We start from the raw sequence: 288,358 nt of genomic DNA on the forward strand, positions 1-288,358 counted from the left end.
AATGACAGCTACTTAACTCCAGGCGCAATTCTGGTCCTTTACAAACGTACAGATGTACAATTAAAGAGAAGCTATTTGCATTGTGAAATGTGTGTGAACTACATTGTATATTCTGGAAAGAATTTTGGCTTTTCTTGCATTTAATTAGTAGACACGGAGCTACCAATTTATCTGCTGGCTCTTGCTTATTATTGTGGTTAAATTAAAAGGACAAGTACTATTATTTATATTTGCATCAGATAGGGCCAAAACTTCCATGACATGGAGCTTCTGGGTAACAGAGTAGTGTCTGTTTTTACCCAATCCTTCATTTCAATCTTCCCAGAAACCTGAACACATACACTAGCTGATTTCTACCCTACTGTTGTTAGAATAGCGAATAGACTCACAAACTCTTAACATTCGCCTATACCTGTGTTTTTGCTTTTGCTGCTATTTAACTCTGTGATCTGCCTGTATTGCTTGTAAGACATAGCTTTTCACTGTGCCTCGGTACGTGACATTAGATTCAAGTCAATTCCCAGAAACACATTTAGTCGTCATTGGCAATTTTATTGCATTCAATTTCATTTTTCTTTTGTTGAATAAGTTATTATGGAATTTAGTTTGTGTCAAACCTCAAATATTTAAAAATGAGACAGGATTGGTTTATTTTTGGATTGTAATGCCTAGAATGTGATTCAAAGGAAACTTGCTAGAAATGATTTGGTAACTGTGAGGAAAAGTTGTGCAATTTTTCCTAAGGTTTTGAATCTGCATCCATCTACCATTATCCCCGGCCATCAACCTCTGCCTTACACAATCTACTTGCCAGGTGAAAAGAGCTGGCCGAACTAAAACTGTGGCTGCCAGGTGACTTTGGTTCTTCAGGTTGTGGTGGAATTCCCTTAGTCTCACAATTTCTTGTGCTATTGGCCTTTGCCAAATTCTTCCATGTTGTACAATAAAAATATAATATAAGATGTAGGAGCAGAAAGAGGCCATTCATTCCAAGGGGGTCTGCTCTGCCTTTCAATGAGATCTTGGCTGATCAGATTAGATTCCTTACAGTATGGAAGCAAGCCTTTCGGCCCAACAAGTCCACACCGACCCTCCCAGACCCTTTCCACTCCCCTGCCTTACATTTATCCTTTACGAGTACACCTATTACTATGCGCAATTCAGCATGGCCAATTCACCTGACCTGCACATCTTTGGATTGTGGAGGGAACCAGAGGAAACCCACGCAGACATAGGGAGAATGTGCAAATTCCACACAGACAGTTGCCTGAGGCAGGAATCGAACCTGGGTCCCTGGTACTGTGAAGCAGCAGTGCGAGCCACTGAGCCATTGTGCCGTCCCAATTCCTTATAACTCCTGATTCCCTTACTGATCAAAAATCTATCTATCTCAGCCTTGAATATTCATAATGACTCAGCATCAACAGCTTTCAGTGGCTAATAATTCCACAGGTTCATTATCCTCTGAGAGAAGAAATTCCTCTCAATTTCTGTCTTAAATGGAGATTATGCCCTCTGATTCTGGATTATCCCACAGGAGGAAATGGCATTTCTGGCCAAGTCAAGTCAGATCGCCTAAGAATGTTCTCCATTTCAATAAGGTTGCCACTTATTCTGCTAAATTCCAATGACCAAGGCCCTATCTACTCAACCGCTCTTCATAAGATGGTTCCTCCATACCTGGAATGAACCTAGTGAAGCTTCAGCCAATAATATTTAACAGTGAATATCTCAGCCAATATCAATACAATCTTGACTGGAGCTGAAATGATATTCAGGTTGAATGGCTAGAAAACATGTGCACGCTGATTACTCTATGATCTATAACTCTATGACCGTGGCTGTGTCAGTGACTGAAACTTTCTTCATTTCCAGTTGAAGAGTGTTGTTGAGTGAGTTTCATGGTACGTGGTCTGTCTTGGCCTCGAGTGACTTCTCTTCAGCAATGTTCCACTCGCTATCTCATTAATCATGCAACCAGATTCTCTGGTGGAACAGCGTGGCTGGATGGACCAAATCATTTGTCACTCCTGGGGCTGTTTTTTGGTTTTTATGCCTCTGATGCCATATTTAAAGCCCAACTGCGCACCATTTCAGATGCTAAGCCAGGAACTAAGGTAGCTAAGGTAGCACTCGGCCGCCATTACTGTACACACGGCCCAGAGCAAAAGAAAGCTCATCCCCTGCTTTGAGGACACAGGCCGAGAGGTACTGAAGGACACAGTGATTGTGGGGAAGTCAGTGACAGGATTCCACTCCATTGGGCATAGTCACTCTGGAACCAGCTGAGGTCAGTGTTGTGTTCTGGGTGAAAATAAAACACTAATAGTGAGGAAGAGTATCTGTGATCCTCTGCAAAGTTATCATCCCCATCTCTGCTCTGCTGAGCCAGTGTTCACACAAACTCTGCCACTGCATATACATCTCACCAAGATTCATGGTCTGCACTTCTCTGTATTGTAGGCATCATTTCACACAATGGTTTCCACCCACTTCAATGTCCCAAATGACTAATTGTTCCTGTTCTGAGCTTTCAAAAACTCTTTCTGGGAGCACTTTACTATCACTCCTGTACATGAGTATGTTTGACACTTCCATCCACTCCTATCAACCTCGACACCTCCTTTGGTCTCATTGCAGGGAAAAAAACTAGCACAGCCTCAGCTAGTTCTCAGCAGCAGTCCTACTGTTTTACCTGTAATTCCTGAATAACTTACTCTCGGGGGCCAGCAGCCTGCAAGTCAATGCCGAAGGTCATGAGCATGGTCTAAGAAAGCACAGTTAAATAAACTGAAACTGGCTGCCTCAGTTTGAACAGTAAAGTGAATCAGTGCTAAGAAAGCAAGTTAAGAAATTCAATTTGCATGTGTCCAATTTAGCACAAAAGTATCCTAAAGAGGTGCATAAGGTGTGTGTCTATACCTTAGAGCAATAATGACCTGGTAGAAACATACAGGTCCCAGGTGTCCCTGACTACAAAGTAAAATGTTGAAGGGTTGAGATGGTGTGAGATTTGGTCCTCTAAGAAGATTGTCGATGTGGTGGAGGTTGGTGGTTTGCCAATGGCATTTGGCGAGGGAAGAAAGGACAGGTTCTTTGCCTGTAACTCCACCTTACATGAGTACAGGGGCATCAATGTCTTGCTGCAGTTGGAAGAACCTTGATGAAAACACATCTGGAGAATTGTGTACAGCTTTGGTCTCCTTACCTGAGGAAGGATGTTCTTGCTATGGAGGGAGAGCAACAAAGGTTTCCCACACTGATTTCCGGGATTGCAGGACTAATATTTGAGATACTATATCAGTTAGAACTATGTTCACTGGAGTTTAGAAGAATGAAGGAGTTCTCACTGAAACTTTTAAATTTCTAATAGGACTAGATAGAGCAAATGCAGGAAGGATGCCCTCAATGACTGTGGAATCCAGAACAAGGAGTCACAGTCTAATGATGCAGGGGTGTCCATTTAGGACTGAAATCAGGAAAAAAAATGTTCTCACACAGTGGTGATTTGATGAAATTCTCTGCTACTGAAAACATTTGAGGCAAAAACATTGTAAGCTTTCAAGAAGAAATTAGATATAATCCTTTGGGCTAAAGGGATCAGAAAGTAAGGAAAGAAAGTAGGAACAGGCTGTTGAGTTGGAGCACGGTGGAGCATGCTGAAAAGGCTAAATAGTCTCCTGCTGCTTAACATTTTCCATGTTTTTAGTTCCATAATTTCAACTATAGGTAACAGAGAAAGAAACTCGATATAACAAAGACTCTGCAGTCTTGAAATGGTTGGATTTTCGAAAGTTCATGGTTTGATTGTATGCTTAATGAAAAATGTATGCTTGTACACTAGTGACCCACAAAGGCTTTTTATTTTGTTTACTACCGTTCAAAAGACATAGGTTTGGTTTGAGGAATATTTGATACATAACTGGTTTATACGTCCTCTCTCCAGCACCGAGAGAGCATTAAAACTCTCAGTGCTTTTATCGAACTCAGAATTTCATATATCACAGGAATGCTGTGATTATAAGAATAGGCCAGTATTCATCTTCCAATAAAGCTCATTGCCAGGATTATGACTGTATCATATACACCACCATTTCACCTTTCAGTAAGGTACTCACTCAGTGTAGTTGAAGATAGAGCAAGACATTGCTGAGAAACTTGAGGATGTGACTCCAGAAGAACACTTATCAGTCACAAAAGCCTTGTGGTAGATACTTGTGAAGAGTGCCTGTTGCTTAATAAATCCTGTTCCACACCCTATACCTCCATTACTACCAGTATTGAGATTTGTATGACTATTCTATTCCTCTGAACAGTTCACATCTTTCTCACAACCGTAGAAATCAGCATGTGCTCCTAGCTCTAGTGTCACCAGATTTTCTGACCTTCGATCTAGCTGCTTCTCATCTTGAATATTTGCATTTTACTTCATGCTTCTTGATACACATCCCCTTGACGCTGGATTTTGCAGGTTGACTGGCAGTTGTTCCTGATCCATTAAAGTAAACCATTGCAGGTGAGAAATTGTCATTGAATTTCAAAAATATTCCTTCACCATGACTTGTGCTGGAAGCATGTAAAAATGCAAATGGAATACATGATAGGACGTATAAAAAGACCTTGTGAGTATTTTATTCAATATGAGAGCAGCTATTCCACTACCTTGAAATTGGAGAACTGGCATTATCTTTGCACAGGATGGGGTGTAACAGGTTGAGGTCCATTTGTGCCAAGTTGGCTGTCCATCAAGCTGTCCTGTTTTCCCACAAACCTTTGCTACTCTTTCTTTAATGGGTATTACAAGTAACAAGGGAAGAGCACCTCAGAGTAACAACCTCACATCATTTTAATAGATGACGACAGTTTAGAGAGACTGTGAAATGTGATGAATAAGCATAACAGGTATTATGCTTTTTGGGGAGTGGCTTTTAAATAAAGGCTAGTTTTGATCAGTTTTATGAAGATAAATTTCTGTTTTGAAACCAGTCATTAAGTAACTTGGACAGTTACCAAGATATATCATTTCTAAGATACCAAAATATATCATTTCAATTGCGTGGCAGAACCCAAGTGGATTTAGCGGATTAAATGTTTATGCTGATGAGTTTATGCGATTGAGTAAATACATTAAAGCAGTTAGCTTAGTCTTGACTTCAGAATCAAAGTTGAAAATGTGTTGCTGGAAAAGCGCAGCAGGTCAGGCAGCATCCAAAGAACAGGAGAATCGACATTTCAGGCATGAGCCCTTCTTCAGGAATGGGAGGAAGAGAGCTTCAAGGAAGGCATCCTTGCAAGAGGCTTCGCAGTAGGTTAAAATCTTTGAGGAGAAAGTGAGGACTGCAGATGCTGGAGATCAGAGCTGAAAATGTGTTGCTGGAAAAGCGCAGCAGGTCAGGCAGCATCCAGAGGGGAGGAGAATCGATGTTTCGGGCATGAGCTGATTCCTGAAGAAGGGCTCATGCCCGAAACGTTGATTCTCCTGCTCTTTGGATGCTGCCTGACCTGCTGCACTTTTCCAGCAACACATTTTCAGCTCTTATCTCCAGCATCTGCAGTCCTCAAAGTTTCAAGTTCACAGTTCATAAAAGCTCAGTTTAGTTCAGAAGGGAATCATTTTTCCAAGTTTGGTTCCCTTGAATTGACAGTCATCTCAGTGTAAGTGGTTTCCAGTCTGTTGAGCTTCCACACTGGGAAAGCTAGTATTAGAGTTATTAGAGCTGAAAACATTCGGGCTGTTGGAAGTGTAAAAGTTTCATGCCTGGGGACTCTGAAAGGAATCATAAAAATTTTCTCTGCAGTCAGAAAAAAGAGAAACCAAGAAGTTCAGTTTCGTAAAGATTTAGGAAAGTTGAGATAGGAGTAATATTTGTGTTAAGATCTTTCTTACTCTTCCACATATTTCTGTAATAACCTTATGCTCTGTTGTTAAAGGACATTATTAGCCCCATGTGCAAATGTTTCGGTGATCAACCACCACTTTAACCAACTGCAAAGATTAACTGTATGATCTATCAATCAAGTTTCATTCTGAAATCTGATTTGTCTGGAATTACCATCAATAGGAATCTTAGCACAAGGGTCTCATGCAATAAGTATCTTCCCAATGATGTTATTGCTGAAGTTGAATTAGATTTTGCATGTATACTAAAATTCCATGACAGACATGGTTTAAATGAAGGGGAGGGCAGAGGAACCAAAATTACAACATCCTCAATCATTTATGCACCTTGTGTATCCTTCGATATATCTAAGAAAAGCACTGCAACTCAAGTGTGTGTATGTGTGTGTGTGTGTGTGTGTGTGTGTGTGTGTGTGTGTGTGTGTGTGTGTGTGTAATTCAATGGCTTTTCATTAAACAAATGAAAAAGAAAAATGACCATATACGTTATTACTTAAATAGCAAAGAATTTTACCATAGTTTAATTTTTTGCACATGTATACATGCATAAGGATCTTCTGAATTTGTGTTCTGTGCATTTGATATGTAAGTTTTTTTCATTATATTTGTAAACAAATGCTTAGCTTGGTTCATTAGAAAACTGATGGTCAGGTTATTTGTTTTTGTTGGAAGTTTTATTCAGCCTGTTAAGTAAGCCTGATTTTATGTTGGTATGTGGGATCAGTGTCCTTTTCATAAATTCTCTTCAAGTGTATCAATGTGTGCTATCAATCAAATTTATAATTCACCAAAGATTTTTGAGGTTTTTTTGATGTACTAAGTGGGTTTATACATTTAGTGCGAAAACAGTCATAATGTATTGGTTAGCTTATAAGAATTGTGATCTTTTAAGTATGATTTTCCATTGTTAAAGGAACAAACCACAAAGAGTTTTCTATCTCTGACCTTCAAAGCTTCAGAGCAAGAATGATCTATTAAACATTCGGGTGCTCCCTTATCGTACATTGAGTGTATCAGTATAATAGTGAATAATTGATGGAGTTGCTTAAATCATTTATTTGCTTTGGGTGAGCTTTGACATGATGGTTTACTCATCGTCTGGTTGTAATTTTGACCCAGGCATTTAAAAAAACTTTGTCTTATTGAACAATAAGTCAGATGAGTTGCATGTGATTGTAGGTTGATTTCATTTGGGCTTCAGTCTAGATTCTGAAACCTAAGTGTATTATAAATGCTTACACTTTCGAAATAAGCCTGTGTGGCACGTTTTAAGAAAAAAATGTACATTTCACAGTAAAAAGGAAGACTTTATTTGCAATAAATGAAAATAAACATTGAAAACTAAAATTTAAGCGCAACTTTTTCCAGTGCCAATTCTCTGGATCGTTTTTGATATATTTCTTTTTACTCTCTAAATCATATCTTTGTCTTTATTTTTGAATCTATTCAGTTTTGTTTCTTTGGTTGGGAAGATGACATAACAGAGCCTTTTGGCTGCTCAGCTAGTCACCTTTGATATTCAGAAGTTTGAATACTGCAAGGTGTTGTACGTTACCAACTAAATTCCAAGTTCACCACTTTGCCCTTTCCAAAGCATTGCAGGCAAGGTAAGCAATTAACACTCGAGGTGTGGGTGACAAGGCAAAGAACAAAATGGAACCAGTACTGGATCTCACTACGTGGGGCTGAGGTTTCCCATTTTTAGTTAAACTGTTTTGTCGAGTGAGATTAATGGTGCTTGGTCTGCTTTGGCTCAGTGATTTTTATTTCCTCACATTATTCTCCTCTTTACCTCAATAATTCTACAACTGGACTGTTCACCTCCTTTCTGAGGAATCACATGGCAGGAGAAGCGAGAATACTCACCACTGCCAGCACTTTGTGGCAGTCACACTGCTGGTGTCCACATGTACAGCACAGCTGCATATCACCCCATGTGCTGCAGATCTGGAATTGTCCCTTGTACTGTTGCGCTCCACTATTAACATTCAGGAAATGACCCAAAGAGAAAAGCTCACTCCATTTCACAGATAGGGACTAGAAGGGGTGGTGGAAGATTACAATATTCTTTTTCCCCTGCTGGCCACCAAAGTAGACCAAATCACCAGGCCGAACCAGCCTGCATCTGTGAGCGACTTGGGTCAGTGCTGTGTCCTGGTTTAAAAGGAATGATCAGAAGTGCAGGGAGAAGGTCAGTTACCATTTATTCTTTGTAAGGATAAGTGCCACTAACTTCTCAATATTATCTTAAACTCACAGGACCAACCCTCTCCTTTCTAACGCTACCATGGTACATGCATCTAACCAAGACACATGTACTACAACTCACAAGTATTGTACCACATCATGTTTTCTCAAGGGCTCTCACCCACTTCATCCTCCCAACTACTGATCTTGCCTGAACTCTATGCATCCTCGGATCACCTTCCTCCCTGTCCTGCCATTCTATCATCTCCAACTTCTTTTCCATCCTCTTCCATTGTATTCAAAACCTCCCTTTGTCAGATGCAGGAGAAACTGGCCGACTCCAGGAAAAGCTGCTCCACTCCAGATTGACATCTCCACACCATCCTGAATGACGCATTTATAATCCCATTTGACCTGCAGGACTGACTGGAGCCCACTCCCTGGACTCTGGTAGGACCAAGTACCTGACTGACCCAGGCCAATGCCTTAGACTAGGATTGAATAAGCTCGTTGACTAAATGTGGCAGCACCTCCTGATTGACTGTAGTTCCCCTTGACCCCAAAAAGCACTGCTTGTTTTTGACATCGAGACATGGGCATTTGCTTGAAATCCAGACAGTATGTTTGCAGTATAATCTGCTGGTACATGTGAAAGACATTGATCGAGCATGATGCCATACAGTGACATATCCACTCTCTTGACGTTCAGTGCTCTAGACAGTGACCAGCAACAGGCTTCTCCCCCTAGGCTAGAAGACAATTGTAGATTGCAGAGGTTGGTATCCTCCAAGCAAGCATAAAGTGAGGGAATGGTAAGAAATAACCTTAAGCACCATAAGATGCATCCTGTTTAGCTGCAGATGCATGTACGTCCCCGCATGCAAAACAACCTTGCAGAACCATGCAAGTCATGGTCTCCCTGACCTCTGTGAACTCCTAAAGGGCTGACGTGGTGTCAGAGTTTGATCAAGAGCTGGTGTGATGATTAATGAGGCTACTGGTTTGTCCAAGTCAACCTGCATGGACAAAGGGTGACGGAAGGTGTTTGGATAATGACTGTGACATCTAACTGGCTAGCTACCGCCATCAGGCACCCACTCTGATTTACATTTACATTACGACAATTTATGATGTCCAGTTTCTTGAGGAAGGAGGGGAATTTTGGGAAATGGCATAGAAATTATGCAAGTTGGGTTGATAATGAGATGCAATTACAAGAAATAAGGTAATCAAGCTCATTAGCAAGTTTCTAAAGTTTAAGAGAAAAATTGGAAATATGGGAACTCCAAGTTCTGATTTGTTTTTCAGTTTCACCATATTTTCTCAGTACTTGTACCTTTGGCTATGCTGTTCCAGGGAAGGGAAATCCTTTCCTTTTGAGGTCCAGTCTTCTGATACTTCAGTGTTTGGACTATAATATTGTTAACCTTCCTTGATTAGGGAAATGTATTAAGTCGTATCCTAACCTATGGAAAAAAAATGATTGACAGCAATTGAGGTAATTCTATTAATAGTGGCATAATTTTACAGTTAAAAGTTTCCAACAACATTTGGATAATATTTTCTCCTTCCATATTATATGTGTTAAAACAACTGGTTTACAATGCTTTTTGTGTTAAATAGTGTTAGCACTGTACAAGTGGTACTTAGTATTCCAGAAGAACCATTGCTCCTTCATTTTCTAGCTGGAAAACAAATGCAACTTTATTTAAAAGTCACTAGTCTTAAGTAGTTCCGTTCCTTGTACACATCTATTGACTTTTATTCAGTTCTTTAAATTTTTATCAGGATTTGGTCATGTCTTTTGAAACTACTTGCTACACATGGAGGCTTAGCAAAATTGCATTTGATTGTACCTCATTGAAAAGTAACTCAAATACCTGTAACGTCTGGTTCAATTGAGTTATTGCATTTGGGGAAATGTTTTACAGTGAAATAGATATTAAATTGAGACACTTGAGACAAGGAGTTATTGCAGATGACCGAGTGATTCCTTTAACGTGCCAAAAAGTATTTATAGTGAATTACTTAGAATAGGGGAAAAAAAAATAATTTGTTATTGATAATTAAGAACAAATCCTGTTGTGGTTCCAAATACTTATACAGTTCTGAATTCATGAGCAAAGATAGGATTTCATTACCTGAAATGCTATTAATATCATAGAGGCAAAAATTTAAATCAAAGGTTGCTGGATGCTTTGTTTAAATTGTCCAAGGGTTAACAGCCAATGGATTGATTGTGTCTGAAATATCCTCTTTAATGAGATGAATTAGATATCAACTGGATCAGGTTTTTTCAACTGCTGTACATTGAACTTCATTGCTCTCTTTATAAGCTTCCAGTGATGAGCCCTGATCATTAATAGCTGCATGTTCTGTATGTGGCAAAGTCTAACTTCCCAGTATCATGATTCAGCAATGTTATTATAGCAATTACACAACAGAAGCAACACAGAAATGTAGTGGTTTAAAGTATCCCTTTTGATTTCTGTCTGCCACGTGACAATCTGTGTATAAGAAATTTTTTAAACAACGATGAAGATTTTCATGACTAAAGCAAAGAAAAAATGGGTGGAACAGATACAGTTCAAAACATGTCTGCTGTTCCTTGATGCAGGTGGACCCCACATTTTGCAATGGGACAATAAATAGATTTCTAGAAACCTAGTCACCATGGGTGGCTCTGAAACTGAGAAGGTTGTTATTGAACACAGTTAATATCAAACGACCCAGGGTTTGGCATGCAATTCCATTTTGTAGAACTTGTCTGTGTTGCTGCAATTGAATGCCAGTTTAGGTTCTTAATGTGATTCTGTAAAACAATGTGGCTTTGTTTTTGAATTGGGTAATTTTTTTTGAAACTGGATTAGGAACATTGGCTTAGTGTTTGATTTAGTCGACTGTATCCATGGCTGCGTCTTAGTTGGGGTTGAACTAACTGGTGTATATTCAGTGGTTGCACTCAGTACAAATTGAACCTCCACAAACCCATTGAACTCAAAACTGGATCAAACACTCATCCTTTTTCAGGGTGAATACTATCAATGAGTTTCATATTCCAATAATTCATAACTCCTACTGACAGATTACAAACAAACCTCTCTTACGATTCTCACCATCTGTCTGTAAGCAGATTGTGATTTACTTTTTTTTGTTACAACAGATTTTGTATTTTTCCCATTCCCACTATTTGGGACTTTGTAAGGTCTGCAGCAACGTTGTTGTAAAGTTAAATCAGAAGTAGGGTTTACTTTAAATAGTCTTAGACTTTGCAATTTACAGGCCTGCTTGCAAACATTCAAGAGTTGGAGAAACAAAAAACAATTGCTCCATTAACAACAATTTGAATTAAAAACAACTGATGGATACCAATTTGTCAATGTCCTTGATTTAAGCTGGAGTCCAAAACTGAAATTAACAATCCAGAACTCTTTGTGTGGTTGATGGGCCAGCTAGCAGACCTGGAGTAGTACACTATTTCATTTGTTTAAAAATTTCCAATGGGGTCTTCTGAGGATGTTTTTTTTATCTGTAATGTAACTTCTGCTTCATTGTTTTGGTGAACAAAAATTGATTCATTTTCAGAGAGCACAAATACAAGTGTTGACTGCTTTTGTTAGTCCAAAAGCTTTTGCTTTGTAATTAACTGTCAGGGGTTAACTGATAAGAATTCTTGATCAGTACAAGTTTACAAAGGGCATAATATGAGAGGCTTGAAAAGAGAGCATTCTAATTATTGGGCTGAAGTTTTATCCAAAAATGCTTAAGTGTCAATTTTGGGGAGTTTATGGTAAGCTTCCCTCCAAGGGCTCTATTATGTTTTCTCATTCAATTGTATGCTGCTCATCTCATTAAGTATGCATCATGCCTCCATGGTATCTCACTTGTTCTGTCTTGTGTTCAGCAGCAGTAAATTGCTTGCGAGTGCCACAGCCTTATCATGTTCACATTGTAGGGAGTGTATTTAAACCCAGTCTGGGGTCTGATGTACCCACCCACATAGTGCAGTGTTCATGGTTTTGGGGAAATGAACATTAAGGCCACCTGAAGATTAATGACCTTCTCCATGAACATTAAGCACAATCATCCTTGCTTTGCGACATGACACTTACTCTAATCCTGGCATTGCACCAAGGTTCATCTCTACCCTCTCATTATTGCATGTAACATATTCCCTCCATCGCTGCTGTCACCTATTCCATCCCCAAACGATTAACTTTTTCTGCTCTCCGCACTTCCTATTCACTCAGTTATGGCTCATCACCACTGTGGGTGGCATGGTGGCTCAGTGGTTAGCTCTGCAGCCTCACAGCGCCAGGGACCTGGTTTCAATTCCAGCCTCGGGCGACTATCTGTGTGGAATTTGCACATTCTCCCCGTGTCTGCGTGGGTTTCCTCTGGGTGCTCTGGTTTCCTCCTGCAATCCAAAGATGTGCAGGTTAAGTGAATTGGCCATGCTAAATTGCTCATTGTGTTGGGTGCGTTAGTCAAAGGAAAATAGATCTGGATGGGTTACTCTTTGGAGTGTCGTTGTTGGGCCGAAGGGCCTGTTTCCACACTGTTTGTAATCTAATCTTTCCTGAATGATGAAGGACCATTCCATGACTGACCATACTCCCCATTGAACATTCATTGTTGCCAAACAATAGAGTCTGCCTGACGATCTGTCCCTTTTAAAAGGTCAGGCAAGCAATACAGAGATGCTTTGAGCATTCAACTAAGCACAATGTGAGTGAGCATTAAGAAAGTGTAGTAAGAACCCTGAGATAGCACAACATTTAGAAATGAATGGTATGATCAAGCAGAGTCATGGCTTCATGAAAGGGCAATCTTGCCTGACAAATTTCTTAGAATTCTTTGGAGGAGGTAGCAAGTAGAATAGATAAAGGGGAAGCAGTCATTGAAATATATTTTGATTTTCAGAAGGCATTTGGCAAGGTAACATACATCAGGCAACTTATGATAAAAGCCCATGGTGTTGGAGAGAATATATTAGCATGATTGACTAACTAATAGAAGTTATCAGAGTTGGGATATAAGGAGTTGGTGCGCTCCACACTTGGAATTCTTACAGTTTAGTTTCTCCCCATTGCCTGGGGAAATAGCAAATTGCATACAAATGAAATGAGAAAAGATACTAAAGCGATGTTAATTAGACCTCCCTCCATGTATATGGGACATAGAAGGAAGCCAAGATAATGAGAGAAAGAAAGAACAAAGTCACTGCAGGTGATTCTTACAATACTGTTGAGAGGATAAGAAAAGAAGAAACCATGGGCAGCCCTTGCCAGCTGGTAAATAGAGGAAACATGTCAAAGAGCAATGGTCTGATTGACCATGGCACAGGCTTCAGATAGGTCAAGAAAGATGAGGAGGGATAGTTTACATGGCCACAGTGATGGAGAATCGTGTTTGCATCTTTCATAAACACCACCTCAAATTCTGAGGCATGGTAGGGCAATTGATAGGAGAAGTCCAAACAAGAAGTTGTAGGGAAATTGGGTGCAGACTCCTGAGATACTCAGTCATACTACAGGAACAAACTGTATCTCAGGATGTTTCCACAACAAAGCCATTTGCTTCTGTTATGAGGAAAATCACCAGTCTCAGAGTCAGAGTCGGAATTCAATGACAGAGTTTATTGCACAAGGAAATACCGGAGTTCCGGGAACAGAAAGACATCAACAGCACAGCGGTCAGCTGCGATTCTTCTCTTGACCTGGGACACATGTCAAGATACTTTTATACATCTTGTGATACAATAGGTCAGTGACGAGACAATTGTCTTTGTAACATGGTTTGTTTATGGTAATCATTGCAGAATCGTTGATAGTTTCAGTGCAGTCATTGTCAGTTCCAGTGCAGCCTTTGTTAATTGGTCATTGTCAGTTTCAACACAGACCTCGTCAGTTTCAATGTCTGCACTGAAGTCCATTGCTGTAGTAATGGGCGCTAATCGCTCTTCCTGACAAGGACCATTACTGCAGCCCTGGCTTTTAGCACTCTGTATTGAGTCCGTATCAAGCTGTTAGCATTTCTATCAAAGTGTTGGCTTTGACACTTCGGTGTACATTATGTATTCACCCCCCCCCCCCCCCCCCCACCCGCCTTAAACTAATCAACTAAGTTGTGAGTGCATTGTGTTGGCATTCTGGTGGACCCAGGCAGTGTCTGTATATGTTCTGCTGTCTCTCTCTCCACATTGTGCAGACATTGATGGCTCAGTGGCCATCTTGTGTGTCCATGTGCTGGTGTCACCATGACCCATGCCATGTCCCACTCACTTCCCTTTGCTTAATTGTGATACTGAGTTCCCAAATCCAACTAATATTATTTCGGGGAGAAGATCACCAGTTACGTCATTTATTCCTCAACAGTGGTAGAAAGCAACAGATAACATGAACTGGAGGATAGATCAAGCATTTATGAGAAAGCTAATCCACAAACAGATCTGTGTTTTATTTTGTCTTCTGACCCACATAAATACGCCTAGTGAGCTGAGTACTAATCTTCAAAGCCTTACTTGATATAAATGTATAAGCTTAGTAAACTAATATATTAATATATGCAATAACTTTTCAACCACAGAATTTGACAGTTGCGCTTTAGTTTTAGAATTGGAATCCCTACAGTGTGGAAACAGGCCCTTTGGTCCAACAAGTCCACACTGACCCTCCAAAAAATAACCCACCCAGACCCATTCCCCTACATTTGCCCCTGACATACAATTGCCTATTAACAATTCAGCATGGCCAATTGACCTAACCTGCACATCTTAGGACTGTGGGAGGAGACCCACACAGATACAGGGAGAATGTCTGTACGGAGTTTGCACAATCATCCAATGCTGGAATTGAGCCCAGGTCCCTGGCACTGTGAGGAAGCAGTACTAGCCACTGAGCCACCGCGCCACCCCATTTTGGTGTTACTAATCTTGTTGATTCTTATTTTCCTCAATATACAGAATAAGGAACTGGACATTTTTCTCATGCAAACATTACCTTAGTGTTTTCATTTTATCCTGTGCTTTATTCAAGTTTGACATGTTTGGCCATGACTTAGCTGAGTACATTGAATCTTTTGTCGTTGAACTGAATAGGAAACCATAGTGTTGGCTATCTGCAGTGAGATTAGAATTGCTTCCTTTCTGGTACATGGATCTGCTGCATATTTTGTGATTTTAATGCATTAGTGTGTGTGTGTGTGTGTGTGTGTGTGTTTACTTTTCATTTTTGGAACAATACAAGTGAAATGTTTTTAAACTACCTTATGTGGAAAACAGATGTGTCTCACAAATGATGAAGTGATCAAATGATGAAAGTGAAATGTGAGGTAATGCAATATTTATATATTGATGCCTGGGCTGAACAATGTCTAACGTTATGCACAATATTGTAAATTTTTGAAAAGAAATTAATAAATGATGCAGCTTTCCAGATTACAGTCAATGTCGAGTTAGGATTAAAACTTCGGTAATTGCAAGGCCAAAAAAACTTACCAGATAAATTTGCTGCAGTGTATGTGAGAATTGAGTATTGTGGTTCACTTTGAAGCTGATGGTAAGTCCTAGTTAAGCTTTATTTATTTGCAAAGTTTGCAATGCATTAGACAAATGGTAACTCTCTTGAGAAAGTTAAAATTCCTAAAAGCATAGAACCACTGTTTTTCAGAAACCACATGCCTGCACATACTCTAGGGAGATTTTTTGGGAGGTTAGGAGTTGCAAAATTTGGAGTATTGAGTGGATTAGAGCTTTTAATCATGGTGTATTGATGCCATAGTTAACTGTTCCTGAGGTGCTGAATAATTCCTGTGAGCTGGACATTTTGGGCACATACAAAGACAATGTGGATAATAATTTTGTCAGCAGTGATAGAGCATTGATGATATAGTGAACTCTGCTGGACAAGTCAAATGCATTAATGGCATTCTTCTAGTGAGTTTTTTTTAAACTCCTCACACATATTACCTGTCCATTTTGCGCAGTTAGCAAAATCAGTAAAGAAGCATCAATTTTGGGAATTCAATAGAAGCAGTTAAGCAAAAAACAAAGAACAAAGAAAATTTACAGCCCAGGAACAGGCCCTTCGGCCCTCCAAGCCTGAGCCAATCCAAATGTACTGTCTAAACCTCTCTCCCAATTCCTAAGCATCTGTATCCCTCTACACCCCACCTACTCATGCATCTGTCCAGACGCATCTTAAATGAATCTACCGTGCCTGCCTCTACCACCTCTGCTAGCAACGCGTTCCAAATGCCCACCACCCTCTGTGTGAAAGTACTTGATGCGTGTATCCCCCTTAAACTTTCCACCTCTCACCTTGAAAGCCTGACCTCTCATTATTGAATCCTTCACCCTGGGAAAAAGCTTGTCTCTATCCATCCCGTCTATACCCCTTGATTTTGTAAACCTCAATCAGGTTCCCCCCTCAATCTCTTTTTTTCTAATGAAAATAAACCTAACCTACTCAACCTCTCTTCATAGCTAGCATCTTCCATATCAGGCAACACCCTCGTAAACCTTCTCTGCACCCTCTCCAAAGTGTCCACATCCTTTTGGTAATGTGTCGACCAGAACTGTACACCGTATTCTAAATGCGGCTGAACCAATGTCTTATACAATTTTAACATCACTTGCCAGCTCTAATACTCAATACCCCGTCTAATGAAGGCAAGCATACTATATGCCTTCTTGACCACTCTATCCACCTGTGCAGCAACCTTCAGGATACAATGGACCTGAACTCCCAGATACCTCTCTGCCCATCAACGTAACCCAACGCTCTTCCGTTCACTGTATAATTCACTCTAGAATTAGTCTTGCCTAAATGCATCACCTCACATTTGTCTGGATTGAAAACCATCTGCCACTTTTCTGCCCAACTCTCTAGTCTATCTATATCCTCCTGTATTCTCTGACAGTCACTGATGCTTTCTGCTACTCCACCAATCTTCGTGTCATCTGCAAGCTTGCTGATCATACCAACAGTGCCCTCTCCCAGATCATTTATGTATATTACAAAAACAGTGGCCCCAACACTGACCCCTGTGGAACACCACTGGTCACCTTTCTCCATTTCGAGAAACTCCCTTCAACTCCTACTCTCTGTCTCCTGTTGCTCAGCCAGTTCTTTATCCACCTAGCTAGAAAACCCTGCACACCATGTGACTTCACTTTCTCCATTAGTCTACCATGGGGAACCTTATCAAACGTCTTACTAAAGTCCATGTATATGACATCTACAGTCCTTCCTTCATCTATCAACTTGGTCACTTCCTTGAAGAACTCTATTAAATTGTTAAGCGACGATCTCCCCCGCACAAAACTATGTTGCCTATCACTGATAAGCCCATTCTTTTCTGAATATAAATAGATCTTATCCCTCCATACCCTCTCCAGAAACTTCCCCATCACCGATGTCATGCTCACAGGTCTGTAGTTACCCAGAATATCCCTACTACCCTTCTTGTACAGGGGGACAACATGTGCAACCTTCCAGTCCTCCAGCATCTCACCTGTATTTAAGGTTGCCACAAAGATATCCGTCAGGGCCTCAGCTATTTCCTCTCTCACCTCTGTCAGTAACCTGGGGTGGATCTCATCCAGTCCTGGGGATTTGTCCACCTTAATAACCTCTAGCCTACCCAACACATCTTCCCTACTTATGCCAATGTGATCCAGACTAATCAAACTTCTATCTCTAATCTCAAGATTCATCATGTTCCTCTCTTCAGTGAACACTGATGTAAAGTAATCATTTAGAATCTCACCCATTCTCTCAGGTTCGACACACAGCCTTCCTTCATTATCCTGTACTGGACCAATCCTTTCTTTAGTTACCCGCTTGCTTCTTATAAAATGCTTTGGGATTTTCCTTAATTCTGCTTGTTAAAGCTATTTCATGACCCTTTTTAGCCCATTTGATTAATCATTTAAGACTTGTCCTACTCTTCTGATATTCCTCCAGGGCCCGTTCTGTTCTTAGCTGCCTAGACCTTATGTACGCTTCCCTTTTCCTCTTGGCTAGTCATACAATTTCTCCTGTCATCCACAGTTCATGGATCTTGCCCTTCCTATCCTTTGCCTTCAATGGGACACGCCTATTCTGCACTACCTTTACCCTATCTTTGAAAGCCTCCCACATCTCAAATGTGGACTTCCCTTCAAGTAGCTGTGTCCAATCCACATTTCTGAGCTCTTGCCTAATTTTGATATAATTGGCCTTGGCCCAGTTTAGTACTCTTCCCTTAGGACCATTCTCTTCTTTATCTAAGAGTATTCTAAAACTTATAGAATTGTGGCCACTGTTCCCAAAGAAATTCCCCACCGCATCTTCTACCACCTGTCCTGGCTCATTTCCCAGTACCAGGTCCAGTATGGTCCCTTCCCTCATTGGACTATTGACATACTGCTCTAGAAAATTCTCCTGGATGCTTTTTACAAATTCTACTCTATCCAGACCTTTGATGTTAAGTGTATCCCAGTCAATATTGGGAAAATTAAAATCTCCCATCACCACTACCCTATTGCCTATACATCTTTCCATAATCCTACCTATTTGTTCTTCTACCTCATGCTCACTGTTGGGACGCCAGTAATACAGCCTCAACAATGTAACTGTACTCTTCTTATTTCTCAGCTGCACCCATAATGCCTCACTCCCCAAGATCTCCACAGTGTCCTCCTTTAGCACAGCCGTGATATCGTCCCTGACCAGTAATGCAACTCCACACTCCCTTTTTACTTCCCTCCCTGTCCTGTCTGAAGCATCTATATCCTGGAACTTTTCGTTGCCAATCATCATGCCTTTCCTTCAACCAAGTCTTTGTGATTGCAATGACGTTATACTCTCAGGCACCAATCCAAGCCCTAAGTTCATCTGCCTTACACACTATACTCCTTGCATTAACGTGGATGCATTTCAGGCCACCAGTTTTTTGCGCTCATCTGCTTACTCTTCTCTTTATTAATGCTATCTTCATAATTCTTACAGTCTCCAGTCTCCACCTCACTGCCTACTTGTTTTCTCTTCTGGTTCCCAGCCCCCTGCCACATTAGTTTAAAACCTCCCCAACAGCAGTAGTGAAAACTCCCCCAAGGAACATTGGTTCCGGTTTGGTTCAGATGGAGCACTTGTGCAAGTTTCTTTATTGTCTTACCTTTTTACCAGTTTTGTAAATGAATGCCCATTTACTAACAAACAGCAAGATTAATATATGCATTCACACATGTCATACCTTGCTCCCATCAGAGAATAGCATTTACAGTATGTGCTCTGTAGTATGAAGATGGAGAACCATCAGCCTGTGTGATCTTTTAGAATGCAGCAAGTATCTAATCCAAACATTGTGGCGCACAGTAAATTGCATACTTGATGAAAAGTCCAGCTAAAATTCTTAAACTTGTGGTTATATTGCTGTGTGGGAAAATTCTCACAAAAATGCAAAATATCTTTCTTGATATTGTTTGTTTATGTAAGTAATAAACAAAAAGGATGCAAATTCAGTGTGACTGTTTATGAATCAAAAAAAATTCTCACTCAAAGGAAATCAATCCAGCATCCAATAATATTTCTATAAAAAATTGAAAATTCACAGGATGCAATCTTGTGCACTTAACTCAGTAAAATTGAAGTTTGGATCATTTCCAAAAAGGGGAAGAGGGACAAGAGTAAACAACTGCTTTGGGACAGAAAAAAAGGAACCTTACTGGATTAAAGATGAAAAGTGAATTTGTTCCACAGAGGGGTGGTGAAGGGAACAGGGAAAACACTGTTGGAAATGGAAGATTTCAATGTCTCTTTGGGGTGTTAGTGACACTGGCTTTCATGTCCATCCATAATATAATTGACTGGTTTGCCAGACCATTTCAGAAGTCAAGTTGGAATGGGATGGGCTGAATATGGATAGCAGGTTGCTTCATATCATTTCTGCATTCCTGTAGACTAATAAATGGAATGACAGTGTCAGTAAATGATTTGGAGGTACCGGTGTTGGACTGGGGTGTACAAAGTTTAAAAATCACACAACACCAGGTTATAGTCCAGCAGGTTTAATTGGAAGCACTAGCTTTTGGAGCACTGCTCTGAACCACCTGATGAAGGAGCAGTGCTCCGAAAGCTAGTGCTTCCAATTAAACCTTAGGGCTATAACCTGGTGTTATGTGATTTTTAAGTGTCAGTCAAGGAATGATCAATAGCCTGGATGCCATTAAAATTTAATGTTCTTTCTTGAATCACACCAGAGAACATTTAACATCCACGGTCCATCTAACGTCAGCACTGTGCTATCTTGATGAACTGTTACATTGTTCAATAAAGTGCAATACACTTTCAACAATAGACCTTTGTGGTATTCAACATTCCAATTACTTCACTAGTGTAGCATGAGATCTGGGGCTGCACTTGCTTCAGGGACTTGTGGTTTTTAAATACAGTTTCACAGGAGGGATGGTCATTTCCTGTTGCTGCCTCTTCATCAACCTGATTAGATTTCTTGTCAGGTGTCAGGAAGGAAAAACTGGATTGCAGTCAGGAGGTGGTTAAGTGAACCACTTTTATGTAATGATTTATCTTTGTTTTTCTCTCTCTTATACACCTTTGCCACTTGGAGTTTGAATTTCTGGCATTGACCACTTTATGCTTCTAAATGTCAATATCTGATGAGCTCATTGGCAGTTTGAACTTTGTCATGGGAATACAGTGGTGGAGGTGATGCAGATCAGTGACATATCTCATACTCCACTATATCATTGTTTCTAGCACTTGCTGATTTATTTCAAATTCTACATTACAAAGGAAGCATGATGAGTGATGTCCCTGCTGCAGACTGTAAAAATGCTACTATGCCTTTGACTAGAAGCAGCTAAAGTACAATGAGAAACTCACTGGGTATTACAGTTGGACAAAGTGGTTTTTCTATATTTTGTAATTCATAATGATTTGCAAACAATAGCACTTAAGATGTCTCTAATCAGATAATTTCTCAGAGAATGAGAGAGTTGCTGCCTCCCATTAGACAGAAATGACCAATGATTGCACCACTAAATAACTCCTTGCCAGCTGGCGTCTCTACTTGCACATTGCCATTTCTAATTTAATGACATCAATGTCTGGATAACGGAATGTTCAAAAGATATCCTAACCAACACAGTAAAGCTTAAGCATTCAAAACTATGAGCTTAATACATCAAAGAATGCTGCCAGCATTCCTCCTGACTTGGTCTAATTGATTTGCAATGATAGAGAGATGACATACTAGTGAGTCTTAACAATAAGGCATTCTTTTCACAATATATAGTTTATTGCATGATCACAATTAGATACATTTTTTCTTAGATACCTGGACATTGTTACTAAATTGGGAGGTCTTAGATGATACATCTGTCCTCAAGTCATCCGGAGCTGTGCTTCCGATTTTCATCATTTCAGACCATAAAACATTATTCTATTGGATGGAGCTGAATGCAGATTCTAACATTTTGGAGCCTTTAGATTATGCAGAAGCAACAACAACATTCATTTGTGCAACTGTGTTCCTGCATGGAGCAATTCTTGCACTTCCCAATGTCATATTTTGGTAAATGTTTAAAGAAACAAAAGTATTTTAAAGAGAACCACTAGTTTGGATGCATGTCAACTCACCAGCGGACATCGCAGTTTGCAGAGGAGGTCTGACGGCCCCCAAAAGGATTTGATGCTTGTTTAAATGCGGGCTTTGAGTGCCTCTCTTTCTTTCATTACTAACATGTCTAAGAGGTACTTCCTGTGCAAAGTGAGCACAAATGCCCTGCATACTATATAGCATGCTGAGATTGGAAAAATTGAGATAGAATAACTGAACTTCTCAGCTACTTTCTCTCCGAGACTACATGCACTTCAAAAGTATTAACAGATGTTTTCCTACTCGACCCCACAACCTTTGAATAGATCATCCAAAAATTAATAACATTTTTCACCTCTGTTACTTCACACCCTCCTGAATGGGGAGGTCGGGAAAGCAAGAGGACAAGAAAATAAGTTCCTTACTAATATGGTCGTCTTAAATTTATTTCCATGAAAAATTACTGTGTTTAGACTGAGTTTTTATTAATGTCCTGCAGCTAATTTAAGCAATTCTCAACTGCTTTGAACCAGACCACACTCAACCAAACTACTTAACTACTCATTAGTAAGACATCCTGATAGCTATTTGTGGAGTATAGTTGCTGCAGTGTGTGAGGTATTGATTGCACCTTATGTTTGTAACATACTTCAGTTCCACACTATATTCTGGGAGGACTAATCTGACAAGATACATGGAGTGGGATTCTACTCTAGTGCCTGCATTTAATCAGAAAATTGTTGGTGTGCTGCTGCTGGGGACATTCCTTCCATTGATTTACAATTGAAGTTGCCCCATTCATGATGCTTGGTTATATGTTTCCAGAAGGTGAACACCTTGATTGTTTTTTTTTAAGAAAAAAGCTGCCTATCCTGCAGAGTGTTTGAAAGAGTATTGCTTACTTTAATGGTGCCATCTGCCTCAATTATGAGATCATTATGGCTGAATAATGAAATATCCTGTTTTCCTGTGATATATGGGGGAAGTACTGATGTCATGGCAACGTCTTTCGACTTGTAATCCAGAGGCCAAAGTTTCTGCTCTAGGGATATGGCTCCATGGCAGATACATATGGAAGAGCCCCAAGGAAAAAAAACACACACAAAACATCCACAAAACATAGGTGTAAAGTTTATGAAGGGCAGTGTGTGAGAGATTATATTCTAGGTCCCTTCACTAACCCACTTACAAGCGCTTTATACTTCCCACTCACAAACACTTTGTTTATTTATTCATAACTCATTTACTAACCCACTGACAAGCAAGCACTGTTTTCCCATTTCATTCATTCACAACTCCCTTCTATAACACACTTTGGTCATGGTTCTAGGCTGAGAGGTTGAGTTTGTGAAATGCTTTGTGAAACGTTGTGAAACTATTTCCTCCCATCCGCATCCAATCCTCAAGTGTACATTAGAGATGGAAATGGTTGCCAGCCCAAGCAGGGGGTAGAGTAAGTGATGATTCTGTGAAGGGGGGGTCTTCACTTTCATCCTCGTGAGGCTCTTCCAAGGGTGACAGCATTAACAGATGCCCAGACCGTACAGGTGAATGACAGCTGTGAACACCAAAGCGCTTCTGTGAACCTTACACATTCCCTCTTGCTGGTTTGCACTTCCAAAAGGTTGAAGGTGTAAGGCATGGTGTAAGTGCATCTCTAGAGTGTCCTGAGAGTTGACCATAGGGGACTCTACTATAACACAGTTTCATCCATTCATTCATAAAACCACGGTTTTGTATATATTTTACTGTTATGAGATAGACCAAATTAAAACAATCCATTCTGAATTTAAAAAACCCTTCAAACCCATTACTGCATTTTCACATCTTATCAGCTTTTGCTACAAGCAGTATTTAGGCCTATTTACCTCTGAATAAGTGTAGCATATTCAGAACATTGCCAACCCCATCATTCTGTCTCCATGAAACATTATAGTATTAATCAGCCCTTACAAACCATCGCTCGGACCTGAATAGATTACAGAACACCAAATATTTTCCCCAATTAGTATGTACTTGTTGAATACCTTGTAACTGGGCCATTATCCCTTTAAGAAACTAACTGTCAAAACAGCGCTTATGTGAAATTGCATGAATGAATGAAACTCGCACCAGCAACTAGCATACAAGCCTCACAACCCAGCTTCAACAATCAATTTAATATCCTTTATTCTTTTATTAAGCACAGGCACAATTTCTAACTTATTTAGAGCATATAGGCCTAGTAGTTTTACTAATATTTACTAACTTTAAAGACAAATGAACTAGCATAACTTAATTATGCAAGCAGACTGGTCAGACACTCTTAATCCCATCAGAAGTAGCAGCCAGCACTTAACACATGTTTTAACCCATTTCCTGTCTCCCAGGACAGAAGCCCCTCAAACCTTTGTGTACTATAGATAATAAATGTAACATTATTGTAATGGAATTTTAATATATGTAAGAACTGTGTGTAAAAAGGCTAGTGTATGAACTGTATTTCAGGATTTGATTCCTGCCTCAAACTTGTGCTACTTGTGGTTTCTGAATAAAAGAGGCTATTTGATTTTGGTCATTATTTGAACATGATCCCACAGAATGTGGTATAAAAGGTCAAGAATATGCAGATAAAGAAATTGTACTTGAGGTATTAGAGGTGTGAAACCATGGCTGTTTAATGGAAGTCTTCTATGCTTGGTGAAATCTGGTGAAATCTGTAAATACCTTTTGAGTTCTGAGTGGTTAAATATTCCTATGTTGCTTTGTTTGTTGTTTTTCAGGAAGCTGAGGAAACAGGCAGCGAGAATCTTCCAGTTCTGTATTATAAATCAGTTTTCCATCACTGTCTGGTCCAAAAGCTTTTTACCTGAGGAGAAACTGAGTAGATAAACAGTTAAATAACCTTAGAAAGGGATGAGGGGAACCTCAAAGCAAATAGGGTCAAAGTGGAAGGCAACCAACAGGGAAAATGTCGATTTGATCAGGAATCTAGGCTGAGGTTGAGTTTGTGTCTTGCTTTGTGACATATTTCCATCATTTCCTTCCATTCACATCCAATTCTCAAGTGTACAATAAAGATGGAAATGACTGCCATCACAAGCAGCGGGTAGAGTAAGTGATGATTCTGTGAAGGAGGGTCTCCATTTTCCTGCCTCATGAAGCTCTTCCAAAGGCGACAGCATTAACAGATGCCCAGACCATACAGGTGAATGACAGCTGTGAACACAGAAGCTTTTCTGTGAACCTTACACGTTCCCTCTTGTTGGCTTGCACTCCCAAAAGGTTGAAGATGTAAGGCATGGTATTAGTGCACCTCTAGAGTGTCCTGAGAGGTGACCGTAGGAGGCCCTGCGTGCAGTTCCTGCTGAGTCCCCTTTGACACTGCCCTGTCTCCTTGTGAGGAAGAGGGTCGATGTCCCTTATCCCCTCTTGCTTTGCTGTTGGTTCTGAGCAGCAGTGGCTAAAGCAAAGGATTGTAGCCACCAACCTATCCATTGAAGCAACCAGATGCTCACATGCCAAAGGCAGCACAGTATAAACAGCACTGGTAGAATTCCCTAACATTTATCAGTTCACCGGTGTCGTCTCCAAACCTGTCTGCTGCTCCTGTGTCAGCCTGTGCACTTGCAGAAACTGGTTGATTGCTGATACTATAGGATCCTCTCCTCTCCTAGGGATGAGCTGTCTTCCAGTCCTCCTGCAGGAAGTGCTTTAGCTGCGTGACTAGTTGCAGAGGCATTGCAGTGATATGTTCACTAGCATGTGCTTCCAACTCTTGGTGACAGGGATTGTGTAGGGAAGAGAGAATAAGGAGCAAAGCAGGAGTTCAGGCATATGAGGAGTACATTCAGAGTGATGGAAATTGGGAGAGTAATGCAATGGACAATGATTCTCACTTGGTTGCCAGGACATGGAGGACGACTAAAATGAACATGGTCCTGTTCCACAGGGAAAGAATTCTCACCCCCTAGAGATAAAAAAAGAAAGGCAAGCATCGCACCACTTCTCTTGGCTTCCTCCAGCCTATTGTAGGCTGTTTTCTCCTGCAATGAGAAAAAAGGAGGGGGGTGGGTGTTGAATGAGTGAAATGAAAAGCAAGATGACAGCCTTCAGTCAAGGGATCTCGGTACAATGAGTGAAAGGCAGTATTTGATCTCAGTCCAGGGGCTCCGGCACAGTCACTCACCTGCTTTGGGGAGGGAGGAGGAGGTCAAGGTTAAGGGGCCTGTGTCACTACAGAATGAAGTGTTGGCCATGGTCAGTGCTGGAGACACTCAGCGAAAGTCAAAGGGTGGAGATCATTGGGTCACTGCTGTGGGAGGGAAGCTGGGGAATCAAATGTGGGAATTGGAGGCAGCATGTTGGGATGCAAAAAGGACAATAATCATGATGGGAAGAAGGGAGAAACGCAAGATAGAAGGGAAGGGGAGATGGTGGTAGGTTACTGCAAGGCTTATTGATGATTACAATGACCTTAGCTTTGGAGGGGGGTGTTAGTGGGGCCAGGGGTGGGGGAGCAATACAGCATGATGGTTGGCATGTCTAAGCTGCAGGCTACACTGGACAGGGGGTGGGGAGGGTAGCATTCCCTCAGATAAGGTTCTAAGATGGGATGAGACTAAGGATGGGTAACCTGCACTTTAAATAGGAATATGTTTACAAATGTGCTCCGGTATTTGCAATGAACTGCTAGCTATGCCACCTAGGTGCCCTATGAAGTATTTATTTTCCCACTACCTGCCTGGTGAAGGGCAACTTCTTGCTAAAATTTGGCACACAGATGGACGTAATGGGCATGAGCAGTTGGCAGTTGTGCATGTGTGCGTGTGTGTGTGTATGTGTGGTGGGTGCCTATGCTTCATGCCCCAAGGTGCTGAACAACAAGGAGATGCTTTGGAACAAGTGGTAAGCTAAAGTTGCCAGGTACCTGCTCTGATTTCCATATGGAATTTTCTCAATGTTGAGCTTGTTCAGTCTGTTTAATAGGATAGGGAGCTGAAAATTGATGAGGTGAGTTGGGTTGCTACCAAAATGTTTAACAAGCTATAACCCCACTTCATTGGTAACTCAATGCTGCCTAGTGAGACACTCATTCACATTGCTTATCTAAAATATAAAAGGTGGAGCAAAATGTCCCTGATGTCAAACTAGGCCGCATTAGACTGCTCATTTGATTCTACTTCAAATATTGCCATAGCCTGTGTCACTCAAATCCCTATAGGTTTCCCTTCAATAAGTCTGATTAGATATATTTATCAGAATACATGGGTTTCCATTCTTTAGAGTCATGGAGTCATAGAGGGGTAGAACGTGGATACAAGTTGTTCATGCTGACCAGATATTTTAAACTTCCTCTGACAGGTCATTCCATACACACACCACCCTCTGAGTGAAAAAGTTATCCCTTACGTCTCTTTTATATCTTTCTCCTCTCACTCTGGACCTATGCCCTCTAGTTATGGATTTTCTCAACCCAGGGAAAAGGCTTTGTCTATTTATCCTGTCCACGCCCCTCATGACTTCATTTTGCTCCACCTTTTATGTTTTGGACAAGCAATGTGAATAAGTAAAGGGAAAACATAGTGTAGGCATGGATCAGACAGGTCTGCCTCATTTAATACAGTTATATGACATCAAGTTCTAGTGTAAAGGTACTTACCTCATGTTCAGTCACTCTGGCTCCATTATACACAATGCAGTGTGTTCAGTCAGTTATTGGACAGTGTGTGTGTGATGTACTGTAATAGCAGTAAGTGCAGAACCACTTTGCATATAAGTCAGTGATCTTGTAGTGTGCAAAATATTAGTATTAATAAACTTCAAGAACCCCATTTAAACCAAAAGTTATGGGATATTTTACAGGATAACATATAGAAAGCTACAAAGTGTTTCAATAATGATGCAACTCATTGGTAGTTGTAATAATGAACAAATCTATTACTGGATTGCTACATTTTAAAGAATTGGGAGACAAATATTATTCCTCCTTGTTTAGAGTAGGAAAATATGCAGCGTTCTTCCTCTTGTGACTGTCCTGGTCCTCTTCAGAGGATGGTTCCATCCCCATAAGAGAGAAAAATAGTGTAAAACCTGTTTAAATGTCCACAGTGTTTAATAATGGTTAGATATGACACTGCTGTGAAAATACATGGACGCAGAAAGGGCCATTCACCTTCTCAATGCCCCTTTGACAGACTGGGTGCAAGCTCATTCCGACAGGATATTACTCCTTGCTTCAAATTCCCTTCGGCTGTTGACTTGGTTTGGTGGAAGTGCCCTTGCTTCCATCTCAACGTTATGGATTTGAACACCACTCCGAGATTTGAACACATCGTTTATACAGTGTCACTATCTGGCAAAAGACTATTAACTAAAAAGAAATCTAAAAGTCTAGTTTTAACCAATATAACCACATTGTAATGTTCTGATTTTGTTGAAACAATGTGTTTGGAAAATTAAACTCAACAAGCGCTATTAACATTTTGGGCCTTGTTCCAGGTCCTTCAAGGGTCACTGGACTTGAAACAGTAACTCTGATTTCTCTCCATAGATGCTGCCAGACCTGCTGAGCTTTTCCAGCAATTTTTGTTTGTGTTTCTGATTAGATGTTGAATATGTTACACTGAAGTGAGGGAAGGTGCTATACAACTACACACGTGTGAGAAATCTTATCAAAATATCATTATCCTTACTGATCATTGCACACATATCCTTGCTAGCTAACATGGGTGAAGTCTCCACAGACAACATAATAAATAAAGCCTGGCAGAAATCAAGGACTGTAGGTAATGAAGGAGATAATGAGATTCATGTTACAGCATGTATTATTTTAGAACTTTTTAAAAATCACCATTCATTGTTTAAGTAGTTTCTGTTCCAACATCTTGTTCTGGTTTCCTCTACATGAAAAAAACAGTTTCTCTGTATCTACTCCATTGACTTCATTATCATTTTAAGAGCCTTGATTAGATCACTCCATGACTTTCTCAACTGAAGTCAATATAAGACAACTTGACACAAATTGCCCACATAAAATCATTCTTCAAACCCCCAGTGTTATTCTGGTGAATCGTTCAATGAAACTTTTCCAAAGGCAACAAAATAACTTTGAAATCAAGAGTGTGGTGCTGGAAAAGCACAGCAGGTCAGGCAACATCTGAGGAGCGGGAGGATTGATGTTTCGGGCATTAGCCCTTCATCAGTAATGAGGCTTGTGGGGCGGGGGGGCTGAGAGATAAATGGGTGGGGGTTGGGGTTTGGGGGGAAGGTAGCTGAGAAAACAATAGGCAGATGAAGGTGAGGGAGAAGGTGATAAATCGGAGAGGAGGGTGGTGTGGATAGATGGGAAAGGTGATGGACAGATCAGGAGGGCGGTGCTGAGTTGTAGGCTTGGGACTGGGATAATGTTGGGGGAGAGGAAATGAGGAAACTATTAAAATCCATGTTGATCCCCTGTGGTTGCAGGGTCCCAAGGCAGAATATGTCGGGAAGTAAAGGTTTGGCAATGGAGGAGGCCCAGGACCTGCATGTCCTTGATGGAGTGGGAGGGGGAGTTGAAGTGTTCCCTACTGTACTGTCCAGAAACAATCAAGGTTTAATGTTTAATGCCATTTCCCCACCTCAGCTGCAAAATCTTTTCGTATCCCGTTTTGCCTCCTTTAAAATTAACCAAACTATTTCTCAATAATGAATGACATCAGGCTCAGATGTATTTTGCTTATTTGGGCCAACTGATTGTGCATTCCATCTGCAAGCTAGACTACAGAAATCAGGCTTCTAATCAGTGTCTATGTCTCACATAGAAAATGGAACATAGAACAATACAGCACAGAACAGGCCCTTCAGCCCACGATGTCTGCAGATAATAAAGAAAAAACACTGTTTTTGACATCTAATGTGATTTAATTTGTGTCATAATAATCTTGACTCTATTTCATTCAGATTTTTCCAATTACTGCGGTGAGTAACTCATCACCTGAACTCGCCCCCCCCCCCCCAAATAAAAGCTACAAGTCAGAATGGTGATGGAATACTCCCAACTTACCTGGATGGGTACACCAGCAACACTCAAGAAACTTGACACTATCCAGAACAAAGTAGCTTGCTTGATTGGCACCGCGTCACAAATATCCACTCCCTCTACCACCGACGCTCAGTAACTGCAGTGTGTACTATCTCCAAGATGCACCGCAGAAATTCAGCAAAGATCTTCAGACAGCGACTTCCAAACCTATAGCCAATTCCATCTAAAAGAATAAGCACAACAGATATATGGGAACACCTCCACCTGCAAGTTCCCCTCTTACCCACTCACCATCCTGACTTGGAATATATAGTTCCTTCACTGTCATTGGGTTAACTCGCTGGAATTCGCTTCGTAATGGCATTGTCGGTCAACCCACAGCAGGTAGACTGCAGCCGGTCAAGGAAGCAGCTCACCACCAGCTTTTCAAGAGTAACTAGGGACAGGCACTAAATGCTGGCCCAGCCAGCAACACCCACATCCTATAAATGAATAAAAGAAATCTCTCGTACATGATCAATTTAACTTGTTACTTCGAAGGGATTGCAAAACTACTATTATACATGTGGACATGCACCAATCAGTTTACTTGATTATGTGGCAAGTTCAATCATGTTATTGGGTAGTCAGAATGCATCTACTACATTTAGAAAAAGAGAAATGATGACAGAAATTACTGAAAAACCTCAGCAGGTCTGGCAGCATCTGTGGAGAGGAATCAGAGGTAATATTTCAGGTCCAGCCACCCTTTCTCAGAACTGATGGTAGTGAGAAAATTTTTTTTTCAGATTCCCTACAGTGTGGAAATTGGCCCTTCAGCCCAACGAGTCCACACCGACCCTCCGAAGAGAAATCCACCCCCCTTTTTTACCCTTGACTAACACATCTAACACTATGGGCAATTTAATACAGCCAATTCACCTGACCTGCACATCTTTGGACTGTGGGAGGAAACCTACACAGACACAGGGAGAATGTGCAAACTCCACACAGACAGTTGCCCGAGGCGGGAATTGAGGAGGTGGAGATGGAAAAGAACAGTAAAGAAGTGGAGAGAATGAATAGTTACTAATGGGAACGATTGGTGGCTAACAATGGGTTGTGTGTAATAAATCATGTGATAAGGCCTAGTGTTTGGGGGTTGGGGTAAGCACATGGAAGAGATGCCTCAAACACTAAAATGGTTGAACTCAGTATTGAGTCCAGAAGGCAATAGAGTTCCCAAACAGGAAATGAGGTGTGTTCTTTCGGCTTGTGCTGAGCTTTGCTGGAGTACTGCAGCAAGCATGACTCAGATGTTGGACAGGGGACAGGGTGGTGTGTTAAGGTGGCAGGCAACTGGAAGCTCAGGGTCTTTTTTGTGGATAGAATGCAGATGTTTTGTGAAGCGGTCACCCAGTCTATTCTTTGTTTTCCTTACTGTGGGGAAACCAGATTGTGAGCAGCGAATGCAATCGACTAGACTGTGAGAAGTGTAGGCAAAGTACTGCTTCACCCTGTAAAGTATTTTTGGGCCCTTGGACAATGAGGAGAGAGGAGATAAATAGGCAGGTGTTACACCTTCAGCGGTTGCAGGAGAAGGTGCCATGAGGCTGTGGGAGGTGTTGGGAGTGAAGGAAGGATGGACCTGGGTGTCCCAGAAAGAACAGTCCTTGCGGAAGTCTGACAATGGAAGGGAATGTGTCTGGTGGTGGCATCTCGCTGGAAGTGGCGGCTAATGATCCTTTGGATGTGGATGCTGTTGGATGGCAAGGGAGGACAAAGGGTCCCTATTGCCGTTGTGGGTGGGAAGACAGGGGTAAGGGCGGAAGTACATGGCTGAGGTGCTGGAGAATCCTCGGTTGAAGAAGGAAGGTGGCCTCTTGTGGAAGTTGGCATCATCAGAACAGATGTGATGGAGATGGAGGAACTGGGAGAATGGAATAGATTCTTTATAGGAAGCAGAGTGTGAGGACATCTAGTCAAGGTAAATCTGGGAGTTAGTTTGTTTACAATGGATATTGATGGCCAACCTCTCCCCATAAATAGAAACGGAGATGTCGAAGAAAGGAAAAGTCAAAAAAGAGACTTTGCTAAATGTGAATAAAAACCATCTATTGTTGTTAACCGAATCATTATTAAGAGTGTGATGACTGTGAATAGATGATAAATTTTAGCTTCCCTCATTCCTGATGAAGGGCTTATGCCCGAAACGTCAATTCTCCTGCCCCTCGGATGCTGCCTGACCTGCTGCACTTTTCCAGCACCACACTTTGGACTCCTACTGAGAACCCCAGTACTGCAATCCAATGTGATTTATTCCATGTGATATTGAAAAATAACTGAAGGCACTGGATTGTAAAAGCTGTGGTCCATGGCAACATCCCTGCTGTTGTACTGAAGACTTGTGCTCCAGAAATAACCACTCCTCTAGCCAAGCTGTTCCAGTGCAACTATAGCACTAACATCTAGCTAACAATGCAGAAAACTGCACTGATATGTTACATCAATGAAAAGCAAGACAAATTCAACCAAATTAATTACCACCAATTCTACAACTCAATCCCAACATCATTTTACAAACTCCCTACGGATACAACAGTTCAAGGTGGTGACTTGCCACTTTCTGCTCAAAGGTAGGAAATAAATTGGCTATACCACACTCCCTCTCAGAAATAAATCTGAAAGTTTACAATTCAAAGACTTTGTTCTTATTCTAAATACAGAAGTTTACCACTGCCAACTACAGCCTCATATTTTCAATCACATTCAAGTATCACAGACTGGCTTAATTTAGAGGAGCATCATTTGGTTAATTTGCAAAAAAGAGTTAATTAATTTGGTCAGGACTGGGCAGAATCCCAAAGTTGTCTGTGTATTTGTCTCTGCTCTGCACTTTGCCTTTGAAGAAAAGCCAATGGAAAATCAGCCTATTTATTAAAATACCCCATGTGAAGGATGCTGTGATGGCAGACCCATCAGACATTGCTGACAGAAAACAGGCCACATTCAGCAAAGGTCGAGTTTCAAAGCTTTCATTAATCTCAAACATTAACAAGTATTTGAGTCTGAAGATAAAAGTTTTATGAAGCAAAGTGGTGGAATGTGGCTGAAATATGGCTGTGTGGGGAGAAGTAAAAGATTTGAGCTACATCAGTGGCAATTCTCTGTAAATGGTACGTTTGAAGATTGTTACTTTGGGGATTCATTTCACTCACATGGCACTACATACCATATTGCATCACCTTGACATAAAACACAACCTCTGGATTTTTTTTGTTTAGTCATGTCGAGATGATTTCATTGAACAGTTTTGCAGTTCATGACTGCTTAAACATTTTCTTAGTAATGCGCCAAGATGTCTGAGTAAATGAACATGGCAAAGTTAAGAGGGATTGTGTAAGACAGTTGCAGGAAATAACGGAATTGGCGGAACAGATATAGACCATTGAGCCCTATGAAAAACAGATAACCGTTGATATTGTCAACAGTGAATCAGGTGTTTGATACATTAAAGTGTCTTAGAAAGTAAATGCATCACTTACAAGAAAGGCTTTGAGTTTAGTACCAACAAATCTCCCATGACTTTATGGTGCTTTGGAAAGCCCCACCTATTTTACATTTGGAAATCCAAACTTGTTGTATTTTGTATTTAACAAATCACGGATTATATTGTAACAAGTTATATCAAATTCTATAGCTGGTGTTAATCTTGCTTTTGCCTTTCCTAAATGTTTCCCTGATCTCCCCTTATCCCTTCTTCACTTCCTGTCACTTCTTCACTTCACTGCCTTTTCAAGACCTCTCATTCTATGCTGCTTTCTGATCTTGCTCTCACTTTTCACTAATCCCTGTCTTTTCTTTCCTGAACTTTCTTTCTGCTTTCCCAATTCCCCATTTCCCATTTTGATCACTACTCAATATCCTCTCTTCATCTAGCCCCTTCCACTGGATAGAAATGATAACCAAATTCATGAACACACTTGCAGACCCAACCATGATACAATGTCTTAACTTCCTCTAAAACACAGCTACCTTCACTAATGTCTAAGTATACAGTGAAATTTCAGAAGCAATGCCATCATGACTCTGGATGCAAGTGTGCAAGGTCTCACAATCTTCCTATAATCTTGCTCCCTCAAGGCCATCAGCAGATATGGCGTCCTGCTGGAAGCTGTTTATTTCTGCTCCTGTTCCTCCCTCTTTGAGCAATTTGTTCTGCTCTGTGTGACCTCTGCTCATTCTCCCACTTATGATCAAAGCAAAAGAAAATCCTTCAGTGCAAACATATCTGACAGCAGTTCTGAACAAAAGCCTTGAAGTCAGCCAAAAGTCTTTCAACACCAGCCACACCACTTGCTGTAGATCTTTGTGAATTGAAATATCAAATACTTGTAGAATTACTACATAGTGCCAGAAGAAATCAACCAGTAATTAATATTGTAAATGATGATCCTTTGAAAGCACTCTTGTAGTATCCTGTCGGCTATTTAACAAGTGTTCTAAATATGGACTTTTCAAAGTAATTCACTTTGCAACTTAGCCTTTGGGCTATGAATGCATTTCTTGCAGAAAAAAAACATGGCTATTATTATCTAGGCCTGTCAGGTTAAGGTAATGCTGGCTGGAATACATGCATCTGAACCAACAGCCTGTGTATAAATTCAGTTTTACATTCTGAAATTGCTATTTTGCTGATTTACAGACATGTGTTGGGTATTCTGCACACACTCAGAGCTTCACCAGTAATGCAATTCATTGCAAAACTTTGCATGGGTGCAACGGACAACATTCTACAGCCTGGGCAACTGTAAAGATAGAGTTGCCATCTTCTTAACAATCCATAGTGAGATTGATGGTGGTTTACCCAAAGGGTCACCATCCTTCAGGTGTGGGGAGAGGTTCAGAAGGAGAGTCCTTTATGGTAAACTCAGCTGGTGCAGGAAATTGAACCTATGTTATTGGCTTCACTCTGCATTGTAAACTAGCCTTCCAGTCAAACAAGCCCCTGTAACATCTAAACAACAGCTGTGGCTATGTCTAATTTCCTGCCCAATTTTTATGAACTTAGACTTGTCGAGATGGAAAGCCTGGCACTTACTGGGTAACGCTTGTTTTGTGTAATGACCATTACAAAACGTACTCCTTGTCCTTTTTTGGGAGCTTTTCAATTCAGGATTACAGTTCTCTCTGTATTATGTTCTTTATGCTCAGCATTACATTTCCATGTATGCTTTCTAGCCAACTCATTAACATTTTAACACTAACATTTATTAAATAAAAATCTTTCTCAAAATAGTAAATACTGGTATTTACAACTGCATTAATAATTGCACAGAGAAAATTTAAATCTGTCTTGTCTATTTTGGACCTCTCACAGTACAGATGCAATGGCTTCAAATTTATTTCTAGCCTATAATCATGTATATCGCCAATACTCTCAAGTGATTTTCTAAATATTTATTGTTCCTTTGTTAATGATGCAGTCTTGTAAATTAACCTTGTAAGCTATTTGGCTTTGCAATGCAACAATGAACCTGGGATTGATTGATACTTCTGTTCAATTCCATCAAACATTTTGATGTTCGTGTGAATAAACTTGACATTTTCTTGAAGTTTCTATGAATTCTTCCACTTTTGTAGATAAATCTTTTTTTTAATGGAGTTCCTTTGAAAATTACTATGGAACACACACAACATTCTCCACCAAGGCTCCAAGTTTTCTTTAATGTTTCCATGTTCAGGCACTGTGGTTGTGATCAGTTTAGAACAGCTGCAAATGTGTTGCTGGTTAAAGCACAGCAGGCCAGGCAGCATCTCAGGAATAGAGAATTCGACGTTTCGAGCATAAGCCAGTTTAGAACAATTGACTCTGAGGTAATTCATAAGTGATTGTTTCTGTCAAATCATAAAGTTCGAAATTTATTTGCTTGATTCCAATTATGTCAGTAAAATGTTAGAAACAATTAGTTTGTGTCGATTGGGAGGTTATGTTGCGGCTGTACAGGCCATTGGTTCGGCCACTGTAGGAATATTGTGTGCAATTCTGGTCTCCTTCCTATCGGAAAGATGTTGTGAAACTTGAAAGGGTTCAGAAAAGATTTACAAGGACATTGCCAGGGTTGGAGGATTTGAGCTATAGGGTGAGGCTGAACAGACTGGGGCTGTTTTCCCTGGAGCGTCGGAGGCTGAGAGGTGACCTTATAGAGGTTTACAAAATTGAGGGGCATGGATAGGATAAATCGACAAAGTCTTTTCCCTGGGGTCGGGGAGTCCAGAACTAGAGGGCATAGGTTTAGGGTGAGAGAGGAAAGATATAAAAGAGACCTAAGGGGCAACTTTTTCACACAGCGGGTGGTACGTGTATGGAATGAGCTGCCAGAGGAAGTGGTGGAGGCTGGTACAATTTCAACATTTAAGAGGCATTTGGATGGGTATATGAATAGGAAGGGTTTGGAGGGATATGGGCCAGTTGCTGGCAGGTGGAACTAGTTTGGGTTGGGATATCTGGTTGGCATGGACGGGTTGGACCGAAGGGTCAGTTTCCATGCTAGACATCTCTATGACTCTATTTGGACTTCAGTAAGGCATTCGACAAAGTTCCTTATGATAAATCACATGGAATACTGAGAGAACTAGCCATTTGGATACTAAACTGGCTCGAAGGTAGAAAACAAAGAGTGGTGGTGGAGGGTTGCGTTTCAGACTGGAGACCTGGGACTAATGATGTGCCACAGGGATCGGTGCTGGGTCCTCTACTTTTCATCATTTTTATAAATGATTTGGATGTGAAATTAGGTGGTATGGTTAGTAAGCTTGCAGATGGCACAAAAATTGGAAGTGTAGTGGATAGCAAAGAAGGGTACCACAGAGTACATTGGGATCTTGATCAGATGGGCCAATGGGCTGAGAAGTGGCAGATGCAGTTTAATTTAGATAAATATGAGGTGTTGCATTTTATAAAGTTAAGTCACAGTAGGACTTAATGGTAAGGTCTTAGGGAGTGTTGCTGAACAAATAGACCTTGGCGTGCAAGTTCATATTTTCTTGAACGTTAGAGTTTCAAGTAGATAGGATAGTGAAAAAGACCTTTAGTATGTTTTCCTTTATTGGTGAGAGCATTGAGTATAGGAGTTGCGAGGTCATGTTGCAGCTGTACAGGACATTGGTTAGGCCACTTTTGGAATATTGTGTGCAACACTGGTCTACCTCCCACAGGAAAGATGTAAAACTTGAAAGAGTTCAGAAAATATTTACAAGGATGTTGCCAGGGTTGGAAAGTTTGAGCTACTGGGAGAGGCAGAATAGGCTGGGACTGTTTTCCCTGGATCTTTGGAGACTGAGGGGTGACCATACAGAGGCTAATTAAGCCATGAGGGACATAGATAGGGTAAATAGACAAGGTCTTTTCCCTGCAGTGGGTGAGTCCAAAACTAGAAGCATAGGTTTTAAGGTGAGAGGAGAAAAAATTTAAAGGGACCTAAGGGGCAATTTTTCAGGCAGAAGGTGGTACATGTATGGAATGATCTGCCAGAAAAAGTGTTAGAGGCTGGTACAATTATAACATTTCGAAGGTATCTGGAAGGCTAAATGAATAGGAAAGGCTTGAACAGATATGGGACAAATGCTGGCAAATGGGATTAGATTAATTTAATAATCTAAATCCAATATCTGGATGCGTTGGACCCAAGAGTAAGTTTCCGTGCTGTATATCTCTCTGACTCTATGACCCTATTACTGTTTGAATAGCTCACCAGTTCCAATATTAGTGAGGTCTATCAGACTGAAATCTCTTTCTAAGTGTAGGAACTGTCCTTTTCTAGCTGGACATCCAAAATTTAATCAAGACTGGGAATTGCTGGTATTATACAAGTGTTCCATAAAGCTTTGTACTTCTGTTAGATGAGCTGTAAAAAATGAAAGTTCAGTCTGAAATCTACCAATAATTTTCCATGATAGTCACACATACAGTGTAACTTAGTTTTAATTCATAAGCAATCCATTGCAGTTAATAGCGCGGCTATGCATTTCTGTATACTGCTTTTGGTGAGTTTTTAATTCAAAAGAAGTATTTTCCCCTAAGAAGCATGATGCAAGTAATCACAATACAGCAGGGTTATTTTATATGGTTGTGGACCATGTGCAGCACCATGAATGATGGCTTAGCAGTCTTTAGCAGAATGATAGACCCATTACTTTGCATGAAGGAAATAACAAAGATTCGCACCTCAAATCAGTGACATTAACGTATATGTCAGCTATATCTCAGCTCATGCAATCCTTCTTTTGAATCAGAACATTGAGAGTTCTAAATCCACTCCAGAGATTTGAACATAAATTCCGAGGCTGAACCTCCAGTGCTCAAGTTGAGAGAATGCTACACAGTCAGAGGTGATTTCTTTAACATTTTCATTTGAAAGACAGGCTTCATCAACCTTCTTGGATTCCACATCATTATTTGAAGAACAGCAGGGAAATTTTGCCCAGTGGGCTGGGAAATATTTCAGCTTTCAAATAACATCACTAAAGTAATGTAAAACAGTTCTACAGAAGAGTCGTATCAAACATGAAAAATTAACTCTGTTTTCTCTCTCCACAGGTGCCACCAGATCTATGAGTTTCTTTGGCATTCTCTATTTTTATTTCAGATTTCCAGCATTGGCAGTATTTTTGCTTTAACTAAGACACGACTTGGACATTATCACTAAGGCTTGGGGTATGGATGACTTGGCTGTCACTTTTATAGATCAGTTATACTTAATTAGGGTCTTTTCCCATGCTGTACATCTCTGACTTTATGACTTTTAGGAACTTTCCCAATCTCCAACTTTTCAAAGTAAATCTTGCTAATACCTGTGGTTTCAAAACCTTTTGCAACCTGGTACATTCCTGTTCATTTTACCTGCATAAACTTATATTTTATGGAAAATCGTCTTCTGTCATTTGTGAAATTAGAACAGGCCATCAAGGACCTTGAGAAAACGTAGCATTCCTTTTAATATCAGGGGTTTTCTGGCAATGAGTCATGGAAATCAGAGGTTAAAGCATTGTTTGTTGTGTGCTAAATTTGTACGCCATCAACTGAATGATAAACAGACCTCTGTCTGTGTGCTGGCTGATCTCTTACACTTCCACAAGAAATGTGTTTATTCTGTAATTATTTCTGACCCTAACAAATCCAGTGGGCCTGAGGGGAGCACAGGGATCATATTCCATAAACAAAGTGTGATGTGATTAATGGTGGGAAAGGTAGCATTATGGTTGTGTTACCAGATTATAACAATATGAATTCAAACCTCAGCAGTACATTTAAATCCATTCACCCTTTGCCCCAGTTTTGAATAACTAGCCGCAGCAATGGGCTGACCATTAAACTACCAGGAAACATTAAACTGTCAGAAAACCCACCAGGTTCACAAATACCTTTCAAGGAAGGAAGGCTGCTGTACTTACTCATCTTCTTTGCCTGGTCTCTGTGCTTCTAGACTTACAATAAATGTGGTTAACTTTAAAACACACATTGAAATGATCAAGCAGCCAAAGCAATTGTACTAAATTGTTATAAGACAATTAACATAAGAATAAAAGCTCTCAGGTCATTTGGCATAAACCTGTGTGTCAAAACATCTCGGGAACTTTGCTGAAATTGAGAGGAGTCCCAGAGGTTAGTCAAGCAACAGCACTACATAAATGCACGCAAAGAATTTCACCTTTGAATCAATATCCCAAACTCCTCCATCACAACCTCTAGGTATAACCATCAGCTGTTCAGACCCCTTTGGAGATGGGATTGAGGGAGGCAGTACCATAGTGGCACTGTTATTGGACTAGTGATCCAGAACTCTAAGCTAGTATTCTGGGGACATGTATTGAAATCCCACCAAGGCAGATGAATGTGCAGTTCCAAATTAAAAGCTGGTCTAATTGTGACCGTGAAAAAGCCCATTCAGCTGACTAAGGTCCTTTAGTGAAGGAAATGCCATTCAGACTGGCTTTTTGTGTGACTTCAAACCCACAACAATGTGGTTAACTCTTAACTGCCTTCAAAAACAGTCTAGACGATAAATTAGTTCCAGGATAACTAGGGAAAAGCAACAAATGCTGGCCCTGCCAGTGAGACCAACATCCCACGCAAGAATTAAATAATAAAAAAGTCCAGTCAGGAGCGAATGATTTGAAACATTAACTCAATGAGGGCCCGTGAGTTCCAATGAGAATGGGAAAGACAGCCTCCTGCTAGTCACTCTGTCTCAGCTGAAAACTCAATACTTGATGTTGAAAATTACTTCAAAGAAACATTGTGGAAGGTAAAGGCCCAAATTGGACTCTGGATGGGTACTTCATGTTAGTAACACCATTATATATCAAGCTGACCAAACCCTAACTGCTAGATTGTGTTGGTGTAGGTGTTGAGAGAACCAGCACAAAGGTAAAATGTATTTAATCAAGTCTTCATGAAAGGTATCTGCTATAGCTAATCTCTATATGGCATTATTTGTAAGAGAGACCACTGCACAGACGTTATGAAAATGAAGACAAAATCTCTGCCTTCATATTAAGTATACCTTCCATTGTGTTGTGTGGCACTGTCATGGCGTTAAATGGGATAGATTTCTAACAGCTGAAAATGTGTTGCTGGAAAAGCACAGCAGGTCAGGCAGCATCCAAGGAGCAGGAGAGTCGACCTGCTGTGCTTTTCCAGCAACACATTTTCAGCTCTGATCTCCAGCATCTGCAGTCCTCACTTTCTCCTAGTAGATTTCTAACAGGTCCAGCAACTCAAAACTGGACATCCATGAGGCACTGCAGCCATCAACAGCTGCAGAACTATATTCAGCTTCAACCTCATTGCCTAGTACATCCCTCATTCTACTATTACCAGCAAACCAGGGGATTTACCCTAGTTCATAGAAATGTGTCGAAAAATAACAAGGCATATTTGGAGATAAGGTACCAACCTTGTGAAGCTGTTACACATGCATGTTAACTGGCAATAAGCTACAAAATAGGTGTTTGCATGGTCTGATCAATGATCTACGGTATCTCTTGGTGCAATCATGAAAAGTTCGGTGAGAGTTCTTGTCCTCAATAATGGCAGTGTTCAGTATGTAAGTACAGAATACCAGCCTAGAGCATTTGAACCTGTCTTTAGCTAGAAATACTGAGTGAATGATCGATCATGTCTCCTCCTGGAACGCCCAGCATCACAGATGGCCGACTTCAGCCAATTTGGTTCACTCTGAGATTAAGAAACACCCAGAAGGACTAAAGGCAGCTGAGGGCTATAGGGCCTGACAGCATTCTCGAGCTGAAGATTCACATTCCAGATTTACCTGTGGCTCTAGCCAAGCTATTCTTGTAAAGTTACAAAACTGACATCTACACAGTGAAGTGGAAAATTACCCATCCAATCTAGCAAATTACTGCACCAAGTGCTATCAAGAAGCAATTATGCAGCAAGACCCTCAGCAATGCTCAGTTTAGATCCTTCTTCAAAGGGTCATTGAGTTCTAGTCTTCATCACATTCATGGTCTGAATATATACTAAAAACCTGAATGCCAGAAATTACTGTCCTTGATATAGGGTGGCCTTTAGTGCTGTTTCAAAGGGTTCCAGCAAAATTGGAGTCCAGTATGAATTGGGAAATATTCTCTAAGGCTTGAAGTAAAGCCAAACATTTGGAGTCAAACCAACCACAACAAAGATGATTGCAGTTGTTGGAGACTAATCTTGTCAGGTCCCAGGACATCATCGCAGGAGTTCCTCAGACTATTTCTAGTTCCAAGTGTCATTACCAATAATTACCTTCAAAAGATCAGCAGTGGGACGTTTGCAAATGATTATTCAATGCAATTCATAACTCCTCAGCGAAGCAGTCAGTATCCATATGCAGCAAGATCTGGGCAACATCAGGCTTGGGCTGATAAATGACAAGTTATAGTCACACCATCCAATGGTCAGGCGATGATTGACTGTAAAAAGAAAGAATTTAAGCATCTATATTTGATGTCCAATACCATTGCTTTCTGGACTAACTTAACACCCATCAACACCTTGTAAATCCTTTCCAAACAGCAGTATGGATGCATCTATCGGACACAGATTGGCGCAACCAAGCAGGTAGCTCACCACCACTTTGGAAAATAAATTGGGGATGGCCAAAAAATACTGACCGTGTCAATGATGCTCACATACCAGGAATATTATTCAGTTTACTTGCGTCAATGCACGAATTCTGGAAATTAGATGGGATGTGGAAATCCTTCAGCAGATGGAAGATAACATTAGTGAAGGATCTAAATCAGCAGTTCACCTTTCAATGGATGTTAGAAATACTTTGGCAGCAGAGTAGCATTTTAAAAACACTGGCATCCTGTTTTCACGTTTACTAAAGCAATTTCCTGATAGAATGATGGGTGTACGTTGACACATGATTGCAGTAGTTAACGAAAGTGGCTCACATCCAAAGGCTCTTAGGATTGGGGAACAAATTCTCCAGCCATCAATGTCTGCATCTTGTGAAAGAATAAATTAAACAAAAGCGTAATGAAAGCACAGTGACATATTCAAAGTTATCTAGAAATAATACAACTTTACCAGTTCACAGCCTGGAAATGAACTCAACCATTATAAATGAAAGTATTTATGCATAGAATAAGATTGGAAATTATCAAACAAAAACCAAAGTAAAGTCTCTTAAAGAGGCTGGAGTAAGGGCTTATGCTCGAAACGTCGAATTCTCTATTCCTGAGATGCTGCCTGGCCTGCTGTGCTTTGACCAGCAACACATTTGCAGCTAGAATCTCAAGTCAAGCAAGATTTTATAAGTGTGGTTTATTATTCCTTCTTCTCTTCTTGACCTGTCTGCAGCAGTTAATACAATTAATCCCACTGTCTTTTCTCTCCTCCAACTTGAAGAAACTGCCTTCACCTGATTCCATTATTCTTGTTGTCCATGCTTTGGACACTTTGACCAGTTTATGTATTAAAAACATTTTCCCAAGTGCTCTTGTTGGTGAGGTGGACAAAGGGACACATAATTTGGTTTGTCATTCAACTTGATTTTATTAACAAAATGTTCCTTATTAAAAATATCATGTGTGTATTTCCCAAATTCCCACAATGCTACCTCTGCCTAGTTCTATCATCTGAGAAAGGATATTACCCACAAAAATCCATGTGTTTGAGTTGGGAGGCACTGCTGGAATCTCCTTCCCCTCTGACAAGGGCTGGCTCTCTTCCTTGAAGGAGGGTCACTCAGGTCAGGGCAGATCTTTTTGGGTTGCCGCAGAGTATTGCTGTGAGTATTTGCTGAGGGATGGCTTCTAACTGTGTGCTTTTATCCCCCTCACATAGACCTTCCAGAATTTCTGTGGCCTTTGGCCAATGGGGTCATGAGTGGGGTTCAATGCATTTCAATGGGATTTGCACCAGCATGCTTCACTGTTGCCATGCTGGAAGGTGAAGAGCATACATACTCAGGCACTGATTGGATGTCAAGGTGCCAGAAAGTCTGATTGATACTTCTCCAATACATAACCCTCAGGCTGGTTGTAACTTTGCGACCTCTTTGATCTTGGTTTATACTATTCTCTATAGCCGATGGCTGCTGTTGACTTTGATTTTGATAGAAAACTGACCAATGTAAAACGTGTGGTGCTGGAAAAACACAGCATGTCAGGCAGCATTCTACATTCCTGAAGAAAGACTTATGCCTGAAACTTTGACTCCCTGCTCTTCAGATGCTGCCTGACCTACTGTGCTTTTCCAGCACCACATTTTTCGACTCTGACTCACTAGCATCTGCAGTCCTCACTTTCTCTCAATTTTCTGTCATGCCCAATTTTCCTGGCTATGGGTCAATTTTAGATGTCCAATTTTTGGCCTGTGTCATGTGACCACATTCATATCTGTCCAGTTGTAGTCAGTGACTTATCTGCATTCAATTCCCTTCCCACCTCTGCAATGTAAACTCCAATTTTCCATTCATCTGCCCATTTATTATTGGATAATCCCTCTTGTTTTTTTTCCCAACTATGTGCTTCTCCTTGTGTTGTTATTTAAAAGCATCACATCAAAATCATAGAAGTTTTACAGCACAGGAGGCCATCTCATCTAATACTGTTTTTTCTGCCTTCTGACCATGACCCTTGCACCTTTGTACTGTTCAAGCAGCCATGAAATTTCCTTTGAAATACCTTGCTTGAATTCTCAGTCAGTGCATTGCAGACCCTAACCACTCACTACTTTTAAAAAATTACCTCTTAATTTTGCTTCTTTTACTAATTAAGTCTGTGCTCTCTAATTTTCCATCCCTTCCTATTCATTCTGTCTGTGATTTTGAATTACATAATGCAGATCTCCTCTCAGCTTAGTCTTCCTGAAGGAAAACCATTCAGCTTCTCCAATGTAAATTCATAACTGAAATTCCTCTTTCCAGAGAGCAATCCTATTCTGTACCTTCTCTAACGCTTTCATGGATGCAATATCCAGCAGGAGCCAAACCAGTGTCTTAATATAACTTTAACATAACCTCTTTGCTCTTGTACTTTATGCCCCTATTAATATGGTTTATGAACTGCTCTTACCACCTTTACTGACACATAGTAAGGAGGTTTTGCTGAAGCTGTACAAGACACTAATTAGACCATAGCTGGAATATGGAGAACAGTTTTAGCCAAATGTCTAAGGAAAGGTATACTGACATTGGAGGCAGTTCAGGCTGATATTGGGTAAGGAAAGACTGACTTATGAGGAAAGTTGAGTAGGTTAGGAAATTTGGAAGAAAGAGAGGTGACCTTATTGAAACAAAGAGGACTAATAGTCTTAGAGGACTTGATTGGGTAGATGTGGGTAAACTTGTTTCCTATTATGGGAGAGTCTAGGACCACAGGACACAATCTAGAGTGAGGGGTTGGATATTTATGACTGAGATAAGGAATTTCTTTTCTCAGAAGATTGTGAATCTTTGGAATTCTTTATTACAGAGGGCTGTCAAGATTGGGTTGTTAAGAATATTCAAGCCCGAGGGAGAGATTTTTAATCATTAAGGGAATTGGGAGTTATGAGGAAAGTGGAGTTGAGGACTATTAGAATAGCCATGACCCCACTGAATGGCAGCACAGATGCAATGAGCTAAATAGTCTACTTATGCTCCTACATTTTATGGTCTTATAGATATGCAGGCCCCTCTGTTGATTGTTAGCACTGTTGCCTCAGAGAGCTAGGGACTGGGTTCAATTCCAGCCTCGGGTGACTGTCTATGTGGAGTTTATACATTCCCCCCTTGCCTGCGTGGGTTTCCTCCGGGTGCCCCGGTTTCCTCCACAACCTATGTACAGGTTAGGTGAATTAGCCATGCTAAATTGCCAGTAATGTTCAGGGATGTATAAGTTACATGGATTAGTTAGGGGTAAATGCAGAGTAATAGGGTTGGAGAATGAGTCTGAGTGGGTCACTCTTTGGAGTGTCGATGTGGACTTGTTGGGCCAAATGGCCTGTTTCCACACTCTAGGGATTCTAAGTTCTAAGATGCTCCTTCTTTGGTACTGCATCCTTTATCTCTATTCCTTACCATGTTCCTCCTATCAAAATGTATCACCTCACACATCTTTGCATTGACCTGTATTGATCTCCATATGTGTCATCAGATTCTTGCTGCCTGTGAAATACTCAATACAGATACTTGAACAGGCTTGTTAGTCAATAGGTGCTGTTGCGATAATGATTGCGGTTCAAACTCGAGTTTTATTAAAACACTCTTAAGTTCTTACACACAAATTAGGTTAGCCTTTTCTCAAACTAGACTGAAAGACGCATATACTACCTGCTCGGGTGAACATAGTTGGACTGCTGGATTCAATTGACTGAACTCTGTTGACAGGTGTATTCAGGGTCAACTTGGACCGAAGGTGAATCTTGCACAGAGTCTTTGCGGCCGAGTCTTCACTGACGGAAGCCACTAGGTGTCTCTTCTTATGTCCCTTTCTGAGCCCTTCTGAAATATTCTCTGGCTTCAGCCAAAGTGGTCACATGGCAGCAATCAGAGCACCTAGTAAGGTTAGGCCATGTCATTGTAGTTCCAGCCATCCCCTTTTCAAGATGTGATTACTCCGTAGTACTAAGCATTCTGACTAAAATTCTGACTGAGGGGAATATACAAACATAACATCCATCTCTATCATCCTTGCTGAGCGCCTCTTAATGGGTTTTAGGTCCATAATGGTTCGCCTATTGTTTAGGTCAATTACCTCTGTTCAAGATAGGTTAGCGCTGATCCCTGATGGCTTTCCACCTGTGATTAACTTGGCCTCTCTGCATTCCATCAGGCCTTGCTTGCAAAAACTCTTTAGCCAATTTTATTTTGGGCCTAGCTGCTTCGGCCACTGGCCACTTGGCCACAATCCACATGTATACTGAAAGCACTTGACGTCACTTTATCATCATGCCTCTTGATACATCAGCCACAAAAAAGGTTTCAAGTCTGCTAATATTCTATTATTTCAACAATTACTAAAATTACGCCCAGTAGGTTAGATATTTTATTTTGCCTTTACCACTTTTATATTAACTTACCAGCTCATTAATCAGAAGTGCAAAGCATCTTTTGGTTGAATATTTTTTCCATTTCTTGACAACGTAGTGAGAGCCAAACTTTACTGAGTCACTGACTGGGCAATTTGGATTATTTTGCTTGTACCTTCGTTAAATTGATGGAGGGGTAAAGCAGAAAAGTCATTCCTTCTAACTCTTTGTTGTGATGCCAGCAGGGTCTTTAAAAATAACATTTTTAAAATATATTTGAAAAAAATTCCACACATTTGGACAGTCTGAAATAAAACTGAAAAAAAAGGCTTGTGGTGCGACATCAGTCAATGAGAGATAGAGACTGTTTTTACTTTCCAGTTACAAACAGACAAACAAGGAACAAGAGTTGGCCACTTGGTCCTTTGAGTATGCTCCACCATTCAAAAATATCATGCCTGATCTGGTTTTATGCTCAACTGTACATTCCTGTTTATCCCAATAACCTGTCATCTCTGTGGTAATCAAAAATCTATCTACCCCTACCTTACAAATATGTGAAGATCCTGCTTCTGTGGAAGTTGGGCTCTCAACTTCAGAGAACACAAATTTCAGTTCAAAAGCTTTATTTCTGGATAGTCAGAGAGAGATTCTGGGTGACAACAAAGGAGTTTCATAGCCTTCTTGTGGTGGCACCCCTCAGTGAATCTCTGTTTGATACATGAAAGCAGTTTATTTTATAGGAATAATACAGAGGTCTACAAGTCACATGGCTGATTGCTGTTACATTGTCTAAGACAGATAATTACAATTTTACAATATCCGGTGATTGCTGACTTCTTGTGACAAATAGCGAATGGTTTTCAGGAACTGGTTATCGTTTTCTTCATAATGATATGTTGATGGATAAGGATTTTGACAGAAGAACTTAGCTCTGTTCTCATTGTTGGATACACATGCCCATGTTAGTAGGTAGGGGAAGAATGATCATGGGAACAGGAGGTAGTTAATAAGGTTATGGCCAAGGCTATCGTGTTGTCCAGGGAGGACAAACACCTTTGCCTGAGGCTGGAAGTGAAATCCACAGGCATGGCTCCAGAGGATTCTGTTCTCCTGGAGTCAACCAGCCCCCCTGCTGTGATGTCCCGTCTCATTCTGTAAGAGAACAAGCAAGCAATTGAAAGTGCAATGCGTCCTTTTAGTAGTGGGATTTTTAACCCTTGAGTCCCTAATATGTTATGATAAAGAAGTAAAAGTGGGACTTATTCTTTTGTGGCTTTCTAACTTCCTCACTTCCAGCTGTTCAGGTGATTTCTCTGCCACAGAAGTTCAATTTTCTGAATTAAAGATACAAATTTCAAATCAAGCGTGCAGGTCACTATCATTCTGACTGAGAGCCTGAATGAATTCTACCAGAACCTCGTGAAATATTTAGAAACACAGGTGGAGTTCAATTCTTTGATTCTGCTGTGCAAGTCACCTAGATCCTGGCTAACCAGATCTCAATGTAGATTGCATGTGAATGGAGTTCAGCTTCACTTGTACTGACATTTACTCCAATTAACTACCTATTATTTACAAACTCAGTAATTACATTTAGGTTTAATACCACATGACAGTTGACTGAGAACATAGAACATAGAACTTTACAGGCCCTTCTGCACTCGATGTTGCGCTGACCAATGAAAATAATCTGATGCCCATCTAACCTACACCGTTCCATTATTATCCATATGTATGACCAATGCCCTTAATGTTGGTCAGTCTACTACTGTTGCAGGCAGGCCATTCCATGACCCTACTACTCTCTGAGTGAAGAAGCTATGCCTAATATCCGTTCTAAATCTATCACCCCTCAATTTAAAGCTATGTCTCCTTGTGTTAGCTTTCACCATCCGAAGAAAAAGGCTTTCACTGTCCACCCTATCTAACCCTCTAATTATCTTAAATGTCTGGATTAAATCACCTCTCAACTATCTTCTCTCCAACGAAAACAGCCTCAGTTCCCTCAGCCTTTCCTCCCTTCCATACCAGGCAACATCCTCATAAATCCCCTCTGAACCATTTCCAAAGCTTTCACATCCTTTCTATAATCTGGTGACCAGAACTGCACGCAATACTCCAGGTGCAGTCTTACCAGTGTTTTGTACAGCCGAAGCATGACCTTGTGGCTCCAAACCTCAATCCCCCTACCAATAAACGTCAACACACCGTATGTCTTAACAACCCTTTCAACCTGGGTGCCAACTTTCAGGGATTTATACACCTGGATGCTGAGATATCTCTGTTCATCTACATGCCAAGAATTTTACCATTAGCCCAGTACTCTGCATTCCTGTTATATCTTCCGAAGTAAACTACCTCATACTTTCCGCATTAGACTCCATTTGCCACTTCTCTACCCAGCTCTGCATCTTATCTATGTCCCTCTGTAACCCACAACATCCTACGGAATTATCTATAACTCTGCCTATCTTAGTGTCATCTGCAAATTTACTAACTCATCCTCTATGCCCACATCCGGATCATTAATAAAAATGACAAACAAAAGTGGCCCTAAAGCAGATCCTTGTGGCACACCACTGGTAACTGAGCTTGAGGATGAACATTTTCCATCAACCAACACCCTCTATCTTCTTTCAGCTAGCCAATTTCTGATCCAAACTGCTAAATCACCTTCAATCCCAAAACTCTGCATTTTGTGCAATAGCCTACCGTGTGGAACCTTATCAAATGCCTTACTGAAGTCCATTTTTACCACATCAATCGCTTTACCTTCATCCACCTGTTTTGTCACCTTCTCAAAAACCTCAGTAAGGTTAGTGAGGCACGACCCACCTTTCACAAAACCATGTTGACCATGCCTAATCAAATTATTTCTTTCCAGATGATTATAAATCCTATCTCTTAATAACATTTTCCAACAGCTTACCCACAACTGAAGTAAAGCTCACTGGTCTATAATTACCAGGGTTGAGCTGACTCCCCTTCTTGAACAAGGGTACAACATTTGCTATCCTCCAGTCTTCTGGCATTACTCTTGTCGATAATGATGACATAAAGATTGAAGCCAAAGGCTCTGCAATCTCCTCCCTGGCTTCCCAGAGAATCTGAGGATAAATCCCAATCAGCCCCTGGGGTCTTATCTATTTTCAGATCTTCCAAAATTGCTAAAACCTCCTCTTTGTCAACCTTAATCCCATTTTATCTTGTAGCCTGGATTTCTGTATTCTCACTAACATTGCCCTTTTCCAATGTGAATACTGACGAAAAGTATTCATTAAGTGCTTCCCCTACATCCTTAGATTCCACACACAACTTCCCACTACTGTCTTTGATTGGCCCTAATATTCATTATTTTATTCCTGACATATCTATAGAAGGCCTTAGGGTTTTCCTTGATCCTATTCTCCAACAACTTCTCATGTCCCCTCTGGCTCTTCGTAGCCCTCTCTATAGATGGTTTCTGGCTAACATATAACATTCAAGCCCACTATCTGAGCCTTCATGCCCCATCCTCACATAAGCCTTCTTCTTCCTCTTGACCAGAGCTTCAACTTCTTTAGTAAACCATGGCTCCTTCTCTCGACAACTACCTTCCTGCCTGATAAGTATATACTTATCAAGGACCCGCAGTAGCTGTTTCTTGAATGAGCTCTTACATTTCAAGTGTGCCCATCCCCTACAGTTTCCTTCACCATTCTATGCATCCTTAACCTTGCCTAATCACATCATAATTGCCTTTCCACCAGTTATACCTCTTTCCCTGTGGTATATACCTATACCTGCCCATTGTTGTTGTAAATGTGACCAAATTATGGTCACTATTGCCATAGTGCTCGCATATCTCCAAATCTAACACCAGGCCAGGTTCATTCCCCACTACCAAATCCAATATGGCATCGCCTCATGTTGGCCTGTCTGCATACTATGTCAGAAAACCCTCCTGCACACATTAAACAAAAACTGACCCATCTAATCTAATCAAATCTCTAATCTAAACTACTTGAACTATAGTATTCCCAGTCAATACTGGAGAAGTTGAAGATTCCCCCATAAAAACTACACTGTTACTCTCGCTCCTAACAAGAGTAACTAAACTCCAGATACCCTACAATATATTACAACAATTATTTTGATAACACAAATGTGTTCAGTAACATAGAAAATAGTTAACTTCTAAGTTATCAAATATTTTGTTTGCTTCATGGTTATTTAAATTGCGATGTAATCAGCAAAAGACTTTGTGATGATGGTGGGACTTCCTCTGGCATGTCTTACTGGAGGTTATCTGGTGTTTTTTGGCTACAAGTTAACTTATTATACTTCCAGTAAACACATGAAACAGCAAATGAAATTGGAATGTTCAGTGGTCAGAATTAAAGGGAGTAGCAGAGTTCAGGGCACATTTACTGTAAGTGGCTGTATGTTGGTTACAAGCTGAACATTATTTAGATGCTAACATTATTCATCATTACCCTACATTGTATTATAAGGTGGGGGGGGATGCTTAGTTTTTCCAACAGTCTATAATTAGTGTCCAGCTGGAAGGCATTGTTTTAAGGAATTGAAATGAAATATTCCATTTATATTAGAGATAATAATGCAGTAACTCACTAATCATTTTCTAATCACTCATTGTTAAAAGCAAATTTGACATGATTAGGTTCTTAATGTTAATCTTGTACGATTTTGAAGATGCAATTTTAGATGATGCCCGATGATTGCTGTAATATAAATTAAGATTTTGTAAAATCCCAACTTTTCTTGTAAATGTGTTTTCCATTTCTGTTGGGTTTGTATCACAGTGCCAGCTGGGAAGAATGAGCTTTCATTAATATAGCACTTTCCATGTCTTTAGGACTAGCAAAATGTCTTATTGCTAATTAATTACTTTTTCAAGGTATGGTCACAGTTATCAACTTAACCCTACCATGAACTTCGTGCAAGTGACTATATTGTCATCAAATTGACATTCTACACCAAGCAGAGTTTAGGTCATATTGGAAATAGTTCCTCCTTGCCTCATCCTTACAGACTCCTTATTGCTTTGAATACGTTTATGAAATCTCTTAAACTTTTTCAAAAAAAACAACTCCACCCTCGCCAGTCTATTTAACCAAAATTACTCATCATTTGAGCTGTTTTTATTGCTTTGTTATTTCTCTGCACTGTCACCAGACATCAGGTAGTTTATAATCACTGGTCGTTCCTTCTATTTTCTGTTTCTCTCCTTTCCTTTCCTTTTATCTGCTGACTTTCTTGATGGCAGTGTTTTCATTTGCCGTTGCTTTACCTGTTGTTTTATTTTTACTTGGTCTCACCATCTGTTGTCACTGTTCGTGGTTGTTATTTATTTACGTCTGGGATTGTGGTTGATAGTGATTGAAGAGCCCTCGCTATCAGTAAATGTTATTTTTTTACTGAAGGCTATCTTCTGACTAAACAGGGAACACCACTTTACAAAAGATGTCTCCATAGAACTATCTCTCGGTAGTTTTGGTAGTATGTGATCTCACATTAACCCATTGCACTATCATTCCGCCTCAACTCTGCCAATCTCTCACTGGTGAAATCTCTTGATGTGAAACATAATTCCAAGTTTAAAAGCACCAGTAAACTGCAATATAGATCTAAAGAAAAAAGTCAACTCATGACACGAGTAAGATAGGCATACCATGCAAGGACCAAATAGATATGAAGATATCTGTTAAGAATGCAAAGTCCTTCAAGTGTTTTTATTTAAATGACTTTGATGGAGCTACAATTTAAGCAGTATATCTTGAAATGATTCTCATTGTACGTGTCTGCTTCAAAACAATGGCATCACCACTACCTGTGGGGAATGTTGATAATTGCAGTTATAGGAGGAGTAACAATTGTGTCTGTTTTACTTTGAAGATTGATACATCAAAATTTGCTTCACTTTTAAAGTGAGAAGTCTTTGGAGTAATTTTGAATCTATACTCCCAGCAGTAATCTGCCAGAATGGCGGCTGGGTGAAGATCAAATAGATTTTATGGTGAGTACCTCTGTTACATTGTGCCCAGAAAGTGAAGGTAACAGTGCTGCCATTGTTATTCTGTTGTCAATGCTAATAATAAACACTTGCTATATCAGAATAACAATTGATTTGAAGTACTTTATCTTCAAAGATACAAGACATTAAACAAGCCATGGTTAGATACCATTATTATCAGAAGGACATTTTAGATTAGATTCCCTACAGTATGGAAACAGACCCTTCAGCCCAACAAGTCCACACTGACCCTCCAAAGAGCAACCCACCCAGACCCATTCCCCCATCCCACATTCACCCCGACACTATGGGCAATTCAGCACGGCCAACCTGTACATTCGGGAGGAAACCAGAGCACCCAGAGAAAACCCACGCAGACACAGGGACAATGTGCAAACTCCACACAGGCAGGTAATTATCTAATTCCTTTTTGAAAGTTAAAACTGAATCTGCCTCCACCAAACCCCCAGACAGTGCCACTCTGATCCTAACTACTCACTGCATTAATTCTTTCGTTAACTACATTTATGTGGTGTTTGGCAACAGGGAAGACCTTGTATTCTTTGCTGTCTCATTGTACATGATGATTGCTTTGAGGTACGGCAAGCTGAAACTTTTAGAGGGTCCAGACATTACAGTCAAAGCAACTTTCAGAACTGCTCAGAATCATTTAATTGTTACGGTGCAAAAAGAGGCCATTTAGCCCATTGCGTCTGCCTAGATCTCTGGGCATTTTAATTTAATGCCAATCTCTTCCCTTTTCCCTGTAACCCTTCACATTACTTAAATGGAAACAATCACCCATTACCCTCATTGAACCTGCCTCCACCACAGTGAGGTGGAGCATTCCAGCCCCCACACCCAGCAAAACAAAATGTATGGTTGTCCCCAGTGCTAAGATCACTCATTATAAAGAATCCATAAATTAACTATAAAATATAGTGAGTGCACTAGCACAAGTGCGCATATAGAAGATTTTTCAAACGCAGTTGCACAGGAGTACCATTTATTGTTTCAAATCAGTGCACAAGGGCCTATCTTCTGTTAAACCTGCATGCTGAGCAGTATGAACAGGCAGAAAAATCCATTGATAATTTGAGGCTCCAAAGGCAGCCTTGCCAATTTTATTTTCGGATTGCAGCAGTGTCTATGTGGGTAAAATGTTTGAGGAAAGAGTTCCAGAGTTCATAGCTTTTGAAGTCCATGCCCACCTCATTAACAGCATTACTGTCCTTAACCCTCCTTGTTACCTCCTCAAAAAACTTCAAGTTATTTACACAAACACAATATGCCCTTTACAAATCTGTGTTGACTTTCTTTAATTAACCCATATTTATCAAAGTGACTATAAATAAACTGATTAAGAATTAATTATGAATTTAAACTGATTGTCCCATAGCTTCTGAACTTTTTGAACAAAGGTTTAATATTTGCATTACAGTGCAGTATGGGCCCTTTGGGCTCTTGATGTTGCGTCAGCCGGTGAAACCAATCTGAAGCTCATCTAACCTACACTATTCCATTATCATCCATATGATTAGTCAATGACCATTTAAATACCCTAAATGTTGGCGAGTCTACTACTGTTGCAGGCAGGGCGTTCGACACCCTTACTACTGTCTGAGTAAAGAACCTATTTCTGACATCTGTCCTATATCTATCACCCCTCAATTTAAAGCTAAGTCCCCTCGTGCTAGCCATCACCATCCAAGGAAAAAAGCTCTCACTGTCCACTCTATCTAATCCTATGATCATCTTGCAGTAATTAAGTCACCTCTCAACCTTCTTCTCTCTAACAAAAATAGCCTCAGGTCCCTCAGCCTTTCCTCGTAAGACCTTCCCTCCATACCAGGCAACATCCTGGTAAACCACCTCTGCACTCTTTCCACCGCTTCCACATCCTTCTTATAATGCGTCAACCAGAACTGTACACAATACTCCAAGTGCAGCCACATCAGATAGATTCATGGGGCTGCTGCCAGGTATGAGAAATTGTAAAAAAAATAGTCCTGAGATATAATGACTGCTTGCACTGGACCAGAGTAGGTCAATGGAAATTAGGGTCATAGGGTCATAGAGATGAATAGGATAGAAACAGCGTCTTTGGTCCAAATTGTCCATGCCTAACAGATATCTCAATCTAATCTAGTCCCACTTGCCAGCACCTGGCTCATATCCCTCCAAACCCTTCCTATTCATATACCCATCCAAATGCCTTTTAATTGTTGCAATCATACTAGCCTCCACCATATCCTCTGGGAGCTCATTCCATACACGTACCACTCTCTGCATGAAAAAGTTGCCCTTTAGGTCTCTTTTATATCTTTCCCCTCTCACCCTAAACCTATGCCCTCCAGCTTTGGAGTCACCCATAAAAGACTTTGTCTATTTATCCTATCCATGTTCCTGATGATTTTATAAACCTCTATAAGGTCACCCACCCCCTACCCCTCCTCCCCCCCCCCAACCTACCCCCCTCCAGCTTCCGATGCTCCAGGGAAAACAGCCCCAGCCTATTCAGTCTCTCCCTGTAATTCAAACTCTCCAATCCTGGCAACATCCTTCTAAGTCTTTTCTGAACCCTTTCCAGTTTCACAACATCCTTCCCAAGGGAGAGAGATTAGAACTGTGCACAATATTCCAAAAGTGGCCTAATCAATGTCCTGTACAGCTGCAACGTGACCACCTAACACCTGTACTAAATGCTCTGACCAAGAAAAGAAAGCATACCAAATGCCTTCTTCACTATCCTATCTACCTGAGACTCTACTTTCAAGGAGCTATGAACCTGCACTCCAAGGGCTCTTTGTTCAGCAACAGTCCCCAGTACCTTACCATTAAGCGTATACATCCTGTTAAGATTTTTCTTTCAAACTGCGCACCTCATATTTGTATAAATTAAACTCCACCTGCCACTCCTCAGCCCATTTGCCTGTCTGATCAAGATCCTGTTGTACTCTAAAGTAACCTTCTTTATTGTCCACTATATCTCTAATTTTGGTGTCATCTACAAACTTACAAACCATACCTCCTATGTTCACATCCAAATCATTTATAAATGACGAAAAGCAGTAGACCCAGCATCGATCCTTGTGGTACTCCACTGGTCATAGACCTCCAGTCTGAAAAAACAACCCTTCCAACACCACTCTCTGTCTTCTACCTTTTGAGCTAGTTCGGTTCTCCCTGTATTCCATCTGATCTAACCTTTCTGACCGCCTACCATGAGGAACATAGATGGACGCCTTACTGAAGTTTATGTAGATCACATCCACTGCTCTGCTCTCATCAATCCTCTTCGTTACTTCTTCAAAAAACTCAATCAAGTCCGTGAGACATGATTTCCCATGTACAAAGCCATGTTTACTGTCTCTAATCAGTCCTTGCCTTTCCAAATACACGTAAGTCCTGCCCCTCAGGACTCCCTCCAACAACTTGCCCACCACCAATGTCAGACTCACCAGTCTATAGTTCTCAGGCTTTACCTTACCACCTTTCTTAAATAGTGGGACTATGTTAGCCAACCTTCAGTGTTCTGGCACCTCACCTGTGACTATCAATGATCCAAATATCTAAGCAAGGGGCCCAGCAATCACTTCTCTAGCTTCCCACAGAGCTCTCGGGCACACCTGATCAGGTCCTGGGGATTTATCCACCTTAGTGCATTTCAAGACATCCAGCACCTCCTCTTGTATAATATGGATATTTTTCAAGATGTCGCAATTTATTTCCCCCACGTTCTGTATTTTCCAAAACAATACAACAGCTTATAAAAATGTAATTACTGCTCCTAGAATTCGAGGAAATCACTTCCAACACCTAAAGTTACCTCAAAAAAAGCAACTCTTACAGTCACAATTTAAGTCCTTTCTGGTTTCTTCTGGCATAGAGAAAGCATGGGTATAACAAATTTAGTGGTCTTTTTCTGTGCCAGAATCTCCACACGTCAACATCAGCCTTTTGGAAAAAGTAGCACTAAGATTCAAAAATCATTGTGAAATACTTTTCAGCGCATTTCTATACTCTGAGACAATCAGTCTTTACAGGGATTCATTTCCTCTGAGACAAACTATCAAACATTCTTCAAACTGGGGCCAGATGAAATAATGTCACAAATTCCTTTGCAGAATTTCCACTTTATCTGTCCAACACCTCTTGTGCTAATATATCCTGGCTTATACAGCAGGAGACTTACACTTTAAACTTGGGAAAACTATTTCTGTTCTTAACTGGGGACTTTTGTCCTAATTCTGAAGTGACCGAAGAGTAAACATACAAACTGTTTGTCCAGAATGTTTCGCACCACCATTGTTCATAATCTCTCCAAACATATATTGTTGTACTTTGGTTTAGAAATGAGCTCTTGTGAGATTGGTGTGGAGATGTTCGAAAGTTTCCAACTATCTGTAGAACAAGTGGCAGAACAAGTACCTTTCACAACCAAATTTGGCTGGAGTCAAATGTTTCATAAACAAATATCTGTAGAATTCACCCAAAATTCACTGATTGCACAACAGTCATCAACCAGAGTCTGTCACAAAACTGACTCAGCTTTGTTAGTGAGTTACCCAATATCTGTTCTGACAGCGAGATACATTAGCTCAACTATTTACGCATTCCAAGAGTTAGCCTAATACCAGCACACAGTGTTAACTATGCAGTTAGTCATGCATCACTAGCCTTCTCCTGTGAAGGTGTGGCTTACAATTTAGCTCCTACCACAGCTCCTTGCAGCCAAGTTCTGAGCTCCATCCAGCATCTGTGTTTCTTAATGTGTGCCCACCACCAAGACCCTTTGAATTGATGTGTACTGGAAAGATTTAAGTGTTGATGGTCTACATTTTTGGCTATCCTTATACATAAACTTGCCTTGGAAATCAAGTGCTGGAGTGGGAATTGATCCTGGAACTTCTGTCTCAGAGGCTAGGATAGTATGATTAAGGCTAATACAAAAAAAACCTACAATTTTAAAAATCAGATTTCCTTTCTCTTGATAGAACTCATTCACTTGTTAAAAAAAATATGATTATATAGTTTTCAGCAGCAGTAATAATTATGTTCATAGATCTGGTGTACATGAATAATGATTACTTTTGATAATCTCAGCACACATACAGGTTGTGTGTTTGATGTGAAAACATCTACTTAATGTCATTTACATTACTAGAGAAAAAAATCATTTGTCCTTTTATATGAAAATCCTAGGACTGGTCTTGCAATTCTCACTTTAGAATAGGATATCCTCTGACCTAGTCTGTGCAATTATTAAGTACACTGAAGTGGAGTTAGTAGTTCCTCATTATTTGGGTTAAAGTGATCTAAGGGCTGAAACTCCCCTTGCTAATTTTACTAAGACACTAATTGAATACAAAATGTGAATAGAAGTCCACAGCTCAGTGGTTAGCCTAGGGCAGCATGGTGGCTCAATGGTTAGCACTGCTGCCTCGCAACACCAGGGACCCAGGTTCGATTCCAACCTGGGGCGACTGTTTGTGTGGAGTTTGCACATTCTCCCTATGTCGGTGCAGGTTTCCTCCAGGTGATCTGGTTTCCTCCCACAATCCTCCCAGGTCAGGTGAATTGCCCATAGTGTTAGGTGCATTAGTCAGAGAGAAATGGGTCTGGATGGGCTACTCTTCGGAGGGTTGGTGTGGACTTGTTGGGCCAAAGGGCCTGTTTCCACACTGTAGGGAATCTAATCAGCTAAGAAAAAGGGCCATTGTCCTATCAAGGCTATACAGGTTTAAAACAGCCACCCAAGCATTCTGATCCCATTTTCCAGCCCTTGGCCCTTGGCCTTGGTGTGCCTTGGCATCGCAAGTGTACATTTAAATACTTCTTAAATGTTCTGAGGGTTTCTGTTTCTACTACTCAAACAGGCAGTGAGTTTCAGAATCAGTCCCCTCTCAGGATGAAAGGAGTATTACCTCAAATTCCCTCAACCTCCTGCTTACTTTAAATCTGTGCTCTCTGGTCATTGACACCTCCAGCAAGGTGAAAAGTTTCTTCCTGTCTATGTCCCTCATAATTATATACATCTCAGTCATGTCCCTCTCAATATCCTTGTTCCAAGGAAAACAACCTCAGTCTATCCAATTTCTCCTCATAACTGTAAATCTCCAGCCCGGGCAGCACCCTGTTCAATTTCGTCTGCACCCTTTCTAATGCTATTAAATACTTGGTGGATTCCAGAACTGCACACAATATTTTAGCGGTTGGCTAACCAAGTTTTTATATGTTTTTAGCAGAACCTTCCTGCTCTTAAAATCTATGCCTCAGCTAATAAAGGCATGTATGCCTTCTTAACTCATTTGCTGAAAATGTGTTGCTGGAAAAGTACAGCAGGGCAGGCAAGCATCCAAGGAGCAAGAGAATCGACGTTTCGGGCATGAGCCCTTCTTCAGGAATTCTTAACTCATTTATCTATTTGTTCTGTTACCGTAAGGGGAGTAGACATGACCATCAAGGTCCTTCTGATGCTTGGTGCTTCCCAGGATTATACTGGTCTTGTCTTGTCTTGTTTGTCCTGTCAAAGTGCATCGCCTTGCACTTAACCAGATTGAATTCCATTTACCATTGATCAACCAATCCGTTCTGTGTCTATTTCCTCCAGTGATTTAAGGTTACTATTCCATAAATTTTTGTGTCATCTGCGAACTTACTGATCAACCATCCTATATTCAAATCTAAATACTTATACATATCACAAACAGCAAGACCCTCAACACTGATTCCTGTGAAACCCATTGGACATTAACATCCAGTCACAAAAACATCTCTTGAGCATTACCCTTGGCTTCCTGACTCTCAGTCAATTCTGGATCCAATTAGCCAGATTTTCTTGGATCCCATGGACTCTTACCTATGCTGTCAGTCTCTCATGCAGGTCATTATCAAAAACCTTGCTAGTGTCCAATTGGACTATGTCAAATGCACTGTCCTCATCTACACACCAGGTTACCTCTTTGGAAAAGTTTAGTCAAGTTGGTCAGGCATGATCTCCTTTTAACAAAACCATGCCTACTGTTCTTGATTAATCCCTGCCTCCACAAATGCAGATTGATTCTGTCCCTCTGAGCCACCACTAAAGTTAGACTGACTGACTTCCTATATTATCCCTTGAATAACATTGTCACATTTGGCTGTCCTCCAGTTCTCTGGTAGCTCTCCTGTAGACAGAGAGGAACTGACAATTATTACTAGTGCCCCTATAATTTCCTCCCTTGCTTCTCTCGATAACCTAGGATACATTTCAACCAGTCCTGGTTATTTATCTATTTTTAAGCCTGTTTTACCACTCAGAATCCCCTCTCTATGCTGGCTTTTAAAAGTATATCACAATCTTTCTCCTTGATTTCTGTACTCACATCATCCCTCTCAATCGTGAACATTGATACAAGGTACATAGAACATAGAAAAATACAGCGCAGTACAGGCCCTTCGGCCCTCGATGTTGCGCCGACCAAAGCCTACCTAACCTACACTAGCCCAATAACCTCCATATGCTTATCCAATGCCCGCTTAAATGACCATAAAGAGGGAGAGTCCACCACTGCTACTGGCAGGGCATTCCATGAACACTCAACCCGCTGAGTAAAGAATCTACCCCTAACATCTGTCCTATACCTACCACCCCTTAATTTAAAGCTGTGTCCCCTAGTAACAGCTGACTCCATTAACGGAAAAAGGTTCTCACTGTCAACCCTATCTAAACACCTAATCATCAGGTATTTACAGTGTATTTAGAATCCTACCTATGTGCTCTGGCTCCCCACACTAATAACTACTGTGGTCCTCAATGGGCTCTACTCTTTCCCTATTTATCTCTTTATCCTAATGCACTTGTAAAATAACTTAGGATTTTACTTTACGTGTCATTATTCTTCCGTCCCTCCTTTTTGCTCTGCTAATCTCCATTTGAAGTTTCTCCTTGCATATTCTGCACTCCCCTAGAGCTTTCTCTCAAGAAACCTCTTTGCCAAAATTATCTATGTGTCAGGTAGCTTATCATAGAAGTTGATCAGTTGCCTTCTTGCAATGGGCTGGTCTAGGCGGACACTGCGGTCAGCTTACTAACTTTATGACAATTTTGCTCAGACCTTGAAGGTGAATTTATGGTGTTTGAAAATGCTGACAATTGTTAAACATTATATCTTCTTAAAATATTTAAAATAAATTTGTGACATCACTTCAGAATGGAAAATTTATATCACTGGTGAAATCTAAGATGGAAAGCAATCTAACTGAAAGCAGCCTTTTGATATTTGACCTTTTTTTATTCAAAACAAGCCAACAGAAACATATTTGTTTATGTATTATGTTTGTTCTTGATGCATTTGATGACATGTTACCATAAAAAGTCTGGGGAAGTCTGCCAAGCTGAGAGATTCCCAACCTGGTTGAGAATCATGATTAATGAGCCTTTTGTTGGTTTGATAAAGGGCTTATCTTATCGCAGGCAAATCAAAATTTATGGGCACATTCACAGTCAAAATGTAAAACAAATGGAAAGGTTATCTTCACTCCTTACTAATTTGAAAACTGGTTCAAGTATTACATTAAGATGCATTTGTTTCCTTTTTTTTGAGAGGGAAGTTTTTTTGTGGAGAGATGTACATCATAAATTTTGGCAGCTTCTGCTATTGACAAACTGTTTCTTTCATATATTTTCCAGGAAGTCTGTCACTTTGAAATTAAATGTCCAATTCTGACCGCAAGAATTGAGTTATGCATGTTGTGCCTGTGCGTTTAATATCTGCTGCATTGTGGAAGAGACAGAGGTCAGACTACCACAAGAAGAGGTTGCTTAATTTAACCTATTGTGGATTGATCAATGCATGTTACAGTATAATATTTTGCTGCCAAGTGGAAGGGTATTAGAAGTAGCATGCACAATTCTACACTTCTCTTACAGACTATTTAAAACTTTGTAAGTGGTTATTGGAAAAAAGAACTGGGTAAATTACTTCAAAAGATCAATCAATAAGCAATATCTAATTCTGACAGTGGTTATCATTTAAATTTAACATAATGGAGATGAAAGTGTAGGCTCTATCAGGACTGAGCGTGATCGAGGCCTTAAAGGCAGCAGGCAACAATCAGGAAGTGCTGTCTGACGCCATGGTGTGATGGCTTGACAGAGCCTGGAGATAAATACTGGATGTGTGTGTGTGTGTGTGTGTGTGTGTGTGTGTGTGTGTGTGTGTGTGTGTGTGTGTGTGTGTGTGTGTGTGTGTGTGTGTGTGTGTGTGTGTGTGTGTGTGTATATATATATATATATATATTTTAGGAGAAAGTGAGGACTGCAGATGCTGGAGATCAGAGCTGAAAAATGTGTTGCTGGAAAAGCACAGCAGGTCAGGCAGCATCCAAGGAGCAGGAGAATCGACGTTTCGGGCATAAGCCTGAAGAAGGGCTTATGCCCGAAACATCGATTCTCCTGCTCCTTGGAAGCTGCCTGACCTGCGGCACTTTTCCAGCAACACATTTTTCAGCTGTGTGTATATTTTGTTTGTGTTTCATGTACCTATTGTTGTTTTTGTTGCATGGTCCTGTATAACTTCGCTTTTGTTTCGGATTTTACTCTTATTGGTTCTTTCCTTCAATATTTTTTGAAGGCTTTTGTTTTTAATGTCACACACTTGAATAGATTCCTTTAAGGGTTTTGGTTAAACTTGGTTTTTATTGTCACATGTACCGCGATACAGTGAAAAGTATTGTTTTGCATGCTATCCAGACAAATCATAACATTTCATAAGTACATCAGGGTAATACAACAGAATGTAGTGTTACAGCTACAGAGACATTGCAGAGAAGGGTTGATTTTAAAAATGACTGCACTGAAGAATTTTATGAGGGAAAATAATTCAGGCACGGGTGAAACATGTTATTGCAATAACATCTGAGGGGTTTTCCCACATCTTTAAGATCAGGACATGAATTTGTGATTGCTTTCCTCCACAGTTGTTCTCCTCACATACTTTGACAGAGCTAAGTGAAATCTTGCAGAATGAGCTGTCCATAGGATCTGAATCAGGAACAAGTGCAATATGCAGATTATGCAGAAGTCAGTTAACCACGGCACACATTTAGTAATACCAGATTCTTTCAAAACCAGAATGAAAAGCCTGCATTTGTGTAATGGTCTTCATGATTATTGGAGAATGGGTGTAAAGGACTTTGAGACAATGTAGTGCTCTTTGAGGTGTAGTCATTTTGTACTATCGGAAACTTGACAACCAAGCTTTCACAAACAGGAATATGATCATGACCAGATATTTGTTTTGAAATTGACTGAAGAATACATACTGACCAGGTCACCAGGGCTAATGCACCTACACTTGATAGAATTTTTGATTTCGATCTGAGCAGGCAAAATAGAGCCTTGGTGCAAAGTCTCAAAAGAAAGATCAGTGTATCCTGTGCACTCTCTGGAATGTCAGTCTAGATGTTTTGAGTTCAATCCCTGGAACAAACCACAACAAGGAATATTATGTTATCAAGGTTATCCAACCAAATGGCAATTATTATATTTGTAAGAAGATGCTATCTTCATTATTTTCACTATGGAAGGCAAGACAGCTGAGTGTTTAGATCAATCAGCTATTGTGAATGGAGAGAATTTGGATTTGAATTACATTCCGGGGCATGCTCATGTGATTGTGCATTTACAGGAAGCATGAACTCTTCATTGTGTTGTGTTGAAATGTGTTCACATGATTAAAAAGATTTTGGGAATATGCATCACAGCTGACATCATGCACCTTAGCATCTGTTGGTTGTTTCTTAACTGTTTTATCTACTACTCCAGGATACGGTACTTCACAGGAGAAAGTGAGGACTGCAGATGCTGGAGATCAGAGCTGAAAATGTGTTGCTGGAAAAGCACAGCAGGTCAGGCAGCATCCAAGGAGCAGGAGAATCGACGTTTCGGTAATGAGCCCTTCTTCAGGAAGGGGAGGGAGGAGTCTGAGACGGTCCAGGTAAATTTGAGGTCAGGGTGGAAAGTGTTGGTAAAGTGGATGAACTGTTCAACCTCCTCATGGGAGGATGAGGCAAATCGTCTCAGACTCCTCCCTCCCCTTCCTAGACCTCTCCATTGCTATCTCAGGCAACCGAATCAACACGGACATTTACTATAAACCGACCAACTCCCACAGCTACCTAGACTACACCTCGTCCCACCCTGCCCCCAGTAAAAATGCCATCCCATATTCCCAATTCCTTCGTCTCCACCGCATCTGCTCCCAGAAGGACCAGTTCCAATACCGAACAACCCAGATGGTCTCCTTCTTCAAAGACTGCAATTTCCTCCCACACGTGATTGACGATGCCCTCCACCGCATCTCCTCCACTTCCTGCTCCTCTGCCCTTGAGCCCCGCCCCTCCAATTGCCACCAGAACAGAATCCCACTGGTCATCACCTACCACCCCACCAATTTCCATATACATCGTATCATCCATCGTCATTTCCGCCACCTCCAAACGGATCCCACCACCAGGAATATATTTCCCTCCCCTCCCCTATCAGCATTCCGAAAAGACCACTCCCTCCGTGACTCCCTCCTCAAGTCCACACCCCCCACCCACCAACCCAACCTCCACTCCTGGCACCTTCCCCTGCAACCGCAAGGAATGCAAAACTTGCGCCCACACCTCCCCCTTACTTCCCTCCAAGGCCCCAAGGGATCCTTCCATATCCGCCACAAATTCACCTGCACCTCCACACACATCATTTACTGCATCCGCTGCACCTGATGTGGCCTCCTCTATATTGGGGAGACAGGCCGCCTACTTGCGGAACGTTTCAGAGAACACCTCTGGGACACCCGGACCAACCAACCCAACCACCCCGTGGCTCAACACTTCAACTCCCCCTCCCACTCCACCAAGGACATGCAGGTCCTTGGACTCCTCCATCGCCAGATCACAACAACACAACTGCTGGAGGAAGAGTGCCTCATCCTCCATCTAGGAACCCTCCAACCACAAGGGATGAACTCAGATTTCTCCAGTTTCCTCACTCCCCCCCCCCCCCTTGTCTCAGTCCCAACCCTCGAACTCAGCACCACCTTCCTAACCTGCACTCTCTCCTGACCTCTCCGCCCCCACCCCCACTCCGGCCTATCACCCTCACCTTAACCTCCTTCTACCTATCGCATTTCCAACGCCCCTCCCCCAAGTCCCTCCTCCCTACCTTTTATCTTAGCCTGCTTGGCACACTTTCCTCATTCCTGAAGAAGGGGTCATGCCCAAAATGTGGATTCTCCTGCTCCTTGGATGCTGCCTGACCTGCTGCGCTTTTCCAGCAACACATTTTCAGTTACAGTACTTCACACTCAAGCACAAACAGTATGTGCCAAAGAGCAATGGAAATGCATAGTATGTCAAATGGTAGTCACAATTTATGTTTTGTTAAAAATCACACAACACCAGGTTATAGTCCAACAGGTTTAATTGGAAGCACACTAGCTTTTGGAATGACGCTCCTTCGTCAGGTGATTGTCGGAGTGTCGCTCCGAAAGCTAGTGTGCTTCCAATTAAACCTGTTGGACTATAACCTGGTGTTGTGTGATTTTTAACTTTGTACACCCCAGTCCAACACCGGCATCTCCAAATTATGTTTTGTTAGCTATGGTTAGTGAGCTTGCTCACCTCTGATTCACATCCCAGCGCGTTCAAGTCCAACTTCAGAGTTTGAGCTCAACAAATTCAGGCTGACACTCCACAGCAGGACATACAGAGTGACATTAAATCGAGGTCTTGCCTGCCTTAACAGCTCCCATGGTACTATATAGAATAAAGTTAAGAGTGTGGTGCTGGAAAAGCACAGCAGGTCAGGCAGCATCTGAGGAACAAGAGAATCGACGTTTCAGGCATAAGTCCTTCATCAGGACACTGCTGCCTGAAACATTGACTCTCCTGCTCCTCAAATGCCGCCTGACCTGCTGTGCTTTTCCAGCATCACACTCAACTCTGATCTCCAGCATCTGCTGTCCTCACTTTCTCCTACATCGAATAAAGACAAGGGATTTATCCCTACATCATGGCCAGTACTTATCCTGCAGTCACTGCCTATGGTTACACACCAGTTGGACATTGAGACAGCTGAAACTGGGTTCTGGTACAAAGCTGAATTGACATATGGAATTCACAATATCTGCTGTCACTGGCACTGTGCATCTTCAGGATGTCTGCAATTCCGGAGAAATTGTGTGCTGATTCTGCCGGCTTGACTCTGGAAACTGGTGTATGTTTTGTGTTTTGCTGTCTATAAATAGAGTCTCCCTTGCCCCACAGCTGTGAGAAATTGCAATTATCTCTAGCTCCATCCTGGAACCAAATGCATTAAACACTTTGAAAGTTATTGGTGATATTGTCTTTGTCCTGCTTTCAGGAAGTACTTGTGGCAGCAGCTTGTTCAAATCTCACTGAGGACAATTCATGTAATAAAATTCACTGAAGTTCAGGCAGGACAACTGCCCCTGAACAACCTGGGCACTTATGGCCTTCTGATAAGAGCCCTTCTCCTTCTTTTTCTGCTCCTCCTGTTCTGTATCAACTCTGATTCCTAAAAGGGTTTACATGTTGCATTCCAAGGGGATTTCTTAGAACATCACCTATGCATGGCAATGATTGGTTTGTGCAGAAGCCTTAATGTCTAATTAGAGTTGGATAGCAACTGCCCCGCCACTCTCTGTTGGGAGTTTCAGCCTTTCTGCTGTTCACAGCCTCAACAATTGCCAATCTAATACTCAGCACTGTATCCTCTTTGGGAATTAGGACATATAGCTATTGCTATCACCCATCAGGTTAATATCTATTGCCTCCTTCCGGAGAATGGGAATAAAGACAGTGAGTGGCTGACGAGGCCTTCATCGTGCAAGCTGAAAGATATGCTTCTGATGCTTGCAGCAGCGCTAAATGTGTGAAAGTGAGCTGTTAGGTATGAGTGATAATTAACCTAAATTGTTAGTATATGACTGGCTGACTAATGTGGGGCCAATGAATTGAGTAGTGAGTGAGACTGATAGTGCAGTTAGTAAAATATGCCTTTTGACATGCATTCACTGACCTTGGCAACTTGTATGAGGACATTGAACTCCTTACAGCAGTGACCCCTGCCTATGGTTTCCATGCCTGTCTGCTCTCACTGCTTTTGACTGTGTGTCTTGCCTGAAGGGTACCCTGCCCACCATTGCCCACATTTTCAGATAGAGGAAATGTTTATTTTCCACCTCCTCCATCATGGTCTCCCATACAGTACTGGAAACCTTGGAGCCTTCTGTCTGCCACACTCTGTCATTTTTCACCAAGACCTCCTGCATAATCCTCCATTCACAGTATACCTCCCTTTAAGAAGTGCTGGCTAGCTTTTAAGTGTTGCAAACTGTTACTATTTTGGGGTCTCACTGATGCATGCAGCCAATAAACAGCAGGTTTTAGTGTTGGCTTCATGCGACCTTCAACAAATGTACAGAGAGCACAAAGTTGGCTTGTTGCCTCCATTACATTGAATGGGTGTGAATTAATTGTGTCGTAATTCCTATTCCCATTTTTGGGAATTGCTTAGTATTGATTCCTCAATAGCCCCCCTCCTCCAGCAACTACCTAAAGTACCCAGAAGGGGCTATAGTGGCACAGCAATAATGTCCACACCTCTGAAATAGGAGGCCCACCTACGCCAGAGATGTCTAATAATTTCACTGAACAGTATGATTGAAAATATCTAAAGTTCCCAGCAGTTTGAAACAAATCTTGGTGAATAGGAGCAGCTCTGTTAATGTTATAATTTGATTTAAAAGTTCTACTTGAGGCGATAATTGAGCAAGAGAACATTGGTTGGCAAAGCTGACTGTATGACACAGAAGCATTTGGATACTGACCTTACTTGAATAATTTAAAAGCACTTAAAACACACACAAGTTTTGAACTGCTGACTAATGATTGAAGAAGCAAAGACAATGCGGAACTATGTTTCACCAAAGCTGGGAAGCTGAATGGAGATTTTGTAAATTATTTGGGAAAAGATATTTTTGGTTAAGTTGTTGACTTAAGAACAATTTCAGACAACATCAAGGGACTACAGCTTGCCAGAGACTGAGCTCTTCAAGTTGAAAATATTGCTCCATCAATTAAATTTGAGATTCTTCCTCGAAAATCCAGCTGACTAAAAAAAGCTGGAAATATTCTGCAGATCAGACAGAAAATGCAGGAAAAACAGGAGTCACTCACCATTTCAGCTCCTCAAATGCCTCCTCAGATCCAAAGGTTTTAAAGCCCAAAACATCAAGTAACTTCAATTCGAAGATGCTGCCTGGTTTGCTGAGCATTTCAGCGTTTGCAATATGTTAGGTTTGTTTTGGTATAGTGCTTGTATTTTGTTATCCTTATTTTGTGTAGGAAACGTTTATTCCCCGTAATGCTGCAGTTGATCTGTTAACAGCACATATCTGGAAATTAATTTATTAAAATTATATTTGTATTATATCTTTAAATTAATAAAATATCCCAAGGTGCTCCACAGGAGGACTACACCGAACCGCATGTGATAATGATCAGATAACTGAAAGCTTGGTCATTGAGGTAGGTTTTAAGGTGGATTTCAGAGATAGAGAAGAGTAAAGAGTAAGTTCCAGGGTTAAGGACCTAGCACAGTCACCAGTTTTGCAACAACAAAATTGGTGTCACCGAAGAACCCAGAATTCAATGAATGTGGATATCTCAGAAGAGATTACAGAGAAATGAGGGGTGAGTTCACAGAGGGACTTGAAAACAAAGATAAGTATTTCAAAAACAAGACATTGGCTCCTAGTGAAGGAATATAAGTCAGTGAACTTGGAGGCATTAAAACAATGAAACTTTGAAAACACAGAGAGCAGAGGACAGTATACTCCTCAATGATTAACTGAAGAATAGTAAATGTTGGACCTCCAAAGATAGACACAATGTGATGAACAGAAGAGAATTCATTGTTCCAGTAGGTGTGGAGGGATGTCCCAAGCATGGACAGACTGAAAAAGAATATGTAATTAGCCTGTTTGGACTTGATACATCCTTAGGGCAGATGGAGTTTAAACCTCAAGCTTCTAGAATAGACATAAGGAAACTACTGCTATAGAACAACATCCCTCGGATAGCTTAATGATATCTTTAAAAACTTTGGAGCAATTTCCATTACATGTGCAACTGCTTAGGTCTTTACCAAGTGTTACCAATTATCTATGGCTTTATGGGACTTCTAATTAGCTTTGAAGTTCTGGCAGATTTTTTTTTCATTTCATTGATCAGTCGGGACTCAAGCCAAATGACTGACAGAATGATTTAGTCGTTTGGAACTGAATAACAGTCAACGCTTTTGCCAACACAGTTCAGCCAAACATCTCCTAACAATGGGAATCACAGCTTTTCCCCAAATTATTTACAAATAATCAGGTCAGTCCAAAGGATGGTTTCAATTGTGTGCAGCTGTTGAGTACGATGGAAAAAGTAATAATCAGTTCATTTTGAACCATTTGCACCTCAGCCATGGATTTGGATCAGGCCTCTGTTTCTCCATATTGTACCTCATCAGTGTCATGTTCACTGTGAATAGTTGCATCTCTGCCAATATCATATAGCTGGTGGATAATTATATTGCTTTATGGGAGCATATGGTAAAGTACTATAATCTCAAGTAAAGCTGCGTTGTTGCTCATGGGACATATTTAACTCTTTTGAAAAAAAAATCAGCTTATAAATGTGGTTACAATAATGAAACCATACTTTTTTTTAAATAAGCATTTTGCTTTTGTGTTTGGTACATGATATAGGTAAATTATTAGATCAAATCTGGGTTGAGATACGGATACTTAGGAACATATATTAGAAACATTGGATCTGCACTAAATTAGTTATTGGTTCAGTGGTGCACCCATTTTAAAAAAGAATTCTAAATTTAATGGAACTCTCCAAATGACACAATTTCACATAGATTCAGCTGAGATGTAATTTAACTCAATCATTACATTGTGCACAAACTTTACAATATTCACTAAACTGGTTATTTCACTTTTTTCTAGTTCAGTGTTTGCCCTGTTGAATCCACTAACAGTGACAAAAGTTAACATTAAGCAAAGTTACATTATATGAAAGATTGCAGCCTTAACTCTGGTCTTTCTTTTCACATTAGTGAGCTCACTCATTGTGCAATTTTGTGTAAACTTTATCAAAGTTGATAGAGGATAGACAAAATTTGTGCTAAATCCCGTAATTATTGTGACCACTGCTGCCTGGTTGTGCTGGATCAGGGTCATCTCACTGACAAAGATCACAAGAGTTAGTTAAAGTTAGCAAATACATTGTTTATTGCATTACTGCATGATACACAACATCCACCAAAACTTTCACGTCTCTACCTTGACAGTGTCGATCTTGCTATGAGTCTGTCCATCTGATATTATCACAGAGGGCGGTGCTTATCACACTGTTCAAGATATTAACCTTTTCAGATTCATTGGAATAGTAATCAGATAAATCTTGCATTAAAAGTCAGGTTTTAAATAGCTTTGTGTTTTAAAGGAAAGGGCTGTCATTTGATGAGTAGAAGTTTTAGTTAGCTTGCCTGTATGGGAAAAGTGATATCAATAACGTGTGAGTATGACCAATTTGTTCTAACTTGTTGTTTGGTGAGGTGAACCATTGGGTTAAGAACTCATTTTAATTAACTCTTCAGTCAAAAAAAATGCAACAAATAAAATGTGGCTTTACTATTAATTTGGATGTTGGGATGGGGCAAACATTGTTTCAGGTACAGCAGATCAAAAATCGAAGACAGGAAAGAGTTTGCTTTCCAATTTGCCAGAATTAAAAGAATAACTTAGCCCTTAGGTGTGACAAAGTCATCATTATGGAATGATTTGATTGTGCTACCGCTCACCCGTCCTGGGTCAGTCTTTCAGCACAGATTTAAAGAGGAACATTGCATGGATAAAGATTCCATGGAAGGACTCCCATGAACCAGAAACACTGTTTGTGCAGTTCAAGATCAGGAGTCAATTTTTAGGAGAGTGTATTTTGTATCATTTCCAAGATTCAGACACTTAGAGATATTGAGCTTATTCACAAAATAAACATGCATTCTAAAAACTTTATACTGATACAGTAGATTCAAGCTTCAACAATAGATTCAGGGAGCAGAATTTCAACTCATCCAACTCACAGATTCACAGTCTTCCTCACTTCCTTTCTCATAATCCTGGAGCCTTTTTCTTGGTAAGAATCTGTGTAGTTTCTTATTGCAACCGTAAGGTTTCCAAACCTTCAGTTTGCAGTACAGGGCTTGAAAATTGCTGGAAAAAGACAGATTTTATTGAAGTTTTTTGGCTTGCACTAATCAAGATCAAGCACAAGAATACCAATGTAAAGAGCAACCATCATCTAAATGAGTACCGATTGATTGGCAAGTGGACTTTGATTGGTATAGATGTTACTTTTTGTTTAATTCATTCATGATATGGACATTATTGGCTAGCCAGCATTGCTAGTTTCCCCTTGGGAAGGTGGTGGTAGCTGCCTTCTTGAACCATTATAGTCCAATGCTGTTTGGGAGGGAAATCCAGGAATTTGACCCAGCGACAGTGAAGGGATGGTGATATATTTCCAACTCAGGGTGGTGAGTGGCTTGAAGAGAAACTTACAGATGGTGGTGTTCGATTATCTGAACAAGATGTGCAGGCACTATTTCGTTCACATAATTGATTATTTGGTTAATTGATTCAATGCCTTTCCTCTGGGCTTTGGAGTTTTCTGTTAAGTCCGCTGTCTGTTCAGGAGATTAGGAAGCAGCTCACTGCGAGCGAGCCCTTGCCCCACCTGTCCCCAACTCTGTCCACCTCCGCCCCCCGCATCTCAACATTGCCCCATCCCCCAACCCCGTCCAGCACCGCCCCCCACAACCCAACCCTGCCCCAAACCCTCCAACCCCGTCCAACACTGGCCCCCGCAACCCAACCCTGCCCCATCCCCCAACCCCATCCAACACCATTTCACATCTGCCCCCCCACTCCCACTTTGCCCCCAGCCCCGTCCAACACTCCCCATCTGCCCCAACCCCCACCTTGCCCCAATCCTGTCCAACACTGCCCCCCACATGCCCCCTGCCCATCCCCCAACTCTGTCCAACATCGCTCCCCAATCTGCCCCCACCCCACCCAGCCCCCCCAACCCGTGCAACACTGCCGCCACTGTCTGCCCCACACTCCGTCCCCAACCCTGTCCAACACTGTTCCCATCTTCCCCCACCCTCACCCCGCCCCCCCACAACCCCGTTCAACACAGACCCACCCAACCCCACCCCCCAAACCTGTCCAACACTGCTCGTCTTCCCCCAACCCCCAAACCCATCCAACACTGCCCCTTCCTCCCCAACCTCCAAAAACCGTCCAACCCCTCTCCCACCTTCTGTGTGTCCTGGGCCTGCCCCCGCCCGTCCCTGACACCTCTCCGGGGCAGCCGGTCTGGACACCAACAACAAGACTGCAACCTTTGGAGGGGTGGGTCACACACACACACACACACACACACACACACACACACACACACACCTTTCTGCCGTTGCCCTGTACAGGACAATGTTGGAGAGATGCTCTGGGGAAGAGGGGTTTAGGGTACACCCCTGTGTAGAAGTCCAGGTAAAGTGTGGGGGAGAGAGAGCGGGAGGTCAGTCATTTGGAGATGGTGTCTGGGTTCCCACTGATGTCCAGGACTGTTCTCGGCAGCATTTCAGTAAGTCAAGTTTGTTTTTAATCATTGTAAGCAAAAGATGCGATCAGTTTTGGAAACACGACTTTGATGTAACGTTTCTATCGGGACCTCGAGATTCAGATAATTGATATTTGGATAATTGAGGTTCCTCTGTACCTGCTGCTGCTGTCATTCCTGATCAAAGTGATCGCAGGTTTGGAAGGTGCTGGCTAAGGATCTATGGTGAATTTTGCCAGTGCAACTTGAAAATAGGACATACTGCTGCTAAGCAGCATTGATGGTGGAGGGATTGGGTGTTTGTGAATGTTTGCCAGTCAAGCAGGTTGCTTTGTCATAGAGTCATACAGCATGGAAACAGATCCTTCTGTCCAACATAATTCCAAACTACATTAGTCCCACCTATCTGTTCTTGGCCCATATCACTTCAAATCTTTCTTATTCATGTACATATCCAACTGTCTTTTAAACATTGTAATTGTGCCCACATCCACCACAGCCTCACTCCACACTCGAACCACCCTCTGTAAAAAATGTGCCCCTCATTTCTTTTTAAATCTCTCTCCTTAAAAATGTTCTGCCTCATCTAGAAATCCCTCATCCTAAACAAAAGACAGCTACTATTAGCTTTATCTATGCCCATCATGATTTTATAAAACTTTTATAACGTCACCTCTCAACCTCCTGCTCCAATGAAAAAAGACCCAGCTTATCCAGCCTTTCTTGGCAATCAAATCTCCTGTGCCTGGTAACATCCTGATAAATCTGTTCTGAAGTGTCTTCAGCTTAATAGTATCCTTCCTATAACTAGTCAACTTAAACTGGACACAGTACTCCAGAAGAGACCACACGAATGCCCTGTACAACCTCAATGTGATTTCCCAACTCCTATACTCAAAGGACTGAGCAATGAAGACAAGCATGCTAAACACCTTTTTAATCACCCTGTCTACATGTGATGCAAAGAATCATGTACCTGCACTTATTTGGTCCCTCCACTCTACAACACTGTCCAAAGCTCTACTATTAATTGTGTAAGCCCTATCTCTGTTTGTCATACCAAAATGCAATGCATCGCATTTATCCAGATTGAACTCTATCAGCCAATTTTCAGTCCATTGACCTTGTCCTGGACAGTGTCAAGTTTCTTGAGTGTTGTTGGACCTAAACCCATTCTGGCAAGTGAGATGTACTGCATCACAGTCCTGACTTGTATCTTTTAGATAGTGGACAGCCTTTCGGAAGTCAGGAGAACAGTTACTCACTCCTGTATTCATAGTCTTGGATCTGCTACATGGTGGGTCCAGTTGGGTGGTGGAAACCCCCAGGATCTTGAGAGTGGGGTTTCAGTGAATGATAACACAAATGAATGTCAAGGAACGGTGCTTAGATTGTTTCTTATTGGTGATGGCCATTGCCTAGCATTTGTGTAGCAAGAGTATTACTTGCCACTTGTCAGGAAAAGCTTGGATATTGTCCAGGAGTCTTGTTACATTTGAACATGCACTGCTTCAGCATCAAGAAGTTGTAAAAGGTGCTGACATTGTGCAACCTTTGGTAAACATCCCACTTCTCATTTTATGTTGGAGGGAAGGTCATTGATAAAGTAACTGAAGATGTTTGGGCCAAGGACACTACTGTGAGGAAATCCTGCAGAGATGTCCTGGACCTCAGATGACTGACCTGCAAAAACCAAGACCATCTTCATATGTCAAGAGTGTGATGCTGGAAAAGCACAGCAGGTCAGGCAGCATCTGAAGAGCAGGAGAATTGATGTTTCAGGCATAAGCCCTTCATCAGGAATGAGGCTTGTAGGCTGGGGGCTGAGAGGTAAATGGGAGGGGGGTTGGGAGGAACGCAACAAGGACAGAACCCCCCAGTCCTCAACTTCCACTCCACCAACCTCCGCATATATCGCATCATCCTCTGCCACCTTCAAACGGACCCCACCACCAAAGATATATTTCCTTCCAAACCCCTATCAAGATTCCCTCCGCGACTCCCTCGTCAGGTCCAGGCCTCCCACCAGCCCCCACCCCATTCCTGGCACCTTTCCCTGCCACTGCAGGAAGTGCAAACGTGTGCCCATACCACTCCCTTCACTTCCATCCACGGCCCCAAGGGATCCTTCCACATCCATCAGATGTTTTCCTGTACCTCCGCCAATCTCATCCACTGTACCCTTTGCACCCGGTATGGTCTCCTCTACATCAGGGAGACAGGATGCCTTCTTGTGGATCGTTTCAGAGAACATCTCTGGGACACCCGCACTCACCAACCCATGGCTGATCATTTCAACTTCCCCTCCCACTCTGTCAAGGACATGCAGGCCCTGGACCTCCTCCACTGCCGAAATATTACCACCCGACCTCTGGATGACGAACACCTCATATTCAGTCATGAGACCCTGCAACCACACAGGATAAATGTGGATTTCAACAGCTTCCTCATTTACCCTCCCCCCCCACATTATCCCAGTCCCTAGCCTCCAACCCAGCACCCCCTTCCTGAACTGTCCATCACCTTTCCCATCCATCCGTTCCACTTCCCCCTGACCTATCACCTTCTCCCTCAGCTTCATCCACCTATCTCAGTTACCTTCCCCCCAAATCCCACACCCCTCTCATTTATCTCTCAGTCCCCACCCACAAACCTTATTCCTGATAAAGGGCTTATGCCTGAAATGTCGACTCTCCTGCTCCTCGGATGCTGTCTGACTTGGTGTTGCTTTTCCAGCACCACACTCTCGACTCTGATCTCCAGCATCCGCAGTCCTCACTTTTTCCATCTTCCTATGTGTCAGACGTGACTCCAAGCTGTAGAGATTTTTGTCCCCGATACACATTGATTTTAGTTTTGCTGGCACTCCTTGATGCCACATTCTGTCCAAAGCAGCCTTGATGTCAAGAGCTGTTACTCTCAACTCACCTCTGGAATTCAGCTCTTTTGTCCATGTCTGAACCAAGGCTGTAATGAGGTCAGGAGCTGAGTGGCCCTAGCAGAACCCAGAAGGGTATTGATGATACCTTCCATTCCTTTACTGATGGTTGAGAGTAGACTGATGGGGCAGTAAGTTGTCCTGCTTTTTGAGTACAGGACAGACCTGGGCAATTTTCCACACTGTTGGGTAGATGCCAGTGTTGTAAATATATTGGTGCAGCTTGTCTAGGGGAGCGGCAAATTCTGGAACACAGGTTTTCAGTACTTTTTCTGAAATGTTGTCAAGGCGCAGTGCCTCCTGTGCCCCAGTGAATCCAGTGCCTCCAACCGTGTTTTGATATCACGTGGAGTGAATCTAATTGACTGAAGACTTGATTCGGTACTGTTGGGGACCCCTGGAGGAGGCAAAGATAGATCATCTGCTTAGCACTTCTGATTGAAGATTGCTGAGAATGCTTCAGCCTTATTTGTTGCACTGATGTGCTGGGCCCTCCCAACATTGGGGGAATGGGTTTATTTGTGGATCTTCCTCCTCCAGTGAATTGTTAATCATCCACCACCATTCACCACTGGATATGGCAGGACAGCTGCGCTTAGATCTGATCCATTGGTTATGGGATCACTTAGCTCTGTCTATCACTTGCTGCTCATACTGCTTGTTATGCAAATAATCCTGTTTAGTGGCTTCATCAGTAGCTGGTTCAGTACTTTGTTGTGAATAGCCAAAAGGCTATGCCGCTGAAGTGATTTATTTGTCTTTGGGGGCTATAGCTTAGATACCTGGCAATACACCAGCACTGAAATTCATATACCGCATTACCTCATTTGTGTAATAGGCAGAATGTCTGTTTGGCTTGACAGCAGCATCCTGTTAGTGACAGATACAACTTGTGTTGGTACTGTATAGGAGCACCGTGACACAGCAAGCTTCACATGTTGCTTAAACCATTAAGATAACTTGCTTTCCAGGATAATCTGAGGTAGACTTGGAACCTTTCAGTGTGCTTGTGTAATATGCAGTGAAAAATGATGAGAGGGGCAGCCATATCCCACAAGATGTTTTTAATGCACCCGATTTCAACATCAAGTTTGCATAGTGGGAACAAATGGCTCAGGCCATATTTACGTGAATGCTGATGAGACCAATCTTATAGCATATGGAACAATGTATATCCAGTGCATATATGCGTCAGTGAAGGTAGATTTGTGTGCATAGTAATAGAGAATCCCTTGGCTGATTTCTCATCTAGGAAAGGGAGTTCATTTAACTGTTCCATTTGAGCACAGGATGGAACCAATTAAGACATATTAGCAAATTCTTGCAAGCAGCAGTGGATAACATATAGCAAATGAATCATCAACATATCAAAAGTGTACAATGGGTGGGAGCTCTGATGTCTTTCTATTTCATGGAATCAAACAATGATGTGAGATGTAATCCTCATGGGGATCCCATTGCAACATAATCGATTTAGGCATGCATGGTGTCATTAAAAGTGAACTCAACAAGTAAATGATTGAACTCACAACTTCAGTCACTACTGATTGAATTCATACAATGGTGACAAGTCTAGATTGCATATGTGGTTCATTCACCATGACAAAGCCTTTACCAAACAGCGTTCACTTGCCAGCCAATCAGCATTCTCCCCTTATTCAATCTATTAGTTGGTTCCCTTTAAGTAGGTAGTCATATGAATTGTCCTGATGAGTACAATATGAAAAGCTTAGACAATGTGTGCCCTGTCTGGTCCTGTGAACTTCTTGGACAAAGATTAAGGATTCCTGAGCTGGTTAACCTTTCCACAAATTTAGTAAAAGTACAACTCTCCTGTATTTCCTATTTTCTTTTGTTATGTTTGATTTTCAAATATAGTCCTTAATTTGAATTTGCTGTCTATTCAATCCTTTGATAAGGATTTACATTTTCTCATGTAATTCCTTTAAGTTCTGACATCAAATGTGTAATCTTACTGATCAATCCTTCCATAACTGGAACATCTTTTTTGATATGAGTGCAAATCTGCAAGCAGTGCTCCAGATGTGGGTTAACTAATGTTAAATCCAGCATTAATGTAAGCTCTCTGGATTTGTATGTTGACATTTCCTGTTACATATACCAATATTGTTTTCTTTTAAATCATGAGAACTCTATGTTGTACTGTTGGCTTTAGTGATCTATGCAACTAAATCCTGTCTTGTGCTCCAAGACCTCAAACATAGTCCCACTTAGCACCTAATCCACATCAACCATTTTTCTGCCAGATTTTTCAGACTTACTTATCCAAGTATTAAATTAAAGCTTTTCTTTTTCTTTGTTTACAGATCAACTTTAGAAAATATTTTTGAATTGACACCCATCACTTGGTACTGTTTTGATTAAAATAAGAAACAAAAACATCTACTGACTATATTTAATTACTCATCTGACATCTAAAAAAAACTTGTTCCATCATTTACATAGGGTACATTTAGTATTTGGCTATTTAATGAATGAATCAAATAGAGTTTCCGCCCTCAGATAAAGGTACTGCATTTTGCAATGCAGCCAACGGGAGGAGGGGAGAGGCGATGGGGTGGCAGAGCTGGACGAGCAGTGAGTGGACAGTAGCATCTCGCTCTTCTGTTTCCTCAGCATTTTGTTAGCAGCTGACAAGGTGGAGCATGGTGAAAGTCTTGCTGCCACTGAAGGACCAACTCCCCCCGCCCCACTGCTGATAGCATTTTATCTATCACGTGTGCAGACTGTATGGTGAACTCTGTTCATCTTGCACTGGAGTGGGGTGGGGAGTGTGATTGCTTTGTGGGGAGGGGTGGAGGTGGCTTGAGGAGGCAAGCCATCTTGATCATGCACTCTGCAGCACAGGGAGGGCATGTTTCCACAATAACACTATCTCTCCCCACCCCCAGCCATCATCATCAGCAAGACCCCACCATCCCATATTGCAAGGGATGCCTGCCCAAAGAGCTGTGAACACACTGTTTGGCTGGCAGTGGTTTGAAGATGGACAGTTTTTGAAAGGGATGGCAGTTCCCTGCAAGATGGTTGAAATATCCAACCAGGTGTCCAGCCCCAAAATGTCTGAGGAAGTCTTTTGGTCTCTCACAAAGCCCAGATCAAAATCCAGTTCCGTAACAGTTTCAAAGACACCGCACTGATGCACCAAATATGATTCACCAAAGAACTAATCATATACAGGAACAGCTTCCAATTAAATGGTTCCTTTGTTTTTTTTTGTCTTATCTTCATTCCCTTTGGCTCTGGAAACCAAATATTTCTGTCATCCTGCCTTTCACCCTCTCAGAGCTTTTTCTTCCCACATAAACCTTGTTCAAAAAAATTGGCTACATCACTAATGTCTCCCAATTTTGGTGAAGGGTCACAATCCTGAAACATGAACTCTGTTTCTCTGTCTACACAGATGCTGCCTAATCTACCGGGTTTTCCCAGCATTTTCTGTTTTCCAGCCAGAATGCCTTGTTTTTCATTTACATGGTGTGCAGTAGCTTATCCAAATGAGATGGGTGGGGAGTATTTTGTTTGGATAATTGATTGTTCGGATAATTGATCTGTTCATAAACAAGCAGTAATTTATGAGTGCTGGTTATCCGAACATTTCTCGGTTATCCGGCAATGCACGCCATAATGTCATTTAACCGACCTATCATAAACAAGCGGTAATTTAAGTACCGATTCTCAAACATTTCTTAGCTATCTGGCAATGCATGCCAATGCTGAGTTGCCTAATGCTGTTTTTACGGGACCGTGAGATCTTGTTCAGACAATCTGAAATTTGGATAATTGATGTTCAGACAATCGAGGTTATGGTGTATCTTGACTGACAAAGAATCCCAAAGGGCACGGCCAGATAGAGGAATAACAAACACTGAACATAAAATAGAAATATTTGTTTCAGTTGGTCCAACTGCCTTTTCTTTAGAAAAGACAGGAGGTTGGTGTTTCAATACTTGTACCTTCTTAGCTTAGTGAGTAACTCAGGAACAGGGGAAGTAATATATGCCTATATTTTAAATGATGGATTAGTAACAAATTGCTGTTTATCATTAACTGGTTAAAAATGCATTGCATAATCAGAATGCAAAGAAGTGAATAATAATGTGTTCCACAGCTTTAATTAAGAGCTGCCTGCCTTTAATCACCATATCCTCATTTTTCCAAGTCTATGTAAAAATCAAATTGATATAAGTTAATTACCAAGAGCAATTTATCCACCCTGTAGGGGGTTTGACTTCAATTATTCCATCATTTTAAAAATTGCTTCCAAACTTTTAATTAGAAATAGTAGCAAGAGTGTAGTGCAGAAAACCCCTTGGAGCTAGCGAATGGAAAAATATCTATTTTATAGACAGGACGATCCTCTCAATTCAGCTGCTATGCTGCAACCAATTTGAATAGATGGCTGTTTCTCTGCAAGGTCACCTTGTTCTGTGATTTCATGAAGGAATGCACTTTTTTTTTGTTTTAATATCGCTGAATGATTTTGCATGAGTCAAAACTGGAAGGGTTGATTTAAGACATTTTTTTTGGTGCAAGAATTTGAATTGGAAGCATACTTATATTTTGAGGGGTCCAAGAGACTGTAAGTGATGACTTGGCATAACTTTATGCTTGTGAATGAATCAGTACTTAATGGATATGACATGCCCTTCTAAGCCCTGTACACCTTTTTAAACTCTTCCTTTATTATTCTTGAAGGGGGTATGAAATATTTTCTTTTTTTTTGCAAAATGCTTCCATGCCTGATCCTTATGACATTGACTGGGGTACAGTCCAGCTGCTATATTTTCCATTCCATAACCCATCTATAATTCAGATATGAGTCTTTAATGTGAATAATGGCAGGTTCTCCACCACAGGCTGGGCAAAGCTTGGTCCTCTCTAAAGCTGACACACAAGTATTTTCCATAAAGATTAATGACAGGGATCAGGTCTTTCACTCCCTATTATTCAAGGCCATGCTTGCAAGGATAACATCTGAGCGTGGTGTTTAGGTCTGGGAGGGAAGTTGGACAATATTACATGAAACATTTGATGTAGAGTCAAACATGACCATTTTCTTTAAATGTAGTCAACTTAAATTATAAACTAATTAAGTCTTCACCTCTGCCATGAGGCTGGTGGTGAGAACTATCTGCTCATTTCCCAACGGTTCCCAAGGTTGGAAATCTGAAATAAATGCTGAAAATACTCAACAGGTCAGGTCATACCTGTGGAGAGGGAAACAATTGGTCTTCAGCGTCATTGGAATCTCCAAGTCAAAAGTGGAACATTATTGATTCCACTCAAAATTGGTGAGGAAATGAAAGGTAGGGAGGAAAGCAATTTTTTGTATTCCCATGTAATTGAATCACTGATCCTTGTATAAGGTTTGACTGCAAGATTCCCAGCTCTTCAGTTCTTCTAAAAGAGTAACAAAGTTCCCACAAAGTTCCCATTGTAGATTTCAATAGATTCAGAATTCCTTTATCTTATCCATAGACTGTGTTCATGTTCAGTGAGGAAGGCATGTGAGTCCAGAGGAAAATGTGGAGGCTAGAGGTCCACCTTCCCAACAATAGTTTCTCATGATTGACACCCAGCTTTGGTTTTGCAGTCCAAATTCAAGAATTTGAGGTGACATTGCTACCAATTAAATATGAGGGTTAGTATCACTTTCATGCTTTAATTGATGTTTAAATTGCATTGAACAGGTTTCACTTAACTGACTTAACTGACTTGGTGATTGCAATGACCTTATCTGTGAATTCTATGTAAGATTATCCTTCATGAAAGCTATTATGACCCAAATGAGGAGGGGGAAATCAGTTCTCATGTGACTCAGTCAATGTTGTCTATCTCATACACTTCAGGCATGTACATTGGCGAAACCGAGCAGAAGCTACGGCAATAGATGAATGTACGTTGCACAACAATGAACAGACAGAAGTGTTCCTCTCCATCGGGGAACACTTCAGCACTCCAGGACATTTGACCTTGGACCTTTGGGTGACCATACTCCAAGATGGACTTTGGGACAGGCAACAACACAAAGTGACTGAGCAGAGGCTGATAGCCAAGTTCGGTACCCATGGGGATGGCCTCAACCAGGACCTTGACTTCATGTCACACTACACGTGACCCCACTGCAATACACACGTGTGCAAACGGGCACACACACACACACAAAAACGCAGGCCCTCTCTCATGCATAAGCTCTCTCTCATACGCTCATACATACACCACCCCCCCACATACACACACACACACTGTCACCCTCTAACAGATATATATCCTATTACACTTACACACAGCCACCACTCTCTCACAGACACTCATACCCCCCCCCCCCCCACACACACACCCTCACATACATGCACTCACTTGTTCTTCTCTGCAAACACACACACACACACACACGCACACAGAAATTTGTGGGGTGAATTTGTATTTGCAGAATTATATTTTATTTTGCTCAAAAATTGCATAAATCCATGTAAGATTCTGTAACTCCCACTTTAGAAATTGAACCAGTCTGACCTAACACTGAGACACAGACAGACTTTAATTTCACACCTTCAATGCATTATCTGAGCTGAAGCTGGTGCCTATTTTTAAAAGCCACCTTGAGAATGTAACTTTAAAATAGTTCTGGAATTTACATGTGAAGCAACCAAAACTAACATTATTTTTCTAAAACATGAGAGACTTAAGCCAAATTTATTTAACATTACATTCCACTGTAATCCTATTGCTATCAGTTCGGTGTGGTATGATTCTGCTCCACAACCACCTGATGAAGAAGCAGTGCTCTGAAAGCTAGTACTTCCCAATAAACCAATTGGACTATAACCTGGTATTGTGTGATTTTTAACTTTGTCCACCCCAGTCCAACACCAGCTCCTCTAAATCATGACTAATAAAAGTTATATAGTTTAAAAGTCCTTGGAGTTCTCATGGTATTAGAACCTGAGACCACAGTTATTTTATTGTTGACTGAAATCCTCAGCATTAGTGACACATGTAAATATTGTTTGAATTCTTGGTAAATGATTGTTTCCCCAATTTGCATTTTCATCAGCTGTTCTTTTCAGGATGATGAGAGAGGTGGAGAGAGAAATTCTTTTAATCCTTGCCGTTACTAACCTATGTTCTTTTTCTTTGTTTTGTTGATCAAAAGTTTTTGGTGAAATATAGCTCATTGGAGACAGATTCATCAATACACAATGTCTTTCCGAGTAGACAAATCATTCATTCCTAATATCATGTATATGTGAAGTAAAGCAGGAAATGCCAATTTATTGATGCCAACTCAATTGCCTGGTATCAATCCTTTTCAATAAAATGGTAAATTCAATGCCAATGTCTTTGTTTATTGCACATGGATCTCCACAAAACGGAACCTCTGCCTTAGGTCAAGTGACCACTGCAGCCATTTAAGATCAATTTTTCTTTTTTAAAAATGTTTTACTCCATGAAGAGTCATTAGTATAACAATCAGCTGATGAGGTATTAACATTTTTCAGTGCCACAATCATAAGACTTAAGATTCACAAAGTAGATTCTATTTGTTTTCCAATCTTGATTCATTTGTAAGAATATCACTCTCAATATCTCTTCTCAACAATTTGAGCAATAAAAGGCAAGATCACTTTACGCCACAGACCTCATTTCATCTGGCGATCTCCCCCTCCCCCAATGCCTCCAAGGTGATAGTCTCCTAGCCCCACATAGCTCACCTCTACATCTTCTGAAAATCCACAAACAGGACTATCCAGGCAGTCCCATTGCTTCAGCCTGCTCCTGCCCCACAGAGCTCATCTCTTCCGACATTGACTCTGTCTTTTCCCTTCATCCAGTCCCTGCCCATGTCCATTTATGATTCCTCAGACATTTTACATCAGTTTTGGAATTTCCAGTTTGCAGGTTCCGGCTGCCTCCTCTTTTCCATGGACATGCAATCCCTTTACACATCCTATCACCCCCGGGGTAGTCTCGGGGGTCTCCGCTTCTTCCTGGAGCAAAGGCTTGAACTGTCCTCACTCCCTACAACCCTCCTCCGCTTGGCCGAGCTCGTCCACACCCTCAACAACTTCCCTTTTAACTCCTCTCACTTTCTTCAGGTCAGAGGGTACATGCATGGGCTCCAGTTAAGTGGGGTACATGGAGAATTCCTTGTTCCAGTCTGACGCTGGCCCCCACCCACAACCCTTTCTCCGATTATATTGATGATGTCATCAGTCCTGCTTCCCTCTCTTATCTGGAATTGGAAAAGTTAATCAAATTCACTTCCAACTTCCATACCTCCCTTGCCTTCACCAGGTCGATCTTTGACTTCTCCCTTCCCTTCCTCAGCATCTCTGTTTCTATTTCTGGGAATGGACTGGCCACCATTATCTGCTATAAGACCACTGACGCCCACAACCACCAGCACTATACATCCTTGCACCCTGCTTTTTGTAAAGACTCCATTTTATTCTCCCAGTTCCTCCATCTCCGTCGCATATGTTTCTATGAAGCCACTTTGACAGGAACTCGCCAAAATGTCCACCTTCTTCCTCAACTAAGGATGCCCCACCACTATTGTTGATAGGGCCCTCAACCGGGTCCAACCCATTTCTTGCACTTTCGCCCTCACCCCCTCTTCCCTCCTGCGACAGTGATAGGGTTCCTCTTGTCCTTACCTACGATCCCACCAGCATCCACATCCTGAAGATCATCAGCAGTCATTTTGGCCAAATCCAGTGATTTGCCAACACCAGATACACATTTACCTCCCCTCCCTTGTCTGCTTTCTGCAGGGACCCGCAGGGACTACATTCCCTCTGGACACCCTGGTCCACTCTTCCTTCAATCAGTAGAAAGAAAATTAATTTGATAAAATTGGATGATTTTATAAAAGTATCATAGAGCAAACGCCTGTCCAATGGCTAAAGTGCAAAGCAGAATGGATGTAGTTATCAAAGGTTCTATATTTAATTAGATGGAAGGCTGAGTAATCTTCGCAGCCATGACTGAGATCCCCGAAGGGTGAATTAACTACACCGTGCTGAGTTAAGAAGATCACAGTGACTGGAAAAGAATGTGGAAAGGGAATAGGATTGATCCAGATGATGCTCCACGTCGTCAGAAGCAACAAAATGGGAGATATTGAGGGAGGAGACCTGCTGGAAGATACTTCAGGAGTTGGAAGTTAAGTTGAAGAGCAGGATATCATCAGTCAGCATCTTGTGATTAGGAAATTCAACATGTGGCTGGGGGGGTGTATGCAAAGAAACTGTTCTATTTTGTGTGGCTGGGATCAAAAGAAGCTATAATACTGAGATGGGCTACCTGACCAGGTAGTCATGGAGGGAACGGTCTTTGTGGAAAGCGAAAATGTGTGGGGAGGGAAATATATCCCTTGTGGTGGGGTCTGTTTGGAGGTGGCGGAAATGTCGTCGAATGATGAGGTTGATGTGAAGGTTGGTAGGGTGGAAGGTGAGCACCGAGGGGTTCTGTCCTTGTTACGGTTGGAGGGGTGGGGTTTGAGGGCAGAGGGGCAGGATGTGGATGAGATGCATTGGAGGGCATCTTTAACCACATGGGAAGGGAAATTGCAGTCTCTAAAGGAGGGGGTCATCTGGTGTGTTCTGTGTTGGAACTGGTCTTCCTGGGAGCAGATACAGCGGAGGCGGAGAAATTGGGAATACGGGATAGCATTTTTGCAGGAGGTAGAGTGGGAAGAGGTGTAATCCAGTTAGCTGTGGGAGTTGATAGGTTTGTAAAAAATGTCAGTTTCAAGTCTGTCGTCATTAATGGAGATGGAGAGGTCCAGGAAGGGGATGGAGGTATCAGAGATGGTCCAGGTAAATTTAAGGTCGGGGTGGAATGTGTTGGTGTAGTTGTTGAAGAATTGCTCAACCTCCTCGCGGGAGCATGAGGTGGCAACAATGCAGTCATCGAGGCGGGGATGGTGCCTGTGTAACTACGGAAGATGGACTGTTCTACGTAGCCAACAAAGAGACAGGCGTCCCCCAACAACCCACCCTTCCATCCTGGCACCCTCCCCTGCCACCAAAGGGATTGAAAAACCTACGCCCACACCTCCTCCCTCACCTCCATCCAAGGCTCCAAAGGAGCCTTCCACATCCATCAGAGTTTTATCTGCACATCCACCAATATCATTTATTGTATCCGTTGCCCCCGATGCGGTTTCCTCTACATTGGGGAGACTGGATGCCTCCTAGCACAGCGCTTTAGGGAACATCTCCGGGACACCCGCACCAATCAACCACACGGTCCTGTGGCCCAACATTTTAACTCCCCCTCCCACTCTGCCGAGGACATGCAGGTCTTGGGCCTCCTCCACCGCCGCTCCCTCACCACCCGAAGCCTGGAGCAAGAATGCTTCATCTTCCGCCTTGGAACACTTCAACCCTTTGGCATCAATGTGGATTTCACCAGTTTCCTTATTTCCCCTTCCCCCACCTCACCCCAGCTCCAACCTTCCAGTTCAGCACCACCCTCATGACCTGTCCTACCTGCCTATCTTCCTTTCCACCTATCCACTCCACCCTCCTCTCTGACCTATCCCCTTCATCCCCACCCCCATTCACCCATTGTCCTCTTTGCTACCTTCCCCCACCCTCCTCTTTGACCTATCACCTCCATTCCCACCCCCATGCACCTACTGTACTTTATGCTACTTTCTTCCCGCTCCCACCCCACTCTCATTTATCTCTCCACCCTGCAGGCACCCTGCTTCTATTTCTGATGAAGGGCTTTTGCCCGAAACGTCGATTGTCCTGCTCCTCGGTTGCTGCCTGACCTGCTGTGCTTTTCCAGCACCACTCTAATCTAGACTCTGGTTTCCAGCATCTGCAGTCCTGGTTTTTACCTACTCCCAACTTGGGCTGAGAATCCAGTTCTAGTGGATAACTAGGACTGTAAATAATGCTTTTTCTTTAAAGTAATAAAATAGGGATGTGTGAATAAACTGCAAGGTCTCTATTAATAACCAAAACAGGACAAATAATAAGAAAGGAAAATGATAACACAAATGGTCAGAGACTGGATATAATTATACAGCCAAAAATTAAGATAATTAATTAAAATACCAGAAAAGTAGAACAATTGAAATCATTGACATGGCAATATACATTATATTGAAAACCAAAAGATGAACGGGAATTAATAATTTGTGGAGAGAACCCTGATTTACTTATGATGACTGAAACATGGATATGAAAAGAAGAGGGTTGGTAAGTAAATATTACATTTAGAAAATATAGGAATGGGAGAAAATAAGTGTAGACTGTTAATTAAATGAAGCCAAGTCATGGGGGAGAAAAGGTGGAGACAGAATCCATATCGATTGAGTTTAAATGATCTATCATCCTAATAGGGGTACACTATAGAGCGACTAATAGTGGGAAAAAAATTGGAGAAATAAATACATTGGGCAAGTTTACAAATTGAGTAGCGGACATAAAGGAGATTTCAACCAACTTTAAATACATCAACAGGAACGTGTGAAAAAAAGAAAGGGGATTTAGTTTTCATGGTGTGTGCAGACTCCTTTCTTATTCAGTGGGAGGTGACCTGCCATCAGGCTTTGCCTTCAACAGGGTGTTTGTTAGTTCCTGTAACATAAGAGTTAAACATAGGTAACATGGTATTGAATAATTTGGCAGATATTTATTGCAGCTCCTGATATATACTTACAAGATGGCACTTTAGTGTCAAGTCTAATATTAAACTATTCAATTAGGCGCAGTAGCATACTTGCATTATGCTTCAAACATCCCCAGTTCAGATGGCGCCTGAGACCTTTACACCATCATGTATGATATGGTGATATTATCATGGTCATGCCTCTTAAACAGCTTTCCTACTGTGAGTCAGGTGATATTTAAGCAAGGTGATGGGGTTCTTACCATGCAGCCCCAGGCCATGTCCTTCGAGGAAAGACCACCAAATTAAGCTTCAAAATAGGCACTTTATGGCCAGAAGTGAGTCTTCACCAGGATCATGACCCAGAACTGCCTTTCTACCAGAGGTTGGTAGCTAAGTATTCCAGGCAGTGTCACTGAGGAATCAATAATCGCCGCTGACAATGCTCCCGGGGATTCTGAGGAGGCCGAGGGAACAAAGGTGAGTGATGGCATGTTAAGGGTCAGGGGTAGGATCAGGGTGATATGGTTGGCAGAAAAGGCAGGTGGCAGTCTCTCTGTAAGCCTTCCTGCTGCCTCCTTCCTGATCAGGCATCAAGGTGACTCCATCTCCCTTAGGCCACAAGCATAGCCAAAATATTTTAATTTGTGGATTTAAAGAAATATGCATGTGATGCAGGTTTTGCTAGATGGGCTGGAGTTGATTGCCTAGTCTTTTCGGACGGTAATGTTTGCTTTGCTTGCTACTGTTTGAATATCAGTCATGGCAAGTCGAGGCCTTAAAATGGCATTAATTACAATTGGCAGATGGGTAGAAAGACCACCCATGAACTTAACTTCAGACCTAACTGGAATAAACTGGGATGCCACCAGGCATGATTCCACCCAAGTAATTGCACACCCCACCTTCAACATGGTGGGCAATAAATTCTTGCAAAAAAAAAAGAATCACTCCTGGATTTTGTAATGGGTAGTAATTGGAGATGTTGGTAGGAGAGCACCTTAATAATAATGTTCACAATACAGTAAGGTTCAGGATTAGAATCACATAGCAGAAGTAGATCAAATACTAAGATAGTGTATTGGAAAAGAGCAAATTGAAAATGAAAATGGGACCAAAGATGGTAAACTGGTAGAAAACCTTGCAAAACAAAACCAGCATGGGCCCTCTTTAGAAGTGTTAACTAATAGAGGTCAAAAGAAATGTCATCCACTAAAAGGCAAGAGAAGTTGTACAAACTGGAAAATGCATATTCATCAGCATGGCCCTGTTGTTTCCAAGAATAGTGTCTGGCAAGTCAATCAGCGCAAGGTGAAGATAGATGTTGAAAATACATGTTGATCTTGTCAGCGATGTTCCCTATTTCATGAATGAATAAGAAAAATGAATTTCAACTGGGCCTTGTCAAGTTGCACTTAAAGTGCATGCACAGTTTGGTTTGCCATAGTAGGGAACTAAAAAGAGAGGGGCACTGGAGACAGTGCAAAAGAGATTTATAGGGCTGCTAGTAGAACTGAGAGCAATTACAGCTGACGAGAATAATTGACCAGGTCAGCACTATTTTATTCATAAGAAAAGCAGTGGAAGTAATCTGCCAGGTGTCTTTAATGTCCGAAATGGATTGGACAAAGTGGATAGGAGAGAATATTTCCACGGTGGCAAAGCAATGTTTAGGGTAATAATGTGAGATCATTATAAACAAATCTAATAATGAAAATAAGGAAACATTTCTTTGTGGGGGAGGTGACGGCTTAGTGGTACTTTCTTTGGACTGTTGGTCCAGAGACCCAGATAATGCTTTGTGGGACCCAGCTTCAAATCCTGCTATGGCAGATGGTGGAATTTGAATTCGACAAAAATCTAGAAATAAGTGTTGAAAGGGACTCTAAACCCATTGTTGATCCTTGAGGAAAACCCATCTGATTCACTAATGTCCTTTAGGGAAGCAAACTGCCATCCTTACCTGGTCTGGCCTAAACGTGACTCCAGGTCCAAAACAATGTGGTTGATTCTGAACTGCCCCCTGGGTAATTGGGAAGGGCAATAAATGCAGGCCTAGCCATTGACATGCTCACCTCTTGAATGAATAGAAAAGATAAATATTCAGAGAGTGGTTAATATTTGAAACTTGCCACCACAGAATGCTGTTGAAACAAATAGCTTAGATTGTTTCAAGAGGAAACTAATGATTACATTAGAGAAAACAGTATAGAAAAATATATGGAGAGATGGTACACTGACACAGTAGCTATCATTGCTGCCTCACAGCACCAAGTACCCGGGTTCAATTCCAGCCTTGGGCGATTGTCTGGGTGAAGGTTGCACATTCTCCCCATGTCCTTTGGGTGTTCCAGTTCCCCCCCCCACAGCCCAAAGATTAGGTGGATTAGCCATGCTAAAGATTGCCCCATAGTATCCAGGGATGTGCAGATTAGGTGGGTCAGCCATAGGATTTACAGGGATGGGATGGATCTGGATGGGATGATCCTTTGAGGATTGGTGGGTTGAAAAGCCTCTTTATCTACTGCAAGAGTTCTATAATTCTGTGACTTTGAGAAGAAGTGGATGGTGTAAAGTGACTCATCTGGAGTATAACCACTCACATTGCCTTTCCCATGCTGTATGTTGTCTGTACTTCTATTTCAAATAATTTGTGAGAATTTTCTGGAGATGAGAATGTAAGAAACATTAAGGATGAGGAAAAAGCAATTTTGCCTATCAAAGCTTATTCCTCCAGTATACAAATTCCATCAATAGTTTGACTGAAGGCATCTTAAGTATCTGCAATGTTTTGCCTCTACAGTCCATCTAAGGAACTGTTTTAAATAATAATCATTTTTAAGAGAAGAAGCTTTTTTTTTGAAAATGTCTCTCAAAATAGTTTCCCACTAGTCTAAATAATGTGCTAATGGTGGGATTTTGGCATGGAAACAGTGGGAGGAATGGTGGAATGGTATAGGTATGTATAGCTTAAAGAGATGACACAGGAGGAATGGAATGTGATAGCATCCAAATAAGTATCATTGTAATAGAGATGTTAATTGCACCACAAATATTTTTTGAGTCTCTGATAGTTTAAAACAATATAATTAGAAATTCCCTCTGTGAATGATCTCCTCTGCTAATTGAAGCTCGCATATCACAAAAGTGGCGTAACATTTGTATCCCTTAGAATCATAGTAGAATTTTTAATTGACCTGCAGCACAGTAATTGCTCAGTAAATGTATTGTTAACCAGAGCAAATTAGCTAATACCAGAAGTTGCCTAAAACTGACAGTCATCACTAGCACAACATAACCCTGAATCTTATCCCATCTGCCTGATAGGAACAGAGCAGGTAAGCAGTGAAAATGATGTCCGCATTCAAAACATGGTCTTGTCTGTTGCCATTTTAAATGACACAATTTGGAGGGCAGACTGAAGTTAACTTCATGTATGTATTAAATTCTGAGTCCTCTGTTGCAATTCAGAACAGTAAACTATTTTAATTAAAAGTTGCAGATATCCTACCCAATATGTGAACCAGCAATAATATTTGGCAGGATTAATCTATCAGAACTATTTAGTTTTAAAGACTTTGTATTTGTGGAGAGCAGATGAATACTTTTTAACAGTGGGAACACTGAATATGTTAATCAGACTGTTCAAAGTTTAAGTTCCCAGCGTTTGCAATGTGATTCCCGCAAGCTGCTATTTTTACTGCAGTGTTACGCTGTCACTGTGGGAAAAGAAAATAACAGAAATGTTTCTTCTGATAGTGAATTTCCAACCTGGAAAAATGATCCAAGTGGCAGCTCACATTCACCAACTTATCTACTGATAAACTAAACTTAGCCCGTTCAGTATCATTCAGGAAGTTCAGCTATTTAGCTGAGTACAGACCAACATGCAGCCTTTGGATAAGGATATATTTTTCTCAGTGGTAGCTACAAATTACAATCAAATAGCAAGTTGGTAACACTATCTCCTTATTTTCATCCTTTGCAAATGAAATTCATGGAACTGTATACCACAGTGTCATGGTGACATTGCTAAATCTATCTATCTTCACATAGAACCATCAGCTTTTCTGAGAAAGGTAGCTAATTCCAGCCAATGTCAAACTTAGATAAGAGTTCTGCACCATAGTGCAATGATGTATATAGTATGAGCAGACTGTACAGAGATCTTTCAGCTTCTGTTGGTGTTACATGGGCACAGTTGGAACCCAGAGTAATATGTATTTTTGAAATTATACCTTTCCCACTGGGCCAATGAAAAACCACTGTTATGGAAAACACCAGCTGTCTTCTCTGATTTTTGGCAAACCTTTTCCTATTGATCATCTCATCATAACCCTGTGCTAATAATTTCCCCTACCTTTAAGGATAACTTAATGTCCCTCATTAACCGGCAATGAGATGCTGGTCAGTGGGACTGTTTTTCTGTCCCATGGATCTCTCTGTGATATGTGAAGATGCCCGTTCCCATGGCTTTTCTATCTGCAACATTGAGAGCTCCTCCTTGAAGCTGGCAGCCTTGCCAAGCATCAAAGTACCACCCTGCACTACCTTTCTGCTGGGGTTGCACTTATTAGTCTCAATATGGTCTTGAGGTATGTTTATCTATGCAAATGTAGAACTTTTCATTGCACAACAAAACAAAGTATGGGGACTAATTTTCACATTTATGGTGTGCATTGTTCAATAGTGCTTTCATGTTTGTCCAGGCAAGGCATGCAAATTCTAATTTGAGTAGTTTGGTATTGGTCTCCACTGAAACAGTTTGTCAATGGACTGATTTCCCAATCAAAGGCCATTATGGCATCACTGGTGAACTCCACGATGCAATCAGCCAGAGTTGACAGCAGATGGTCAGCTCAGATGGATCACTCATTTTTGTGTAATATTGGAGCACATGATGGATTTTAGCCACAGATAAAAGTGGAAAATAATTTCTATGAATATGTAGTCCAAAACAGCCACACAAATGTAAGGCCATTAATTGGCTAATTCAGAATAACTTAATGCTTTCAAACTCTACACAACTGTACTTAATTCCCATAGTATCTTGTTTGATAAGGTATGTTTTGCTGTTCATTGGTAGCACACTTTGATTTGAATCAGATGGTAATAGGTTTAAGCTCCATCCCAAAGGCTTTCAGGCATAATTTAAACTACTGAGGTCGATCTCTATTTATGGAAGTGACATTCATTTGAGTCCCACTCTCTGCTATGGTTGATGTAAAATATCCCATGGGACTATTTTGAAGGAGGTGAAAGTGAGGACTGCAGATGCTGGAGATTAGAGTCAAGAGTGTGGTGCTAGAAAAGCACAGCAGGTTAAGCAGCATCCGAGGAGCAGGAAAATCGATGTTTCGGGAAAAATCCCTTCATCATTCCTTTTGCCTGAAACTTTGATTCTTCTGCTCCTCGGATGCTGCCTGAACTGCTGTGCTTTTCCAGCACCACATTCTTGACTATCTTGAAGGAGAACAGCGGAAGTTATCCTAATATTCACAGTCAATATTTATGTCTCAGTCTAAAAGAAAAATCAGACCACCTTATTTTTTCATTCATTCACTGGATGTGGGTGTCACTGAATAGTCGAGCATTTATTGCCCATCCCTAATTGCCAGGAGGGCAGTTACGAATCAAATACATTGCTGTGGGTTCTGAAATCATGTGTGAGCCAGACCAGGGAAGGATGGGAGTATCCATTCCTAAAGAACATTAGCGAGCCAGCTGGGTTTTTCTCTGACAATCAACAATGGATCATTATTAGTCTCTAGGTTTTTATTGAATTCAAATTCCGCGGCGAGGTTTGATTCTGGGTCTCTGGATTAATAGTCCAGCGATAATACCACGTGGCCATCACCTCTCCTATTGGAGTCTGTGTATGACTTCAGTTTACCAGAGTTTAGCAATGAAGCTCATCTATCCATTTAGGTAGGTCACAGAGCATAAGGAGTTTTCACCAGCTGCAAGAGCAGTTCATGCAAGAATTAAACAATTCAAAGCCCATGCAATATTAAATCATAGTTACCTTTATTGTTTTATACAATGATTCGGATCATGCGTTGAACTTTGAACCTTTCCAGTGTTGGATAGCCTCTAACTTCTTTTCATCATTGATCTGATTCTGTGGAATGAGTATGACTTGAATGATGTCTTGCAAATTTGACGTCTTATTCGTTCGTTAACATAAGTCACCACACTGGAATAGCTTTCTTGCATTGATTGTTTTGAAGGCAATTGTTAGCCTTTTGTATAAGTAGTTTCGGATGTGTATTTGGGTGTGGCTAGCAATAGAAAGCTGCTACACAGGAAGTGCAAATTCCATTTCTGCACATGAAATGAATTACATGAAAATTCGAGTAATGTATAGCTATGAAATTCAATAATGGTGATGAATCTGCAAGTCAGCATTGCTTCAAGGAGGAAAATGGAGTGAGAAAATGGAATTCCTTTATAACACTGGGGCGTTGATGTCATTGAGGATTGGATTCGTCCTGATTGGTGATCTGGAATCTATTAACTGGCTCTGGATTTCATCCTTGCTAAGCTTCACTGAAGTTCATTCACAGGACAGTTTTGTCTGTGATTTTAAACCTGTGTCCTCAGACCAGTTCAAAAGATGTGGAATGTTACCAAAGTTAGATCTCATGAGGATCTTACATATAATTACCTCATTGTGGAGCTTCATGTGTTAGTGATTTAGGAGCATCGGTATATTAACATCAAACAAAAATACTTACAGATATAATGTTGTAGTTTGGCTGGTTGAATCTGAAAGAATTGAGAAATATCTGCTATTCTGGATGACCTGTTAAGTAGGTTTCTCTATAAATGTTAAGATAGGATAACACCTTAGGACACCCCAAAGCACTTTACAGCCAATTAAACAGTTTTGAAATAGTTTCTGTGTAAGAAACATAGGAATTTTCTGCTCCCTTGAACAGCATGAGCAATGGTGAGAAAGTTTGGAAAGCATATCATAAAATTGAAAAAAATTTGAATTTCAAAGTTGTGAAATAAAATTGGATGTTCACCTTAAGGCCTTGCTGATGAGCAGCTACTATGCTAATTCCATGCATCTGCATCTTATTTCTTGTCTGACTGGCCTCATTTCTGTGCAGCCTCTGATTCTTCTCCCTTTCCCCTGAAACTAGATGTTTCCAACTCCCGACATAAAAGTCGGAGTGATTACCTGACAGCAGCTGCTTGCTGCTGACTTTTCCAGGCCTTTGTCTAATTCTGTCTATGCCACAACATTCCTGTTTGCCCCATGGACACCAAACCCCTTCACTTTTAGTCATTGCAGGTCAGCAATGAAGCCACTAGCCTTTCCACATCATCACATCTGCTCTCAGACCAACTCGCACACCACTCCAGCCCTTCAACATTTGGAAAATTATAATCTAACAAATTGATGCCAGCATGGTTTCATGAAAGGGAAATAGTCTCTGACAAATTTATTAAAGTCCTTCAAGGAATTTTCAAACAGAGTGAATGGAGGGGACCCAGTAGATGTATTATATTTGGACTTCCATAAGGTGTTCAACAAGTATCTCATGAAAGGTTTATTCATAACAGCTCATGCTGTTGGAAGTAGAATACTGACAATAGATAGACTGTTGGGTAATGGGGATAAAGGATTCCTTTCCAGATTGCCATACTGTAACCAGTGGGGTTCCACAGGGATCTGTGCTGGGGCAAGAACTGTTTACAATATATATTAAGGACTTGCAGCAAGTAAGTGAAAGTGACGTGGCCAAATTTGTAGACAGCACAAAAATAGGTAGAAAGATGGGTTGTGAGAGGGATAAAACCAGTTTACAGAGAGACATTGGTAGGTTATGCATCTTCATGTGTTAGTGATTAACAATCTGTATATTAATATCAAACCAAAACACTTGTTGCTATAATGGTATAGTTCAGCTGGTTGAATCTGAAAGAATTGAGGAACAATTTGCTATTCTGAGTGACTTGTTAGCTTAACAGTGCCAGGGACCTGGGTGTGATTGGGTGTCTGTGTGATGTTTGCACATTCTCCCTGTGTGTGTGTGTGTGTGTGTGTGTGTGTGTGTGTGTGTGTGTGTGTGTGTGTTTCCTCTGGATGCTCCAGTTTTCCTCCCACAGTCCAAAGATATTCAGGTTAAGTTAATTGGTCATGCTAAATTGCCCATAGTGTTCAGCGGTGTGTAGGTTAGGTGTATTAGTCAGGGGTAAATATAGGATACGGGAACAGGTCGGGGGGTTGGGGGGTTGGGGTTACTCTTCGGAGGGTCATTGTGGACTTGTTGGGCCGAACGACCTGTTTCCACACTGTAGGGATTCTATGATTCTAGGTTAAGTAAGTGGACAAAAAGTTGGTAAATGGAGTATAATTTGGGAAAATGCGAAGTATTGATCTTCATGTGTTCGTGATTAATGATTGGTATACTAATATCAAACATAAAACACTTGTTGCTGTAATGGCATAGTTCAGTTGGTTGAATGTGAAAGAATTGAGGAATAATTTGCTATTCTGAGTGACCTGTTAAGTCAGCTTCTCAATAAACTATGCCCTTCGAGAGAGGGCATCATTCTCTTCTAAAAATTCATAAATTTGTATTGCACCCTCCAGATATCCCAAAGCATTTTACAGCTAAATAGTTTTGAAGAGGCAACATTGTTGTTGTGTAAGAAACTTAGGAATTTTGGATAGCAGGATAAAAGAACAGAAGGGTATTTAACTAGAGAAAACCTGCAGAAAGCTGAAGCACAAAGCGTCTTGAGGGGATTTGTACAGTAAACACAGCATACAGGTACAATAGGTAACCAGGAAGGCTATTGGAATGTTGGCCTTTATTTCATGGGGTTGGAATATAAGAGTAGGGAAGACCTACTGCAAATGTACAAGGTGCTGGTGAGACCACATCCAGAGTATTGCGAGCAGTTTTGCTTCCCTTCATTTAGAGAAATATGTCATTTCACTGGGGCTGGTGATCTTGCCAATTGCATGATTATGGAAATAGAGAGGATTATGAACTGAATAGTGGGGGAAAGGAATCAAATTTAGGAAGCTGTGGTAAATCAAATAGTGGAGTCAAGTCCAAAGAGAAAAGTATTAGTATCAGCAGTTCAGAGAAGAGTCACTAGGATGGTCTCTAATACGGAGGGATTGGCTTATGAGCAAAATCTAAACAGGTTGGGTTTCTACTCACTGAGGTTTCGAAGAATGAGAGGTGATCTCATTGAAATATATAGGATTCTTAAGGGGCTTGACAGAGTGAATGCTGAGAGGCTGTTTCCCCACATGGGAATGTCGAGGGCCAGAGGGCATAGTTTCAGTGTAAAGGGTGTCAATTCCAGATTGACATGAGCAGGATTTCCTTCTCTCAAAGGCTTCAGAGTCTTTGGCACTCCATGCCACAGAGAACTGTGGGGTCAGATTCCTTTGTGAATATGTAAGGCTGCGTTATGATTCTTGACTGGGGGAAATTCAAAGGAAAGGGCAGGGAAATGGATGTGAGGAACATCGGATCGACCAGGAGCCCAATGAATGGTGAAGCAGTCTTGAGGGGCCTACTCCTGTTCCTGTTTCTCATGGTCTTACGGTCTTACTTTGGAGCCTATTGAGCCTATCGTAATACCCCATAAAAGAGATACTATGCAAATAATCTGCTTATTCATGCCATAGCATCTTCCAATTCTATCTGAGAGACTAGAAGCTTGACTTAACAGCTCATTTAAATAGTGGAATTTCTGTTAAAGAAAAAAACATTTTGTACTGGACTAGAGTTTCTGATTAGATGTTATGCTCTCGCCTGTGTGGTGGATTGAATCAATATATCTCTAATTAGGAAATGAGAGCACTACTAACTGAGCCACAGTTGTACCATAAAGTTAACCTGTCACTTTTGTAACAATGGCTGATTGCAAATGTTTCTTATTTTCTTTGCGGCTATAGATTTTCTGCATCCTGGGTTGAGTTTATGGTTTTGAGGGAGCTACTATTTGTATAAGAATATGGAAGAAGGACATGAAGTTCCAGGGACAGCTACACCTTTAGAAACTGTATTTCTTTTTCATAAATATGACCACTCTTTCCCACCCCCCCCACCCTCAGCGTTGACTAAATTAGCACATATACAGATCTATAGCCATTGAGTTTTCTTCCTGAGTTTTCTTCCTTTTAAAGAGTGCAAACTTGTTGCCCAATAGCACATTATTCTTGACTTCAGTCAAATAGTGAGGGAGAAGATGAACATTTAAAAGCTAATTTTGATTTATCAATGACAGTAGCTTAAAGAGTGAAGTGGTAGAAGTGGGTTCTGGTTCATGGGCACTCGCACAAGTACTGGGAAAAATGGATTCGGGTCTAGACCTGAACCTGCTGGGGCTAGTGATCTTGCCAATTACATAATTATGCAAATAGAAAGGATTTTGAACTGAATAGTAAGGGAAAGGGATCAAATTTAGAAAGATGTTGTAAATCGAATAGCAGAGTCAAGTCCAAAGAGCAACATACTAATGTAGGAAAAGATACAGACCATGGCAGGAAGTGAGTGAGGGCATGACTCTGACAGTCAACTCGCAGAATTTACAAAGACAATAAAAGGATAAAACTAAAGTCTCTGTATCTGAACCTGCATAGCATTTGGAACAAACAGATGGATTGTGAGCACAAATAGAAGTGAATAAGTACAGTCTGGTAGCCATTACAGAGACCTGGCTGTGGAGGATGATGAGGAATCTCAAAGGGTACAGAACATTGAGGCTTGATTGGAAAGTCAGAAAAGGTGGCGGGCTGGCCTCTGTTTGCTCTTGATGATATTAGCACAGTTGAGAGGGATTACTTAAATTGAAGAAACCAACTGTGAAAATATTCCAATTAGAAATCAGAAATCATAAAGGCAAGGAGTCACATACGGGAGTGCTATACAGGCCCCCTAACAGTGACTCCGCATTAGTGTGAGGTATAAGGGAAGAATGAATGAGAGTTGTTAGAAAGGAACTCAAATAATCATAGAAGGTTTTAACCTACATATTGACTGGAAAGGTCAGTTGGACAAAGGTGGGTGATTTGATGAGCTTTCACATCAAAGGTTACTGGGGAAAATAAAAGCTCGTGTATAGGGAAGCTAGCATATTGGCCAGGGTAGAGGTTTAACTTGCTAACAGGAAGCAGAAAGTAGGTGTAAATGTATACTATTTAGGTTGGAAAGATATACCAAGTATCAAAGAGTGTGGTGCTGGAACAGTCCGTTTGTTGCAGCTACACTGGCGCCATTCCCCACCGTTTCCTCCGCCACGTTGAAGACTGCATTGGTGCCACTATGTGCTCCCATGAGGAGGCTGAACAGTCTATCAACTTTCCTAACAACTTCCACCCTGACCTCAAGTTTGCCTGGACCATATCAGACAACTCCCTCCCCTTCCTGGACCTCTCTATCTCCATTTCCAGTGATTGACTCAACACGGACAACTACTACAAACCCAGCAACTCCCACAGCTACCTGGACTACACCTCCTGTCACCCAGCCTCCTGTAATAATGCTATCCCTTATTTCCAATTCCCCCACTTCCACTGCATCTGCTCCCAGGAGGAACAGTTCCACCATAGAACATCCCAGTTAACCTCCTTCTTCAAAGACCATAATTTCCCCTCCTACATGGTTGACCATGCTCTGCAGTTCATCTCATGAACTTTCCACACCTCTGTCCTTGAACCCCACCCTTCTGATCGCAACAAGGACATAACCCCCTCACCTTCCACCCCAACAACCTCCGAATACATTGAATCATCCTCCACCATTTCTGCCACCTACAAACAGACCCCACCACCAGAGATGTATTTCCCTCCCCATCCCTCTTCGCATTCCAGACAGACCATTCCCTTCGTGACTCCCTCATTAGGTCCACACCCCCCCCACTAACCCATCTTCCACTCCTGGCACCTTCACCTGTCACGGCAGGAAGTGCAAAACCTGCTCCCACACCACCTCCTCATTTCTGTCCAAGGCCCCAAAGATTCCTTCCAAATCCAATAGAGATTTCCCTGTACTCTGAGACACGGCATTTACGGTGTCTGTTGCTCCCAGTGTGGACTCCTCTACATTGTGGAGACAGGACACCAACTTGCGGAATGTTTCAGAGAGCATCTCTGGGACACGCACCAACCAATCCCACCACCCCATGGCCGAAAGCTTTAACTCTCCTCTCCCACTCCACCAGGAACCAAGCAGGTCCTGGGCCTCCTCCATCATCAAACCCCAACAACCTGATGCTTGGAGGAGGAATGCCTAATCTTCAACTGCACAGGATCAATGTGGATTTCACCAGTTTCCTCATTTCCCCTGCACCCACCTTATCCCAGATCCAACATTCCAACTCGGCACCACCTCCTTGACTGTCCTTCACATCTTCCTTCCTACCTATCCTCTCCGACCTGTCACTTTCAACCCCTCCTTCATCTACTTATCACATTCCTAGCTACCTTCCCCCAACCCAGCCCCCCCATTCATCTCTCTGCCTCCTCAGGCCACTAGCCTGATTCCTGATGAAGAGCCTATGCTTGAAACGTTGATACTCCTGTTTCTCAGATGCTGCCTGACTGGCTGTGCTTTTCCAGGGTTGTGGAGAAAATCACCAGTCTCGGAGTTAGAATTGGGATTCAAGAACAGAGTTTATTGGACAAAGAAATCGGAGCTCAGGGGAGAGAGAGACTTCAGCTGTCAGCTGCGAGCCTTCTCTCTCCCTTGGAGGACGTCACGATATTTTATACATTTCAGGGTATAGTGGTCCAGATATCGAGTCTTTGTTTGTGCAGCATGGTTGTTTTGTCTACAGAAAGCATTACAGTCATTGTCAGTTTCAGAGGAATGTTACAGAGTCATTGTCAGTTTCAGCAGCTACGCAGAAGTCCATTGCTGCAGTAATTGGTCTTGATCGTTCTTGCTGAGAAGGAAGGGAGATTGTTTTCCATTACTGCAAATCTAAGGTATTAACACTTGTATACAAGCAGTCTCAGGTAATTACCATTTCTATTGAAGGCAGTGGCTGGATTCAGACACTTTGGCGGGCAGTAGACATTACTGATGTGTAGTCTGTTACCCAACCACCTTAAACTAATTATCTATGTTCTGTGTCTATTGTGCTGGTATCCTGTTGGCCTCAGGCAGTATCTGTGTATGCTTTGCTATATTTTTCCATGCAATGGCTCAGCAGCCATCTTCTGCCTGTGTGCCCCATGTCACCTTGCTCCACGTCACCTCCCACTTCACTCCACCCTTTGTGGTCAAGAAGGTGACTTCGGAGATCTCCTGCTGACCACCCAATTCACATATAGAGGTCGACTTTTTCTAAGGTCTCTCATCAGAGTGGTTGTCAAGGAGTGTGGGTTTCGTTGGGGGCTCTTCTGTGGTGCTCCTGGCATGGCCTGCGTCAGTGGCACCTTACAGCAAAGCTTTAAACACCCGAGGCCGAGGCAGAATACCAGGATGAGTGAAATAAGGAGAACAATCCCATGTGTCAAACAGGGTTCCCAGGATTTGCCAACTCCTCCTATGACTCCTTGTTTGAAGTCATCCATCTGGTCCCGAATTTTTTGATCACCTGTGTAATATTGTAAGAATTATCAATGACATGGGTTATATACTTGTCACCAATGATTGTACATACTCCCCCTTGCTGGGCTAACTGATAATCCACCATGTAATGTGTCTGCTGTGCATAAAGTCTGAGTTCCACCAATTTACTATTGATTGCTTCTCGAGACTTTGATGTATTGTCCCCTTAGACTGTCAGTCCACACACAATGCAGTTTCGGATTTTAGCGCTGACGACTCCTGCTGCCCCCACCCCGCCCCACCCCCCCCAAACACAGATCCCAAAAACCCATATACCAGTGATGATCCCAGTGTGGTGGGGATCTGCCAATCAGCGTAGAGTTCCCGGCTGATGGAGGGAGTCACTATCCTTCTCCGAACATGTCCCCCGCTGGGGCATGGTACAGTGAGGGGTCCTATTGCTCCGACTGTGAAAAGGTTCGGGAGGTTTGGTGTGTCAGTAGCGTAAATCCCCTTAAATAAGACAACGAGTCCCTTCGCTGCCCGATAGCATACAGTGTCCTGTTCCTGGGCCTGTTTATCTACCCATCTTGCCTCTGACTCCCCATTAGTTCCCCCCAGCTGGTAGAAATCAAACAGGTATGTCCGTGTGGCACAGCTTATGTGAGTGGCATTGCACTGTCCGCATATAAATTCCCTTCACGTGGTCACATTCAAGCATGCCTGCTCACTGCAGGTGCAGGTAAGTTGTCCCTGGGTGGTTATACAGTGCTGGTGAGTACATTGTGTCTGCACACATGAATTGTTTCTAGTATCAGGGCATAAACACATCCCCATCCCTGCCCCGTGAAACCAAGTGGGTAAGCTGAAATGCTCAAACAGGTATTTCCCTCCCTCTGTTGGGACACCCGACCCCATGGGCTGGTGGGCTTGACCAATTGCACACACCTACCCTGGAGCCTCCTCTTGTGTTTCCCGAGCTGTTCCTTGCATGGTCCACCCAAGGTATCTATTGTGTGTAAGTCGCAAGGGGTCCACACATGGGCAGCCATAAATAGAGATTTGACCGATTGTACCAGTGGACAACAGTTTGGTCCCCATGTAAATTTAGGTGGGATTTGTAAAAGGTTATCCTCAAATCCTGACAGGCTTCTCGCTATCACAACATTGAGAAGCAGTAATATATACTCGAGTACGTACATGATTAAAGTTAAATGAGGTTAATAGTCAGTTTCCCTTTTTTTTTCACAATGGTACCCAGAGTTGGTGATTTCTGTGTCTTGTCAGTAGTTTTGTCTGGGCCTCCGGGTGGCTTGCTTGGCTGTGATCTCGATGCTCTCCCCTTGGTCACTGTCTTGGTTGCAGTTCCTGCCTGTGCCTGGGGGATGGCCAATCATATTAGTTCTTTCATAGGAGTCCTATTATGGTTTGAGTTGGATGCAGTGCTCCCACGTATCTTTTCCCCTAATGTCTACACAGGCGCAGGAGTCACCACTGATTATATCTTCATATGGTCCATTCCATTTTGGGGTAAAGCCTGGTTTGTCAGGCAAGGTTTGTACAAGGATGCGGCTCCCAGCTGATGGCACCTCAGGGAAGGTTTCGAGTTCCCCTACCTTGTCCTTTTGCTCTTGTCTCTCACACACCCTTTTTGGTTGGGTGCTTAATTCCAGTACATATCTCCGAATTTTGTCTTTTAGTGGACCCATGTTGGTCCTACCTGTTATAATGGTCTTTGATCATTGCATTGCTTGCTCGGTCATTAATTCACAGGGTGTTAGTGCCTGATTGGTGGTGGCTCCTAGTTTCATGAGTATGACTGGCAGCACTTCGGCCCATGTCCTCCCTGATGTCTGTATGGTCTTAGCTAAAGCATTTTTAAGGGTTCTGTTCATTCTCTCGACCATCCCTGAGTTCTGGGGATGATAGGGGATATGAAAGTTTTGTTTTATCCCTAGTAGCTGGCATGCTGTTTCCATAACTTTGCCTGTGAAATGTGTCCCTTGGTCGGAGTCGGTCTGTAGTGGTACCCCCCTCCTGCCTTGGGATTACCTCCTCTGCTAGAATCCTGGCTACAGTGATAGCGGTTACAGTTCTTGGTGGGGAATGTCTCTACCCACTGGGTGAACTGGTCTATGATGACCAGTTTTCCCACAGGAAGGTGGTAGTGCCCCTGTGAAATCCATTTACAGGTATTCCCAGGGTTCCCTTGGCCTTCGTTGGTGTCCCATCCTAACTTTTATTGGTCTACTGGGTTGTGCTGTGTGCAAACCACACATTTGCGATATTGTTTGGCTATATCCCTTCCCATTTCCTTCCACCACCACTCTTTACCTAGACTTACTATCATAGCTCCCTGCCTATATGTGAGAGCCCGTGGTGCAGCTTGAGCAAGGTGTCTTGTCTGCACACTGATGCTACCACCTTGTCCGCTTGCCTCCAGACACCATAATCCCCTTTAAGTACTCCCTACATTCTTCATCTCTCTCTCTCTCTCTCTCTGCCTGCAGGGTGTCCTCCTGCAGCTGCTATATGTGAATAGCATCTTCCGCTAGTTCCATTGTTGGTATTGGAACCTCATCAGTGGTTTCCTGTTCTAAGGCTCGCTGGGCTGCTTGGTCTGCAGCTTGGTTCCCTTTAAATTGCAGCCAGCCTACACTATCTTTCCCTGGCTCCTTTTGGTGCGCTTTGATTTTTATTACTGCAGCCTCTTTTGGCTGTTCGCTGGCACTCAGCAGTGCTTGGATTCTTAATTGGTGTTTGTTGGGGTTTCCCCATGCTTTTCCCAGCACACTGCCTCTGTATGACCTACTCTGTTGCAGTGGCTTCAGTACTTTATGCTGTTCTTTGTCCTATTCCCTGCCTGTAACGCCCTACAGTCTCTGGCAAAGTGTCCCTGTCGGCCACAGTTGTGGCAGGATGGTTTGGTTCTGCCTTCATCTCTGTTCTGGTAGGCTGCTCTGTCAGGTTTTGTTTTTATTGTGGGAGCTTCTGCCACCTGCACTCTCTCAGCTGTAAGGGCAACAGCATATGTCCACCAGCCTCCTCTATGGTCTCAGGCTGCTGTGGCTTCGGGTCTGCCATCTCCCTGTCTCTATTTGTCTGCTGGGCAGGCTGCCTGAACCAGCTGGTGTACATCTCCCAAGTGCAGCTGGTGCCCTATATCCTGTCTAGCTCTTCCCAGAACCTCGTGTTTGCACTTCGGGGCTGTAATTTGCCCAGGGAGGTCATGATCTGTTGCCTTTTCCCCGGGGTAAAGGATTTATAGTTTGTTCTTGGCTGCAACTCTGTCCCCACCCCTCTAGTGACTGGCTCTAGATTATATTCTTGCACCTCTTGCTCTGCTGGAGAGAGTCAGTCTCCCTTTCCTCCTGTACTTTTTCTAATCTTTGCTCTAGCTCCTTTATTCTACCCTTCAGCTCCTTAATTCATTCTTGGTCTTTTCTCCACCTGCTAGTGGAGGCACCTACCTGTTCAATTTGGCCTGCTAATTGGTACACTAACATTACCCCTATCTTTTTAATTTTATTTCGTTTTTCTTTGTCAATCCAATTCCGCTGTTGTACTAATGTCTGGGTTGAGTTCCAATCAATTTTCTTCATTTGCTCTGTGTACCCTTGTCTGCCTGCCTTGTATTTCTCAATAAGAGAACCTGCAGTATTCCCCCTTAAAACTTTGATCTGCCATTTAGCAGATTGTGTACCCCCGGATACCACCAACAGCAGTGTTCCTAATCAGTGGGGATGTCTCCACTCTCTGGCCAATAATACTGTCTCAACACCATCTGTAAGGCCATAGCAGCCTCCTAGATAGGTGTGCTCTCTACTAGTGGGACTTCTCTACCCTCCCGACCACCACTACTAGTCAGTACCTACTGGTTGGCTGGGAATGCTGACTCAATAGGGTGTGCTACCGACCAAGACTCCTCTACCCTCCTGGCCATCTCTACTGTTCCAACACTGCCTGATAGACCCAGAAACCTACTTCTAGCCCGGTGTGCTCTCTACTGGGGAGACTTTTTACCCTCCTGGCCACTGCCACTATTCAAGCTCTGTTGTTCTACAATGGACTGACAGGGTATCACAGTTATCACAGTGTCCAAGCTTCCCACCTTGGTAATGTGTTGCTCCACTGGAGTTAGGTTCTTGGTCAGAATGATCAGCTCCTCTTCCTCACCACTTCAGCTTAAAACACAATAATAAACAGCACCCAACCTTCAACCAAACTCCAACTAGACTCTGTGTTGTTCGCCCCAACAGAGTCCAGTGTTACCTGACTTTGCCATTTGTGCTTCACAACTCCTAGTGCCCTCAGCGCCTCAATTACCACTTCAATTCCCAACGATCACGGGGAGGGGGGGCGGAGGGGGCTACCCCTCTTAACCAGTTTAGGACAGAGCTTTTGAGACAGGCACTACCTTGTCCTCTGGTCGTTTCAGCACAAGCAGCTGGTTATCACACCAGTTAGTAGACTTTCCCACTTATACTCAACCCAGTACTATTGCACAAGTTACACCTTACAATGATGTTTAAACTGTGTCTTTGGCCTGACTCTGGGTCTGACTCTTCCTGTTTGCCATTCAAAGCGTCTCTTACCCCAGCTCCCCGATCGTGGCCTTTGACCAGAGCACTAGGAATAGGAGACCCTGCTGACTATACCAATTGTTGTGGGCAAAATCACCAGTCTCGGAGTCAGAATTGGGATTCAACAACAGAGTTTATTGCGCGAAGAAACCGGAGCTCAGGGGAGAGAGAGAGAGAGAGAGAGAGAGAGAGAGAGGTCCAAGAGCACGGCTGTCAGCTGTGAGCCTTCTCTCTCCCTCGGAGCACATGTCATGATATTATATACATTTCATGGTATAATGGTCTAATTTGTTTGTGCAGCATAGTTTGTTTATAGAAAACTTTACAGAGTCATTGTCAGTTTCGGAGGAATGTTACAGAGTCATTGTCAATTTCAGCAGCTACGCAGAAGTCCATTACTGCAGTAATTGGTTGTGATCGTTCTTGCTGAGAAGGAAGGAAGATCGTTTTCCATTACTGCAAATCTAAGGTATTAACACTTGTATACATGCAATCTCAGGTAGTTACCATTTCTATTGAACGTGATGACTGGACTCAGGCACTTCTGTGGCCAGTAGACATGACTGATGTGTATTCTCTCCTCCAAACGCCTTAAACTAATTATCTATGTTCTGTGTTTGTTGTGCTGGTATCCTGTTGATCACAGGCAGTATCTGTGTATGCTTCACTGTACTTTTCCATGTAATGGCTCAGTGGCCATCTTGTGTACTAAGTGACCAACTTATGGTTCAGTGGCCATCTTGTGTACTAAGTGACCAACTTATGGCTCAGTGGCCATTTTGTGTGCTAAGTGACCAACTTAAGGCTCAGCGGCCATCTTGTGCCTGTGAGCCCCATGTCAACTCCCACTTCACCAGCACCATACTCTTCGGACTCTGATCTCCAGCATCCGCAGTCCCCGCTTTCTCCAAAATATACTAAGTGGTGTCACACAAGGAATGGTGCTGAAAACTCACCTGTTTACAATTTATATAAGTAACGTAACCGAAAGGACAAAAGGTAATCTTACTAATTCTGCTGATAGGACATAAATAGGAAAAGTAAGATGTGAAGAGGAGGCAAGGCAGTTCGAGAAGCACATTTATAGATTAAGTGAATTGGCAAAGGTGTGGCAAATGGAGAATAGTGTGGGAAAATGTAAATTGTCCATTAACGCAGGAAGAATGTAAAGGAAACATATTATCAAAATGCTGAGAGATTGTAGAGATCTGTAATGCAAAAGAACCGGGGTGCCCTCATACATGAATCGTAAAGGGTTAGTAAATAGGCCCAAGTAAACAGATCCTGCAGGTGATTATGAAGGCTAATAGAATGTTACTGTTTATTGGAAGGGGAGTTGATGACAGAAGTGGGAAGGTTATGCTTCAGTTATATTGACGAGAACACATCTGAAGTAAGGAAGGGTGTAAATATTTTGGACTTACTAGAAGACCTACTAGACCAATACCTGGAATGGTCAGGTCACCTTATGTTGTAAGTTGGGGCAGGTTAGGCTTGTATTCACTGGGGAATAGGACAGTAAGAAATGATTTGATTGAAACATATAAAAGTCTGAGAAGTCTTGTTGGGGGGATGTAGGGAGGATATTTCCTCTTTTTGGAGAATATAGAAGTAAGAGTCATGGTTTGAAAATCAAGGCTCATCCATTTAAAACAACAAAGCAAATAAAATTCACAGAGTGTCACAAGTCTTCGGACCTCTTCCTGAAAATGTAATGGAAGCCGGGTCTTTGAATATTTTTAAGACAGAGTTTGATGTTGAAATAACTCCACGGGGCCACTATCCCATCACCAATTTTCCCTTTATTTACATGTGGGGAGCCCTTGACACTGGTCTGGCTTCTTCAGAGCCAGCTCTGAGTGAACAGAACCTCTGACACATCTGTTTAAAATTGTCAGCCAGGGCTCCCTGATTGGGATTGTTAACCTGGTGCAATCAGGGAACTCATATTCTATAAGATCCATCTTCATGATCTTTCTACAGTCATTACCCAGGTTATCAGTCATTGGCAATAGTGTGGATTTGAGTTCGCAATCAGATCAGCCATAACCTTAATGAATGGCAGAACAGGCCTGAGGGACTTTGGTGCATTCCTGCTGCTGTTTTATACCATTTATACTTGTATATAGGTTGATCTTATGTATAAGTCGACCCCCTATTTTTGGCCAAAGAATCTTGCATTTTCCTTAGATCTCTACTATATTGCATTTAATCGCATTCATTCATTCATTCATTCATACCGATAACTGTATTTATCACTCTTTGTTTACTATATCACATTTCTATTCATTCATTCATAACTCTACTTACTGCACTTGGTTTAATACAGCACATTTTAATTCATTCATTCATTTAGACTGGTACTAAGTCTATTGGAACATATCACAGTTTGTTCACTATATATCCAAAAGTTAATATCTTAAAAAAAGTTAATTAGTGTAATTGTGTCATTGTATCTGTATAAAAGTGAGATATATTATCTATATATTGGTATATCTTTCATTCTTTGACAAATGTGTTAATGTTGCTAAGATTCATAACATACGATAGTAAATGGGAGGGAAACAGAAGAATTTGGTGGGAAAGTTCAGGATGCTTACACATTCAGAATTTAATAAATTTCATTTAAAGAGTGCCATTATACCAGGCCATGACAATGTTGAACAGTGTGATTTTACAGGATTTCAATGAGTCTTTGACATGTTACATTTTTGTACTGGTCTCTTGCTTTTATTCGGTAATTACCATTACTGTAATTCATTGTTTTTTTTACCTGGGATTAGTTGCGTGAACAAATCGACTTTGGCTAACAATACGGTATTTCGAACTGCAGCGTGAATTTCAATCCCTCAAATCTTGTGCCCATGTATTAGTCGATCCCCCTAATTTCCGCTTTAAAAAACTGTCTTCAACATTCAACCTATACACAAGTACATACGATATGTTCTGATGTAAAAATTAAATTTTAGTTTGAAAATACTTTGGTTATCACTTCCCTCCTTCTATATTGTTTATCTTCGTTTTTATGTGGTCATGTTGATAACTCAGAGACGTTGATATGCTGTGGCAAAGTACACTCTCCTCCTCCAGCTGCATTGACCTTGTCACACTCAAACACCATCAGGAAATTCAAGCCTGGTCATAACATAATGTTTATCACTCCATGTGGTCTTCTGACCACTTATTTCCTTTACCATTCATTGCAGCATTCTCTTTACTACACCATTGCTACTCTTTTAAAGACCATAAGATCATAAGACATAGGCACAGAAATTAGGCCATTCAGCCCATTGGGTCTTCTCCGCCATTCAGTCATGGCTGGTAAGTTTCTCGACCCTATTCTCCCACTTACTCCCCATAACTCTTGATCATCTTGACACTCAAGAACTCAGTCTATCTCAGTCTTAAATATGCTCAATGACCTGATCTCTACAGCCTCCTGTGACAATGAATTCCATGGATTCATCACTCTCTGGCTGAAAACATTTCTTCTTATCTCCGTACTAGAAGGTCTTCACTTTACTCTAAGACTGTGTACTTGCATCCTAGTCTCTCCTACCAATGGAAACATCTTCCCAACATCTCCTCTGTCCAGGCCATTCAGTGTTCTGTATGTTTTAATTAGATCCCACCTCATCCTTCTCAACCCCATTGAATATAATCCCAGAGTCCTCAAATGTTCCTCATATGTTAAACTTTTCATTCTTGGGACCATTCTCGTGAATCTCCTCGGAACATGGTCCAAGGACACTACATCCTTTCTGAGATATGGGGCTCAAAACTGCTCACAATACTCCAAATGTGGTCTGACCAAAGCCTGATAGAGCCTTATTACATCCCTACTTTTAGATTCAAGTCCTCTTAAAATAATTGCCATCGTTACATTTGCTTTCCTAACTACTGACTTAACCTGCAAGTTTACCTTGAGAAAATCCTGGACTTGAATTTCCAAGTCTCTTTAAACTTCAGACTTCTGAATTTTCTCCCCAGTTGGAAAACAGTCCATGCATCTATTCTTCTTCCCAAAGTGCATGAACTGACAATTTCTCATATTGTACTCAATCTACCACTTATTTGCCCACTCTCCTAACCTGTCCAAATCCTTCTGCAGCTTTCCCACCTCCTTATTGCTACCTATCCCTTTACCTACCTTTGTATCGTCTGCAAACTTAGCCAGAATGTCCTCAGTTCCTTCATCCAGTTCGTTAATGTATAAAGTGAAAAGTTGTGGCCCCAAAACTGATCCCTAAGGAACACCACATGTCCTGAGATGGCACCATTTATCCCCACTCTCTGCTTTCTGCCAGACAGCCAAGCTTCCATCCATGCTAGCACCTTGCCTCTGACATCATGGGCCCTTATCACACTCAGTAGCCTCCTGTGTGGCATCTTGTCAAAGGCTTCTTGAAATCTAGGTATATAACATCCATTGGCTCTCCTTGGTCTAACCTGCTCATTACTTCCTCAAAGAATTCTCGCAGGTTTGTCAGGCATGCTCTCCCTTTGATGAAACCATGCTGACTTTGCCCTATTTTACCATACATTTCCAAGTATTCAGAACTCTCATCCTTTACAATGGATTCCAGGATCTTACCCATGACCGAGGTAAGGTGAATCAGCCTATGATTTTCTATCTTTTGCCTTACTCCCTTTGTAAGCAGGGGTGTCAGGTTAGTGATTTTCCACTCCTCTGGGACTCTTTTTGATCTTACCGATTCCTGAAAGATAACACTTCCATTATCTCTTCAGCTATCTCCCTTAGAACTCTGGGGTGTTGTCCATCTGGTACAGGTGATTTATCCACCTTCAGGCTATCAGCTTTTCTAGCATCTTCTCCTTGGTGATGGCCACCATACTCAGCTCTAACCCCTCAATCTCTTGAATTTTTGGGAAATAACTTGTGTCTTCCACCATGAAGACTGATGCGGAATAATTATTCAGTTCCTTAGCCATTTCTAACCATTTCTATCCCTTCAGTGTCATTTTCCAGCATTCCGATGTCCACTTTTGCCTCTCTTTTGCCCTTTGGAGGGTGGAGAGAACAAGGATTAGGGAGCTGCCGAGAAGGTAAACAAACCCTTTAAAAAGCTTACATCGGGAGTCTGCGACGTACATTTTAATTGCAGCGAGGGCGGAGGGAACAAGGACCAGGGGACTGCTGGGAAGGTAAACAAACCATTTAAAAAGCTAATATATTTGGGCAGCTGAACCCGAAACACTACACGTGGAGTGTCTCCCACCCGCCCCCCTCCTCTAGCCAAACCAAAGGACTCCATTGTATGTTGAAAAGGTAGAGAATTTCTGTTTTTTTTTATTTCATCGTGTGATTGGTAAAAAAACTTTTCTTTCCTTTTTCATAACTTTAGTTTCAACTAAGATTAAAAATGACAGGAGATCTCAGACCCATGTTATGCTCCTCTTGCCCAATGTGGGAGCTCAGGACCACGGCTGATATTTCTGACTCCATGTGCAGGAAGCTGCAGCTCTTGTTAGACTGCATGATGGCTCACCTTGAAACATACGCGATGCTGAGGGGGTCGTGGATAGCATGTTTAGTGGGTTGGTCACGTTGCAGATTAGGATTGCTGAGGGAGAAAGGGAATGGGTGAATAGAAGGCAGAGAAAGAGGCAGAAGGCAGTGCAGGCGTCCCCTGTGGGCATCTCCCTCCAAAACAGGTATACTGCTGAGGGAGCTGGCTCATCAGGGGAAAGCATTAGTTGCCAGGTTCATGGCACTGTGGCTGGCTCTACTGTTCAGAAGGCGGGAAAAAGAGTGGAAGGGCTATTGTCACAGGGGATTCAATTGTAAGGGGAGTAGTTAGGTGGTTCTGTGGTCGAAAACGAGACCCCCAAATAGTACATTGCCTCCCACCTCCACAGGTGAGGGATGTCTCAGATCGGCTGCAGAAAGGGGGAGTGTGAACAGCCAGTTGCCTTGGTGCATATAGGCACCAATGATATAGTAAAACATGGGATGAGGTCCTACAAGAAGAATTTAGGGAGTTAGGAACCAAGTTAAAAAGTAGGACCTCAGAGGTAGTAATCTCAGGAATGCTACCAGTGTCACGTGCTAGTCAGAGTAGGAATGGTAGAATAAGCAGGATGAATGCATGGCTTGAGAGATGGTGAGGAAGGAGGGGTTCAGATTTTTGGGACATTGGGACCAGTTCTGGGGGAGGTGGAGTTATTGGCAGGTCAGGTTACAGTTGTATAAGACTTCGGTTTGGCCACATTTGGAAAACTGCATACAGTTCTGGTTGCCACATTACCACATTACCCACACAGACACGGGGAGAATGTGCAAACTCCACACAGTCAGTCTCCTGAGGCTCGAAATGAACCCGCCTTAGGTGACTGACTGTGTGGAGTTTACACATTCTCCCCGTGTCTGCGTGGGTTTCCTCCGGGTGCTCTGGTTTCCTCCCGCAGTCCAAAAATGTGCAGGTTAGGTGAATTGGCCACACTAAATTGCCCGTAGTGTTGGGTGCGGGGTGGATGTAGGGGAATGGGTCTGGGTGGGTGCGCTTTGGCGGATCGGTGTGGACCTGTTGGGCCGAAGGGCCTGTTTCCACACTGTAAGTAATCTAATCTAATCTAATCAAGAAGGATGTGGATGCTTTGAAGAGGGTGCAGAGGATGTTCATCAGGGTGTTGCCTACTACGGAGGGTGCTAGCTATGAGGAGAGGTTGAGTAGATTAGGATTATTTTCATTGGAAAGAAGGAGGTTGGGGGGGGGGAATCCTGATTGAGGCCTACAAAATCGTGAGAGGTGTAGATAGATTGGATAGCAAGAAGCTTTTTCCCCAGAGTGGAGGACCCAATTACTTGAGTTCAAAGTGAGAGGGGAAATGTCTAAAGGAGATATACTTGGAAAGTTCTTCATGCAGAGAATGTTGGGTCCCTGGAACGCATTGCTAGTGGAGGTGGTAGGAGTGGGAACAAAAGAGTCATTTAAGATGTATCTGGACAGATACATGAATGGGTGGGGAGCAAAGGGATACAGATCCTTAGAAAATAGGTGGCAGGTTTAGATAGAGGATCTAGATCACCACAGGCTTGGCGGGACGAAGGGCCTGTTCCTGTGCTGTAATTTTCTTTGTTCTTTATATATCTAAAAAGACTCTTACAGTTTTCCTTTATATTACTGGCTAGTTTACCCTCATATTTAATCTTCTCCCTCCTTATTTCTTTTTTGTTGCCCTCTGTTGGTCTTTTTAAGCTTCCAAACCCTCTGGTTTCCCACTGCCCTTCACCACATTATATGCTTTCTCTTTTGCTTTTATGCTATCCCTGACTTCCCTAGTCAGCCATGGTTGCCTCATTCTCCCTGTACCATGCTGCTTTTTCCTCAGGATGGATCTCTGCTGTGTCTCCCGAAATATTCCTACCATTGCTGTTCCACTGTCTTTCCTGCTAGTCTCCTCTCCCAGTGAATTCTACCCAGCTCCTCCCTCATGCCTCTGCAGTTGCCTTTATTCAGCTGTAATACCATTATCTCTTGTTCTATCTTTTCCCTCTTAAATTGCGGAGTAAATTCAACCATATTATGATCATTGCCCCCTCAGGGTTCCTTCACCTTAAGCTTCTTTATCAAGTCTGCCTCATTGTATAACACTAAATCCAGTATTACCTGTTCCCTAGTGGGCTCCATCACAAGCTGCTCCAAAAAGCCATCTCATGGACCTTCCACAAATTCCTTTCCTTGCAATCCCCTACCAACCTGATTTTCCCAGTCCACCTGGATATTAAAATTCCCCCATGATCACTGTAACTTTGCCTTTCCTACACATCTTTTCTATCTCCCAGTGTATCTTTCACCCCAGCTCCTGATGACAGCTATTTTTATCTCCTGCATTCACACAATGCTCGTCAGTTCTGCTGTCTGGTAGTTTTCTATATTATCTTCCTTCATCATTAGACTGTATTGCTTTTGTCAGAAAACATTTTGCTTTTGGTCATTTTACCTGATAGTTTCTTCAGTTTCCTCCATTGTTTCACCTTGCAATGATCTTCAGTATTGTCATCAGGCTCGTTTTGAGGTTCAGAAGATTTTGACCTGAATATTTCCAGCCTCTGAACAACATGAGTATGATTGTCAGAAAAATTACATGATCTTGGTAGTGAAGTACCTATTGGTACTGAGAGCAATAAGTTCCACTTTCCACCCAGAATACGGAGACGTGAGAGGCAAGAGGCCTATTTGCATCCATTAGCATGCAGCGACACATTATGAACACGACTCATTGATACACAATCTGCCATTCTCCCAGCTGCCAGACAGAACATAGATGCCAACAATTCCTGACATAAAAGCCAGACAGGTAACTTGGCAACTCCAACTCACTGCTCGTTCCTCTGGACCTCCATGGTCTAACATCTCAGGCATATTCCATGCAGCAACTACACGCACCTCCCACCACCCCATCCACTGACATAGGCACATGACATGTACCAGCTTGACTGCACTTTCATGGCACAATTCCAATCCACTTATGATATGGCTCTGCACTTCAAAGCTACACTTTGGAGCACAATGGATCCTTTAATTGGAATGATGCTGAGAGGAGACTTTTGGACACAAGTCTTTGTACACAAGTACACACCCAGCTCAGTTTGGACCAGGGTGCACCCCAGGCGTTCCTCCTTGATGTCTTGCCACTCACGCATTTTGAGCTTACCTCATTGCTCATAACATACCTGACTTGCCCAACTTTGCCTTTTCCCTGAGCTAGACCTCACCATATTTCTGCCTTGGCTTGCCTTTCAGCATGCACACAAAGGTTAACATTTATAACAGTGCTTCTCAGAAACAGTCCTATAGTCCTCAGTTGTGTGCCATTCAAGAATGGCTGCTTTGAGGACCCAGAGCAGAAACAGAGGTATAACCGACCTCCCTATTCACTCTTGATTCTCACAGTTAACTAACTGTAAGAAATGTGTTGAGTGAATGGAATGAGTAGTTCAGCTCTGAGGATTTACTGTTGAAGTCTGTGCAATACATATTCTGTATATGAAGCACATTTTAGCCTTTGTTTAATGTTGACCTAATATATAAACTTGGAAATATACTGAAACATTCCATCCAGGCATAGTTTTGGAGATAAGTGCAGTTTTCCTTTTGGCATCTGGTTTGACATTATGAGCATCATACTTACCAGTGTTTTCATACAAATCAGATTTGTTTAAATAATTGCACTGCTTTCTGCTTATCCAAATTAGAAACACAAATCAGATTTTGTTGCAGTTTCCTGCTCCTTTAATCAATTCCTCAGCCTGCATTCACTTTCGAATAAAGTTTGTTGCATCGTTGTGTTTATCCAACCTTGCTACATGTCAGCTCCACTGATTTTATAGTTTAAATAGGGTTTGCTGTTTCTGTTCATATCGACAGTTTCACTGTTGTGCAACAAAAAGAAAGGACTTGCATTCATATAGCACCTATTATGAAATCAGAGCTTCTTTGCAGCCGACGAGAAATAATTTTAAATTGAACTTTTATAATGTTGAGCACAATGGAGAGACTGTTAGGTCTGAAGGTTGATAAGTCCCCGGGGCCTGATGGTCTACATCCCAGGGTACTGAAGGAGGTGGCTTGAGAAATCGTGGATGCGTTGGTGATTATTTGCCAGAGCTCAATAGATTCGGGATCAGTTCCTGCGGATTGGAGGGTGGCTAATGTTGTACCACTTTTTAAGAAAGGTGGGAGAGAGAAAGCAGGAAATTATAGACCAGTTAGTCTGACCTCAGTGGTGGGAAAGATGCTATTATAAAGGATGAAATTATGGCACATCTGGATAGTAGTAACAGGATAGGTCAGAGTCAGCATGGATTTATGAAGGGGAAATCATGCTTGACTAATCTTCTGGAATTTTTTGAGGATGTAACTCTGAAGATGGACGAGGGAGATCCAGTAGATGTAGTGTACCTGGACTTTCAGAAAGCTTTTGATAAAGTCCAACATAGGAGGTAAGTGAGCAGAATTAGGGCACATGGTATTGGGGGCAAAGTACTAACTTGGATTGAAAGTTGGTTGGCTGACAGGAAACAAAGAGTAGTGATAAACGGCTCCATTTCGGAATGGCAGACAGTGACCAGTGGGGTACTGCATGGATCAGTACTGGGACCGCAGCTTTCTACAATATATGTTAATGATAGAGAAGATGATATTAGTAATAACATTAGCAAATTTGCTGATGATACTAAGCTGGGTGGCAAGGTGAAATGTGATGAGGATGTTGGGAGATTACAGGGTGACCTGGACAAGTTTGGTGAGTGGTCAGATGCATGGCAGATGCAGTTTAATGTGGACAAGTGTATGGTTATCCATTTTGGTGGCAAGAACAGGAAGGCAGATTACTACCTAAATGGAATCAATTTAGGTAAAGGGGCAGTACAGAGAGATCTGGTGTTCTTGTACACCAGTCAATGAAGGTAAGCATGCAGGTACAGCAGGTAGTGAAGAAGACTCATAGCATGTTGGCCTTCATAACAAGAGGGATTGAGTGTAGAAGCAAAGAGGTTCTTCTGCAGCTGTACAGGGCCCTGGTGAGACCACACCTGGAGTACTGTGTGCAGTTCTGGTCTCCAAATTTGAGGAAAGACATTCTGGCTATTGAGGGAGTGCAGTGGAGGTTCACAAGGTCAATTCCTGGAATGGCGGGATTACCTTACACTGAATGACTGGAGCGACTGGGCTTGTAAACCTTTGAGTTTAGAAGACTGAGAGGGGATATGATTGAGACATATAAGATTATTAAAGGATTGGACACTCTGGAGGCAGGAAACCTGTTTCCGCTGATGGGTGAGCCCCGAACCAGAGGACACAGCTTAAAATACGGGGTAGACCATTTAGGAGAGAGATGAGGAGAAATCTTTTCACCCAGAGAGTGGTGGCTGTGTGGAATGCTCTGCCCCAGAGGGCAGTGGAGACCCAGTCTCTGGATTCATTTAAGAAAGAGTTGGATAGAGCTCTTAAGGATTGTGGAATCAAGGGTTATGGGGATAAGGCAGGAACAGGATACTGATTAAGGATGATCAGCCATGATCGTATTGAATGGTGGTGCAGGCTCGAAGGGCAGAATGGCCTACTCCTGCACCTATTGTCTATTGTCTAACAATCAATTTTTCCCAGTAATGATATTGAAATGAAGGAAACAATAATCTATTTGAGTGATAGAGGCAGCTAAACAAATTATTTATTTGGTATTCATTGATTTTATGCTCATAGTAAGATTCACTCTATTAATGCACAGAATGTTCACAAAGCTAATTTGGTTTGAGGAGACACTTGCTTTCCTTTAGGACTTTTACAAATCCAAACGATGAGTTTCCAAAGTGGCCATCCAGAAGTGCTGGCAAAGGGCCTGATTCCTGCGCCATTCTTACTGTAGCAGCTTTAAATCAACACTCATGCTCCAAGCATCACAATTTTTTTCTTGCACAGTTTTATGAGACCATTTTGGCATTGTCATTAAATACATTAAAATCAGACCAGCTCAGTTAGGAGATTCAAAATAATTTGAGGAAGCAATGCTGTGACTGTATCATCAGAAATTAGATGTCAGCAACTTGGAGGGTTTGCTGGTTTCAAAGCTGCTTTCATTTGTTACTTTATGGATTAGTGCACTGTGTACTCCATTTATGCAATAATGGTCCAAACAAGACTATCCCTACTACAAGATGGGTTTACTCTGATGCATTGCTCTGATTTGGTGCTAACTGCACTCTGGGAAACCACATGGCATCCAACTGACATCCCTAAAAGGGTGTTCTGTTAATACAACTAGAGATTTATGGGTTAAAATGTACTTACCTCAGTGTAGAACCACAAAGCTCAGGACTACTTCTTTTGAATGTACTCAAAAACATATGGCTCTTATCCCACCCCAAATCATCTGCCCTGTCCCACTGCTATCTTCTGGCGCAAATGATTTCTCTCTGATTGGCCACCAACTTTCACTTCTCCTTTATCTTCCTCCAGCCGCTTACATGAGGATGCAGCTGGTATCACAGCGGCTCGATATTAGGTTATGGATTGAGCGTGTTGGCTGCCTCTTGACCTACAAATGCCTTGCTGGTGCAGTCAAACAAGCAATTGCTTTTAAACCGCTCTTGTCAGGTCACGCAGGCCTGAGTTGCCTGACAGTAAGTGTTTTGACTGACAAGCTTGTCCAAGGGCACGTACCCAAGTTGTGTAACACTAAAATGTTGTTTTGTCTCCGTGATTATCATTTGCTATTAATTGTTGTGGACTGAGTTGTGCCTACAAAATGAAAAGCTTATTTAAGTCATGAAATTATGGAGCTCCCAATGATGGTTTAATCTGCTCTGAATCAATGGATGAAATGCTATAGGGTGATGTGGGCTCTGGTGAGGTTAGTGGCGAGGCCCAGCTTGACGTCCAGAGTATTTTGCTCCAGCTTTTGTGCTTTAGCTGAGTGGCCAGGTGAATATTTTATCATTTGGCAGCGGAGAGTTGCCAATTAAAGGGGATTATTGCTTATTAAATTGCCTTATTAGCACAATTGCCTCATTAAAACTCAGTTTGCTATCTTATTAAATGTGTCAAACAGCTGGACATGGCAGATCCTTCATCTGGATGTAACAGTAAGCACCTAGTGGTTACATTGACAAAGAGCATCCATGGTGCTCAACACCAAAAGACACCTCAGGGCACAATCTATCCATGGGCATCAGTACGTGTACCTCTCATCCATGGACATTGGTGTCATGATCAATATGACACTTCTCAGATTCACTTGCAGCATGCTCAGGAAGCACAGACTAGTATTATAGATTGCAAAAACAACCAGCAATGAAAGGTTGCTGCAATATTTTGCACATAGGAACAGTAACCCAGCTCAGTGATTGGACCAGGCTGCATCTCAGAGTCCGTTAACTTGTTCTCTTAGCACTTGCTCACTTCGGACCTACCTGTATGCTTGCAGCACCTGTGCCTTGCCTTGCCTTATTATTTATCTCAGACAGATGACCAAGCAGCTTGCCTTGTTAGCTGCAGTCATCAGTCAATGAGGTGGTGCAGGTAGAAGGCATACATTTTGCTGTGCTGCAGTGTGCAACATCAATCACAGACTTGTACCATGTCTCAGCAGTTTAATGGCAAACACACTGTATGCACATCAAGAAAACAGCCATGACTCAGTCTAAAGGGGGTAGCCCTCACCAAATCCATGGAGACACTCATCAGTCAGGGGGAGGGTTCAGTCTGTGGTAAATACAGAGCTGGGAGTGGGGTGGGGTGTGAGCAGGAGCCATTGTCCTGTGTACACTTTGTTCAGATTGCTTCCATATGCTGCAGCAGGCTTCCAATGTAGACAGCAATCTGTGGTAAATAGTGAATGGATATGGAGTTAGGCTACAGAGGGACTTAAACACTTGGATGTAAAGATAAAGCAGTGAAAATTTTACAAAGGAGACAACTCATGTGCAGTGAATTGTCAACATGTCAGTAAAGTACCCTGAACATGTTTCCTTCTTTTTCACCCTCCCACTACATCTCCCTTTAGTTCCTGTTTCCACAGTGAGGGTTGGATTGACCCCTTTTGCCAGTGGATCCCATTGGCCCTGGCAATTTCATTGGGTAACCCTCTGGATGGTTGTCTTTGGGCAGCACTGACAGGCTGAAGAGGCAAGTGAACTCTCCTCAACTACAACTTCCAAGCTCCAAAAGGAGGTGGAGGGTCGGGCCACCTCTTGGGTGTCCTGGGAGGAAAATTCTAAGAGGTCAACTGGGGGCCTCCTAGTATGGCCCTGTCTCCTTGAGAGGATGGAGCACCCGGAGTGCAAGCCAGGTTCCTATGCCCAATACCTCCATTCTGAGAAGCAATGGCTAGAATGATGCAGTGCAGATGTGTGCCTATATCCACCATACCCTGAGGGTGTTGGACCTGGCTCCTCATGGCAACTGCCAACCATTCCGTTGATGCAGCTGGACAATGAGGACTGTTACATTCCACAAAACTGCCTGCCTTTCTTGTTCCTCCCTGTGCCTTCTGATGAAATCCCTACGTGCTGTCACTGCTATCCTCCCTTGGCTAGGACTGAGTCGGTCCCTTGTGTCTGGAAAACCTCTGCGAGCTAGTAGCCTGGGGTGTTTCTTCCTCCTGCAGCATCGGAGCTGACACAGAGAGGTGCCAATGTGTGTGTTGATGATGGGATAGGGGTTTGAAATGCAGGAAGCAGCCTCACTGACACTTCTTTTGATACCTCTGTACCCTCGAATGCCTTCTCCTTAGGGGTCAATTAGATGAAGGTGGCCATTTAACTGTCGTGCTGGTGAATATCCTGCCCCTACCTGAAAGACAGATGAGACAGAAGGCACCATAGCCAGTGATTAAACATGGTGTGCCATTACTGACACTGTCAGGATGGTCACTGTGAAATTTGAGGTGGAATGAGAGGGTTAGACCAAGGAGAGCCGATGGATGTTGGCTTCCAGAAGGCTTTTGACAAGGTGCTGCACAGAAGGTTACTGAGTAAGATAAGGGCCCATGTTGTTAGAGGTATGGTGCCAGCATGGATAGAAGCTTGGCTGTCTGGCAGAAGGCAGAGAGTGGGAATGAATGGGTGATTCTCAGGATGGAAGCTAGTGGTGTTCCGCATGGGTCAGTGTGGGACCACAATGTTTCACTTTATACATTAACGATCTAGATGAAGAAACTGAGGGTATTCTGGCTAAGTTTGCAGATGATACAGAGATGGGTAGAGGGAAAGGTAGCATTGAGGAGGTGGAGAGGCTACCGAAGGATTTGGGCAGGTTAGGAGAGTGGGCAAAGAAGTGCTAGATGAAATACAATGTGGAAAAGTGTGAAGTCATGCACTTTGGTAAGAAGAATGGAGGCATGGACTATTTTCTATATGGGAAGAACATTTAGAAATCTGAAGCGCAAAGGGACTTGGAAGTCTTAGGGTTTTTCTTAAGGTAAATGTGGAGGTTGAGTTGGTAGTTTAGAAGGCAAATACAATGTTGTCATTCATCTCAAGAGGACTAGAACATAATAGCAGGGGTGCATTTCTGAGGCTTTATAAAGCTCTGGTCAGACCACATTTAGAGTATTGTGGCAATGTTTGGTGCTATACCTCAGGAAAGATGAATTGGCCCTGGAGCGAGTCCAGAGGAGGTTCATGAGAATGATCCTAGGAATGAAAAGCTTAACATATGAGGAATGTTTGAGGACTCTGTTCAAGGGAGTTTAGAAGGATGGGGGTTGGGGGGGGCATCTGAATGAAACTTCCACAAACTGAATGGCCTGGACAGAGTAGACATTGGGAAGCTGTTTCCATTGGTAGGAGAGATGAGGACCTGAGGGCACAGCCTTAGAGTAAAAGGAAGTAAGCAGAAACAGAGGGTGGTGAATCTGTGGAACTCATTGCCACAGAAGTCTGTGGGGGCCAGGTCTTTGAGCATATTTAAAACAGAGGTAGATAGATATGTTATTACTAAGGGGATCAAGGGTTATGGGAGAAAGCTGGAAAATGGGTTTGGAAAACCTGTCAGCCATGATTGAATGGTGGAGTAGACTTGATTGGCTGAATGGCCTAATTTCTGCTCCTATGTCTTATGATCTTATGAAAAGTGATACTCACATTGTTGCTGGAACATGGATGTGTCAGCATCCTTTTAGGAATGGTCCTGCTCTTTTCCTGTGGATCCCAGGATTCCTACCATGTAGTTGGATATTGTTGGGCACTCCTGCAGCTATTGGGGCCTCTCTAAAATTTTGTGGGTTCTCTTCTGGAATCAGAAAAAGGGAGGGATTGAGTGAGATGGAAGTAGGTAGTACATCTGTTGGTGTAAGTAATCAACTGTTAGTGAGATACTCCATGGAAGTGAGGAGGCAGTGCAGAGGCCAGGCAGGACTCTGGTAGTGTGGGTGGTTAGGGTGGATGAGAGTGAGTGTGTGAGGGAAGAGGTTTCTGGCAATGGCAAATATGATAGAGCATGAGCCTTGCTGAGAAGTAGGTGAGATAGCAGAGAGGTGGAGCAGACAAGGACACTGACCTCTTCCTACACTGCTGGTCTTTTCTCTGCAGCCTGGAGCTTGCACTGACCCAGTTGGTAACCTGGGACCAGGCTGCGAGGGTCTGATAGTACAGCCTCCTCCAGGGAGAGGACACTCCTCCTTTGCACCATCTCCTTAATCAGACCTCTAGATCGATATCAGAGAATTGTGGCAATATCTTACCCACCTCTGACACGTTCATTTCCCATCCTTGACCAAGCAGGGCAGCTTCGGAATGCCATATGCACCCGAGTGCACAGTGGCCTTTTAAATATGGCGTAGGTGCAAGGGCTTCTGGTCATTCAGTGGATATCCAGTGACAGGTGGAGTTGTTTTGGGAATTGTCAAATAGGAATAGAATCAGACAAAGAGGATGCCATAGGGTTGGATAGGAAAGGAATGAAGCATGACTGGTGAGAAATCCCACCTTTCATTCCTGATGAAGGGCTTTTGCCTGAAACGTCGATTTTCCTGTTCCTCGGATGCTGCCTGACCTGCTGTGCTTTTCCAGCGTCACTCTAATCTAGACTCTGATTTCCATCATCTGCAGTCCTCACTTTTGCCTCGAAATCCCACCAAGCCTCATAGCAAAGCCATCCAAAAAAACTCAACACAACTTGAACTAAGCCAAAACAAAAAGTAAGATTCAGTCCAATGTGATTGCAAATTAACATTGTGCACTTTGGAGTATTTCTATCTATGATAGGAGTCTAATCTGATTATGTACTGTGCATATTTAGAATGAAGCAGTATTTGATTATTTTGATTTTGTATTGCTGCTATGATTCAAGATGCATGCTATGACAAGTTGATCATAGATGAAATGCAGGTCAATTACATCATGCTGGAGATGACTCAACATTCAATACTTCAGACTGTAGGGGAATTTTATCTTATAAGTTAAAGAAAAAGTTTATTCTCACACAGCCTGATGACTAATTGCATTCTTTATCCCTTCAGAAAATAAAAATCCCAATATAGAAGTTTTATAATGTTTGCATTTGACTCATGGGTAAGGAGTTTTTGGAATGGAAGTAATTTATCTTGTCTTGAATTATTGAAGGCACTTAACATACAGTGGCAAGAGTCTTGGGTGCTGTGTTTTATTATTGGTAGATCATTAAATAGAATTATATAAAATTTATAGCACAGGAGCACGTTATTTAGCCCAACTAACCAGTGTTTACAGCTTATGTCAAGCTCTTTCTATACCTCTGCTTTACACAAATAGCAGTCTGGTTCATGATCATAATGCCGGTCAACATTCTCTTTTCTCCCTTATCAATCTAGCTCCGACTTGAATTCATCTATCACCTTTTGCCTCCACTCCTGTTTGGGGTAACACAGTTCTAACAAACCCTCTGGATTTTGGGTAAAAAAATGGGAATAATATTCCTCTTGAATTTTCCATTAAGGCAATTAGTCACTACCTTGAACTTTTGGCCCCTTTGTCTCCCGATGTATAAATCCAACCACATGCAGCACCTTATCACAAATTGCAAGAGAGTGTCATTGTTCTTGGGGTTTGTCGACATACTGTCTCTTCCACATGGGGTTGGAATGTGGAATATACAGTATTGTGAAGTCGTGTCAGCCATCTTGATGATCAACTCATTTAATCTGCATCTAAAAATATGTATCTTTCTAAAATTCCAATCCACTTGACAGCTGATAGAAATAGGGAGGGGAAAAGCCAGGTAAACATGTTTCTCCAGAGTAATCTATGAACAGCATCTGCTTTCAAAATTACCCTTTGAATCTGATCTCTTGGACTCAAATCTGCAAAGCAGCTCTCCCAGTCACTCACTACAACATTAGCAGAAATTCCACAGATACCCTGGGAAAAAATTTTTTACATCTTTTCTTTTCTGTTTCTGTTTTCTGATCTTCTGAGGTTCTGGGGTGTAGGAGATGCAACTTACCAAAATCCAGAGTGTCAAGAAAGGACCAGAGAAATTTCTAGAGTTTGAGTGATTGTACTTTAAATGACTGGAGACACACAATATATATCCACAGTACAAATCTATAGGCAAGGAGAAGTATGTGGTAGATGAATCACAATGGGAACTGTTATGAAGATGTGGGTATACCTTTAAGAGAGTTAAAAGCAGCAGAACTACTGGACCCAGCACTAAGTGCACTCAAAACTGGTAACAATGTAACACTGGGTTGACCAGTGGTTAGCATTGCTGCCTCACAGCACCAGGGGCCCGGGTTCAATTCCTGACTCAGGCGACTGTGCAAACTCCACACAGTCATTCTCCCCGTGTCTGCGTGGGTTTCTTCCTGGTGCTCCGGTTTCCTCCCACAGTCCAAAGATGTGCAGGTCAGGTGAATTGGCCATGCTAAATTGCCTGTAGTGTTAGGTAAAGGGGTAAATGTAGGGGTATGGATGGGTTGCGCTTCGGCGGGTCGGTGTGGACTTGTTGGGCCGAAGGGCCTGTTTCCACACTGTAAGTAATCTAAAACAAAAATGACCACTCAGTTAGTTCGTTGCTTGGAAGCACAAACAAATTTGGGTTCGACCAATCAGTTTAAATTATACCCAAAAACATATCAAACTCAAATCAAGATTGAATTGAGTATATTGACAATCTTAAAAGCCAATAACACAATCTTATGCTCTGGAATATAAGACTGGGGGAAAATTGAACAGTTGAGAGGATATCTGCCATGTCCTAACATGTAAGTGACGACTTGAAAAAACTCTCTTAATAGTCCTTCTTTGATTAGTAACCTGTGACACTGAAATTCCTAATAAAGAGAAAGAAAGACGCTGAGAGACCTGAAGGCAAGAAACTATAGCTGCCTGGTTTTGAGATAAGAAGTGTTGTTTTGTAAGTTTTAATTGGAAGTTTTATTGGACTAGTATTCCAGAAGGGAAGGCAAGAGATAGGTTAGAGAAAGAAATTGGAAATAGTGGTTAGTTAATTATTCTCTGTTGTAATTTAAGAAATAAAGTTGTTAATTTTTACTTTAAACAGTTCTTGGCCACTCGATTTTTACAGGTTACTGCACGGGATCAATCTTTTCTGTGTGGCTGGTTTTAAATTAAGCAGGAGGATTTACCCCCGTGTTGTAACAGGTAGGGAACTCGGGTACATGATTTGAACTGGTTTAGACAGATTTGAATAGATTTGGAGGTATGAAAAGTCCCAGCATATTTAAACACTTGCAGGTTAGTGTCTCAGATCTTTAAATAAAATGTAGATGAGGCAATTTCTTTAATTTGGTGACTTGTGATTGTTTAAAATTTGAAGTGAGAGAAATGGCTCTTAAAATTGCTAAAGAGGTTCTGGGATTTGAAGATGATTCGCAAGTTTGCCAAGATAGTTGAGAAGGAAACAAAAAAGGCCATACTTTTAGAATTAACAAATAAGTTAGATTTGAGTTTAACCAAGGACAAAAGTAAAGCTGAAATTTTAAGGGAATTACTCAAGCACTTAGGTGTGTCAGAAAAACAGACTAGTGCAGTAGAGGTAAAAAAAACTTAGATTACAATTGAGGAAAATAGAGTTAGAAGATAAACAAAGGGAGAGAGAAGATAAACAAAGGGAGAGAGAAAGGTAAAAAGAGAGAGAAGAAAGAAGAGACAGAGAAAATTCCTGGCTGAGCAAAGCGAGAGAGAGAGAGAAGAAAGGGAGAGACAAAAAGAGAGAATTTGAACTTAAGGAGTTGCGACTTAGCAAAGTCAAGTTATCAGGAAAGAGCTTAAAAGAGAAGGAAATGACATATATAAATATGTCAAAACTCTGTCACATTTTGATGAGAAAGATGTTGAAGCTTTCTTTATTTCATTTGAAAAATTAGCTGGGCAGATGGAGTGGTCCGAGGATTTATGAGTAATGCTAGCTCAGACTAAACTGGTTGGCAGAGCCAGTGAGGTATTTGCTGCACTGTCAGATAAGGTGTCAAGAGATTATGAAGAGGTTAATTAGGCTATTTTAAGTGCTTTTGAATTGGTACCAGGAGCATATAGGCAGCAGTTCAGAAACACAAAGGAGCCAGGTCAGACTTAATTTGAGTTTGAAAGAATTAAACATAGTCACTTTGGTTGATGGGAGTGTGCTCTGAAAATAGATAGGACATTTGACGCTCTGAGAGAGATTATTCTGCTGGAAGAATTTAAAAACTCACTTCCAGAGATGGTAAGAATTCATGTGGAGGAACAGAAAGTTCAGGAATTGAGAAGGGCAGCAGAATTAGCAGGTGAGTACATGCTGGTGCATAAGGCAAGCTTCCAGCCAGACTTTTGTCCTTGAGGAATAGAAGTTGGGAGAACCTACACTACAAAACCAAGAGTAGACAGCGCTGGAAAGAATTTACCACAGGATGAAAAAGAAGCCCAAGAGGTTGGAAAGTAGGTGAAAGGCCTCAGGTGTTTTCACTATAGTGGACTGGGACACAGAAAATTACAGTGCTGGTAGTTTCAAGGGCACTGGGAAAAGGTGTTTTCACTGCCAGAAGGTGGGATACGTAAGCTCACAGTGCTGGTCATTAAGGAAAGGCACTGTGGGAAAAGATGTGGTAAAAGAAGCTAAGCCAGTGGCATTAGTGGAGACCCAAGAAGAGCCAAGGAGCTGCATGCCATGTTGCGGGTGTACAGGACATTGGTTAGGCCACTATTGGAATATTGCGTGCAATTCTGGTCTCCTTCCTATCGGAAAGATATTGTGAAACTTGAAAGGGTTCAGAAAAGATTTACAAAGACATCCCAACTCCTGTACTCAATACTCTAACTAATAAATGAAAGCATACCAAATGCCTTCTTCACTATCCTAACTACCTGTGACTCCATTTTCAAGGAGCTATGAACATGCACTCCAAGGTCTCTTTGTTCAGCAACACTCCCTAGGACCTTACCATTAAGTGTATAAGTCCTGTTAAGATTTGTTTTCCCAAAATGCAGCACCTCAGATTTATCTAGATTAAACTCCATCTGCCACTTTTAAGCCCATTGGCTCATCTGATTAAGGTGACTTTCTTCAATGTCCACTACTCCTCCGATTTTGCCCAGGGTTGGAGGATTTGAGCTATAGGGAGAGGTTGAATAGGCTGGGGCTGTTTTCCAGTCGGAGGCTGAGGGGTGACCTTATGAGGTTTATAAAATCATGAGAGGCATGGATAGGATAAATAGAAAAAGCCTTTTCCCTTAGGTGGGGGAGTCCAGAACTAGAGGGCATAGGTTTAGGGTGAGTGGGGAAAGATATAAAAGAGACCTAAAGGGCAACTGTTTTACTCAGAGAGTGGTACATGTATGGAATGAGTTGCCAGAGGAAGTGGTTCAGGCTGGTACAATTGCAACATTTAAAAGGCATCTGGATGGGTATATGAATAGGAAGGGTTTAGAGGGATATGGCCTAAGTGCTGGCAAGCAGGACAAGATTGGGTTGGGACATCTGGTCAGCATGGACAAGTTGGACTGAAGGGACTGTTTCTGTGCTGTACATCTTTATGACTCTATGACTCTATAACGTCCCTATCGGCTTAATCCTTTCAAAGTCAAACAGGTCCAGATGGAGGTGGAGGCCATGCCCAACGAGAATGTCATTGAACCAAGCCAGAGCAAGTTGAGTTCGTATGGAGTATCAAAAGGTCAACGCCATTACAAAATCAGACTCAATTCCTAGATTGGAGGACTGTATCAAGAAAGTCGGACAAGCGTTACATCACCACATTAGACTTAATGTGTTGTTACTGGCAGGTATCTTTATCAGAGACAGCGAAAGAAATTTCTGTGTTTGTAACCCCAAATGGGCTCTATCAATTTAAAGTGATGCCCCTTGGAATGAAGAACGCACCCGCCACATTCCAAAGACTCATGAACAGATTTGTAGCTTTAACAAACTGTGCAGTCTATTTGGATGATGTAGTGACCTGTAATCCTTGAAAGGTCACTTGGTAAAGTTTTGCAGAGCTCTTTCAATGACTAAGAGAAGCAACATTGGTGATAAACTTAAATAAAATGGAATTCGCAAAAGCAGAGGTGATGTTTCTGGGACATAACGTCGGCCCCATAGAATACAAAGACAAAGGCCATTGTGGAATTTCCATGACTGACCTCGAAGAAAAAGATGCTTCGATTCTGAGGACTCAGCGGATTCTATCGGAAGTTGTTCCAAACTTTAGCAGTGTGGTGACCCTGTTAACCGATGTGCTGAAGAAGAACACAAAGTTTCGGTTGACGGAACCATGCCAGGAGGCATTCGACCATTCAAAATCAATATAACCACAAAGCAGTTTTGGCTGCGCCAAACTTCTCAAAATCTTTTAAAGTCGCCATCGATGCTCGTGATACAGGAGTTGGAGCTGTACTCCTACAGGATGATGAGGATGGGATTGAACTGCCAGTTGGTTACTTTTTGAACAAGATCAACATCCACCAGAGGAAATACTCCACAATTGAAAATGGAACTATTGAGTTTGGTACTGGCCTTACACATTAAAATGTTGTATGTCATGAACGATGTGTCGGAGATGATTGTGTACACTGACCACAATCTGCTTACATTCTTAGAATGTTTTAAAGATAAAAATATGAGACTATTTCGTTGAGATGATCTCCAATCAGATCAACTGGAATGATTTGCAGCTATGTAGAATAATTATGAACTTGAAGCAAAGATAATTTTAACAGAGGAAACCATGGAATGTAAATTTATTTGCATTCAGAAACATTTATGACAGACCAGTGAAAAGGAAGGAGGTATTGTCACTATTGTTTTATGACTTACCTTGGGTGTCTCCCCTGCTGGCTTAGGGAAGAGAGCAGAAAGTTTCTATTTGGTTGTGTATATATTTCTCAATGCAACATTGTTGGAATCAAGCCAAATAGTGCCATTGATTGAATGACATCAGTACAATTCATTTGCACTGATTGAGAAAACATTGTTGTCGAAGTCAACACCATCCACAAAACTCTCCATGTTTCATATTGAAGTGCTTCGGAGCCATTGAAGCAATCTTTTTTGCGATATAGTAACCATTGTATGATTGAAATGTAGCATTGAATTCACACTCAGCAAACTCCAACAAGCTGCAATGTGAAAATGATCAGGTAATCTGTTTCCTGTGATTCAAGGATGGGTATTGCTCGGGATATGGGGATAATTTCTTCAATATAATTCCACAGGACATGTTATATCCAGTTAAGCAGATAGTTTGTGGCCTGTGTTCAATGCCTTATCCAAAAGAAAGCACTGCCAATGTTGCAGTGCTCCCTTATTTGGACTTAACTTTCATGCTGATGCCCTGGAATAGAGACAAGAACCTGGGTCTTTGTGATTCAGAGATGAGTGAGATACCAACTGAATAAATATGTGGCATTTGCCCTTGCGGAGTACAGAATATCATGAACCTTCCTGTGGCATTACTGCACATTCCTTTGCAGCTGGGTGGCTACTTCAGACCAGACTGGCAACATTTGAGATAGTGGGCACCAAATATGGTGCCTGTGGCTTGAACATCGGAAGGCCTTCAAATGTATTGAGCATTTTACAGTACAAGATAGCACAAGAGGAGCACCCTCGTTATACATAATGAGCCAGGCAGTGTAGAGTCACATGAGAAAAATCAGTAGGGCTCATGGAGGGAAATCATCCAAGAAACTCTCCAAAACTGATTTTTAGGAAACATCAGCCCAACGTCTGTAATTGGCATTTTTAGTAACTTTTAAATGTGTAAAATTATTTAATTTAAAAGTGACTGCTGCACAGTTTTTTTAATTAATAAATTATTCTGAACATTTTTTAAAATACCATTTCCAGATAATTAAAATCAGACACTCAGTAGTGTGCTAAATGCATTCTTATTGATCAATTTTTGCGAGCCCATTTTCTAATAAACATATCAAGGAATATATTTTGAAGTAAAAATTCAAAATCAGCTTTTTTAGTGCTTTCCAATCATCCTGGCTCATGGTTGATTTTGTATTTGATAATATACATATGAGTTTGAATGGAAATTTTAATTAAAAAAAGATCAACTCCAAAAACTAGAGCAATTTGAAGACTGAATTGTGTTTGGCTTTCTAATTGTACCCAGAATGGAAATTGTATCCCAAGGTTTAGAAATTTGCCTAGTTGCAAACTGAAAGTAATTTACTGAGCAGCAACCTAGAACATAACCAGTATTAAGATGAGTTCCTCATGATCAGATCACTGCCTTGGAGCTACATTTAATATTGGGAACAGCACTGGAGAAAATTGATGAACAATTGACCATCAAACAGGAAGCAAAAAGTGGACGTAAAGTTAAAGTTCAAGAATGAAAGTGAAAAACCTGGACTAGAACCAGGTCCATTATCAATCAAACAGCACACATCAGTTTGGGCAGAGTTTGCTGAGTTTCCCATTTGATGCATCATCTTTTGCTCTCAGCTTGGTATTTCTTTATAATGAGCATTTTCCATTGGCATGACGGGTCATTAGAAACAGGAGGTGGCCATTCAGCCCAACCAGACCATAACCCACAAACAAAAACAAAAATTGCTGGAAAAGCTCAGCAGCTCAGGCATCACCGATGGAGAGAAATTAGATTTAACATTTCCAGTGAGCCTTCCTTCGAGCCATAAGAGACCGAAGAAACAAACCAGACCATAACTCAGTCTGGTTTAATTTAATATCTATTGATCTCAGTATCCATCAATAGTTAAGCGAAAAGAATAGATACACAAGAAGCTAGAGTCATAAGAAGGTGATTTAGGGGGTTCTGTGTAAAAACAGATGCAGCCTTGCCTGTACAACTTATGGTGAAGAAATCTATCACGTATTGAGAGACCAGATAGCTTTTACAGTTTAATAACACACATCCCAGCTATAACCATGACATTGACAAAAGTAAACGTATCTAATGTTGGTAGCCTTTAGTAAAAGTTTAAAGAAAGGTATTTTGTAATGGAGTACTGCAGTGTTTGTACTATGCTCACAATTTTGGCTCAAATGAATCAATATCACCATGTACTATGTTTGAAGATAACCAAAACGGAAGAATTTTTATGCATCTTAGATGCTTCTGACATTCACTTCACCCTTGAAGTTATGTCTGAATCTTAAACATTTTCATATTTTTAATTTTTGTCATAAAAGCCAAGTGAAATAATTTGTGTTGAATGTCAGCCTAGGGCCTATATTGCAATTCGTTGAATCTCCCCATACCTGACCTATCATAAACAACTCTACTATCAAAAGACTGACTAAACAGCCATTTCCAAATTTGTAAATCAGTATAAGCAGTAACTTAGAATTTACTGAGTTATGTGCATTCAATTTCTCCTGGTTTTCAATCTCTGTTAGTTACAAGTTACATGTGCAAATGAGACCTTGTATGGAAATTGGATCTTGTACGATGTTATAATAAAGGGAAAGTTCACGAAGTTAGTTCAGCTAAAATGAACAGGGTGCTGGGACTTGATGTGAGATATCCAAGGAACTTCAGGACATTACAAATGAGTAGCATTATACTAAAATGTAGAGGTCTGAAAGGCTTAATATTGAGGCTGTCTGAAGCACTCTGCAATATAATGATGTCATATGAGCTTGAGGATGTCAAACGGCTCGGGATGTCGAAAGAGTATGATCTTACATCTGAGTCTTCCTCATTATCCCTGCAATTATGTAACGTGTACATAGTTGCTATCATGCAATAAATAACATTTTTTCTTAAGACAGGCAGTTTTTGTTTTAAACTGCCAAGTTGTTTTCCTCTATCACATGAGTCCATGCAGACTGTTTAGACTTAAAGTCATAGAGATGTACAAAACAGAAAAAGACCCTTTGGTCCAACTTGTCCATGCTGACCAGATATCTCAACCTAATCTAGTTTCATGTGCCAGCACTTGGCCCATATCCTTCCAAACCCTTCCTATTCACATACCCATCTAGATACCTTTTAAATGCTGTAATTGTACCAGCCTCCACCACTTCCTCTGGCAGCTCATTCCACATATGCACCACCATCTGTGTGAAGAAGTTGCTCCTTGGGGGCTCTTTCATATCTTTCTCCTCTCACCCTAAACCTATGCCCTTTAGTTCTGAACTCCCCCACCCCAAAGAAAAGACTTTGTCTATTTATCCTGTCCATGCCCCTCTTGATTTTATAAACCTCTAAAAGGTAACCTCTCTATGACGCTCCAGGGAAAACATCCCCAGCCTATTCAGCCTCCCCCCACTCAAATCCTCCAACCCTGACAACATCCTTGTAAATCTTTTCTGAACCCTGTCAAGTTTCACAATATCCTTCCAATATTCCAAAAGTGGCCTAACCAATGTCCTGTACAGCTGCAACATGACCTCCCAACTCCTGTACTCAATGCTCTGGCCAATAAAGGAAAGCATACCAAAAGCCTTCTTCACTGTCCTATCTACGTGTGACTCTACATTTAAAGAACTATTCTGCCAAGAAAGAGAATGGTGGCAGCAAATCTGCTAGTTAGCTGATGCAACATGATGAGCAGTTGTGAGGATCCATTGTAGAACATAGTAGCATCCACTGCAGACACCATTTAGTTGCCTCCTACATATTAGTAATGATGGAGGTCTGGCAATTCCTTCACGGAGAGAGTGAGGACTGCAGATGCTGGAGATCACTGTTGAAAAGTGTGGCACTGAAGAACCACAGCAGGTCAGGCAGCATCCGAGGAGCATTCCTGATGAAGGGCTTATGCCCAAAACATTGATTCTCCTGCACCTCGGATGCTGCCTGATCTACTGTGCTTTCCCAGCGCCACACTTTTTGAATCCTTCACAGAACCTTTCAGAAAGGCTGCACATGCAGTTGGAAGAGTTGAACATTCAAGAATCCTACAGAAGAGGAACACGTGGTAATATTCTAACATAGAGAATCTGCAACTGATGGTACAAAGCTTTTCTGTCCAAATAAGAGGTGTGCAGCACCAAGAGTGAGTCAGGAAACTCGAAGGAGCTGAACACTTGTCACATCAGTTGTGATCCCATTGGATACCAATGATCTACAGAATCTTTCTTAAGTTGAAGTTCAGCTGGAGAACAAACAGACATTAGAGGCTCCGTGAGTTAAGTTTAAATCCTTTCAAGTGGAAATCTTAAAAATGGTGCAGTTTACATGTTTAGAATGCAAGTAGCACAGGAAGCACTTCCCCAAATTAAGTGTTGCCAACACAGTGTGTGGACAACAGAAGGTACAGCTACAGTGAGAGAAATCAATGGTGATAAAAGCAATTTGAAACAATAGTTTTGAACCAGGAATGTCACAAAGGCAGAACTAAGGCAATAAAGGAGCAATTTAGAAGCCAAAGCAGGCACATTTTAGTGGAAAAAAACAGCAGATCATTAAGATCTTTGGTAAAGCAGGAGAGCCGTTGCTTAAAACATGCTTGAGGAAGGAAGTATTTATTTAAACTGAACACAGCAGGACTCATCCGGGGGAAAAATTGATTATGAAAGCACCAGAGATTATTATTTAGAAACAGTGGAAATGTAAATCAGAAGATAAAGAAGTAAGTATTGTATCTAACTGGCAGTATAGTTGGTGATGTTATATCTCACCAAGGTGTAAAAGAAGCAGATTTTTTGATGAAATTCTGAAAACTTCATTATTTTAACCAAGTAAAATTCTTGAAAAAGCAAAATTTATTCAAAACATTCAGCATCTAGAAGAATTCACGGATAATGTCATTAACGATTTTTGCAGATCAGTGGAAAAGTACATCAATTGTAACTGAAAGTCAAAATTTAGAAGAGAGAGCATTGTTGTTGGAATTCATGAAAAGTTTTTCTCAGATTTATTACGGTCAAAATAAAGTTTTGCACAAGAGAAATTCATTCAGATGGCAAGTGAAGCAAAAGTCCCGAAGCAATAGAGCTCAATTCCGAGATACGAAATTCAACCTTATTACAGGAGATCCGCAGAGTCCACGCAGTTCCTAAGATATAAAACCCTTAAGGCACATATGAGAAACCAATTCAGTAAGTAAACACCAGTCATTAACAGACATTGTCAGTGCTGTGGAGCAAGGGGACTTCATATACATAAGTAGTGCTCAGCTACTGCAAAGGAATTCTTTATCTGAAAAACACTCCCAGAAAATATGCTAAAATAGGAACTGCAAGAAGTCAAAAAGCCATTCACACAAAGACCTTCATAAGAATAAAAAAAGTATGCAATAGAAAAAGTCAAAGGTTAACCTGAGACAAATGGATGATTGAGATCTATTTTGTTGTCAAGAGAACAAACAGACATATGAATTAGGAAAGGGAATAGGCTACTTGAACCCACTGCAGCATTTAATGAGATAATAGCTGATCTGATTGCTCCAGAGTCCTGCCTACTCTTAATAATCTCTCAACCCTTGTTTGTCAAGAACCAATCTACGTCCGCACTAAAAATATCGAAATACTTTGTTGCCAACACCTTTTGAGGGTGAGTTCCAAAGACACATGATCCTTATTAGAAAAAAAACTCTCCTCAGCTGTGTTTTAAATGGGTGACCTCTTATTTTTAAACAGTAATTCCAAGTTCTAGATGCTCCTATAAGAGGAAAGATCCTTTCTGTATTCACTCTGTAAAGACATCTTGCTGTCCTGTTTCAACCAAGTCATCTTATTTCTACTAAACTTCAAGGGATGCAAACCTAGCCTGACCAACCTTCCTTCATATAACAACTCACATTGTTTGAGTAAACCTTCTCTGAACTGCTTCAAATGCGTTTATACGCTTCCTTAAATAAAAAAGACCACTACTTATTGCCAATATCCTATATAACTGAAGTCTAATTTTATATTAAATTTGCCTCACAATAAACAATGACATTCTGTTAACTTTCCTATTTACTTGCTGTACCTGCATTGTGTGATTCATGCACAAAGATACCCAGATCCCTCTGTATCTCAGAGTTTCATCTTTTTCCATTTAGAGAATATGCTGCTTTATTATCCTTCCTGCCAAAATGGACAATTTTACATTTTCTGACTTATACTCCATTTACTAGATCTTTGCCCAGCTACTTTATCTCTCCATATATCTTTGTGGCCTCCTTATTTCCTCTTCATGATTTACTTTCCTATCTACCTCTGTGTGATGTAGAAATTTAACAACAATACATTGAATCCCTTCATCCAATTCAATTAAATAAATTGTAAAATGTTGAGACTTCAGCACTGATCCCTGTGGCGCACTACTAATTACACCCAGTAACCAGAAATTGTCTGATAAATGCTTACTGTTTCCTGTTTTCCAGTCAAAGTTCTACCCATACTAACATTATATCCCCTCCCAACACACACATGCACCCTGCTTTTCATTAATTTTATTATTCCATTTTAATTCATATTTCTATAATTTTATTATTTTACACTATACCCTTTGATGTGGTACAATATCAAATACCTTCTAGAAATTGAAGGTACACCCATCCAACAGTTGCCTTTCTCCACATGATATATTACATTGTCAAAGACGAGCAATAATTTGGTTAAACATGATTTCCTGTTCATAAAACCATGTTGACTTTGCCTGATTAACGTGACTTTTTAAAGTGCCCTTGTAACATATCTTTAATAGCTTGGAATATCTTCTCTACAACTGATATGAAACAAATTGGGCTATAGTTTCCTGCTTTCTGCCTCCTTCCAGGTTTTAAGGAAGCTATTATATTTGCTATTCTTGAAAATCTAGTGTGTTTTTTTCTAATTAAAAGCAATGCATCCGCTATCTCACTCACCACATCTTCTAAAATCCTAGGATGAAGTCCAACCAGGGGACTATTCAGTCACATAAACAATTTGTCCATTACTACCACCCTTATGATTGAAGTTTTGAGTTCCTCCAACCCTTTCATTTCTTGATTGACCATAAACACCAATAGAAACTCTTGTAATCTGTTTTCATGTTTCTAGCTATCTTTCTCTAATACAGAGGAACCTCTATTATCTGGTATTCGATTAATTGAATTTCAGATAATCTAAACAAGATCCCAATGTCTGGCTAACTACATTATCTGGCATCGATTTTCGGGTATTCGAATAACCGAACAAACGCACCCCCCCCCCACCCACCTTTGTCCTTCAGATAATCCAGGTTCATCTGTACATTATGTTTTTCTCTTCTCATTAATATTTTAATCAAACTCTATCTTTTCTAAATATTTTTTCCAATCTTCTGACCTGCTTTTTAAAAACGTTTCAGAGGTCATTGGTTTAAGATGAGAGAGGAAAGATTTAAAAAGGACATCAGGGACGTCTGTTTTTAAACAGACGGTGGTGCATGTTTGGAATGAGCTGCCAGAGGAAGTGGTGGAGGCTGGTACAATTACAACATTTAAAAGGCATCTGGATGGTTACTTGAATAAGAAGGGTTAGAGGGATTTAGGTCAAATGCTGGCAAATGGGACTAGATTAATTTGGGATGTCTGGCGGGTATGGACGAGTTGGACCAAAAGGTTTGTTTTCATGCTTTACAATTCCATGACTCTAAAGACTCTAATTTGATATTAACTTTAACTATTTCAGTTTATCACAGATGGTGGTTCCTCCCTTCGAAATTTTTCTTTCGCATTGGTATATATTCGTTCTGTGCACCCTGAAATATTCCATTAAATGCCTGCCATTAACCATATTGACCAATTTGTTAACCTAATTTGCCACCTCAGTTTACCTTATTTGAGTTTGATGAAGGGTGGACTGCCACTGTGATATCAGATTGGTTGGCATCATGGTTGAAGAAATGCAGTTGACAGCCTATAGTAATAAAACTAAATGGTGCAGGCCTGACAACACTGCAAACTAAATGATTGCTGCAAGCAACTCTGCAACAGAAGGGGTATCAGATAAGGATCATTGTATTTGTACTTCATAACCAAGAATTCTCACTCTTAAGCATAAATCTGTGTGTTTTGACCCAAATTATCTTCAAATGGCAGAAAGAGACAACTTTGTTAAAAGTCAAGGAACAGTCAGTGATGGAATAAAGAGACAAAGAACATTTGTTTTCTGATAGCCATAGAGACGCAATGGATAAACCTGAATACCAAAGGAATCTGCAAGGTACTGATCAGGTCGTGAATGAGGCAAAAGTGTGGAAGATTGTATTCAACATAAGTGAGTGTGAGATGCTATATCAATGTAACAGAACATTACAAATTATAATTAATTTAGAAAGGTGAATGATGCCGAATAGAGGTATTTAAGGGTTCAGGTTTCTAAGAACATTGCGCTGCATGAAAGGATACATCTGTTGTTAAAAAAAAAATGAAATGTAGGGTACTATATGGCAGGAAACAGAGTATAAAAGCTAAGCAGTAATTATAAATTTCTAAAAAATCCAAGCAAGACCACACAGTTGGAGCATTGTGTATAATCTTGGAATGCACATTCAAGGAAAGATATTAAGGCAATTGTAAGGCTACAGTGCAGATTCACTCTGGTGCTGTCTATTGTGAAACAACACAATTATGAAGCAATGGGAGCTTTTTTTTGTAGAATAAAGGAGTAAGCCATGATCTGATAAGGATGTTTAAAAGTATTATGAAGGGATGGGACAATATAGGTAGAAATAGATCCTATCCAGTGACTGAAGGGCCTAAAACAAATGTACGAGATTTAGGCTGAAAGCAGAAAAAACATTTTGACACAGGATTTTGCTCTTATTTATTCACAGGATGAGGGCATAGCTGGCTAGACCAGCAATTATTTACCATCCTAGGTTACTCTTGAGAACGTGAGTGACCTTGAACTGTTACAGTCTATTTGGTGCCTATAGACCCACAATGTCATTATGGAGGGAATTCTAGAATTTTGATCCTGTGATAAAGAAGGAACAACAATATATTTCCAAGTCAGGATGGTGAGTGGCTTGAAGGGGAACTTGCAGGTGGTATTGTTTCCACATACCTGCTATGTTTGCCATTCTATATGGTAGTGCTTCTAGGCTTATAAAGTGCTGACTAAGGAGTATTGGTGAATTTCTGCAGTAGATAGTACTATTGTGACTGAGTTTCAGTAGTGGAATGACTGATTTTTTATGGATTTATGTGAATCAAGTAGGGTGATTTGTCCTGGATGGTGTCAAGCTTCTAGAATGTTGTTGGGGCTGCAGATATTCAGGTAAGTGGGGAGTACTCTATAGCTCTCCTGACTTGTGCCATTTTAGATGGTGGACAGATTTTGGGGAGTCAGGCAGCAAGTTACTCATTGCAAGATTCTGAGCCTCTGCCCTGATCTTGTAGCCACAGCAATTATGTGAAGAGTCCAGTTGAGTTTCTAGCCAATTGTAATACGCAGGATGTTGACAGCGGGGGACTTTGTGATGGTAATGCCACTGAATGTCAATGGTTAATTGCCTCTTATTGGAGATGGTAATTGAATTAAATTAAACATGTACCGAGGCACAGTGAAAAGCTTTGTCTTGCAAGCAATATAGGCAGACCACAGAGTTAAGTAGCATAGATAAGTAAATAATGTGTAAACAGTGGTAAAACAAAAATTCAGGTACAGGCAAATGTTAAGAGTTTGTGAGTCCATCCAGTATTCTAACAACAGTAGGGTAGAAACTGATTCAAAATCATCTGGTGTGTGTGTGTTCAGGCTTCTGTATCTTCCCCCCCAGTGGTGGAGCTTGGAGAAAAACATTGCCAGGGTGGGATGGATCTTTGAGAATGCTGGAGGTCTTTCCTTGTCAGTGGGCCTGGTAGATGGACTCTATAGATGGGAGGTTGGCCTTTGTGATTGTCTGGGCAAAGTTCACCACTCTCTGTAACCGTCTCTGATCTTGAATGCAACATTTGCCATACCAGGTAGTGATACATCCAGACAGAATGCTCTCGATGGTGCACCCATAAAAGTTGGCAAGGGTATTCGCCATCATGGCAAAATTTCCTCAGCTGCCTGAGGAAGAAGAGCCTTTGTAACCAGTGTGTCTACATGAAGATTCCAAGAAAGCTTGCTGTGGATGACCACTCCCAGGAGCTTGACAGTCTCCACTCGCTCAACCTCTGTGCTGTTATTGTGTAGTGGTGTATGAGTAACATCCTGCCGGAAGTCAATAATAAGTTCCTTGGTTTTGCCAGCATTGGTCAATGGCTGGCACTTGTGTTGTGCAAATGTTACTTGTCACTTACCACTTGCCCAAACCTGGAAATTGTCCAGATCTTGCACACAGCCTACTTCATTATCTGAGGAACTGAAAATGGTGCTGAACATTATATCGTCATCAATGAAACTCCCCAGCTGAAGGTGGTTGGGTCTAGCACACTAACCTGAGGAACTCCTGCAGAAATGTCTTGGAGCTGAGATGACTGACCACCAACAAGCACAAGCATTTTCCTTTGTGATAACATGACTGCAACGAGCAGAGTGTTTTCCTCTTCAATCCAATTGATCCCAGTTTTAATCCTTGATGTCATATTCAATCTAATGCAGCCTTGATGTCGAGGGTTGTCACTCTCACCTCACTTCTAGAATTCAGCTCTTTTATCTATTCTTGAACTAAAGCTGTAATGAGGTCAGGAGCTGAGTGGCTCTAGTGGCTACTGAACTGAGCATCAGTGAGTAGATTATTTCTAAGCAAGTGCTTCTTGATAGCCCCTTTGAAGACTTCTTTGACCACTTTACTGATGATCAAGTGTGGATTGACGGGGTGTGGGCATTGGCTAGGTTGCATTGTCTTGTAGTGTACAGGACATTCATGGACATCTTTCCACATTGTTGGGGGTATGCCAGTGTTGTAGCTGCAATGGAACAGCATGTCTAGGAGCATGGTAAGTTCTAAGGGTGAGTCATATCAGATTTAAAACATTTCTCTCTCCGTAAATGCTGCCAGATCTACTGAGTTTATCCAGCATTCTGTTTGTTTCAGATTTCTAGTGTCCAAACTATTTTGTCTTTATTCAGTACTATTGCTAGAATGTTGCCAGAGCATATAGCCTTTGCAATATTCACTGTCTCCAACCATTTCTTGATATTACTTGAAATGAATCAAATTGTTTGAAGATTGGCATCTGTAATATGAAGATCTCTGGAGGAGGCAGAGATGGATCATCCATCTAGTACTTCTCGTTGAAGATTGTTGTGAATGCTTCAGCCTTATCTTTTGCACAGATATGAATCAGGTTATTTGTGGAGCATCCTCCAGGTTGAGAGGTTGTGATAGCTTGCCAGAGTTTGTCAACATTGAAAGTAATTGAAAGAAAGGAGAATAAAGAGCAATGGATCAAAGAAGGCCTGTTGGATGAAGTCATGTGGAAGACAAGGAAATTGGACCAAGCAGAGTCGAGATTAGAGTGGTGCTGGAAAAGCACAGCAGGTCAGGCAGCATCTGTGGAGCAGGAAAATCGACGTGTCAGGCAAGATTCCTTCATCAGGAAGAAACCCTCATTCCTGATGAAGGACTTTTGCCCGAAACGTCGATTTTCCTGCTCCATGGACGCTGCCTGACCTGCAGTGCTCTTCCAGCACCACTCTAATCTAGACTCTGATTTCCAGCATCTGCAATCCACACTTTTGCCTAATTGGACCAAGCAGCCTATTTCCATGAACTCAAGGGGCACCAATAGTCTCTTTTGAAATATGTTGACATACAATACGAGTCCTGACACAGCAGTGTAAAATGTAATTGTCGCAGTGAATTAATCATCTTTTGAAATAGTTACTTTGCTTTAATTTTTGGTACTTCTGCCAATTGAAAGCAACAGAAAATTTCTTGAAGTGGTATCTGAATTCAGACAAATCCTAAACCAGTTTTCCATGTTCAGCGTTTTCCAATCGATGGGATGTGGCAAAGCAACTGCGTCAATCTGAGTGTCCGCTGAATGAAAGGGGGCATCCTTTTCTAACTCTGTGCACTTCATGCACAAACTTTTCAAGACATCTTTGTCCCTCTAACATCACAGGTGATAAGAATCATTTTTATTTTGGATCCTTTTCAAATTGCAATATGGGCCATTCCATCTGGAATTTCTGCAATCAACAGTCCCCCCAATGTGAAGCTTATCTTTATTGAGCTAACTATTTTCAGTAGACTGAGAATACGTCCTCAGCTGACATAGGTAATTACTCAGTTACATTCCTGACACCATTTCAGAAGTTTTCCTGAAAACATTCCTGATTTTCCTCTGTGTCTATGAAATCATAGCATTTTATTTTCCACTTTTGTTTCAATAAAATACACAAGTTTTCAGCAAAAATGTCCACAACACTACAGCATTTAATTCAATGTATTAGGAGAGCTTCCAAGGTGTCAATCAAACTAGTTTTAATTGGAACATGCCCATGGAATCTATCCACTAATGTACAAATTCCATGACTCCTGCATACTGAAAAAACTAGCTCAACATTTTGGATAGCTTTCACTCCCATTCAGCATGCTTCATCTTTTGATGAATATAGTTTGGATTGTGCAGTTGTTTTTGCTTTGCTAAACACATATCGAAGATACCTTACATAATGCTTTGTTGGAAGAAGGAAGTCTTATTGTGCTGTTTCTGAAGGGAGGAATAGGAAATGCCATTTTTTACAACAAGTCTGTTTTTCAAATACATAGGTGAGGACTGTAATGTGATCAACACAGGTAATGTGGACATAAGTAAAGAAATGACAATACTTTGTCAGTTAATGTTGTCCAACTGACTTAGTTATTATAAACATTTATTCTGGATTCTGAAGCCAGAAATGTCAGTTCTAGCTACAGTAGAGATTCACAGCTGGCATAAATTGGGTGTGAGGCATTAACAGAATTGATGAGACCTCAAGGGAGATGAAATTTCTTTGAGTAGCATTTCTGCAATCGATTCTCCATTGACGGACAGCTTTGGTTGCTATTTCCATAGCCCATGCAGGGTTCTTCAATGCACAATGTAGCTTTTCGAATGGGCCACAATTGTAACAGTCCATAGAACTGCTTGTCCCTGGGAAGTCAACGTAAATGAATTTCTCATACCCTCCAAATTTCTAAGATCTAGAATTTCAAGTTAGAAGTGTGCATTATGCCTACTGTGATACTGATGTATATCAGAAGAATACTGAGTAGTCAATGAATTTGAGTAAAATTGGCTGTGCACCTCTCTCATTGTAATTAGGTCAACCAGAAAGAGGGTTTTGGATATATAGTGGGACCATTGCAGCAAAAAGATGAATATAAAGTCTTACGTGGTTTCAAGGCCATTTCATCATACACAATGGCCAATTTGACAATATGGCTGGTGTTTGACCAAGTGAGTAAAGATGCATCAAATCCCCTCTTTTTACCATCCTGAGTAGCCAGCCACAAAGATTTTACATAAAAACAGGAAGTTGGAGAGGATTCAGAAAAGATTTCCCAGGATGTTGCTGGGATTGGAGGGTTTGAATTATAAAGAGAGGCCGGAGAGACTGGGACTTTTTTCTCTGGAGCATAAGAGGTTGAAGAGTGACTTTATAGAAGTTTATGAAGTCATGAGGGGCATAGATAAGGTGAATGACAAAAGTCTTTTGCCTAATATAGGGAAGTTGAAAACCTGGGGGCATATTTTAAGGTGAGAGGAGAAAGATTTAAAATGGACCTTTTTAACTTTTTCACATAGAGGGTGGTTTGTATGTGGAATGAACTACCAGAGGAAGTAGTAAATATGGGTTCACTTACAACAGTTAAGAGACATTTGGACAGGTACACGATAAGGAAAGGTCCAGAGGGAAATGGAATAAATGCAAGCAAGTAGGATTAGTTTAGCAAACTTTGTCGGCATGGGCGTGTTGGACTGAAGGGTCTGTTTCCATCCTGTCTGGCGCTATGACTCGATAAATGCAGCTAAATTTTCCAGCATTTTCAATTTTGATTTCAAATCTCCAGGATTTGTAGCACTTTGCTTTTATTAAACATTTTATGTTCTATTTAGCAATGAAGTTATATCTCTCTCCAACTAAAATGCATTCAACTACCTTGTGAGAAAAAAATAGGGAACCAATTACAAGATTTCCATGATTTGAAGAAGGACAATTTTATTATCTGCAAACCCTGATGGAAAACAAGCAAGAAGTGCCGTCCAGTATTCAAGCACACAGGTGCATATTTGATAGAGGCTAGTGTCCAGTTCAAAAGGAAGATGAAAGGAATATACAGTTTAAAGTCTTTAGGATGTCCTTGGGTATGAAAGGTGCTAACCTGAGACCGTGGTTGTTTCTTCAGTTCCAGCTGGTTTGAGTCTGAAATCCATCTTCTCCACTCTGCCATTCACAGTTACCTGAAACTCAACTGGTGGTGCATTCCATGGATTGATGTTCATTTCCAAGCTTAATAACTGTAGGTGATGTCTTTCATCTACAACATGGAAACTTATCACACAGACGTAAATCAAAGTAGAAGATAAGAGTTTCCTTGCATTTGATCAGGTGGACTAGTTCTCAATATATTTTGACAAAAAGTTTCATTTCAGTTCAAACAGTTTCATTTATTCCATGTCGACTTTATGAAGCACAGTTAGCTGATTCGCTATGATCATTTTAAATCAGTGATTTTCCATACTAAAACTGTTTTATTAGTAAAATTTGATGATAGAATTTGAAGATCAATTGCCTATTTTTAAAAAATCATTATCATGCCAGTGTGCTGAAGCTGTACTGTAGCCTGTGTCAGCTGGAACTGATGGTCGCACTACTTGGGTTTACGTCATCAGCACACATTCTGCTGTATTAGAATAAATTATACGGTTGCTTTTGCAGAGCTGAGAACTGATTTTTGGATGTGGCCTTAGCAAGGTTGAGTGAGACAATATATTTTCTCAAAAATCAATATGAAGTTTGTATTTTGGAGTGGATCGAATGAGGGGGTTGGTGGGGGTGGGGGAGGAAGGGGATAACTCCTATCTTGCTTAATTCCTGCCCCTGCTTCATCCTTTTTGAGTTGGGCATTCTGCCAAGGCATAATATTAAAATAGATTTAAGATTGGATTAATTTTCTTTTAAATGACACCTGGATATCAAGAGTGAGCTGAATTTGTAGCAATGTAGAAAATGACCAAACCTATTTCACTTATCAGGATTGAGGAGTAACACCCAGGGAGAGAAAGACTAAGAAGTGAGCAGAAGGCCTACCTTGGGATTTGATAATGTCTGTCTCAGAAACAAACTTTCTATGTGTGATTATGTAAGACCCTATTGAAGTCAGGGGATGAACTCTTCAGCTTTAGTTTTTAAATCACTAACATTAATCACAACAATTACAATATATTTGAATACAAATTATCTACGTAAAAATTCATTTTCCTTTAAGTAGAAACCATGTTATTGAATGTAAATCACAGCAGTAGTAAATAATATGTGTATAGAAGCTTTATGGCCGAGGATGCATTACCAATTAGAATTTGACACTCTACAAAATATTGCAACTAGTGACGAAAGATTTGCTTAAATAGAGAGGTTTCAAGGAGCATCCTAAAGGAAGACAGCACTGCAGAGGTTTAGCAAGTGAATTCCACAACTCAAAATATGAACACCAAAAGTGCAGGGATTTAAAGTGAAGGTGTTCAAAGGCCAGCTATGCGTGATGTTTCTTTTTCGTCGGTTATCATTTTAATACCAATCCAAGAAAAAGTTATGAGCAACATTTATAAATAAGAAATGGAGAATGCATAAGGCAAAGAAGTAATTTTGAGACAATGCTATAAAACTGAAGAAATTAGAGAAAGCACTAGATTAAGCATAAGACTATGGCAGAATTGTTACAGAATGAGGTCCCATGGAAGATATAATCTAAAGGTTCCATGTCAAAAAATGTGCAGTGATTTAGCATGGAATTATCTGAGGTACTGAATGATGTGGCCTTGAGAAAAGCATCTGAGATTGGCTAAGGTATCCTGGCATCTAGTGCAAAAAAAATCTTATTTCCCAACTAAGGGTTGAGTGGTGAGACGAGGTTCTCATTGCTAAGCCGGGAGAGGCCTACTATAGCCATTAGCATGCATTAACATCTCATTATGCAGTTTCCTGTCCTTTCCCCTGCCACATGGAAAGTAGATGGTGACAATTCCTGACACAAGAGTCAAAATATTTACTTAACGAGTCCATCTCGCCACTTACTCCTCCAGCACTTAATCTGGGATACCACTCCCCAGGATCTCAGGGTCGATGAATGGGTGTTAAACTAAAACATCACCTCATCTCTATGGACATCAGTACCTGACAGGCTACCAACTTCACTGCACCCTTAAGGTACATCTCCAATCCAATTTCATGATGGTTCTGCACTTCCATGCTGCTCTATAGAGCACACCAGCACTTTACACTGCAAGGCTGCTGCAAGATCACGCTGTGTGCAGGGACAGCCAATTAGCTCATGGATTAACTATGCTCATTCTCCTGGTTCCTCGCTGCACTCACTCACTTCATACCCACTTCGATGTTCATGACATCCCTGCCCTGCCTTGCCTTGACTGCACAGACAGAGCATTATGGCTCACAGTACGTCACTGTTGCTTTGCCTTTTAGTGTCAACACAAGGTCAGGCAGCCTTTCATGGTTGTCAGTGGTCCATCAGTCAAGGATCTGCATGTGATGCTGTATGGCACCATGCTATGGCAATCTCACACATTCACGATGTGTCAGCAGCTAGTACAGCAAATACACTGCACTTGCATCAACCAAATGAACATGTCACAAATCTTCAGTTGAGTGAAGGAAGATCACCTTCAGTCTGGGGGTTCCAGTGTACAGTAAGTCAAGGGCCTCAAACACATTCAGTCCGGAGCTTGAACATGGACATTGGGGCGGTCACTGTCAGCTGGTACATATCACTATAGCCAGGGAATGGGTCATTGTGCCAGTCAACCAGGCCAGGGGGTTGTGCTACATCAGTCAGGGAGCTGCACACATATCAGCCAGGAGTCTGGTCAGTCATCAGACAGGGATGTCCATCGAAGAATTGGACCACAGTCAGTCCCCAGGGTCAGCTCAATTAAAGTCAAATAGGACATTCAGGGGCCATCTCTGTGGTTGGAAAGTTGGGAAAGTAAATTCTGTGAGTTGGAGGCAATATAATGAGTGGCAGGCAGCGACAATAATGCATCAGAGGAAATGGGATTTTACAGGAGAAGGGGATTATCAACAGTCACATCCATTCTGGTCTCTATGATGGCAGGAGGGGAGAGAGAGTAATGTAGGGCAATGTTTAACATGACAAGGCTGTATTCTACACTGGGGAAGGATTCTAAGGTGGGATGAGGTTAAGGATTTGATTTATTATTGTCACATGTATCAAAATACAGTGAAAAGTATTGGTTTGCATACTAATCTATCAAATTGCACCTTACATAAGTACATCAGGGTAATGGAACAGAATGCAGAATATAGTGTTCCATCTACAGAGAAGGTGCAGAGAAAGATCAACTCTAATGTGTGAAGGAATCATTCAAAAGTCTGATAACCTGCACAGCTTGGTTCTTAAATAACAATACATTTATAAATGGGCTTTTGTATTTGCAATGGACTGCCAGCTGTGCCACTTGCGTGCCCTCCCACTACCTGCCTGGTGAAGGGTAACTCCTGCCCGGCAGCACTTGATCTGGTGCCAGTGATGTGAATCCCTGGTGGCTAGCACTTCTACCTCATGCAAGGGTGGTGAGTGTATGGAATGAGATGCCAGAGGAAGTGGTGGAGACTGGTACAACTACAGCATATGAAAGGCATCTGGATGGGTATATGAATAGGATGGATTTAGAGAGATATGAGCCAAGTGCTAACAAATGGGCCTAGATTAGATTAGGATATCTGGTCAGCATAGGTGAATCGGACCGAAGGGTTTGTTTCTTTGTTGTATGTCTTTATGACTCTGTGACTGTAAGAGGGGCTAATAGATGTGCCAGGTCCCACAGACGTATGACACATGGGCAATAAGACAAGTTTCAGAGCATAGCCTGGGAAAACTTGCTAGGACTTACAAAGAGAAACCCTCTATAAAACTCACCGAAGTTGACACTTAACTGATTTGTGGTATAATTGAGCCCACACATTAGGATAATTTAATGTGACTTTTTCAAATTCCTTTTCTTTTAATGCATCATTGAAGTCATGGTTTCTAGCAGCCATCAGTAAGTAACTCTTTGCCAACCACATGTAAATATAAATGACTCCACATTGGAGCCAAGTGGGAGCTCTGACTCAATCTGAGCCTCTGGTATTAGTGTTGAGTCAGGCCTGGCTCAGGTTTCCATCAAGTTGCAATAAGTTCGCCGTGTGACCTATGTTTAGCTTTACTATCGATGATGACATCCAAACACTGGGGGAATCGTGAAGTATCATTTATTGTACCAATATCCTGATTTCAACAACTGCAGATGTTCTGCAGTTCACAGGTGTCACATTTTAAATTGTCTTTTTGTTGGGGGATTTACAATTATCAACAATTCATCAAGCTACACGGCTAACAACTGTCAGAACTCCACAGATGTCAAGGCAACATGTGGCCTCATTGCTTCGAGTTCTGTGAAGGAATACTGATTACTTAGAAAGCTGCCAATATTTAAAGGCACTGTCTGTATGAAATAATATTTGGAAAGCACTATGCATTCTAACATGACTTGACTGTGGATGTTACCAATCTGAAAAATGTATAAAATGTTTACAACATTTTCATGAATGTAAATCTAATTGATATTCAATCCTTTGGGCATTCTGCCTGGCCAATCATACCAACTGTGCCCAACATTTGTCAGTATAATCTCACAATCATTGTCATAATCATAATCTGTATGTACCATGAGGTTGCTCTAATTCATATTCGACTGTTTTCTGACCTATTGATCAGATAATCTATGCTCTATTCGCAGTCACATCAGGGAGATGAAATCTTTTCTTGGCATTTTCTGAAGCTCTGAACCCTGACTCTCCAATTCTCTTCTTAGCCAACTGGCTGGGAGGCAAATTTGGAGCACAGCATCTGTCAGCTAGGCAGAGAACTAACTGATTTACAATAACCCACCTAGCGCACACAAACTTTAAGTCCATGCCTATTTAAAATAAGAATCCACAATATCTCAACTGCAAGTAGAGATGATTACTTACTGCAAGTAAGTAAACCACTGCCTGGTTTAAATATGGGGCAGAAAACCATGCTTTCCCAAATGAGTGTTTTTCCAGGGATAGTCTGAGTAAATGGCAATGAAGTGTTCAATCAGCTGTGATCATATTAAATGGTAGAGCTTTCTTAAAGGGCTAGGCAAAAATGAGGACTGTAGATGCTGGTGGAGGGCTGAGGAAGGGCTTTTGCCTGAAATGTTGGTTCTCCTGCTCCTTGGATGCTGCCTGACCTGCTGTGCTTTTCCAGTGGCACACTCTTGACTCTATCTTGAAGAGCTGCATGACCTACTCATGTTCCTACGTTAGGTCAAAGCAACTAACAATTGCTTGAACCTGTGTCAGAGTGTAGTTGGAAAATGGTGAGGGTCAACAAATAAAAGATGCTGTAAATGAGAAGATAGAATTAAAAAGAAAACAGAAATTGTATATGGAAATGTGGATGATGAAAATTGATTATACACCTTTTCTAAATGTTGAACATCATCTTCATAAACAAAAGCTTTCGCTTTCATTTCTCAAATTCTTCAGTACTAATTGCTCAGAACTAATCCAATAGCCCATTATAATTTATTTTATGCTGAGGCATTGGGGAGTTCTGTATTTGATCATGTCTGAATTTCTCCTGTTAGAATATTGTTGAAACAATTCATTCCCATTGGCACAAGGTTTTTATACTCTCATTTGGAGTAATGAGTAGCTGTAGATAGTGTGCCTTTATCCTTTATCTTCTCAAGCTTTCTTTAATCTAGCTGTTACAGTCCAGCCACATACTTCCTGCTAAGCACAAGTCTGTCAGCAATGGCCCTCTTGAAACCTATATTCTTTTTCCCCTGTGGAGCCTTGCATAATAATCTAATGCCCAGTAATTTCTATGAACAAATTTTCTCAAAGTATGGCTTAAGATCAAAAAGGCAGATATTCATATAACTTGACCTATTTTTCTGGTTAACTCAACCTGAATTCCAGAAATGACATCAAATAACTAACACTAGATTTATTTATTGTCATCATTAAAATTAGATTGTCAGGACAAAGAATCATAGCAGGCATTTTAAGTACCATGAAATGTGCAATAAAATGTGAACAATTTAAAGGCAACATACTCCACACTAATAAATTGCACACCAGTAAATGTCAACAGTTATGATCAAGGCTTTTGCAGTGACTACAGTGTTGCATTTTCATATTATGATACTGAAGTTTATTGTTTAAAAAAAGTAAATGAATCCAGTAATTTAGTATTTGATGAGATTTGCAAAAAGGGATGTTGACATCTGGTAAAGTAATTTTTCAGGAATTCTAACCAGTATATGTAACGGCATTTGCAACCCTAGACACATGCATCTAACTGTTCATTTGCGCAGTTTAAGTTAGCTCCATATTTTTAAATGCATCACAAGGTGATCATTTGCAGCATGAACTGCTGAGTTTGGAAACCATTTTCAGTTAGAAGCTTGAGTCTGCTAGGAAATTGCCCCAAATAACTGTAAAACATCTTTGAAGAGATGCTTCGCAACTTTAATGGCTATGCCTGCATACCATTAAAGGAGAAGACTGATTGTGAGTATTATGTTTCTGCGATTTGTAACTGTTCCACAATACAGTAAGGTGAGATGATTCTGCCATATGGTCGTATTTTCAGCTTTGGTTCAAACTTGAAGATTAGATGAGGAACATATTAGAATTATGACACTAAAATAAGGCATGGCCAATAGCTGATAATGAGCTGACTTCATAGATATTATTTATTTGCTCATAGGGTGTGGGCATTGCTGGCCTGGCCAGCAGCTTGTGCTCATCCTAAAAACCTTGAAATGTAGTTATGGGTTGCCTCTTTGAGTCGCTTCAGTCCTGGTGACCTCGTGGTATTATCCAAGGCCATGTTTTCTATTTCTTACTTCATATTATCAAGAACACATAAGCAATCAGAGGTGTTACAGCAACACAAATTATTTATGAATTAGTTGTTCTGTAATCACATGTAAAAGTGGACGAACAAACATTATGGGGAGGTCTAGGAGGGAAGTTGATTTGGTAAGGAAATTGTGTAGCATTCTTTATCTGACCTGTCAATTCAAAAGTTGAATATTTACTGTGGATCAAATTTAGGGTTAGTTTCCAGAAGTTGTGCCAGAGTTGAATAGTGCAATCTTAGCCAATAGGATGGGATGGAATGAAATCAACCCTTTAGTTTACTGCATCTCAGTGGGGTCAAGTGAGGGGAAAGGACCCTGGGTGTAAGAGAGAGAGAGAGACCTCCGAGACTGTTACCCTTTCTTTTTAACATGTCCATATTCAGTGCAGAGCAGCTTTCGACCTTGTACTGCTAGTTAGCAAACTTCAGATAGAATTCCGGCAAGGTCTTTTTCAATTCCAGAACTAAGAACAATAGGGGCCCCATGAGCATAAAGTGTAGCTTGAAGCTCATTTCTAGCAAAATTGTTAATAAACATATAATACTGAGCATGTGCTTTTTGTTTTAAACTGCAGCTGCTTAAATGATGTCCTGGTATTTAACCCTTTAAACATGAGAAATTAAACAATCAAAGGTTGTTTGGGCCTTCAGATCCATTTCTTCAATAAACTACCCTGGAGCATGATTCTTATCTCTCATGAGAGAGTCTTGCAAAATTACAAGACCCCACAGATGTTTCAACTAAAGTGCATCAAGTCTACATACATTTAAAACCACAATAATTTAAAGAGGTAAGATTTCTCTCCACAGCTAATCTATGACAGACCCCAATGGCACATGATCCATTTTATTTCATACAGTTTTTGCTCACATGCCTATACTTACCCTCCAATCTGCCAGCCTCATTGTTATGGATGGGGGAGATCTCTTCTTTGGTTTATGTATAACAAAGCTCTAAATTTGTTTGTAGAGAATTAGATTACCATTTGATATTGTACAGAGGATCATAGCCTGAAGTGTTTATTTTGGAATAATTAATCAATGCATTCAATGTTTTTCTTTTCGTGGAGTTTGCTTCCTTTAATCTACTGCAAGAGTGACGGGATTCTCTTTCAATCTTTTTTTTGAGAATGTTATTTCACTCTTGCCCTTCAGTTCTATGATTACAATCCAACTTAAACTCTGTACTTTGATTATGTTTTTGGGAACCTTCCATTTCTCTGACTTGAGGTATTTCAGCTTCTGTACTTTGATCACTTTTAAGGTGAGATGTAGCTCTTCCCCATTCTGACTGGCTCTGATTAGCTAGGTAGGGTTATAACAGCAAGCCAAAGATTACATATAGGTCAGCCTTTGCAAAAGCTCCTTTAGCTACTCAGTGCCTTCACCGGAATTTTCATCTTCAAAGAATATCAAAATATCAGGTTTTGTTTTAGATTTTATTTGGCAAGAGTTTTACCAAGTATATCTGCCTACTAAATGAGATTTATGTTAATTACTCTTAGCAATTCACTGATCATGCAATAAATGGTCACAATTTATAAAAGTCATCAGTTAGTAATGAACTTTGAAACATTTGAAATATAATTCATTTTGTAGACTTTGCGGACAAAAGGGCTTTAAATATCTCTCTCTGAAGTCTAAATGTATTCTACTCAACTAAACTTTACTCAGCTCAGTTTGTAGAAAACTTTTGACTTGTACAACAAGTCACAAAAATGGTTATCAGGTTTCCAAAGATTTGAGTAACTGTCGGACAAATTGAAAATTAACTGCCAATCATACATAATTGATCAAATTTTATGGTATTCATTTGTTTGAATTTATCTTTCCTTCTTCCTTGAACCTTTTTATGAGGAAATTGGAACCAGATTGCCTTCAATATTTGCATGGTACTAAGTGCTTTGTTTTATAATTGTCTACCACCAAAACCTGAAACCATTGTCCTTTGCTAATTGCCCTTGAAAAGATGTTGTGAGCTGTAGTCCTTTTACTGAAGTCACTTCCCACACTGATCTGAGGGAGGAAATTCCAGGACTTTGACCAAGAACTAAGAAGGGTCAGTGACATATTTACAGCTCAGGATGGTGTGTGCCTTAGAGGGGAATTTGCAGATAGTACTGTCCCCGTTCATCAGCAGACCTTATCCTTCCAGGTGCTAGTGTTTGTGGTTTTGGAAGATACTGTCAAAGTAGCCTTGGTGAGTTACTGTAGTGAATCTTGTACTTTGTACGCCCCTCTGCCACTGTGTGCCAGTAGTGCAAAGTGTTTAAGGTGGTGAATGGGATGCTTTTCAACTCAACTGCTTTGGTCTTAAGCTTCTGAGATATTTAGATTAGATTAGATTCGCTACAGTGTGGAAGCAGGCCCTTCGGCCCAACCAGTCCACACTGACCCTCCGAAGAGTAACCCACCCAGACCCATTTCACTGACTACTGCATCTAACACTATTTAGCATGGCCAATTCACCTGACCTGCACATCTTTGGGCTGAGGGAGGAAACCGGAGCACCCGGAGGAAACCCACGCAGGCACAGGGAGAATCTGCGAACTCTACACAGACAGTCACCCAAGGCTGGAATTGAACCTGGGACCCTGCTGCTGTGAGGCAGCAATGCTTACCACTGAGTCACCGTGGTTGGATATCCATTCATCCAGTCATGAAGAGAATCCCATCACATTCCTGGATTAGTGGATTGTGAATCTGGGGATTGGGATGTTGAGCTAATCTGTCACAGATTGCCTGCCAGATCTGCTGCTGTAGCCTCAGTAGGAGATGTGGCTGGCCAAGTTAAGTTTCTAGTCATTGGTAACCTGCTGGAAGTTTATGGTGGAAGATTCAATGTTGATCATGGCATCAAGTATCAAAAGAAGATATTTAGATGCCACCAGCTGCAACATGACCTCCCAACTCCTGTACTCAATACTCTGACCAATAAAGGAAAGCATACCAAACACCTTCTTAGCTATCCTATCTACCTGCAACTCCACTTTCAAGGAGTTATGAACCTGCACTCCAAGGTCTCTTTGTTCAGCAACAATCTCTAGGACCTTGCCATTAAGTGTATAAGTCCTGCAAAGATTTGCTTTCCCTAAATGTAGCACCTCGCATTTTATCTAAATTAAACTCCATCTGCCACTCCTCAGCCCATTGGCTGATCTGATCAAGATCCCGTTGTAATCTGAGATAACCTTCTTCGCTGTCCACTACACCTCCAATTTTGGTGTCATCTGCAAACTTACTAACTATTCCTTTTATGCCCCTATCCAAATCATTTATATAAATAATGAAAAGTAGTGGACCCTGAACTGACCCTTGTGGCACTCCACTGGTCACAGGCCTCCAGTCTGAGAAACAACCCTCCACCACTACCCACTGTCTTCTATCGTTGAGCCAGTTCTGTATCCAAAAGGCTAATTCTCCCTGTATTCCATGAGATCTAACCTTGCTAATCAGTCTCCCATGGGGAACCTTGTAGAATGCCTTACTGAAGTCCATATAGATCACATCAATCGCTCTGTCCTCATCAATCCTCTTTGTTACTTCTTCAAAGAACTTAATCAAGTTTGAGAGACATGATTTCCCACGCACAAAGTCATGTTGACTATCCCTAATCAGTCCTTGCCTTTCGAAATACATGTATATCCTGTCCCTCAGGTTTCCCTCCAACAACTTGCCACCACCGACGTCAGGCTCACTGGTCTATATTTCCCTGGCTTGTCCTTGCCACCCTTCTTAAACAGTGGCACCATGTTAGTCATTCTCCAGTCTTCCAGCACCTCACTGCAACTATCGATGATACAAATATCTCAGTAAAGGGCCCAGCAATCCCTTCCCTAACTGCCCACAGAGTTCTGGCCTACACCTGATCAGATCCTTTCAGCCACTTCTGGAATATTGTGTGCAATTCTGGTCTCCTTCCTATCAGAAGGATGTTGTGAAACTTGAAAGGATTCAGAAAAGAGTTACAAGGATGTTGCCAGGGTTGGAGAATTTGAGCTACAGGGAGAGACTGAATAGGCTGGGGCTGTTTTCCCTGGAGTGTCGGAGGCTGAGGGGTGACGTTATAGAGGTTTATAAAATCATGAAGGGCATGGATAGGATAAATAGACAAAGTCTTTTCCCTGGCGTGAGGGAGTCCAGAACTAGAGGGCATAGGTTTAGGGAAAGATATAAAAGAACCTAAGAAGCAACTTTATCGCCCAGAAGGTGATGCAGGAATTGGTGGAGGCTAGTAAAATTGCAACACTTAAAAGGCATCTGGATGGGTAAATGAGTAGGAAGAGTTTGGAGGGATATGGGTTGGGTGCTGGCAGGTTAGAGTAGATTAGGTTGGGATATCTGGTCGGCCTGGATGAATTGAACCTAAGGGTCTGTTTCTGTGCTGTACATCACTCTGACTCGATGACTCTATGACCTGGAGATGCTAATTATCTGCCACTTCCGTGATGTGAACATGAATTGCCATTTGTCAGCTCCAGCTTGAATATTTCTGAATACAAATGGAGTTTTAATTGTTCAGGCAAAATTTAATCCAAAGGATTTAATTAAGTATGTCAAATGGACATCTTTGTTTTAATAGAGTTAGAATACCGTAAATTTGGTTTTAATCCAAATTACCATCAGCTTAATGGAACTCTCTGGTTAATTTTTTCTGACCCTGGCATGTGCTTCCCTGGTAATCTATGCAAAGTGAGGGTTTATTGCCAAGATAAAATAGAAGACTAGGAGGCCATGCACCAATGCAAAATGTGAGAAACCTACTCTCATGCATCTCAATTCATGGAGATACTACATAGCAGCATCAGTATCATATGTAGTGGCTTTTAGTAACATGTTCCAAGGCTGCTCTCAGAATTATGTTAAAAAAAGTTTGACATTGAAATACAGAATGAGGCATATGGGTAGATGAGCAAATGTTGGATTGAAGAGGTATAAACACTGTAAACATGCAGAGAAAGATAGAAATGCTCAGGAAGGGAATTCCAGAGCTCAGGGACCAGGCACATAAAGGCATGTCCGACAATGGTGGAGCAATTACATGTGGAATTTGCAAGAGGCCAGAATTGGAAGAGCACAGAAATTTCAGAAGACTGCTGGATCAGAAACAATACAATTCAGTACTGACAAGGACTATGGGTGAATGGGACTTGGATTAAATTAGGATACAGGCAACAGTGTGCTCGGCAAGTTTAAGGTTATTGAAGGTGGAAGATGTGAGTATAAGCAAGAGAGAGGTAGAACAATGAGTTCAGAGGTAACATAGACATGGATCATCACAGGCATCTTCTGGACAGTGTCAAAAATGATTTAAGTACATTCTGTCCTCAAAGCCAGGTCAAATCTATTCATCAGTCTACAAACTGATGGAAAATATTATTGACATCAATTATTACTACCTGGTGATAGGAAGGAGATCAGAATTGCACGCAATATTCCAGAAGTGGCTGAAAGGATCTGATCAGGTGTAGACCAGACTTTGAGTTCGGGTTTTGCCAGAGTGTCTTGGCTCCTGACCTCATTACAACCTTGATGCAAAAAGGGATAAAGTAGCTGAACTTCAAAAGTGAGGTTTGAGTTATTGGTCTTCAAATCAAGGCAGTCTTTGATTGAATGAAGCACCATGAAGTTCTAGAAAAACTGAAGTCAGTGGGAGTTGGGGAAAATTCTCTTCTAGGTAAAAACAATGACTGCAGATGCTGGAAACCAGATTCTGGATTAGAGTGGTGCTGGAGAAGCACAGCAGTTCAGGGATCATCCTCTCCTGCATCACTAATCCAGAAAATTTTCTTCTGATTTAAGACATAGCTAGGAAGGTATATGGATATGATGTTGGAGTCCAATCATTGTGATATGAGTTTCTCAGAGTAATATCCTCAGCACATCCATCTGTACGTGCACCATCAATGATCTACCCTCCCCAAGATAAACTCAAACAGGTGAATCTTTATTGACTGTTACTGCATTTGTACCATTTGCAACTCCTCAGATACTGATACAATCCTCATCCATCTGCAATAAACCTGGCTAATATTTCAGCTTCAGATGATGAGTACTATAACATTTGCACAAACAATTATGAGACAATAATTATCTCCAATAAGACAAAACCTGAGCATTTCCCCTTGAAGTTCAATATGGCATTGCTATTGCTGAATCCCTACTCTCAACATGTGCGGCTTGCCATTGATTCGAAATGAACTAGATGCATATTGTGGCAGCAACAACAGGTTAGTGACTGGAAATTCTGCAGTGAGTAATTCACCTCTGACTCCTGAAACCTGTCCACTGTTAATACGGCATAGGTCAGGAGTAAGTTCTATGCCTGCACTCTAGGATTTTTCTGCTCGCCAACCCCAATTAATCTAATTCTCCACATTATATTTGATCTCCCTATTATTCCTATTGAAATTTACTGAAATATTCTTCACTTGCCTGGATGAGTAATCCTCTAACAATTCTCAAGAAGCATGACACAATTCTAGACGTGATTTGCAAACCTCCACCATTGATGTGAGTGCCATGCATGCTGTCTGCAAAATATCTCTGCAGCAACTGGCCAAGGCTCCTTTGACAGCACCTGGGCCAGCTTGGCTGGAGACCTGGCTTGTTCTGGAGTACACATCCTCATTAATTTTGACACCAGGATTTCGTCAAGGCCCACATCCTTAACTGAGCTATAGATACTAACTCTCCTGTTTCTTTTCTTTCCTGTGTCAGATTTTTCATTTAAAAAGTATTCTACCAAACAGCAACAAGATAAAAATGCATAATGTTTATTGTATTTTTTTTTCCTGCTCTCTGGTTGATTTTTTCATCAGTACAAATATTGTTAATTCTATGGAATTAATGACATAACTTAAAGTCCCATATGGGACCTGTTTCATGAATTACCAAACCAGGAAACAAAATATAAAACTAGTCATTGACCTGAGTGGGGCCACCATTCAAAACCACAACCTTCCTTAAACTCCTTCCCATGTTTTTGGTTTATCCTGGAGGTACAGTTCGAGCTTTCTGAAGCATCTGCAAGAAATTCAAAGCTTCACATTTGTGCCAAATGGAGCTAGGGAGCACTCTCCTACATATATTTATATTAAGATAATTTTACTCTGATTAAAATTCCTACCATCAATTGTTCCAGGCAATATCTGATGTGAGGGATTTGACTAAAGGTGCCTAATGGATGCAAATGCTTTAATACTTTAAGAAAAAGCTAAGTTGGATTTTAATCTGAGTTATCACTGATACACAGGAGCCTGAGTTAATTCTTTTCATGTTGGCTTTTACATGATGCTTTATCTGTATGTGCAAGAGAGTACAGTGGAAGCATGCCAACAGCCTGAACTTGCTATTGATAGATCCTGTCTTAGTGCTCTTGTGCTTTATGCCACATAGATATGCAGAAATGATAAAGCAATTTCTACATCTGCATGGTTATTTATTATGCTTATAAAATGTGCACCCTCATACTTTTTGTAGCTGCTCCAATCCAATCTCAATCTCCCTCTGATTCTCAGTCTCTAAGTGACCACCACACTCAGGCTTAACTAAGCATGTACAGTGAGCACCACATAACCAAGCAACTGAACATTACAAGTGTAATGATGTGAAGTGGTTGGTAGTGAGTTAACATCCGGCTTTATGTCTCTCCAGACTTCCATTTTCAAAGATGCAAATGAGATATTAAATGGACAGCTGACTCCGTATTACACAATGAGTAAAGGAGTGGCGTGGTGTCTCAATGGTTAGCAGTGCTACCTCACAAAGCCAGGGACCTGGGTTTGATTCCATCTTCGGGCGATTGTCTGTCTGTGTGGAGTTTGCACGTTGTCCGTGTGTAGGTTTCCTCTCACAATCCATAGGTTTGCAGATTAGATGAATTGGTCACACTAAATTGCGCATAGTGTACAGGGAGATGCAGGCTAGGTAGAATAGCCATGGGAAAGGCAGGGTTGTAGGGTAGGGTGTGGTTCTGCATGGAATACTCTGTGGAGGGTCAATGTGGAATCAATTGGCCAAATGGCCTGCTTCCATACTATAGGGATTCTATGATCCACTCCAGATGTATCAGTGGGCTCCCATTTTCACTGCCAGGTGTTTTTATTCCACTGTTTTAAGAGGAGTTTGTCCCACTTCCTAAAGGAATTCAATGTGCAATTTGTGGCAAACAAATGTGTGTTGCACATTTGCTAAAACTGAATGACATACATCCTTCCTCTCCAATAGGACTATGTACTAAATACAATCATTAAGAATTTTTCATTTTTGACTTGCATAAGATTCTTTTTCAACTTTATTAATTGTGAAATGTGAGCTTTATGTGAACATAAATGAGAAGATTATTGAATCATTCATTAATGTAAGTTGAATAAAACTAACCCTTGTGCATCTCAATATGTTTAGGTACCACACAACAGCAATAAGGTCTGCAATAAAATATATTTGTGATATGTTAATGAACAAAATATGACATCAAACTACATCACAATATAATTGCACAAATGACCATATGCCTTGTCCACAAGATAGGCTTTAAAGAAAGTCTTAAGGAGGAACACCAAAATACAAGAAATAGGAACAGCTTTGGATTATATAGTCCATGAAACCTGCTCTGTCATTCAATATAATCATTGGCTGATCATGAGCTTCAAACTAGCTTCGCTCCCCTTCACTCCTTATATCCATTTAGCCCCTGAGAAAATAAAGTTTTTCCCAGCCTTCCTTAACTATGTTCAATGATGGAACAGTCATAATCCTCTCATTCTATCTATAGATTTACACCAATTTAAGTGAAATAAATTCTCCTCATCTCAGTCCTCAATACTTGGCTCTTAAAACTGTGCATCCATGTTTTAGACTTTTTAATCAACGGCAACATTCCCCCTCCTTCTGCCTTATCCAGATCATTGAAAATAATCTGTCTTCATGAGAATGTCTTTCATTGTCCTTCAGAGAATATAGGGCCCATTTACATAGCTTCTCCAGACCCACAGCAATGGGCTTGATGCTCAACTGCCCTCTAAAATGGCCTATCGAGCTATTCAGCTGTGTAAATCTGCTACAAAGCCAAAAAAAAGCAATGAATTCAGACAGACTTCTAAAGATTGAGCTAGACACCAGAAATAACAAAAGTGAACCCTACTTTATCGATCCTGCAAAGACCACCTTACTAACATCTGGGGCCTTGGGCAAGATTGGGAGAACTGACCCACAGACTAGTCAGACACAGCCTACATGGTCGTATTAGTACCTTACACGCTATGCCACACATAGCACCGTCAACAGCTCTAGTTGTATTCTGTCCCATCATCAGGACACTCACAGGTGGCAACTCAGATGTATACAGTCATGAGGGATTGCCCTGGGAATCCGCAATATTAACTACTGAACCTATTAAATCTCTCAGCATCAGGTCAATCATGGCAGAGGAATCCTCCTTCTGATTACTATTTGTCATGCTCCCTCCTTGCCTCTGCTGGTGAATCCTCTACATTGATTATTGATTGGAGGAGGTACTGAGGATACCCAAGGCATAGAATGTACTCTGGGTAGGCAATGTCAAATTGATCACCAAGAATAACTTGGTAGCACCTTTACTGATTGAGCCGGCCAAGTTCTAACTGACGAGGCTGCTGGACTGGATGTTGGGCACGTAATGAAGGAACAAACAAGACAGAGAAACAGCGGTTCAATAGAGAGTGCAGGAGGCCATTTCAGGAGCAGCATCAAGCATACCTAAAAATGAGGTGTCAGCTTGGTGGAGCTAAAGAATGGAACTACATAACAAACAGTGAAAGAAGCATATAATAAGGCTGTGATCCCACCACCTCAACCAAGTGTTTCAGACTGGCACATTCCAAGCTCTAGGACTGAAGAACACACTGAAGCTTGGGCAGCTGCTGCCAAGATGCAGTGGGGGAAAGACCACCATCTGAGGTGTTTCTGCCCAAGTTAAATGGGGGGTCCATTCAGTTATCAGACACCCTGGTGCCTCAACTGCATATAAATATAGTCTTGTACAAGTAAGAAATGCCTTTGGTTTGTTTGCCGGATACAGTCAAACTCCAATGTTTGTTTGTTCCTTCATATGCTACTGTACAGAACTGAACTGCTTTAGTGACTATGTATGTATAAAGATATTTTTATAAATAAAGTATATTTTTGAAATTTAAAAAATCCTGCCATCAATGATCAGATTTTAGCTCCGCAATTCTGCCCCATCCGGTCAAGACTGAATGGTAGACTCATAACCTGTTTCACAATGTTTTAAAAATATCCTGGTTTTTCAATTCTTGTGACTGACATGAATAACCTCATGTTTCTCAACATTATAATCCATTTTCTATCATATTTCCCACTCAGGAAATAACCTGTTTTTCTATCTGTACAGACTCTCTGTGTCCTCACTGCAGCTTAGCTTTCCTCCTAGGTTTTATATCATCAGCAACTACAGATAGAGTACTCTACTGCTGTCTCTTCATTCAAAGGGTAAGAGTGTCAGGAAGCTGTGCAGGATAAGGCAGGGCAGATATTCTGGATCTCTTAGACTAAACTAACTGACACTCCACCTCCCTCCCCTCCACCAATATGGTTCAGTATCAGACAGTGATCAGGAAGTGCAATGGAGTTGGTTGTTGGGGAATAATGTTCGTGAGAGGGATTGACCTTGGCTCAGTAGCAAGTTCCTTTACTTTGCTTGCTGCAAGTCTCCTTTGAGTGCCAAAATTATATTCACATTGCATATGAACTCTTTTAGCAATGAGAGCAGGGCAATACGGGCTCATACTGTTTGCAGTCTTTAAACCAGAAGAGAGGCTGGAATGAGGGGCACGTAGGGTGTGATGTTGAGGACAAGGCTGTTGATACCTTTGGTTTGAGATCCAGTGCTGACTCAAGCCACAGCAATGACCCTTCCCATATCATCAGGCACCATTTTCTTCATGGGAGGGGGTAGATGCACCTCACTCACTCTGATTATGTTTCTCCTCTTTCCCCCTGCTACGTGCCACCTTCCCTTCAAAGAGAGAAGGAAAGATAAAGTGAACATTTTGGTTGATGTGGTTGTTATGGTTGAATTACTGGCAGTACATTGAAGCTGTGAGGTGTTGGAACAATACAGCGCAGGAGCCGGACCTCCACGTCTGCGCCACCACATTTTGCCTTTCCATACTAAAACTGTCTTCACTTACAGGATCCCTCTATTCCCTTCTTATTCATGTATTTGTCCAGGACCTTCCTGAATGCTGCTATCATGTCTGCTTCCACCTGATAGTGTGTTCCAGACACTCACCACCCTTTGTGTGAAAAACATGCCTCGCACATCTCTTTTAAACTTCCCCTGTCACACCTTGAACCTGTGTCCCCTTCACCTGGGAAAAAAGCCTCATACTTTCCACTCGATCCATGTCATCCAGAATCTTATAAACTTCTATTAGGTCATCCATAAACCTCCTGAGTTCCATTTAATACCAATCCAGTCTTCATAGCTGAAAACCCCAAACCAAGCAACATTCTGGTAAACATTTTCTGTCCCCTCTCCAAAGAATCTACATCCTTCTGAGAGCATGGTGACCAGAACTAAATGCAATATTCCAATTGTGGCCTAACTAAAGTTCTATAAAGTTACAGCATAACTCGCTATCCTTATACTCAATGCCCCTTCCAACGAAGGCAAGCATTTTTAAATACCATATCTACCTGCCACCTTCAATGATCTGTAGACGTGTGCACACCCAGATTGCTCTGCATATCAATACTCCTAAGGGTTATGCCATTCACTGTACTTGACCTTGCAAAATACATCTTTTCACATTAGTCCAAATTAAACTCCATCTGTCATTTTCCTGCCCAAGCCTCCAATTGATCTACATCCTGATGTATCCTCTGACAATCCTCCTCACTATCTGCAACTCCACCAATCTTTGTATCATCTGCAAACTGACTAATTAGACCAGCTATGTTTTCCTCCAAATCATTTATGTCAACCACAAACAGCAGAGATTCCAGCGCTATGATCTCTGTGGAACACCACTAGTAACTACCCTCCATTCTAGAGAAAATCCTTCTACCATTACTCTCTGCCTCCTATGACTAAAACAGTTATGTATGCATTTTGCTAGCTCACCCCGATACCATGTGACTTCACCTTTTGTACCAGTCTGCCATGAGGGATTTCTACAAAGGCTTTACTAAAATCCATGCAAACAACATAAATTGTTCTCCCCCCATCATCATCTTTGTCACCTCCTCACAAAACTCAATCAAGTTAGTGAGACACAATCTCCCCTGTACAAAACTAAGCTGCCTATCACTAATAATTCTATTTACTTCTAAATGCATATATTGTAGATTTTCCAATAATTTCCCTACCACCAACATGAGATTCACAGGCCTGTGATTTTCAGGATTATCCCTGCTACCCTTCTTAAACAATGGGACAACATGGACTATTCTCCAGTCGTCTGGAACCTCACTTGTGGCCATAGAGGATGCAAAGATATCCGTCAATGCTCCAGCAATTTGTTCTTTTGACTCCTTCTATATTCTGGGATAGTTCCCATAGGACCAGGGGACTTATCTACCTTAATGAGGGGTGTGCTGAGAATTATGAATGGTGAGCATAAGTCCTGATTGATGGAAATTGTTGGTTTGTGATAATGGGATATGGTCAAAATTGAGCACTATCTGAGCCTTGTGGGCAGTATTGTAAGATATGACATTTGAAGATGCCTACACTGATCTTGACCATTTGAATGAAGTTCTTGAACTTCTTCTAGCACTGCCTCCAGGTCATAGAGATGTACAGCATGGAAACAGACTCTTTGGTCCAACCTGTCCATACCGACCAGATGTCCCAACTCAATCTAGTCCCACCTACCAGCACCCGGCCCATTTCCCTCTAACCCTTCCTATTCATATACCCACCCAACTGCCTTTTAAATGTTGCAATTGTACCAGCCTCCATCACTTTCTCTGGCAGCTCATTCCATACACGTACCACTCTCTGTGTGAAAATGTTGCCCCTTAAGTCTCTTTTATATCTTTCCCCTCTCACCTTAAACCTATGCCCTCTAGTTCTGGACTCCCTGACCTCATGGAAAAGCCTTTGTCTATTTATCCTATCCATGCCCCTCATGATTTTGTAAACCTCTTTAAGCCTCCGACGCTCCAGGGAAAACAGCCCCGGCCTGTTCAGCCTCTCCCTATAGCTCAGATCCTCCCATCCTGGCAACAACCTTGTAAATTCTTTCTGAACCCTTTCAAGTTTCACAACATCTTTCCGCTAGGAAGGAGACCAATATTCCAACAGTGGCGTTGACCACCATGTCATCTGCACTCACCGTCGGTTTAGTGTGTGATTGTATGACCTCTGCCTCCAACAGAGAAAGGATGTTTATCTTTCTTTCAACTTCTGCAAAGAGTTCCAGCATAGTATCCAAAAACCTTTTATAGTCCATCTCTGCCAGCATCTGGTTGTTGACTGCTTAATTCCCAAAGATCTCAGAGCTTCCAGCATTCTCAAAGCAAAAGCTTGAATGAATCCTAGCAAGGAAATACATTGGGTCCCTTGTTAATGTGTGTGACCAATGAGCAGCATCGTAAATTGAAATCTTTACAATAGACAGGCAGCTCAAAGCTGAATAATAGCCAGCCTTCCAATTAACCCACAGATAATTATCATAATCTGCCTGTCGGTCTTTTCAGAGGCAATCCAATTTTAGCCTTTGGTGGTTTCAGTCTTCCCAATATTAGAAAATTGTCAATCCAGGACTGAACATCAAACAAGCAGATAATAGATCAGAGACAGTAGAGGGGTCTAGATGGGCAGAAATAGGTGTTGTCAGTGAACATGTGGAAATCAATGTACTTTCCAATAATGTTGCCAAGGGAGGAAGAATATATGTGAAATAGAAAGGGTTCAAGGATTATTCTTTTGGAATACCCAGAATGGGAAGAGAAGGTGTTGCAATTGATTCTGTGTCTAAGGTTACACGGACCAGAATGGAACAAATAGGTGTTGGCGTGACAAGTTGGAAGATGGATCATGGGTATAGGAGGAAGATACAATGATCAAACATACCAAAAGCTGAAGACTACTTGAAAAGTTGACAAGTTTACCCTTGCCAAATAGGCTTTACCTGCTTAATCTGGCAACCTCCAGACTGGCCCTTTGCCAGACCAGAGAATATGATGGACCACAAAAGGTCGTGTGTCAGGGTCAGCACAGGAGCTTTAAACAGGTTTTAAAACCCATCTCTTTCCTCCATTACAGACATTTACACCATACACTGCATCCGAAAGGCTGAGAGCATTGTGGAAGGCCCCACACATCCCTCTTTCAAACTCTTCTCCCTCTTGCCACCTGGCAGAAGATACCGGAACATTCGATCTCTCATGGCCAGGCTGTGCAACAATTTCTTCCCCAGCCCATCAGGCTTCTTAACGCTGTATGATCGACTCTATTCCATCTGAAACTCTTTGCATGACTTTGAGTTGCTGCTAGAACAATGTTTTATGAATGATCATTCTTTCATTACAGTGTAATTTGTACACTACTGTGCCTATTTTCTTGACATGTCAGGAATTACTGTGCTGTCTTGTGTTTTGCACTCCTTATGCACTATATGCCACCCTGTGAATGATCATCCAGTTTGTTCTGTCCATGTGCCAATGTAGTCTTGGAAAAATGCTGTCTCGTTTTTACTGTATCAGTTGTATATGGTAAAATGATTATTACAGCTACTCTTGACTTTAAAAAGCACCGTGCAATATAGGAGCAGCACGGTAGCTCAGTGGTTAGCACTGCTGCCTCACTGCGCCAGGGACCCAGGTTTGATTCCAGCCTCGAGCGACTGTCTGTGTGGAGTTTGCTCATTCTCCCCGTGTCTGCGTGGCTTTCATTTGGGTGCTCTGGTTTCTGCTCACAGTCCAAAGATGTGCAGGTTTGGTGAATTGACCACGCTAAATTGCCCATTGTGATCAGGGACATATAGGTTGGGTGCATTAGTTAGGAGTAAATGTAGAGGTTTGGGTGGGATACTCTTTGTAGGGTAGGTGTGGACTTTGTTCTATAAAATTAGGTGAAAATCAATTATTTTTGATAATATAGATCATCTCTTTACCTACAGATCCAACTGTTTTTAATCAATGTTTTCATGGTTCTTCCATCATATGTAAGTGCAGACTGGATGAGAGTACTGATGGTGTTATATGAGAGAGGTACAACTGTACTCACATAGAGTCATAGAGATGTACAGCATGGAAACAGACCCTTCGGTCCAACTCGTCCATGCCGACTGGATTTCCTAACCTAATCTCCTCCCAACTCCTATACTCATGCACTGACCAGTAAAGGAAAGCATACCAAACACCTCCTTCACTATTCTTTTGACCTGCAATTCCACTTTGAAGGAACGATGGATCTGACTCCAAGGTCTCTTTGTTTAGCAACACTCCCTAGGATCTTATCAGTAAGTCCTGCTCTGATCTGCTTTTCCAAAATGCAGCACCTCACATTTATCTAAATTAAACTCCATTTGCCATGCATTGACCCATTGACCCATCTGATGAAGGTCCCATTGTACTCTGAGGTAACCTTCTTCATTATCGACTACACCACTAATATTGGTGTCATCTGTAAACTTACGAACGATACCTCCTATGTTCACATCCAAATCATTTATATAGATGATGGAAAGCAAGTAAGATGCGATTTTTGACTTTGTTGAGACTTACTTTGGATCCAAGACGGGGCAGATATCTGGTTGGAGGTTTCATGCATAATATTCTGGAAAAGACAGGAAGGGATTTAAGAAGTAACAACAGACTCAAGAACTTTATAGTAGAAGGAAAATGCTATTTTGATTTTCCAACTTAACAATGAAGCTTGAAAGAAGGAGTTTTGGGGGGATGAAGCTTTCTCAGTTATAAACAGGAATGGCTGTCATTGTGCAGTGTATAAGGTTAGTCTATGGCTACATTTTGGAGGGTATACTGGTGCACCTATTGACACATACAAAACCTCTGTGCAATGTGAGAAATGGTATAAGGATGTCTGGTGTTGAAAGATTTATTTCTTCTTTTAAAATGCTGGAAGGTATTTAACTTCTATTTAAGATTGTTTTCATATTACTAATTTGCTGAACCAAGCAGCTGATGCCCAGTTTGCACAAGGAGACAAACAAATATTTGCATTTTTATAGCTCATTTCATGCCTTTGGAATCCCCCTTAGCAGTTTAAAGCCAATGAGGTGCTTTGGTCACTGTGGTGATATAGAAATGCAGCAACTAAGGACCCAGAAATTTCAAAGTTGAAATAACCATAAAATCTAATTTGTGGATGTTGTTTGAGGTATAATCATTGGTCAGGAAATCTAGGTGAGGCCTGCTCCTGTTCAAAATGGCACCATCTTTTAGATTCCCCTGAGAAGGCTGACGCCTCAGTTTAATATCTCATCCAAATAGTAATTGAGATTTTGTGTTCAGGTCATTCAATTGGGATTTCATCCCACAACAGTTTCACATTCAGGCTACCAACTCAGCAATAACTGACTGACAGGAGCCAAATATGCATCCTTTAAACTACACGTGAATGACATTCCACAGTGGGCTGGTCATTCTTGCAGACTTTCGGTCTCTATTTGTATACATGTGCAGCTTCCTCTAGGCTCCTCCAGCTGCCATGTACTCATAGAATCTTTGTTCACCTTACAGCCAACAAGTCAATGTTGTTGAAAGTGAGAGGGGTTTTAATAGGTAACTGAAAGAAACGTTATGAACAAATGTATGTATTCTCTCCAAAAGTGCATGCAAATTATTTTGCATGACACTGACTTAATTTCCTCCAGCCTTTCATAAACCGGGCCTTAACCAGACTGGGGAAATCAAATAAAACTCGATAAATAAACATCGCTGCTCTGGTAGAGAGAAAAACTAGTTTATTATCTCCCTGCAGATAAGGATTGTTTTACTTTGCTTTTGTAAGTTCAGGAGTGACCTTTTAAAATAAATCAAGTCTACAAAACATAATTAATTTTAATAGTGCTGTTGTTTTGTGCATGGTAGTAGATAGATAAGGTTCAATGTAAAACACATTGTTATTCTTTGTTGAGTTGTCAGTGTCACTGTCACGAATACCTCAGACACACATTATTCCCTCACAGTTTACCACAGCCCTTTCAAGAGGTGAAGCTAATAGTTACAAGCTGCTATGTTTGTGAAGTTAAATCGCAACGTATTATGCTTTTGCAAAAAAAACTAAGAATTTTGAAAAGGATATTATTCTTTAAGCTTCAGATGCATTTGTTTTTATTTGTTGAGACAGTTAGTTGGATAGCATCCAAAGGCTATGGCAGACTGACCTCAGGAAGTATTTGAGATAATTGAGGACCAGGCTACGATTTACAATCTCTATATTCTGTTTTCCATTTAAAGATAAACTACTTCAAAATGAACCTTATGTAGTCAAGAAGACTTCACAAAGTTTTTAAAATGCACAGTTCTGATATATTGTAAAGGTTTCAGGCAGTCTATGTTGTAATGCCAAGCAATTTTACTGAGATTTTTATTCTTCTGTCTTTCACAAAACCATGATAATATTAAAATATGAAACCAAAATACTGAACATTCTGGAAATCCAAATTATAAAGAAAATAAGCGCAATTCAGAGACGATTTGTAGAGAACAGCTAATCTATAGGGTTTTACTAACCAAGTGATGAAAGAGTTTGGGGATGAGTGAGGCTAGTAAAATAGAGGGCAAACATGGAACCTCAACATCCTTCCACTGTCTGATAAATTGATATGGGTTGGTAGTGGGATTGAAAATGTGTAGAATGGTGGCCCGAAGATTGTTAAGCAACCAAATAGTTTTGAAATAGTTTGTAAATATCCCCCTCAAAGTGCACAACTTCCACAGTGTCAAAGCAGCCATACGCTCTGCAGCAGCTGACTGGTGTTTGGAAGTGGGAACCGATGAATACAGTGAAACACCAGGCTGAGGATCAGTTCAACAAAGGATTGAATCGTTCGAAGGATTCCAGTGATAGACTGTATTGGAAAGGTGTCTCCTGAGACCCATTTCCCATAGTGCAACTAAACGATGTTAGGAGATTGATTTTCCATCCCCAGCATTGTGCCATTATAATGCCTGCTGCATGTGATCATTCAGAGTTGACAATGCAGTGATCACACTGACTTGTAGGCTTTGAGTGTGAATCAATTCTGCATCTAACTTTGGACATTGATAATACATGATGATTTGCTGCGTTACCATGGCATGAAGAACTGCATGCTCGCTCCAGCTCATACTCAGTCATTGAAATATTTTGCACAGTGCACCCAAGTCTGGATGACTATTCCATGGCTGCTGATCTGCTCACTCAACTTGAACCATTCCACCTTCAGAAGTCTTGTTGAGGTCCATCTCCTATTGACTTGACAGAGCATTTTTCTTCATTTCCTCATTGGCCACAGACGCATCTGCAGAGAGGCGTCACGAAATATTGAGTAACTCACCCAATAATTCCAGTCATCCCTGCAAAGCCTTCTGTATTCAACATCCTTTTACAAAACTGTCGCTATGAACAGGCTGTGTGAAAGCTGCTGAGGGACATTCCTTCTTCATCTGATGTGCAGAAATGAAGAAAACAAATATTGACAACATGCATGTGTTTTTTTTTGACAGGAAAGTACCACTGTAATAATCTCACCTGCTTCTTATAGGGGTAAGAAATTGAGAAACATTTATATTTTGATCTTGGTTTGTATTTATATGCAACATTGTTAAACATTTGAGTCAACAATTGTTTCTACATCAAAGATTTGAATAACTTGGCATTACATTGAGAAGTACTTGGACAGATAGGTCTTTAATACAGGATAACAGTCTGTTTGCATATGGTAACTTTATAAGCTATTTGGAGCATTTTTCTGTCTTGGCATTGGTATGGAATAGTTTACATTTTCTGATTATAAGCATCCAGCTCTTGACTACAGAGCTGAAAATGCAAAATTGAGCAGCTCTTGGACATTGTTCTTCCATAGTCATATTATTGGCCAGACTGCCAGACTGATTACAGTTCCCATAGTTCAATCACAGCAGGAAAGATAAGATTTACCCACGTTGGCTTTAACATTTGGCAAATAAATATTATGTAATGGCTTCAATGCACAAGTCTATGAAGGTAGTGTTTCCACAAGGGTTTTGAGGAAACTTCAATAAGCTGAGAAATTCACTTCAGTATGTTTCCTCAAGAAATCTTAGATTTCTACTGCTACTTTCTGGATCTAAATCCTGTCTACATGATGGGTTCTCAGTCTTTTCCAAGGCTTCTGCCCTTTTAAGTGGACTGGAAACTGGTAAAGCAAGGTTGGTGTAAACTCTTTTACGTCATGCAGATTTCAGTAGAACAGTCTGCCCTGGATAACCTGTCCTCGAGCTGTTGTTTGCTCGGTCAGAATCACATGCTGTCATTGTATACCTGATGAACAAAGTCAATCTCCAGACTTGGAACAGTCACTTCATCTGGAAAAGATCAGGCTTGCGTGCAGGCAATTTCTCCATTTCTCATGGGATCCAGTACAAATAGCTGGAGCATGCTATTCTTGTTAGTTTTAGATATATGTTTCTACCTTCATAATGAGCAAACCAGGAGTGCAAGTGCTTTGCAAACCTTCTGATTTCAGTTTAAGGTTTAACCATTAATTGAAGTAACTGTGAAATCTATTCTATGAAACTGCTCAATCTTAGGCCCCCAGAATGAGCTTCTATGTGTCTTCTCCATTGTTAAGGCCTCCTATACCACACCCATAACATTGTTTAATTCTACCTCTTCCTCAGCTTATTTGCTGTTGAAACACTCATTCTAGGCTTTAGTACCTCTGAGTTTGACTGTTCGAACACAATTGGCTAGCTCCTCATTTCTAACTTTCATAAACCTTAGGATCATCCAAACCTCTGCTACCTTTTGTTGAATAAGGTATCGATTCTGAATTGTTTAAAGTTACAGACTGTCTTACATTCCACCCAATCTGATGTCATATAGACTTGGGTGGGGAAAGGGTAGAGCAGCTTTTTGAGTGAAGACTACATCTGCGATTGGCTCATAGTGGTAGGTACAGTACAGTTACAACATTTAAAATATATTTGGATGGGTACGTGAATACAAAAGGTTTGGAGGGATATGGACTAAACACAGGCAAATAGGAGTATTTTAGTATGGGAACATAGTCAACCTGGACTAGTTGGACAAGAGGGTCAGTTAGTAAGTACCTCTAGTAAGTACCATAAGAGGTGTAGTGGACAGTGAAGAGGGTTACCTCAGAATACAACAGGATCTGGTCCAGATGGGCCAATAGGCTGAGAAGTGGCAGATGGAGTTTAATTCAGATAAATGCAAGGTGCTGCATTTTGGGAAAGCAAATCTTAGCAGGATTTATACACTTAATGGTAAGGTCCTAGGGAGTGTTGCTGAACAAATAGTGCAATTTCATAGCACCTTGAAAGTGGAGTTGCAGGTAGATAGGATAGTGAAGAAGGTGTTTGGTATGCTTTCCTTCATTGGTTAGAGTATTGAGTACAGGAGTTGGGAGGTCATGTTGCGGCTGTACAGGACATTGGTTAGGCCACTGTTGGAATATTGCGTGCAAGTCTGGTCTCCTTCCTATCAGAAAGATGTTGTGAAACATGAATGGGTTCAGAAAAGATTTACAAGGATGTTGCCAGGGTTGGAGGATCTGAGCTACAGGGAGCGGCTGAACAGGCTGGGATGCGTCGGAGGCTGAGGGGTGACCTTATAGAGGTTTACAAAATTATGAGGGGCATGGATAGGTTAAATAGACAAAGTCTTTTCCCTGGGGTTGGGGAGCCCAGAACTAGAGGGCATAGGTTTAAGGTGAGAGGGAAAGATATAAAAGAGACCTAAGGGGCAACGTTTTCATGCAGAGGGTGGTACATGTATGGAATGAGCTGCCAGAGGATGTGGTGGAGGCTGGCACAATAGCAACATTTAAGAGGCATTTGGATGGGTATATGAATAGGAAGGGTTTTAGAGGGATATGGGCCGGGTGCTGGCAGGTGGAACTAGATTAGGTTGGGATATCTGGTCGGCATGGGCGGGTTGGACCAAAGGGTCTGTTTCCATGCTGTACATCACTATGACTCTATATCTATATTGTATCTCTAAAGGAAAAATGCATCCAGCATCAAAGGAACAATTCATCCAGCATCACTCCTTTACTTTCTCCCCACTGCTCTGCATATTTATCCCTTCCACTAATAATCCACCTTCATACAGAATACCTTGACTGAAGCTCCCTCTTCCATTTTTCCAGGCTGAGTGAAAATGATTTTTTCCATGTCACCATTTTTTTTTTGCCAATTGCTTTAAACCTGTGCCCTCTTGTTCTTAATCCTACCCTCAGTGGGAACAACATTTTTTAATTCAGATTTCCATCGGATGCACTGCTTTGCTTTTCAACTTATGGTATTTACCTGTCTTTTTTTTTCTCCAGCTTGTCTGAGTCATTGAACGTTTTGCAAAATTCTTTTGCATGGTCCAATTTTCAATGATTCACTGCCGCTGTGACTATTAGAAAGCATTGCTAATACCAGAACCAGACACTGAGGTATTACACAAGCATGGGAAACATTGCAGGTTTTCTTTAGGCTACACTCAGAAAATAGGTAGGGTGATATGGACGGGTTATGGAATAGGCAAAAACTTGGCAAATGGAATATAATATGGGAAAATGTGAGACTCTGTACTTTGACACAAGGAAGAGTGAAACTGAATATTATTTGAATAGAGAAAGACTGCAAAAGGTTACAGAGCAGAGGGAAATCTGACTCCTTGTGCATGAATTGCAAAAAGCTAGCATACAACTTCAGGCAATAGGGAAGGCAAATGGAATGCTGGCCTTTTTTTCAAAGAGAATGCAATATTAAAATAGGGAGGATGTGCTAAAACTATGCAACTCTTGTCAGACCACAACTGAAATAGTATGAATGCTTTTGGTCTCCTTACCTAAGAAAAGATATCCTGGCATTAGAAATAGTTCAGAGAAGTTTCTCTAGGTTGATTGTGGATGTGGAGGGATTGTCTTATGAGGAGAGGCTAAGTAGATTGTGCCCTTTACTTATTTAAGTTTAGAAGAATGAGAGGTGATCTTATTGGGGATTTGACAGGGTTGATGTGGCAACGTTGTTTTACTTATGAGAGAATCTAGGATCAGAGCACACAATCTCAGAGTAAGGGGATGCTCATTGAAAGCAGAGGGGAGGTGGATTAACTTCTCTCAGAGGGTAATGAATCAGTGGAATTCTACTGCAGAGGCTGGGACACTATGTGTATTCAAAACTGAGATAGAGATTTTTAGTCAGTAAGGGAATTAGGATTAATGTGGAAAGGAGGAAAGTGGAGTTGAGTTTATCAGGTCAGTCATGATCTGTGAATGGCAGAGCTGACTCAACGGGCCAAATGGCCTACTTCTGTTCCTATAGCTTATAGCCTTATGGAAATAATTTGAAGAACAGACAGGGATTAAAAACAAAATGTCTGTATTTGGGCAATGTGAACTCCCCATCAGTGTGCAAATGCTTCCAAGCATTAACATATGCTGACATGTGGACTCAGACTTTGAAATGTAGGGGTACGTAATTGCTATATTCCCTTACCTTTAAGCTCAAAAGGTTATGGATGATTCTTAAGCAATCAATGATAATAATACAGAAATAACAATGCTGCAGTGTTCATGCAATGTAATTTATATTTTTCTGTTTCAACAAGTTGAAGCAATATCTGCCAAAATGAAGGAAGAAGGATATTGCTGCAGTTGAGCCTTTCTAAAGCACTGAATCAGTGCCAGTTGTTGTAACAGGCCCCTCATGTGAGGCACAGCTTTGACAACTGTATGGAAAGAGCACCTCTTGGATTCTCGAGTTCAGAGCTAACCACTAGCCTATTTAGCAGCAATATTGTAGACTGAAAGCTGTTTAATATTATCAACAACTTCCATTGGCCTGCAAAGTTGAAAATATAAGGTATTAGACAGATTTTGATTCTGTACAGGGTATAAATGCACATTACAAATGCATTCAAAGTTTATTGCTAGATGTATTGCAAACCAGGACACACAACACAACAATCTAACAGCACATCTTCCAGTTTGATTAGTTTCTTTTTAAAAAGTAGATAATCCATTAAATCCATTTGAACCAAGAGATCTTGAGGGCATTGATTGTTTAAAGATATTATTTAAGGCTCAAATGCTTGCAGTGTTCAATGTACCCTAAACATTAGCATCACCTCTTGCTTTGTATCCTTGATTTTTGGGGAATTGCCGAACCACAGATGAGTGGAGTCACAAGTAGATAGGAAGTGAAGAAGGTGTTTGGTGTGCTTGCTTTATTGATCAGTGCATTGAGTTTAGGAGTTGGGATGTCATGTTATATCTGTACAGGATATTGGTTAGACTAGCTTTGGAATATTGTGTGCAATTCTGGTCTGCATGCTATAGAAAGGATGTTGTGAAATTTGAAAAGGTTCAGAAGAGATTTAAAAGGATGTTGCCCAAAGTTAGGTGATTTGAGCTATAGGGTGAGACTGAATAGGCTGGGGCTGTTTTCCCTGGAATGTCAGAGGCTGAGGGGTGACATTATAGAGGTTTCTAAAACCATGAGGGGATTGAATAGGGTAAATAGACAAGGTCTTTTCCACAGCATGGGGGAGTCCAAAACTAGAGGGCATAGGTTTAAGGTGAGAGGGGAAAGATTTAAAAGGGATCAAAGGGGCAACATTTTCACACAGAGGGTGGTGAGTGTATGGAATGAGCTGCCAGAGGAAGTGGTGGAAGCTGGTACAATTCCAACATTTAAAAGGCACCAGGACGTGTTTATGAATAGGAAGGGTTTAGAGGGATATGGATCAAAATGCTGGCAAATGGGACTGGATTAATTTAGAATATCTGATTGGCACTGATGAGTTGGACCGCAGGCTCTGTTTCAGTGCTGTACCTCTCTATGACTCTATGTCATAAAACAGGGACAGGGTAAGGAGATCCCAAGAAGGGAGACTAAACCCCTGCTGTTGGCAAACTTCTGACCCAAGGCTTAACTACTTAGCCAAGTGAACTAACCAGACACTATCCTTCAGGGAGAAAGTGAGGACTGCAGATGCTGGAGATCAGAGCTGAAAATGTGTTGCTGGAAAAGCACAGCAGGTCAGGCAGCATCCAAGGAGCAGGAGAATCGACGTTTGGGGCATGAGCTTGAAGAAGGATTCATGCCCGAAACGTTAATTCTCCTGCTTCTTGGATGCTGCCTGACCTGCTGCGCTTTTCCAGCAACACATTTTCAGACACTATCCTTCACCCTCTCAACACCACTAAGTGAGTGTTAAACTTAGCAGTCAAACTGTGAGACTTTGTACACTGTACCTTTACTGTATTCTTGAAAGAGATATGACATTTAGATCTGAAACAATATTGCAGGGTTCCTCAGCTTACCAAAGTTTTAGTAACTCTTTGCTGCTGAGTCTATCTGAAAGCTGATACCAGATCCAGATACTAAGTTCCTACACACAGTGAAAAATGTGAACAGGCAGCTGGCAGCACTGTTTTTGTTGGTCAAATCCCCTTCTGTGGGGTGTGCACTGCTAGCTGCTTCCATAATGGTCCATACATTTCACGTTCGTGAGTCAGATATTCACATTGACAACATCTAGAGAAGGGCACCTGGCATGGACGTCCTCTGCAAGCAGCAGAAACAACTCACTATTCCAATCATGACACAGTCTAAGCATCTCATGTGTCTGAGTTAATAAATTTGGATACTCTGGTCCATTCAATGGGATTGTATGTTCCTCACAAAACAGCAATCTTGTTCAGTTGCAAATTACATCCTATGCAAGCATTACTTAAAAGGCTTGGTATCTTTAAATCAATGTAAAGCCAGTACTGTTCCTGTAAAGCATCTGAAAGTACTCTAGAGTGCTTTAACAGATGTTTGATTTTCCTGGATTTTGCAGGAAGCATTGCTGCATTCTCAGTGCTGGGATTTTAGAGATTTATGCTCATAAAGATGATAGCAGATATGGGGTCTGTAAGTATTGCACCGCTAATGCAACTTCAGAAACTCTGTGCCATGCAGTTTGGAGTCACACAGATTGGAGTCATGTCACTTTTCATTTTATGTTTTAACCTTCCATTCTGAGGGTTTTAATTCTCATCCTTGTCTTTAGAGATGAGATTTTAATTAAGGTTAACCATGTTACCACAGATATTTTACAGTAATATGAAAGAATAACTTGCATTTATGTGGAGTTTTTCAGAACCTGTGTTGCCGAAGTGTTTTAGGACCCTGTGATAATGTCAAAGAATTGCTCATCACTGGCTATAAATAGCACAATTGAGGTGGAGTGAAAGGAGAGAAAGGCAGATAAACCCATGTCTAGAAGCTGACTAGTATTAAGTGGTAAATTTAATGGTATAATAATGTAACAGGAAAGTTAGAGCCTGGTATGTCTCAAACTACTGTTCATTGTAGTAGTTAGTCTTTATATGTAATAAACAGTGTTATAAAGAAGCTCAAGCCTGAAGACAGTCCTCAAGTTCTCCTAATGTACATAACTCATAAACATGGGCATTAAATCATGTATCAAAAGACACAGGACATAACACAATAAGATTCTACAGACAATAATTACACGTATAATCTGAGTGATGTTGATTGAGGGCAAAGTGTTGGTCACAGTTTTTCAAGAGTGCCTTTAACATGAACATATTTCAGACAGTTTTTAAATACTTCACTGAAAATGAATATCTTGTGCTGTGCATTCTCTGTGTGATGAAAATTAGAATGGCAAACAAATCTGTGGATGGCAAAGAAATCAACTGAGCAACTTTAAAACATCAGTAGTTTGTAGAAAACTCAAACTTCCTGCCATTTTCAGACCACCATGCTGTAAAATAAGGCAGGAAAAAGTGTTAATCTATTCAGAGAAAGGTGACAATGGTTACAAAACCTCTTTGTCACATATCAAGGGGATGATGTTAACCACACTGTAACTTTCAGAAACATTTCCCTGATCTGTTCATGTAAATGAATGACAGCACTGCTCCTGAATCATTGCATCCATATCAGAGTCAGCTCTGACTTTTGTTTCTTCCAGGTAAGCTTTCTAATGGTATTATCTAAAACAAGAATCATTCCAAAGGCTGAGGAGCAACATCACAGAATTAATTTCTTGGATCCACCAAAGATTTCAGGAAGTGACCCTCATGTTCTCCACAGTTCAATCTGTCCTTTGTACTGCTCCTTTCCAACTTATTTTTATGTGTAAAACAAAGTTTGTGTAACCTCTGAAAATTTCAGCAAACAATTCTACTTTACTTTACTATATCTGAGTCCACTTATTCTTTGCAATCTGGCTTCCAAACAGCAGGTTATTGTTTTTACTGACAGCATTATCTGCCAGATAGGACTGGTTGGCTTTCTGATTTAGAAGTCAGGGTGGAGATGAAATGCAACATCTGCTGAAACATGGAATACAAATTCAAGATGAAAATTAGGAGCAGGAGGAGGTTGTTTGACTCCTGGAGCCACTCTGCCATTCCCTGGTCATGGCTGATCTGACTATTGCCACAACTCCATTTTGCTGAACCCCTCCTAAAACTTTTGATTGCCTTGATGGTTAAATGTCAATCTTAACTGAGCCTTGAGTATACTCAGTGGCCCAGTCTTTACTGCTCTGTAGGGAAGAGCGTTTCACAGATTAGTGACATTCTGAGAGAAAATAAATTCCCCATCATCTCCATCTTAAATGGGAGATCCTTAATTTTTAAAATGTGTCTCCTAGTTCTAGGAGACCTTTGATTCCTGAAGAAGGGCTTATGCCCGAAACATCGAATCTCCTGTTCCTTGGATGCTGCCTGACCTGCTGCGCTTTTCCAGCAACACATTTTCAGCCCTGATCTCCAGCATCTGCAGACCTCACTTTCTCGTCTCCTAGTTCTAGGTTTCCTTAAAAATCTTCGCTTGACTTCTATCCTGTTAAGTCTATTAAGGATAAATATGATCAACACTCATTCTTCTGAAATCCAGTGGGTGTAGACCAAAGCAAATTGCTCAACTATTCCACATTAGATAACCCTGCATCCCAGAAATCAGTTGAATGAAGCTATTATTGCCCTTCTTAAGTTCAAATAAAAACTCTGCCCTAATGGTGAAGACCAAATTCTATCCTAGCTGAATACTGTGGAAACATCACAGAAATGGATCCAAACATAAAAGATTAGGCTATTTCAAAAGTGTTCATCATTTGTAATTGATTACAGTGTTTGAATTTTAAAGGGAAGATATTTTAATCATCTTGATTTGTCTTCAGCACAATTTTGATTAAAAATCACCAATAGCATATAATGGTCTGTAGAGGTACTGGGAGAACGTAAGGACTGCAGATGCTGGAGATCAGAGTCAAAAAGTGTGGCGCTGGAAAAGCACAGCCAGTCTGCAGCATCTGAGGAGCAAGAGAGTCGATGTTTCAAGCATAAGTTCTTCATCAGGAATGTTGGGGAATTGTGGGGGAGGTGGGGAGTGCAAGAGGGCTAAGAGATAAATGGGAGGGGGATGGGGCTGGAGGGAAGGTAGCTGGGAATGCAATAGGTGGTTGAAGGTGGGGGGGTGATGGTGATGGGTCAGAGTGGAGGGTGGAGCAGAGTGCTGGGAAGGAAGATGGACAGTTTGTGTAGGCAGGCGCTGAGGAAGGAGATGTGGCTGTGGTAGTGAGTTGCTTCAGGACGTGGGCTGAAGAGCTTCAGGACAGAGGAGATGGGGGGGGGGGGTGCAGTGAGAGAGAGACACTCACCGAGATCCTTTCAGAGAGAGGAGGAAAACTTCTTCAAGGTGGGCATCCTCGCTCTTCTAGGATCTCAGTAAGTCCCTCCCTCACAGCATTCCCCAGGTCATCTCCTTTGTCCTGAAGCTCTTCCGCCACATCCTGAAGCAGACCAGCTACTACAGCCACATCTCCTTCCTGAGTGCCTGCCTATACAACCGGTCCATCTTCCTTCCCACCTATCTGCTCCACCCTCCACTCCGACCTGTCATCATCACCCCCCCCACCTTCATCCACCTATCGCATTCCCTCCTACCTTCCCCCAAGCCCCGCCCCCTCCCATTTATCTCTCAGCCCTCTTGGACACCCCCCAACATTCCTGATGAAGAGCTTATGCTCGAAATGTCGACTCTCCTGCTCTTTGGATGCTGCCTGTGTTTTTCAAATGCCACACGTTTTGACTATAATGATCTCCAATTCAGCTCTAACATTATATTTTCATTCATGACAGTCATAAACTGTTTTAAAGTGCCCTTATATATGAGGCAATAATAAAGTAACTCATTGTACTATATTTTTGCTGAGTCAGGTAATTTGATTACTGGTAAAATATGTCAGTTCTTTGCGGAATTTATCAGAACTTAACAAACAAATAGCAAGAAAAAGAATGCCAAATACTTCGCATTTTAAGTTTTTGGAAATGTTGTTGGAATAACTCAGTAAAATGTATTTAAAGGAATTACTTTAACAGCATTGTGAAAGTATGTGCACATTTTATTGAGTGTGAATGAATGTAGAGTGAAAAGCAAAATCCAGTAGCAAAGGCAACAGATTCAAAAAAGTTATTCTGCTTCCAATTAGCATGTTCCTACAGTCATCATAGCCAAACACACAGTACCATTTCTTTCTCAAATTGTTAAGATCATAAACTGTAAGAAGTTATTCTGCTCACAAATCATTCTTATAACCCTGAATAGGATATGAACATCCCTGACTTTAAGGTGGGAAACTGCAAAGTAATGTGGACAATCCTTTAGGGAAATAAATCTGCCGTCCTTGTATAGGTTGGTGTACATATGTCTCCAGATGCATGGCAACATGTTTGACATGTAACTGCCTTCTGAAATAGTCTAGCAAGTAATTTAATTTTAGAGCAATTAGGGACAGGCAACCAATGTTTCAATACTACTTACATCACATCTCTAGACTTTTGTTTAGTTTTAATCACGGTACTATCAAATAGATACTGTGAGAATACAGAGGAACCAGTCTGACCCAATCCAGCCCACGTCTGGAAACAAACATCAAGAGAGGTGGTTAATCTTCAGCTAGGTCAAATCTAAACCAATTTGAAGACTTCCCAATTATGAAGGGCATTGCTTCAGATAATTGGGAGGAGTGGTGACTAGTGGAAGGATGGGGAGGAGGAGGAATGTGCAGAAGTCTTCCAGATAAGTTCAAAACAGGCACTGATGGTGTTTTACATTTTCTGTGTAAAATCCAGGTAGAGTCGGCAGCTAAAGCATACGTCAGCCTCTTTCAGATAAAGGCCAACATTGCATTTTCTTTTTTATTTGGTTTCAGACTTCTGCAGTAGCTTTTTAATAATTTGTTAATTTAGCTATCAAACTCTCTTTGCTCCTCCACAATTTGCAGCCTGCTCTAGGGAGACATGGTTTAATCAGAATCCTTTGTCTATCCCAGCATTGTCATTCTCACTTCCTTTAGGTTAGGCAGCCAAACACCAGATCCTCTGTCTTTTGCAGATGGAAAAGTACTTCTGTAAGCTAGAGAATGCTAGCTGAATGGTGATTGTTGATGCTAACAAATATGGACATTGCTCCTATTATGCACTGTTTTACATAGTGTCAAATGAGCAAGGTCTCTTTCCAGTGTTAAGTGTAAAATCGTAGATGAGAATTTAATGACTGCTATTTGTTTTACATTTGAGTCATAGAGCTGGCTGTGGCAATGGAGACTGAGATTGAACTGATCACTCAGGTTTCCTGAGTTAATTAGAACCAGAGTTAGTGCAAAGTTCGGAATTCTTTCCACGGTGGAACCAAGTAGAGACTGCCAAAACTCATTCACTCAGCTCTTCCTGAGTGTAATTCAAATGCTAGATTCTCCTGCAAACACTTTATTTGCTAGAGGCTTTGAATAGAGGTACTGCACAGATCTGAGGTAACTAGGATATTGTTCAGAAATCTAAGAGAGAAGAATTTAAATCATTGAAAAATGCTGGGCGGTCACCTTTCAATGGATTCAGGCGAGAAGACAAAAGACACCAGATTACTAAATTACATCAGTCGTTCTGGGATCTTCTGTTTGCTCCCTTTTCCTCTATTTGGATGATTGCCTTTAACTTTCCTAAGCTATGGAAGTTGAATGCTGACTTTGCTCCTAAAGGGAGTGAAATGTAAACCTGGTTGTAGATGGTCCCTTCACATTTTGTGCAAGACCCGATATGAGAATCAGCTCCAAAGTCAGCTGCAGCACACCATCTCCCACAAATATTCTGAATGATCCTGAACTTATATCTGTGGCTGGTGTCAAGAATATATGCAAAAAAAGGGAAATTCTTCTTTCAAATTTACCAGACTTGGCAAGGGTCCATTGCCAGGGAGCATCATTATCCTGCCACCTTAATTATAACAACTGTTAAATAGTGTGTTCAGTGAACAGTTCACTTGGAATCTGTGATCTAAATTGCCTATCAATGACTGCATCACAATCTCATTATCTGTGGGCCTTTATAATTGTGGAAATATGTAAATCCACACATTCCACACTATAATAAGTGATTGTGACGATCAGTTCAAACTCTTCATGACAATCCTACAATTATTGCAGGATCCAGAGTGCCTGCAGTTTTTATAATAGCCCTGAAATTAAATCTTTACTGCTGAGACAGAAACATCTAAAGTCACACAAACCTCGAAAAGAAAAATAAAATCCATTCATTTCTGTCCTAAAAGTTGAGCCCTAATTTTAAAACATTGTTTCTACCTACTTCCTTAAATTAAAAAAAAACACAACTAAAGATTTGAGATGTGGTCTCAACAATGCCCTAATTATCGCATAACATCCTTACTTTAATGTTGAATTCCTCTGATAATAAAGGATAGCATGCCATTAGACTGCTTAATCACTTGCTGTTCCACCAGACTGACCTTTTGTGCATCATGCACACAAGCAAGTACAACACAATGTATGCCAGGATTCTGGAGTTATTCCCTGGTTAAACAGTGCTCTGTTCATGTTGGCTGGAAGGATTAAAAAATAAGCAATTTTGCATATTCCAAATCAGACTTCATCCAAAAGATGTTTGCCCACTCACTTAACTTATCTATATCCGTCTTTACCCTAGTTACATTACTGTTTGAACGTGCTTCCTTACTTATTTTTACTTAGGTCAATTTTTAATCTTGAAACTAAGAAAATAAGAAACTTGTGGTAAACTGAAACAGAGTGATGCTTGGAAATTCAGAAGAGGCTGTAGAAAACATTGTAGATCAAGTAAAGTCTACAAATTTAGAAAAACAGCCAAAAGACAGAATCAATAGTTGTAAGGGATAACTTAAAAGAAATTAAAGTGATGATGAAAAAGGATAGTGTTACTCTGAAACAAGTAGCTAAATTTGTTCTGTTTGGAACACTTAATAGATGTGATTTGTACAATATGAGGATAGAGATAATAGAATACTAATATATAACCGTGGAAATGATTTTGCAACAATGAAGGATGCTTCAACGACAAAACCCCAACTTGTAACAAGGAAAAAGCTACTAAAATGCAAATAGAACATAGAACATTACAGCGCAGTACAGGCCCTTTGGTCTTTGATGTTGCGCTGTCCTGTGGAGCCAATCTGAAACCCATCTATCTTACACTGTTCAATTTTCATTCATATGTTTATCCAATGACCATTTAAATACCCTTAAAGTTGGTGAGTCTACTACAGTTGCAGGCAGTGCGTTCCACGCCCCTACTATTCCCTGAGTAAAGAAATTACCTCTGACCTGTCCTCTATCTACCACCATCCACTTCGCTGACTATCTCAAAAACTTGGACAGTAAATAAAGGTCTGTGGAAGGAAATAAAGGCTTTTCAAAAGTGGATGCTAAGACATATATTACAAGTACCAAGTAAAAACCACAAGACAAATGAAAAGGTGCTTGAAATTGCAAGAAAACAAAGAAATCTACAAATGTAACAACCAGTGGAAAAAAAATGATGCCAATGTTTCAGTCATTTGTTCAGAGTTTTAAGAAGAAGTTAGAGATCTTCACTAAAGGACAAAATGAAGAACAGCAGAAAGAATGGTCAATCTCGGTGTAGCTGGATAACAGATGTCACGGCATGGTTGTAGATGAGTTACAAAGGATGCGTGAGGATGATACTATTCAGCCAATCATGATAGCAAGTCTCCTGCTTGAAGCAGTTACAAGCAACAGCAGTATTCTGAAAAGTGTAAAATAGTTTACTGGTAGATGTTCCAAGGTTAAGACTTGGTTTAGATTTGTGTGCATACATTTTCTAATGAGCTTTCTAATGAAAACCATATACTAGGAGTCAAATTACACATCTTCATTTGATTCACACTGGACTATCATGTCCTTGAAACATATATTACAGACCAAACCAAATCCCATCCAAATATTAAGTTAGTCTGGACTCTAACCTTTTCTTATTTTAATGTAAGTGTAAGGCTTTGTGTTCCAGATGCAATTCAATTGATCAAACAAGCTTTAAATAAAACACACTTTTTTCACACACTAAAATTTAAATAAAGACAAAATAAAAATAAAAGAATCGGCTTAACTGCAACTCTACTGAAATGCTTAACAAAATTATATATTATATATATATAAAAACTACCATATATACTCTAGTAATAGTCGATTTTTTTGACTACTTTTTAAGGTTAAATTTATGGGATCGACTATTATATGGATACTACTTTTGAGGGGCTGAAATTCATGCCCGTCAAAATTCATACCATACCATTAGCAGAAGTCCAGCTGATCTCGAAATGAATAAAGACAAAAAACAATGAATTATGGTAATTCTGAAAACCTGGAGCAGAATGCAACAGCCAGCGGACTGGAAGACCAGGAATGGAGTGGAAAAACTGGCCGACTGGAAAGCTGGAGCATGACGTGATGGTGGCACATTGATTCATAAATGTTGATCTGTTATCTGTAAAGAACTAGGGTCGACTTTGATACAAGACATTTGGAAAATTCCAGGTTATTTGGCCAAAAATAATGGGTTGACTTTTACATGAGATTGACTACTACTTGAGTATACATGGTACTATTAATCAACTGTTCCAATATAGTAACATCCTTTGAACACAGCGTTGGCAAAGGCAAATTCAGAAAAATAGATGGTCTTACAGTCAATTCTAGCAGCAGGAAGAGAATCCCAGCTTTTAGCTGTAGTAGAGAGAGAATTCCAGAAGAAGGGCTCATGCCCGAAACATCGATTCTTCTGTTCCTTGGATGCTGCCTGACCTGCTGCGCTTTTCCAGCAGCACTTTTTCAGCTCTGATCTCCAGCATCTGCAGTCCTCACTTTCTCACAGAGAGCGGACTAACAGCTTCCACATCCAGCTTAAAAACTCCAGCACTGAAAGCTGAAACTTTTAAAAAAACTTGGTTCTGTGGTTACTTAACCCCACCCTTTCAGGCTGCTTCTTTTGAGCTAACTTAAAAAAAAACTTAAGGCCTTACATTGCTGTTTACTTTATTGGCTTTGAGCAGACCACTCATTAACACTGTTTCAACCTTTCTTTAAGAAGAAAGGACAAAATGCACCTCTTAAAGCTACATAATCACATATACAAGATTCTTGAGGGATTTGAAACTGTAGATGCACAAAAGTTGATTCTCCTTATGAAACAGTTTAGGACCAGAGAGCATAGTCTCAGAATATGGGATTGCATTTATGACAGAGATAAGAAGAAATTTCTTCTCTAAGCGAGTAGTCAATCTGTGGAATTAATTCCTGCAGAAGGCTTTTGAGGCTGGGTCATTAAGTATATTCAGTGCTGATATTCAGGCATACTTTTAATTCATAAAATAATTGAGGGTTAGAGGGAAAAGACAGGAATGTGGAATTGAGGATTATCAGGTCAACCGTAATCACATTGAATGGCTGAGCAGACACAATGGGCTGAATGGCCTATTTCTGTTCTAATATCTTATGGTCATATCTTACCTGGTTACATTAGATCCACTTTGATCATAAATATATATAGAGGGTGACATTACACATTCTGGGACTGATAATGGTTACTGTAAGCACCTGTATTTATTGACCAAAAAATACATATTGTAGTTATAATTAATGCTTTTGGAATACTGTATGTACTTCAGCCTCAATTCTCGACACTTTGCTACATAGCATGATGCATTTTTGTTTCCCTGATTTTCAATGAGGGTGCTTAACAAATCATATGTTTTAATATAAAGACTGATCCTCCCACTTTCACATTGCATTTGAACTGCAGAAAGTTAAAAAGAACCTCAAACCTGTTGTTAAATGAGATTCATTCTTTTATTTTGCATGGCACAAGCTGACCTAAGTCATTTGAAATAATTGAGTGTATGCACAGGATATTATTTTAAATAATCTGATGGGCTGCTTTACATGCTGGTTGTTTTGATGAATTCTTTCATCCCAAAACTGTCCAGCACCTCGCCTTCGCAATTTCACAACCCGAAAATTATCAGGACTAAGCATGGTTTGTGCAGCTTCAATTGTCATTTTCCAGCCAAAGAACACACATCGCAGACTGATGCTTACAACCCAAAATATCAAGTGCTTTGTCTTTTTCGCACGTGGAGAGTTTTCTTTTTAAAAAGTTGCCGATTTCAGGAATATATGTTGTACCTAACTTATTAATTGAATAAATAAAATGCAACCTATCAAACTGCTTTCTTCAGATATATTGTTGTAGCAGATAAATCTTTCCTTTGAACAAACGTAGCATATTTAAAGAAAGGGTTACATGGTTGTGAAAGGGAGCAACCACAGTTCTATTGTAATCAACTGAGTCAGTATGTTGAGGTTTTAGGCAATTTGGAGTCAATTTTGTTTAAAGAGCAATCAACTGTTCAGGACCTCCTTGAAGAAGAAAATAATATTTGGGAGTTACCAATCAAATGCGGTTTTCTTTAATAACATATTGTTTAAACTGAATAATTTTCCTTGTCGAGGTTGCTGAGACAACATAAATTATATTTTTTAATTCACTCATGGGATATGGGCATCATTGGCTGGCGAGCATTTCTTGCCTGACCCTATCTACCCTCGAACTGTGTAGCTTGCTAGGCCATTTCAGAGGGCAGGTGAGTGTCAACCACACTGCTGTATGTTCAGAGTCACATATAGACCACACCAGATGAGGATGACAAATGTCCATCCCTGATGGACATTAGTGAGCTAGATGGGTTTTTATGAGAATGAGCAATGGTTTCATGGTCATCAATGGATACTTAATTCAGAGTTTTTGTTTCATTGAATTCAAATTCCATTACCTGCCTCGGTGAGAATCAAACTCAGGGACCCAGAACATTAATTGAGTCTCTAGATTAATAGTCTAGTGAAAGCATGTTTTCATTTTGTGTTCTTTCCATAGAATCCCTACAGTGTGGAAACAGGCCATTTGGCCCAACGAGTACACACTGACCCTCTGAAGAATATCCCACCCAATCCATCTCCCTACTCTATTCCTATAACCGTGTGTTTCCTATGGCTAACTCACCTAACCTACATATCCCTGAACATTATGGACAATTTAGCATGGCAAATCCACCTAATTTGCACATCTATGGAATATGGGAGGAAACCGGAGCACCGAGAGGAAACCCGCACAGATTGGGAGAACATGGAAACTCCATACAGGCAATTGCTTCCCAGGTGCTGTGAGGCAGCAGTGCTAACCACTGAGCCACTGTGTTGCCCATTTTATTTTCACTAACAACTCTGCTTAATTTTCCTGATTCAAGTTTACCCAGTTTGCAATTTGGTCTTGCCTTACTCCCTCAAAGGCTTTTGTTTCCATAATCCAAGCATCTTCTCGTATGTCACCAAGTTGTCATTTTTGATGCATAGGCCTAGCAGCCAGTTAGTGCTGGCAGGCATCTGAAAGAGAGGGATTTGGACCACCTTAACTCTATGGTCAAACAGATTTCCCAGGAGCGATTATTAATTCTGATTAGAAGTAAGTCATATACCTGCTGTATTTTGACTTCTCTTTCCTAACCAAGCACGATGGTAGAATTCATAATTCTCCACCTGGGACTTGACTGAGGTCATCCATCCAAGAACAGTTTGGAAGTGACCCTGGCATTTAATGTACCAATGATTTAGTTTTAGTTTAGATAGCAGATCACCCAAAATTTGTGAAACTTCTAAGTCACCTCCTGGAATTCTAGCCAAATAGTATCTTCAGTGAAGGCTGATGGAGTGTCAGGAAATAGAAACAGTGGGCCTGTTGTTCCTGAGTAACTGAGAAGTACATACAACTATCATGGGACAGAACAAGAAACAATGTGGGAAGTTGTGCAAGTTTCGGAATCAAGTTGGATTAAAGCAAGGATCAATATTGAACTTTTCCACTCCCCGAATGTCAGGGACATTTTTAACTGAGTAAGTGAGACAGGAAGTGCCATTGTCAATGACTTTTACAGGTTACATTGATCTATGTGGCAGGGGTTGAACATGAGTGAGTATCTGGAGGACTGATGAAAAACCCTGAAAACAGGGATTATGTAGTTCAGTATATCACATACCAAGAAATGGAACTGCAGTTTGAGCAAAGAGAAGTGGATAAGAGTGAAAGTAAAATGATCATGGATGAATGCTTGGAGAAAGTGTGTTACTTCAAGTACTTGGGGTAACTGGTAGAAGAAGATGGAAGTATCAAAATGAAAATGAAACAACAGATTAGCTCTGGATGGAGTAACTGGTGGAGTGATAAAAAGGTTTTGCTGAAATTGAAAGGAAGAACTGATAGGACAGTTGTGAGACTGGCCTTGCTAAACAGGGATAATATTTGGATACTAATGGGACACTGATGCTGAAACGGAAGTGTGGCGCACTGGTAAAGAACAAAATCAGGAACTGTCACTACAGGGATTCCAAATTGTCACACTGCATTTAGTTTTTTATCTGTTCATGGTTTGTGGGTGTTGCTTGAAACAACAGCAATTATTGCACATCCCTAATTGCTCAGAGGGCATTTGGAGTTAATTACATTGCTATGGGCCTGAAATCATGTGTAGGACCAGGTTAGGCTGCCAGATTTCCTTTCTAAAATGGATTAGTAAACTAAAGTGATTTTTACAACAATCAACATTGGTTACACTGTCATCATCAGGCTTGACTTTTTAAAATTCCATATGTTTTAAAAATTAAATCCAAGTTTCATAATCAGCCATTGAAGGATTTGAACCCATGTCCTGATAATGTTAGATTCAGTTTCTGGATTATTACCACTGCATCACTACTTAAAAATAGGATTGATGCCTAATTCATTATAATACACTATTTGATGTATGGGTTGGTGTAATAAAGTCCTCAAATTAATGTGAATAAAAACATTTTAAAGAAACTCTTTGAACTGATTTTGAAGCTATTTTTATGCTAATTCTATTAATGCATCAGCTGACATATACTACAAAGTCTGGTAAATATCAAAGCGATTTTACAGTTCCTACTTAAATCCGAAGAAAAATCTTAAAGGTGCTTAAGGATTTCTTAGTGGTGATAACTAGGAAAATTTTGGTTGACTGAACTAATTAGAAGATTAAACATCAGACTTTATGATCTGTAAAACCTATAGTACTTTCATGTGACGGTAACATGACCGTTCATTTACAGCAACATTCGTTCTTTTTCCCAAAGCTCAACAGCAGTATCTTGAATTTATTTATTACCTGTTTTCTGGTAAAAATGCACAGCATTTTTCCTTCATAATGGAGGATTTAGGCACAAGGCAGTTAGTGGAGGGTCAAGCAAGCTGACCAGAGGGATGGTCAAAGAGGAATGTTTGTGATGGTTTTTAACCTGAAGTAGGGATTTAATGCTGCCTTAATGACTTTATTCCTTCTGCCACTAATGGTCAGCTGGTGATAGATGGGGGAATTCTCGGCACTCTGTAGCTGATCTAGGAAACAGGTACCAGGAAGGCAACAAGGGTAGTATCTATTTAAATCCTGAAAGGTTTTTGTCAGTCACACATCCGGTGCACTTCCTTCAACCCCTGCTGGTTTTATTCCAGCATAATGTATTTTTTGTGTCAAAGACCATTCTCAGTATGAGTGCGGAGTCTTTCCTTTCTCTGAGGGTTTTTCTATAACTGAACCCAAGTAACATATACCACCAAGGTGGTAAAAACAATGACTGCAGATGCTGGAAACCAGATTCTGGATTTGTGGTGCTGGAAGAGCACAGCAGTTCAGACAGCATCCAAGGAGCAGTGAAGTCGACATTTCGGGCAAAAGCCCTTCATCAGGAATAAAGGCAGTGAGCCTGAAGCGTGGAGAGATAAGCTAGAGGAGGGTGGGGGTGGGGAGAAAGTAGCATAGAGTACAATGGGTGAGTGGGGGAAGAGATAAATGTGATAGGTCAGGGAGGAGAGGGTGGAGTGGATAGGTGGAAAAGGAGATAGGCAGGTAGGACAAGTCTGGACAAGACTGGGGACAGTGCTGAGTTGGAAGTTTAGAACTAGGGTGAGGTGGGGGAAGGGGAAATGAGGAAACTGTTGAAGGTCTGGGCTTTTGTTAAGATAGATATCTTGAAGTTTATTGACAACACTAGCTATCTATGTTGTTATAAGATCTTAGACTCACGTATAGTCTGGGTCCTGATGTCATAACTGCATTACTGGAAACTACATGTGACTGACTGCAATGAATATACTGTACGCTGATTCCATTGCACCTAACTGGTGTGAAAGTGAGGCAAAGACCTTTAAACAGTGAAGTCACATGTCTTGATGTTATGGTACATTCTCTTTCTTGAATCTATGTAATAATACAATATACCTAACAATCCACAAACATTTTTCTTTAAACAATGGGAAAACTTTTCTGATGAACATGTACAAAGATGCACACAGATACATTTTCTCCATGCACTAAGATAACATACTGGCAGATGTATCACATGACCAAATCTAGTCCCAGCACAGTTATCATGACTGGGTTGTGTATATCTGGCATCACAGATGGATATGTATCATTTGTAGTGGTTGCGTGGTTATTGTCTATTATGATATTATCAGTATTCAAGTTGTCATCCTGTGTGGTTGATCGTATACAGTTCTGAAATGTTCACAACATTTGTCTCCTGCTCATTACAGTGTCATTTGATCCAGGCTGACCGCAACAACTTGTGTCTTTTCACAAGACCACATATTTGGATGAAAATCTCAAGCTCATATTCTTCCACCTGGTATTTCTTGGGATAACTGTCTGCACGCTCCTTGATCATGCTAGCACCATTTTCTCCCTTGTTTCCAGCAATGCATTGTGCACATGTGGTTGATGGTGAGACGGTGGGAGGGAAGCACTCATGTCTCCCAAACATGAGAATGGCAGGGAAGAATACATTGCTGCCTTCAGGAGGAATGTGTAGATTTAATATAGCTATAGGAAATCTTGGCAAATCACTTAAAACTTCACCATCTTAGATGTCACAGTGTGGACAGTGCCTTCTGTGAGACTGTTATTCTGATAATTGAGAAAGAGATCATGTGTTAAACATTCATTTTCTGTATGTTAGAAGGGTGAGCTAGTGTTTTGTACACTGTTTTTGGACACAATATATTGAGAAACACTGAACGTATAGTTAATCTGTCAACATCCATTGCACTATTGCTTGCTTTGATTTGTCTTATAAAAGGGAATTTATTAAATAGACACCAGAATGCAATCATGTCCCTGGATATGGAAGAATATTGTTTGCCAACATAGCTAGTTTCTCTCAGGGGCAGGGCGCCATAGACTGCACAGACATTGCATTGTTACATTATGAAGCAACTGATGTCATTAATAGAAAAGGGTTCCATTCTTTCAATGTGCAAATCATTTGGGCCACATTTTGGAAGTTTGTGTCAGATACCCTGGAAGCTGCCATGATACTATATCCTTGAGAACTCCCATGTTCCTGTTTCATTTCAGGAACAGATGATAGGTCTCCTGAATATCAGGGTCCAATCTGGATTAGTCTTGGAGGGGTGCTCTAGTACAGTCCAGATGAACTGTGCTGCATAACCTTAGCACACTGTGACCTGCACAGTTGGAGTAGGCAAAGAAGGAGATATGATGAATACTACTCAACATGGGAGAGCAGCAACATCTTCTGAGGAGGAAGGTGAGAACACTGAGCAGGAGCCTTTGCCATGATACAGCTGTCCACAAAATGTCAGACAGAACTTAATTGACAGCAGGAGCTTCTGTATCTTGATTCTTGCAACTGCAATGACAATGACAATGACTCAGGTGATGATGCAAAGTGGCAATATATTTACGAATGTGGGGTTCTATTTCCAATGAACCGTGCCACCTATGCATAGTTGAAAGATTTTATTTTTGTTTCCCTCACCCTACATGCATTGCACATGCATATGTTTGACCTAGTGCACTCCTAGTCTTTAGTATCGGCAGTGGAAATTCTGAGGTGTCCCAGTGGTGGTGAGTACTTTCTTGGGTTGAATGCCACTGCTAGTGTGATATGAGCAGAATGTTTTGCTCTATGTGAGATCAGGTAGCATTTACCATAAAGGTTGGATTCATGTTGATATCTTGAAGTTTATTAACAACACTAACTAGTAATACCGTTAAAAGACCTCAGGATTGCACATTGTACGGGTTCCCTGCTGACTATTATTGCAGCTACACTACATGACTGGCACAGGGCACATCTCTGTACGCAATGAATATATCTGCACTGATTCTATTGTGTCATAATGCTCATGAAAGTGAGGCAAAGATGAGTTCAGACACAACTTGGGGCAGATCAGAGGAAGCAAGAGACAGGTGAATGGTGAGCCCCTAGAGGCTAGAACACCAACTATCAGTTACTGAGCCATTGGCTCAATTCTACCGAGAAATGGCAGGCCCTAATCCCTCACCCTTCATTGCCACCCTTGCCCCTCCCTTCTTACCTGTCCTCCATGACCCTATGACCTCTGTGCCTGCTCATGCTCTCCATACCACTTCCATCTCCGTCCCCATCATACCTCAAAACCACAGCCACACTTTGCCCACTATGACTTTAAAATCCTTAAAACTACTGCAAGTCCTCAAATCTCCATCTTTTCCCTCAATCCTTTAAATATTAAACTAAATATCCTCATTTTTTTGGGTTGGTGTTTACTCTTTTAATAATGCCTTCTTCAATGTTTTGGGACTTTGTCAAAGATGCTACATAAATGCGTCCATTACTGCCACTGAAATGGTTTAACTTAGAATGTGAAAAAATTGCCGAAGTATTGAGGAACATAACATTTTGTAGTTCAACAGACAACGTTGGGTACTACTTGTGTAAACTCCATTTCAGTACCCGATTATTGTTCAACATTTATCTCAGGTAGCCTCTTCTAGTGTTAAACATTTAGATTACTCTGTGTGGTTATGTATTGACTGCTTGATTTTAAAAAGAAATCTGTTATGTAAAGTAAAATGAGAAAATTCTCCTTGTTCGATTTGAGAAGAATGAATTCTGGTTAAGGTAAATGTTTCCAGGCAGCACGCTAGAGCACTACATAGATTCATAGAGATGTACAACACAGAAACAGATTTTTCAATCCATGCTGACCAGATATCCTAAATAAATCTAGTCTCATTTGCCAGCACTTGGTCCATATACTTTCAAATGCTTCCTATTCATATACCCATCCAGATGCCATTTAAATGTTGTAATTGTACCAGTCTACACCACTTCCCATCTCAGCTCATTCCGTACACACACCACCTTCGGTGTGAAAAGGTCACCCTTGGGTCCCTTTTAAATCTTTCCCCTTCCATCTTAAAGCTATGCCCTCTAATTTTTGACTCCCCTGCCCTGGGAAAAAAAACTTGCCTATTCACCCTATCTATGCCCCTCATAATTTTATAAACCTCCCAGCTTCTGACGCTCCAGAGGAAACAGCCCCAGCCTATTCAGGCTCTCCCTATTGCTCAAACACTCCAGTCCTGGCAACATCCTTGCCAATCTTTTATGAATCCTTTCAAGTTTCACAACATCTTTCCTATAGCAGGAAGACCAGAATTTCACAATGTATTCCAAAAGTGGTCCAACCAGGTTCCTATACAGCTGCAACATGACCTTCCAACTCCTGAGACTCAATGCACTAACCAATAAAGGCAAGCATACCAAACACTTCTTCACTATCCTTCACTTCACTTATCAATTCTATTGAAGTGAGAGCTGTGAAAACATGACATAAACATCCTGTATCAACATCCAAGTTGGAGGTTTTAGGATTTGTAAGTTTGGGTTTGTATCTATGTTTGCCAACATTTACATGTGGGTGATTGAATTCTTATGTTTTTGTGTGTGTTTTTTTTTCGTGTGTAGATAAATATATCTCAAATACTGTATTGGAAACATTGAATCCAAATTAAGATGATCTCAATTAAGGTAAAGTATGCTAATTTCCAACAGTTCTAATTTTTTAAGAACTAATTCATAGGTTGTAGGTGCACTGGCTTGGCCACCATCCATCCCTAATTGCCCCAAGGACAGTTAAGATGCAATCACATTGATGTGGGTTTGGAGTGGTTTTATGCACTAGTCCAAGTAAGAATTTCAGTTTCCTTCCCTAAATTAGTGAAACAGATGTTTTATTTCAACAATGGCTTTGTGGCCACCATTAGACTTTTAATTCCAGATTTTTAAGGAATTTAAATTCCACTATTCACCTTGGTAGGATTTGAACCAGGTCAAAAACATTACCTGCATCCCCAGATTACTAGTCTAGGCCGTCATCCCCTCTCTAAATATCTAGCTTTAATGTACTTGTAATCTTTAGGTTCAGTTTGCTAATCTTTCTCAATATCTCCAGAGGGTTCATCCATGATTTATTTCCATGTGGCAAATACCTCAGGTCAAGTTTTAAAGCGTTTATGTTAACAATATTCTGATTTGGCAACAGTCACTGTTCTACATGTTAGATGGAGAAACCGAAGTGTCTGATCTATTTTATTGCAGGTTTATCTGTATTCCGAGGTGGGATAAAGATCCAGAACGGAAAAAAACTATTCACTTATAAATGTGCACAACCTGTCTTTTGGATTAGTGTATCATGTAAATGTTGATGCATGAATTTTCCTTTTATAAGTGTTGGTACAGGGGAAGAGTGAAATGCCCATGGTGGACAAAGCCCTATGTGTAATGACAGCAAAACCATTGGGTAAGTGTGCCCACTATATTAGCATTGAGAGGTGATCTGTCCCACCTGTACTTTCAATACAAATGGTTCTCATTGATAGCTTGGAGTGAGTTCCAGCCCATCTCGATCCTCCTGGCTCAGAGGAGTTCAGCTGAAACATGTTTGAATCAGCTGATTCCTGATATGATCGCATCTTGAGACCAGCGACAGATAAAGCCACCTGTCTCTGTAAGCAGGGCACATTTGTGTTCAATATCTTCCCTCTCCCCCATTTTTCTTGTTCATGCTTTATATCTCCCCTTCCTCCCTGTCCATCTAATATGTCACCATCTTTAAGATGCACACTTCTCTGAAGCTCCACATGATGGAGAGTGCAGCAGATCATCATAATGATTGAAAACATTGCAGGAGAGTGCTGTAGGATGCCAATTGACTGGTCCAAGTACCAGCATTGCATTTTCAGAAGTCTAATAGCCAACTTGATGGTTATCATCATGAGCAGGTGGCTTTGGGTATCACATCTCTCTGCAGTGCCTCTTCAAGCTGTCGGTTGTCTATCTTCAAGTGATATCCCTTATCCCTGAAAATCAGTGGGAGTGGTGTTTGTTGAGGTTTAAGGAATGACAAGCTGAAGTACCTGTCGAGCAGTGGATGAAGGAGTCATGGAAGCTGGCCAAAAAGCAAGGGCAGCACATGCAGGAAGGCCTTGTTGTGATCTCAGACCAACTGAATGTTAGAGAGTAAAAACTCTTTTTGTTGTCACTGGCCACTAATTGAGGGACTTGACCATGTAAATGCAATTAAATAAGACGCCAAACTTGGAGATTTCATGGTTGGAGGTGAAATCCTCTAACCCTATGAGATTCCCCACCCCCCTCATCTGATGTTGAATATAATGTCCAGCTCTCACAAAGAGAGCATCAGTGATCTGTATAGGGGAGTGATAAGTGGCTGTCTGTGAGACATTGGAAGGAGCCATTGGTGAGGAATTTCAATGTCACTATCTTTGGCAGTCAACAGCAATACTAGTTTCCAACTAGAGAGCTCCATTCTTGGTCATCAATCTTATGCTGATTGTTTGGCATCCAATGCTTGCCTTTCCCTCATCCCTCCATACCGCCTCTCTGAAGGAAGATATCATTAGCACTGGACTCAAAGTCTGAGAGCAGTGCTTGCATTAGAAATTGTTGGCTGCCTTGTGCTCAGGTGAACCCCCCCCTACCCTCCAAAATGTATTTGGCAACCTAAGCCCCTCTTCTTATTGGATACCATTCACTGCACTCCCTGAGCACTCACAGACCACACACCTTGCTGATTTGGTGGTATCCAAGTGGCAATAACTGAGTTCCCAATGTACCATTCACTCCTTCTGAGGCTTGGCTCACTACCTGAGACAACCAGTACTGACATCCTGCTGCAAATCCACTGTCAGACCCCAGATTTGACCATGGCCCATCGTATGTTCACATCAAAACCTGAACATTCCCCTCAATGAGGAAGCACCTGTCATAGTTGTTAAAGCGCTCTATTGATATTTGAGTTAACATTTATCAACTTCGTGAGTTTAGAATTGCAGTGATGCCAGATTCAATTAATGCAAAATTTAGATTTAGCACTTTTTAAGCACCGTAATAATACAGAACTTTTGACAATTCATTTCTTTATTTGCCTCCTTTCAAATTCTGGTTACTATATTTCCACTGACAAACAAGATTTTTTTCTTTTTTTCTCTCTCTCCTCCTTTCACTTGCTCTCTTTCTTTCACACTCTGAACTTTCTCTGAATGTTTCACTGCGTCATTATTATCCAGCAACCTACAGCTGGAAAGCTTCCTGACATGGCTTAAACATCAGTCAATTCTTTGATGTGAACACACGCCTCTGTGATTGAGTATCCAATACTCCAACACTTGCTGTTTGATTGCCAAGAATTACAATTTCAGTTTGATTAGCTTGAGTTTACTGAGAAGGAGAGTAATAGACTTGGTGGAAACTATGATCTTGGTGACAGATACATTGACAATAACATTTTTTTCAACTGGAATAGCTTTGTTATAAGTGTGGAAAAGTTGGTGGGTCTAATTTGGTTTGCAAAGGGGCCAAATGCAGTCAGTTTTCTGGATTCCAACTACATAGGAAAGCAGTGACTTCTCAAAACGGCTTTTAAAATGATCTGTTCTCTCCCATGAGAATGTCGGCGATCAAATGCTTAACATGTTTTGTTAAGTATTATCATTGTCCCTACTGCTCCAACCAGAAATGGAAGCTGTTCATCCAGATGAAGGAAAGGGCATTATTGGTGGATTATATAGAACATACAACAATACAATGCAGAACAGGCCCTTCAGCCCTCAATGTTGTGCCGACCTGTGATCTAATCTAAGCCCATCTCCCTACACTATCCCATCATCATCCACGTGCTTATCCAAGGATTGTTTAAATCTTCCTAATGTGGCTGAGTTGACTACATTAGTAGGTAGATCATTCCACGCCCTTACCACTCTCTGTGTAAAGAACCTGCCCCTGACATCTGTCTTAAATCTATCACCCCTTAATTTGTAGTTATGCCCCCTCGTACAAGCTGATGTCATCATCCTAGGAAAAGGATTTTCACTGTCCACCCTATCTAATCCACTGATCATCGTGTATGTCTCTATCAAATTCCCTCTTAGCCTTCTTCTCTCCTATGAGAACAGACCCAAGTCTCTCAGCCTTTCCACCTACGACCTTCCCTCCAGACCTGGCAACATCCTGGTAAATCTCCTCTGCACCTTTTCCAATGCTTCCACATCTTTCCTGTAATTGGGCAACCAGAACTGTACACAATATTCCAAGTGCAGCTGCACTAGCATTTTGTATAGTTGCAGCATGACATTATGGCTTCGGAACTCAATCCCTCTACCAATAAAACCAAACACACTGTATGCCTTCTTAAAAGCACTATCAATCTAGGTGGCAACTTTCAGAGATCTATGTTCATGGGCTCCAAGATTCCTCTACTCATCCACTACCAAGAATCTTTCCATTGACCCAATACTCTGCCATCCTGTTGTTCTTCCCAAAGTGAATCACCTCACCTTTATCTGTATTGAACTCCACCTCTCAGCCCAGTTCTGCAGTTTTTCCAATTCCCTTGCAACCTGCAACATTCTTCCACACTGTCCACTACTCCACAGACTTTAGTGCCATTTGCAAACTTACTAACCCATCTACCTGTGCCTGCATCCAAGTCACTTATAAAAATGGCAAACAGCAGTGGTCCCAAAACAGATCCGTGTGACACAGATCAATTAAGAACCCATTTGGATCGGGAATATTTCACATAGATATTTACATTATAAGCCTGTCAAAATCTAGCAACCAGACTCCAGGCTGAATATTTTCCATCAAACACCACTCGCTGCCGTCTTACAGAAAGCCAGTTTCTAATCCAAACTGCTAAATTACCCTTAATCCCATGCCTCTGCATTTTTTTCAACAGCCTACCATGTGGAACCTTATCAAAGGCTTTACTGAAGTCCATGTACACCACGTCAATTGCCCTACCCTCATCCACATGCTTGGTCACCTTCTCAAAAAACTCAATGAAGTTTGTGAGACATGACCTGTCCTTGACGAAACCATGTTGAATATCTGCAGTCATTGCTTTACACCACTAGTGCTTTTTTGCACATAGGTCAATCCATACGACTGGACTTTTGTCAATATAAGTTTTCTCTTTTGTGAATTAAATACAATTATTCTGTTTGAGCCACTTGTTTAGAAAACAGTTTTGCATGTCTTTTACTTACCACATACAGAAATATATCTTGACATGGAATATATATCACACATAGACATCCCTCATGTCAAATTGTAAAGCAGAATCCATGTAAATTTACCTCATAATACATTTGCCTAACACCGACTATAACATGCACATTGATACAATTATCCAAGACATTACATATTTCATTTCAGATGTCCTCCCAAATTTTTATGCACGTTCTTCTTTCATTATAATATTCAAATTGGGTTCTGTATAGTTTCCAGCTTTAGCTCAGATCCGGAGACTTTTGGGGACGTCCATGGGGTCTCAGCACATATCTTGGGTTGTACATTGGATCTCTGATGAGCTAGAAACCAGACAGTCTCGGCCAAAACCTTGGGGGGATAAAAAAAACCAAGCGTTGTGCGAGATGTTGTGACTCTGGTTTATTGGCAGGACAAAACACATTCCTTCGTGATCATCAGGTATGAGGTCAAGCACAATTCTTGTCTCAAGAAGTATGAACCTGTGGTTAGCCGCAAGTATGAATGTCCTAGAATAAAGGGGAACTGTTTGGGATGTACTACTGAATTCCTTCACCCTGAAACACACAGGCCTCTGCCAACTTATTTTGTTTCATTTTTTTTTGTACCCTGGCTTTCTTTCAAGCTAGAACAAACCACTTCAAACCTTTAGTCCTCCTGTGACAAAAGGATTGGTGAACAAACATCATGGATAAGTGCTCTGTTCTGTGCCTAATATAAATTTTGAACAGCTTGCTGCCCAAGCCAAACCTCTCTAAAGGTTTTCATGCTTTAAAATACAGAAATATAAACAGGAATTCTGCATTTTAATGGCCTGTGCATGACTCCCTAGTTCCAAAGGCCGTTGATTACAGATACACAGGAAATGTAGCTCCTGTGCAGTAGTAACAAACTGAGCGTGTCTTCCAAACTCTCAGAGGTTGGTTTGATTTGATTTGATTTAGTTTATTATTGTCACATGTACTTAGGTGTAGAGAAAAGTTTTGTTTCTTGTGCAGTACAGGCAGATCATACCATGCGAAGATCATAAGATGATAGAACAGAGTGCGGAATGTAAACTAATGGCTGCAAAGAAGGTGCACAAAAGCCGAGATCAATGTCAGGTTTGAAATTTGAGAGGTCCATTTGCAAGTCCAATAATGGCAGGGAAGAAGCTGTTTTTGAACCTGTTGGTGGGTGTCTTTCTGCTTTTGTATCTCCTGCCTGATGGAAGAGATTATAACCGGGGTGGGACAGGTCTTTGTGATGTTGGCTACCTTTCTGAGGCAGCGAGAAGTGGAGATGGAGTTGATAAAGTGTGGCGCTGGAGAAAACACAGCAGGTCAGGCAGCATCCGAGGAGCAGGAGAGTCGACATTTCAGGCAGGACCTTCATCAGGACCTGATTGCAGTATGTGGGTCAGGAAGTTGACGATCCAGATGGGGAGCAGAGCCTTAGGTTTCAGAGAGTGGAGGTCGCTCTCATGGTGCAGCAATGAACGCTAAATTCATCTTTTCCACATCTGAATGAGTGAAGACGTCCATGCACCACAGGTTAAATCATGTTTCAGACAGATAATGAAAAGTCAGAAAATTTCCTTTCAACATCTGATCTCCTGGACATCATCCAGTTGTTATTGTTTTTGCTGTGTATAGGTGTTTTATTTAATTGTATGGCCTCTGAAAACATCTAGGTTTGTGTTGAAAACTGGTTAAGTAATAATCATACCACACAAGTACCAGGCAGGGGCCATCACCAACAAGAGAGAATCATCCCCTCCTTGACATTCAATGGTATCAACATCATTGAAACCTCCATTATTAACATCCTGGGGGTTACCTTTGAACAGAACCTGCCATACTGTGGCTACAACGCCAGATCAGAGATTACGAATTCTGCAGCAAGTAACTTAGAAGTGTGATGGAATACTCTGCACTTGTCTGGATATGTGCAGCTGCAAATGTGTTGCTGGTCAAAGCACAGCAGGTTAGGCAGCATCTCAGGAATAGAGAATTCGACGTTTCGAGCATAAGCCCTTCATCAGGAATAAGAGAGAGAGAGCCAAGCAGGCTGAGATAAAAGGTAGGGAGGAGGGACTAGGGGGAGGGGCGATGGAGGTGGGATAGGTGGAAGGAGGTCAAGGTGAGGGTGATAGGCCGGAGTGGGGTGGGGGCGGAGAGGTCAGGAAGAGGATTGCAGGTTAGGAGGGCGGTGCTGAGTTGAGGGAACCGACTGAGACAAGGTGGGGGGAGGGGAAATGAGGAAGCTGGAGAAATCTGAATTCATACCTTGTGGTTGGAGGGTTCCCAGGCGGAAGATGAGGCGCTCCTCCTCCAGCCGTCGTGTAGTTGTGTTCTGCCGGTGGAGGAGTCCAAGGACCTGCATGTCCTCGGTGGAGTGGGAGGGGGAGTTAAAGTGTTGAGCCACGGGGTGATTGGGTTGGTTGGTTCGGGCGGCCCAGAGGTGTTCTCTGAAGCGTTCCGCAAGTAAGCGGCCTGTCTCACCAATATAGAGGAGGCCACATCGGGTGCAGCGGATGCAATAGATGATGTGTGTGGAGGTACAGGTGAACTTGTGACGGATATGGAAGGATCCCTTGGGGCCTTGGAGGGAAGTGAGTGTGGAGGTGTGGGCGCAAGTTTTACATTTCCTGCGGTTGCAGGGAAGGTGCCGGGGGTGGAGGTTGGGTTGGTGGGGGGTGTGGATCTGACAAGGGAGTCACGAAGGGAGTGGTCCTTGCGGAACGCTGATAGGGGAGGGGAGGGAAATATATCCTTGGTGGTGGGGTCCGTTTGGAGGTGGCGGAAATGGCGGCGGATAATACGTTGTATGCGCAGGTTGGTGGGGTGGTAGGTGAGAACCAGTGGGGTTCTGTCTTGGTGGCGGTTGGAGGAGCGGGGCTCAAGGGCGGAGGAGCGGGAAGTGGAGGAGATGCGGTGGAGGGCATCGTCGATCACGTCTGGGGGGAATACACCTCCACACTCACTTCCCTCCAAGGCCCCAAGGGATCCTTCCATATCCGTCACAAGTTCACCTGTACCTCCACACACATCATCTATTGCATCCGCTGCACCCGATGTGGCCTCCTCTATATTGGTGAGACAGGCCGCTTACTTGCGGAACGCTTCAGAGAACACCTCTGGGCCGCCCGAACCAACCAACCCAATCACCCCGTGGCTCAACACTTTAACTCCCCCTCCCACTCCACCGAGGACATGCAGGTCCTTGGACTCCTCCACCGGCAGAACACAACTACACGACGGCTGGAGGAGGAGCGCCTCATCTTCCGCCTGGGAACCCTCCAACCACAAGGTATGAATTCAGATTTCTCCAGCTTCCTCATTTCCCCTCCCCCCACCTTGTCTCAGTCGGTTCCCTCAACTCAGCACCGCCCTCCTAACCTGCAATCCTCTTCCTGACCTCTCCGTCCCCACCCCACTCCGGCCTATCACCCTCACCTTGACCTCCTTCCACCTATCCCACCTCCATCGCCCCTCCCCCTAGTCCCTCCTCCCTACCTTTTATCTCAGCCTGCTTGGCTCTCTCTCTCTTATTCCTGATGAAGGGCTTATGCTCGAAACGTCGAATTCTCTATTCCTGAGATGCTGCCTAACCTGCTGTGCTTTGACCAGCAACACATTTGCAGCTGTGATCTCCAGCATCTGCAGACCTCATTTTTTACTTGGATATGTGCAGCTGCTAATATCATCCTGTTTGATCGGCATCCCACTCAGTACCTTCAACTTCCACTCCCTTCATCACCCGCACACTGCTGCAGCAGTGTTTACCATTTACAAGCTGGACAGCAGTAACTCACTAAGGTGCCTTAGACAGCATCTTCCAAACATGTGACCTCTATCACCTAGAAGAGTAAGGACAGCACATGCATAGAAGCACCACCACCTGGAAGTAACCCACCAAAGTGTTCACCAGCCTGACTCCTTTGCAATCACCAGGTTAAAATCCTGCAATTCCTTTCCTAACAGCATTGTGGGTGTCCCTTAGCCCTCATGGTGATGGTGGTTCAAAATAGTGGCTTAATCCCTTTGTCTTGGATATTGATATGCTTTCCTTTATTGGTCAGAGCGTTGAGTATAGGAATTGGGATGTTATGCTGCGAGTGTACAGGACAATGGTTAGTCCACTTTTGGAATATTGTGTACAATTCTGGTTTTCTTCCTGCAGGAAAGATGTCGTGAAACTTGAAAGGGTTCAGAAAAGACTCACAAGGATGTTGCCAGGATTGGAGAGTTTGAGCTACAGGGAGAGGCTGAACAGGCTGGGGCTGGGGCTGTTTTCCCTGGAGCGTCGAAAGCTGAGGGGTGACCTTATAGAGGTTTATAAAATCATGAAGGGCCTGGATAGGATAAATAGACAAAGTCTTTTCCCTGGAATAGAGGAGTCCAGAAATAGAGGGCATAGATTTAGAGTGAGAGGGGAAAATTTAAAAGGGACCTAACGGGCAACTTTTTCACAGCGAGAGTGTTATGTGTATGGAATGAACTGCCTGAGGAAGTGATGGAGGCTGGTACAACTATAACACTTAGTAGGTATCTGGATGGGTATATGAATAGCAACAGTTTGGAGGCATATGGGCCAGGTGTTGGCAAATGTGACTAGATTGGGTTGGGATATCTGTTCGGCATAGACAAGTTGGACCGATGGTTCTGTTTCTGTGCTGTACATTTCTGTGATTCTATGACTCTAATACATACTGATCCAGCTAGTGGCTGCCACATAACATGAATGAATAAACCCGGAAGGAAAAACTGAGTGTGGTATGGGTGCAAAGTGTACACTAGGTCCAGGGATTTCAAAATCCATAATCAAACTGTTCCTGTACAGCTATAACACTGGCATCTATACAGCAATTTTAAAAATTGCCCAGGTATGTTCTATACACAAAACAAAGGACAAATTCAGTTACCATCCCATTGGTCTGCTTTTGATCATCAGTAAAGAGATGAAGGTGTCATCTCTCTTCACCTGCTCAGCAACAACATGGTCAGTGACCCCCGGTCTGGGTTCCACCAGGACCACTCATTACAGCCTTAGGTCAAACATGGACAAACAAAACAATTTTCAGAGTTGAGCTGAGAGTGACAAGACTGTATTTGACTAAGTCAAAAAAGCCTGAGCAAAGCTGGAGTTATTGGGAATTGGGAATGCCTAGCATATAGGAAGATGGCCTTGGAATTGGAGGTCAGTCATCTCAGCTGCACGACGTTGCTGCAGGAGTTTCTCAGTATGGTTTCCTAGGTCCAACTACCTTCAGCTGCTTCATCAAGGACCTTTTCTCCATCAAAGGTCAGGCATGGGTATGTTCACCGATGATTGCACAATGTCCAGTACTATTTGCAGTCCTCAACAGTCCATGTCCAAATGTAACAAGACTTAGAAAATATCCACGTTTGTGTTGAAAAGTGACAAAATAACATTCACGGCACACACATTCCAGGTAATTACCATCTCTAATAAGAGACATTCTAGCCATCACATCTTGACATTGCAATGGTGATAAAATCACCAAATGCACCACTATCAAGATCCTGGTGGTTACTGGATTAGGCATTATGTGTACAATGGCATAGAGCAGGTCAGAAGCTAGGAATATTGCAGTGAGGAACTCACCTCCTAACTCCCCAGAACCTGTCCATTATCAACATGGCACAAGTCTGGTGTGTGGTGGAATACTCTCCACTTCCCTGGACAAATGCAGCTCCAACATCACTCAAGCAGCTTGACACAATCCAGGAAAATGCAACCTGTTTAATAGGCACCATATCCACAAATATCCATTTCCTCTGTAACCAACATTCAGTGGCAGCAGTGTACAGTGTACACCAGCATCTACAGGGTGCACTACAGCAATCTTCTTCAGCAGCACCTTCCAAACCCACAACCTGTTGCACCTCAACAGACAAGGACAACAGATACAGCAGATGTTCCCGATATATGAGAACATCACCACTTGCGAGATCGCCTCCAAGCCATTCACCAGCCTGACTTGGAAATACATTGTTGGCCCTTCACTGGGTCAAAATCCTGGAATTCCCTCCCTAATGCATTGTGGTTCAACCTACAGGATATAGACTGCAGCAGCTCAAGAAGGCAGCTCAGCACCACCTTCTCAAGGGCAGCTAAGAGCAGGCAATAAATGCTGGCCCAACCAATGATGCCCATTCACACTGAGTGAATTAAAAAGACATATTTTTACAACATTCACACCAATGGTGATTCAAAGGTACTGACTTATGCACTAAGACCTTCAGCTTGTTGCCCAGTCAAGCTTCCCCACAGCTTAGGAAAACATGAACAGTTTACAGGGAGATAGTAAGTTGGCAAAATATTCACAATTGAATATAATAAGGGAAGATGTGACATTGTTCATGTTGGAAGCAAGAACAAAAAAAACAGTATTATTTAAATGGAGAAAAACTACAGAACACTGCAACACAAAAAGACTTGAGGGGACTTGCCCATGAAATGTAGAACACAGGTGCAGCAGATAATCTAAAAGGCTGATGGAATGTTGGCCCTTACTTCAAGTATAAGAGTAGGGAAGTCTTACTACAATTATACAGGTACTGGTGTGATCACATCTAGAGCACAGAGGGCAATTTTGTTTCCTTTATTTACGAGCAAAGATTAAACAGGTTTGGAGTCTAGTCACTGGAGTTTAGAAGAATAAGAGGTGATTTGATTGAAACATTTCGGATTCTTAAGGGGTTTGGCAGGGTAAATGCTGAGAGGATGTTTCCCCACATGAGGGAGACTGGATGCAGAATAATGGGGGACAAATTTAAAGCTGAAATGAAGAGAAATTTCTTCTCTTCCTTTAGAACATCTTGCTACACTGTGGTGTGGAAGCAAAGTCCTTGATTAATTTTAAAGCTGCAATGAATTCTTGTACAGTAAGGGAATCAAGGGTTATGTGGAAAGGGCAGGAAAATGGACTTGAGGAATGTCAGATCATTGTATTGAATGACATTATCCTATTGAATGGCAGAACAGGCACATGGGGCTGTACAGCCTGTGGCTATTTCTTATGGTCTTATGGGTTAATATATTGACATGTTTTGTGAAAGTTAATGCTGTTGATGTTATTTCATCATAAGGTAGTAGATAGACAAAGAAAACAAGAGGAAGAAAGTTCAATACCATTCATATATTTTTTTTCCAAATTAGGAAGCTTTTCTGAAGTATTTTTATAATTAGTTTTATTGTTGCCCTGTTCCGCAGATATCAAGTAAAAACATGCAAGACTAATTCATTTATTATAGCCCATTGTAACAGATAGCTAAAAATTCAATGATTAATAGATTCTTTTTTGTGGTTTAGTGTACGGTTGGTCCCTGGCATCTGGATTTCACCATGAAGTGGAACCGAGGGAGGCAGATTTATACATGTTATGTTACCACATTTCAGTGACGCAACAGAGTTTCATAAATTTTCACTTCTCTGTTTCCCATTTTAGAAACAGCCATGACTCTGACACTGCTCAGCTGTTTGCATTGAGATTGAGATTAGTGATGGTTTCTCTTCATGTCCGTAACCAATGCTTTTCTGATAGAGTTTGCCCAAACTGAGAAGTCTGTGGTAACTATGTAAACAGTCCTTTGAGATTAGCTAACGTTTATTGTGTAAGCTGTCAAAAACCCCATAATTGTCTTCGAGCAGTTCACACAATTTGCTTTGCGGAGTCTCACATGATAAGACTTAATTGGCAGTGAGGTAAATCTCGAGTCATGAGTTGGCACCATAGCGGGAAGGGTCGATTGCAAAGGATGCCGGTTAGGGGGAGAACACTTGGCTCCACAGTAATGCTTTCTGAATTTAAAACAATAACATTAGTGGCCACAGGAGCTAAGTAAGAATTTCTGTTACATTTTCTTGTTCTGTTAAGTTAGAAATAGCCATGCTTTAGACTCCAAATGCCAGACCTTGATTGAGATTATGTCTTGCTATTCCCCATGTGGTCAAACTGATACATTGTTACCCAATGGATGACTTCAGTGCAGCAGTGAACATGGATATATTCAGATTACAATTAATTCCTACTTCTTTACGAATGAGAACAATATATCCTTTCCTATCCAGTGCCTATATATCGACGTGGAGAAAGAGAAGATTGCAGATGCTGTAGCTCAGAGTCAAGAGTATGGTGCTGGAAAAGCACAGCCGGTCGAGCAGCATCCGAGGAGCAGGAGAGTTGAAATTTCGGGCATAAGCCCTTCATCAGGAATGAGGTTGTGGGTCAGGGTTGAGAGATAAATGGGAGGGGGTAGGGTTTGGGGGGAAGGTGAGAGAGAAGGTGATAGGTCAGAGGGGGGATTGATGGATAGATCCGGAGGGCTGTGCCGAGTTGGAGGTTTGAGACTGGGATAATGTGGAGGAGTGGGGAAAAATGAGGAAGCTGTTGAAATCTACATTGATCCCATGTGTTTGCAGGGTCCCAAGGTGGACTATGAGGCATTCCTCCTCCAGGCGTTGGTGGTAATGGTTTGCCAGTGGAGGAGGTCCAGCATCTGCATATCCTTGACAGAGTGTGAGGGAGAGTTGAAGTGTTCATTCACAGAGTGGTGGGGTTGATGGGTGCGGGTGTCCCAGAGATGTTCTCTGAAGTGATCCATAAGAAGGCGTCCTGGAAGGATCTCTTGGGGTCTTGGACGGTGATGAGGAGAGTAGTCCACGATGATCCACCATGACGAAGGTGTCCAAGCTCTCCGTTTCTTCCTCATGCCATCCCAACCAGCACCCTTCCACCGACACCCTCATCCACCTGGCTAAACTGGTCCTTACTCTCAACAACTTCTCCTTCCAATCCTCCCACTTCCTCCAACCCAAAGGGGAGGCCATGGGTGTCCGCATGGGACCCAGCTATGCTTATCTGTTTGCCGGATATGTGGAACAGTCCACTTCCACAGTTACTTTGGCACCACCTCCAACCTGTTCCTCCACTACATTGATGACTGCATCAGCGATGCCTCGTGCTCCCATGAGGAGGTTGAACAGTTCATCAACTTTACCAACACTTTCCTTCCTGACTTAAATTCATCTCGAAAATCTCCCTCCTCTTCCTGGATCACTCCATCACTGTCTCTGGCGACTGACTAACCACAGACATATACTACAAGCCCACCGACTGTCACAGCTACCTAGACTACACCTCCTCCCACCCTACCTTCTGTAAAAATGCCATCCCTTATTCCCAAATCCTCTGCGTCCACCGCATCTGTTCCCAGGATGACCAATTCCATCTCAGAAAGTCCCAGATGGCCTCCTTCTTCCATGATCACAACTTCCCTTCCCACGTGGTTGACGATGCCCTCCAGCATATCTCCTCCACGTCATGCGCCACCGCCCTTGAACCCCACCCTTCCCAATGCAACAAGAACAGAACACCCCCCCATCCTCAACTTCCACCCCACCAAATTTTTCATACAATGCATCATCCTCTGCCACTTCTGCCACTTACAAACGGATCCCACCATCAGAGATATATTTCCCTCTCTATCCCTATTAGCGTTCCTAAAAAACCACTCCCTCTGTGACTCCCACCTCAGGTCCACACCCCCACCGACTCTGGCACCTTTCACTGACACTGCAGGAAGAGCAAAACCCGAGCCAACACCACTCCCCTCACTACAGTCCAAAGCCTCAAGAGAGCTGAAAATGTGTTGCTGGAAAAGCGCAGCAGGTCAGGCAGCATCCAAGGAACAGGAAATTCAACATTTCGGGCATAAGCCGTTCATCAGAAATCGTTACCATCGACGCTTGGAAGAGGGATCCCTCATATTCCGCCTTGGGACCCTGCAACCACACAGGATCAATGTGGATTTCAACATCTTCCTCATTAGCCCATCCCCCACATTATGCCTGAAACGTCGAATTTCCTGTTCCTTGGATGCTGCCTGACCTGCTGCGCTTTTCCAGCAACACATTTTCAGCTTTGATACTCCAGCATCTGCAGACCTCACTTTCTCCTCGAAGGCCTCAAGAGAGCCTTCCACATCCATCAGAAATTTACCTGTACCTCTACCAATGTCACCCACTTCATCCGTTGCACCAGGTGTGGTCTCCTCTACATCGGGGAGACAGGATGCCTTCTTGTGGATTGTTTCAGAGAACATCTCTGGGACGCCCGCATCCACCAACCCCACCGCCCCATGGCTGAACACTTCAATTCTCCCTCACGCTCTGTCAAGGATATGTAGGTCCTGGGCCTCCTCCACTGCCAAACCATTACCACTGATGCTTGGAGGAGGAATGCCTCATATTCCACCTTGGGAACCTGCAACCACATGGGATAAATGTGGATTTCAACATCTTCATCATTAGCCCATCCCTCACATTATCCCTGCGCCAAGCCTCCAATTCGGCACAGTCCTCCAGGGCCATCCATCACTTCCCCTTCTGACCCATGACCTTCTCCCTCACCTTCAACCACCTATCACTTTCTCAGCTACCTTCCCCCCAACCCCACCCCTCCTCCCATTTATCTCTCAGCCCAGACCCATAAGCCTCATTCCTGATGAAGGGCTTATGCCCAAAACGTCAACGCTCCTGCCTGACCTGCTGTGCTTTTCCAGCACTACATTCTCGACTATATTTGATATAACTGTTTTAATTATTGATTCTTTCCACTCGAAGGACAATTGACAATTGACATTTATAAGTAAACTGAACACTGTTAGAGTCCTTTATGGCTTGTTGTCTTTTCTTAAAATATTGTTTCTCGTTTCAATTTGGTGATAGAATGTGACCCTGCGCTTTTGGTATGCTGTGCAGGCAATGCGCTGCTCCTGCGACAGAAGGCGACATGCTTGAGGTTGCTCATGTTATATTCCCTATGGTCATATTGATGTTGTATTCTTGTTGGTGATGAGATTGATGTGGTCCCACTGGTTAGTAATCTTACTTTTGCTGTGGTTGATTGTTTCAGCATTTTCAGCTCGTGTGAAGGTTGAATGTGCTCCTCCTCAACTGCTTTCCAGTCTCAGTGTCGATCATGTGCACTTTGGGAGTCTCAACTTTCCCAATAATGTATGCTGTGTTCCAGGTTTCCATGATTCAATGATGTGCATGTGCAGTTTATCCTTTCAATTGTAGCTGAATCGAGATTTATCAGATCAGCCATGAGCTCCTTGAATGGTGGATAGGCTGAAAGGTCTACTTCTGCTCCTGTGTCTTATGTACCAATTTGACATGCTTTTTGAAGTGTTGATCTCCTAACTGCATATCAGTGAATCACAATCTTACTCCGTACAAGTAACCCAGAGGATGTGCGTTCCTCAGCAGAGTTCTCTAGTACTTTTTTTCTATCCAATAAATATGCAGGTAATCCCATGTCAACGTTGAGAAATATAGATTACAATAAGGCAAGGTTTGGGACTTCCTTTCCTCTCGATGTTTTCTGAGGGTGCTCGTGACAAGCTGGTCATATGTTTCATTAAACCCTGACCCCTTAGGTAATGTGCTGATGTGGTGATGAGATAATGGTGTGGAACCCATACTCTTCAATGAGTTCCTTAAATCCTCTGGAGGTGAACTAGGTTCCATTATGTCTGCTGTTAGAATGGGAGATATGTAGATATACACACTGTGCCACTACAGGATGATTGGATCTGCATCGCAAGATCCTGATCCCATCCCTGTTGATCAGCAGCAGCACCAGATGCTTTCCCATGCTGGAAGGGATGAAATGAAAAGGAGATTGTGTGATTTAAGGATAGAACTTGCAACAGTTTGAAATAGATTTCTTACCATTCCTTTCATGAGTCAAGGGTTAAAGTAATCTAAAGCAAGGAGAATGATGATTTACAATGGCATATGTGTGATATGAGTATGGCACAGTTTAAAAGTGTTAATACTGAGGAATGCATTAAGAATCACCCAATATGGTGATGTGATGTGGATTTAGGTGAAGATACAATTTTGGACGTCAAAGGAGCAAAGCCTAATATTGAGGTCTCCCTTGTTTTCTTATAAAATCCCTATAGTGTGGAGGAAGGCCATTCAGCCCATTGAATGCATACCAATGCTCTGAAGAGCATTCCACCTTAACCCAGCACGCCACCCAACCCTACATTTTCCATGGCCAATCCACCTAACCTGCACATCTTTGGACTGTGGGAAACTAGAGCACCTGGTGGAAACCCACACAGACACGTGGAGAATGTGCAAACTCCACACAGACATTCACCCGAGGCTGGAACTGAACCTGGGTCACTGATGCTGTGAGGCAGCAATGCTAACCACTGAGCCACTGTGCTGCCCCCAGTCGCACATTTTCTGAGAAGATGTAAATTGCCACTTGTTCTTTTGTTTTAATGATTTGTTATAGAAATAGTCTTTTTTTATCCAATAAGCAAGGCAGTGTTGGGACAATAATATTAGTTTTGGTTTGTTAAAGTACTGGAGACCATTAACCAGATCCAATTATCTTTGGTCCAAGGATCATTAATCAACTGATATGTGGCCGAACAAATGCAGAAAGACCAGGTTCTCAGCATTTTTTCAGATGTTTTCCAACCCCAGGTTGCAATATAATAACCGTTTATAACATTAAGATATCTGCGTTTGTTTAATCTTGACCCTCCACTGAAATGATCGTTTAAGACCGTTGTGACTTGGTACTTTCAGAATGTAGTGAAGAAAGTTTCTTTTAAATACTAAAGAACTATTCAATTTAGAAGTATATCAAAGAATTCTAACTTTCTATTAAATGGATTGTCAAAGAATTTTAGGAAATGCAGTAGACACACTCATCCTGAAAATTCCTAATGGTTCGGCATTCAGACAGATAATAAAGTAGTACCTGAAGTAGTATCACTAAGACTACATAAGCCAGATGGTTATGGCAATGAATCACATGCTGCTGAGTCATTAGTGTTGAATGTTGTCTGTTCAGCATCCTTTTGAACCTGTACAGTCCTGTTTCCCTATCTATAGCAATAATTAATTTTCTGGTCATTTTAAAATGCATGACTCATCTGATACTTACCAATAAGTGAAAAGAAATTGATGAAGAACTGAAGGGTGTTAGCATTCAGAGCTTTGCCAGTAAATAAGCTCTTGGATTAACAAGATTATGCTTTCCTAGTTTGGACATGAAAAGAAAGAATAGAAGATCATTTATTTCCAAACATTAAGCCATTTTCAATTGCCTAATTCAGGTTCTGGATGTTAAGAAGCGCCAGTGTTAAAGAAATCAAAGTGTGTGTATCTATGTTTGGGGTGGGGGAAGGAAAGCAGGGAGCACAAGGAGGTGGTGGTTTTTGTGCACACTTGAGATGATAGAGGTTAATGGAGGTTAAACAGCATGGAATGTGCAGCAGTGTTTTATTTCAACATTATCATTACCATTTGGAGTTTTGTATGAATAAGGACATTGTTGTAACCAATGCCTAGACATGGTTCACTAACTTGCTATGTTTCCAAACAAGGGAGGAGTGAAGAATTGGCTCCCATTCTTGATTCACTTACCCCTTGCTCCACCGATATCAATTGTTTGCAAGAAGGTTAATTTCAAAAGAATCCCAACTCTTGTGGATATCTTTCTGCAACCGAATTAATTTAAGTTTAGAAGGAATCATTTTAAACAGGTTTTCTTGAGTTAAGGAAAGAATAAGTCCATTAGTTGTGCTGTTTTCCCTGGAGTGTTGGAGGTTGAGGGCTGACCTTATAATGGTTTATATAGTCATGAGGGGCATGAATAGGTAAATAGACAAGATTTTTTTTCCCTGGGGTGGGGGAGTCTAGAACTAGAGAGCAAAGGTTAGGGTGAGAGGGGAAAGATTTAAAAGGGACCTAAGGGGCAAATTTTTTACACAAATGGTGGTGCATGTATGGGATGAGCTTCCAGAGGAAGTGGTGGAGGCTGGCATAATTACAACATTTAACAGACATCTGGATGGGTATATGAATAGGAAGGGTTTAGAGGGATTTGGGTCAAGTGCTGGCAAATGGGACTAGATTAGGTTGGGATATCTGGTCGGCATGGACGGGGTGTTTCCATGCTATGAGACTATGACATGCACAAAATTAAAAATAACAAGTGAATTCAAAAAAACCTTTTTTAAAATTACATATTGGGGTCTAAATCATTCATGAAAAGTTATTTTGCAGACGTTACATGGCACCAGTAATGCCGAGGTCAGTAGCTATTGCTCTAATTTGTTTGATGGTGGCCAGCTAAGCAGCATTCAGAGTGCAAGGTTATTTCCCTTACTTTACCTGCAGTGCAGAAGTGTTTAATAGCTTTTCTCAAGCCTTGAACTTCACAGCACATGAGTCAGGACACCCGTATTTCAATTCACTAATATACACTGACCAAGTGTTGCAATCGGTTTTTAACTGCCTTTTTTACATCAATGGAAGGGTAAAACACAAAAGGCCCAAAGGAGGTAGATTCCTGTGAAGGGAGTTAGTTTAATAGCCAGCCTCTCATTCATTCTTCCTTTGTATGCCATGGATCCACAGGGGACTCTGTCTAACTGTTAATAAAACTACATTTGCAATCATCTTTCATGCATTCAAATTAAAAGTTCAATGTATCCATAAGTGCTTCAAAGCTTTTTCATCCTAATAGTTCCCCTACAGAATAAATAAATTGAGATCCGATCTTTTCATTATAAAACATGAAAAAAATTAAATGCATATAAAACAACAGATGCACTAACATTTTCATTCTCTTAGCTTGGTTAATATTATCTGTTTAGTCCTAACTGGGTTTCTTTAAGTTCTGGACAAGGCATCTGCCATTTGATTTCCTCGCAATATGGGTGATTTTTATGTGGTGCAGGTGTAGGAGCAACTTTCTTCTGAATAACTTAATGTTCTGAGTCTTAAACCTTGCCACAAAAATTAATGGATTGTTTCAGTAAAGACTGCACGATTATGTACCATTTTCAGACATCTACCTCAACATAGTGAAGACAAACTGAAGCTTGCATCTCTGATGCTTATAGAAAGATTTGTGGAGGTGTTCTGACTTGGTCTATCTCTAATCCAGATTCTCCTGAAGGTGGGCAGCCCTTACCCTAAGGTCACTTGCATCAATATCGATTTTAAATGTTTGGTTAAAATTTGAAGTTGCAAGGATAGGCTTGTTTCTTAAATAGCCTTTTCAAAAGCTCCCTGGCATTTCTTAGACAATACTCCCTTTGCATTTTTTCTGTCATAGGCCTGTTAGTTTTCTTTTAACTACTGTGCTGACATCTGGGATGAACTTTTGATAGTTCACACACATTCTCGAAACCCTCATGATTTCCTGCTTTGTTGTGGGAATGGGAAACTATACTTCTGCATGTACCTATGCAGTGATGGGCAGTAATCATCGTTGACCCAGAATAGGTCACGTGGATCTTAGTGAACTTGCTCTTTATGAGATTGACTTCAAGATCAGCTGACTATGTTTTTTAAAGAGGGTTTCCAGTTACTCTAACTATGCTTCTCTTATCACACTGTGGAACAGGTAAACAGTCAATTTCTATCTCTTCCTTTTTGGGTCTTTCTGTTTGAAGTTTCCCTGACTTTATACAGCTGTGACTTTCTATAGGTCTCAGTTAATACATATGCTTCCTTAACCACTTTGTTAACCTCTCTTGCTATCATCAAGGATATACACACCAAGGTCACTCTGACCTTCAATGCTTTCAAGGATCCTACTGTTTACAATGGAATTCCTTTCCTTGTTATCCCTCTTAAAGTTCATTAGCTCACACTTTTCTGGGTTGAATTCCATTTGCTGATGCTCTTTCTGACCAGTCCCTGAGTTAGAAAACCTTCAAAGACAGTGAGAAATCAATACAATGAGTAGGAAAGACAATGGATACCAGTAGTCATTGTCAGTTCTGTATAACAAGGAAATCTCATATACACAAGCAGAGCCAAGATATTACTAAAGAATGCTTTAGCTAAGATACAACGGGTCGCTTTCACAAAGCATACTGAAGCTGAACATGGTCACAGAGTGGCAAGAAGGCAAATGGTTACTTACACAAAGAAGTTTAACAACATTTTTCCTATAGGAGAGAGATCAGAATTAAATGCAGTATTCTAAAGATAGCCTAACCAATATCCTGTATGGCTGCAACATGACCTCCCAAATCTAGTACTCAATGCACTGATCAATAAAGGCAAGCATACTAAATGCCTTCTTCACCATCCTGTCTACCTGTGCTTCCACCTGCAAGACATAATCAATCTGTACCCCAAGGTCTCTTTGTTTGGCAACACTCACCTTAGTAAAATGCTGTACCTCACAATGGTCCATTGGCCCATCTGATCAAGGTCTTATTGTACTCTGAGATAACCTCCTTCACTGTCCACTATACCACCCATTTTGGTGTAATCTGCAAACTTACTAACCATTCCTCTCATTTTCACATCCAAATCATTTATGTAAAAGTCAAAAAAGCAGTGGACCCATCATCGATCCTTGAAGCACACTGCTGGTCAAAGGTCTCCAGTCTGAAAAGCTACCCTCTAACCCCACCCTTTGTCTCCTACCTTCAAGCCATGGAACAACTAATGACAGCTTGTAGATGATTTTGTCGGGCTCATTGGATTTTTGGTGAAACCTAAAGCAAGTTAGAATTCATCAAGATTAGAAATGTTGCTACAGGAGCCTGGAACACACTGCCGGGGAGATGATAGCAGCAGATATCATAGTGACATTTAACAAAGATTTAGACAGATTCCTGAACAGGCACGGAATGGAGGGATGTGAACAATATACAGGCAGATGGAATTACTTTAGAATAGCCACCACAGACATTGTGGGCTGAGGGGCCTGTGCTGTACTGTTCTAGGTCCCATGTTTAAATTTGTCTCATACTGTCAGCAAGATAGTAAACAGTGAATCAAATGGGTTGATGAAATTTTTATCATTGCTGTTATTACTAAAGATTGTTTATATTGTATATGTCAACAAGATTTTCAATAACACAAACACTCGGGTAACCATTTGAGCTCATTGATGAATCTTCAATTGAGCTGACACAGCGTGCTACACAGGTTGGTGACTGAAAAGCAATGACAGATTTGGGTCTGATACTAGATACTGAGTAGGCACGAGTTCGACAGAACATCTTACTTTATTCTCCCGGGAAAAATCCTCAGGACCAATGACCAGCAAGAAGCAGTGCTCAAGTGGTATGATTGAGGGAGTGAACAAGTTGATTTCACCGATACAGTAATCACTGAGAGCAACCAACTTCAGCAGAAACTTATCAGGATGTGGAGAATAAAAATCTGCTGACACAAGTTGGAGACGAGATGCATACACGTCAATGGAAGCCACCAATAAGAAGGTTGACCAATGTCCAGATATACGGCATATTATGAAGAGGAGCAAGTTGCCTAGTTCAGAGATGCATGATCCAGGACATTGCAAAATTTAATTGGCTGTATGAACAGGACAGTCATCCTCCATAGAGTGAATATATGAGATTAAATGTTCTTGCAATGGAGCAATTGTACGTTTCAATAGGAAAGATATCCTACACAAAGAAAACCTAATAGATAAGTGATCCTCCCACTGAAAGGGACTTTCAAATTTGTCACTGTCAGGGCCAGAGATGAAGTCAATTTCAATTCAGGGACCCACCAGTCTTCCGAGAAAATGCATTCTGAGAGCATAGTGAAACTCCAGAGCATTTGAATTTCTGAACTCAGCAACTTTAATGGAGATGGAGTTAGGGTAAAAATAATTATATACACAAATGTATAAACATTAATATTGGAAGAAGAGGTTGGTTTGGGAGTAGATGTTGTATAAGGGTCTTAAAGTTTTAATAATAAAGATTATTATTATATTATTATTATTATTATAAGCGCCTCCCACTACTATGTGAGAATGATTTGGGAAGAGGTGCTGAGGATTTTGAAGGAAAGAGACATACCATCTGGATCTTCATTATAGTATCTGACAATGTGTATATAATTTAGTGCAACATAGTTTTACACAGTTCTTCTCATGTAATAAACTGCATCTTGTTTAAGACATGAGTCTCTTCTCATTAGACTATCAAGTAGTTTTCTTCCACTGCACAGGACCAAGTAGTCACTGTAGTTCTCTCTCAAGAAAGAAGATTGTGGCAACAGGTCTATCATGTAGCTCATACAACATTGTGAGCAATGGCAAGGATTCATCTTCAAAAGGCTCACATCCCATCAAAGATTTTTTAAAAATTCTATATCTCTTAAGCAAGCAGTGAGAATGAAATATATTATTTATAAAACTTACTGGACTGAAATCAGTGGAAGTTTTCTTTGCATGATCAGTCTGCATACTTTTATGATGACATTGGATACAATCTGTTTTATGAAATTGATCTCTAATTAACTATTCTATATAAAAAGCAAATAAAAATTTCTTGTTTTAGATTTCAAAATATCAAAAGTGAACAAGTAAGAACAGGTATACGTTAACTTGGTCAGGACTACCTTTTAGTATTAAATGAGCACATTGCAGTTTGCCAGTAATAATTATTTTTCACAACTTGCCCCCTAACCATAAGACATTTGCCTTTTTAACTTGTGCAACTTTGTTTATTTGTAGAAAAACCTGGAGTTAATGGAGAGTCATGCTCATATCTGACACTTTTACCTGTAAGATTGATTTTACCATTCAAATGGTGTACACTACAGTTTATAGAAACTAAATAATTTAAAGCAAAATTCATTAATAGGAAACATAATAGACTCAAAGATGCCAACATTCCTGAGAACTAAATGAATCATTGCCGGTAAAAGTTAATTAATGACGTGCTTTCATTATGGAAAAGTTGAATTTCTATTGTTCATGCTTATGGCTGTACTGGGGCAAGAGAAAACTGTGTTAAAGTGGTTTAATCAGTGCCACTCACCTCTATAGAAACAGTAACATTGAATACAGAATTGGATACAGAAGACTGCTTTAAGTAATACATTTTTAAACACGTTTTTGGACTCTTCACTACATTGTGGCTGCACTGCAGATAAATCACTTTGAAGTTAAAATGCAGCAGCATTGAAAATAATCTCTGTCTGACCAAAAATATTTTATATCAGTTGTAAAGAAGACAACTGGTTTAAATATTTTTCTATACCTACTCGGTGTAAAGTGTCTATTCATTTAGAAGGTCATAAACAATTTTCAACATTTTGCCTTCAACGGACATCAGTAGACCAGAAACCTCCAAGAATGTTGGAGATTTTTTAAGAATATTTGTAATGAGAGTCTTGTTGAACAGAAGTTGATTTCCTTGGAGAAAATATGTTGAGAAAAGCCAAGGTCCAGAGCTCTTAACACATGAGAGAGAGACTTGGATTATGTAAAATTTAGGCAGACTGTTGCACTCTGGCTGGCAGTGCAGAATTACTGACATGGGTCCAAAATGAACCAGACTTTGTGTGAGATAAGAGCCTAGGAGGATATTTTCAGAACAGACTGATGGAGGTGTGACATAAACCCCTATTAAAAAAAAAATCCGTATTCCTTAACTCACTTTTAAAAAGCTGACTGCAGTTAATCAGATAAACTAAGCAGCAGAATAATTCAGACAATTCGGTCAGCATTTTTCCTTCAAGTAGATTCTCCCTGTGTTGACTCTAATTATTCTTAATTCTATTACTGTCCCTGAATTCTCTGATTTTATCGTATGTTACATGTACCTTTCCTACTTACATTCTTGGTGTTTTTTGTAGGTTTTCAGGAGAATCTTCAAGGAGGAATGAAGAATAGAAAGACAATGAAGCTTCAGGAAAGGAGTTCAGAATTTTAGGTCTTGGTTTAGGATCAATCATATGGTATTGGATCATGGCATGAAACTACTATTTAGTCTTATCACATCTCCACTTGGGTAAGAAAGTTGTTAGTTCCAAATGTTTAGAACCTTCCCCCATATTTGTGTTTTGAAGGCCTATTTGCATTAGTGGTAGATGTTTTAAAACCTGATATCAATGCTAGATGGGTGGAGTGTTCAGTCCTGGAAGTAGAGAGATGGGGAGGGTTGGGACTGGTGAGCATGTGTGTTGAGTCTGATGGCGGATTGTGCCATGGCAGCAAGGATTTATTGTAATGATTACACCACTTGCCATTATAAATAGTGTCCATCTCCAGCATGTGCACAAACACACTCAGTGCATTGGCTCTCCCAAACAAGCTTATGACTTTTAGTGATCCATTGTCATTGGGTAAGTGTTTATATGTATTTTCTCCTAGCTTTTCTGCTCTCCTAAAACTAACACATTACTGGATTTACTGATGTACAAGGTATGGGTAGTCCTGGGCCAAAGGGTCAAATTTCATTGCTTGAGTTCCTTTCCTCCTATTACCACTGTTAACCAGAGAAATCTGCACTCCACTAATAAAGGTTCAAAGCCCAGAGTTCAGTTCATAATATAGATTTCATTGGACACCAAACTTAAGTAGCACAAGCAAAATTCTAGCTCTATCTTTGCACGAGTGAATAACAAAGTTACCTGCACAACCATTTTTGGATGTATTTATAGAATATAGCATTAACCATATGACTGCATCCTATCTACTACCACTGCCCATGACCCCATCCCCATGTTACAGCAGTTCTCTTCATGTGTGCGCAGGTTATTTAGTCAATATCCTCCACCTATTTATCGTTTGCCATAACAATCTTGTTGACACACTCTTTCTATAGACTCACCCTGTCAGTGAATATTAGGGCTAACTGTTCACAATTTGAGATTGCGCTTAACTCTAAGTACTCCTGAAAGCAGATTTCATTTTGTTTTTTTTTCTCAAGAACCTGCCTCTTTATGCTAATTGTTCATCTGTTACCTCAGTAGGGCATCCCAGGGATGGCTTTGATATGAAGTCGTGCAAATGAAGAATTCCAAAGTTTAACGATCCATCTGGATGTTGCTAAATCATCAGTTTGTTTTCCTTCACCCCTTACTCTCTCTAAAACTGTCATGATATTAATTGTTATAACCATGTTTTCTTAGCTGAATTGGATTTTAAATTGCAGCATCCTGTATTCTTTCACCCCCGTTAATGCACTCCCAGAAGAAATGAAATAAAGTTTGACAACAAACCACCTGAGAAGATATTGGGAAAGGTGAAGAAAGCTTGCTTCTTTCTTTAAAAGTAAAAGTAGGTTTTCAGGAGCATCTTCAAGGAGCAAGGAGGAACAGAGAGACAATGAAGCTTAAGGGAAGAATTCCAGAGCTTAAGGCCTTAGTTTAGGTTCAGTTATATGGCCTGGAATCATGGCATGAAACTATTACTTTGTTTTACCTTATCCCCATTTGGGGAGAAAATTATTTGTTCCAAATGTTGTGAACTATCCACACATGCGAACAGTGATGTTTGTTCTAATAGACTGCTATTATACTATTAAACTAGAACTGGAAGAAAGTGAGGACTGCAGATACTGGAGATCAGGATCGAGAGTGTGGTGCTGGAAAAGCACAGCAGGTCAGGCAGCATTTGAGGAGCAGGAGAATTGACGTTTCGGGTATAAGCCCTTCACCACCTCTAAAGCTAATGCTGAACTTTGCTTGACCTGCAAATCTCCATTGTTGTTTTCATGATGCACCCTTCTCATATCAATTAGCCGAGTGACATATTTTACTTTCCAAGGAGATGTAAATATACAAGACTGATATGATTGCGAATTGGTTTGATGCCATTATGCAGTTTCTCAGTGACCCGAAGTCATTTATAGCACCACGTACTGTCCTCAGAATTACTCTTCTTTCATGGAATGGAAAATTGACAGCTTTATAGCCAATACTGAGTGGCACAGTGAATAGGAATCATTTTTGGAAATTACTATATTGCCAAGTCTGTCTATTTAAAATATAAAGAGTAGTGCCAGGAATGTGTTTGTACTCCTTTTAAGCATTTCAAAAAAGTAATCTTCTTACGAAGGACTTTGTTTGAAGGTTGCAAGCAACTGTGCTACAAAATGTATTGTGACTCACTGTTTTTGGCGTTGAATTTGACACTCTGGCTGCTCTAGGTTCTAAGCCTAAGTGCCATTTTCCATCTGTTGAAACTCCACCTGATTAAATAACCAATGAGTTTCCTCTTGCATCTTCAAGCCTTCTACAGTGTTGCAAAATTACAATGAGGAAAAATGGTTATATGAATCCAATGCCAGACCCTTTGGAGGCTAGGTACTTTGCATGGAAGAATGCAAGGATTCTTTGCCATCTGCTGTCAACGAGGGGTTCAGTTGGTGAGAAATTGGTTTGAAATTACACTTGCTGGCACTCTGACCCTTCCACTGAAGTTGAGATTTCCCAACACAGTGCTTACCCCAATCTAATCTGGAGCTGTGCTTATAGAAGACAATCTTCACAAGAATTATTTCTTCAAATCATCATTTGGAAGTAAGACAGGTAAATACATAATTCCAAAAGTCCACTCCATTGCATAGTTTTTTGGTCACATGTGTCGAATAAAATATGAATTTTTGCACAGATGTTTCAAACAATTTACAGATATATAATATAGATATAATATACAAATATACATATTATGGCAATGCATTAAGTTCATATTTTAGGTTAACTGGGATTCCACAAGTTTAGCTCTCCACTTAGGTGTCAAAAGGCTGACTTTGAAACCAGTGGTTGGATTAGACTTCACCTATGTAATGGGCTTCTGGGTTGGATATTTTCTGACAGGACTTTTTTGTTAGCTTTATTTGCAAAACAGCTACTTGAACAGAAAATATGCCGCTATGATATTGTGCCCTAAAATTGGCCAATGAAGCTTTTGCTGATGATTATCGGCAAATTTGCAGTTTAAAGATAGTAAGTTCACCATATTGATTTGTGGTCTCAACAGCTAGACACAAACATCCCAGTGCTGCTGGGGAATATGCATAAATTCTGTGGTGGGTTCCTGGGAAGAGCTGATATTCATCAGGCCATGTCCTGGACCTTGATGTCACCTGGTTCCCCAATCCATTCTGTCTGCTGCCAATCCATCCTCAGTCGATGTCTGAATGTCATGATGTGTTTGTGATCAATAGGATGCACAGAGTAAGCAGCAATCTGGCTCTCCACATACAGCATTAGAGAAGTGACAGACTCTTACTTCCCCGTCCATCATTTTATTACCATAAATTCTATCCTTCTGAAGCAAGACCACATGAGGTATTGCAGCCAAAGTTTTGGACACTCTGTCAATCCAGAAGGCTTACATGGAAATGGTAAGGAAGCCTTGAAATTCACTATGTTTGTAGATTTCTCTATCGCTAAGAGTGGAGAAGACTGGTCATTGAACATATGCAAGGTTATGTTAGTAGGTTATTTTACTGATGAGAGTTAAAACAAGAACTCTTTGTGACTGTATGGAGTTGGGCCTACAATCAGATCAGCCATGATCTTATTGAATGGTTGAGCAAGCTCAAGGGATTGAATACCTGCATCTATTTCATATGGTATTGTTTTCACTCATTACTAAATTCTTCACCAGACATGGGAGTCTAGTCTATTTTACATGCACGTTAATGTGCAGATTTAACTATCTCTACAATTGTCCCCTGAAGTCAGATATAGGGAGGAACTGACATTATTTAATTTGCCATAATGTGCCGAGGTAATTAATTTGTCATGTTTAACATCAATAAAAATACTGTTTAAGTTTTCGAAAGACTTGATTTAGGATTAAGATTAATCTGACTCAATTTCCTGCTTCCTCCTGTACTATGCCCTGTAAATTAGAACTTGCTGCCTTAGGGTGGCTGTTCTTTTGCTTTCTACAATTCTTGAGAATTTATTATTACTGTTTGTATTTTAGTGCAGTGTGAAACAACTCAGTTCTTCCTACATAGCGGTCCTAAATTATTGCAAACTATATTGGTCTACACACATCACTGTATGATTCAAGTTACTTTTCAAGTCATTGCCATGCAGTTTATAATTAGTAGAAATATTCTTCCTGAATGTGTACAATGCAAAAACACCAAGACTGCTTTCCTCTATAAGATACACTTTGACTTGTTGCAGTTTTGCTGGAAGCTACAGTAAAGTCCCAGTGATTGTACTTCCCTGGGCAATGTATTTTCTGTGATAATAACCACATCGCTCCTGGTTTAGGTGGAGGTAGGAAACATCCTGCTGGAAGACCCTTGGTGAATGAGTCATCCTGTTGACAGTCAGAATGGGTGCTGAGTAATTCAATTCTGTGGCTATAGAATTTTAAAACATTGACCCTATTCCCATTCTTTGAAGGAGATACTCATGAATACCATGCTTTAGTATTTTTCACATAACTCCATAAATTAATCCTCTTCATAGAGTCACAGAACCACAGAGATATACAGCATGGAAACAAACTCATCCATGCCAACCACATTAATCTAGTCCCATTTGCCAGCACTCAGACCATGAACAGATCCAATTTCTGATTCAACCACATGGTCAGATTGCATGCTCTAGATTTCATTTGCTCTCACTCTCATCCTCTGAGATGTGATTTTCACAATCTACAGTCTTAAGTGTCAATTGATAATCTAATGCTAAATTCTTGCAGTAAGCAATACTTGCTCTGATGATCTTTACATTGACAGTTGTAGTAAAATGATACATTATCTTGTGAAATTATCTAGTACTAATTAGAGTCTTGACAGCATAATGCAGGTTGTAACTTTATAAAACCTTTGCTGTGTTTAAGGTTGTAAGCCTGTTGTGAACTGATCACTTTATAGAGTCAAAGAGGCATAGAGATGTACAGCATGGAAACAGACCCTTCAGTCCAAGCCGTCCATGCGACCAGATATCCCAACCCAATCTAGTCCCACCTGCCAACACCTGGCCCATATCCCTCCAAACCCTTCCTATTCATATACCCATCCAAATGCCTCTTCAATGTTGCAATTGTACCAGCCTCCACCACATCCTCTGGTAACTCATTCCACACACGTACCACCCTCTGCATGAAAAAGTTACCCCTTAGGTCTCTTTTATATCTTTCCCCTCTCACCCTAAACCTATGCCCTCTAGTTCTGGACTCCCTGACCTCAGGGAAAAGACTTTGTCTATTTATCCTATCCACGCCCCTCATAATTTTGTAAATCTCTATAAAGTCACTCCTCAGCCTCCGACGCTCCAGGGAAAACAGCCCCAGCCTGATCAGCCTCTCCCTGTAGCTCAAATCCTCCAACCCTGGCAACATCCTTGTAAATCTTTTCTGAAGCCTTTCAAGTTTCACAACATCTTTCCGATAGGTAGGAGACCAGAATTGCACACAATATTCCAACAGTGGCCTAACCAATGTCCTGTACAGCCGCAACATGTAGTTATGCACCATTTTTATACCTCTGACAGGGTCTGTTTTGTGCATGTTTATTGGTTGTTTTCTGTGTTTAATTGAAATTCTGTCAGATTCCAATCACAATCACATACACGGGTTGGCGTGGGGTGGGGGGCTAGCGAGGGGGAGCTGCAATATTATTTCTGTTTTCATTACAAGTTTTAAAGACTATCCTCCTAAGGAATGCAACAAGAGAATATGTTTGTTATTATACAATTACAAATTGCATTAAATCAAAATAAAAATCATGATGGATTTATTCATAGATTTCAGCTGCAGGCTTGGTTGTATAATTGGCATAAACAATTTCAAGAGAGTACATTTTTTCAACTAAAGAGCTTCAAACCAAATTTATCCATGTTCTATAAGCTGTTTCAAAACATATTTTTTCCAAAATATTCCTGGTATTCTTTGCTTCTGTATTTAAATAGACATTTTAAAGTTACTGACTGCTGCTATCTTTGTTGGAAGCTTTTAAAACAAAACAATTGTAAAGGAAGTTATGGATACGTGGTCATCATTTGTATGAAGATTTCCATGATTTGTAGTTTCTGAATGCAACACAAAATATCCTTGGATAAACAGCATTTTATATTAAATCATGAACCCTGAAGACAGAACGAGGGAGTTTATTTTATGCAACACAGAAGTAGATTCTGTTTGATGTAATTGGCTGTAATTTGCTCACAGCATTCCAGCTGTTTTGAATAAATACGTTTGAGTCATGACCCGCTGCCCATTTAATTATTTTTGAGATTTCTTTTCTTCTTGTTTTGGTGGAATAATTTAGTAAAACTTGTTCGTTACAGAGCGTCTTGTTGGAATGCCTTCTCTTGGCTGGATTTAGTTGTTGCTGGTGATAAAACAATGTCTTAGATTAAGTAATATACAAAGCAGCTTTCCTTCCACTGAATGCTCTTGGGGCAAATCAGGGTTTACCAGTAGCAAGTATCAAACAAGTGGATTGCATTACTCCTTCAGAACTCTTTCAGCTGAACATTGCAGAAGAAATAGCAGAAGCAATGTTGGTCATTAGCTGCTTAAAGATTTTATTTCATACTTTTTGCCCAATTCTTCCATTGCTGTGTTATTTGGTGTGTGCTCTTTTTCTATAGTGGGTCAATGGGTGTCCATTTCACAGGCATTATAATGTCTAATGGGGGGACAAAAATTCCCTGGTATATTCCCCGAAGCATATTCTTAACCACTCAGTTAACTTATCAACAAACCAGCTCCCTTTTTTCATGCAGTTTTAAATTGTTGTTCCTTTTGGAATTTGGTATTCTTACATCTGAGTAGACAAGTGCAAGATGAAAAGCTTCAAAAGCATGTCGTTTTGTTTATCAGCAATGCTTAATTTCTACATTACCAAGTGACTATTTCTTGGAAATATTGACAGGGTGGATACTGAGATGTTTCATGCTATGGGCTAATCTCAAACTAAGGAGTTGAGTTTAAAAGTAAAATTTAAGACAGAGATGAGCAGGGATTTATATTCTTAAAAGGACATTAATCTTTGGAATAATTTGGTGGCGAGAGCAGTGGAATCTGAGTCGTTGGGTATATACAAAGCATAGACAAGGGAATAATTGATTATGGGCACAAACAGGAGTGTGAAGTTAAGGCCACAATCATTTCAGTCAGGATCTTATAGAATGGTGGGGGAAGGTTCAATGGGCAGACTGTTGATCCTTAATATCCATGATCTCACAATCTGCTCGGAATTCCCCTCGGATATGGCAGGATTTGTAAAACAAGCAGAGCCTACTTAGAATCAAAGCAAACAAACTCTGGCATTATCTGTGAAGAGAGCAGTGAACACTTTGAGTCCAGTGACCCTACTTCAGAATTAACTTAGTATTATACCTGTTTCCAAATGAGGCAGGAGGAGGAGTGACCACCAATAGGAGACCATTTCCTCCTGTGGAGATTAGTGAGCAATTCTCCAACCCAAACACCTGCAAAGAACAGTGTGTCAGATCTCTGTGTCATACTAAGAACATTCTCATAGAAGTCTGCAAGCTCTTGCAACCAGACCTGCAATCTCAGAGCAGGGCAAAGCTGACCATGTCCATGAATATTGATGCAGCATGCACTTACCAGACAAATGCAAACAAAGTTTGCAGTATAGCTCAGTTTACCATCTATTACTATTGCAAAAGGGAGGCTGGGAATATTTCACTGCCCCTTAGCAGAAAGCAGACCAAATATTGCAGGCTTAGCCATGATGTAAAACCCCATCAGATACATGCCAATAGCTTGGTAAGAAATACCTGCTGACTCTGAGATGAACTGAAAGATAAATGGCTTCCCCTGCTCTGATATCTAGTTTGTGTGACCATTCATAAATAATCGTGCCATCAATGCCCAGTTTTATGCCAGCAGTGACAATGCATTCATTTTGTGATGGTCTGCTTTGCACATTTCATATGAGTCACAATTGCAATCCAGAGTTGGGCATTGTGAGCCAAGGGCTATTACCTGAAAACAAGGCTGATAAATCTGCGAGGATTCTTTGAAGAAGTAACGAGCAGGTTAGACCAAGGAGAGCCAATGAATATTATCTACCTGAACTTCAAGAAGACCTTTGACAAGGTGCTGCTCAGGAGGCTATTGAGTAGGATAGGGGCCCGTGGTGTCAGAGGCAAAGTGCTAGCATGGATAGAAGCTGCCTGTCTAGCAGAAAGCAGAGAGTGGTGATAAAAGGCTCATTCTCAGGATGGCAGCCAGTGACAAGTGGTGTTCCACAAGGCTCAGTGTTGGGACCATAACTTTACACTTTATACATTAACAATCTGGATGAAGGAACTGAGGACATTCTGGCTAAGTTTTCAGATGATACAAAGATAGGTAGAGGGACATGTAGCATTGCAGAGGCAGGGAGGCTGCAGAAGGATTTGGACAGGTTAGGAGAGTGGCAGATAGAAAACAATGTGGGAAAGTGTGAGGTCATACGCTTTGGACTATTTTCTAAATGGTGAGAAAATTCAGAAGTCTGAAGTGCAAAGAGACTTGAGAGTTCTAGTCCAGGATTCTGTCAAGATAAACTTGCAGGCTAAGTCAATAGTAGGGAAGGCACGTGCAATGGTGGCATATACTTTGAAAGGACTTGAAAGTAAAAACAGAGATGTACTTCCGAGTCTTGGCCCCCACATCTCAAAAGGATGTATTGGCACCGGAGCATGTTCTGAGGAGGTTCGTGAGAATTGTCCCAGGAATGAAAAGCTTAACATATGAGGAATGTTTAAGGATGCTGGATCTATATGGAGTTTAGAAGGAAAAGGGGGGATCTAATTGAAACAGAATACTGAACGATCTGGAGAGAGTAGATGTTGGGAGGATGTTTCCGTTAGTAGGATTGATTCAGACCCAAGAGCCTTAGAGTAAAGGGAATACCTTTTAGAACGGAGTTAAGGAGAAGCTTCTTCAGCCAGTGGGTGGTGAATCTGTTGAATTCACTGCCACAGAAGGCTGTGTAGGCCAGTTCATTGAATATATTTAAGACTGAAATGGATAGATTCTTGATTGTGAAATGGATTAAGGGTTATGGGAAGAAAGCAGGTGAATGGGGATGAAAAACTTATCAGCCACAATTGAATGGCAGGAGAGACAAAAAGTCTGCAGTTGCTAGAATCCAAGGTCGGCCAGCAGGAGGCAGCATCAGGAGATAGAGAAGTCAATATTTCAGGTGTAACCCTTCTTAAGAACTGTTGACTTCGTCACCTCCTGATGCTGCCCATGATTGAATGGCAGAGCAGACTTGATGGGCTGAATGGCCTGATTTCTGCTCCTAGGTCTTATGTTCTTATGATCTCAAATCTCCTGCATGGCTCCTGTTTCTCACTTCCATTATGAAAATCTGTCCCGAGGTATCTGCACCTGCTTAATGGTGGAGTGAAGTGTCTGCATATTTTTCACAGTGGATGTCTGGGACTGAGTCTGTCTTGCATACAAGCTCACTGGGTTTCTCGTTAAGTGCAGCATTAATTATTTTCCTATATAGTGAATGAAGGGTTTGCTGTGGACTTTATTGAATTGATGAACTGGCTAAATGTCAAAGCCAGATCCACACAACGTAATTATATTTCAGGTCACAGAAGAGCTTTTAAACTTTGCTTTCAAAAATTCAGTTTACAGCCAAAGCAGAATTGAATGCAAACGTGAACAAATGTGCATTTACAAACTGTGCAAATGCTCAGAAAGCCATTCACTCTGCCTTGCCACCGCCCACTCAACTGGCAGCCATTCAGGAAAACTGAACTGTTTGCATGCACTCTCGTGTACGTGTCTGTTGACTTAAAGTTTGCTGACTTCTTTGTGCAATTGGTGACCTTAATTTCCTGATGAGACTGCAGGAAGAACTCGACTGAAGTCCTCTCATGAAAATATAAAAAATAAGAAAAAATGTCTTGAGGGTTTTTTCAATCAAAAGGCTAAGAGGTCATCAATGGAAAATAAGACAGAACTGAGTCTTCCATCAACTTCACACATCAAACATATGCCAGTCCTTTTATGGTTGGAAGTGGTTTAAATATTTGGGTCTATTGCCCTGTTGTCAGGACAACATTAGTATTCAACTAAAGTCTGGTTGCCTTGATTTACATTAGGATGGTTGTGCAGTATGGCCTGCTGTGGTTGTTTTGTATTTTATACCCTTGCAGAGTATAGAAACTACAGAAAGCAGAGAATAAGATGCTGAAATCCATCTGGTCATTTCCAAAGCTTAATCCCTGCAATTAACATTTTCTAGATTATCTATCCAAATCTCCCTTTAAGTGTTTCCAAATTCAGTGCCTCCACCAGTGACAGCCCATTCCAATATGTTGGAGACACAGAGCATAAAGTAGTTAAATCCAAACTGCGCAATTTCCATCTTCTGAGCTTCAGCCCTTGACTCTAGTTCCAGTGTTTGTATAGTTCATTGAGCTTTTCGACACTGCCTCAATTCTAGCCATACAATGGTGACCGAAATTATAACGTGTTCAACAGGTTTGCTGTTCCGATGCCTTGTGCCAATATGAACTCAGTTCTGGGCATTTGTATCCCCATTCCCTTGACAATACTAAAGACTAACTTGTTTTCCTGATGCCGACAGCACAGTGCATTACTAATTTCACGGAGTACAACAAACTCAGATCCTTTTAAAAATTCAAAGAGCTTTGGATGCTGTAAATAAGAAACAAAAGGAGAAATGGCTGGAAAAGCTCAGCAGGTCTGGCAGCACCTGTGCAGAGAAATCAGAGTTAACGTTTCAGGTTGGGTGACCCTTCCTCAGAACTTCAATTGAATGGAACTTTTTTAAAAAAAGGTTTTGTGATTTACACATGAAAGAAGTGAAACTATCACGGTATTCTAACAGATGAAAGGCTTAACAGACAATCAATTTTTCAATGTATAATTTCAGTTACATCACACTGTAAATTTTTGCTATAAATTCTGTGTGTTAGGATTGAGCCCTCCACTAACACCTGATGAAGGAGCGATGCTCCGAAAGCTAGTGTGCTTCCAATTAAACCTGTTGGACTATAACCTGGTGTTGTGTGATTTTTAACTTACTCTTTTAAATCTCACTTCTTCAGTTTCAAACTTAACTTTTTAAATTCATATATGAACATTCAAGACCACCCTGTGAATAAGATAAGCATTTATAGGGCCTGACAATCTTCTCTGATAGTTATTCTAACTTGTCTTTTGGTTACCCACGCCATTGGAGCATTCTTCATTTCCCCCGAGTGTTTTTAATTTGTTCTGAGTTCTAAACTCAGTACACATTCATGGAAGTTGAAATCAAGTTCCACACTATCCAGTGATGGAAGCAACTGACTATCAGCTTTCATGAATAGTCACTGGGTGTATAACTCAGACCAAAAATAAGGAAGAATGAAAGAGTAGAAGCGTGCTGCGATGCTGTCGGTCATGTGATAGAAGCAGCCAATCTCACGGCGAGGAGAATTAATTACATTCCTAGAGATTAGATTCTTGGAATCGAGTAACAAGTGAATTGCAAGGTTGTCCGTCAACTTTATCTACCATCTTCCTGGTAGTTGCTTGTTGCAGCAATAATAGTGATAATTGCAGCAATCAGTTACTAACAATTAGTCTGCAACAACCTTGAATGCAACAGACAAGAAGGAGCTGGAGCATGCCATTTGGCACTATGAAGCTGCTCTGTCTTTTGATAAATTCATGACTGATCTGTCTGTACCTCTAAAGCACTTTCCTAAAGCCCACTTTCGACCAGAAAAAAAATTGCATTTAAATGGATCTGCATCTTCTGCTGCCATTTCTGGTAAAAGACTGGGGATTGAAACTGGCTTTCCCATCAAGTTCCCATCGATTCCTTTAGAAAATGTACTTGCAGCTTTGCCATACCTATTTGTTAAATTCATAATGCAACGTGGGTGGCACAGTGGTTAGCATTGCTGTCTCACAGCGCCAGAGATCCCGGTTCAATTCCTGCCTCAGGCGACTCTCTGTGTGGAGTTTTCACATTCTCCCTGTGTCTGCGTGGGTTTCTTTCGGGTGCTCTGGTTTCCACCTCACAGTCCAAAAATGTGCAAGTTAGGTGAATTGGCCATGATAAATTGCCTGTAACATTGGAGGTTGCAGGTCAGTGTGGACTTGTTGGGCTGAAGAGCCTGTTTCCACACTGTAAGTAATCTAATCCTAACAATCTCATTTATTGGTGTCAAATAAAAGTTTGGATACTATTTTATGATGTTTGTGAGCACCAAATAAGACATATTCTGAAATAACTGTTTCTTTTGAGGTTGTTGATATTTATAAATGTACAAATAATGTACTTTAACCTTACAATTGGTTAAATTGTAGAAAGGTGCATAAAAGCTGTAAATTCTCATTGCTGCAGTGGTACTTTACTCTGGTGTTCTCTAATAGATCATCCAGAATCTCGTCACGCTGATGTGATGAAGAGCAAAGAAGCAGAAGCCAATTCTTGTTATTCTTTTGATGTGGTGTTATTGGGGGTGAAAGATAGGCACTTTTAGTTTAAGACTAGCTACAAGCCACACTAGGTACTTGTGTTTTCCACAAACTTTGCAACATTTGTTAGGGCTGTATCAAGTATATGGTATTTAACCACTGGCAGTGCTAACAATTGATTCATCATGAAACATCAACCCTCAAACTCCAACTAACTGTGACATTTCTTCTGAATTCACATTGAATGAATTCCGTCTTCCTTCCTTCTTGACGTGTGCTGGTTCCAAGAGATATCTTTGTTTCAAATCTTTCAAGGTGCAAGTGCCTTATTGTTCCCCCTCATGACCATATGATGACTCCAGGGCTGACATGATTAGTTAGACTAAAATAAATGAATCTAGTCTGACTTATTTACTCTATTACAATCTTTTGACTTTGTGACCTACAGCTTTGCTAGCCACATTATTACATTCTGACAAGATTTAGCACTAACAGTTTGTTTGCTGAATTAACAATCAGATGTCGCTTTTTGGCATTTCATCACTTATTCTGAATATTTAGCTAACATTCAGCTGAACCTACTAATCATGTTTTGCAAATCGTGTTATATATAGAATGCAATGTTATTAGATAGACTTCAATTTCTGGCAACTTGACTTCTCTGACAGTAACTTTAAGAAGAATTTCTAATCTCACAACATTCTTGCCTTGAGGATGAAGGAACCTGATCCCTCGTAATTAAGGTTGGAAATATTATAATTTTTCCCATGACAATACGCAACAACCCTTTATCATCGTTTACATTCAATCTCAGTACCTCTCATACTCTCGGCAGCAATTTCTCATTTTGGTATTGTTCACAGCTGTTCCCTATTTAAACTCACATATGTGCATATCCCTCTTTAACTTCCCATGCCTAGATAGAAACCTCTCAATGTGCAATATGAGGTGCATGATTTGAGGTGGTTCTCCCCATCACCTGAGGCCGTATGTACTCTGGGACCCCTCAGGCATCCAGTAAAATTTGAAGGTTTCTCTAGTCCCTTTCTTCCTGGTGTCACTATTGATGTGTCTTCCAGGGTGAAGACATTGCTGTCATTGTTTCAGTCAAATTTGTTTGGCTGGCTCCAGGCCTGAATGCATCATTGTCCCCCTGCATCTACCCCAAACTCTTGTTTGTGATCACAGGTAAAATAGAACACTGACCTCATTCCTGATGAAGGGCTTAGGCCAGAAACATTAATTCTCCTGCTCCTCAGATGCTGCCTGACCTGCTGTGCTTTTCCAGCACTACACTCTTGACTCTGATCTCCAGCAGCTGCAGTCCTCACTTCCTCCTAGAACACTGGCTTACCCTTATAACAAAAGTACATCAAGTTTAACATTTGTTCTTTACAGATTTTAACTGGTTATTGTGGAACAATTTCATCTTTAGTGCTTGCTTATACCCAAAAGGAACTTTTAATAGGTAAACGGCCAAATTCAATTTGTCACAATTATTTATGGTCCTCTCTACTTCACATCAAGTTCATGTTTTGGGGGTACAGTCTTGCAATATTGTATGATATATTGTATGCAGATGGGTTAATATTTAGCCAACTTATGGTTTCATTTGGTTTTGTGACATGTTCATTTTTCTCACTGCCAATTTGTTTACTTCTGTTATGATCTCAACTGCTGAGCAAGTCAAAGCCGAGAATTAAAACTGACATGAAAGATAATATTTTTTGAAAAATGTTAATTAGTGTGGTGGTTAGTTACTGAAACACAGTTGCAAAGGCTGCAGGTTTCTTTATCAATAGAAATGAAGTTTATTACACAGAATATGCAAATAAAAAGCAAACAGAATTAGATTACTTTCAGTGTGGAAACAGGCCCTTCGGCCCAACAAGTCCACACCGACCCGCCGAAGCGCACCCACCCAGACCCATTCCCCTACATTTACCCCTGCACCTAACACTACGGGCAATTTAGCGTGGCCAATTCACCAAATGTGCACATTTTTGGACTGTGGGAGGAAACCGGAACACCCAGAGGAAACCCACACAGACACGGGGAGAATGTGCAAACTCCACACAGTCAGTCACCTGAGGCGGGAACTGAACCCGGGTCTCTGAACTATTTCCCAGCACCATCACGAACTCAAATTCAGACAAAAAATATATCTCTGCATTAAAATTTTGAATTCAACTTATATCTTGTGAAATGTAATTTTGTCTTACCTGATATTCACAAAACTCAGAGCTTAGATGTTTTCTGCACCTCTTAACCTGAAGATTTCTAACCAAGTACTCATGGTCTGGAAGTTGCATATTCTAAACATTTTTTATTACTGAAGTTACTCATTCCCTTACCACTATGAAAAAGACCTTTATACTAGGAGAAAGAATATATCTGCTTCTGGCCCCCATCAAGTCCCTTCCAAATGCTCCTAAAAAACATTCAATCTCTGGAATGCCCAAGTTAAAATCAATCCTTAGCTATTTAATACTGAAAACAAGCTAATAGACTTCACTATTCACCATACCTTTCATAATCCTCCACAATACAGTCAATTATCTATCAACACTCAATGGGTTCTCTGCTCCTGACACATGTGGATAGGTCACTGCTCTGGAAGGACTGTCTGACTTGGCTTATTTTAAAAATCGCATCACCAAAGCAACCAACAAACAAATGTCAGTATTTTACTATCCAAATCCAATGTAAGAATTATTATGATATAATTTCCCAGCCTCCTAATTATAGACTTGCACTGTGCATGATCTGCCTTTCAGTGGGGTCACCCTTGTAACTCCCTAAGAGGGACTGACAGTTTTAGATTAGATTACTTACAGTGTGGAAACAGGCCCTTCAGCCCAACAGATCCACACCGACCATACCCCTACATTTACCCTTTACCTAACACTACGGGCAATTTAGCATGGCCAATTCACCTGACTCGCACATCTTTGGACTGTGGGAGGAAACTGGAGCACCCGGAGGAAACCCACACAGACACGGGGAGAACGTGCAAACTCCACACAGTCAGTCGCCTGAGTTGGGAATTGAACCCGGGTCTCAGGCGCTATGAGACAGCAGTGCTAACCACTGTGCCACCGTGCCGCCCACTGTAAATTCTGAGAAACTTGGGAAGTGTCCTGTGTGAGTGTATACCTCAGCCTGTATGACATGAAGAGCCTCCATTACTCAATGCAGACACTAGTTAATAATATGCCACTTCAAGCTGCATTAATTGCAGCTTGACCTGTGCTTTTAAAAATCAACCTGTTCACAATTTTACTGCACACCTCTGAACAGGTGAGACTTAAATTCAGGTCTCCTAGCTCAGAGGTACTCCACACTATCACTGTATCACTGCTTTATCTGTCCTGTTTGAACTATCCTGTGTTTCACCTGGAACTGTGTCACTTGCTCATTGTGCTACACACCGTGATACAGCATTTGTAATTAAATTTAAAGCCCTGTCACTTTTCCAATGTTTAACCAAGTCCTGCATCTGATTAAACTGTCCAATTTCTATAATTGGAATGCATTTATGTTTCAGCATGCACTTTTGAATCAGGAAATACTACATGCATAACGTTGGGTGCTTAACTTGTCCCTATGTGTTTTTCCCAGAGACCTTTCTTAAAGCCCCACATAGCTTGTGCTTTCAAGAGTGGATATATAATCTGCTACCATTCAGAAGGAGCTCATAGCCAGCTAAATAAATTCTTACTTATGTAGCTTGCTTCAGCATACTTAATTTGAGTACTCGGCAGGGTCATGGGCTTTCAACATTAGCTGTAATATCTATGATCATGTGTTTTTTACTTTCTTTTAACTTGTAAGACTTAGGTCAATTACAATCAGATCTGGAGAATTGATCAAAAGAGAATTCTAATTCAGCCTAACTACAAACGATATTAGATGATTGTGTATTTACAAAGATTTACAAAATTTATTAAGGCTATCACAAGTCCATAAATATAATGCTTAACAAATGGCAGTAGCAAGCATTCACATTTGACACACATTGTGATTTTCTGCTTGTTAGTCTGTATAAAATATGGTTCTTGTTGAGACAGATGTCGTGAGGTTTATTAATAACACTAACTATTTACACAGCTACAATATCACAGACTTGCACACTTCGTCTGGGTTCTGTGCTTATTGATTTTACATCACATTACATTGCTGACTGGCTGAAAACATATCATGGATTTTATAACACAGATGGTACCTCTTTACCAGAATGTCACATATTGTGATGTTATGCAATTGTATAATGCAATGGTATTGTATCTGTGTGGTCTGGAATCTATACCATAATACCGCATTCTCCCTTCCCCTTTAAAAAATGGAAACTTTTTTTCAATAATGAATACAAAAATGCACATAGATTTATAATCCCTATACATTCAGATAATGTTGTGTTATCTGATCCTTATGCAGTTATAACACTTTGGCAAGATAGTTTCAGTCTGCAATGTACTGTATTCCATTATGAATTAATGTATATCATTTGTTTTGGATGTGTGATTGTTAGTAATGCTTTCCAAGTATTCAAGTTATCATCCTATATGAGAGACAGTTGATGATGTGCAGATGAATATTTTGATTATACCTCTTTCTCTTTGCGCAACTTGGTCATTGTTCATTACAACATCATATGACATAGGCTGGATGCAACAACATAGTTTTTTCTCCATAAATCCACATGTTTGTATAGATCTCTGAAACCTGCATGCTTTGTCCTGGTTGAAACTGGGATAACTGTCTGCATGCTCAATGATTATACTCCTGTACCATTATATTCCTGCACCATGCAGATATGGTTGGGTGGTGAGGGTGTGGGAGGGAAGAATCTGTGTGGATGCAAACATGAGACTAAACTGTTGCCTAGAGGAGTAGCACATAACTTTAAGTAGCTATCGGAGAATCTTGGCAAGTCACATTATCATTGAGTTTATAATATTTACTATGTTTTGTGAGACCATTTCTCTGAGGATAGTGAGGAGAAGAGGTAATACGTTAAACACCTTTTTTCCTGCATATATCTCGGAAGGGTGAATTAGTGTACTGCGGACCATTGTTGGACAGGTTTTGTTGAGGAACGCCATACACGCTGATGAAGGGATAATGCCTGAAACATTGACTGTCCTGTTCCTTGGATGCTGCCTGACCTGCTGTGCTTTTCCAGTGCCAAAATGTTTGACTCTGACTCTCTGGCATCTGCTGTCCTCACTTCCTCCTAGTTGTTGAAAACCTCACTGTGAAACCTCTTCCAAGGGTGCTCACCCTGAAGACGTTCTCCTCCTCCCTCAACATTCCTGATAGAGAGCTTATGCCTGAAATGTTAACTCTCCTGCTGCTCGTATGCTGCCTGACCTGCTGTACTTTTCCAGCACCATGCTTTTCAGCACTATGTGTCAAGGATGGGGGCGGCACGGTGGCACAGTGGTTAGCATTGTTGCCTCACAGCACCAGGGACCCCGGTTCAATTCCAACCTTGGCTGACTGTGTGGAGTTTGCGCATTCTCCCTGTGTCTGCGTGGGTTTCTCAGGGTGCCTCCCACAGTCCAAAGATATGCAGGTTAGGTGAATTGGCCATACTAAATTGCCCGTAGTGTTAGGTGCATTAGTCAGGGGTGAATGTAGGGGAATGGGTCTGGGTGGGTTTCTGTTTGGAGGGTCAGTGTGGACTTGTTTCCACACTGTAGGGAATCTAATCTATATGGTCAATGCATCAAAAGCTGGTGATTTATTACGAAAAAGGGAATTTGGTAAAATAACCAATCACTCTAACATAACTGTGTCATTGGCCATGGAAAATATCAGCATAGAGCTTGCACCATTGAGGGAAGGAAAAGTTCTCTCAATTGTTGATGTTGGTTGAATTGATATGTTTCACATGACTTGATGAAATGATATATGCCCTTATTAATGCTGAAAATGTGTTGCTGGAAAAGCGCAGCAGGTCAGGCAGCATCCAAGGAACAGGAGATTCAACGTTTCGGGTATAAGCCCTTCTTCAGGAATTCCTGAAGAAGGGCTTATGCCCGAAATGTCAAATCTCCTGTTCCTTGGATGCTGCCTGACCTGCTGCACTTTTCCAGCAACACATTTTCAGCTCTGATCTCCAGCATCTGCAGACCTCACTTTCTCCTCCTTATTAATGCCATACATATACATTCTCGAGCCAATCTCTTGGTCTTCTTCTGAGCTTGTGACTGTGGTCCAGCATGTCTTGATGTAGAGCTTGTAGAGTTATGTCTTATTTGCCCTTGAAGAGTCCTATTCATTTCTGACTGACCAAAAAGATCATAAAGGTAAAGTTGTTATAGTCTTACCAGACAACAGGGCTGCTCTCTCATTAGAGGGAGAGGGAGAGAGAGAGAGAGAGAGAGAGAGAGACGGCTGGTTGTGGTTTAACCTGAGGGTCACTGTGCCTCAGTGAGGAAAAAGGTTGAAAAAGGGATTGCTAATGACCTCAGCCAATGAAGGAATTTCACCCATCCTGTTGGCATCACTTTGTATTGCAAACCAGTCATCCAGCCAACTGCGCTAAATCAAGCCCCTTAAAAAAGATGTTTTAGCTCAGGGACCTGAAGGGTTCATTCAGGTCACCTAATGATCATGGCCTATTTGAGCCTTGCCATTGGTCAACATCTAATGTAGCTTCCTAATCAGCTTTGTTTCACTGTGAGTAAAAAGTGAGGTCTGCAGATGCTGGAGATCAGAGCTGAAAATGTGTTGCTGGTTAAAGCGCAGCAGGTCAGGCAGCATCCAAGGAACAGGAAATTCGACGTTTCGGGCACAAGCCCTTCATCAGGGCTTCACTGTGATCAAAGTCTTTGAGCCTGAGTCTGGTGATTTCTCACCTTGTGAATGGTGATTACATAAAGATCTGTGCAAACTGACAGACCAATAATAGTTAGACTGTTTGTTTTGATGATGTAAATGTTTTCAGGTGCTTCTGTCTGTTACGACATGGGATAAATCCCTCTGCTAATTTAACTCCGACACATAGAGAAGCTCACCTCATGCTGTAATCTGTTAAATTTTGAGAGGCAAAGAACCATCCCAGAGGTCACTACTTAAAGTATAAGTTAACAATTTTATTCTTTAAGTTTAACAGAGAACATTAAAACAACAGCTTTTTACAACTTCCTTCTCTTACACCTAGCTTTTACATGCCATTCTACAATACTGGTCTGATAAATCCTGATTAAGATTCACAAAAAAGACATATTTCAAAACCCAGTCAGCTTTGTCGATTCTCCTTTAATACCATAGAATATCCCAAGACTCTTCACAAGACCAATATCAAACAATATTTGACATTAAATCACGTAAGGAGATAATAAAACAAATTACCAAAATCATGGTCTCTGGTACAGGCTTGATTATCTGGTGTACAATTGAAGATTCAAAGGTTTATAGAGGCAATTCCAGAGCTTGAGGCCTATGCATAACCACTGATGGTGGAGAAGTTAAAATTGGGAATGGGCAAAATGCCAGAATTTGGGACCCTGAAGGACTGGAGGATGTTTCAGGCTGATAGGGGGTGGGGCAAGGACATGGTTAGATATGTAACAAGTTGAAACATTGCTGAACTGGGAGACAATGTATAATAGAGAGCACTGATGAAATGAATGAATAGGACTTGGCGTGAGTTGAGATAAGAGCTGCAGAGTTTTCAGCGATTTGAAATTATATGGAGAAGAAGTTGGAGGTTGTTGAAAATGTTCCCATTGTCAGCTAAGTACTAAAACTGTTAATTATTAGAATTAATTTTCTATGGTGAGTTGAATGAGCAATTAATGCACAAATACAACAGCTGCATGAAACTCACTGGGAGGTTAATGGCAAGATATGACTTTTGCAGAATTTATTGCAGAGCAATACAAATCATCCAGCAACTTGTAAGCATTCCTGCTTTAATTACTTCACAATTGGCAGCCATGTATTCATTGCCACAACTCATAACTTTTGAACTCCCTCCCTAAATAACTCCTACGCCTTACCATTTAAATATACTTATACTTGGATCAGTATTTTTCAAACAGTAAAACAGTTTCCACCATTTATTATTTGCAGACTTAGTAGTTCTGTGTTTACTTGGAAGTAATTTTTGTCTGACAGTTATGCGTTCCCCAAAGAGAAATCAGAGAGAACAGGCTGTAGGTTTGAATTAAGCCCACTTTCTTATCAGCATCTCAAGTGCAACACCATATTTCAGCAAATTAATTCTTTTGTCTTTCATTACATTTTACGATGGGTTTTGTTTATGTGCTCTCGAAAGGTACCAATGCTTATGCTACAGAATCTTTCCACTTCTTATACGTGAGGCAATAAACCCTCACCCTTTGAAATGTAAGCAGACACAGCGGATAAAGCTCCTCTTAGCCAACAATGGACTTAGAGAGGCAACTTCTGTTGATTCAGCCAATAGCATTTCTCCACCACTCAACTCATGGTCTTTGTCAGTGAGGATCTGAATCAGCAGCTTAATTGTGGTCAGTTTTGTGCTGTCATAGCCACTAGAATTAACTCAGAATCTTTAAATATGCCACATATGGGATCCACAGCTCCTCCCTACAAAAACAAAAAGACATCTAACCCAATCGTGTGAGCTAGCGTCATGTCTGTTCGTAGGTGTGCTTTAACCTTTCATGATATCAAATCCAAAGTACTTTTCCAATTAAACTTTAAACTTTAAATAGCTCCACATCCATGACATTCAGATTCTCAACAATTGTAACAGGAAGGAAAAGAACACCAATGGAGTGTATGTTGAATGAACTGCATTAGCACATTGTGACTGTCAGATTGAGATTGAAAAGTCGTGTATGCAAGCAGGAACTAGTTATTATCCTGTTAGTTTTGTTCAACTTGACTCTGTTTGAGGTTGCCTGCTCGATAACAACCTCAAATTGTACAATAACTATGACACTCACAATACCATATGCTCATATGTGACCTAAATCCTGAAATTTTCCCTTGTTCTTTTACTTTAAATAAATGTATAATGTTAAGTTTAGTCTTGAAAACATCTAGTTTTTTTTATTAATATGATTTAGCATCCAATTTTTAATTTTAGGAGTTGAGAGTGTTAGCTGTAAGATAAATGAAAAATCTTGATTGAGGAACTATAATAAATTTGAAGTGAAAGCCATTCAAATAAACCAGGAATTAATTACAGTTAAAAGCTATCCTAGAGAGACAGGTGTAAACACTTGAATAATGTTTGCCCACTTATGGATGGTCCATCCAGAGCAAAAGGGTGTCAAATGCCTACTCCATTTCATCTCTCCTTCCTCCTAAGATGTGGCCCTCAAAAGTCTAGTGATGCAGGCTGCACCCATATCAAATCAAATTGTGGATGATGCAACAGGCTACCACGAAACTGGGCACGTGCTCTGCTGTGTACTGTACTGCTTTATGGACCTAATTTGCTCAGTGAAGGAACTTGGGCAAGTTAAAATCCTCCTGGCAATTTCAAACTGTGAAATGTAATTGAAAGGAGGAGAAAATTGGCCACATTGCAGAAAATGAAGCAAATTACAATGAAATATGTACATTGGAAATGTTGGCTCATTTTGATTTTATCAAATAATGTAAGGTAGATGATACCACATCATAACATCTTTCATTCTTGGTCAATATGAATAAAGATGAGGAGAGATAAAGAAGAATTAACATTTTGAGTCCAGTGACTCTATTACAGTCACTGGTCTTGGAACATTTACTCTATTTCACCTCCATAGATGCTGCCAGAACTGTTGAGTTTCTCCAGCAATCTCTGTTTTTAATCATTTCAGACCTTCAGCATCCACAGTTTTTTTGTTTTATTGTATAATAGAAGACACTGGTGGCTCAGTATCGTATAGTTTATAGTACTCAATCAAAATCATCTCCTTTTTGAAATAGGTTACTTCAGCAGATGAAACCTGTGGCTGTTGGGGACTTGAGTGAGCATGTATAAAGGAGTATAAAAGACGAACTCTAACCTGAATCAGCTGATTAAAACTATAATATGCAATAGAGAGTCATGTGTGAACAATGTTTATCCCAGCTGCTCAAGGCCACAGTTATTAGTGACAGTATCGCCTACAGAATAAACATCCACCTAATCCAAAAAACTGCACCTAACAAACAGTTCAGTGGGTTTGCTGCAGGTAAATTGGTTCCACATGCTTGACTGAGTGCTCAAACAGCTGGAGTTTGTTGGTTTGTGGCTGTGATCTAGTGGGTTATTATAACAGAGACGGTGCAGAATGTTCCCTGCTGGGTACAAGTGACATTCATTTCATTGAGAGACTTTGGGGACCGTTCTAATAGGATATTCCTTTTCTGAAAGTGTTTTGTCAATTGTTCATAGTTATGACTGAAATTGTAAATAAAGCAATCTTTTGCTTCGTCTCTGTCCTCATGCAATGATAAAAGAATTTTTATGTGCTTTTTCAGGAAGACAGGATTTTACATCATTCCCACCCACATTCTGATTCATTGTCAGTGAGTCTAGGATCCAGGGAGAATCTACTACTGATACTGCAGATTCCTCTTGCAGTGCTAGATCCTCAAGATTTAAAACGCAACAAGGATAGATTTGGCCACATCAGTTATCCTCTTTGAAATCTACACTGAGTGAACAACATTTGATTAAACAGAAGTGCTGCACTAGTTGGATACTTAAAATTAAAAAAAAACTGGAGAAATTCAGCAGCTCTGGCCAAATCTAGAGAGAGAGGAAAACAAAGTTAATATTTTGAGTCCAATATGACTCTCCTAAAGAATAAATCAGACTTTGCCTCCAACAAGGTATTTTTAAAGGCACTAAATTAGGCCAGGCATTAGTTTACACAAATCCAGCCACACTCTCCCCACACCAGAAGTAAGGTTTGGACAGGAAGGTACAGGGTCAACCTTCCCAACTTCCCAGGGTACTTGTGGATCACTTCAGGGCCTCAACCAAAATTAATCTCCATCCATGATTGAAAAGCCGCTGAATGGTTGCCAGAATTTAGTGACCATGCCTAGTTGCCCTTGAGAAAGTATTGATGTCTGCTTTAGAGTCAGAGAATCATAGAGATGTACAGCTCGGAAACAGACCCTCTGATCCAACTCGTCCATGCTGACCAGATATCCCAACCCAGTCTAGTCCCACCTGCCAGCACCTCGCCCAAATCCCTCCAAACCCTCCTATTCATATACCCATCCAGATGTCTTTTAAATGTTGCAGTTGTACCAGCCTCAACCACTTCCTCTGGCAGCCCATTCCATACACGTTACACCCTCTGTGCAAAAACGTTGTCCCTTAGGTCTCTTCTATATCTTTCTTCTCTCACCTTAAACCTATGCCCTCTAGTTCTGGACTCCCCAACCCCAGGGAAAATATCTTGTCTATTTACCCTATCCATGCCCCTCATGATTTTATAAACCTCTACAAGGTCACCCCACAGGCTCCGATGCTCCAGGGAAAACAGCCCCAGCCTATTCAACCTCACCCTATAGCTCAAAATCTTCCAACCCTGGCAACATCCTTGTAAATCTTTTCTGAACCCTTTCAATTTTCACAACATCCTTCCAATAGAAAGGAGACCAGAATTGCATAAAATATTCCAAAAGTGGTCTAACCAATGTTCTGACCAGTCACAATATGACCTCCGAACTCCTGTACTCAATACTCTGACCAATAAAGGAAAGCATACCAAATGCCTTCTTCACTATCCTATCTACCTGCCACTCCACTTTCAAGGAGCTATGAACCTGCACTCCAAGGCCTCTATTCAGCAACACTCGTCAGGACCTTACCATTGAGTGTATAAGTCCTGTGATGATTTACTTTCCCAAAATGCATCACCTTGCATTTATCGATATTAAACTCCTCAGCCCATTGACTCATCTGATTAAGATCCCGTTGTAATCCAAGGTAACCTTCTTCACTGCCCAATACACCTCCAATTTTGGTGTCATCTGCAAACTTACTAACTATACCTCTTATGCTCATGTCCAAATCATTTATATAAATGATGAAAAGTAGTGAACCCAGCACCGATCCTTGTGGCACTCCACTGGTCACAGGCCTCCACTGTAAAAAACAACCCTCCACTACCACCTTCTGTCTTCTACCTTTGTGCCAGTTCTGTATCTAAAGGGCTAGTTCTCCCTGTATTTCATGATATCTAACCTCTTGAACTGCTGCAGTGCATGTGCAGTATGAGGGAGTTTGAGCCAATGACATTGAAGGCACAGCAATATATTTTTAAGCCAGGATGTTGCATGATGTGGAGGGTAATTTTCAGGTGTTGGTTGTGGTGACTGTAACAAGGTCAGCCGGGTGGACCTTTTATGATATTAGTTCACTGATTGGGGCTGTTGTCTGGTCCAATCAGGAAGCCCTGGCTGACAGAGTGACAGACAGAGTGTCAGACATCCTGTTCATTCGGAGAGTTGGCTCTGTGGAGCTGGATCAATGTCAAGGTCTCCTGTTTGAGCCAAGGCTGTAATGAGGTCAGGAGTTGAGTGGCCTGGTGGAACCCAAACTGGGTGTTACTGAGCAGGTACTGCTTGATAGCACTGTTGATGACACCTTCCATAAGTTTACTAATAATAGATTGATGGAGCGATAATTGGCCAGCTTGGATTGGTCCTTCTTTTTGTGTGCATGGCATACCTGGGCAATTTTGCAGATTGCTGAAAATGTGTTGCTGGAAAAGCACAGCAGGTCAGGCAGCATCCAAGGAGCAGGAGAGTCGACGTTTTGGGCATGTGCCCTTCTTCAGGAAAGGGCACAATTTTGCAAATTGTTGGGTAAATGCCAGTGTCTTGGAACAGCTTGGCTAGGGGTCTGGTAAGTTTTGGAGCACAGGTCTTCAATAATATTGTAGATCCTTAGTCTTTGTTGTATTCAGTGCTTCCAACTGTTTTTTGATATCACAGGGAGTGAATTAAATCTGCAGAAGTTTTGCATCTGTGACTGGGGACTTAGGATGAGGCCAAGATAGATCATCCAATTGGTAGTTGTGGTTGAAGATTGCTGGGAATGCTTCAGCATTATCTTTTCTGCCGATGTGTTGGGCTCTTCCATCATTGTGGATGGAAATATTTGTTGAGTTGCCTCCTCCAGTGAGTTGGTTAGTTTTCTACAACCATTCATGACTGAATGTGGCAGGCCTACAGATCAGTTGGTTTTGGGATTACCTAGCTCTGTCTATTAGTTGCAGCTTATGCTGTTTGACATGCAATTGGGTCTGTTTTACAGCTTCATCAAGTGACAACTCCTTTTCATGTTTGCCTCGTGCTGTTCCTGGCAAGCCCTCTGTTGAACTAGGGTTGATCCCCTCCCTGACATGATGGTAATGGTAGAGAACAAGATATGTTGGGCCATAAGGTTACAGATTGTGCTGGAGTACAATTCTGCTGCTGTTGACGGCCCAAAGCACGTCATGAATGCCCAGTTTTGCTAGATCTGTTTGAAGTTTATCCATTTAGCATGGTGGTAGTGCCACACAACACAATGGAGAGTATTCTCAATGTAAAGTCTGGACTTCATCTCCCAAGGTCTGTGCAATGATCGCTGTTAGCGATACTAAGTGAAAGTGAGGACTGCAGATACTGGAGATTAGAGTCGAGCGTGTGGTGTTGAAAAAGCACATCAGGGCTTCCTGATGAAGGGCCTTTGCCCAAAATGTTGATTTTCCTGCTCCTTGGATGCTGCCTGACTTGCTGTGCTTTTCCAGCACCACACTCTCAACTCTTACCGATACTGTCATGGACAGGTGTATCCACAGCAGGCAGATAGATGAGGATGAGGTCAAATATGTTTCCATCTTGTTTGTTCTCTCACCATCTGCAGCAGACCCAGTCCATCAGCAATGTCCTTTAGGACTCAACCACTTTGATCAGTGGTGCTGCTGCCAAGCTACTTTTGCTGGTGGATATTGAAATCCCACAGTCAGAGTACATTCTGCATTCTTGCTATCTTCAGTGTTGTTCAACATAGAGGACCATAAAGCTATTAGCTGAGAGAAAATAATACATGGTAATCAGCTAGTAATCTACCTTTACTATCAGTCCCTGGAATCAACCCTGGATCAGTAGCCTGCCAGTAGCAGTGGTGAACTCTCCCTCTTTATGGTCATTTAAGCAGGCATTGGATAGGCATATGGAAGTTATTGGGCTAGTGTAGGTTAGGTAGGATTTGGTTGGCGCAACATCGAGGGCCGAAGGGCCTGTACTGCGCTGTATTTTTCTATGTTCTATGTTCTATGATCATTGAAGAATGCATGAGGGCACGCCAGGAGAAGCATCAGACATGCATCAAAACGAATTATCAATTTGGTGAAGCTTTCAAACAGGATAACCTGCATGTTTGATCAGGTGCTACAATGCTTCATTGATTCTGGAGTCAATGTTGAGGAGTCCCAGTGAAACTGCCTCCTGACTGTGCTGCCACCTCTATTTGGTATGTCCTGTTGGTGGTAACAGGACACATCCAGCAGGACATATTCAGGGATGGTGATGCTGGTGTCTGGGAGATTGTCAGCTATCAGTCTGCATGTCTACATCAAGCTGTTGCTTTACTAGTTTGTGAGGCAGCTCTCCCAGTTTGGGCAATAACTCCAGATGTTAGAAAGGATGACTTTACAGGGTCAACAGGGCTGTTTCTTACATTGTCGTTTCTGGTGCCTAAGTTGATTTGTGATAGTCCATTTGGTTTCTTGTTTTTTAAGGCTTTCCAGTGATTGTTAAGTGGCTTTTTGAGCCATTTCAGAGGGCAGTTGAGAGTCAGCCACAATGCTGTGGGACTGATGTCTCAATAGGCCAGAGCAGGTAAGGACAGCAGTTCCCTTCCCTAAAGTGCATTCATGCATCAGATTCCAACAATTCACAATGGTTTCATTGTCATCATTAGACTCTTAATTCCGCTCTTTTATTGAATTGAAACTCCTTCTGACATTGATTCAAATCTGGATCCCCAGATCACTACCTGAATCTCCAGAATAATAGTTTAGTGATAATGCCTCTAAGCCATTGCATTGCTAATGTGGGATATTGGAAGAATGCCCCATGAACAGAATGTTATCAATTCAATCTCTTTGTCCAGATACACTGGTGACTTGTGGCTGACTGATGTTAAAAACAAAACATAACACTGATCTGATGTCATAATTGGCCTGTTCCAGTCCTCTCTCCAACCTAGTCTTTATATCATTTCCACCACAACATTGAGCAAAGGAACACTGCTGCATATTTTGATTTTCCAACAATAAATATGCTTCTGTCCAATAATTATAATAACCTCATAATGAATGAAACCATTCAGTACTTTGAGTACTTTCAAAAGCATTTGCCTCAAAGGAAAAGTAAAAATTGCAGGTATTTAACCAATGCTGGAGCAGAATATGAGCCAAAATATTCCAAATACTCATCCTTTTACTCTATTCAGTATTTCCTTTAGTCGAATAAATATCTTGATGTTTAAAAGGCCTTATTTTTTTCTGAAATGTTCAGAGAAAATCTGTTTCAGTAATGGAAAGATTTAAGAAAAACAAACTAACTAAAATCAATTTTACAGCAAGAGCAGCTTTGTATAAAATGTGCTTTTTTTTCTTATCAAGTTTCATGCGTTTGGGTCATGAATAGGAAATCTTTCGTACTTAATAAAAAAGGAATTCAAAAGTTTTTCCTTTAGCTGACACATTGGGTAACTGAGGGATCTGGAGATGAAACAAGGAAGTAGATTTGAGGGCAGCATTGATACATTCACTTATTTCTTATCTTCTAGCGTTGTGTAAAATTGTCCAGAAGATAAAACTGTCCTTATCAAAATTATAGTCAATTCTTATATACTTGGGAAGAATTGATTGAACTGATGAGTTGCTATCATATTCCCTGATCTGCCACCACAATTACAGAACATTTTAAAGCATGTAAATCTGCTGCACACTTAGAAACCTGTGAAATTATAAACTTCTCCAATTTTTTTTTTATTAACATCTAGCAATGTAAATTAATAAAGAAAAAACCTGTGTATGGAAGCAGGACAGAACTAAACCAGATGTTTTGTACCTGCTGATACGTTCTCTGGAGATTTTGTGTGCAGACACGATTTATTTTCTATTTTCAGTCCGCATTGCTCTGGGATGTGTAAAATTTTCAGAAGTATATAGACTCTCAACAATTAGATCTCTCAGTGGATGCCAGAAAAGCGATGATAATGCTGAACTGACCTATGATGAACATTTGTAGTATCTACTGCGTTAAGATGGTTGAAAGCAAAATACATTCGGGGAACATTTTCAAAATGCATGGAATCATTTTCAAAGTCTCTATTGATTGAAACTCTTCCTTGACTTCACTCAGCACTGTGCTGAAGTTATACCTTTGGCTTTTCACAACTAATCTTCACATCCTAATCCTGAATCTTAACATTAGCAATATGCCTACTCCAATGTTTTGCACCAGGATAAAGCTGCCCTTAGTGATTTGTTACAACTGCTAACAGCCATTTTAATTTTTCATTCATCCCCCATGTTCATACCTTCTCTGCATGCCAGCAGAAAACATTACGAGATGTTTATGAGATGGGATGCAAGTGAACTTTCTCACTGGTCCTCCTGGACCTGGAATTAATGTGGGCTGTGTTTTGAGGTTCTCACATCCTCCAATCGATCCAGTCTTGCAGGAGTGACGATTTCTGCTTTGAGGAGAATATGACCCTAACATCATGAATACCATGTGTCCACTAAGATAGGAATGAAATTCTGGTCACTAGCAGGCAAACAGCCCTCAAAAAACGTTCAAACTATTCCCTCCCTGAGAGAAAAATCATTGAATATCCTCTAGTCTCAGAGTTGCATTGAGTTCTCTGGACTGTCAAACAGATTAGCACTTCTTAATTTAGGATCACAGCATTTATTCATGAACCTCTCACAAAGATGGGAAGAAGGCTACGAACACTTATTCAGTTGTCACTTTGTCCAGGCTGCCCTGCATTGAGTTGAAGCTGCCTATTTATTGCTCTCCCAGCTGTTTTCCAAAACAGAACACGTGTGATTGAAACTCTGATAACATACTTGTCACTGTTTCTGTCAAGTTCAACTGGCAACATAGTTTCATTGAGTCAGACAGCACAGAATCAGACACTTTGGACCAGGTAATCCATGTCAATCAGATATCCTAACGTAATCTAGTCCCATTTGCCAGCATTTGGCCCATATTCCTCTAAACCCTTCCTATTCATATACCCATCCGGATGCCTTTTAAATGTTATAATTGTACCAACCTCCACCACTCCTGCTAGCAGCTCATTCCATACACACACCACCCACTGCTTGGAAAAGTAGCCCCTTAAGTCCATTTTATAGCTTGCGCCCCCCTCCCCTTAAACCTAAGCCCTCTACCTTTGGACTCATCTACCCTGGAGGAAAGCCCTTTGCTACTCACTGTATCCATGCCTCTTTTGGTTTACAAACGTCTATAAGGTCACCTCTCAGTCTCCGATGCTCCAGGGAAAACAGCCCCAGCCTAGACAGCCTCTCCCTGTAGCTCAAACCCTCCAATCCTGGCAACAACCTTGTAAATCTTTTCTGAACCCTTTCAAGTTTCACAACATCCTTCCTATTGCAGGGAGACCAGAATTGCACACAATATTCCAAAAGTGGCCTAATCAATGTCCTGTACGGCTGCAACATGACCTCTCAACTCCTGTACTCAATCCTCTAACCAATAAAGAAAAGCATACCAAATGCCATCTTCACTATCCTATCTACCCGTGACTCCACTTTCAAGGAAATATGAACCTGCACTCCAAGGTCTCCTTGTTCAGCAACACTCCCCAGGACCTTACCATTAAGTGCATAACTCCCGCTCTGGTTTGCCTCTCCAAAATGTAGCACCTCACGTTTATCTAAGTCAAACTCCATCTGCCACTCCTCAGCCCATCACCCCATCTGATCAAGATCCCATTGTAACCTGAGGCAATCTTCTTCGCTGTCCAATATTGGTGTCATTTGCAAACTTACTAACTATACCTCCTATGTTCACATCCAAATCATTTACATAAATAATGAATAGCAGGGGACCCAGCACAGATCCTTGTGGCATAACCCCTGGTCACAGGCCTCCAGTCGGAAAAGCAAGCCTCCACCACCACCCTCTGTCTTCTGCCTTCGAGCCAATTTTGTATCTAAATGTTCTCCCTGTATTCTGTGTGATCTAACCTTGCTAACTAGTGTACCATGAGGAACCTTGTCAAATGCCATTCTGAAGTCCATATAGATCACATCCACCACTCTGCCCTCATCAATCCTTTTTGTCACTTCTTCAAAAGACTCAATCAAGTTCACGAGACATGATTTCCCATGCACAAAGCCATGTTGACTGCCCCAATCGGTCCTTGCCTTTCCAAATACATATAAATCATGTCCCTCAGGATCCCCTCCAACAACTGGCTCTCTACTGACGTCAGGCTCACCAGTCTATAGTTCCCTCGCTTTTCCTTATCACCTTTCTGAAATAGTGGCACCACTTTAGCCAAACTCCAGTCTTCCGGCACCTCACCTATAGCTATTGTTGATACAAATATCTCAGCAAGGGGCCCTGCAATCACTTCCCTAGCTTCCCATGAAATTCTAGGGTACACCTGATCAGGTGCTGGGGATTTAACCACATTTATGCTTTTTAAGATGTCCAGCATCTGTAATATGGACATTTTTCTAGAGGTCGCTATTTATTCCCCAAGTACTCTAGTTTTCATATTCCTCTCCACAGTGAGTACTGATGCAAAATACACACACATCTGTGGCCTTGCTGATCTTTGAGGGGCCCTAGGCCCTCTCAGGTGGTCTTTAGTCCTTAAAGTATTTATAGAATCCCTTTGGATTCTCCTTAACTCCATTTGCCAAAGGTATCTCATGCCCCCTTTTTGCCCTCCTAATTTCCCTCTTAGGTATATGCCTATTATCTTTATACTCTTCTAGGGATTCACTCAAGCTCTTTGGTCTATACCTGGCATATATTTCCTTCTTTCTCTTGAACAAAACCTCAACTTCTCTAGTCATCGTACATTCCCTACACCAACCAGCCTTGCCCTTTACCCTTATAGCAACATACAGTCTCTGGACTTTTGTTATCTCCTTTTTGAAGGCTTCCTATTTTCTAACCATCCTTTTATTTATGAAAGTCTGCCCCCCAATTAACTTTTGAAAGGTCTTACCTAATAGAATTATGTTCGCTTGTCCCAAAGTGCTTCTCCACTGACACCTCAGTCACGTGCCCTGCCTTATTTGCCAAGAGTAAGTCCAATTTTGCTCCTTCTGTAGTAGTTACATTGATTGATTGGTTGATTAATATTTTTTGCCACGTGTATCATGGTACAGGGAAAAGCTTCATTTATGAGCAGTACAAGCACATCATAGTAAGCAAGGATGGACAGACCACAAAGACTTAGACAGAGGCATACAGGTTACATTGCACAAGACGTGCCCTGGGTGAAATCAGCATTAGCAAGATCAGCATTATTGGAGGCTAGAGAGTCCATTTATCAGTCTATTACTGGCAGGGAAGAAGCTGTTCCTGAAGCTGCTGGTGCACGTGTCCAGGCTTCTGTATCTTCTTTGTGATGGAAGAGGTTGTAGGAGATGATTACTGGGGTACGATGGATCTTTGATGATGTTACCAGCCTTGCCAGCAGCGAGCTGTGTAAATGGCACACATTAATGGAAGGTTGGCTTCTGTAATAGCCTGGGCTGTGCACATAACCCTTCTGCAGTTTCTTACGGTCCTGAACAGAGCAGTTGCTGCACCAGGCCCTTATGTACCCAGACAGTATGTCTCAATGGTGGATCTGTAGGAGTTGGTGAGGGTCCTTACAGACATGCCAAATTTCCTGAGCCGCCTGAGGAAGAAGAGGCGTTGTTGTACCTTCTTGACCGACACATCTAGTTGGCAAGTCCAGGACAGGTTGTTGATTCTGAGGAGCCACTCTGAGAAGCTTAACGCTCTCCACCCTCTCACCCTCAGTCCTGTTGATATAAATGGGGGTGTGTTCTTCTCCTTTCTTTCTGAAGTCAATAATCAGTTCTTTCGTTTTGCCGATGTTGAGAGAGAGGTTGTTCTCATTGCACCACATCACCAAGCCCTCTAACTCCCTTCTGTATTTTGACTCGTCATTGTTAGATATCCGTCCCACTGCAGTGACCTTCAGAGAACTTGTAGATAGCATTCATTTGGAATTTGGTAACAGAGTCATGGGTGTGCAGGGAGAACAGTAAGGGGCTGAGCATACATCCTTTGGGAGGCTCCAGTGTTGAGTGTTATTGTGGAGGAGGTGCAATTATCTATCTTCACTGATTGCAGTCCATTGATCAGAAAGCTGAGGATCCAGTTGCAGAGGGCGGAGCCAAGACCAAGGTAATGGAGTTTTGAGATCCATCTGGAGGTGATTGTGGTGTTGAAGATGGAGCTGTAGTCAATGAACAGGAGTCTGATGTAGGTGTCCTTGTTGTTCAGATGTTCCAGGGATGAGTGTAGGACTAGGGGTGCAGCATCTGCTATGGACCTGTTCCATGAGTAAGCAAATTGTCAGGAATTGAGGCAGGCTGGGAAGCTAGAGTTGATGTGGGGCATAACCAGCCTCTCAAAGCACGTCATGATGATTGAGGTCAAAGCCATTAGGCAGTAGACATTAAGACATATTGCATGTGCTTTCTTAGCTATGGGGACGATGTTGGTCTTCTTGAAGCCCATGGGAACGACGGCTTGTAGGTGGGAGAAATTGAAAATGCTGATGAATATCTCCACCAGCTGGTCTATGCTGGATCTGAGTGCTCAGACACTGTCCAGGCCCATCATTTTCCTTGGGTAGACTCCCAGGAAGAGCGAACTGCCATCTGCAATGGAGACCAAGGGAACAAGTGTGTCCTGGGCTGTTGGGGTGGGGGTCGCCACTGGCATTCTGCTCAAACAGAGCATAGAAAGCATTCAGCGCATCAGGGAGGGATGTGTCTTTGTCCGCTATCTTGCTCTGCTTCATTTTATAGCCCGTTATGTTGTTCAGGTCTTGCCATAGTTGATGGGAGTGTGTTTGGTAGGTATGGGCCTCTAACTTGGTCTGGTATTGCCTTTTGACATCCCTTCTGGCTTTGCGGAGATCATATCTGAATTTTGTGTATTGGTCTGGGTCATCCCGCTTGAATGATGCCCATCTAGTCTTCAGCAGGGAGTGAATTTCCAGGTTCATCCAAGGTATAAGGTTGTGGAACACTTGGATTTACTTCTTTAGTACATAGTCCTCCATGCCTTTGCCAATGAAGTCCATAATGGTAATGGCGTATTCATCTCAGTTTTCCACTGAGTACTTGAACATGGTTCAGTCCACCAATTCCCAGCAGTTCCAGAGATTGTCTTGGACCAGCATTTTACTTCCTTTTTTGAAGTATCCTTCCATTTCAGACTCCGCTTGTAAGGTGGGAGGAAAAATACAGCACTCTGATCAGATTTGCTGATGTGTGGGTGGGGGGTGGACCAGGCGGCATCTGTGATGGCTGTATAACAGCGGTCCAGGATGTTCAGTCCTCTGGTGGAGCAGGAGATTTGTAGTGTTCCTTCAGCAGTGCTCTCTTGAACTTGGCCTGGTTGAAGAATGAAACAGAAAATTTTCTTGTACACACTTAATTGACTATGCTGCACATTTTTTCTTTCCTCCTCCTCACTGACATAGCATCTACCGTGTTCACTCACCCCAACCTCACTCTGCCCTTAATTGGTTATTGAAATTAGTTGATGTCGGGATTTCTGTCGATATCTGCCTCTAACATTTCAGCAGGCACATGTCAAGCTGTTGGAGGTTGCATTCTGAAGTCTCAACATTTTGGCTCATAATCTAAAAAATGTTCAAGATATTCAAGATATTGGTGGATTTCCACCATCCATTAAGCTGAAATTTCATAAACAAGAAAAATAAACAAGAAAAGTAAACAAGAGAAGAAAAAGAAATTAAAATGATAGTATTGACCCCACAAGTGCTGAACATTATGTACTAGGTCCTATCTCAGCATTCTGAATATATGCTAATGTTATCTGTTCAGTTGGACTCCACATTGGATGGAATAATATTGATTTTAATTTGCAAACCATCCACAGGGAAACTGACTGCAAAGTATAATGCTTCAAACCTTGGGCTGAAATAACTCAGCCAAAGAAAGGATATTATAACCAGGAATTTCTCATTCTAAAGCCAAGTGGAAAATAAGGACACATGTTCCTCATAAAATAATACATATTAGATCAATGGGTGTAACAGTTCAGGTCTGAGGAATTTCAATATGTTAAAGGATTACCATTCACCTTTATTCATTGCAAGGAGAGCTTTGGATGGTGCAGGAAAATGAGATGGTGAGGTGTTTAAGTATTGTAGAGCAAATATGATTAAATCACCAACGTATATTTCTCAACCCGATCTATAAGGTATGTGTTACAGGGTATTAAAATTACAAAGCCAGGAAGTGCGTGAAATTGGAATTTTTCAGTCAGTGTCCAGCAGTGGTCAATAACAGGGAAATAGTGGATGCCAAAAGACTCACATATTGCAATTCTCAGGTGGACTTTTTAATGGATGTCCATTAGTCCAGTCTGAAACAGGTTTCTTGAACATACATTTCAAAGCAAAAGGTCAGGGTTCAATGCAGATTGTACGACCATACCTGCAATATGCAAACAGAAAGAATAATCACAACAGGAGTTGAACAGCTGAAGCATCTGTCCTTAATTGAACCTTTGAAGGCCGTGCCTGAAATAGGCCATAACTTGGAACATAGGGGTTGTAGGAGTGAGCGTGCTGGATTTCCTACCTTTGATCCTAAACTGCCTTATCCAGTGGTAATCTAGAGATGGGCAGCTTACCAACTGTGTTCTGTCCTGGCACTGGATTCATCAGATGTTTGCTATTCACTGACATTGTTTCTTTATAGGGCAAACGTTTAAGCTCACTGCTTTATCTCTTTCTGTGGTGACAAACTGAAGTAGTGGAATCTCTTAAAAGTCAAAGTGCTTCATTGTAACTGTATCTAAATCATGGACAAATGCCATTGGAAGCATTCAATTTTTTCACCTATTTTGCATATTTGTGGTCTGCTCTCTCTCCAAGGGTAAGGAGGCTATGATGGAACTGCATAAGTCACTAGGCCACAGGTGGAGTACTTTGCGCAGTACAGGTCACTTCATTATAAGAATGATGAAATTGCACTGGAAAGGGTGCAGAGGAGATTCACCAGGATGTGGCCCAGTTTGGAGTGTCTCAGCTATGATGGGAGATCATAGCTGGTGTTGTTTTTCTTAGAGCAGTGAAGACTGAGATGGGACCTAACTAACATAGATAGGTTAGATAGGAAGAAATGTTCTCCTTAGTAGAGGGAACAATAACCAGGGGCCACAGGTTTATGCTGAAGGCAAGAAGGTACGAGGGGATTGAAGGAAGATTTTTTTTCCATACAAAGAACGGGGGTTGATTGGAACTCACTGCCTGAAAGAATGGTAGAGGTGGAAACCATCACAAAATTTAAGAAGATTTTAGATGAATGATATATCTGTAGCATATGTGACATTGTGCCAAATGTTAAAACATGTGACTCAGGTAGATCAGTGCTTGATAACTGACATGGATATAATGGGCCTCTTTACATGCTGTGTAGCTCTTTGATTAGCCTTTTTTTGGGCATTTGAACAGTGATATCTATCTGTGAAAGGTAGAAACAAGAGAGATTTTGCTATTCAAGTTGATCATAATTGATTTTCTATCTGATCTTGGGACAGATGCAACTTACGTCATCACTGCTTGAGTAAGTTTAAAGTTGGTTACATAATAAATGTTGGTGACAGTGATGAAGCTGTGAATTGTGGGACTAGATTGGGTTGGGATATCTGGTCGGCATGGACGGGTTGGACCGAAGGGTCTGTTTCCATGCTGTACATCTCTATGACTCTATGACTCTATAATACTTTATAGGTCAGAACCATTTCTGGTTCAAATGAATCAAAAAATTGATCCCAATGAATTAGTCAGAAACTTTATTTTCTTGTAATCTAACTTCAGCTCTGAGAAATTTCCAAAGTGGAAAAACACACCATGCTTCTCTTGATTTGCAGCTATGCATAAAATATTGTTTTGGTGCCTATAACCACATCAGAACCTCCAATGTGGTTGGCTGTTGTAGAGAGGTTATGATGTTTCTCCAAGCCACATCCCTGCCCAATGACTCACCAATATGTGTGTAAATTGTGTTGCATGCCATAATTCAAATTGTTCCTTGTTGTTTGTGTGAAGTGGCTTTATAGAATAATTTAAAGCATCAACACCATCTTGGTTTTAATGGGCTTTGGACATGTACTGGTTGCATGCGAAATAGTTTTTGGACTAGAGATTCCTGACCAATGGCTTAATAACTTCTTACAAATGTTGACAAATTCACTGAATTAACATGAATATCACCATGGTTGCTCTGCACATTGGCTCACTGCCAATAAACAATCATCTACCAGCTTTCTTCCTTCATAAGTTGGGCATGGAATTGACTTTCGGAAAGCCGCAAACACATTGAGCATGACATTCAAAATAACAACTACTTCTCCATGAGTGTGCTTCTTACAGAAGCTGGGGGTGTACAGTGCTTATCCATTAATAATCATTCATTACTTAGGATATCTTTCTCATATTGAGAATCTTCTTTTCACTTTTTGAACGACTTTTCTAAGAGTGCTGCATGCAATGCATATTCTCAGTCATGTCAACATGTAACTCCTTTAAATTCTAAAAAAAATTGCAGTTCTTTGCACCTGGCACCAGCCTCTTTATGGTATGACCTTAGACCTATTGACATGACACACAGAGGCTGAGAATGCAGCTCATGTGAGAGAATGAAAAGTACTAGGGACCCTTAGCACCTCTCTTGATAGTCAATTCAGTTTCAAACTTTTAATGATCAAATATAATGTCTGCAAATTTATATATGACATAACACTCTTTTAAGATATTTTCTTTGTTAATAATAGATATTAATGAGGCTCTACTAGGTCTTGAAACCAACAAGTATATTTAAAGCTAATTGATAGTCGCTGGTTTACATTAAATGGTTTGAAGAAGTACTTTATCATCGGGAGGTCCTCTGTTGGGAAGTTCAGAAACATAATTAGTTCTGTGTCAGAGGTGGTTGCTTGTCAAATATGTCTGACACTCAGCCGGCACTTGTGGCCTCAGTGTGCAGAAAGGAAATGGGAACAGACAGAATTTCATTATCTTTAGTCTACAAATATTAGGAGCCTTTTGTTGCTACTGAAACAGGATAAAGTAGATATTCTTTACATTTTTCATTAAAATGGCCATTTTTTAACCCTCTCTACAATAAAGTACCTTCAATATTGACTTAAGCAGAATTCTTATGCCACTATTTAACTTTGAAGGTCAAGTCCATCAGTCATCTAGCCTAACCTCTATTTGGAAAAGCATTGTATCCTAAATCCACTCCCAATCACATCTTCATTCGGTTAGCTAATACCTTTTAACCTGAATGACAAAAGGGTGAGTTCACAGACATTTAAAAAATATTAATGTTTGGCACTTATTTTGGATATAGTTATATACTTGTGTTACATATCATACATTTTGAAAAGATATTGGTGTTCTGTGCAACTGTACTTGATAAATATTACAACTTAGGTAAAGCAGCTTTTATACTGTGCTTTCAAACCTCTGATCATAGCTGTTGGTATCAATCCAAGCAGGCAATAATCCAGTTCCATTACCAGTCTGAAATGTTGCTCAAAAACAAGCATATGGATTAAACTCATACATAAAACACTCCCAGTTGCTAAAGTGTCGATGTTTATGGAAAGTAGGTGTCAATATCTTCACTGTCAGAACATTTGAGTTAATCCAGGTAAATGAAAAATGTTTTAAAAGGTTCACATTGCACTCAATGAAGTGTTGTTTTCAAGCTGTGTGTAACAGCCTCCTTCTGTATGTCACACATTATTTAATTCCATGATTAGACTCTGATATGATATTATAATGGCATTACAATGCAGAACTTGTAGTATATACACAGTCATGGGTAACAGAATAATTTGTTTCAATTGAAGATGATATCTGTTCTAATGATGGCTATGTAGATTATTGATAGGAAATTACCAAGTTGCAGTACATTTCCACTTCAGGTCCCACATAACTTTTATTACTTTTAAAAGCAAATTTCAACCAAAGCAAGCAAAAATGATGGACAGGCAAAGACCATCTGGTTTCAGGCCTACCCCCACATGCTGTTAATGCCTAAAGTATTATTATTGCATATGCAATACACCCCATCACATATGTGGGGAGGCAAAAGAAACCCTGTTTAAAAACCCAAGATGAATTAGGGAATCAAAACTGGAAATATATTTCTCACTACTTTCGATGATCACATTTAATCCTGCTGTTTTTTTCTATGGAATACACAGTTCTGTTAAAACACTGGCCTGTTAGGATATGCAGCTGGCATTTATCTCACCCCAGTAGAAATCCAAGTCTCTGCACTGATTGTCAATTGAAGATGCCAGTAAACTTATGAGTGTTAGGTGCTCAACATACGCATATTCATTATGAATCTGAGCGGACCATTTTACTCACCATTTCATTCTGACATTTAGCAGCACTTTTTAAAATAAAATCCATCTTCAATTTTGCAAATTTTAGAAAATTGTACTGTGACTGAATAGAAAAGAATCTCTGTACTTATTTACTGAAAATCTAAAAACACTTTGGAGAGAGAGGCTGATTCTACCCCAGTATTGAACTACAACCGAAGAAAAACTGCACTTCCTCCGATTTTCACTCTATGGGTATAGGTCTATACAACGTTAATGTATGTGAATGTGTACCTTCCCACATTGTTTAACATTTCCAAGTCTCCTCTCTACCTTAGTAGAATTCCCACAGAGACCAAGAATATTAAGCAAGAGGTTGAATTCCCAGTGATTGACTGCAAGGACCACACAGCGAGGTTTCAACTTTTAAGACTTCTATTCTAACAAATGACTCAAAAGCAATATTATCTGAATATTATTTAGTATGCAACTAATACCACTAAACAGCAGAAAAGATATTTGCCTTTTAACTATGAATATGACCAAAAACCACATGCACAATTCATATTTTACATCCTACTCGCAGCTGAATAACAGTTTTCACAGGAACCGTTCTAACTTCACTCTCAACTTCTAATGGGCTCACTTACCACGGCTTCAACAAGTTGGAACATTGAGTGGGACATTTTCGGAGAAGCTTGGACCTAAACCCAACAAAAAGGCTCACCGAGGCCATTTTTCCCTTTATCAACCCCTCCCACGCTCCATCCCCCAACCCACCCACCTTGGCCACACCAAAACATATCTTCCAGGTTCCTCAGATTGTCACATGATGCATTCTTCAAGCAGAGTTCATTCTCTCTCTCACCTCTTTTTTTCTGTAGTTTGGAGAAAATGCCTCTACTCTTTGCTGACCATACTAGCTCTTGATTGTTGTCCCTGTTAGTGTCTTCTGCCGAAGATGTCCATCCACAGTCAACACAGCTGCTCTGCCTTTGCTCTTCGATGTGAACATCTGATACAGAGTCATAGAGTCACAGAGATGTACAACACAGAAACAGACTCTTTGGTCCAACTTGTCCATGCCGACCAATCTCATAAACTAATCAAGTCCTATTTGTCCATATCCCTCTAAACCCTTCCTATTCATATACTCATCCAGATGCCTTTTACATGTTGTAATTGTACCAGCCTCCCTTGCATGTCATGCCATCCTTGCTCCAAGGAAGTCTCAATCTGGTCCTTCCTTTGCCAATAGTAACCAAGCCACAAAGCTTACTATGGGGAGAACTCATTGCAAATCCCTCTTCACTCCTCCATTTTACTTTAGTATAAAGAAATAGATTAAAAGGTAGCAATCTTATAAAACTTCATGCTCATCACAACCTCTATTAAAGTCCATGAAGCTGGTATTAGAAGCTTGTTATCCTTCAGTACTTTCCTGTATTAAGTTAATCTTTTTAAAGGGTATTTCTGATAACAATATGTAGATTTATCATTAATCTGCTGTATGACGGTATTAAGAGCTGAGTATGCTAATGAGCCAAGGATTCCCTTTATTCTAATTTTCAAGTGGTTGCCAGGTGAAGCTTTAGCTGTAGAAGGCCTGTAGAAGCATTTTGAAACTTCTAATAGTGATTTTAAACAAATAATTAAAGAAGTTTTTTTTGAAAACAAACGAAGAATCATTGCATTACTGTAGTAAATGCATGACATTCTCCATTAAGTATAATTTGCATGCATCCTACAAAAGGAAATGCATTGTTTCAATGGCCAGGATACACTCAGTTAATGAAGATGTGGAAAACCTTCATGACAACAACCTGACAGCGTACAAAAGACCAACACCCATACAAGGCAAGGACAAATAAGTTTGAAGTCCAGACTTTCACAAGATTATATCATCATAAGATGCAGAAGGATTGGCAAAACCCCTATTTATTGTGTATACACTTAGGCTCTTAAACTGGTACATCTTACAATTCTTCTTACTGTGTAACTAACGCACACACATTTTCATTCCTTGCATATTAATTTTATGTTGGTTAAAAAAAAGGATGTTGTGTTACTGCTTCAAGATCTGAGTATGCTAATAAGCCAGGGACCAGGGTCGCACCACATGAGCAGCATGCTTGACTGAGGCTATCCACACAAGTTAACTGCAAGTTATCCATTTATCTGTTAAGTAAGCCTGTTTGGGATTTTCAAGTAAATCAAATCTCTAATCCATTATGAGAGGAGTAATCCTGTGTGAAGGAGCACAGCACAAAGCACAAAAAATGTTCAGTTCAAAAGAAGAAAAAGTTCAATCTCACACTCAAAAAATTCCTTTGAAAAAATTCTTAAGATACTCAGACATTTCCTCTAAGGAATTAAGATTTTGTTTTATGCGGTCCTAGATCAATCAAGTTTACTTTTGACATTTATAACCATGGCAAAGTTTTGTGGCCAATTTGTCCAAAGCATCATTATGAATCTTTGTCTGACTTCCAGTTGTGATGTAGATGGCTGAGTGGAGCAGCAGCCAACCCTTGTCACTGCGATTCACAAATAGTTCAGGATGAAATCAAACATCTCCAGGCATTTTACTAATCTGTACTGGGACCTCCTGTGGCAATACAAGGTAGCTGATGTGATGTCATGTATAAGGAAGAAACTAGTTTATTAAGTTATTTTAACATAATAACTATAACTTTTAATTTCATGTACCACAAACTCACTCTAACCTACTTCAATAGCTTCTTCTGCTCCCAAACATACTTCTACCCACGGAAGACTTTTAATTATTTTTCTAAAAAACTTAGTTGATGACTCAAGTTTAGGGAATTTCACTCAACTCCAAATTCTTACAATGTTATTTAAGCCTTGTAAAATTTTACACATTATAGTTCACAAGTTTATAAAATCAAGGAAAAGTTATATTAATTTTCTATCCTGGTTAAAAGTCTTTACTGTAATGTTACTCAACAGGTCTATTCCCTTCCTTCTGGATGTTTCCCTAGATGTCTCCCAATTGTAAACAGGGTTCTCAATTTGTCTTCACTTACAGTGATGGCATGTTGGTTCAATGGTTAGCACTGCTGCCTCTTAGTGCCAGGGACCTGGGTTCAATTCTAGCCTCGGACAACTGTTAATGTGGAATTTGCATGTTCTCTCTGTCTCTGGGTGCTCTGGTTAGTTCTGCGTGTTAAGTGGATTGATCGTGCTTCATTGTTCTGTAGTGTCCAAGGATTTGTAAGCTAGGTAAATTAGCCATAGTAATTGTGGGGTTGTGGAATATGGTGGTTGCTATGGGTGAGATGCTCTTCGGAGAGTTAGAGCTGACTTGATGGGCCGAATGGCCTCTTTCCACACTGATTTTATATGGTTCATAGAATTTACTGTTCATGATATTAAGTCCTCTGGGCGTTGGTAATTTGTCAGACTTATTCTCAAAGCAACTTCAAGGTAAGCAACTTATGGGAGACCCTGGCTTGTGATAGATCAAAACAGAGAAGGCAATTCAGATAAATGCCACAATAGAATTAAATTGATTTGCAATGTGGATCTTCCAAATCTAAATGCATCCCTGATCCCCATCCATTCACTATTACCCAGCACCATAAGAGCCAATTGGCTAGAACATACATGGAATATAGTGCCATTGTTCCCTTAATAGTTTTGCCCAGCTAAATCACTGTCAGAGTAATTTAGTTTCCTCTACTAGAGGGCATGATTCATAAATCGATTCAACATGAGCATGGGTGCCTCATCAGACAATCAAATGGGCTATTTGTCTTTCATTAGATCATGAAATTGCTCTCCATTTCTAATTTATCACGTTAAAGCAGGTAAGGGCGAGAAGTTTTCTGCAGTTATGAGTTAATGGGTCATGGGTGGTGTGACCCTCGGAGAAATGTTCCCAGATTTGTCTGATTAGAGATATCAGGAAATACAGAGGGAACCTGAAGGGAAATTAAGTTTATGCACCCCTTAGAACATTGCAAATATGTTTGAGTTTATCCATGTGAATTCAGAATTCTGGCACAATTTGCGAGTGCAGAGGAGTTTGGAAGATGTAAGTTGTCTCAAAAGACGTCTGGTTCAGTGGAATTATACAAATCTCGACTATCATTTTCCACACTAAATAGCTACTGCACTGTCTATGGTGTATTAACCCATGCTAATGCAACAAGCCTTGAGAATGTATTTGCAAGAATCCATCAGAATTTCCATTTTCAAATTCTTCCAGTTCTTTTACAAATTCAATATTCCTACAAAAGCCTTTCATAGGTTAAAAAAAAAGGCAGGTGGAACTGCTACGTTAGGTATTTTAAGTGTTTAATAAATTTTTCACTCACCAAAACTAAATTATGCATTTTGACATATTCTACCCAAGACACTTTGAAATCTGGTGGCAATATTACAATGAAATACAATCACCTCATCTCTCTATTTGCATTCATTTTGTAAAATTTTCAACATGGAATAGAATGGCTGTCCAGATAATATATCTATTCATTACAAAAAAACTGTACAATTGCATTTTTAGAAAAATGATGCAACATTGATTTCCAATACTAACATCTGAAATGGAGCAATTTTTAAAAAATCGTACAGAGCATTTTATTTTCTTTTATTGGGTATCTGTGTTACATAATGTAACACAATGTTATCCAGCATAACCTGAAAAGCCCCAAATTCTTCTTTAATATTCTGGCATTTTTGTCTACTATTACATTTGTCAGGACATGAGTTGTATCCATTCAGAATGTAAAATCCCAATAAATAAATATATACAAAATCATTTTACTCATATTCAAAGGGTAACTATGGATTAAATAAACAATTACTAAGAGTTCATCCCAGTCAGTTAATGCTCACATTGAAAAATAAATCAGTAACTTGCATTGATGTAAAGTGAGTTTCATGACTTCAGGATATCATGAAGAATTTCTCGGCTACTTGAACATGTTTGAAATGTAATTACTGTCGCAATGTAGGCAAATAGAGCAGTCAGTTTTTTTTTACATCAAGTTCCCTTAAACAGCAAAAAGGAAAAAGAACCAAATAATTGATATTTGGTTATGTCGGTCTAGAGATAAGTCAAAATCCCAGGTGAAATTCCTTATGCTTCCTGGAACTGTGCAGATGGGATCCTTTATATCTGTCTAAGAGGAAAGATTAGGCCTTGTTTGTATATTGCATTGAAAAATAAACCAATGCAACAAATTTACAGAGCAACATGAAAACATTTTCTTCATGGGACAGTTGGGAATAGAATCTGCTGGAACTTGTTTGACATTTGTTGATGTTATTTAAAACTTCCCCCTGTTCAGCAAAACTGAAAAATATTTGTGAATTGATGGGAGAAGAGATGAGAAGGCACCATCAGTGCAACAGACAGCAGTTTGATAATATTTGCTTGGCTCAGCATGTAGGAAAGACTGTGTAGAGTAAAAGTTCCCTGGTTGCATATACATTCTGTGCACCTCTCGAATCATTAAAGGTGGCGCCTGAGGTTGGAAATTCGTGACCTAGATTTCTTGGAACGATATGACAATTTATCACATCTATGACAACATTTAAAATAGCTTATTTTTGTTTAGAATTCTTTTGACAAATTGCAGACCAAATGGCATAATGTGTTGCTGAGCAAAATCTTTTGCAGCTTTTGCCAGAAGCAGAACACATTTAGATATATTGATTTTTTGTGTCATGCCTATTAAAGATAAATGGGTGCTGACAAAACACCTTGGAGGTTATTTGAACTTTGGGCAAATATGAATTGAGTGTCCAATAGGTCCCTGTCTGAATTTTCCCATCAGTTGACTTTAATGGTGAAATATATCAAGTGTGGTGTATAATAGTCTGGCTAATTTGTAACTGTTCTTTCTTTTCTATCACTTAAAGTTCAGCTTGTACTTTATAATTGTGATTTGAAACGAGGATTAAGGAAAATAACCAAAAGCTATGCATGGACTGGTGCAATTTGCACTTTACATCATCTCATAGAATAGAATCCCTACAGCGTGGAAACAGAGCATTCAGTTCATCAAACCCACACCAACCCTCTGAATAGCATCCCACCCAGACCCATCCCCTTATCCTATCTTGCATTTCCCATGGCTACTCCGCCCAACCTATACATCCCTATGGGCAATTTAGCATGGCCAATCCACCTAAGCCGCACATCTTTGGACAGTGGGAGGAAACTGGAGGAAACCCACGCAGACACAAGAGAAAATGCAAACTCCACACAGACAATCACCCGAGGCTGGAATCAAACCCAGGTCCCTGGCACCGTGAGGCAGCAGTGATGACCACTGAGCCACCGTGCCACCCCTGCCACCAATGTATTTCATACAGGGGTTCTCTACCCAGGATGCTGTTTTGAGCATCCATCCTCACATACCTGGAGTTACATCCCTGTGCTTAACATTTAGAATGTTGTGGTAGATTGTATTAGCAAGATCAAGGATACAAAGATGAAGAGCATGAATTGGTTAATTAGCTTGAGAACACATAATGAAAGACAGGCAGAACACTGGGGGTTGGTTAAGAAAAAAGTAAATATATGTAATGTGCATTCTGTACATAAACCTAGATGCAAGTACAAAGAAGCTCAGTTTCTGACTTCACCATCTATCTTTGGATCTACTTAACAGATTGACTTTGTGCACATGCTATACTCCACATTGTGTCAAGCCCTGATATGTGTCACTTCTAAAGATTCCACACTATTTCTCTCCCAAGTCAGACGAGGACTGAATTTGAGTAACTGCCTTGTAATGGAATTATAACTGCAGCACCAATGAGCTGTTAGATATAAGAAGACAGGGTTTGATTAAGAGTAGTCAGCATAGCTTTATTAGTGAGAGATCATACGTCACAAAGGTCTTTGATGAAGTGACCAGTAAGGTTGACGAGGGCAGGGCGGTATACGTTGTCTATATGGATTTCAGTAAGGCCTTTGGTAAGGTTCCACATGGTAGGCTGCTCTGGAAGGTTAGATCACATGGAATCCAGGGTAAGCTGGCAAATTGGGTACAAAATAGGCTTAACAATAGGAGGCAGAGGGTAATAGTGGAAGGATGCTTGTCAGACTAGAGGCCTGTGACTAGTAGAGTGCCTCAGGGGTCAGTGCTGGGCCCATTGCTGTTTGTTCTCTATATCAATGATTTGGATGAGAATGTACAAGGCATGATTAGTAAGGTTTGTGAAGGTTTGTACCTCAGGTTGAGGTTTAGGGTGTAGGTTTGCTCGCTGAGCTGTAAGTTTGATATCCAGATGTTTCATTACCTGGCTAGGTAACATCAACAGTGGTGACCTCCAAGTGAAGCGAAACTGTTGTCTCCTGCTTTCTATTTATATCTTTCTCCTGGATGGGGTTCCTGGGGTTTGTGGTGATGTCATTTCCTGTTCATTTTCTGAGGGGTTGATAGATGGCATCTAGATCAATGCGTTTGTTTATGGCATTGTGGTTGGAGTGCCAGGCCTCTAGGAATTCTCTGGCATGTCTTTGCTTAGCCTGTCCCAGGATAGATGTGTTGTCCCAGTCGAAATGGTAGTTTTTTTCATCCATGTGTAGGGCTACGAGGGAGAGAGGGTCGTGTCTTTTTTTGGCTAGCTGGTGTTCATGTATCCTGGTGCCTAACTTTCTTCTTGTTTGTCCTATGTAGAGTTTGTGGCAGTCCTTGCATGGAATTTTGTAGATGTTGTTCGTTTTGTCCATGGGTTGTACTGGGTCTTTGAAGTTTGTTAGACAACACATCTATCCTGCGACAGGCTAAGCAAAGACATGCCAAAGAATTCCTAGAGGCTTGGCACTCCAACCACAACGTCACAAACAAACACATAGATCTAGATCTATCGACCCCTCAGAAAACCAAGAGGAAATGACATGACCACAAACCCCAGGAAGCCCATCCAGGAGAAAGATATAAATAGAAAGCAGGGGACAACAGCTTCGCTTCACTTGGAGGTCGCCACTGATGATGTTACCTAGCCAGGTAATGAAATATCAAACCTACAGCTCAGCGAGCAAACCTACACCCCATGATTAGTAAGTTTGCTGATGACACTAAAATAGGCGGTATTGTGGATAGTGAGGAAGGTTATCAGAAATTGCACCAGGAACCTGATCAGCTGGGGAAGTGGGCCGAGAAATTGCAATAGGAGTTTAATATAGAAAAATGTGAGGTCTTGCATTTTGGAAAGTCAAATCAAGGTAGGAGTTTCATGGTGAATGGTAGGGCCTTAAGGAGTGTAGTGTAACAGAGGGATTTTGGTTCACATTTCTCTGAAAGTGGAGTCACAGATAAACAGGGGGGTGAAGAAGGCTTTTGGCACACTGGCCTTCATCAATCAGGGCACTGAGTATAGAAGTTGAGAAGTTATTTTGCAGTTATACAAGACATTGGTGAGGTCACACTTGGAGTATTGTGTTCAGTTTTGGTCACCTTGTTATCGGAAAGATGTTATTAAACTGGAAAGAGTACAGAAGAAATTTAAAACGATGTTGCCATGACTCAAGGGTCTAAATTATAGGGGCAGTTGGACCAATTAGGACTTTTTGCTTTAGAGCATAGGAGATTGAGGGGAGACCTTATAGAGCTATTTAAATCATGCAGGGAAATGTGGTTAGTGTGGATGGACATTTTGGTTGGCATGAAACATTTTGGGCCAAAGGGCCTATCGTTGTGCTGTAGGACTTTATGACTTACTATCCTTTGCTCCACATTCCTTGATATTGTTATGAAGATGTGGTTGTATCAGCAGCAGAATTACCGGACACAGCACCAAGTGTTCTTAGTAAGGCAACTATGTATGTAACACATATGTAAATCATTGAACAACTCGAGTAGTTCGTTGCCTGGAGACAAAAACAAATTCGAATTTGGCCAATCAATTTAATTCATACCCTGATAAAAATGCCAATTTCCAATAAAGCTTGAATTGAGTATATTGACAATCTTAAAAGCCAATGGCACTATCCGATGCTTTGGGGATATAAGGCTAGGGGAAAATTGAACAGTTAAGAGGAGAGTGGCAAAACCTAGCATGTGCCAGACTACTTGAAAAAAAATCTCTTTTCAATCAGTAACCTGTATAAATTCCTAACAAGGAGAAAAGAAGACAGAGGAAGATCAGAAGACAGGAACCTGGTTTTGAGATAAGAAGTGTTGTTTTGTAAATCTTAATTGGGAGTTTTATTGGACAAGTATTATAGAAGGGAAGGAGAAAGAAATTGTAAATAGTGGTTAGTTAATTATTCTTTGTTATACTTTAAGAAATAAAGCTGTTAATTTTTACTTTAAACAGTTCTTGGCCACTTGATTTTTACACATTACTGTATGGGACAAATCTTTTCTGCGTTGCTGGTTTTAAATTAAGTAGGAGGGTTTACCCAATGTTGTAACAATATTCTTACTCAACAAATGTTTATTAGTTTTCGCATTGAAGGCTACACTTTTCATAACATGCACAGTGTTATGGGGAAAGAGTTCCAAATTTCAATTGTCCTTAGTGTAAGAAAGGGTTCCTGCTTTAACTTCTGAATAGATTAATTAAACATAGTGCCTGCTTGTTTTTGATATATCTCAATAGAATCACCTGTCAGTAATACAAACTCAAAATAAATACAGACCAAGTTCATATGAGCTATCTGCTTTCCCTTCTGTTTTGCATAAAAAATATAAGAATGCAAGAACCAGGAGGCAGGAGGAGGGTTTTAAAGCTGCTCAACTGTTTAACACAATCATGGCTGACTTCATGTCATCCTCAACTCTACTTTCCTGCCCACTCTCCCTAATCCTTCAACCTGTTACTAATTTAAAAATCTGTCTGTCTTCTCTTTAAATTTACACAGAGTCCCTGCAGTGGCAATATTCTGGAGAAGTGAATTCCACAGGTTCATGACCCTTGGACAGAAGTAAATTTTCTTTATCCCTGTTTTAAATCTGCCACTCCTTATCCTAAAAAGTATGAATCTAGATGGCTCCACATGAAGAAATGTCCTTTCTACATCGACTTTGTCAATTCCCCCTTAACATCTTATATGACTCAATTAGATCTCCTCTCATTCTTTGAAACTCCAGTAGGTAAATGCCTAACCTGCTCAATCTCTTTTCAAAACCCTCACCTCGAGAATTAATCAAATAAATTTCTGCTGAATTACAGCTATATTGCATCCTCAAATAATGGGTTGAAGACTTTAAGCTGCTGACTGCATGTTGATTACCTCCAGAGTATCTCAGCCTGTAGGCTTCTGCGTGTGAACTATCCCTGGGGCTTCTTCCTCCATTCTCTAAGTAAAGCTCTTCAACTTCTTTTGTGCTTTAACACTCCTTTATTTACTTCTGTACATTGTAGATTATCAAATATTCATAGCCACAGAAGGCTGTGGAGGCCAGGTCATTGAGTTCATTTAAGATTGAGATCGATAGGTTGTTGAATATCAAGGGAATCAAGGATTTCGGCAAGAAATCGAGAGAATATGATTGAGAAACTTATCAGTCATGATTGATTGGTGGAGCAGACCCAATGGGCTGAAGGGCCTAATTTCTGCTCCAATGTCTAATGGTCTTATGTAGCTCTCTAGCCCAGAGTCTAAGACCTTTCACTTTGCACATTCATTCCAGACTTTTGACTTCTCTTACTGATATCAAACGTATGTAATCAGTTACATTATCTTGACTTACATAAATCTCAATATATTACACAGTCATCAATACCCTGATATTAACGTAGATCATCTTTTGAAGTGAAATAGAAGTCATTAATTGAAAAAGAGTTATTTATTTAGTCAAGCTAATCACTAATAAAAAATGGGTCAAATTAGGTGTCACAAAGCTTCAAACAGCATGTAGAATTGGTTCTGATAAGGGTCACTGAACATGAATCATCAACTCTATTTCTGTCTCCACAGATGCTGCCAGACTTGGTGAGTTTCTTCACCGCTTTGTGTTCTTGTTACACAGCTCCAACATCTGCAGTTCTTAATTTTATTTTATAGAGCTATATTACCCTGACATATATTACCCTACCCATATTTACAATGAACAATTGTTGTTATTCCAGTACCAGTTTTGTATCAGTAAGCATGAAAAAGAGTTCTGTAACATTTAATCAGTGGTACATGTTGTCCAAAACTAATAACATTTCTCGCAAATCATTGCTAAATCCTTGAGTCATATAAATGAAGTAAAATGGAAATGATTTGCATTTTTGAGGGTAGTGATTACTTATGTATCATTGGTGTTGAACACAATAAGATGTTTCTTCCTATGATACGGCTGTAATAAATCAGACGAATTAATTAATACTTTTGTTCTATTGCGTCAAAACCATTAATCCAATCCACCTGTTGGTTGTATGTAACAGCTGATGAGAAAGAATGCTGGGAGAGTGCTATGACACTAACTGGGTTCAAGCCAAAAAAGCTTTTATTTTAGGATATCTCAACATTTTTTTACCATAACGGTTCCTCGTTCAAAAATGATGATTTTATTTCCATGAGAAATTTGTAAAGAATGCAGTAGTACTGCATAATTATTTCATTTACATTTCTGTTTAGATTTAAATCTTTAAACAAAAGGATAACCAACAGAATGTTGACCAAAGCCTTTTGCTCCCTGTGAAAGGTTCCAAAATTTCACTTATCTAACTACAAATTTTGTATTGAAAGCAAGCCACAGGAATGCTTTAGATAACATTCTGTTGCCATGGTGAGAATTTTAAGTGTACTCGTTTACAGCAGGAAGTTTATCTTTAGCTGGCCTATAGCAACTCAATGAGACTTAGCTTGTTGTTTTGTTTACTCTGGTATTATTCTGTTGTTTGTCTTAAGCCATGTGCACGGCTTCAGTCAGGCTCAGCACACATTGCTTTGAGCAAGTCATGATTTCGAAGTGCCGATGTTGGACTGAGGTGTACAAAGTTAAAAATCCCACAACACCAGGTTGTAGTACAAGAAGTTTATTTGGAAGCACTAGCTTTCAGAGCACTGCTGAACCACCACCTGATGAAGGAACAGAGCTCCAAAAGCTAGTGCTTCCAAATAAACCTGTCGGACTGTAACCTGGTGTTGTGTGATTTTTAACTTCGAGCAAGTTCTCAAAGTTCATCAGAAGTGACGTCTTTCAGATACTTCGGTAAATGCAAAACAAATTGCATTTTCCAAGGAAGAGGAAATTATACTTCCAATTTGTGATCAATATTTGTCTCTTAACCTACATCACAAAAGAAATCAGCATTTATTTGATGTCTGTAGGACCTTGCTTGTGCAAATCATTTTAAAAATCATTTTTTTATTGGATGTGAGCACTATCAAATGCAAGCATATTGGCTGGTATGTCTGTTTGTTGTGAGATATTTTGGACTATCCTGAGTACATTAATAATGCCATATCAAAACAAGTTCTTTAATTTGATTTGTTTCCTGAATTGATCCTGTGTAGTGCCTTGGAACACTTTATTAACTTAAAAGCACAATAGAAATTATGTTGTTGTTTGTCATTAAATGCCTAAATAAATTCCATATTGTCACATAATCGAATAGTGAACATAGGAACAATATGTTATGGCACACATTACACTAATACTGGTTCCAAGAACTTCAGGCAAAGAGATTTTGAATCAGGAGATGGAAAGTTCAGACTATTTCTATTTTTAACTCTCAATTGCTAATTTAATTTTATAGTTTGGATATTTATTTCTTATTTGATCAAACACAATACAGAAACTGGAAGGCTCATGGAAACAGTTTTGCATTGACATTAACATTGTCATAAAGATGCACTTACATTGAATATCAACTTTTAATTCATCAGTTGAAACAGGAATTAAGCTTCTAACAAATTTGTTGAAACAGCAAGTTCAATTCACAGCTCAAAGTGGTTGGATTCTAACGTGTAGTACTGTTGGTTTTACATTCCAACCCTACTGAAACTGAGACAGCAAGTCAACAGAATTCCTGCAAGATACCTTAAAGATGTTTTAAGTTTTCTATTAATAATACAGCTGTGAGAAAATATTTGGAGTATTCATACATTGAAGATTCACCATTAAATATTAATTGCTTGGACAATGACACCTATGGGTAAGATGAGGAAACTCCCAAATCAGACCCATTCCTATTACAGTCAGAACATGCAATCATTCTTGGATCACTGGATTTTGTAAAGTAAGATGCCATAACAAACCAACGTCTGTTGTGTCTTTTAGGCCTATCAAGTCTTCTGAAGAGCAGTCCACCCAAACCCACTCCCTAACATATCGCCATAACTCTGCATTTCCCATAGCTAAGCAAGCCAGGCTGCACAATATGGGGCAGTTCACCCAACCTGCACAGTTTGGACTGTGGGAGGAAACCACAGCACTCGCAAGAAACCCATGCAGAATGGAATGTTCATGTGAACATAAGAATTAGGAGCAGGCATAAACCACTCAACTTCTGAAGCCTGTTTCACATTTCAATAGGATTGTGGCTAAGCTGGTGAGTCCAAACAAAAACCTAGCCTCTCTCCCCCATCATTTTTCAGATCCTGCTCATGAGGAATCAGTCTAACACTGTTTTAAAAATATTTTACACTCCCTCTTCGTAAAAGAGATTTCCAAAGACTCATGTTCATCTGTGACAAAGCATTTCTCTTCATCTTTATCTTAAACAAGTGTCCCCTTATTTTTAAACAAGTGTCCCCTTATTTTTAAAAAGTGAACTCTATTTCAGATTTGGCCACAGGAAGAAACATCCTCTCCACTTCCATCCCACTCAGACCCCTTACGATCTTATATGTTTCAATCAAGCCAACTTCTGAACTCCAGAGCATACAAATCCAGTCTGTCCAAATTTTCTTCACAATACAATCCATACATTCCAGGTTTGTAAACATTCTCTGAACTGTTTTCAATGTGTTTAGATCCTTTCTGAAAAAATGGCCACCAATACTGCAATGTGGTTTCACCAATTCCCTTCATCTCTTCATTACTTTTGACTTAAACTCTACACACAATAGCTGACAATATTCTTTTAGTTTTCCTATCTACTTGTTATACCTGCAAACTGACCTTTTGTGCTTTATGCACTGGGATACCTACAACCTTCTGCATCCCAGAGATCCACAATTTTTATTATTCTTCTTGCTAAACCAGACAATTATACTTCATTTGCCAGATCTTGGTGCACTTTTTTAACCTAGTTATAACCCTTCATAGCTTCCTATGTCATCTCCACAACTTGCTTTCTTTCCTGTTTGCGTGTCATCAGTAAACTTGGCAACGATTCCTTCAACAAAGTAATTCAGATGAATTGTGAACAGTCAGGGCTCCAGCACTGATCAATGTGGCACACCACATGTTACATCTTTCCAACCAGAATTTTACCATTTATGAATACTCCCTGTTTCCTGTTAACTAGCCAAGCTTCTATCCATGCCAACATGTTAACCCCTATAGCATGAGCTTTTATTTTCCACAATAACCTTTGATGTGGCACTTTATCAAATTCATTCCTCAAGCCTAAGTGCAGTTCATCCACCATTTCTCCTGTATCTACATTCAAGTTACTTCCTCAAAGAAATCCAACACATTAATTCAAACTGATTTTCCCGTCTCAGAACCATGGATGGCCCTGTGTAATAATCTTAAAATTTTCTCTAAGTGCCCTGCTATAACATCTTGAATAATAGCTTCCAACACCTTCACCATGACAAATGTTAAGCCAACAGTTTCTACTTATTGTCTTCTTTGCTTTTTGAGTGCAGGAGTTATCATTTGCCCTTTATAATCTAATGGAAGCTTCCACATATTGAGAGAATTTTGTAAAATTAAAACCAATGTAACTATTATTTCACTGTCCACTTCTTTTACGAACTAAGGCTAAAGTCCATCAGGTCTCAATGAATTGACAACTCACACCTCAAACCATGCAGTCAGTATCATTTCTCTGGTGCTTCTTGAGTTCCTCCAATCATACCACCTCCTGATTTATCCTCACACGGTGAAGATTGTACACATTATTTCAATGTTCAAATTATCTGCTATCATTTTCCATTATGAACTCTTCAGATTTACTTTTTATAGAATTAACATTCACTTTTTTAACTAATTTTCTTTTAAAATGTCCATAGGAGTTCTTTCTATTCTGTTTTTATATTCTAAGCTCATTTTCTCTCATACTCTAAACTTCCCCTCCTTATTAATCTTGTAGTGATTTCCTGTGTTTTTTTTATATTTTGGCCAATGTCCTGACCTGCCGTGAATTTTGCACAACTGTATGCATTTTCTTTGCCTCCATTTTTAATATTCTTTGATTAACTACAGACAGTGCATCCTCCTCCTTGATATGTTTTCATTGAAATGCATCTACTCTGTCTGTTTTGAAAAAGACCCTTAGTTATCTACCACTGTGTCTTTATTGATCTGTCCCTTAACCTAATTTGCCACTTGCTTTAGCTGTCTCTGTTTTCAGTCCTCCTTATTGTCCTTATATAAGTTCATTTTTCAGGCCTTTGATCCACTCCTCTCTCCCTCAAATTGCTTATAAAATTCACTTCTGTGATGCTCATTGCTATTTAGGGACAAATTCACTGTGAGATTATTAATTAAGGATATCTCATTGTGCAAAATGAGGTCTAGTGTGGCATGCTGTCTGGTTAGCTCCAAACTTTTTCTGTTCTAAGAAGTCAGCCGGTTTCATGATGGGGTCTGACTTATCCAGGATTATCATCAGCTGGTGTACAACAAAGAAGACAAATAAATTCAGCATCTAAATCTTTAAACTGGAAACTTCAAGACCATTGATTTCCAATTGAAGCCAGTTGACTCAGCCAAACTATGAACTGTATGATCTGTGAGTGTGTGTGTGTGTGGTTGGGGGGATGGTGGGGTGACAGGGATTCGGTTAAATATAATTAACTGCTGTATTATTGTGTTGCACTCAAGAAAACCTGAGCAATTGGTTGTTTAAAGCTCACAGTGCACAAACAGTTAATTCATCACTGAATTAGCAAAACTTTTTTTTAGGAACAAAGCAAAGTGTGTTGCTGTTAAATAAGAGGGAAAAGAGAGGACCCATTTGATCCTCCTCACCTGATCATAACAACATAAAGCTGACTTAAAACATTCCCATTAAACTGAAGGTAATCATCAAACATGCTAAATGAAAAGTAAGAACTCCCAATAGAACAACTAACTCAATGATTTGAGTTTGCACTGCCTACAATGTAAATGAGGTTAGGAATAAGTTGGTATCTTGTCAGCACACTCTTTTTCATAAAGGTTAGCTATCTACAGGATTTTTATTTTGCCAAGTTCAGTGCAGCATATTTTGTTGCGCGCTTGCCAGACAGGGTTATACTGCTAAACATGTATCACAATCTGCTACTAGTTGATGACCCTAAGTTGTCTGAATTCCTACCTCTATAACAAAGATATGAGCTGTTTGTTGAGACACTCAAAATACATGGAAACATTACAGATAATGCATGACTGGCAAGTTCAAGTTTATCACAAATTCACACTGGGGCTCCCTGAAACTGCCAAGGACAGATTGACCCCTAGTTGTCCAGCCATCATTAGGCTAATGCCAAATTCACCACACTGAGTGGTGTCTCACTTAACTATAATGCTTCTGCAAAGGTTAGAGTTTTTGTTCATTCTTGGTCAGGCAGTAATTGCTGCCCCAATCTACTTAGCTCCAGTTTTGCAATGCCCTTTGCCTTCCCCTGCTCCTCTGCTATTTCTGAAGTAGGTATATCCTGTTTCTACATCAGTACGTATTGGTATGGCAATTATGTATTTCCAAAATGATTAACATTATTTGGACCCCTTTACAGTGTTATAGAACAACGTAAGGTAACTTTTGTTATGTCATCCTAATATAATAAGCAATTATTTTTCATAAGGTAAATGCCTCATTATAGTCATATTTGAGTCAGAGTCATAGACACGTACAGTACGGAAACAGACCCTTTGGTCCTACTTGCCCATGTCGACCTGGTATCCCAACCCAATCTAGTCCTGCCTGCCAGTACAGTCCGCCTCCAAACCCTTGATATTCATATACTTATCCAAGTGCCTTTTAAAGTGACAATTGTACCAGCCTCCATCAGTTCTTCCAGCAGCTCATCCCATACATGTACCACCCTCTATGTGGACAAGTTGTCCCATCAACAATCATTCTGGAGCTTGCTATTGCTAAGAATAAAAAAGATTGGGCAAAAATTATAACTGACGAGCATGATTGCTATAAGTTGATGGATTATAATTATCCGTGAGACAGCAAAACACTTGATTAAATTGAGGAAACTCCAAGGTGTCAAAGTAAGCATTGTTGAAGCAGGTATACAGACCAAATATAAACGGTTACTGTTGTGTTCTTGTTGTGATATGGATCAAACCAGAAGCTATTAAAGAGTCACTGATTACATCTTAATGCAGCATACAAGAGCATTTGATAGATCATCAAAATTAATTTGCAACTGGACAATGTTTCTGTGATCATTGTGCATGCGAGGTTGAGATCGAAAACTTTTCAGCATTTTACAAGATCAGGCTATGACATTGCAAACATCTCAGAGACAATTGAGCTGCAAAGCTAGAAAGGAGGGGTAAGTGAGAGAGGCAAAATGGCTGCAAAGAAATAGGAGAAATCCAATAAATTATTTCCAGTGACATGTTTTTGTTAAAGACCAGACAGCTCCTCCGAGGAATAAATTAGTGGAAATGTTGGTGAGCTTCAGGAAATAGCAGATATGCTACTTCTGTCAGACTGTAACAAGTTCCAGCTCCAGTCAGATTGGCCCAAGGATCATTTAACATTTGTACAGGTTCATAAATCACATATTGGGAAGAAACAGCAGCTCTTCACCATCTTAGAATTCCACATGAAATGGGATGGGCTTTGGGCCATATTTTTCAGAACTCAAATGAATCCGGAGCTACACTTTTTTTGCTGATCATTCATGGGATGTTGGCAGCATTGACTAGGGCAGCATTTTATTGCTCACATGGAATTGCCCTTGAGAGCAATTAGATTATTGAAAGGAAACAGTCGGGAAGGCAAATAATATATTGATCTTCATTACAACAAAGTTCAAATACAGATGCAAAAAAGTTCTTATTGAGCTGTGCAGAGGCTTGGTAAAACCACGTCTGGAGTATTGCAAGCAATTTTGGTTTCCTTCTCTAAGAAAATATATATTTGTCATGGAGAGAGTTCACCAGGTTGATTCCTGGTTTGGTGGATGAGGAGAGATTGGTTCAACAGGGCCTGTTTTCACCAAGTTTATAAGAATGAGAAGGGGTCTCACTGAAATGTTTCAAATTCTCACAGGGTTGTACAGACTGGACGCAGAAATAATGTTAACCATAACTGCGGGGCCGTCTGTAGATATGCTGTAGACCATTGTGGACTGAGATGGGAAGACATTTCTACATTCAGAGTGTGCTGAACTTGTAGAATTTTCTATCTCAGAACACTGTGGAACCAAAGATGCAGAATATATGTAAAAAAAATTCTAAAAGCTAAAGGTATCAAAGGGTAAGGGGAGGTGGGGTGGGGGGTCGAGGGGAGGGTCAAGTGTAAGTAAGACAGCTCTTGTAATGCCTCTCATTGATCTGCTCAACAAATGTTACTTTCCAATTGGTAGATTTTGACCACTGATGGATTTTTTTTCTTATCATCAGCAACCACCCCTTATGTGTCTTCCAGTATCAATTTGCTGAAAGACGGGAGACTGAACTTGTAATGTTTTCAGATTTCAGGTGTCAGCGGAAACAGGGGCAAAAGTGCAGAAAGGATGAAGGATGGATTTAACTGCATTCCAGTCGCTCTTTGTAACAAAGGCATCTGGTTCTGAAAGGTTCTACAGCTGCTTTAGGTACAGCAACAACTCTTTTAGAAATCCAGTCACATTCTTAAGTAAATATTTATGCAACTACTTTATATGTTTCTTGTTCTGTCAGGTAGGGTGCCTTCCTAACTTTTAATTTAATAACCATATTATCCTGCAGTGATTAGACATCTCCTGAGATCCCCACAATCATAAGTAGTAAACTGCAGCCAATGCAATTCACTCTATTTATAGCAAGAAATGACTGAATGCAATACCTACAGCAAAGGATATGGACACAGACAATATCCCAATTGAAGTTTGAAATAATTGTCTTCCAGCACCAGCTACAAGCAGTTCCAAGTCAGCTATTGCATTGACATTTACCCAACAAAACAAAAAAGCAGTGTAACGTAAGTTGTAATTGTAGGAACAAAACATTTTTAAAAATTAATTCACAGGATGCGAGTTTCACTTGCTAGGCCAGCATTTAATACCCATTCCTAATTGCCCAGAAGTCAGGGGTAAACCATTTTGTATGAGCCTGGAGTCATAATATAGGCATGACCAGGTAAGGAAGTCAGTATCCTTCCTTAAATGGCATTAGTGAATGAGTTTTGTTCCAACAATTGACAATGGTATCATTGCCAATGGACTCTCATTTCCAGATTTCGATTGACTTCAAGTTCTACCATTTACTCCTGCTATTGCAGCTTGTAGTAACTCCAGCTGGGAGACCTGCTGTCATGGTACACCATCCTGACACACCCACAGTCCGTTTTCTGTAAACAGTCTGTGCTTTCCTCATCCAACTTCATGTTGGTTGACATATCCCTCTAAGGTAACATTGAGGGCCGAAGGACCTGTTCTGTGCTGTATTGTTCTATGTTCTATGTACTAAGGCTTGTCCTCTATAAGAGATTTGATAGAGCGTTGACCAGGAGAAACTGACTCATCTCGTGTCAGAATCCAGAAGGAGAGGGTATCATGATAAAGTTAGAGCCAGGTTCCTGTGCGTGCTGACATAAAATACTCCCTCAGAAAAATTGCAGTGGAAATTTGGAACTCTTTCAAAAATGGTGCTCGAGCTGAGGGGCATTTGAAAATTTCCAAATGAAAGTGATACATTTTTGTTAAGTAAAAGCAGAAGAGAACTGAAAATGGAATAAAAGCAGAGAAGATGAAATATGAAAACAAGTTAGCTAGTAATATAAAAGAAGATTGCAAGAGTTTCTTTAGATATCTGAAAGGAAAGAGAAAGACAAGAATGGACATTGGACCACTGAAAAATGAGGCTGGAGAATGGTGAACAAGGAAATGACAGACTTTGCATTAGTTTCCACAGTGGAAGATACCAGCAGTATGCCAGAACTTCAAGAGAGGAGCAGAGGTGAATGCAAATGGCCATTGCTAAGGAGAAGGTGCTGGGAATGTTGAAAGGTCTGAAGGTGGATAAACCACCCCAACCAGATAGACTACACCAGAGTTCTGAAGGAGAAGCTGAGAAGATTGTAGAGACATTGGTGGTGAACTTTTAGGAGTCACTGGAGTCAAGGAGGATGTCTGAAGACTGGAAAATGTAACCGCCCTGTTGAGGAAGGGAGTGAGGCAGAAGACCTGATCTTGGTTGCTGATAAGACCTTGCAATCTATTATTAAGGATGACCTTGCAGAGAAGTTGGAAGTGTATGGTAAAATAGGGTTGAGTCAGGACAGCTTCGTCAAGAGGATGTCATGTCTGACAAATTTTTTACAATTTTTTGAGAAGGTAGGATATACTTAAGAGGGAAATCAGGAGGGCAAAAAGGGGACATGAGATAGCTTTGGCAAATAAGGTTAAGGCGAATCCAGAAAGACTCTATAAATACATGAAGGAGAAACGGGTAAACAGGGAGAGAATAGGGCCCTTCAAAGACCAGCAAGGCAGCCTTTGTGTGGAACTGCAGAAGATGGGGAAGGTACTAAATGAGTATTTTGCATCAATGTGGGGAAATAGATGGTGACATCTTCAAAAATGTCCATATGACAGAGGAGCAAGTGCTGGATGTCTTAAAACAAGTGGTGGGCAAGTTGTTGAAGGGAATCATGAGAGACAGGATTTACATATATTTGGAAAGGCGAGGTTTTTTGAAGAAGTAATGAAGAAGATTGACGAGGGCAGAGTGATGGGTGTGATCTATGTGGACTTCAAGTTAGGCATTTGACACAGTTCCTCATGGTAGACTGGTTAGCAATACAGGGAGAACTAACTATTTGAATAGAAGAACTGGCTTGAATGTAGAAGACAGAAGGTAATGGTGGAGAGTTGCCTTTCAGACTGGAGGACTGTAACCAGTGGTGTGACGAAAGGATGAATGCTGGGTCCACAGCATTTCAGCATTTATATAAATGATTTGGTTGTGAACACAGAAGGTATAGTTAGTAAGTTTTCAGATGACACCAAAATTGGAGGTGTTTCTCCAGTTTCCTCATTTCCCCTCCCCCCACCTTGTCTCAGTCGGTTCCCTCAACTCAGCACCGCCCTCCTAACCTGCAATCCTCTTCCTGACCTCTCCGCCCCCACCCCACTCCGGCCTATCACCCTCACCTTGACCTCCTTCCACCTATCCCACCTCCATCGCCCCTCCCCCTAGTCCCTCCTCCCTACCCTTTATCTTAGCCTGCTTGGCTCTCTCTCTCTCTTATTCCTGATGAAGGGCTTATGCTCAAAACGTCGAATTCTCTATTCCTGAGATGCTGCCTGGCCTGCTGTGCTTTGACCAGCAACACATTTGCAGCGAAGAAAGTTACCTCAGAGTACAATAAGATCTTGATCAGAAGGGCCAATGGGCTGAGGAGTGGCAGATGGAGTTTAATAAATGCAAGGTGCTGCACTTTGGAAAGGCAACTCAAAGCAGGACTTATACACTTCATGGTAAGGTCTTGGGGAGTATTACTGAACAAAGAGACCTGGATGGTGTCAAGCATCTTGAGTGTTGTTGGAGCTGCACCCATCCAGACAAGTACACAACAAAGGATAATGATTGCAGCTGCCTCCAAGCAATGCTGACACATACTGTTTAGAGGTTCCAACTGTTCCTGTCTCAGTCCAAAATAATGCTAACACAACATGAGAGATGAAGCTTCACACTTTGTGTCATATTCATGGAATTCTTTTACTAGATAACATCATTACCTTAGTCTATCTTTCTTCTGTGCACAAGTCCAAATGGGAAGTTATCCACTGAAAAAGAAACAGGATTCTAAACATGACGTTATCAGAAATCTGTAACTGACCTGTACATATCTCAAAATATTTCTGCATTCCCTTGTGAAAATTACATCCAGCTGATCATCTGAAATAAGAAGGGAAAGATCGACGCAAAACACAGTGAAATTCTGGATTTGGCAGGGAAATATTATAAAACGAAACCCTCGTGGACTAGAAGACTTGAATTTAAAAGCTGACGTAGTTCATTTGCTGAGGCCTGAAATTTAATTTGACACTGTAGAAATCATAATTTTTCTGGTTCTAATCAAAATATTTGAGAGGGCTCCTGCACCTGAGGGTAAGGACCTGGATTCAAAATAATTATTTTTTTCTCTCTTAATAAAGTACGGTAAGCTTAATTAAACTGATGCTTACCATTTATAAATGAAGTAAATATCCAGTCTGTTCTTACCTCTCTCTTAGTTTTCTTGTACTTATGGGATGTTCAATGAGTTGCTCTTTTTGATAATCACAGGAATATTAACTCTATATCTCCTTGATTTCTTCTGTCAGCTACAAGCACACATTCTTCAGTAAATATTGAATGCTGTTTGGTGCAATGTGACCAGAACATGATGGCTTCTGTTCACATGAGAAGGTTGTCATGGTTCCACCTTCTGACCTTGCGCTGTTTCACATTGCTGAACCAACAGCTGGATTTCATTTGTCTTATCTTTAGGAGCGGATATTATCGACTATTGGTCTCCATGAAAGAACTTACTGATATGCAAACATGATGCCAGCTTACATAGACCCTACAGTTAATGGGTTTCCATGAAAAATACACACAAGAGCACACACATAGAAACATTAGGTGCAGTGTTTGTAGAGGACCAGACCCACACAGAATAAGCATATAGACCCTTCTAGGATACGATAGCCAAGTAAAGTGTGTTCATAGCACAGGTAAATAGGGCGATTATCAATTTGAAAAATCTTTCCAAAATATACCAAAGGGTAGGTGGTAAGAGTGGGGACTTCCTTGGTCAGCCATGTAATTAATATAAATTTGAGCTGCTCTGATCACAATCCAGGCCACAAAAGGCAAGTTTAAGTACATATTGTGCTCATCCCCATCCTTGGAACTGTATTGGCTGGAACCAGTGTGAAGCAGTTTGGAACTTTTAGTTTCAGATTTTTATTGAAGTCAAATTTCTCCACCTGCCATGAGCCATGAGAGATTCTAAATGGTTTGTCTAGTGACATGACCACTATGCCACATTCTCTCCTGTGAACAAGTGATCATTTTTTAAGGTCAGTGTATTTCCTTTCTAAAACCATTTCGAGTTAATCAGATGAAGGAAATCAAAAATTGACATTTCCTATTTTACCACAATCATGATAGTTTTCATAAGCATTTAATGTTTAGTATGGATAGCTAAAGAGAGGAAAATACAGTATCAGAGGTAAAAGGGAATGCAATTGGAGTGATTGAATTATTTCAGAGATACCTAACAAATATTTAGCATAAATGATGCTGGAAATGAGAATATATTGTTGGGAAACATGTGAGCCTTCTTCAGAGAATGCAGAAGAGATTTGCTAGAGCAGTTCCAGAAACAGGAAGATTGTTACTGCAAGATTAGGTTGGAGAAGCTGGGTTTACTCTCCTTTGAGAAATGGTGATTAAGGAAAGCTGGGATAGACATGCATGAGAAGCTGACAGGTTTCGTTAAGAGTACAAGGGCTAGGGGACACAGATTGAAGATTTTGGGCAAGAGATCCAGAGGGGGAATGTGAGGAAGAACGTTTCTTTTAGGCAGAGAGTGGAAACTATCTGGAACTTACTACCTATGAGATGGTCAAAGACAACCAATTATTTCGAAAGGATATCAGATAGGCTTTTGGACAGAATGAAGAGGGAATTTTTTGAAGCAGCAGGAGAGAAAGAATTGATTTGTATAAAAGAGTGATCATAAACCAACAAAGGTAACTCAGCAGGTAATAGTCCTTAAATTGTTGGACAAAGTCAGAGAGAATTTCTGATCATTTAATCATTTTTTGGACCAGCAAAGAATTCCATATTGTGACAGAAACTGTTATGAAACAAAGCTTCATTGATGTTACTTCACACCACTGGCAATTCACTTGTGAAGAGAGACAGGATTCAATAAGTAATTTTATCAATTCGATTTTGACAATTAAAAAGCAAATAAACTGCCAGTCACAGCAAAAGGTTCACAGTATGTCCAGGCTTGTGTGACAGGGAGATTCCTTTCTGAAAACACAACTTGGACTAAAGTCATCATCAGGATAACAACATGTAATGCGGTTGCAGCCCCACCTTAGGAAAAATTTGACAAGCGTCTCACTTGAATGAAAGCTCTTCATTAAGTAATTACATATGATTGGTCTATTTTTGTGAGCTTGTTAGGGTTGTTAGAACACTAGAAAAAGGAAAAAAAGAACTGACTATATGTTTACATATCAGTGGAGACATTTTGGAAATATCTCTATTGCATATGGAGGCTGCTGAATAAATTAACATGCTGGCAGGTTACTTAAAAGACATCACTTTATGTTTTCTCTCTGATATTCATGCACATACATGGGATAACAGGAGAACAAAGGCTGCCTCATCTCTTCCCAAACTGAAGTGTACAGATACCAATTCTGTTCTTAGATTTTAGCCAGTCCTCAATAATTCAGGATCAGATTACATAAGGAAACAGGGTTTGCAAAACTTTGAACAACTTCCTATTTGGTCACATTCAGAAAGCTCTTGTTAACACATAACCTGGGTGTTCTAAATTCACTCACTTTTTCAGTCTGAAACTAACCTGCTCTCCAATCACAACATCAGTGCAGCAATTTAGAATGAGGGACATCTTGGCTTCTCATCCAGAAGGAGAAAGTGAGGTCTGCAGATGCTGGAGATCAGAACTGAAAATGTGTTGCTGGAAAAGCGCAGCAGTTCAGAAGAAGGGCTTCCTAAAGAAGGGCTCATGCCCGAAACGTCGATTCTCCTGCTCTTTGGATGCTGCTTGACCTGCTGTGCTTTTCCAGCAACACATTTTCAACTCTGATCTCCAGCATCTGCAGTCCTCACTTTCTCCATGAAGATTTTAACCTACTGCGAATCCTCTTGCAAGGATGCCTTCCTTGAAGAAGCTCTCTTCCTCCCTCTACAAGGATTTCTGTGAGTCCCTCTCTCACTGCACACCCCAGGTCATCTCCTCTGCCCAGATTCCTGAAGAAGGGCTCATGCCTGAAACGTCGATTCTCCTGCTCTTTGGATGCTGCCTGACCTGCTGTGCTTTCCCAGCAACACATTTTCAGTTCTCATCCAGAAGCAAGTACACCCTGATCCATGAACCATGATTCCTAATGTTGGCATAGGCCAAAGAAGGATACCTATGAGACTCTCCTGTTTATGGTTCAGTTACTCATTGAATAACTTTGATTGTTAATAACTAAGCACGGGTAGAGATTGGGACTGGGTAAACTGAAGAAAATGAAAGTAGACTCAATTTATCTACTTCCTGGTTAATTTAGTTACATGGATGTAAAATGCTCCCTAGACAGTCGCAATAATTAGCACTGATGGGTGAACAGGTACCATATCATTTTAATCAATAATCCTACAGAACTGATAAAACCAAATATTCTTGCATGTAGACAACACTTTCACTCCTAGCAGATTTTATAAATCACGTTACCGTCAATTAAGCACTTTTATGAAGTATATTTTCTTTTGCAATGTAGAAAAAGTGGCAGCATAGAAAGATCCCATAAACAATAGTACCTAGATAGATTGCGTTAATGATATTGATTTTTGGCCAATATTGGTCAAGGCGTTATGGATAATTCTCTTGCCTTTTTTTTTCAAATAGTGTTGTCGTATTTGTCTTTGATAGCTCTCCCTTTGCACTGGACTGTCAGTCTTGTATTCAAGTCCTGAAGTTGGACTTGACCCATAATCCTTGTAACTCAGAGGAGGGTCTCAATTCTTTTTAATATTTCTTTTGAATTTCACACCTTCAGCACAAGTCTTTAGGAATATCACCAGCGAAAAGGATGTGACACAATTCAAAAGGAGTTTTAACTTTCAGATTGGTTAGTCTCAGTGAAGGTTCAAGTACTTACATTTGCTATTTAGGTTTACAGCAGGAAATGTATAAGAGAGTCTCTTTGGTAATATTGATGATGTTTTATGTAGAAGTTTGGAAGCTTTCAAAGGGTCACCAACAGGATTGGAAGCCAACAGAGAATAATGATACCATACTGGAAGAGGAAGACACTCCCATCCATTGCAGAGACAACATGCAGCAAAGCATAAGAGACAAGACAAAAAGAAGAACCATAATCACAGGAGGAATTATGCAATTGGTAACAGGCACCTAGATGAGAACCTGCTTCCTGCCATTGCTAGTGGCCAGACAACATCAATTACAATAAAAGTTGCAACAACACTTGCTCCTTCCATGAAGTTATCCAAGAAATATCAATGGTTTCTCAACCAGTTCCACATAAATATATAAGGTAAATAATTGATGGATTATTTCATCCAGAGCTGTCAATTGCTGCATGGCACCTTGACAACCCAATGTTTCTTTTCCCTTCACAATCTTGCCAGCCTTTCTGTAGTTATTAATGGGGTGGGAATGTTCTCAATATTATTTCAAGGTATTCCCACCCTATTAAAACATAATAATGTCAATGTAAATTGGATCTCCACGTGTCTTCATCACACTGCAGTAGTGTCACAATTTTTTCCTTCAATGATGCCTTGATTGAAGAGGAACATTCATTGAGGAGACACTGAGGTGTTGACAGCAAACAAGCCATCCCTTCCATCATGAATTGTGATATTATTGCTGGGAACTTTCAATGTCTGTTCCTAGCCATTGTCAAGCATAAAGCAACAAAGCAATCGAGATGACACTTTGAAATCAGTTACGTTTAGTAAAGTGTACTGTTGTATGTCAATAACACCATTAAACCAACTTACAAAAAGGTCTACAGAGCAGTGGGTAGTATCCCTGCCTTTGAGCCAGATACTTAGGATTTGAGGGCCACCACAGGATCTGATGGCATGAAAGGTGAGTTCATAATGTGGTCGAACAGATTGAGTATCAATCTGCAAACATTCCCAACAGAATCAATAACAGCAGGAGACATTCCTGGTCAGTCATGTAATGAAAGGAACATTGGTCATTATTCAAAACTTCAGACTACGTGCTGCAGCAATTCAGAATCTCTGGGTGAGTTAGAACAATCTTGTGAGTTTATATTTTGATAATTCATACGCATAAAGAAAATTAATCATCAGCAGGCCCTCTGTCTCCTTATTGTTAATACCTACGATTACCATGGCTCAATCTTGAGTGATTGAAATTAGCGTATTATTTTACCCAGCATTAAACTAACCATTATGCGCATAATTTCTTTTAATGATTAGATGAAAATGAGTGCATGCTTTTCTTCACTTCTGTTTTTATAACAGCAAGGCAATGAAATTGGTGAGCTCAAGGTTTTCTTAATCAACAGTTCAATCTAATGTAAATCTTACTTGACACATTCCTGAAATAGGTGTGCAATTAGGAGAAAAGTGAACTTGCTGTGAAACTTTACAATACTGGCAACACATCTAAGTCAGGTTTCTATTGCTTTGTGTAATGTCATAATTTAAATCTGGACTGAAATTATTAACAAATAAGTTCTTTGCCAAATTCCATTTCAGACTTTCATCTATTAATGATGGGGGGAGGATTCTGATTTGGAATCTCTCACTGTCATATTCTGACCACCTTTCTTTGTCCTAGGCTTGTGTTTACTGCGATTCTACTTAACTTTGCATAATGTTTGCAGTGCAAAAATAGAGGCTGTGAGCATTTTACTGATGATTAAAAGTGGATTAGTTACGCTTTTCTGCCACTCAAGGAAGTTGAGGCTGTAGATTTAAACAAAAATAGCATTTTAGCCCTCTGCTGTCTCCACTGGGACAAATATTTCTTTGTAGCTGTGTTACCTCCCTGAATAAATGCTCGTAAATCCTTTTGCATTCCAGCAAGTGCTGACACAAGTTACTTCTGATGGTTACCTACCTTAAAACCATTTAACCATGTCCAGACAGATGATGTCATCTCCTCTGGTCTATTTTGTTTCAATGATGGGCTTAGGTGATACTGGCCAGCAGCTGGGATTGCCATATATGGTTTCTGCCACTGATTCACGCAAATCATATCAATTCAAAGGGGAATGGAATGTATGGAATCAAAATTGCACAGGTCTCAGAAGGTCTCATTTTCTTAATGGCCATGCCTTGGAATTTCCTGTTGATCCAGCAGGGATCATGTCACAGCAATAATGTTTCACTCTCATTTCCCATCTGCTTTATCTATCTTTTATTCATCACAAAGGTATCTTTATCTTTCTCTCTAGTTTGTTTCTTTTTTTAATTCATGCCAGCAATTCAGGATGAGTTAAAGCTGCCCATCCCCATTCCAACAAAGTTTTTCAGGGATGGTGCTGTCCTTTCAGAATACCAAGTGAAGTTAGCCACATGCTGATAGGAAGGATGCACAAGAGGCTGAAGTATAAAAGCACAAAATTTCTTGGAGAGTCTGGTCGGAGGAAGTCACAGAGATAGGAAGGGACAAGGACCCGGGTGATTGACATTTAAAGCACCCCTGATTCTCATTGTCAATGTTCAAAACATGCATCCCTTTACACTTGTCCTATTCTTTGATCAAGATCAATAAACCATCTGCAAGGTCTCAGCAAATATCACCTCAATTCCACCATACTTTTCAAATAAACAGTGAAAGCACAAGTGTTGTTTAGTTATGTGCTGAAAATGTGTTGCTGGAAAAGTGCAGCAGGTCAGGCAGCATCCAAGGAACAGGAGATTCGACATTTCGAGCATAAGCCCTTCTTCAGGAATTACCTGAAGACCCGAATCTCCTGTTCCTTGGATGCTGCCTGACCTGCTGCGCTTTTCCAGCAACACATTTTCAGCTCTGATCTCCAGCATCTGCAGACCTCACTTTCTCTTTGTTTAGTTATGTGTTGGTAACTCATTATTTCAGCTTAGCTTAAACAGGACTGGTAGAATAATAAGGAGAAAGTGAGGACTGCGGATGCTGGAGATCAGAGTTGAGAGTGTGGTGCTGGAAAAGTACAGCACGTCAGGCAGCATCCGAGGAGCAGGAGAATACACGTTTCAGGCATAAACCCTTCATCAGGAATACTAAATCACACATTGACAAGTGACAAGTTGTTGTGTGTCACCTGAATGACAAACTCTGCTCTTTTAATGAAAGATAGATGGAGAGACTGTTTTTGAAGCAGGAGTGAATTGGTCAATATTGTATTGAACTGAAAGCAAAAGCCCTGACTCTGGCATAACTCTTTTTGTTGGGAGCAGGGTGATCCATGAGAACTAGAACATTTTCCTTCAGTATAATAACGGTGAACTATGACTATCTTATTTTCTGTTGTTGAAATTACAGTCGTACAAGTAAAGTTGAGAGTGTGGTATACGATTTATAAAGGATGTGGGATTTTGGTTTTCCCGTCTAACTACAGACAGTTTAAAAAAAGCTCCAGGCAGGGTCAAGGGTCAATGTCATTAAAATAATCTACTGGAGACTGTCACTTGGAATTACTTTGTTCCATTCAGGACGTTTGTCACAAAAATTTAAGAACGTTTCTCACTTTCCTTATAGAGGTTTATAACATCATGAGGGGTTTGGATAGGGCACATAGACAAGATCTTTTCCCTGGGGTGGGGGAGTCCAGTACTAGAGGGGATAGGTTTAGGGTGAGACAGGAAAAATTTAAAAGGGACCCAAGAGGCAACTTTTTCACACAGAGGGTGATGTGTGTAGGGAATGAGCTGCCAGAGGTGGTGGTGGAGGCTGGTACAATTACAACATTTAAAAGGCATCAGGATGGGTATATGAGTGGGAAGGGTTTAGAGCGATATGAACCGAACGCTGGCAAATGGGACTAGATCAGGTTAGGATATCTGGTCGGTATGGACGAGTTGGACCAAAGGGTCTGTTTCCGTGCTGTGTTTCTCTATGACTCTCTGAATTTATAACAGAGAAAGCAAAATTGTTTCTTTCCTCCCAACCAGATTTGAAACAAAGCACAAAATTATGTTATTGCACTAATCTAAATTTGTGATCATGCTATTGGTATATTAATCAAAATAATCCTGGAGTACAGCCCAGGTGGTTCTTCATATATATCCAAAGTGCTACAGCACTCATCACCTCACTATAATCAGAGGACTAAAACACTATGATGATCCAGCCCACAGGGGATCAGAAAATTTACACTTGATGTAAGCTTCCAACAGTTGCGTTTAAGTGTGTGATTACTTTGAACTGCCAGCACCACTGGCCCTTAAAAGTAACCATGTATCGACAATATGTAACTTTGGAACCTCAAAATGTTTTATCAGCTCACCAATGCAGGTTGTACTTTGCAATATTATTATAAGTAAATTCCTTGAACTTGATTTCATATTTTTACATGTGAGGCATCCGAAAATATTTCAAACAGAACTTCTCTAAATTGGCAAAATAGTTGGTAAAAGTATTCTGGTGCTGTTAAGAAGCTTACAGCAGAGAAAAATAAGGCATGTAATAAATGAAACAATTCTTAAATCACAGTGACTCCACTTTAATTCCTGAATTAGTGAATCAGCCTTACTTATGAAGAGGTTTATCAAAGCTCTCTCAGAACAACCACTATCTATGGTGCCTTGTCAGCAACAACAACTATCGTTGATATAATAAAACAACCCAAGGTAATTTGCAGGAAATGGACCAATCAGAATTTGACACTATACGGAACTTCCCAACCCTATACAATATGGGCAGTGGGCAGTCAGTTGTTAAAATATGATGAAATCAGAAGAATGAACTTTTTGATGGTAAGCAAAAGTCTGAATTTCCACTAAACATTTTAACAGCAAGATGAGAATCTCACTAGTGAATGATGAGAGAAATCTTTGCATACATTAACATCTCATAAATACTCTGCCTTGCTTCAGTTAAAGGCAGTTTGCTATTTTACCAAGTTAAAAATCACACATCAGGTTATAGTCCAACAAGTTTAATTGGAAGCATTGCTATTTTACCAGGCAGTGGAAAGAAACAAGATGGACACAATTCCTAGCAAAGACTTCAGAGCAGGTTGCTGATGATGCAAGTACATCACTTGTCCATCCAGACCTCCATCTTGGATAGCACTCTCCAATATCTCAGGTTAGAAATCACGGACAGCAACTGCCTCCATCCTTCATCCACGGAGGATGACATCAGAAACATACTAGCCTCAACATGTTATCAAGGCACATCTCTCATTCATGGTACAGTTCTCCATTTCAGTGCTGCAATTTGGAGTGTCCTGATCATCAGGATTGTAATGCTGCTGCCAGGTCACTTTGCAAGCAAGCACAAGCACATAGCCTCATTTCAAGCCCTTAGAAATGGGATGTAAGGGCTACCGTCAGTGATTACAGCTGATGACTCCAGTATGCAACCCCATGACTGCAGTTGAGTACAGGTACAATCCAGACCATTCTTTCATCAGGACCATGGCCATAGATCTCCTAAAGATGAGGTCCCAGTGCTTATAGCAGTCAGGGAAGACCTTGAAGTACAGAGCGGACAGGATGTGCTGCATAATCTGTGCATGCAGTGCTCTGCACAATTGCAGCAGAAAAGGAGGAGAGTGATGGATCCTGAAAAGCTTAGAGAGTGGCACCAGTCCTCTGAAGAAGGAGATAAAGGCATTGCACACATTTGATTCCCTCCAAATACATTAGTGAAGGGTTAATTCTGGCTGATAGCATCCAACCTGGTGCGCAGCTGGACTTTCGGTATGGCAACATTGGCATAACCACAGAAGATCAGGGCAGCAGCAAGTACTTCCATTGTGGGTGGGTGTAGCACCGTTCAGCACAGGAGGGGAATGGTATATCCACTGTTCAGTGAACAGTGGAGAATTGCTTGAGATCATTCTTAAAATTCTCAGGGAAAATGTATGGAGAGAAACCTTCCATGAACCTTTCCAAAATTGACATTTAGCTATTGTTTGGCCAAATTCATCTCAATTTATGAAAGACAATATTAGGGCAGCTGACCAATACCTTAGACAAAGAGTTAAGTCTCAAGGAGTGTTTTAATTGAGGAGAGGGAAGGCAAAACATATGGAAAAGGATTTTCAGAGATTCAGGACTAAGGACCTGAAACAATAACTACTCGTAACAAAGTGACTAAGAACTGGAAGAATGCAGAGTTTTGAAAAGTTTGTTGGCTGGAAGAAGGTGGAAGGACAGGAAGGGGTGGGACACCTTCCATGGAATTGAAAACGAGGATGCAATTATTCGTGGATCAAATTGAGAGTTAGGACATGGGCAGCTGAACTTCTGATAAATTCAAGTTTATAGAGGTTGGGAAACAAATACTGGAATAATAAAGTCAAGATTAATAGAGTAATAATAGATTCATAGATTAATGATTAAATGGTAAGAATTAAGTAGGAATTGATCGTTCACACCTTGCAATGTCAATTATGTATGGCATTGTAGATGTGGTGATTGAGCATGTATAGCATTGTGGTAGTGTCCCTACCTCTGCACCAGTACGTCTGGGTTCAACTCTAAGCTATTCGAGAGGTGTGTTACAGCTCTGAATGAATTAATTAGGCAAAATATCTAGAAGTAGTTGAAATAAATGCAAGAGTTCATTTAGTCCAGTTGATGTTTACATTATAATGATAACATTGAAATTAACAGCTACTGATGGTTATTATTTCATTCTAGTTTGCCTTATGCTAAAATAGGAGTAAAAAATGAGGTCTGCAGATGCTGGAGATCACAGCTGCAAATGTGTTGCTGGTCAAAGCACAGCAGGTTAGGCAGCATCTCAGGAATAGAGAATTCGACGTTTCGAGCATAAGCCCTTCATCAGGAATAAGAGAGAGAGAGCCAAGCAGGCTGAGATAAAAGGTAGGGAGGAGGGACTAGGGGGAGGGGCGATGGAGGTGGGATAGGTGGAAGGAGGTCAAGGTGAGGGTGATAGGCCGGAGTGGGGTGGGGGCGGAGAGGTCAGGAAGAGGATTGCAGGTTAGGAGGGCGGTGCTGAGTTGAGGGAACCGACTGAGACAAGGTGGGGGGAGGGGAAATGAGGAAGCTGGAGAAATCTGAATTCATACCTTGTGGTTGGAGGGTTCCCAGGCGGAAGATGAGGCGCTCCTCCTCCAGCCGTCGTGTAGTTGTGTTCTGCCGGTGGAGGAGTCCAAGGACCTGCATGTCCTCGGTGGAGTGGGAGGGGGAGTTAAAGTGTTGAGCCACGGGGTGATTGGGTTGGTTGGTTCGGGCGGCCCAGAGGTGTTCTCTGAAGCGTTCCGCAAGTAAGCGGCCTGTCTCACCAATATAGAGGAGGCCACATCAGGTGCAGCGGATGCAATAGATGATGTGTGTGGAGGTACAGGTGAACTTGTGGCGGATATGGAAGGATCCCTTGGGGCCTTGGAGGGAAGCGAGTGTGGAGGTGTGGGCGCAAGTTTTACATTTCCTGCGGTTGCAGGGGAAGGTGCCGGGGGTGGAGGTTGGGTTGGTGGGGGGTGTGGATCTGACAAGGGAGTCACGAAGGGAGTGGTCCTTGCTGAACGCTGATAGGGGAGGGGAGGGAAATATATCCTTGGTGGTGGGGTCCGTTTGGAGGTGGCGGAAATGGCGGCGGATAATACGTTGTATGCGCAGGTTGGTGGGGTGGTAGGTGAGAACCAGTGGGGTTCTGTCTTGGTGGCGGTTGGAGGAGCGGGGCTCAAGGGCGGAGGAGCGAGAAGT

The sequence above is a fragment of the Hemiscyllium ocellatum genome, chromosome 8 (genome assembly GCF_020745735.1).
Source record: "Hemiscyllium ocellatum isolate sHemOce1 chromosome 8, sHemOce1.pat.X.cur, whole genome shotgun sequence".
Classification (NCBI taxonomy): domain Eukaryota; kingdom Metazoa; phylum Chordata; class Chondrichthyes; order Orectolobiformes; family Hemiscylliidae; genus Hemiscyllium; species Hemiscyllium ocellatum.